The 230,970-nt window shown below is 37.2% G+C and overlaps 67 protein-coding genes across 67 annotated transcripts; 37 read left to right on the forward strand and 30 right to left on the reverse strand.

Annotated features, from left to right (window-relative positions):
• Window positions 1–1,494: 1,494 nt before the first annotated feature.
• On the forward strand, window positions 1,495–2,649 carry GCK72_018720 (uncharacterized protein; the record flags this gene model as incomplete). The annotated part of the gene is made up of 5 exons (XM_003110636.2): window positions 1,495–1,552; window positions 1,598–1,692; window positions 1,744–1,818; window positions 1,966–2,192; window positions 2,490–2,649. The coding sequence occupies 5 exons, from the start codon at window positions 1,495–1,497 to the stop codon at window positions 2,647–2,649; spliced, it is 615 nt and encodes a 204-aa protein (XP_003110684.2).
• A 2,125-nt stretch (window positions 2,650–4,774) lies between these two features.
• Window positions 4,775–5,629, forward strand: GCK72_018721 (uncharacterized protein; the record flags this gene model as incomplete). The annotated part of the gene is made up of 4 exons (XM_003110369.2): window positions 4,775–4,949; window positions 5,003–5,176; window positions 5,227–5,446; window positions 5,497–5,629. 4 exons carry the CDS (start codon window positions 4,775–4,777, stop codon window positions 5,627–5,629), a joined length of 702 nt encoding a protein of 233 aa, XP_003110417.2.
• Window positions 5,630–6,019: 390 nt separating this feature from the next.
• Window positions 6,020–6,967, forward strand: GCK72_018722 (uncharacterized protein; the record flags this gene model as incomplete). Its single annotated transcript, XM_053732711.1, has 4 exons — window positions 6,020–6,070; window positions 6,116–6,519; window positions 6,562–6,691; window positions 6,737–6,967. The coding sequence occupies 4 exons, from the start codon at window positions 6,020–6,022 to the stop codon at window positions 6,965–6,967; spliced, it is 816 nt and encodes a 271-aa protein (XP_053581624.1).
• A 111-nt stretch (window positions 6,968–7,078) lies between these two features.
• GCK72_018723 (uncharacterized protein) lies at window positions 7,079–9,913 on the forward strand (the record flags this gene model as incomplete). The annotated part of the gene is made up of 13 exons (XM_053732712.1): window positions 7,079–7,084; window positions 7,339–7,605; window positions 7,697–7,887; window positions 7,934–8,041; window positions 8,089–8,179; window positions 8,226–8,331; window positions 8,376–8,488; window positions 8,538–8,665; window positions 8,713–8,838; window positions 8,883–9,119; window positions 9,164–9,324; window positions 9,370–9,504; window positions 9,828–9,913. 13 exons carry the CDS (start codon window positions 7,079–7,081, stop codon window positions 9,911–9,913), a joined length of 1,755 nt encoding a protein of 584 aa, XP_053581625.1.
• A 6,326-nt stretch (window positions 9,914–16,239) lies between these two features.
• On the forward strand, window positions 16,240–18,809 carry GCK72_018724 (uncharacterized protein; the record flags this gene model as incomplete). The annotated part of the gene is made up of 7 exons (XM_003110490.2): window positions 16,240–16,358; window positions 16,654–17,020; window positions 17,077–17,236; window positions 17,285–17,436; window positions 17,481–17,824; window positions 17,869–18,310; window positions 18,363–18,809. The coding sequence occupies 7 exons, from the start codon at window positions 16,240–16,242 to the stop codon at window positions 18,807–18,809; spliced, it is 2,031 nt and encodes a 676-aa protein (XP_003110538.2).
• A 1,031-nt stretch (window positions 18,810–19,840) lies between these two features.
• Window positions 19,841–21,130, forward strand: GCK72_018725 (uncharacterized protein; the record flags this gene model as incomplete). The annotated part of the gene is made up of 5 exons (XM_003110612.2): window positions 19,841–19,902; window positions 19,949–20,128; window positions 20,173–20,697; window positions 20,771–20,878; window positions 20,923–21,130. 5 exons carry the CDS (start codon window positions 19,841–19,843, stop codon window positions 21,128–21,130), a joined length of 1,083 nt encoding a protein of 360 aa, XP_003110660.2.
• Window positions 21,131–21,339: 209 nt separating this feature from the next.
• GCK72_018726 (uncharacterized protein) lies at window positions 21,340–22,511 on the reverse strand (the record flags this gene model as incomplete). Its single annotated transcript, XM_003110440.2, has 5 exons — window positions 21,340–21,402; window positions 21,450–21,633; window positions 21,683–22,084; window positions 22,136–22,246; window positions 22,360–22,511. 5 exons carry the CDS (start codon window positions 22,509–22,511, stop codon window positions 21,340–21,342), a joined length of 912 nt encoding a protein of 303 aa, XP_003110488.2.
• A 456-nt stretch (window positions 22,512–22,967) lies between these two features.
• GCK72_018727 (uncharacterized protein) lies at window positions 22,968–24,732 on the reverse strand (the record flags this gene model as incomplete). The annotated part of the gene is made up of 6 exons (XM_003110630.2): window positions 22,968–22,994; window positions 23,042–23,369; window positions 23,418–23,825; window positions 23,893–24,003; window positions 24,048–24,440; window positions 24,491–24,732. The coding sequence occupies 6 exons, from the start codon at window positions 24,730–24,732 to the stop codon at window positions 22,968–22,970; spliced, it is 1,509 nt and encodes a 502-aa protein (XP_003110678.2).
• Window positions 24,733–24,952: 220 nt separating this feature from the next.
• GCK72_018728 (uncharacterized protein) lies at window positions 24,953–28,496 on the reverse strand (the record flags this gene model as incomplete). Its single annotated transcript, XM_053732713.1, has 6 exons — window positions 24,953–25,015; window positions 25,068–26,019; window positions 26,069–26,503; window positions 27,620–28,168; window positions 28,219–28,425; window positions 28,471–28,496. 6 exons carry the CDS (start codon window positions 28,494–28,496, stop codon window positions 24,953–24,955), a joined length of 2,232 nt encoding a protein of 743 aa, XP_053581626.1.
• Window positions 28,497–29,025: 529 nt separating this feature from the next.
• GCK72_018729 (uncharacterized protein) lies at window positions 29,026–32,553 on the reverse strand (the record flags this gene model as incomplete). The annotated part of the gene is made up of 14 exons (XM_053732714.1): window positions 29,026–29,143; window positions 29,192–29,382; window positions 29,430–29,588; window positions 29,636–29,890; window positions 29,939–30,276; window positions 30,323–30,498; window positions 30,546–30,718; window positions 30,763–30,888; window positions 30,984–31,354; window positions 31,398–31,585; window positions 31,628–31,845; window positions 31,892–32,060; window positions 32,253–32,443; window positions 32,491–32,553. 14 exons carry the CDS (start codon window positions 32,551–32,553, stop codon window positions 29,026–29,028), a joined length of 2,736 nt encoding a protein of 911 aa, XP_053581627.1.
• Window positions 32,554–32,800: 247 nt separating this feature from the next.
• GCK72_018730 (uncharacterized protein) lies at window positions 32,801–33,453 on the reverse strand (the record flags this gene model as incomplete). Its single annotated transcript, XM_003110275.2, has 2 exons — window positions 32,801–32,991; window positions 33,270–33,453. 2 exons carry the CDS (start codon window positions 33,451–33,453, stop codon window positions 32,801–32,803), a joined length of 375 nt encoding a protein of 124 aa, XP_003110323.1.
• Window positions 33,454–33,684: 231 nt separating this feature from the next.
• Window positions 33,685–34,215, reverse strand: GCK72_018731 (uncharacterized protein; the record flags this gene model as incomplete). Its single annotated transcript, XM_003110427.2, has 3 exons — window positions 33,685–33,868; window positions 33,918–34,046; window positions 34,097–34,215. The coding sequence occupies 3 exons, from the start codon at window positions 34,213–34,215 to the stop codon at window positions 33,685–33,687; spliced, it is 432 nt and encodes a 143-aa protein (XP_003110475.2).
• A 369-nt stretch (window positions 34,216–34,584) lies between these two features.
• GCK72_018732 (uncharacterized protein) lies at window positions 34,585–36,165 on the reverse strand (the record flags this gene model as incomplete). The annotated part of the gene is made up of 3 exons (XM_003110580.2): window positions 34,585–34,683; window positions 34,881–35,723; window positions 35,995–36,165. The coding sequence occupies 3 exons, from the start codon at window positions 36,163–36,165 to the stop codon at window positions 34,585–34,587; spliced, it is 1,113 nt and encodes a 370-aa protein (XP_003110628.2).
• Window positions 36,166–41,744: 5,579 nt separating this feature from the next.
• Window positions 41,745–43,949, forward strand: GCK72_018733 (uncharacterized protein; the record flags this gene model as incomplete). Its single annotated transcript, XM_053732715.1, has 6 exons — window positions 41,745–41,791; window positions 41,848–42,022; window positions 42,070–42,201; window positions 42,517–43,036; window positions 43,089–43,807; window positions 43,857–43,949. The coding sequence occupies 6 exons, from the start codon at window positions 41,745–41,747 to the stop codon at window positions 43,947–43,949; spliced, it is 1,686 nt and encodes a 561-aa protein (XP_053581628.1).
• A 295-nt stretch (window positions 43,950–44,244) lies between these two features.
• GCK72_018734 (uncharacterized protein) lies at window positions 44,245–45,166 on the forward strand (the record flags this gene model as incomplete). The annotated part of the gene is made up of 3 exons (XM_003110302.2): window positions 44,245–44,308; window positions 44,362–44,612; window positions 44,660–45,166. 3 exons carry the CDS (start codon window positions 44,245–44,247, stop codon window positions 45,164–45,166), a joined length of 822 nt encoding a protein of 273 aa, XP_003110350.2.
• A 93-nt stretch (window positions 45,167–45,259) lies between these two features.
• Window positions 45,260–46,728, reverse strand: GCK72_018735 (uncharacterized protein; the record flags this gene model as incomplete). Its single annotated transcript, XM_003110507.2, has 6 exons — window positions 45,260–45,366; window positions 45,411–45,927; window positions 45,979–46,183; window positions 46,229–46,428; window positions 46,473–46,594; window positions 46,638–46,728. The coding sequence occupies 6 exons, from the start codon at window positions 46,726–46,728 to the stop codon at window positions 45,260–45,262; spliced, it is 1,242 nt and encodes a 413-aa protein (XP_003110555.2).
• A 1,604-nt stretch (window positions 46,729–48,332) lies between these two features.
• Window positions 48,333–49,868, forward strand: GCK72_018736 (uncharacterized protein; the record flags this gene model as incomplete). The annotated part of the gene is made up of 5 exons (XM_003110333.1): window positions 48,333–48,538; window positions 49,036–49,177; window positions 49,231–49,442; window positions 49,489–49,597; window positions 49,644–49,868. 5 exons carry the CDS (start codon window positions 48,333–48,335, stop codon window positions 49,866–49,868), a joined length of 894 nt encoding a protein of 297 aa, XP_003110381.1.
• An 818-nt stretch (window positions 49,869–50,686) lies between these two features.
• GCK72_018737 (uncharacterized protein) lies at window positions 50,687–53,724 on the forward strand (the record flags this gene model as incomplete). Its single annotated transcript, XM_053732716.1, has 6 exons — window positions 50,687–50,794; window positions 50,865–51,863; window positions 51,916–52,037; window positions 52,082–52,742; window positions 52,787–52,918; window positions 52,987–53,724. The coding sequence occupies 6 exons, from the start codon at window positions 50,687–50,689 to the stop codon at window positions 53,722–53,724; spliced, it is 2,760 nt and encodes a 919-aa protein (XP_053581629.1).
• A 405-nt stretch (window positions 53,725–54,129) lies between these two features.
• On the reverse strand, window positions 54,130–54,786 carry GCK72_018738 (uncharacterized protein; the record flags this gene model as incomplete). Its single annotated transcript, XM_053732717.1, has 3 exons — window positions 54,130–54,321; window positions 54,375–54,638; window positions 54,685–54,786. The coding sequence occupies 3 exons, from the start codon at window positions 54,784–54,786 to the stop codon at window positions 54,130–54,132; spliced, it is 558 nt and encodes a 185-aa protein (XP_053581630.1).
• A 351-nt stretch (window positions 54,787–55,137) lies between these two features.
• GCK72_018739 (uncharacterized protein) lies at window positions 55,138–56,758 on the forward strand (the record flags this gene model as incomplete). The annotated part of the gene is made up of 5 exons (XM_003110625.2): window positions 55,138–55,156; window positions 55,205–55,582; window positions 55,637–55,740; window positions 55,787–56,265; window positions 56,512–56,758. 5 exons carry the CDS (start codon window positions 55,138–55,140, stop codon window positions 56,756–56,758), a joined length of 1,227 nt encoding a protein of 408 aa, XP_003110673.2.
• A 5,835-nt stretch (window positions 56,759–62,593) lies between these two features.
• On the forward strand, window positions 62,594–64,893 carry GCK72_018740 (uncharacterized protein; the record flags this gene model as incomplete). The annotated part of the gene is made up of 12 exons (XM_053732718.1): window positions 62,594–62,650; window positions 62,698–62,876; window positions 62,923–63,129; window positions 63,177–63,312; window positions 63,392–63,526; window positions 63,574–63,644; window positions 63,706–63,877; window positions 63,923–63,998; window positions 64,049–64,239; window positions 64,289–64,426; window positions 64,481–64,735; window positions 64,783–64,893. The coding sequence occupies 12 exons, from the start codon at window positions 62,594–62,596 to the stop codon at window positions 64,891–64,893; spliced, it is 1,728 nt and encodes a 575-aa protein (XP_053581631.1).
• A 237-nt stretch (window positions 64,894–65,130) lies between these two features.
• GCK72_018741 (uncharacterized protein) lies at window positions 65,131–66,182 on the reverse strand (the record flags this gene model as incomplete). The annotated part of the gene is made up of 3 exons (XM_053732719.1): window positions 65,131–65,357; window positions 65,417–65,936; window positions 66,018–66,182. The coding sequence occupies 3 exons, from the start codon at window positions 66,180–66,182 to the stop codon at window positions 65,131–65,133; spliced, it is 912 nt and encodes a 303-aa protein (XP_053581632.1).
• A 1,407-nt stretch (window positions 66,183–67,589) lies between these two features.
• Window positions 67,590–68,236, forward strand: GCK72_018742 (uncharacterized protein; the record flags this gene model as incomplete). Its single annotated transcript, XM_003110432.2, has 5 exons — window positions 67,590–67,667; window positions 67,713–67,763; window positions 67,850–67,915; window positions 67,964–68,005; window positions 68,117–68,236. 5 exons carry the CDS (start codon window positions 67,590–67,592, stop codon window positions 68,234–68,236), a joined length of 357 nt encoding a protein of 118 aa, XP_003110480.1.
• A 269-nt stretch (window positions 68,237–68,505) lies between these two features.
• GCK72_018743 (uncharacterized protein) lies at window positions 68,506–70,459 on the reverse strand (the record flags this gene model as incomplete). Its single annotated transcript, XM_053732720.1, has 7 exons — window positions 68,506–68,576; window positions 68,631–68,841; window positions 68,896–69,489; window positions 69,536–69,808; window positions 69,853–70,140; window positions 70,218–70,302; window positions 70,359–70,459. 7 exons carry the CDS (start codon window positions 70,457–70,459, stop codon window positions 68,506–68,508), a joined length of 1,623 nt encoding a protein of 540 aa, XP_053581633.1.
• Window positions 70,460–70,892: 433 nt separating this feature from the next.
• On the reverse strand, window positions 70,893–71,696 carry GCK72_018744 (uncharacterized protein; the record flags this gene model as incomplete). The annotated part of the gene is made up of 2 exons (XM_003110599.2): window positions 70,893–71,161; window positions 71,207–71,696. 2 exons carry the CDS (start codon window positions 71,694–71,696, stop codon window positions 70,893–70,895), a joined length of 759 nt encoding a protein of 252 aa, XP_003110647.2.
• Window positions 71,697–73,029: 1,333 nt separating this feature from the next.
• GCK72_018745 (uncharacterized protein) lies at window positions 73,030–75,769 on the forward strand (the record flags this gene model as incomplete). The annotated part of the gene is made up of 12 exons (XM_003110617.2): window positions 73,030–73,080; window positions 73,419–73,511; window positions 73,665–73,729; window positions 73,793–73,925; window positions 73,976–74,062; window positions 74,107–74,273; window positions 74,321–74,415; window positions 74,466–74,749; window positions 75,127–75,220; window positions 75,265–75,409; window positions 75,462–75,600; window positions 75,647–75,769. The coding sequence occupies 12 exons, from the start codon at window positions 73,030–73,032 to the stop codon at window positions 75,767–75,769; spliced, it is 1,476 nt and encodes a 491-aa protein (XP_003110665.2).
• A 74-nt stretch (window positions 75,770–75,843) lies between these two features.
• On the reverse strand, window positions 75,844–78,811 carry GCK72_018746 (uncharacterized protein; the record flags this gene model as incomplete). Its single annotated transcript, XM_003110367.2, has 13 exons — window positions 75,844–76,176; window positions 76,271–76,367; window positions 76,418–76,487; window positions 76,857–76,935; window positions 76,992–77,195; window positions 77,242–77,428; window positions 77,473–77,576; window positions 77,623–77,873; window positions 77,917–78,104; window positions 78,158–78,249; window positions 78,331–78,430; window positions 78,478–78,586; window positions 78,637–78,811. The coding sequence occupies 13 exons, from the start codon at window positions 78,809–78,811 to the stop codon at window positions 75,844–75,846; spliced, it is 1,989 nt and encodes a 662-aa protein (XP_003110415.2).
• Window positions 78,812–79,170: 359 nt separating this feature from the next.
• Window positions 79,171–79,924, reverse strand: GCK72_018747 (uncharacterized protein; the record flags this gene model as incomplete). Its single annotated transcript, XM_003110564.2, has 4 exons — window positions 79,171–79,274; window positions 79,320–79,497; window positions 79,576–79,704; window positions 79,748–79,924. The coding sequence occupies 4 exons, from the start codon at window positions 79,922–79,924 to the stop codon at window positions 79,171–79,173; spliced, it is 588 nt and encodes a 195-aa protein (XP_003110612.2).
• An 8,163-nt stretch (window positions 79,925–88,087) lies between these two features.
• On the forward strand, window positions 88,088–91,676 carry GCK72_018748 (uncharacterized protein; the record flags this gene model as incomplete). The annotated part of the gene is made up of 8 exons (XM_003110360.2): window positions 88,088–88,212; window positions 88,260–88,457; window positions 88,507–88,575; window positions 88,626–88,782; window positions 88,857–89,538; window positions 89,593–89,758; window positions 89,832–91,506; window positions 91,563–91,676. The coding sequence occupies 8 exons, from the start codon at window positions 88,088–88,090 to the stop codon at window positions 91,674–91,676; spliced, it is 3,186 nt and encodes a 1,061-aa protein (XP_003110408.2).
• Window positions 91,677–92,569: 893 nt separating this feature from the next.
• On the reverse strand, window positions 92,570–93,932 carry GCK72_018749 (uncharacterized protein; the record flags this gene model as incomplete). Its single annotated transcript, XM_003110431.2, has 5 exons — window positions 92,570–92,806; window positions 92,857–92,985; window positions 93,038–93,314; window positions 93,358–93,436; window positions 93,803–93,932. 5 exons carry the CDS (start codon window positions 93,930–93,932, stop codon window positions 92,570–92,572), a joined length of 852 nt encoding a protein of 283 aa, XP_003110479.2.
• A 5,028-nt stretch (window positions 93,933–98,960) lies between these two features.
• Window positions 98,961–100,928, reverse strand: GCK72_018750 (uncharacterized protein; the record flags this gene model as incomplete). The annotated part of the gene is made up of 6 exons (XM_053732721.1): window positions 98,961–99,099; window positions 99,146–99,309; window positions 99,360–99,572; window positions 99,923–100,596; window positions 100,643–100,849; window positions 100,901–100,928. The coding sequence occupies 6 exons, from the start codon at window positions 100,926–100,928 to the stop codon at window positions 98,961–98,963; spliced, it is 1,425 nt and encodes a 474-aa protein (XP_053581634.1).
• Window positions 100,929–101,123: 195 nt separating this feature from the next.
• GCK72_018751 (uncharacterized protein) lies at window positions 101,124–102,594 on the reverse strand (the record flags this gene model as incomplete). Its single annotated transcript, XM_053732722.1, has 7 exons — window positions 101,124–101,191; window positions 101,242–101,419; window positions 101,465–101,593; window positions 101,640–101,781; window positions 101,825–101,959; window positions 102,246–102,370; window positions 102,415–102,594. 7 exons carry the CDS (start codon window positions 102,592–102,594, stop codon window positions 101,124–101,126), a joined length of 957 nt encoding a protein of 318 aa, XP_053581635.1.
• Window positions 102,595–104,949: 2,355 nt separating this feature from the next.
• On the reverse strand, window positions 104,950–106,204 carry GCK72_018752 (uncharacterized protein; the record flags this gene model as incomplete). The annotated part of the gene is made up of 6 exons (XM_003110258.2): window positions 104,950–105,336; window positions 105,385–105,459; window positions 105,504–105,705; window positions 105,761–105,839; window positions 105,886–105,970; window positions 106,016–106,204. The coding sequence occupies 6 exons, from the start codon at window positions 106,202–106,204 to the stop codon at window positions 104,950–104,952; spliced, it is 1,017 nt and encodes a 338-aa protein (XP_003110306.2).
• Window positions 106,205–107,554: 1,350 nt separating this feature from the next.
• GCK72_018753 (uncharacterized protein) lies at window positions 107,555–110,755 on the reverse strand (the record flags this gene model as incomplete). Its single annotated transcript, XM_053732723.1, has 9 exons — window positions 107,555–107,950; window positions 108,109–108,310; window positions 108,357–108,435; window positions 108,479–108,563; window positions 109,737–109,878; window positions 109,925–110,059; window positions 110,106–110,184; window positions 110,434–110,518; window positions 110,576–110,755. The coding sequence occupies 9 exons, from the start codon at window positions 110,753–110,755 to the stop codon at window positions 107,555–107,557; spliced, it is 1,383 nt and encodes a 460-aa protein (XP_053581636.1).
• A 1,669-nt stretch (window positions 110,756–112,424) lies between these two features.
• On the reverse strand, window positions 112,425–113,260 carry GCK72_018754 (uncharacterized protein; the record flags this gene model as incomplete). The annotated part of the gene is made up of 5 exons (XM_053732724.1): window positions 112,425–112,513; window positions 112,563–112,740; window positions 112,861–112,989; window positions 113,036–113,177; window positions 113,226–113,260. 5 exons carry the CDS (start codon window positions 113,258–113,260, stop codon window positions 112,425–112,427), a joined length of 573 nt encoding a protein of 190 aa, XP_053581637.1.
• A 1,709-nt stretch (window positions 113,261–114,969) lies between these two features.
• Window positions 114,970–115,479, forward strand: GCK72_018755 (uncharacterized protein; the record flags this gene model as incomplete). Its single annotated transcript, XM_053732725.1, has 1 exon — window positions 114,970–115,479. The coding sequence occupies one exon, from the start codon at window positions 114,970–114,972 to the stop codon at window positions 115,477–115,479; it is 510 nt and encodes a 169-aa protein (XP_053581638.1).
• Window positions 115,480–116,020: 541 nt separating this feature from the next.
• On the forward strand, window positions 116,021–117,992 carry GCK72_018756 (uncharacterized protein; the record flags this gene model as incomplete). The annotated part of the gene is made up of 7 exons (XM_053732726.1): window positions 116,021–116,121; window positions 116,178–116,262; window positions 116,340–116,627; window positions 116,672–116,944; window positions 116,991–117,509; window positions 117,633–117,843; window positions 117,898–117,992. 7 exons carry the CDS (start codon window positions 116,021–116,023, stop codon window positions 117,990–117,992), a joined length of 1,572 nt encoding a protein of 523 aa, XP_053581639.1.
• A 4,265-nt stretch (window positions 117,993–122,257) lies between these two features.
• GCK72_018757 (uncharacterized protein) lies at window positions 122,258–122,641 on the forward strand (the record flags this gene model as incomplete). The annotated part of the gene is made up of 1 exon (XM_003110397.2): window positions 122,258–122,641. One exon carries the CDS (start codon window positions 122,258–122,260, stop codon window positions 122,639–122,641), a length of 384 nt encoding a protein of 127 aa, XP_003110445.2.
• A 2,050-nt stretch (window positions 122,642–124,691) lies between these two features.
• On the forward strand, window positions 124,692–132,817 carry GCK72_018758 (uncharacterized protein; the record flags this gene model as incomplete). Its single annotated transcript, XM_053732727.1, has 14 exons — window positions 124,692–124,745; window positions 125,272–125,550; window positions 125,600–125,756; window positions 125,803–125,997; window positions 126,683–126,787; window positions 126,853–127,194; window positions 127,244–127,430; window positions 127,510–127,765; window positions 127,821–129,775; window positions 130,236–131,604; window positions 131,650–132,339; window positions 132,387–132,482; window positions 132,533–132,694; window positions 132,740–132,817. 14 exons carry the CDS (start codon window positions 124,692–124,694, stop codon window positions 132,815–132,817), a joined length of 5,925 nt encoding a protein of 1,974 aa, XP_053581640.1.
• On the reverse strand, window positions 129,549–132,105 carry GCK72_018759 (uncharacterized protein; the record flags this gene model as incomplete). The annotated part of the gene is made up of 4 exons (XM_053732728.1): window positions 129,549–129,678; window positions 130,193–131,560; window positions 131,708–131,899; window positions 131,945–132,105. 4 exons carry the CDS (start codon window positions 132,103–132,105, stop codon window positions 129,549–129,551), a joined length of 1,851 nt encoding a protein of 616 aa, XP_053581641.1.
• Window positions 132,818–133,238: 421 nt separating the features above from the next.
• Window positions 133,239–135,150, forward strand: GCK72_018760 (uncharacterized protein; the record flags this gene model as incomplete). The annotated part of the gene is made up of 8 exons (XM_053732729.1): window positions 133,239–133,395; window positions 133,445–133,568; window positions 133,618–133,809; window positions 133,856–134,040; window positions 134,086–134,419; window positions 134,537–134,633; window positions 134,677–134,855; window positions 134,904–135,150. 8 exons carry the CDS (start codon window positions 133,239–133,241, stop codon window positions 135,148–135,150), a joined length of 1,515 nt encoding a protein of 504 aa, XP_053581642.1.
• A 936-nt stretch (window positions 135,151–136,086) lies between these two features.
• GCK72_018761 (uncharacterized protein) lies at window positions 136,087–137,754 on the forward strand (the record flags this gene model as incomplete). Its single annotated transcript, XM_053732730.1, has 9 exons — window positions 136,087–136,103; window positions 136,158–136,349; window positions 136,394–136,578; window positions 136,631–136,797; window positions 136,923–137,032; window positions 137,085–137,181; window positions 137,228–137,406; window positions 137,453–137,570; window positions 137,614–137,754. The coding sequence occupies 9 exons, from the start codon at window positions 136,087–136,089 to the stop codon at window positions 137,752–137,754; spliced, it is 1,206 nt and encodes a 401-aa protein (XP_053581643.1).
• A 519-nt stretch (window positions 137,755–138,273) lies between these two features.
• GCK72_018762 (uncharacterized protein) lies at window positions 138,274–145,854 on the forward strand (the record flags this gene model as incomplete). The annotated part of the gene is made up of 20 exons (XM_053732731.1): window positions 138,274–138,281; window positions 138,327–138,660; window positions 138,729–139,613; window positions 139,665–139,877; window positions 139,924–140,047; window positions 140,845–141,475; window positions 141,524–141,580; window positions 141,763–142,174; window positions 142,221–142,327; window positions 142,374–142,461; window positions 142,516–142,598; window positions 142,644–142,846; window positions 143,827–143,965; window positions 144,012–144,203; window positions 144,253–144,437; window positions 144,486–144,736; window positions 144,789–144,898; window positions 144,946–145,221; window positions 145,271–145,388; window positions 145,435–145,854. The coding sequence occupies 20 exons, from the start codon at window positions 138,274–138,276 to the stop codon at window positions 145,852–145,854; spliced, it is 4,836 nt and encodes a 1,611-aa protein (XP_053581644.1).
• A 188-nt stretch (window positions 145,855–146,042) lies between these two features.
• On the reverse strand, window positions 146,043–149,110 carry GCK72_018763 (uncharacterized protein; the record flags this gene model as incomplete). Its single annotated transcript, XM_003110225.2, has 11 exons — window positions 146,043–146,123; window positions 146,168–146,504; window positions 146,554–147,406; window positions 147,472–147,582; window positions 147,632–147,764; window positions 147,963–148,157; window positions 148,208–148,369; window positions 148,425–148,636; window positions 148,724–148,817; window positions 148,862–149,004; window positions 149,050–149,110. 11 exons carry the CDS (start codon window positions 149,108–149,110, stop codon window positions 146,043–146,045), a joined length of 2,382 nt encoding a protein of 793 aa, XP_003110273.2.
• A 1,399-nt stretch (window positions 149,111–150,509) lies between these two features.
• On the forward strand, window positions 150,510–152,321 carry GCK72_018764 (uncharacterized protein; the record flags this gene model as incomplete). Its single annotated transcript, XM_003110409.1, has 6 exons — window positions 150,510–150,569; window positions 150,615–150,689; window positions 151,402–151,557; window positions 151,614–151,973; window positions 152,029–152,186; window positions 152,240–152,321. 6 exons carry the CDS (start codon window positions 150,510–150,512, stop codon window positions 152,319–152,321), a joined length of 891 nt encoding a protein of 296 aa, XP_003110457.1.
• Window positions 152,322–152,683: 362 nt separating this feature from the next.
• Window positions 152,684–153,474, forward strand: GCK72_018765 (uncharacterized protein; the record flags this gene model as incomplete). Its single annotated transcript, XM_003110287.2, has 3 exons — window positions 152,684–152,917; window positions 152,969–153,115; window positions 153,319–153,474. 3 exons carry the CDS (start codon window positions 152,684–152,686, stop codon window positions 153,472–153,474), a joined length of 537 nt encoding a protein of 178 aa, XP_003110335.2.
• Window positions 153,475–161,088: 7,614 nt separating this feature from the next.
• GCK72_018766 (uncharacterized protein) lies at window positions 161,089–162,508 on the forward strand (the record flags this gene model as incomplete). Its single annotated transcript, XM_003110571.2, has 5 exons — window positions 161,089–161,495; window positions 161,584–161,707; window positions 161,924–162,088; window positions 162,138–162,239; window positions 162,290–162,508. 5 exons carry the CDS (start codon window positions 161,089–161,091, stop codon window positions 162,506–162,508), a joined length of 1,017 nt encoding a protein of 338 aa, XP_003110619.1.
• A 1,078-nt stretch (window positions 162,509–163,586) lies between these two features.
• Window positions 163,587–163,881, forward strand: GCK72_018767 (uncharacterized protein; the record flags this gene model as incomplete). Its single annotated transcript, XM_003110210.2, has 2 exons — window positions 163,587–163,687; window positions 163,734–163,881. 2 exons carry the CDS (start codon window positions 163,587–163,589, stop codon window positions 163,879–163,881), a joined length of 249 nt encoding a protein of 82 aa, XP_003110258.2.
• Window positions 163,882–171,644: 7,763 nt separating this feature from the next.
• On the forward strand, window positions 171,645–175,228 carry GCK72_018768 (uncharacterized protein; the record flags this gene model as incomplete). Its single annotated transcript, XM_003110632.2, has 6 exons — window positions 171,645–172,419; window positions 173,082–173,401; window positions 173,451–173,689; window positions 173,741–173,861; window positions 173,916–174,002; window positions 175,085–175,228. 6 exons carry the CDS (start codon window positions 171,645–171,647, stop codon window positions 175,226–175,228), a joined length of 1,686 nt encoding a protein of 561 aa, XP_003110680.2.
• A 344-nt stretch (window positions 175,229–175,572) lies between these two features.
• Window positions 175,573–176,855, forward strand: GCK72_018769 (uncharacterized protein; the record flags this gene model as incomplete). Its single annotated transcript, XM_003110353.2, has 6 exons — window positions 175,573–175,707; window positions 175,756–175,857; window positions 175,996–176,156; window positions 176,203–176,486; window positions 176,538–176,713; window positions 176,763–176,855. The coding sequence occupies 6 exons, from the start codon at window positions 175,573–175,575 to the stop codon at window positions 176,853–176,855; spliced, it is 951 nt and encodes a 316-aa protein (XP_003110401.1).
• Window positions 176,856–179,231: 2,376 nt separating this feature from the next.
• GCK72_018770 (uncharacterized protein) lies at window positions 179,232–180,451 on the forward strand (the record flags this gene model as incomplete). Its single annotated transcript, XM_003110562.2, has 6 exons — window positions 179,232–179,339; window positions 179,391–179,768; window positions 179,815–179,959; window positions 180,006–180,109; window positions 180,156–180,314; window positions 180,359–180,451. 6 exons carry the CDS (start codon window positions 179,232–179,234, stop codon window positions 180,449–180,451), a joined length of 987 nt encoding a protein of 328 aa, XP_003110610.2.
• Window positions 180,452–181,042: 591 nt separating this feature from the next.
• On the reverse strand, window positions 181,043–184,242 carry GCK72_018771 (uncharacterized protein; the record flags this gene model as incomplete). The annotated part of the gene is made up of 7 exons (XM_003110292.2): window positions 181,043–181,147; window positions 181,198–181,402; window positions 181,457–181,646; window positions 181,801–181,965; window positions 182,304–182,463; window positions 182,516–182,621; window positions 184,067–184,242. The coding sequence occupies 7 exons, from the start codon at window positions 184,240–184,242 to the stop codon at window positions 181,043–181,045; spliced, it is 1,107 nt and encodes a 368-aa protein (XP_003110340.2).
• A 7,897-nt stretch (window positions 184,243–192,139) lies between these two features.
• GCK72_018772 (uncharacterized protein) lies at window positions 192,140–192,990 on the forward strand (the record flags this gene model as incomplete). Its single annotated transcript, XM_003110438.2, has 3 exons — window positions 192,140–192,512; window positions 192,609–192,703; window positions 192,751–192,990. 3 exons carry the CDS (start codon window positions 192,140–192,142, stop codon window positions 192,988–192,990), a joined length of 708 nt encoding a protein of 235 aa, XP_003110486.2.
• Window positions 192,991–193,776: 786 nt separating this feature from the next.
• GCK72_018773 (uncharacterized protein) lies at window positions 193,777–196,307 on the forward strand (the record flags this gene model as incomplete). The annotated part of the gene is made up of 7 exons (XM_003110357.2): window positions 193,777–193,796; window positions 194,368–194,646; window positions 194,696–194,874; window positions 195,094–195,416; window positions 195,461–195,616; window positions 195,817–195,933; window positions 196,143–196,307. The coding sequence occupies 7 exons, from the start codon at window positions 193,777–193,779 to the stop codon at window positions 196,305–196,307; spliced, it is 1,239 nt and encodes a 412-aa protein (XP_003110405.2).
• A 377-nt stretch (window positions 196,308–196,684) lies between these two features.
• GCK72_018774 (uncharacterized protein) lies at window positions 196,685–198,883 on the reverse strand (the record flags this gene model as incomplete). The annotated part of the gene is made up of 7 exons (XM_053732732.1): window positions 196,685–196,913; window positions 196,961–197,225; window positions 197,275–197,614; window positions 197,661–197,752; window positions 197,813–198,105; window positions 198,159–198,780; window positions 198,853–198,883. The coding sequence occupies 7 exons, from the start codon at window positions 198,881–198,883 to the stop codon at window positions 196,685–196,687; spliced, it is 1,872 nt and encodes a 623-aa protein (XP_053581645.1).
• A 427-nt stretch (window positions 198,884–199,310) lies between these two features.
• Window positions 199,311–200,591, forward strand: GCK72_018775 (uncharacterized protein; the record flags this gene model as incomplete). The annotated part of the gene is made up of 4 exons (XM_053732733.1): window positions 199,311–199,588; window positions 199,839–200,175; window positions 200,220–200,375; window positions 200,421–200,591. The coding sequence occupies 4 exons, from the start codon at window positions 199,311–199,313 to the stop codon at window positions 200,589–200,591; spliced, it is 942 nt and encodes a 313-aa protein (XP_053581646.1).
• Window positions 200,592–200,951: 360 nt separating this feature from the next.
• Window positions 200,952–202,055, forward strand: GCK72_018776 (uncharacterized protein; the record flags this gene model as incomplete). Its single annotated transcript, XM_053732734.1, has 5 exons — window positions 200,952–201,038; window positions 201,090–201,551; window positions 201,597–201,713; window positions 201,759–201,889; window positions 201,935–202,055. 5 exons carry the CDS (start codon window positions 200,952–200,954, stop codon window positions 202,053–202,055), a joined length of 918 nt encoding a protein of 305 aa, XP_053581647.1.
• Window positions 202,056–202,232: 177 nt separating this feature from the next.
• Window positions 202,233–204,079, reverse strand: GCK72_018777 (uncharacterized protein; the record flags this gene model as incomplete). The annotated part of the gene is made up of 7 exons (XM_053732735.1): window positions 202,233–202,855; window positions 202,910–203,063; window positions 203,108–203,318; window positions 203,363–203,478; window positions 203,521–203,623; window positions 203,667–203,795; window positions 203,841–204,079. 7 exons carry the CDS (start codon window positions 204,077–204,079, stop codon window positions 202,233–202,235), a joined length of 1,575 nt encoding a protein of 524 aa, XP_053581648.1.
• Window positions 204,080–208,513: 4,434 nt separating this feature from the next.
• GCK72_018778 (uncharacterized protein) lies at window positions 208,514–209,427 on the reverse strand (the record flags this gene model as incomplete). The annotated part of the gene is made up of 5 exons (XM_003110224.2): window positions 208,514–208,702; window positions 208,747–208,857; window positions 208,904–209,031; window positions 209,079–209,217; window positions 209,269–209,427. 5 exons carry the CDS (start codon window positions 209,425–209,427, stop codon window positions 208,514–208,516), a joined length of 726 nt encoding a protein of 241 aa, XP_003110272.2.
• A 637-nt stretch (window positions 209,428–210,064) lies between these two features.
• Window positions 210,065–211,202, forward strand: GCK72_018779 (uncharacterized protein; the record flags this gene model as incomplete). The annotated part of the gene is made up of 5 exons (XM_053732736.1): window positions 210,065–210,355; window positions 210,401–210,598; window positions 210,644–210,796; window positions 210,841–210,959; window positions 211,004–211,202. The coding sequence occupies 5 exons, from the start codon at window positions 210,065–210,067 to the stop codon at window positions 211,200–211,202; spliced, it is 960 nt and encodes a 319-aa protein (XP_053581649.1).
• A 711-nt stretch (window positions 211,203–211,913) lies between these two features.
• Window positions 211,914–214,654, reverse strand: GCK72_018780 (uncharacterized protein; the record flags this gene model as incomplete). Its single annotated transcript, XM_053732737.1, has 8 exons — window positions 211,914–211,939; window positions 212,116–212,297; window positions 212,344–212,721; window positions 212,771–213,015; window positions 213,264–213,371; window positions 213,421–213,682; window positions 213,807–213,915; window positions 214,531–214,654. 8 exons carry the CDS (start codon window positions 214,652–214,654, stop codon window positions 211,914–211,916), a joined length of 1,434 nt encoding a protein of 477 aa, XP_053581650.1.
• Window positions 214,655–215,682: 1,028 nt separating this feature from the next.
• On the reverse strand, window positions 215,683–217,724 carry GCK72_018781 (uncharacterized protein; the record flags this gene model as incomplete). The annotated part of the gene is made up of 8 exons (XM_053732738.1): window positions 215,683–215,827; window positions 215,875–216,052; window positions 216,104–216,212; window positions 216,257–216,688; window positions 216,746–216,964; window positions 217,010–217,249; window positions 217,298–217,517; window positions 217,621–217,724. The coding sequence occupies 8 exons, from the start codon at window positions 217,722–217,724 to the stop codon at window positions 215,683–215,685; spliced, it is 1,647 nt and encodes a 548-aa protein (XP_053581651.1).
• A 2,785-nt stretch (window positions 217,725–220,509) lies between these two features.
• Window positions 220,510–221,157, forward strand: GCK72_018782 (uncharacterized protein; the record flags this gene model as incomplete). The annotated part of the gene is made up of 3 exons (XM_003110463.2): window positions 220,510–220,734; window positions 220,854–221,060; window positions 221,113–221,157. The coding sequence occupies 3 exons, from the start codon at window positions 220,510–220,512 to the stop codon at window positions 221,155–221,157; spliced, it is 477 nt and encodes a 158-aa protein (XP_003110511.1).
• Window positions 221,158–221,746: 589 nt separating this feature from the next.
• Window positions 221,747–223,798, forward strand: GCK72_018783 (uncharacterized protein; the record flags this gene model as incomplete). Its single annotated transcript, XM_053732739.1, has 7 exons — window positions 221,747–221,938; window positions 222,046–222,198; window positions 222,242–222,578; window positions 222,623–222,810; window positions 222,863–222,934; window positions 222,979–223,153; window positions 223,200–223,798. The coding sequence occupies 7 exons, from the start codon at window positions 221,747–221,749 to the stop codon at window positions 223,796–223,798; spliced, it is 1,716 nt and encodes a 571-aa protein (XP_053581652.1).
• Window positions 222,254–225,222, reverse strand: GCK72_018784 (uncharacterized protein; the record flags this gene model as incomplete). The annotated part of the gene is made up of 2 exons (XM_053732740.1): window positions 222,254–222,422; window positions 225,125–225,222. 2 exons carry the CDS (start codon window positions 225,220–225,222, stop codon window positions 222,254–222,256), a joined length of 267 nt encoding a protein of 88 aa, XP_053581653.1.
• GCK72_018785 (uncharacterized protein) lies at window positions 224,591–225,182 on the forward strand (the record flags this gene model as incomplete). The annotated part of the gene is made up of 4 exons (XM_003110608.2): window positions 224,591–224,636; window positions 224,690–224,775; window positions 224,826–224,928; window positions 225,028–225,182. The coding sequence occupies 4 exons, from the start codon at window positions 224,591–224,593 to the stop codon at window positions 225,180–225,182; spliced, it is 390 nt and encodes a 129-aa protein (XP_003110656.2).
• Window positions 225,223–225,530: 308 nt separating the features above from the next.
• Window positions 225,531–226,833, reverse strand: GCK72_018786 (uncharacterized protein; the record flags this gene model as incomplete). Its single annotated transcript, XM_053732741.1, has 4 exons — window positions 225,531–225,620; window positions 225,673–225,951; window positions 226,016–226,270; window positions 226,639–226,833. The coding sequence occupies 4 exons, from the start codon at window positions 226,831–226,833 to the stop codon at window positions 225,531–225,533; spliced, it is 819 nt and encodes a 272-aa protein (XP_053581654.1).
• Window positions 226,834–230,970: the final 4,137 nt, after the last annotated feature.

Genomic DNA, 230,970 nt, shown 5'->3' on the forward strand with positions numbered 1-230,970 from the left:
GAAATCAATTGAGACTTCTTGAACCTGTTGGGCAAGCTCTCTAGTTGGAAGCAAGACGAGAACTGATGGTCCTTCTCCGCGTTGACGATGTGGTTGTTTGGTGGTGTGGACAAGAGCTGGGAGCATGAAAGCAAGAGTCTTTCCAGATCCAGTTTTGGCAATTGAAATGATATCACGTCCGCTCATAGCGATTGGCCAAGATATCGACTGGATAACAGTAGGCTTTTGGAATTTTCCATACAATAGCTCGTGAACTTGTCCAGGAAGAGGACACTCGTTGAACTCGAAAACTGGCCGTGGGATTCCACGCCCTTCGAGAGTGACTTGATTGGCTGACACCCACTGGTCGATCTCGTACTGATCGCGACGGGATACAGCGGCATTCTCGTGATAAAAGTCTTTCTCGATTGGAGCGAGATTTTCAGCGGTCCAGTCAATGTCACGAAGGCGTCCACCAGCAGAACCTCCACTCGATCCTCCACGACCACCTGACGATCCTCCGCGTCCTCCACCACGACCTCCATAGCCACCGCCGCCATAGCCACCACCGCCGTAGCTACCTCCACCTCCTCCGTAGCCACCGCCACCATAACCGCCTCCACCACGGGATGATCCTCCGTAGCCACCGCCACCACTGCTACCTCCGTAGCTTCTGCTTGAACTGCCACTGAAAAAAAAAACATTAAAATTTATTCAGACATTTAATTTAACTTACTATCCTCTGTCTCCCATTTTTTGTTTTATATGAGTTTGAAATGCGAACTTCTGGTCGTTTAACGGCTCCTGAGAAAATAAATATCGACTTCGATTAGTAGACCTCTCGTTTGGCTCGTCTTCTTGATTCACAGAAGCACGCGCTGTCGAAACACAAGGTTTAATTTGATTCGAGGCGCTGAGAAAACGAGTAGCAAACGAGAATTGACGGATTGAAGAGAACCAAATTTTGATGAAATTCGGTTGTTTTATACCCTACAAAACCCAAGTGTGCCAAAATAACTTATTTAGTTTTTTTGCGTCACACCGTGCGAAAAAGAGGGCAAAAAGTTATATAAAGTAGGGGAAAAAGAAGTTTAAACCAAGAAAACTCGTCAGAACAGGTTAAAAAACAGAAAAGAGTTTTGGGACGACGAATGTAATCGACGAAAATCAAAAAGAGCGGGTGGTGGGGGGAGGCAAATGCAAAGTCGTTGCGAGACCTCGCAGCAATTTAATGTCATGTGCCTTTGAACCAATGACGTCATACTGTACAGAAAAATCACGTTTTTGACCTCAATGAACTGATAAAAATTTTTAAAAACGTTTTCAAAAAAATTTGAGGAATTTTCTCTTTCGAACAACTACAAAACCAAAATTTTAGAAATTTTTTTCTTGAAAAATTATTGCGCAACCAGTTTGTTCTGGAATTTTCTCGTACTTTCAGATAATTGTCATCATTTCTATCCTTTAAAACATCCAAAAATATCATTCTCTAACTAACGAACTTTTCATTCAGTTATGGCAGAATTTCCGAATCTCGGCAAGCATTGTGAAAGTGCAGTTTGCAATCGTCTAGGTATGTCTGCAAGTTAAACAACTAAAGTTGTAAAGAATAATTCAGATTTCCTGCCTATCAAATGTTCTGGATGTGCACATTTCTACTGCTCAGAGCACTTCACGTTTGAAGCTCATAACTGTCCAACAGGATCGAGAGTGGTGAGATTTTAAAGTATTTTACGTAACATTTACTTAACTTCAAAAGTTTAGTCCGTCCAAGTTCCGATATGCCCCATTTGTGAAAAACCAGTTCCAACGCCGAAGGATGGAAATGTCGATTATCAAGTGAGTGTTTATCTTTAAAGGAAAATCGGAGAAAAATGGGAGCAAATCTAATCCAAACTTAGGATTTATTAATCTTCAACCATTCCAAATTCAAATTTTTCAACTCATGCAAACAATATTTTGTAAATCACAATAACAATTTTTCAGGTTAATGAACACATCCAGAACAACTGTCAAACTAAAAAATCTAAAGTGTATACCAATGCATGCTCAGTGCCAAAATGCCGAAAAAAAGAACTCGTTGCAATGAATTGCTCAAAATGTCGAAACAACTACTGCCTGTCACATCGGCACGAACGTGACCATAGTTGCGAGCGAAAATCCGCAGAGTTTGAAAGCCAACGAAAGAAAAATGCTGCTTCGTGGACAGATTCGTAAGTTTAAAAACATTTTTTTATTCCTAGAAGGTAGTAAACCGACAGGACCAGAATTAAATCCTTACCATAACACATCTGGTTTGGCGAGACCATCAAGACTAAATTATGGCATTCAAAACTTGAAAGTTTCAGATTAAAAACGGTCGCATATCGTGTCGATAGGTTTATTGCTCGTACAATGAATCGAGAAAACACTGGCCAATTTTGAAATCGAACTTTATTACTCTGAATAAAAATTACTGTAGCTTGTAAAATTGTAAACATTATTAGTAACACACCACCGTTTTTTTTCAGAATAACTTCTATTGCCCGATCCCGTATGAATCCATGTGCTTCGCAAGCGCGAACACAAAGAGATGAAGAACTGGCCCGATCCCTCCAGCAAGAAGAATATAATAGAGTTGCGCCTCCAAATCAATCGAGAAATTCTAATTCAAACTGCTCTGTTTCATAACCACTTTTATCTGACTTAACAACTTTGTTCACGTCCCACTTTTTCTGTACAGCCTGCATTCCCACCTCTTCCTAGTTCATATCTATGTGATACTTTCATATTTTTACCATTTTTACCCTGGAGACCAACCTACTAAGTTTAATTTTGTAATTTTTGTACAATAAATGCTTCTTTTTCTATAATATTCAAGCGTAGACTCTTCTGGTAAATCGTAATAATCAGGCTGGCAAACACAATCTCTTTCAATATTTTCAGAAACGAATACAAGATCAAAGGAATTCACAAAATATAGAACAGTATACCGTATACCAATGCACACTTACCGCCCTTTCGGCGATGTTACACATCTCTTGACTACAGTATACTCTTGTATACTTACATGGTTTTATCTATCCGACATTTACAATCTCTTTCCAGAGGATGGGAAAAGAAACTGAGAAACTCTAATCGAGGTTTGATCTTGGATGCGAATTGTTTGGAAACTTGGGAAAATTTTGGAGGGAGAATTGGATGAAGCAAAACTTACTTAATAGAGAAACAGTATTTCAAAAAGATCTTGTGGAATGTTTGGCGACGGGGAACCCAATTTCTGAACTGATCGAAATCATTAGAAAAGTAATTTATTACAGAATAGAAAGTTAGCATTATGCTAAATGTTTCAGAAAACAGGGTTTTCAGGAGTCAACGCCAGCGATAAGTAGCACTTCGAGGATGTATACGTTCAGCCACAATTTCACTTTTCGAACCGATTTGACGAATTACATAGTTCGTTTACATATTCTCATCTGAAAAACAGAAATAAATTTTCTTTGAATACTTGGAAGAAAAATTGATAAAAATAATAAGAAATTTTGCTCGGTTTTAACGGGAACTCATCTTCGAGCATCGTCTTCCGCACTCAATTTCTAAAAATGTAACATGTAAATATATGAAAAATCTAGAAGACTGGCTAGTTCCTTGTCGTTCAACCTTGTTCCAGTACTTCAATCAGATTATTGGTTCAATGTGGTCTATAATAGTTTTAAAGTTATTTGGCTAGGTGCTTTCAGAAAGCTGAACGCAGGAATAGACTACAAGAAGCCGTTGTGTTGATTGTGTCGAAGATGCATCTTGGTGAAATTGAGACGACTGGATTTTTTGCTGACAATTGTGAGGAGTAACCGGGAAGTGTGAAATGAGCATGAGAAGAACTAGACAGAGGAGCAGTTTCAGATTTCAATTTTTCCGCCAACTTTGTCTGTTAACATTCAGCTATTCATTAACTTCTTCATTGACATTGTCGCCGATTGGAGCGATTAAAAGACGGTTTCTCTCGTGTTGGCTGGTTCGAACTATTCGCAGAAATTGCCTGGACTGAAAACTAACTTGCACTCCTTTTTCAGTTCTCTCATCTGTTCAAATTTCTGGCGTTGTGTTCTTCGGATTCGGTTTTTAGTAAGTCTGTGGTTCTGGAAAACAGAATAGAGATTTTTGGTAGAAAATTTGAGTGGATTGCGATTATCAAGCCTCGAGAAGTATTAAGATTTGAAAAAAGACTACTGGAAAAACTCAAAACTTGTAAAATTATATTTTAAAACTTTTTGAACAGTTTCGTATGTTCTAAAATCAAATATACTCAATCACCAGAAACCTCCAAATATCAAGTCAGTATTTTATGATGAAAGCTTGAAAACCTGGAAATTCTGAGTTTTTTTTCCTCTTAGAACCCGTTATTTTCACTTTCTCCTGTCGATGATATGGATTTTAAAACGGGATTGAATTCATTCTTGTTCATGTCGTGGATGATTTACCAGTTCAGATATTTCCCAGAGGCTCTTTTCCCAACCTGTGTTACTTTGCCAGAAAACCGTAAAGTTGTAAAAGTCGGCTAGATGAATAACTGTAAGTATACCAGAGTATACTCTGTCCATCGGTGCCTTTATAAGCGGTAAGTGTGCTTTGGAAAAGAAAAGTATACACTTGTCAAGCCCCGCCCCCATTCTTCTGCGTCCTCCCAATATGAGATCTGAGTCCGAATATGAATCATTCTCATCCGAAACCGAGTCTGAGTATGTACTCTCATTCGTTCTCGTCTTCATCCTTCTCTTCTTCTTCTACAAATTCTAATTCTCCTCCATCTACTCAAATGTTTGGAGCTGATAACTCAATGGTTCAAGTCTATGACCAAGGTTACGGTACTCCTGCTCCACAGCCAGACATGTCGATGGTTCCTCCAATGAATTATCATCATTTTGAACAAGATATGATGACAAATCAACCGTTTGCTATGGCTCCAGTTGAAAATGGAATGATGTTTTATGGTTAGTTTTATTTGCTTATCTGATTATTGAATATCTTATATCTCTTATTTCAGGTCAAGATCAACAGCAGTTTCCACCTATGCAATACCAGATGCAACCAATGTTAGATCAAGGAATTCCACAGGAATTCCAGCAGAACTATCAACAAGATATGTATCAACAAGTTCCAGATCAGGTGCAAGTCATGAACCAGGACTTTAATTATATGGTTAACAACGAAGTTCTTGGTAAGTTTCGTTATTTAGAAAAACTTTTCCTCATCCCTCTTTATTTTCAGATGATGCCAACAATGCATACGATTTCAACAAGGTTCCAGAACAGCAGCAGAACGAAAACTTCAACTTCGGAGAGGTTCCAGCACGTGCACCAAGAAGAAGATGTTCGAAAAAAAAGGAGAAGAAAGTCTCGACAATGCATCTGAACACTTCTTGCTCCAACTGTGGAACTCGCGAAACCAAGCTATGGAGAAGAAACGAAAGAGGAGAGCCAGAGTGCAAGTGAGTCTCAAATTAAACAATTTTCAGAATTCTCTTTAATCTATTTTCAGTCCATGCAATCTTTACGAACGTTTCAAAGGAGAGAAGAGACCACAACACTTGTGGAACAAGCCAACAATCAAGAGAAGACGTCGTCCAGTTGCTCCAATCGCCAACGAAGTCAATGAAGAATTCGGTAACTGAGCATCAGTGTCCTACCGTCATACACTTGGGAGATCTGGCTCCTGTTCCTCAATCAAATGATCATTTTCATCTCATTCCAATCCGACTCTCGATCTCTATCTTTATCACGAGTATTACCATCCATCCTTTCAAGTTAATTGTCCGAGCTCAATATCTCATTTCTTTGTCTCTCAAAATAAATTAATTGAAGAATAACTCGAATTTCGATTACACCTAGATCCTTAAATATATATGAAACTCGACTTGTTCATCGCAGAGGACAATCATCTCTAACTGATGAAAAAACAATTAGAAACGTGAAAAATAGAGAATAGACTGACCACGCTGAACGAGTTCTGGCTTGGAATAAACGTTGATTCCCCAGATGGAATGTATTTCTTCTTTTTAATCATGATTGATGTAGTCAAATTTTTGATAAGTCATGGTTTGCTTGTTTTTATCGTAAGTTCAACTAAAGAAGACTACTTCTGATTTTGAATATTCCAGACTAGTATCTCAATGATAGTTTGTTCACGAAAACAACCGAGAAAAAATGTAAAACCATCAATCGAGGATCAACAGGAAATTCCATCTGATATAAATTACGATGAGACTCAAGATAATGTACAAACCGTTGAATTACAAGAGGATCCACTGGCAAATGTTCGTCTTTTGACACCGACACTTCCAGGTGGATGTACTGATGAAAATGCAGCAAAAGAGGCGGCAACACGCCATAAAACGAATCAATACTTTCCAAAACTTGAAATTCAAAGTCGACGAATTGTGAATAGAACAAGTAAAGAGGAGTTGAGACGACTGGTTGAGGAGTTGCCGATGCATCCACCACAAAGATATCGAACTGAAATAAGAGAACCTGCTTTGGAAAAGAGAGTTGAGAAATGGAAAGAGTGAGTTGAAATCAGATAATGGATTGAGAGAGATTGTTCCAGTATCCATGTTCATTGGCATGATGTTGGTCTCGTGTTTCTGGTCAGAAATCATGATACATGCCGTTCGAAAGATGATTCAGGAGGTGATACAGTTGATAGTCCGAACAAAGAAGATGAAGAGAGCACTAAGGTTTCTAATTTTGAAGAGGAATATTCTCAAAATGACATATTTCAGATCAATTCTGAAATACCGATATCCAATAGGACACCTAATAAAAGCAAACGGAAAACACCAGCTCCAGTTAAACAGTCTTCGAAGAAATCTCTGAAAGAAAAAAAGTTGGCAGCAACTCAAGAAGAAACAATAAAAAGTGAGAACAAGACACCTCATGGAATGACTCCAAAACCTCCTGGGATGCCTTCTAATAAAAGTGGTCCAGAATCAGTGAAATCTACTAATATCTGAGAATATCATACATGAATAAATTTGTTGTTTTCTTATTCGTGTAACTCGTGTTTAAAATTTATATGAAAGAAATAATACGGACCTGACTCTAAGAATCTAGCCTTTCTTTTTATGCTAGTTTTGATCGTGTTATACCCTTGAACGTGACATTAAAATAGTAAATTTTTTTTTAATTTTCTGCTCCGAACGTGAGACCCTTTTTGAAAGTTCAAGTGTTCTCATAGGCCAAAGTTTTTTCCAACAGGTTTATCAAATTTTACAAATCTAAATAAATTTATTTTGATTTATTTGATTATTGGTGTAAACTTCATTGAAAAATCGAATGGTAAGAAGCGAAAGAATGAGGGGAGCTCTTAAGCAGTGAATTCCAGGATCTAATAAAGAAAAAGTTCGAGAAGAAGAAGAAGAAAGCAGAGAAGAAGAAGAAAGAGAAACAGTATCAGAAGAGATCGAATACTCAAACAAAGACGACTGGAAAGAAAAAGAAAAAGAAGAAGAAAGATAAAAAGAGGAAGAGAAATTCGAGATCAAGAGATTCGTCGAGTTCCGAAGAATCAGAGAGTTCAGATGAGAGTCAGAAACAGTTGAAAGCGGTTCAGTCGAAGTTAGCCATTGATGCAGCCAATATTGATAAAAAGGTTTGTCAATAGGGCACATATTCATTCATGAGAAACATTGAATAGCTAGTTTTGCCTTTTTCTTTCTGTATATTTGTGTCAATTATTTCAGTATCATATGACCGGAGCACTGATCAAAAAGCCAGAAGACCCTCCGAATTTCGCCCGAAAACTATTGGATGTTGAGTGGAAAGAGATGACAATTGATCCGAGTTTAACAAATGACGTTGTCAAAACATTGGATGTTTATCTCAAAAATCAAGCAGAATTGAAGTCAACGGACTATATTATCATTGCTGAAAAGTATATTTACACATACTTCTTTAAATCTGAAATTCCAATTTTCTAGAACTGACGATTACGATAAAAAGGAGACGTCTCGTCTAAAGATTCTGACGAAATACGATGAGGGACGCTTTTCAGCAATCTATATGGTGCAGAACGAATCTGCTGTGGAGTTAGTTTTTGGAAATTATGGGTTTTCTGACAATTCTTTATTCCCAGTAATGATGTTGTGTCGGTTGGAAATGGGCGATTGATGATGAAAACTGGTTTGAGACAACTATCAAGTCGTCAAATAATTAATCGTCTTTCGGTTAGTTTACTCATTTATTTGAAGTGTTCTTGACTGTTAATTTCAGAGAGAAATCAATGTTCTGAAGACATTGTGGTCGAAAACGAATGATCTTCCTCAACGAATTCCGCCTCTTTATCATCATGGAAGAATGATTGGAGTTCCGTTTTATGGTATGATGACATAATCACTTCTCGAAGAAATGAACTATTTTCAGTCACTAATATTTATGATGTGAATCTGGAAAAATGTCGAGAGCAAATGGGTGGAGGAACCTTTAGTGTTCAATCCGCATTTCATATTGCACAAGAAATATTTCTGGCAATTAAGGTATGCTAATACTGAAGAACATCTCATTTCCAATGTTGTTTCCCTGCAGTTTCTTCATCGTCGACAACTCGTACATCGTGATATAAAACCAACAAATATCGTTTTGAGTTATCAAAATCGTGATCATTGGTACCTAATTGATTATGGAGACACTATTTCAGTTGGAAAGAACTCTGCGTTCGTTTCGTTCAAATATTCTCCAATGAGCCATTTTATTTCTCTAGATTAAGCCCACCAGATGGAATCACTCTGCCGTTTTTATCATTGGAAGCTCATGATTTGTTGAATACCAACTCTTATTCCTCATTCCAACAGGATACAGAATCTTGGTTTTACGTTTTGGTGGATCTGTAAGTGCCAATTATTCTGTTGACGTATCTATTGATTTGTTCAGATTGAAACCACTTCCGTGGCGAAATAACAACAAAATCGAGCAAGTGGCAACGGCCAAACGAGAATTCTTGAAAAACATTCCAAACCGTCAAACCGAATTTCCAGCCGCAGTTATCGATATTGCCAGAGTTCTTCGCACCGATACACCACCAGTGTATTCAGAAATTTCTCGGAAAATTACCGAAGGATTATCAGTGAGCAGAAACACGACTTCTGGAGAAAAATGGATTCCAGAATGGTATTCCTGATGATGATTTATTCAAAGTTCGAGATTATTTTCAGGTATGATCGAGCAGCAACAAAGAAATTGAAAGAACAGAAAGCACTGAGAAGGAAGAAATCAAGAGAAGTGTCAGAGGCAGAAACTACTGCGACTATAACTGGAGATAGTCTAGAAACACAAGTAGCTGATAAAAAGGACAGAAGTGTTTATGCAACTGAACGTGAGTGAATCTTCCGTCTAATCAGTGCTGAATTCTAATTTTCAGCTCAACAATTGGGGATTTTGAATCGAAAGAAAGTTTCAACTCCTCCTCCAAATCCTGGAACGACTACAAATAGAATGGCAGTGATGGTTGATGATGAAGAACCACAGAGACGTAGTCCCGTTCAGAAGCAACAAGGTAACATAATGAATATACCGTAAAAACTGTATTAGAGCGACATGTCGTTCTATTTTTCAACCGCCTTTCAGAAAAATTTTCTGGTTTCAAAAACTCTTTAAAGTTAAACGGAAAAACACTTTATGAAAGTTCTATTTGTTGATCTGGAGGTTACTATTCACGCTGCTTTCAATCAGAACCAAGAAAATGCACTGGGATAATCATATTCATGAATCCTGAGTATAGATGGGTGTCGTTCTATTAGAGGTGTCGTTCTATTAAAGGTGTCGCTCGAATACAGTTTTTACGGTAATTGAGTATATTTACAATACTAAACATTTCAGAACGCTCTGTTTATTTTACTGATATTCCAATCATTTCGCCAGACAATGGAGCAAAGAAGAAATATCGATACAAACCGAGAAAGTGAACTGTTCTTATCGATAAACGCGTTGAAATGGAATTTCAGTCATCACAATTTTCAGCTTCTCGATTCTAATTTTTGCACATCCTTCCACTAACATGTTCACAATATTCTCTCTGAAATTAGAGTCTCAACTGCTTCTATTCGTTCCTCTTCCCACTAGTCCAATTACGTTGACCGAAGCATTTTCCCACATGTAGTTCCGTCATAAATTTCACAAAATGTGCGGGATTTTCAAACAAAAGTGGTTGAAATGTCAATAGAGATGTCAAACTTATGAGTACTCTCCTTTCTTCTCTCCTGGGGTGGTCTTTTCATAGACATAGAGAAGAAGTTTTGCGGGTGTCAGTGGTCCTCCTCTACCTGGACAACCAACCAAATCGCCCATCACCAACTGACGTCTCGACGAATATCAACAAGTCGTGCTAACCGAATGCATTTCATCTTCGATTCACGATGCATTACAGCAGTTTTTATTAACTGACTGGACCATTGTGTGAAAACGTCCTATTTGTTTTTATTATTGGTTTGTACCTGAGTGAGACACCTCAAGATATTTGCTGTTGTTTCCTTTTTACTCTCAATTGTTTTTCATTCCTATTTATCAAGATCAGATGTTTGCATTAAAAACTAGAGCAGAAAACTGAGAATTTTCAGAAAATATTACTTTTTATTATGAAGAAAGAAAGGACACTGTTTTAATTGTTCTTCCAAAATGACTCATGGGAATTATTAAATTATTGTCAAACAATATTCTCATTGTTCTAGTTTTCTTACTTTTTCTCGAGACACCTAGATTCTTTTTTCTTTTATTTTTGGAGTTCGGCATCAATTTCAGAGTATGTAAAGGTTTCTAAACTTAAGAAAGATGGGCTTGTAAGAAAGAAGTTTGTAGGATGAATCTCAGAAATTTACATTGTGATTCCATTGTTTTGTCGGAATGAATTCTACGAAATTTGTATCATTCTTCGAGCCTCCGCCGGACTGGTGATTTATGACTGTTCTTCGAAAATTCTTTGAGTCTCAAGGATGTTTCCATATTCTTGATATGAATTGATGTTGTATTTCCTTGTACTTCAAGTGTTCTTATCCCCAGCATCTCATTCTCGTTCTTGTGTTCATTTCTCTCCGTGCTGTTCCCCATAACTCCTCCATTTCTTCTCATTCCGTGTCATTTTGTTCCCGTAATCAAGGTGTTGTGTAATCCGTGTGCAAAGCAACAATCAATCTGCGCCCTCATCCAGATCCCTTCTTCTTTTCTCATCTCTCACTTTTTCACATCACAAAACTCTTTTTATTCTCAATTCACTCCCATTCCATTTGATTTTTTCGGTTTAATTCAGATATTCGAATGCGCACGAATGCGACCTCGTAAACTAAGACATCGGCCTTCGGATGAGCTCATCGATATTCGAGAGAGGTTTGTTGAACTAACAGTTAGATGGGAATAAATAATGATTTGAACTTTTTCAGCGTTTATTATGGAGATGATCGGTAATTTTGATTTTGAAATTTAAATGGATTTTTAGTTTCTCTAAGCAACATTTCTAACATTTTTTGAAAATAACTTTTCCAGTCTCCTTGGTTATTCACATATCAAATCATTCAGAACTCTTTCTATTTATTCAAATTTTCAGAGGACTTCCCTGGCTCTTCTCCGTGTTTGTCGTTCTGTTTCTCCTTCTGACAATCCTTCTTTTCTATTTCATTTTCACTACTCGCGACGTCTACTTATCCCAAAAACAGGCATTGGAAGAAGAAGATGTTAAGAAGAAAGAGGCGGCGTCACTAGTTAAAGAAGAAAGTGAAGAAGACGATGAGACATGGAAAGAGCAAACAAAGAGGAAGGGAAAGGGAAAATCAGAAGAGAAAGTTCATGTAGATGTGAGTTCTGAATCTAATAGATGATAAATTTTTGAAAAAACAAAATCAGGGTTTCTAGAAGAATTTAAGTAGAGTGTAGAGATTTACGTTATTTCATCTTCATCTTCTATACTTTCAGATAGTCCCGATTGTGAGCCGAAAAACTGGGGAACCGGACAAAGCTTCTGTTCTGAATTTAAACACCAATGCCATAATTTCATTGGATTTCATTCCATCTACTACAGAACAGCTAACAACTACAACAACAACGACTAGTACAACTGAAATGGTACTGATTCTCTCGTTCCCATCAATGTTCTCTATTCGAATTCATGAAATTTTATAGCCAACCACATCTCCAGCTACATCAACTTCTAGCACAACAACAACTACCACCACAACTACCACCACAACTACAACCACAGAAGAGGTACATACATTGAAACGGTGTATTGTTATCTTCCATAAAAATGTTTTCAGCCAACAACGACTATCATGCCAACAGCCACGGCTTCAACAACTACAGCTACAACTCTGGCAACAATTACGACCACAACTACAACCGATGAACCGACGAATGTTGAATTAACAACTACTCCTGTCACCACTCTAGAAGAAATCACAACTACACCAGATGAATATTTAGACTCGGAAGAGTTCGCCACTAAACAAAAAGCTTTAGAGGAATCAGATGAAGTGACAGATTTAACATTAGAATTGGAAGATGATATTGGAGACGTTCAAGTAGAAGAATATGAAGAACCCATCACAACAACAACTACATCTCCGCCTCCTTCAACAACTACTAACATAGAAAGTACAACAACAGAAAAACCAGAAACAACTCAACAACCCAGGGGAGAAAAAAATTTCACAAGAATCATATGGGACCGTCGTCCGGTTAGAAGTAGATCAGAAAAATTCTCAAAGTTTGCAATAATCACACATCATGAGCAGTGTAGTGAGATTGGAAAGTGAGGAATCACAATGAAATAAATTGTGGATTCATTTTGATTTTCAGAAAAATCTATGCAGCTGGTGGTAATGCAATTGATGCAACAATTGCTTCTGAGTTCTGTATATCTGCAGTACATCCACACTCAACTGGTCCCGGATTCGGAGCAGTTATGCTTGTTCATTCAAAGTAAGTTGAAATTGAAAAGATGACCTTTTATTACTGTACTTGAAAAACTAAAAAAGAAAAAAAAACTGATGGAAATATATGATTTCAGAAAGAAAAATGGAACATTCGTGATTGACGGTAGAGAGCGTGCTCCGAAAACTGCAAATCAGAATACGTTTGTAATTAATCCAACAATTGCTCATATTGGATATTCATCAATGGGAGTTCCCGGATGGATTTCCACTCAATGGACTGCATTCAAACAATTTGGAAGTGGAAAGATCGCGTGGAAAGCGTTAATCGAACTGACGTTGGAACTTCTGGAAAACAACAGAATTCGTGTTGAACGAGTGCTTGGACAAGCTTTTGAATCAAGAAAAAATCACATTCTTCACGAGAAAAGTTTCACGAATTGGATGAATCAGACGACAAGGGAAGGTGTTGTGCTCCGGAATCCAGAATATGAAGATTTTTTGAAGCAGCTGAAGGTATCTGTACACGCAGAGCATGACTTTTATGGAGGCCATTTCTCTAAAAGTATAGTGGATGAAATGAAAAATAGAGGAGGTTTAATATCAAGACAAGACTTGGAAAGCTACAATTGTATTGTGACAAGATCAGAAATATTGAAAGTTGGAGATCATTTTGTAGCGGGTCCTCATCTGCCGTACCACTTTCCGATTTTGGGAAAAGTTTTTCAAAACATCACTGGTGAGTTCTGAAAAAATGATGAACTGGTAAAACTTTATAGGAATAATTACAGAAACATTCCCTTCTAATCCTGAAAACATTCTTGAGTACTATGTAGACTTTGTAAAGTTGCTTCAAAAGGGAAATCAGATGAGATCTTTCGTTGGCGATGATCTATTTGAGCCTGAAGTTAAACCAAAAATAGATGAGTGGACGATGCCTTCGGAGTTCAAACCAGAGGAACAAGTGGAACAATCTCAGCAGCAAAAGGTGGTTTTTTAAGTCAATTTTAGAAAATAAATGAAGTTTTTCCAGAGAAAACAAGTTCCATTTTCCCGTATTTTGAGTGCTGATGAAGAAGGAAACTCTGTGAATTTCATGTCGACCAACAGTGTTCCGTATGTTTCTCTTTTTTTCTAGATCTCAATGAAAATAAATCAAAATTTCAGTTGGGGATCGGTGCGTCGAAGTGTCACAATGGGATTCGTCTGGAATAATGCAATGAGTTCATTTGACGTCTTCTGTCGGCATGGTATGAATTGTGTTCGAGGTGGAAAACGTCCGAGTGTGACAAATGGATTCCCGACAATTCTATTGGATTCGGAGAAGCAACCACAACTTCTGATATCTCCAACAGCTAACCCACTGGAGACTACAGCGGCTATGGTTTTCCAGTCGACTTTGATGAACATGGTGAGAATAATACGAAACAAAAGATAACACAATTCGAAATGTTTCAGCTCCCTCTAATATCTTTGGATCATCCTCGAATCTATCCACAATCCATCGATCAAGTATCTGTAGAAACTGGAATTCCTGAACAACTCTATCGTACACTTTGGACAGATTTTCGTGCTCAATTCACTCATCCAACCAGTCCAGTGACACTTCTTCACATAGACACTGATAATTCAGAAGTGGAATCTCTGTGTGACTATCGACAGAACATAAAAATATGTTATCCAAGTGGTGCTTGAAGAGAACCAGTAATGAGTATAACTTCTCTTTATTTTTATTTTTGTCTGTATTTTGCATTACGTGTTTTTATATAAACAACGGGTCTTTCTGATTTCTTATCTTTATTTGTTCTCTTATAAATACACTTATTTTCCTTCTGAAAATGCAAGCCACCGAAACAATAAACAACATAAAATCTATCAAAGCCATTCAGAATATCTACTTCCTTTCCGAGAATTGAATGCGTCATTTCCGAGAATTCGAGATAGCCCATTTTCTCAAGAACCCATAAAATGTATAGCACTCTGTGCAGGCAGATTCAGGAGGAAATATGTTTGTTTTTTCTTACAATTCTGACTTTATCTCTCCGGATGCAACTATATAATTCTGGTGAGAACAAGTGGCTGATTATTAAGCGATGAAATTTGAAAGAGCGACTGAACAAACAAAACGAAAGATATGAATTGCGACCACAAACAAAACTACTGTGAGAGTGAAAATATAGACAAAGAGTGTGAAGAATTCCGAGTTTAGTACAGATTGTATTATGATGATGACCAAAAATACAAATTTGTGAGATTAGTGTTTCTGGAACTTGTTGGGTGTTATTTTTTTCAAAAGATTACTTGCCTCAAAAAAAGAAAAAAGTTAGAAAGAACTTAGTTCGACAACATGAACGGCCTTCATCTTTGATGTTTTGCTTCGTATTGCCCAATTGGCATTCGATAAACCGCAGAAACTTTGAACTATAGTATAAGTTTAATCAAGCTCTATGAGAATACATTAAAGGTTGAGAATCAGTTTATGATTCATATTTCATAGACTTTAGGTTCCAATCCATAGTTAAACAAGTTTTTTTTTAATCGTGTTCCATGTTCGACGATCCCGACGAGTGCATTTTCATGCACAAGAATCCCTATTTTGCTTCATTTCCACAATTCGATCAAAGTATACATATAATCCATGAATCTCTGTTGTATATACTTTATCCTTTGATCTTTTTCCAAATATTAATCCTCACTAGCTTTTTCATCTCCTTTCTAACATTTCCAGAACCATAAGAGGTCCGCCTACGAAGTCAGAGATGATGAACCCCCTTCTCCTTCTTCTTCTTCTCCAATCTCCTCCCCTTTTTTCTCTTTTTCATTTTTTTTCTTTTTCTCCAAAAAGTCTTTTCTTTGCCCTCCCTGCTGCTCATCACGTGACACCCGGCTGGAGCAGAGAGCGCTCCCGTCTGCCCTTCTTCCATACTTTTTCACCTCATTCTCCTTCTCTTCTTCACTATTTCAGTATTAAAACGTGCAACCAGCTGAGCGAGTGGAGCCTCTGTTTCTCTCGAATCTCTCTTTTGAAGAGTATACACGGCTGCATACATACATATTTTCTGTCCTTTTTCCCCCATCTCTCTGTCTCTCCGTCTTCACTTCTATCTTCTATTGCTTCTCGCCATGCCGCCAATTCTCTTTCTCTCACAGCAATTTTATCGGTTTTTGTTGCTGTGTATATGTGTTTCTATATATTATTACACTCCCAATTCTCCTCCAAACACAACCATTTTTTGATTGACACTTCCTCCTTTTTTTTGTCCTTTTTTGTTTACCTTCGTCCCTTTCAATTTCTTTTCTCTTAGAAGGTCAAATGATCTTTTCATAGTCTACTGATAACGCTTTCATCTATCGTAATTCTTTCTCTTTTTCAGATGATCCGGCAAGAGCCGAAACTCCATTTTCTCTACGAAAATGTGAATCTCGACTCGTTCTTCAAACCGGAGCCAGTATGCCAAGAATTAGATTTCGCTGCTTTTGAGGATGTTCATGCGTGCGTTTTGACTCCATACTTGATAGAGAAACTAGTCTGAAACTATATTACCAAAAATTCCCGAATTGATGACCTTGTTGAAAGTGAGAGGACAGGTGAAAAGAAGAGAGTGAATTGTAAAAAACATAAGTGCAATCCAAAACCCATGGCATAACTTTTTCGGGTAATTCATGATCTTTGGTAAACAGCGGATTCGGTTCCGATAATATTTATGACAATTCTAAACGACTGATTCCTGAAAAAAAGATATAAATTTCGTGCTTACCAGCAAAACTTAAAACTCTATAACTTTCAGAAAAAGTGTCTTTCGAATCGACAAAAAAGCTGACTTGGAAATTTCCCTCCGTCGTGACGGGCCACCGGAACACACATGGCTTGCGAGAGGACTCATGAAAATTGTATTGTGGAATGAAAACTTTGAAATTGATGGCTCTTATCCAGCTATATTCTGCAATGAAAAACCATTCCATATGATTGATTTAATGAGTCGAAAAGCTCTTCGATCGGAAGTTGGAGACGACATCTTCAATGTTGAAATCTCTATTAAATTCGATAAGTGGGAAGGTCTGAAAGTAATGAAACTCTTCCAATTCGATCATCGGTATTTGGATTCTAACTTGAATTTGAATGTTCAAGGGCAAGATTTTTATGTGAGATCGAAGGTGAGTTCAAAGTTGAAATTTGTAGACAGCTGGAGGTTATCATGAAAATATTTCAGACTCTCTTCAAGGAGATTCCGGCGTTCCGTGAGTATTTGGAGCAGAACTTCGAGCCAGGAACCAAGAAATACGAACTGAATGAATTGCAAGGAGAGAAAAGTGTTGCAGCATTCAATACTATGCTTCAAGTCGCATTCCGCTGTACTTTCATTACAAACAGTAGGACAAATCGATGTTATTTCTGAATATATATTTATGTTATTCCAGTCCATGAAGTCGGAGAATTGCTCTCTCTTGCATTCCGTTTCGACTATCCAACTCTGAAACAAAAATGCGAATATTATTTGATTAATGAACCAGAGACGAACTGGATGGAGAAGTTGGTGTTCGCTGATTTGTACAATCTTTTGTTGCTCAAGGTGAGTTGGCAGGAACTGAAAACTACATGAAATAAATATTTCAGCACCACGTGTTCTCTCACACCATCGGTCTCGCTCAAGTTTACAAAAATCTTCATTTGAATCGTCTCCTTGAAACTTCGACTCTCCGTTCAATTCTGTCGAAAGTGACTGAATTGAAGAAACTCAAGAAGTACGAAGATGCTCCGTCGACTGGTTGGAATCCACTCTGCCTCTCTGAAATAACTGAAAATCGCTGGGGAAGAATGAAGAGAAATCCATTGTGTGCAAATGCTCCGGAACCTGATGTAACAGCTACTTTTGAGAGATTTGAAAGCACTTTTATGCCAAAACACTTCGGAGTTGAACTGATTACTCCCGAGTTTTCTTTTGTAGAGAGCACTATGAGGTCAGTTGATACAGCTATGTGCTTGAACTAACTTATTTTTACAGTCTGTTCTCTTACAAAGTCCAACTCGGTCCAGATCATCGTCTCCTTTTCAAAATAGACTGGAATGACGTCAGAACTGGAAACTTCGTTTGGTCTGTTGGTGCATCCGTGTTCCTTCGTCTTCAATATCTTGGTTCTGAGAAATGGGAATATTCGGAGAGAATCAGATTTGATAATGATCATCCGACTATCTTCTTCGATGGTATTCATATTCAGAAAGTATTCCCAGGAGGTGTAGAACACCTTCTCGATGGATTGGGGAAAAATTCAACTCTTCCAAAAGTGGAGATTATGATTGTCGTTGAGAGCATCAAGGGATTGGAGTTAATTCCAGTTGAAAATAGTTTGGAAGCTATTGAAGAAATGGACGATGAATGGATTCTCCAACCATCAAGAAACCATCCGATCGTATGTTGTGGAAAGTATCTCTACGTGGATAAAGAGGTGAGTAGAGTTGCTATTTGAAGAGACACTCTGTGATATCTGTATGTTTCAGGTTCTTCGTTCGAAGTCTCGAGTGTTCACCAAGATCTTCGAACAAACCTACGAACCAATAACCATTCCAATGTCATTCGAAAAATTCGAGAGTTTCTCCTCACTTCTTGATATTCTTCACGGCGAAGACGTCTTCTTCAACTATCAAAATGTCTTCCATATAATTGAATTATCTCGTGCTTTTGAAACTGAAGAAGTCCTACTGAGAGGAGTTGATTGGCTTATCGAAGAGCCAGGAATGGAGAAATTGGAGAAATTGGAAGCTGCTGACAAGTATTCAATTCCAGAACTCCAGAGACACATGACCGAGAGTATTGTAGATGTTGATGAGTTATATGCAATGTTTAAAAATCCGAATAGATTCAGTCGTCGGATGCTTCAGATTCTCATAGAACGCCTTATGAATCTTCCAATTCCAGCATCAGATGAAGATAGAGAATTCGAATAGATTATAGTCCCAATTAGTTTTTCATATGCATTTCGTTGTACATTTTGTACTTTTATCTCTTCTTTTCTTCACAGCTTTGTTGTATTTTTGCCTTTTTTTAACCGACTTCATTTGTACCAAATTCATCCCTGTAAAGACTTCCCAAACATTTTTCCTCTCTTATTTTTATTAAGATTCTAGAAAAAAAATCCATTTTAACCATTGAACCCAAATTTCTTTCGTTTTTGCGTGATCTTTTACCTGCTTTCTTCCAAACTTCGAACACATTTCTCTCAGGAATTTTGTTTCGTCTCAGGAAAAATTCCACAATTTTCAAAGTTTTTTTTATTAAACAAATTTTTCGTTTCAATTATGAGTTGAATAAAGTTAGATTTGAATAATTAACCAGACTTCGCATTTTGAAACCGTATTTTATAATTAAATTGTTAAAAAGAATTCATTGAAAAAGATGTATGCTTCATCTTCCAAATTTAAGAAAAGCATTCGATGTACTCCTGGCTCCGTCCACGCTGGTTTCAAGAATACGTACCGCCTATCTTCCAGAATTTTGAAAATAAAACCATGAAAAACTTGTGCTCCAGGCGGATGAAATTTCGGATAAACTTCCAAATTGAATTAACAAATTGTTATTTCTTTTAGATCAAGCTCTCCCCCAATGAAAGATCGATCCAAGAATTCAAACTCTCCTTCTTCAATATCGATTCGCTGGAATTATTTTCTCATTGCAAAATAACTTTGAAGTATAATAACAAGTCGTTCCGAGACTTTCTCATTTAAAAAACAATGCGCCTTGAAAGTTTACGGTGACAAACAATTCTTTCCGTTGTTTTCAACCCATATTCTCAAAATGTTTTATTTTTTTCGCTCAACGATTTATCGGTTTTTATAAGGATTTCATTTTCCCCCAGAATTTCGATGGAAAACGCTAAAAAATTATTCAGTTGTGAAAAGTTCCGCGTCGCTTTCAGTTCTCCACATCATTTTCTCATTTCTAATTGTTCAGTTATTCAGTTCCTTTCAACCGATTCACAATGGAAGAAATCGAAGCAGTCCATGAAAATAGTCAGCACAAAAAAGAAGATGAACCGAAACCGTACGTTTCCCAAACATAGAAATGGAGTAAATTTACCTGTTTTCAGAAGATATTTCACAAACGAAGAAAACATTCAAATGTGGGAGTTCGTATATCGTTTCGTTTTCGATCCGAAAGAAGGTATCGTTGAGAAAATTCGTGAGCCAACTCCACATACGCTCAAGTTCTGGCAGAAATATATCGATGAAACAGGCTCGAAAAGAAATGTTGGATCACTACAATCTCGGTTTAAAAAAGGATATTTTAATGTTGACACATAACTTTCTTCAGATACCCAAAGTTGATCAAGACATTGCATAAAATGCCGTTCGGAACTGAGATGAAATTGAATCTTTCTTATTCATTAGACCTCCCTCTCGAAGAAGAGTTTCTGAAAACTGCTAAAGAAGAAGCATTCATTTGGATGGATGAAAACAAAAACGTCGAAGCGTTTGAAATGAAAACCGAAGAACAGTTACAAAAGGAACGCGAGGCCGAGCAGTTGAGACAACAGCTTCTTCAAGAAAAACAACAATCCGCTCAAAAAAAGAAGACTCCCACAAAGCGTCGATCATCAATCGCAAAAAATGTCACAGCAACTCCTACTATTCCAGCGACTCCGTCTGCCAAGAGAGTCAAAACTATGTTCAGTAAGGAGCAAGACGTCGATATTTGGAAGTTTTTGTTCGGAAAAATCTTCGATTCCAAAACGGACAAAGTCCAAAAACTTCAAATAAAGGGTTCATCGAGAGCATTGTGGAAGGAATATTTGGGTGCTGAAGCTGACTCAAAAGCTGTATCATCTTATTGCTCCCAGTAAGTCAATCCAATATTAGTTATTTTTCTGAAAAACAATTAATGGAAAAAAACTTGAATGTTGGAATTCCAGCTACCAAACAATAATCAGACATCTCCATTCGATGCCCTTCGACATGCGCATGAAAGCTGATCTCTACTATGCATTGCATATCCCTGTTAATTCTGAATTTCTCGCATTGTAAGATTCATTGAAATTACAACTGATGAACTATGGTATTTCAGACTCAAACTAAAAACAGAAGTAAAAATGGACGAGGACGGATGCATTGTTGAGTACAACTCTGAAGATCTCAAAGAAAAACTGTACTGCCAAGCAGATTCCGAACAAAAATTAGATCCTGGAACCGATTCGGAGAGTGATGTCCATGACGACGTAGATGGTTTTTCTGCTGATCTTGAAGAAGTTTATGAAAGACGCCATGTGTATTGATCAATTATAAAAAATTCTCAAATTGTCGAACAAATTCGCTCCGCCATATTGTTTTACCCGCATTCCTATAAAATGAACGGAGTCTTCGCCGTAGCTCACCAGTATTTTGGTCAATAATGCAAGGACAAGTTCCTCAAAAGCCGAGAATCAAATTATTTTTTCATATACAATAGTTTTGAGAATTATGAAAAAAAATATTGATCAAGTAACTAAAATCCCATCATGGCTAACGTCGCTTCCATCATCATTTTGACTTTACAGAGTGGAAGTTGCTGAAAATATTGAAAATTACAGACTTGAATCAATCAGATTTTCTCACTTTATCTTCTTGACGAGATTTTTCGATGGCATTTCCAATTTTGAGTTGAGTTTTTTCAAGATGTGGGGAACGGAAATTCGAAACCAGGGACGCCATACTTTCTAAGTACATCGTCATGCTAACTTCTGTTGAGCCACCAGCTGGCTGATAATCTTGTGAATTCGAGTGTTGTTCGTCTTTCTCGCTAGAAATGTTCATTTACTTGTTGATTCACGAAAAAGAAGAAATCTTACGTTATTGGAGCAGTTTGCCTGAACAAGTCTAACATTTCGGAGTTAGATGAATCGATTACACCTTGAAGAGTAGCCAATAAGTTTTGCATTGGCTCGTCTTCATTGGATGAACTTTCAACACTGAAGACTGCGTCGTCATATTCAGTTCCAGAATCATCTACAGGCTCTAACTTGAAATCTCCTTCAGTAAATTTATTTAGTTGTTCCAAGCTATCGTTCAAAACGGTGTCCGTTCGCATTTTCAGTTTCTTCTCTTCCGGTGTTCCAAAATCAATGGTTCCTTCCCTTCTCCTACGTCGTTGTTTCACAAACTGACGAAGCTCCAAACCCCCGGGTCTTCTGTCTTTGTACCGAATAATACATGAACTTTCATCAAGATCTATGTCAGCGTTTTCGAGAAATCTAGTAAATTTTATACTGTGGTTTTTTCACTAATTGAAGAGGAAATCTTACTCGGTTAATTGGGATTCATCGACTGGAATAGCGAGAGCATAATGAAGTTTAGCTTGACTATCCAGGTCGAAATTCATGGATTGAGGAGTTGGAAAACTAGGCATACTGAATCTGTAATAATAGTTGAGATAAGTTTCCAATACACTGACCTCTAATAGACAAATCCCAGAGTTTTCGTCTTACAATCGCATAATAGGAATTCTACAAACCAAAACTCAACGAACCTTTTTCTCAGACTTGTCGCTGTTCTCAGATCGCTCACTTCCGTTCGAAACTTCTCCCAAAGTGTCAATCCTTTCGCTTTTATTCTGTCTCTCTCAATGAATCCAGTGATTGGGTCGACAATTTCTTTTAGTAAAAATTTCCACATAGTCATCTCTTCCTGTTTTGAAAACTGCTTCATGATTCTGTAAAAGAGATTTTGGTGGTCAATTCTTAAAACGAGAGAAGAAATGCAGCCGAGAGAAACAGAGAAACGTTAATAATTTTTAAACATCAAGAACTCTGTGCTTCACCGGGCAGCGCCTGACATATTTCGGCAATCAATAGGCAAGAATGCGCTTTTTGCCGTTTCTCGGCAAGTACTGCCTGGGGCAAGAGGGCGCGGTTGCATAGCTCTCTGAAATGTCATGTCAGATTTCTATAGTTTTCGTTTACACAGATTTACACATGCATAAATACTTATATTATTAGGAAAACGGGAATTCATTCTGAGTAACAACATGAGTTTTAATGCAACACAACATAACAGAAAACAAAACAAGTATGAAAGATTCAGTGCGAGAAAAACTATTAGAGTTAATAAGAAGTATTAAGATATTGATGGATAATTTCATAGTGCAAGTCTGTCACTCTCGATCTGAAATTTTGAATGTTTTAATAAAAATGGAAGTCAATTGACTTCACCTGGTCAAGAATATCTTCGAGAACTTCTCGAACATTTGCCATGTCAAAGCCTTGATCATAAAGACCTTGTGAGCTCGTGGTATTTGAAGATTGCTCAGAAACAGTGAGCAACTCCCGTGGTTCCTCTATCGAACTCTGATTTGATGTGTCAACAGACGCACAGACAGTTTCTTCGGGATTCACCTCAAACTGTTCTTCTACTGCTTCATTATCGATATTAATAATTTCACATGCATCCGACGTGGATACAGAACGCTGCGTCTTCCTCTCCACATATGTGACGATACATCCGTGGATATCTTCTTCAACGATTGCATTTTTTCTTAGTCTGAAATTTTTACTACTTATTTATTTTCATTTCGAACAATACTCTTACTCTTGGAGAAAGATTTTATTAACAGGTTCTTCCAATGCGTAATACAATACTATTTTCATTAATTTCGGAATGCCTGCCAAATAAGTATATGGTAGCATGCGTCGGAAATGTCTCACATATATGGCAGCTTCTCTGTGATACGAACATGTTTTGTCGAATTCTTCCCAAATCCAAGGCTTGAAGAATATATCTCGGTCTTTTTTGATTTGTCCTGTTCTCGGATCTTTAATTTTGTTGTAAATATGCGAATACATTCTACATTCGTCCAGTTTCGTGAATGGAAGTCGTTTATAAAATTTACGATAGCAAATCTTTCTATCCATGGACATTTCCAGGCCAGTGTCCATATCATGATAACTAAAAATTCGGAAGGAGTTGTCCAATCTGATGTGGGAGAAACGTAGGAATCTAAAAAAACAACAAACTTGATGCATGTTCTCAGTGTGCGTTTCTGAGTATCTATTTTTCAACTCACCTTGCCATTAACTCTCTGTTGACAGGGATTCTTAAAACAAAACAAAGCTTCGCTTTTGTCAACAAATCCAGTTGAGTTCTGTACAAGTTGGGAGCTACATCCTCTTGAAATCTGAAAACGTGAAAAACTATTTTGATGCGAATATGGAATGATACATCATCTGAAGTGCTATAATGCTTTTAGTTGACGAATGCTCATCTTTGAACTCCTTCCACAGACTAGAATCGCTCGGCATTACGTTCGGATGCAAAACTTCTCCGGATAATGGATCATGAATTTTTTTGCATAGGAATGTCCACATCAGCAGTTCTTCTGAACTTTCAATCGATGGGCGACTGCTTTCAGGAAATTTAAGGAACAATCCTCCGGTGGATCTTTGAGAAAGAAACATCAATCTGTTTTCTCGATCGACAGAAATATTCGCTTCCCGGCGCATTGCTTCCAAGAATTTTCGCTCCACAGAAATACCAAGCGCGAAGTAGAGTACTGCTTTGGCCGCTCCCGTTAGAAATGCGTTGTGAAGATTGGGAGACAGATCATCCACAAAACTGAAATTTCCAAAGAAATTTTAGTTCATCGAATAAGATAATGTTCTCACTGTGTTCTTAATTTCCATGACGGCCTTCTTGATCCCGTTTCCATCTGAAACTGAATCCAAGTACTCAAACAATTTGGATCTATGCTTGAATACTTGACACTTCTCGATGATGAATCAGAGACCTTTCGATGTAAAAATTCCCAAATTGCTTCATCTTCAATCCACGTGAACTGTGAAGCGACCATTTGCTCAGGAGTGTATCTCGAGTATCCATTCGGTCCCAGTCCGTAAAATGTGAACATTTTTTGAAAACTACAAAGGGAAAAAGTGATAACGTTTGGAATTTGGCAAACTTTTTTGAAATATACAATCAACTGAAAAAAATTACAGTTTGATGACCAGAAATGATAGAACAATAAAGCTGCAATTTATATTATTATAATTATTAAAACATCAACGAAACATGTTAGAGAAAAACACAAAAAGAAACAGGCAGATAATAAATACTACTAAATTTGAATTTTACACCATGGCAATGGAAACAGCAGACTCGATTAGACGGAAGGCAATGCTGAATGAGATTTCCTGAAATTGGCTTATGTTAGTTCGTTACAAGAGTAGTAATAGAAATTGTTACTTTCTTATTTTCTTCGTTCGAATTGAGGTGCTCATCAATGACTGTGTGGAATGAGTCAAGATCCGGTGAGTCCATGATTGTCAACGCGTTTTTCAAATTTTCCAAATAAACGTTCGTCTCGAAAAAGGAACCCTTGTCCTCAACCTCCACTTTTCCACTGTTTTTCTTTCTCGCACGTCGAGGCATTCGAACTGGGTTTGCTCTCACTACAACACGTGGTGTATCGTTTTCGGAGTTTTCTAAATTCTTCTCATTCTCCAAAGTTTCTTCATCAGCTTTCTCATCGTTTTCTACACAAGTTGGTTCTAGCTCCTCATCACTTCCTGTGGAAAGTTTCTTTTGCTCCTCATCGCTCTCTGTGGTAACATTACTCTCTTCCTCATCTCTTTCTATGATTATCTTTCGCTTGATACTTGTTTTATGTTTTTTCTTCAAACGCATGTTTTCAGTTTTCTTTTTTTTATTATACATATGAGGGTGATATTCGTCTGAAAAATCGTCCTCCGAAGTATCGTAACGTGTAGAATCTTCATTTTCATCATATTCTGAGGCTACATTCGAAAACGATTCCTGTTGAAAATCAAAGCCAAATTCTTCACGAGCAGTTAACGCTGCGAGAACCTGTGTTTCGGAATTAATCTTAAGAGGAACTTCACTCTTCTTGGATTCTTCTGGAACGGTCACTTTGATTTTTTTGGCAGCTTCATTTGGCTTTGCTATTGACGCGTTTTCGACCTCTTGGATTTCATCGTAGCCAAGTGAGAACCCTCTTTCATGCTTATCTCTGTATTTCACGATACATCCATTGCTATCAACTTCAACATAAGCAGTTGCTTTCAGCTCTTTCAGGAATTTCTCATCGACGTGGAGGTTCATCCCATAATATATTTCGAGCTTCATTTGTCTTGTAAACTGAGTGAGATGAAGAGAATAAGCCAGTTTAAGGTCAAATCTGAAAACACACTATTTCATTACGATTTCTCACTCTTACAAATACCAACCTCGTCATGTATTCGCTGGGACTTCTTTCCCCATCTGAATATCTTTTGAATTTGGTCCAAAGATCTAAATTCGATGAGATTCTGAATCTTTCTGATTTTCCTGTCATTGGATTCCGAACATTGTGAAGTAGGAACATGAACATATCAGTTTCCTCGTTGATTGAGAAAACACTTGACTTTGTTTTCGTCTTACTGGAGGTTTCTATTTTTTCTTGTTTCTCGACTACTCGATCTTCGAATAAATACAATCCGTCTGGGCATTTTTCTTTATAATACTGGATACGACCGGATTCATCAGTTTCAACAACGGCTTTTTGATGCAACACCTCCAAAAACTCCTTTTCGACTATAATATTCAATCCGTAATACAGCTTTATTTTGATGTTGGTGTCCAGTTTAGTGCGGTGAAGAAAAGGCGCCATCTCGTGATAGAAACTGAAATTTGAACGTATACGTCTCCCTATAAAGTTATTATTATATCTTACAGTTAGAGACCGCAACATTTTTTTCAAACTCATTTTTTTCATAAAAATTTCCATCCTGCCCTGTTCTTCAGATAAATGGAAGTACATTCCCAATTTTTTTTCCGAAAATATTCACTCTCACCGAAGTTACAGGACCTTTTAGTCAGCCATGGTTTCTACTGAATTCTCTTGGAGAATTCTTTCGTTTTCCTGACCACGCAAAAAATATCTTCTATTTTCACGTTCACTCAGTCAAATTTTTGCAAAAATTGGGAAAGTTCGAACCAGAAACCCATAGATTAAAAACCCCGCGTGTTATCCACTGAACCAAACAAGCACAAAAGTGACGCTGATAATAGGAAAATATATTTTTGATGTGATTTTTTAATATTCAAGAGAATTTTTTGAAGGATATTCAGCATATTTCGAGATAAAACATCAAATATCTAAAATTCGACAGCACGAAATTTTTTGTTCCCAAGCGGATCTAGATCGAAATTTTGCGTAGAATCTGAATCCGTCAAAAAACGATGCGTGTTTGACCTTTTTTAACCTGAACTGCCGGGAAAACTGATTTTCTTTTTGAATCTGTTGTCTTCCGACATCGAAAAAATCAATGAGCTTCAAAATTTTGAGCTCAGGTACCTGAAGAGATGTCCAAAAAGAGTACGTCAGAAAATAGATAGTTTATCACAGAAAGTTTTTTGATGTGATGCCTCGCAGTTCAGATGGCTCCCAAGAAAATTTGACAGCATGAAAATCGAATTTTCTTTCAAAACCTATTAAAGTATGTCCAGAACTATTAGAAACTGTCAAAAAATGATGCGTGTAACATCCTAAACGTGACATTTTTCTGAAAAAAGCAAAATGTTTTTTCACTTTTCTGAGAAAACTAAAAATTTGGGTGAAACGAAAGTGTGTTCATGGAATTCTACGTACTCGATTACATAGGGGTCAAAAGTTTTCATTCTGTTTTAGCGTTCTGGGCTCTCAGGGCAGACCGTCAAACATTTCAATAATCTCCCCATGACGGCCCAAGAGAAGAAAATGAATAACTCCGCCCACGTTCATTGCGGTCCCTACTTACAGTCTTTCATAATGAACGGAATCAATTTTTCTATTCCTTTCTACTGTGAAGTCGTGACATAAGTTTTTCATCGATGAAGGTTTTACTTTTTTGACAATTTCAGTTTCCGGAGTGTGAATTTTTTGATAAAGGAAAATCCAAAACTGCATGATGTCCTCTTCTTTAAAATTGCTAAGTGGTTGTTCGGAAGAACTTTGCGATGTTTCTCGTTTTCTTCTTTTTTTAGAAGGACCTCTGAAGTCGTTGGTTTCTTCCTGTTTTTGAACACTTTGATCATCGGATGTTACATTAGAACCCATCTTAAGTTCTTCTTGAAAATTCGTTTCGCCGTCATCTTGTGAGGACAGATCTCCAAGTCGGAATCCACTTGTATTGTTATCTTGGAATGTCAAAATACAACCCGCATCATCTAACGTAACTCTTCCAAAATCTCTCAAATATTCTAGGAATTTTTGTTCGACAGGAATGCTCAAGCCATAGTACAACTCGGTCTTAGTCTTGGTCCCATATGAAGTTGCACAAAGAGAATTTGCCATTTTGGTTCGGAATCTGCAAACAAAGTTTGTTCGGAATGCTAAAAACAACGTTTCAGTATCTACCTGTACTCATATTCTTGGTGACTTCGCATCCCGTTGTTAGTCAGTCTGAACTCCTCCCAAATTTCGTGTTGCGATGTCATATCAAGTTTTCTGATCGTTCCATCGTCTACACTTCGAATTTTTTGTAACAAAAAATCCCACATATCGCGCTCTTCATCTTCCGTGGTAGTTGGCGAAACTCGAAAAGGCTTCGAACTAACAGACCGCCTGTGAAAACAAAAACGATTAATTTGTCGAATTGGCTTGACTTACAATGATATACTCGATTTCTCTGACATATAGAGAAAAAAATCAAGTAATCGCGAAGATAAATATGCTCAGAAATTATCACAAAAGGGATGAAATTCTACCAACAAATTAGAGAAAAAAAATCGGACGTCGCATACGTGTCAAGACTCTACGAGAAGAAAGTGTCATGCGCCTTTAAACACACAGTAGTCTCTAAATCGATGTTTGAACAATCAAAATTGTACAATTTAATTGTCTTTTAAATACAGGAATCACTCAAGTGCACTCTCCACAAAATAACTAAATGAAATGATGGATACATTTTTTTAAGGAGCTCACTATTTTGAACAGTTTCAGTGTAAACAACAATGCTAGCGATAATTCGCTTTTCAACATTGGTATTACTGTAACTACTGTATGGACTGGTATTTAGATTTCAAATCAAAATTTGTGTGGATCAGAGATCCTCTGAAACTGTAGAGCGCATGAACAAAAAAATTTATTTGAAAATTTGTTTTATTTGAGGTTTCACGAGAGGGGAAAAATCATCGAAAGCTGTCGGAACTCGTTCATTAATCATTATGCATTGATACGTCTATCCAATAATCCTCTTTTTTCCTTGTAGCTGAGCTCATCGGTGACTTTTTCCAAAGTGCTCTTCTCGCTTCCAGCTCCGATGATCACCGGTTCCACGCTACTGCAAGAAAAATAATTTCTGTGAGAGAGAAAAACAAGAAAAACAAACCATCTTTCTGTGAACAAATTTCTTCCCCTCTTCGCGTATTCATTTGCCACATAAAGGGGTGTTGGAAGAGAAGTGGTTAGCCCGACAATCTGATGACAGTGACACAAGTTGTAAGTAATCTCTTCAAGAGTAGACAACTTGGCATCACAGTCATCAGCGAGAACAGTGTAAAGTGGAGTTTTGGCTGTTCCCTGAAACAACTCATTTTTGAAAGTTTGAAAATATAATCGTTAGAAACCTGAAGAGTAGTGTGTGAATTCAAAAAGAACTGCTTGCACGCAGGGTGTGTCACAACAGAATCCAAAATAACTCCAGGTGGAATGTTCATTTGATCCGCTTTTCGTGAACTAGTTCTGCTCGCTCCACTGCTAGAACTACTAGAACTTGAACTAGCGGTCTGAAAACGTAGCTTCATTTTATTCGGGAGTTTCTACTAAAACTCACATCAATATTGTCCAAATTATTCTTGAAAAATCGGTATGTGTGATCTTTGGAAACAACCACATAAATCAGTTTGATCGCACTCGAGAATCGTCCGATTGCAACACGAGCCAACGGTATTTCATGAGCAATGATTGTTCCATGTGCTCCGTCACTCGATCCACTTCTGTATACGAGAACTCTTTTTGGAAGTTTCTGACGACACTTGTTATACAATTCAAGACATTGGGTAATTATTTCCTCAATAGAGGAAATTGTCTGAAAACGGAAACATCAAGAACAAAAGATCAGGAATGAGAAACATACAACTTCTCCAACTGGAGACAGAACGAAATCTCCAGTAAACTCTTGAGGTGTTTTACCATTTGAAGCATATCCAACAACCAATGGACTCAGAATTTCATTTCCGAGAGAAACAAACTTCGATGTACCAGTGGGAAGAGATAATCCCACTCCAATTACAAGAACATCGTTCAGTTTTGTATCCATCACAAGGTAATTCGTTCCTCCCAGTTTTAGATTCGTTTTATTAATCACATTCTCCAGTGTCAATCTTTTTCCTTGAGTAACCACATTATTGGCGAGAGACATTCTCATATCCTGCACAATCATTTCATATTTTCTTTCAATCATTTTATATTTTTCTAAAAGTTTTCGAGTTGTTTGGATTACTGTACACTAGTGACTCACGATGAAGATGAGAAATGGAGTCATCAGAAATCACAAAGACAAATGAGCAATCACTTCTACCAGCAATTTCCAGAACATTCTCCATATCATCCACGTGGACCAATTTAGATTCAGCTGGTTCGCCTATCTGGATTCCTTTTGATTGACAACCATGCATGAACATCGATACGAACTTTCTGAAAATTATTCGACGAATTTAATCGGGTGTAATTATAATACACACCCAAAAATCTCAATTGAAAAACTGTTATTCGCATAACCAACTGCGTACATTGCCCAAATTTTTGGAGGCTCTGATGGTCTAACGAATCCAGAGAAACGCCATTTTCCAGAAGTCGCCTCTGTGTTTTGAGTTGAAAACTGAATTCTGTTGGGTGGCAGCAATTGGCCTTTTGCCTGAATTTTCAGAATTATCAAAAATAAAATTCTGATATATTCACCATGAGAGGTTCTGGACAAACATTGACTCCCAATTCAGACAAAATATAATTTTTAGAGCAGATATCAGCAGCAGCCATTCCAGTCATAATCAGTCTTTGGCGGACATCTGGAAGTACGGCGCTCTCCTAAAATTCAATCAGATTTTATATTTTCTCAAATAAAATTACTGTTCCTTAGTGGTCTTTTGACTTTGAAAACTTGTCTGCTGTGAGATAGTCACTCGTTGATTTTTCGTAATGGTCATCAACTCCATTGGAAAGAAATTTTGATTTCCACGGTGTTTACAGATCAAGAGATTCGCTCGAGGATGTCTCAATTTAATTTTGTATCTTTCTTCAAAGTATTTCTCCACAGTACAATTGCCTCCATCCTTCAATTCAAAACGAGCAGTTGATGCATCAAGAGGATGAATTCCTTCAATTTTCAGATGACGTGTACGTCCAGAATAAGTGGAATAGCAGTCGAGACCTCTAATCACTGGAATACATTTCTCTCTTTCAAATTCTTGAATTCCTAGAGTTGGGTTTTTCAGAATAATTTCAGCGATTTTATCCATCACTAATTGTTCTTTGTGAAATGCAACTTTTGAAGCTGAAAATAATGAATAAGTGAAAGAAGTAGCAGAAAATCTAACCATCAATGACAATAGCTGGATTGTTATTCCCTCTTCCGTATGGTCCTTCGATGAATTGAATTGTTCGTTTGATTCCTGGAAGCATACTTTTCCCATCTCCCACATCGACAATGTCTTCTCTGACGAATCCGTCTTCTAATGGTTTAATGAAGAATAACTTTCCATTCTCGAAACAAACTCCTTTCAATCTGAATTTGAATATTCATATCTCACTTAATTTGAATCCCCACGTTTTTCGAATTCCACTCTGGCAAAGAGCCAGTTCAAGAATCTGTGAGTAAGCTCTATTGTTCGCATCCAAATTACTATTCGCAGTTCTTTGTCCGAGTGATTCAGCTGACAGAACGATAGGTGGATTCTTACTAGAATACACTTCCAATTTGATGTATGGAAGATTCTGAAGATCCAGGTGACTCAGTTCAGTTCCATTAATTTGAATTTGTTTCGTCTAGAAGATAACTGGATAAGTCTGGAATATGAGAGAGGAAGCAAACCTTCGTCTGTGAATCAGGAAATCCTTCGAAGAGATTGATAGAACTGAACAAAACACTCTGTCCATCATAAATCAAACAGTTTTTATCAGTTTTGAAGAAGTCACTGAATTTTCGGAAAGCATGAGATATGATAGTCGCACATTTTTCATGACGATCCACAACCACAAAGCTGAAATGTTTTCTCTGTTGTTTCGAATTTGGGGTTCAGAACAATTTTAATAAACATGTATGTTTTGAATACGGAAATTTCGTTGTGTATTTATTCATCTGTGATTTCTAACAGGTGTGATACAGTACTATATGTTCTCTCTTTTCTTACAACTCATCCAAAATCAGACAGTTCATCTCATTTCCAACTCACTCTTCCTTTCCTTTTTTGGTGAATATCACTTCTTTTTTCACTGTCAAATCTGCCTTGATGCTCACAATGTATTGGAATAACTCAGTTTTCTTATCTACTTCCAACCCAAAAATATTCGTTTGAATGTCTATTTCGTTTGAGAATTTCCCGGGATCACTGGGATTCGGATATATTTTTGGAGCCGGTTGAATCTGAGTTTTGTATTGGTTTATTCATTTGAAACTCAAATATTTCGTACATTCAATTCTCCCAGTCTTTGTGAGCACTCATCGATAGCCTTTATGATTTTATATGTAGTCATAACGAGTTATTTAGTCGAGGTTAAATGTTGAAACTGATTTGTCATGTGAAAGATGATCAAATTGATATTTGAAAACCCGGATGTCACGCAATTTTAATGAATAAAATTATTGAACACTCAAGTGATGGAAATTGAGTGATCTATTTATTGTTAGTACTGAAGAAAATGTAAGAAAATGAATCTGAGAAAAAAAATGGAATTTGGATGGGATGATATGACCCGACAAGTATAAGAAAATGATTTATGATTATCCCAAATCGTGTGAAATCGACAAAATCGGCTGCTCGAGATAAGCGGACAGTGAGTGAAGTTTCGCGCGAACCATTCCCAAATCAGCCTTCTTGTTGGCTTTCACAGCGAGCAGCATTGAACGAGCGACGATTGTGCATCCGATGACTCCATCCTCCAGAACGAGAATGGTCTCTTTTAGGTCACTTGCTGAAATTACAACTTTATCGAGGTGATTGCTTCAAGAAACACAATTGACTCATATTTTTGCGAAAAATAAAAAAATTAGTTCTCATGATGGAAGTCGGTTGGTCAAAACGATGCACAATTTTAAAAAACTGAGGCACGACACAAAAATCAAGGAAATTTGTCGGGTTCGAGGGCCCGATTTTAAGGCTTCCCCTGTCTTTTGTGGGATCTTCAAAATAAATCGGTTAACTATTCTATTCTTTTTGAATTAAACAAAAGAATAACAGTTCAAAATGTACCTCTTCTCTCAAGAGCTGACCAGACACTGGCAAGAAGTGCAGATGAAACATTGGATGCGACAGTTTTCTGTTCACTTCCGACGTAAGCCAGAAGCAATCCTTCTTTATTGAAAAGCCACGATCCATCAACACCGCTTGTGTTAACCTGTCCGAGCACATCAACTAAGGCTTTTTGCTTCAACATCTGTATAACAAACTTGTACAAGAGATCAAAAGAAAAAAGAAACTCTTAAATATCGAAAAAACGGTTTTAACCGAAGTTGATGGAACAAGGATTGATAAAAAATTACAAAGTTAAATTATAACTTTATTTATTTAAACAGTGAGGAACGGAAGATACGAGATCCGACAGATTTAGGAAACGGATAAACCAACATTTGATAAGAGTGAATAAATTAACAACGATAGGGAACAGTTACTCTGTCCATCTGTGTTGGCAGTAAGCACACACGTAGTACAGTCTCATTTCCTCCTCTGCTTTCTTGGTTTGAGCTTGGAAGAATACAGCTTTTCGCTTTCCGCACTTCGAACATGGATGCTCTTCGGTTTTTGGCAGAGTCGGATCGTGAATAATATCAGCGACGATTTGAGTGAGCTCGCTGAAAAAAAAAGAAAATCTTACAAAACAATTTAGTGGTTGTAACTTACTCAATCTCATGAACGAGCTTGTTCACATAGATACATGGATTCGCAGCGACTTCACGGTGTTCACAGTTTCGGCATGAATACATTAAAACTCGAGATTCTTTGTCTTCGCGAGGATAGAGCATATTATTACTAAAATATTTCTTGATTATATAAAATCAAAAAGAATAGTAGTAATTCACCACTCTGGACAGAATTTGATTCCTACAAAACCGGGCCCACTTTTTCCATTTTGACTTGCGGCTGGAGAGATCGGATTCTGATCGTCCATGTCATCGTAACCATCGTATCCTTGACTCATGTTCGCTGAAACAATGATGCTATGCCGCGTTCAGTAATTTTCAAACGAAAAGAATAATAGAGAATGATTAAAGAGAATAGATACGAGAATGGCAAGTAACCATTGAATTTCATATTGTCAAAATAAAATTTTTCCACTTTATTTACAAAGCAATAGAGGGTGAAGATGTGAAAAAAGAAACGACCGTTCTAACGAAGTATATACATATAGTGCCCTTCAAAAAAACAGGGAAAAGGAATGATGCTAGCCAGGGTTTTTCTAGAAAAAGATGCTGCGAGATAGGGCAGTTAACGGAATAGACAGGAAAAGAAACGTCAAGAGAAAAGAAAAGTGAAGGGAAGTTATATAGAACTGCAACAAGAAAATGGTTTATTCATCCCAATTGACCCATCCTTCTTCCTTTTTCTCGCTTTCTGGACGTGGGGTTAATGGGCCTTTCTCTTCATCTTCGTCGTTTGATGGGATTTCCTATAACTTTTTGGAGATTATTTTCAGAATGAACGAATTTAGAACGCGCACCACTGTGCCGCAATGGTAAACGACATTCCATAATCGAACGGCCCTCGACTCGTTCGTTCTTAATAATGATAAGATGTGGAAATAACTACGCATCGCAAAAAAACATTCATGATTCAGTAGTAATTATCTCAAAATTTATCACTCACCTCAACGTTCTTCTCACTGCAAACACTCCATTCAGACTGTGATGGACTTGTCGGCTCTTCTACAACTACTAAAGATGACTCTGACGATGGTGACGACTTTTTCGATGACACTCCAGATGATCCCTTTCTCTTAGCTTTCTTAGGTGACTTGGTATCCACATTCAATGCTTCCGATAGCGTTGATTTGTTCATTTCTTCTTCCATTTCAGCAACTTCAATGGCGTAGAAATATCGTTTCCAGAAAGTTTCATGGCTCACGCTGGCTGGAACAAGACTGGCGAAGACTTGACGTAAGGAAGGGTTATTAGCCAATAAAATGTTAATTTCGCCATCATATTCATCCAAGTTGAAGCGCGAGAGCCATCTTTCATAAAACTCCGAGTTTCCTGGTTCATTGAGATACGTTGATTCACTGGATTGAATTTCAGTGATTTTCAATTTGGAAAGACACGTTTTTCTATCCTTTTTCGGCTTAATGACCTCAGTGAATTCATCTTCTCCAGTTGTAGTCTCTTCCATTGCCAAATTCTTTACAGTATCGGTGACAGTGTCCACAATTTTACTCATCCATCCAAAGCTTAGCGAACTCGAGCTCTCCAACTTTGGCTTCTCTTTTTTCTCCTCGATTTCAGACGTTTCTTCAGTTTCAAATTCTCCAGGAAGCGGCTTATCTTCTTCATTTGGTGTAACGAGCTTCTCAAATGCCTGAGCTTGTTGTTTCACAGCGTTCGCAGCAGTTCCGAACCCTTCTTTTGCTGCTGAAGCGAGATCAGTCACTTCGGCGGTTACAGCATCGGTCAAATCGTTCAAATCTTTCTTGACAAGATCGAGAGTAGTCATTGTCTGAAAAATGGTTGGATTGATTTGAAGATACATCGTCTGTGAGTGAGGGATGTAAACATAGCTTTATTTTTGCTTTGAAATGTCTGTCACAAACGATCACGCATGTGCAATTGGAACTTAGAGTTCTGACATGCTCCGTATAGTTGAAATACTCACACAACTCATTTTTATAGACTTTTTTGGAAGTTTTTTTTTCAAAATGATATAATGATTTTAAAAACGGTTTCTCCCAAGACTTTCGCTAGTGAAAAAATTTTACTACAACAAAAACCTTTTCTCTCGCGGTATTCAGGAACGATGCTCCCCACGTTTGTCCCTGATTGAGCCATGAACTTGCAACTCCGAAGCCGCCGAATCCAGCTTCTTCAGATGTTGCTGCAGGCTTCTCCTCGTGTTTCTCTTCAATTTTTGTTTGATCTTCCTCCGTTTTTGAGTCGGACATGCTGGAAAAATGATGAATTGAGCTAGAAAAATAGGTTTGGATAGAAGGATTCTCATATCGTTACAAATCTAATTATTTAGAAGAGAGGAACGAATGCACGCAATAATGGTGAGCGACGAATAGCAAAATAAGAAATGGAGAACAAAAACAAGATGAAAAAGGGAGTATGGGAGAAAACAGGGAGAATGCTAGGTGAAATGAGACACAGCAGCAAGAGAAGAGAATAAAATCGTCATGTGCAGAGTTCAACAGAGCGCGTTTGGTGGAAGATACACTCACATGAGCGCGGTTTTTCGAAGCTTTTCGAATGTAAATTGAACAAATCAGGTGATTTTTCTAAGTATATGCGAATATATTGAGGCATGCATGATATGTTCACAGATTTGAAGGTAAAAACAATTTGCTAACATTTGTGTGGCTTTCTATACTAAATTTCTGACAGTGAGTAATAACCTTGTCGCTGGGAAAACAAAGCCTTCGAAAACTGGGAGTTTACACTGAAGTTACAATTCGTCAATTCAAATGAGAAGGACAAAGAAGAGTTTTATCTCGTTAAGCGATCTGAAACTGTGTGACGGTGAGACAGGGAAATTGGAAGAGGACAAACAGATCACCATCGATTTAGGGGTCGATGAACACGGAAACAAGACGCGAGTGTAATTTCAAGCTACGTCGTTTTTTGAACATCGTGGATCTTTTCATCTCAAAATGCGAAAAGTGAGATGATCACTCGTCGATACAATCACTTCAATGCTTTTAGAGAATTAGTTAATTGTATTCGGGCTAAAGAAAAGCTTTAAGAAAAATTGAAACAATTTCAGAAAATACCAAAAAAGCTTTTTAAAAGGAAAAGAAAAATGTATTTATTTAGTAGAATCGTCGTGAAATAAAATGCATGCGTCTCTAACACCGACACGTCAAAATGCAGACAAGCGTTCCTATCGATAGCTATCAAACACTAAGTGAGTCGTACCGTAATCTCAGAAAATTCAGTTCGAAGCCCGACTACCGTTTTGGGGAGACGGAAGAAACGAAACGGGAACTACCAAAAGGGGAGAAGGGAGAAAGGAAAGGAGTATGATTTTTGTGATAAGTTGCGATTCATTTGAAGAATGGAATTGAATAATTGAACCTTTACCCATAATAACTTCAAAAGCAAGTGGCATGATGCTCTCGTTGATTTATTTTTCTTTTTCCGCGAAGCTCACGCAGAAAGCGATAACCACCGATGAAGTTGAGAAGAATCGGTGGAAGGCACTTGCACAGCTTCTGAAAATATATTATTCTGAAATGTTTTTGAGAATATGGAATAGATAGACGAGAACTAACAGAAAATGATCTTCATTTTTGCAAGTTGTATGTTTCTGTTTTTTTTCTCCGAGTACGTTAACCGCCTTTGTCAAAACGCCTATTAGAAATATTTATTTCAGAGAGCATCTGATAAAATATCAAGAACAAGAATAGAGAATATGGATTTCAGTGAATCCCTATTGATATAAGTTGAACCACGAAAACAGCAACTACTACGGCTCTGACGCTTGGAAATCCAGTCGACCTTAAAAAAATAAGATGTATTTTCAGCAGATATTTAGAAATATAAAGTTATCTGAGAGATAATACCAGAATTTCCAGCGAGTTTGAAGGTTTGGGAATTCTGTGGAACTGCTTCCAGAAAACGACCATTGTTCCAACAATAATCTCGATATGTGAAACCAGTTCTAACTAATTTTTGGAATATGAAAACGCTACAAGTTCATCCAAAGTAATACTCGCCGGTGGCAGCCAAAATCTGCCAAAGTCTACCAAGATATTTGCCAAAGTTGAAGCAATATAATGAAGTATGTCGTGGAAATAATACTCCATCATTATTTCCACAACTGGTATCGTCTAACTCGTAGACTTTATTACGTTATTATTAATATATACAACGGTGAACTTATTGTTACCCTCAAAGGTTAAACCCACTAGCCGAGTGACACGTGCGACATACCCACATATGGATGACCTTTGCTACGTGTCACTGTCGATGTAAGCTATTGATTTGCAATCAATTAGTATCGGAAGTTAGCCATCCACCAATCGACCGTCAGAAGTTACTCGCATACCGGAAGTTCTACATCATCAAGAGGACGTGCTCCCAACAGCTGCAACAATGGCACCGGATCCAAGAACTCTCTAACCAAGGTGCTCGACCTTTGGGAGTACGATAATAAACCGTTTGTATTAAATGTTGTCTTGTTTCCTAAGTCACTGTCTCTCTCACTCATTGAGGTGGTTTGGGTTCACCAACCCTATAAACCTCCTCAACAAAGTACATTTCCTTTGTAGTCGCATGTTTTTCATAATAACTGAATCTACAGTAACCAAACAGAACACCCTGTTTCGGTTTGAAATCATTCCGTGGTAAACCTGACAATGTATATTTCAGTCACAAATAAAAACTAGTTACCAGTAGCAACATTATCATCATTTCATCCGTTCTAGAACTTTTCTTGTTCCCAGGCTACAGGCTACAACTTTAAAATCTTCAAATTCTCTCCTCCTCTCGTACTATTTCTCTATGGACAAACTGTCTGCGATGAAATGTTTCAGAGACTCCTCGACCAGCGGAGCAGTGTATCCAAATATTTGTGCCCATTTGTCGTTGCGAATGGAGTGCGGTGCGCTGAGCTCTTTGCTCGATTTATGGCCAGTTTTCGGGGCAGTACTATCGTCACTTTTCTTCGTTTTTCAACCAGGTTTGTGGCAATTGGAAAATATGCCACAGTTTAATTTTAAAGTTTCTTGAAGTTTATATTTTCAATGATGAGAATTGTTTTTTGAGGAGACGCTGTACTTAAAAGAACCTTAATAAGTTTGAATAAATTCGAGAGCCATTGAATCAGAATTTCAAATCAGTTCCTATTAAAACTAACAGTTCAATCTGAAATAAAGTTTATCGAAAGTTTAGAGTCTACTTGACAAAAAGGCAAGCATTTTTAGGAACGATGTTCTAGATGTATAAGTTGTCGTCTAGAAGTCTGACTCAGTCATAGACTTTTGTGTTTTTCTCTTCCAAATATGTAAATATATACCTTCAAATCGTGATCGTGATTTGTGCCCTCTTTTTTAATGATCACAAGAAGTAATCTTCTTCAAACTGCTCCCAAACACTCCTCCTTCTCTATCTTTTTCATTTTGTTTTATTCTTTATTCATTTCCCAATCTGTGCTCTCTTCGTAGCCTATTTTGGCATGAAGCCAATTGTGCTTCCTGAGACTACAAACCACGCTAATCGTCATTTCGAAACTCTGGTGTGCTCTTGTCTCCATGGCGGCAGTGTCCGACTCATCTTCATTTCGTCTCGTTTCTCTATTTTAGAGTGACCACCATGTTTTGTGCCATTTTATGTTTTTGTGCTCTTATATGACTTTTAGTGCATTTTTGATTTCGGCAGAGACTTTGAAGTAGTTGTGTAATGTGGATGGTTGGATAAATGGTGTCTGAAGTAGCTGTAGACGCCAGAAAACATTATTAATGTATTCAGAAACTTTCCAGAATGTCAACAAAAACATACTAAAAGTTTCAAAAAAGCTCACCGACTCATGTGCTCAGAAACCTTTTTTCTCTACCGTATTTGAGACCTCTCTTTCCTTTCTCTCTTTAGATCTTGACTGAAGCATTACTTCTAGAATTCACATATTCTTCATACGTCTGTTTCCTGGTTTCTGATCCTGAAAAACACCAATCAGAACGTTCTATTTCAAACTTCTAGATTACTGTTTTTCCTCAAAAACCTCAAAAACCTATTTGCTCCTCAAACAGAAATCTCGAGATCTTCTAAGCAAGTTTTTTTTTCTTTTCTCTACATTGTCTTGAACATTATTTACCAACACATGTGTACCTAGCGCGTACCTTGTGTTATCACCCATTCGATTACACATACTTTTCCCTTTTTATGCCATCGTCAGTTTCTTTCGTTTTGGCAAAAACGCTGAAAATGAATGAGTCATTGTATCAATTCTGAAAATATAGTACATATTTGATAGGGTCTTATTAAGAGAGTTTCATAACTTTTAAGGAGAATATAAGAAGACGGCATTATACATGAAGAAGAATTCCTAATGAACTTCGTTCCATATTCATGAGCTTCGTTCTTGAGATTTCAAGTATCCAAATAGACTTCTTTTCAACGTCCGTTTCCGTCTTTGTTTCTCAAACTTTATAATTGATCTTTACCAAATTCAATCCCTCTGATACTCAAGAATAGTTGTTTCCCTTCTTTTTAAACTACTCCTTCCTGATAAATACAATTCTCCTATCACAACACAATGTGGTATTATCCATCAAATTTCATTGAAAAACTTGAAAAACGAGTTGACATGAGTTACGCACCCCCACGTAGATGGCGTGGCTATACGTGCGCACACGTGTTACCACATTTCTCAAGTTTCCTATCCAATTTCGGTACCTTGGTATAACTAATTAATTGAGAAAGTATGTTCGTATTGGTGTGAATTGAAGTTAAGTTTCCGGATCCTTATGAGCTTTGAAATTCAAAAGACTTAAAAATTTATTTTCAGATGGCGTCCGAAGTGGCGAAAAGAAATTCTCCGTTTCGATTCCTTCACAAACTGCCGATTCGACTGACTTTTACAGAAAAGAAATCGCATCTTCTGATCAGTGATCTTGCAAAAGAACAACAAGAAAATGAGTGAGTCGTCTTCCTTATCATTTTTCTTACTCTTGCTTTTTTGCAATCTTCTTCCTTATCATCGCTCCCCGATTGCATGGCCTAAACTATGTGATAGACTATAATAAAGTGAAACAATGAATAGAAATAAGACAATTTCGAAGCATCAAATGATGGCATATCAATAAGATGAATTCTCGAACTTTCGAGTTTCAAGAAAATTATTAGGCACAAATAGTTGTCTCCTTTTTCTTATTCGTAGTCTCATTCATAAAAATCTCGAAAATTAATTGTATACAACATCGGATAGCCTTGAATATCTAAAATTGAGTTTTCAGACAAGATTGAAATTGAATACTAGTATTTTGTAGGTCGAGCTGAAAACATTTGAGATCAAGTGAATCACTAAATTGACTTTTGAGCACAAATAAAATAATGATGACATTCAATTTCAAAAAAAAACCAACAAAGTAGCTCCCAATATTTGTTCAGATATCATTACAATTATTTGATCATTTGATTCTAAGTGGTATCTGAAAGTTGCACATTTTCCGTTAACCGATAATTATTTTGGATAGAAAAGTGTTTAAATGAATCTAGTGCTTGTCTTTGTAGATATTCCCACTCAGTGAGTTCCATGATTGCATCATCTGATAGTACCTGTACCTTTTCTCTTTTGATTCTTCTAGCAGAAACAAAACAATTATCTTAGCCAATAGTGTTCCAATCATTTTGATACCAAATAATCCATAGCAAGAGAGCACAGAGCACACGACACACATGTTATGCACCGCCCTTTTCATGTGTCTTCCGATTCCGTGTCCGCTTCCCGCCATCTCGTTTTCAACGAGTTCATTGTATTCTTGATAAGAAGTAGTGCATTCTATATCATTTATTCGCTTTTGCAATGTCTCGACGCGTCGATTCTCTTTGTCTAGATGAATATCTGAGCAGGTTTATTCACTCTGTATAGTTATAGAACTGAAAATGGAATGTATTCCTTATTTCAGTGAGCTCAAAAAACGAACACATATTCTGGAATGTGCATGGAATCAAGAACACGACGATGAAGAAGAAGAGGAGGAAACAAGAAACGATGGACTCGTAGATGGTTCAGATGATGCATTATCTACTCATGATATCTACGGAGATATTGGAAATCGTGCACCAAATGAGTTTGAAAAAGTGAGCAATAAGACTCCCAAGGGTTCTGAAGCTCTGGAATGTTTCAGATCGGAAGATTCACCACATTCCAAGTCTATATTGCCTGGTTTGCACTTTTCCTGTTTGCTCACATTCGAGAGTATGTGACACGGTTAGGATTTGTGAAGGATTTATCGAGTAAAGAAAATAAGAAGATGAAGGTGAGAACGAGATCTTACTAACAAAAATGAGTAGGTGCTTCAGTTTTTTTGGGACACCTGTTTCAATCTATATATTGAATGAAAATATTGTGTTGCTCTAACCATGCATGAAGATTTATATCGTAAATCCGGCTTTATATGAATACTTATTATTAATCCTTTACATACCTTATCTAATTTCCTTCACTCCCTTCTCAACTTCCTGTTTTGCCACCTATATTCTAGTAATAACTCCCATCCATCACCCTATCACAAAGTACACATTATCATACCTGTTATCAGTCACCTCATCATTCGATCTCCATTTTTTTCCAGGACTTCGTGCCATTGTTCAGCGACTTCGAAGCATTTTATCAACGAAACTGTTATATAAAAGTGCGAGATGTCTTCGAGCGACCAATTTGTAGTGTACCTGGAGCCACTGTTGACCTCGTTGATCGAGTGTCTCACGATGGAAATTGGACTTATGAATATCCAGGAACTCGTACAAATGTAATCAATGTTGGTTCATACAACTATCTTGGATTCGCTCAATCGGCTGGACCTTGTGCTGATCAATCGGCTTCTAGTATCGATAGAGAAGGTCTATCATGCTGTACAACTGTTCATGAGAGAGGAAGAAGTGTTTCACAAGCAAAGTTAGAGAAACTTGTTGCTGAATTCTTGGGAGTGGAGGATGCAATCTGTTTCAGTATGGGCTTTGCCACCAATTCAATGAATGCTCCATGTCTTGTTGACAAGCATTCTCTGATCATTTCCGATAAGTACAATCATGCTTCTTTGATTCTTGGATGCAGACTTTCCGGAGCTTCTACCAAAGTTTTCGAGCATAATGGTAAGTTAGATGAGTCACAAAGCATACGAAACTTCTACTTGAACAATTGCAGATATGGAATCTCTTGAGAGAATTCTTCGTGACGCGATCGCTTACGGAAATCCAAAGACCCATCGTCCATACAAGAAGATACTGATTATCGTTGAAGGAATCTACTCTATGGAAGGATCAATTTGCAATCTTCCAGGAATTATTGCTCTCAAAAAGAAGTACAATGCTTATTTGTATTTGGATGAGGCTCACTCAATTGGAGCAATGGGAAAAACTGGAAAAGGAGTTGTAGAATATTGGGGATGCAATCCAAGAGATGTTGATATTCTCATGGGAACCTTCACTAAATCATTCGGAGCAGCTGGAGGATATATTGCCGGATCGAAGCGTACTGTAGATCATTTGAGAGTTGCCAGTCCAACAGGATACTATTCTTCTCCAATGTCTCCACCAATCGCTCAACAAATTTATACATCCATGTCGATTATTATGGGAAGAGATGGAACCAATGATGGAGCGTTGAGAATTGAAAAACTTGCCAGAAACTCGCATTATTTCCGAATGAGACTGAAGCAAATGGGATTCATTGTCTATGGAAGTAATGATTCTCCAGTTGTTCCAATGCTTATCTATTTCCCAACCATGTGTGGATTCTATGGTCGAGAGATGTTGGCAAGAAATATTGGATGTGTTGTTGTATCGTTCCCAGCTACTCATATGACAGAAGGAAGAGTTCGATTCTGTATTTCTGCTGCCCATACTAAAGAACAACTTGATGAGGTAAATAAAAATTTAAAAATTCTTATTTGTTCTAATATTTTTATTTCAGGTCCTCGGAACAGTATGCGAACTTGGATCTCTCAGTCGCAGCAAGTTCTCCCGCCGATCATATTTGTACAAAAATCTGAAAATCGAGTGGTGAAGATCTGAATTCTACTTTTGAATTTTCAAAACGGGCTTTTTATTTCTCTCAATTTTGTATTGTTCTCTAGAAAATGATTATCACTCGTTAATTGTTTGTTAATAAGATGATATATGGACAAATAAATATGTCTGAATTACTAAAGAGTCTGGAAAACTAAAAAAATAATTGACACGGTCGAAGATCCACTAGAGAAACAATAACAGAGAGACGCAGGTTGCTGAACAACAACTAACAATTTCTTCTTCTCTTACTCCTCAATACACCATTCATCAGCCACATTGTAGTCTTCAAAATGTCAATGAAATTATTCAATCGACTCTATTCTACTGCTACAAAAATGAATCCCAGTCAACTCGGTGAGCTCCGCTAATTATAGAATATCGAAATAGTTTTACAGTAAAATGTTTAGTGATCACACGTCAAGATGGTCCTGTTTTTCTAATCGGAATCAATCGAGCAAACAAGAAAAACTGTGTGAACCATGCGACGGCTCTTCAATTAATTGATGTTTTCGAGAAATTTAATGAAGATCCAACGTTGAAAACTGCAGTTTTGTATGGTGAAGGAGGAACATTTTGTGCTGGATACGATTTGGAATCTGTTTCAAAAGCGGAGCATCAGAACGTGGCTGATGATTTCTTTGATAAAAACAGATACATGGTACGGTTTTAGAATATTTAAAGAACACTTTGAAATATCTTTTTCAGGGACCAACTATCATGAAAATCAAGAAGCCATTGATTGCTGCAATTGAAGGATATGCTGTTGCGGGAGGTTTAGAATTGAGCTTGATGGCTGATTTGCGTGTTGCTTCGACTTCTGCAAAGTTTGGAGTTTTCTGCAGACGAGTTGGTGTTCCTTTAATTGACGGTGGAACTGTTCGTTTGCCACGTGTTGTTGGACTCGGAAGAGCACTCGATATGATACTCACAGGAAGAGAAGTCGGAACACAAGAAGCATTTCAATGGGGACTTGTTAATCGAATTGCAGACGAGGGGAAAACTGTTGAGGAGGCTATAAAACTTGGAAAATTGATCGCTTCCCATCCAGAAATGTGTATGTTGACCGACAGAGAATCCACATATTATTCCCTAGACCATACCGAAGAAGAAAGCTTCGCTAATGAATTCGAAAGCACAAAAGTTCTAGCGGAAAGCATCAAAGGAGCGCAAAAATTCATGAAGGAGCAGAAAACCAAGAAATCAAAACTTTGATAAAACTATTTTAATTATAATAAAATTTCTAGTTACCGGCATTCAAAGATCACGGCGAATGGAAAAACTGAATACAAAGTATAGAGGGACATGCTATACAATGATTTTGTCAGACATTTGAGTTCTCCAGAAGGAAAAATGATTCTCGCGAAGAAACTGTGCAGCTTCAGGAACATCAGGAAGACTTGCGATCATTTGACCTGAAAAAATTTATAAATTTTTTCAGTTCTCTGAAAAGCATTACCATTCTTGAATTGCTTTCTCATAAATTGGATAGCAGTGAAGAAAGCTGCACTTGCATGAGGTGATCGACACACGGACACTGGAGAATATGGGTCGATTATTTGAAGACGAACATCTCCAAAGACTTGTTTTCTTTTCTGTGCCAATCCTTTTTCAATATAAATCGCTTCTTTTGATGCGTTGAAATGCGAATAATAATCAATGAATCGAATAATCAACTCGCTAATTGCCATCTTGTTGTGAGATTTCCATGAGAAAACGTCGAGACATGGATCGTCAGATTTGATGAGCTCAGCCACTTTTGATATGGGAATATCGGCAGTTACAAGGGATGAATGAGTTTTAGCGAGCACGGGAAGAACTGGCCATGGCGAAAGGGCTTGTTCACTCTGAAGGAAGTGAACACATAGCAGCAGGAGATGATAGGAAGAGAGCAGTCCGTACTTGCTATTTCGTACTTCCAATTTGTCACAAACAGCCCGAAGCCAAAGGAATAGAAGTGTGAATCGATTGTCACACTGAAAACAACTTATATATAAGATGTGAATCATACGGTTGCTTCGACTCACCACTTTATACATTCTCATTAAATGTGTGTTCCGCAATGCGTGATAATTCTCTTCAGGAAATTGAATATCGATACTTAATCCAGACGCGTATCGTATAATCAACAGCGGTACCCTCATTCTCGGCAGCTCCACTACTTTTTCCACAGGTTCTCCGAGTTTTTCACTTTCTCTGGCAATCAGTTTCGCAAAAACTGACATGAAATTTCTAGAATAACACTTATAAAAATTGATTCAAAACTTGAAACCTCACTGTTTAAAACTGGGATTCTGATGAAAGTCTCGCAAAAACCGGTGGCGTTGATCATCTCGTTTTGGGAAGAATACAAAGTCGAAATCGGATTGCTTGTTCACGAATTTAGTAACCATCGAGCCAACAGGTAGAAGCTCAACAGAATGTTTGTTGAGAATGAAGGAATTCAGATCTCTGAAGAAGTTGAGAACTTTCGTGTTCTGAAAAGTCGGATAAGTTTGTGCCTGGGGACGATCCAATTCACCTTCTTACACTCTTTTCGTTCCGAATTCAAATTCTCCACTTGTACATTCATATTTTCTAGTTTGTCTGGATACTTTTTCTTGATATAATCCACATAGGGAAGTGTTTCGAGCGGTTTTAAATCTGAAAAATAGTCTTGAAACTATGATGCATAAAAAATACTCACTTTCGTTTGAAGAAGATGGATGAACTGCACATTCAGAAGTTAAACATTGTTGAAATACCCGTAAAACTTTAGTTGTGTGTAACTTCAACATTTTTCAGTAGAGATAATGATGTAAGCTGTAAGGAGCTGAATTTATAGTGCTCGTAAATAAAAATCTTGCTCGTAAATCGACAATCCGCAAACACAACCCATTGCGTACGAAACTCGTTTCAAGTTGCTGACCGTAGTCAAAGAAGTATGGAGAGGCTGTCACAGTACTCTAACAGTCAGTTTTCTGTGAAAATCTAATTAGATTGAACGACTTTTCAAATGTAAATGGAAAAAAAAACCTTCGATGATGTTCACTCATTCACACTTCCAAATTATCGTGCAACTGTTTATGTTCAGAATTTCATTTCAACATTTCAACTGCAAATATTGCGTCTAAATTTCAAGATCAACATAGCAAACCTTGAGTTCGATGTCAACCTTTTCATGTTTTTCTCCCTGAAATCAATGCTTCAATTTTACGATACCTCGTGTGAATGTTGTACCCTCATTTATGTAGTGTTTTGATTGATAAAAGATCACAAGACAGTCGTTGAACTATCTTCATATCCACTGACGAACTGATGTAACTTGATAATTTTGCACTTAATTCTTTAGTTTTGAATTCAAAAGAAGTTACATCAGTTTACAATATGATGAATATCAACAAGACAAGGGAAAGAAGAATCTTCAAAAGTATTTATTCTTTATTCCCAATCAGATGACGATGACTTTTGCGCACGCTGATGTAAGACTGTCCAAAAGACCGATAATTCACAGAAAGTGATTGATTTACTATATTGGAATAGAAAAGAGAGTGATAGAGTGACCATTGAAGTCACCAAACATTCAAAAAGGAAAATATATTTATGAGGTTTCTTTCTAAAGGTTCAGAGATTTGATGTCAGTGTCTGTAGAGTTCACAGACATGATCAAAATCAATTAAGAGAACATTGTCTTGCAAAAAATATCTTCTTTTTTGATAATTAAAGATTGAAAAGTTAGATTTTCTTCCTATTTCTGCATGATGCATAGCATGATAACTCTGAAAAATCTTTGACATTCAAAGTTTTAAAAGAATCCAACGAAAAATCTTACGCTGAAAAAATAATTTTCTGATGACATCTTATCAGTTTTCAGGTCATTCAATTTCACTGGGGATCTTCTAACTAAGTTCCACTGTCAACATAGGGATGCTTCATTCCTGATTTGAGTTTCATCAGTTATGATTTGTCTGATATCTCTATGTGCTAACACCATCGAATACGTTCTTCAGGTTCTAAAATTATTTTGAAATCTGTGAAACCTTTGCTTCTTAGTATCTAATTTCTTAAAATTCGACCAAACTTCTAACCGTTTCTCCCGTTTGACATGAAAACAATTAAAGGTCGTTTCGTTGATTTGCCTCTCTTTTCTTTTCAATTTACATCATCCTCAAAGATCTTCTTTATCATATTATTTAGTTTCTCGCATCTCCATCTCTTCTTCTCTTCTTTTTACTCTCCACACACGTGCGATTTGCAGTTATCTTTTCGTCCCACGTGTAAGAATATGTCCACTTCGAAATGGGCGGAGCGATGGGTGTGTAGGCAACAGTCAAGACAGTCTGATGGATAGAGAGAACAGTATAAAAACGAAAGGAAGAGCTGAAACAGGAACTCTTCCAATATGGCATCCACCATGAAGGCGTACACAACTCAAAAGGCGTTGAAGACTGTCGTGGAGAACTTCCGGAAGCCACGTCAATTATTCATGTATCATCCGATTCAATTCGAGATTAATGGAACTTTTCCAACTACAAAAACTGCTTTATTTTCTAAAAATGTGAATGGAACAACTTATTGGTTGGCAAATATGACGAATGTCTATGAAAGGTTTGTTCATTTCTGGAGATAAGTTATTTGGAACGAAATGAAAGAGGCTGATTAGAGTGAAATACTGTAGAGATACAAGAGGTTATGAAAACTAGCAAATGTAAATACCGTATTCATGTTTATCGGTTCTGAACTATTTTCAAGCAACTAGGTTGACTTCTTTTTAAAATTTAAAAGTGAAACTCTCTAAATACTGTTATCTGGTTCCCATCAAATTTTGAACTATTCACATCATCACATGACTTTTCAAAAACCATCCTATCCGATTGGGTACAGACTAACCCTCAAGTGCACTCTCCCAAATTCTCGAGGGTAATTCATGGCTGACTACATATTTCTCCTTTAATGTTTTCTTCGCGATCATTTTGTGTTGATAAGATCAAACATTTCCATGACAGTATGTTCAAAACCAGTTCCCATCTCTTCACTCATCCATTTTCAAAAACATTTTTCTGTATCATTTATCTCTTCTCTTTACGACCTTTATACCTTTTTAGAGATCGTCAGATTCTGACACACGATGGAAAATTTCGAGAGGAAGATTTCCTTGCTGTATTTGATGAATTCTGCAAGGAGAATGGACTGTTTGCTGGCTCGAAAACTCCATCAACTGTAGCAGAAAAATGTTACACAAAAGCGGTAAACAATAAAGAAATATTGTGGTCAGATTGATAAGGAAATTCATTTTACAGATTGAAAAGTACATGAAGAAAAACAAAATTGAGGCACAGGTGCAAAACAAATCATCTCACTTTTTTGCAATGAATGAAAGTCAAATGTTCAAATATCGACACTATGAAGATGGATCACTTCCTGATGGATACTCGATCAATGTTCCAGATTCTGTAGAAGATGTTTCTCAAATATTAGGATCTTCCGTTACTCCAAACGCAAAACTTGTCGAGTAAGAAGAACGTTGAGGAAATTTAGATGGAATACTTTTTTTTTAGAGAAAAACTGCGACGATTTCCATCACTCTGTGTTCGAAAAGGAGACGAGCTGGCAGGATTCATCTCATCAGAAACCCATGGAGCTCTTGCCCATTTGCATGTTTTTGATGTGAGATTTCACAGGATGGAACGCAACTCAAATTTGTCTATTTCAGAGTCACCGAGGAAAGAACTTGGGAGAAAAGTTAGAGATTGGAGCTGCTAAAATGGCTATTGAAAACGGTATCCGACCATGCAAATTCATCGACACGACCAACAGCTTCTTCTTGGAAAAGGCGAAAAAGTCGAAGATGATGGACGTAGTAGAGTCCAATGGAGCACCCTTGGTTTTCGATCAGAATGTGTATTCACCGGCTTCTAATTATGGAACTTATCAATAATCATTTTAGGAGTGTGGCGACATAATACTTGTAAATAAAGAATTACTTTTTGACCTGATGGAAAAGTTTTCTTTGATGATTTTTCAAAATTTTCAGAGACAGACTTTGTTATATACACGTATGCTAATTATTAAAGTTTCGAACTGACAAATTCAAGTCATAACATACCAGATTTCTCCGAAAATCTGAAAAAATTTCCAATTGAGACCCCACCGATTCCGAGGAAGAAAAATTCACGGGAAAAAAATTCCCGGGAAAATGGGCGGAGCCAAGCGCGCTGATTGGCTGCAAAATGCTAATTAGCAAGCTTGCGCAACTGATTAGCCAATCAGCGCGCTTGGCTCCGCCCATTTTCCCGTGAATTTTTTTCCCGTGAATTTTTCTTCCTCGGAATCGGTGGGGTCTCTTCCAATTAAATGTAATAATGCGAAGGCGCTCTGTCTGCACGCGCGAGAGAGTACGAGACGCAGCGTTTCAACGCATTTTTTGTAGCCTTTCAGTTCTGAACGCCGTTACAAACTTAATAAGGTTTTTCAGATTAATTAAATGAGGAAATTAAATCGATTAGCACTGTTCCATCGATATTCAGCTCATTCTACATCTTCTCTTGCAATTTTTACTCGTGAAAGTAGTAGGTAAAATAGTGAGAATACTGAAATACAAAAATAAAACGTTTTCCAGTTCCTTCAACATCGATGAAGTGACTCAAAACTACGAAAGACGCTCAGAATTTGCTGCAGCTAACTATAGAAAAAATGGTAGGAATTTCCAACTGAAATTTGCATTCAATGTGTGTTCTTGAAGGCAGCCTGTTTCGCATGGTTCTCCCACCGCCAAACGTCACTGGAAAACTACATTTGGGACATGCTTTAACTGTTGCTGTAGAGGATGCAATTTGCAGGCATCAAAGAAATCAAGGAAACAGAGTAAGACTTTTCTAATAACACTATTTCTATCCCTGTAAAACGTGAAACAAATATAAGTTCATGCTTTTAGGCTGAATGGATTCCTGGTTTCGATCATGCAGGGATCGCAACACAAGTCGTTGTAGAGAAAATTCTAGCGAAACGTGGCAAAAGACGTCAAAATATGTCTCGGGAAGAATTCGTTCAAGAATGCCACTCATGGAGTGAGAAGTGCTCTGCTGAAATTCGTCAGCAGCTGTGCCGGATGGGTGCTTCCCTGGATTGGAATCAAAGTTACTACACACTGGACCCAAAATTTTCATCTGCTGTAACAAAAGCGTTTTGTATTTTGGAGAAGGACGGGTTAATTACACGTGGCAAGAGAATGGTTCATTGGTGTCCTACATTATCATCAACACTTTCAACACAAGAAGTGAATCGAATTGATGTTCCTTCTAATAGTTACATCAGTGTGCCGTCAGCAGATGGGAAGAAGAGAAAGATAAAGTTTGGACAAATGCATCTAATTCGCTACAAGGTAGTGGATTCGGATTCCGAATTCGTTGAAGTTGGAACAACTCGCCCAGAGACTTTATTCGCTGATGTAGCAATTGCAGTTCATCCGAACGATGACAGATATTCAAAACTGCACGGAAAATATGTATGGTCACCTGTGACAGCTGGGAGAAAGTTGTTAGTGATCACTGATTCAGCTGTTTCAATTGAAAAAGGAACGGGAGCTGTTAAAATTACACCATCACACGATCCACTTGATTTTGATATTTGGAACCGTTGGAAATCTCAAAATTCAACTTCTGAAATCGAAGAGTTTTTGTGTATCGATGAAAATGGAAAAATGACTAATTGTGCGGAAAATATTTTAGGAATCGATAGATTTGAAGCAAGAGAAAGAGTGATAGAGATGCTATCGAGCTCTGATGACTATAAAGGTCTTATTAAACATGAAGGAGCGCAAGTGAACATCTGTTCCCGTACTGGCGATGTTATTGAACCAAGACTAACGGAACAATGGTTTTTGGATTGTAAAGACATGTTTATCCGGTCAGCAGAGGCGCTTAAAACTGGACAGGTGCGTTGAACGTGAATTTTTATAAGAATACAAATGATTAATATTGTTTCAGATTGAAGTATTCCCTGAATATCAATCTCATCGTCTAATTGAGTGGTTCGAAAACCAAGAACCGTGGTGTTTGAGTCGGCAACTGTGGTGGGGACACCGGATTCCAGCGTACCATATACCAGGGTTGGTTACCATGATGTCAAATTGTTCAGTTAGTTATTTTTCAGACAAGAAAAGTGGATTGTAACAGCAGATGAAAAAGAAGCTCGTCAGCAACTTGGAGATCAGTTCGTACAAGATCAAGATGTTCTTGACACGTGGTTCAGTTCTTCGCTTGTTCCTTTAGTTAAGAATGGATGGTTGGAAGGAGAACAAATTCAAATTCCTTCACTAAATGTTATGGAAACTGGATGGGATATTTCCGGATTCTGGGTAGCAAGAATGATTGCATTGAATTTGAAGTTATCGAATGGAGAATCACCGTTCGGGAAAGTTGTTCTACATGGTTTGGTTCGAGATAATGAAGGAAGAAAAATGAGTAAATCGTTGGGAAATGTCATAGATCCAGTAGATGTGCTCGATGGAATCTCCTATGAAAAAATGGTCGAAAGAGTGAAAGAAAGCGCGTTAGAACAACACGAAATCGAAAATGCTGTGACGGATCTGACGAAAATGTTCCCAAAAGGAATCGCTCGATGTGGTCCAGATGCTCTTCGATTTGCTCTGCTGAAATATGATGTACTGGCGACTGATATTCCACTTGATGTATCAAATGTTTCTCTTGATGGACTTCATTTCTGTAACAAATTGTGGAATCTGGCTGCATACTATGATCAACTTGCTGAAAAATCTGAAGTTATAAAAGATGTTGATTCAGATAGGCTTATTGTGAGTTGAGCCGGAGAGTTCTTATGAAACTTCATCGGTTTCAGGACGTTTGGATAATGGCTAGACTATCGAGTACGGTAGCTGCTGTTGATGGACACATGAACAAGTTTTCACTTCATTTGGCTCTCTCTACTCTCCACAAGTTTATCACATCCGATATTTGTGATATTTACTTGGTAAGAATCGTTTTAAAATTTTCATGAAACCATGCTGTTATTTGAGACAATTTTAACATTTTATCCAGGAATCAACAAAAAAAGCTCTATGGTCAAATGATATCGGTCGAATCAGGCAAGCACGTTCCACACTCCAAAGAGTTCTCCAGCCAACACTTGTTCAGCTGAATGCTTTCATGCCCTTCGTCAGTGAATATCTTTATGAACGAATTTTCTCACGGGAACCTGGAAGTATTCTATTTGATGTTGTCAAACCATCTCTTTTCATTTTCCATCGAAACGAAGAATTAGAAGAGGCGATGAAACTGATAACGGCAGTAATGGCTTCTGTTCGATCAACTCGTCAGAAACTTCAGCTTTCTCCGAAATTAATTTTCTCAGGAATTCTAGAAATGAAGCCTTCTGATATGACGCCTTCTGATATAAAAAGATTAGCTGATGAAGTCACTCAGACATGTGGATTGGAATTGCAGAAAGTGTGTCGGGAAGTTGATGAAGACGTCAAGAAGGACTTTATAGCTTGCCCAGTTCCAGGACATGATGCAAAGTTATGGTTGAGAATTGATTCAGAATCAAAAGAAGCATTCATAGATAGTCTCAAAAAGCAATTGGAGAAAATTATTACTCGTCAAGAACAGTTTGAAGCAAAAGTTGTATCTTATGAATCGATTTGTGCTAATCCGAATACAAAACCATTGAATGCTCTAAAAACGAAACGGAAAGCAGAGAACGCTAGAAAAGTTGTGGAAAATGCGAAAGAAGAAGCCACAAGAATCGAGCATCTGATATCTAGTCAGAGTAAATAAATCGTGTTTCAGTAAATAGATTGAGTAGATTTTTTTGAATTAGAATAATTTGTTGATATTTTTGTTGTATTGTTTTCCAATAAAGTTTTTTCAGTAATTCTTCAAATTTCTGCGTTCACTAACCTGTCTTATATCAGATTAACTTACTTTTTAAATGTTTTTGGATGTATGTAAGCTTACTTTCTCTTTCAGAATGGAAGGAACGGAATGGATAGTTATAATAGTCAGTTTAGTTCATATTATACTGGCACCTGGTACAAAAGTTGAAGAATCATTCAATGTGCAGGCAACTCATGATCTTCTTTTTCATCTTCCGACCAACTTGAGCAACGTAAGATTCTTAATGAAAAAATCATTTATTAAAATTCAACAATGGGATAAAGTAACGGAAGAGGCGTAGTTACATCATTTTCCTTTTTTATTCTCCTTCTCTGCCATCATTTTCATAACATCATCACATGATAATCCTATTGACATGTTCACTAGATATTTTTCAATGTTCAATGCATCACGTTGACCGCAGACACTGCTCACTTCTTTCTTGACACATTTCAAAGAATCGTCTAATTGCCCACATTTGACATCTTCAGTCATTGTCTGAAAGTTGAAAACTTTGTTTGGCATAGTCAAAGATTCGCAGGAAACCTTACATTATCGAAAAATGATTTGAACGACTTTTCGCATTGAGATTCTTCGCGAGCGTCCAATTTGTTTTTGCACTCTTTGAAATCAGTTTCTAAGAATGTCGAATAACCGCAATATGTGTCGAGAAATAATTTCAAACGGTCTGCATGAAGACAGGAGGTGTCTGCAAAACAGTCAGATGCTTCTTTGCATGCTGCTGTGAAGTTTTTTCGATCTGCCTCAATTTTCAAATCATATTTATCCACACTGGTCACAAAGATAGATAGTCCCTGCAATTAGAAATCCAATAATTGAAAAGTAGGAAACCTATCTGACCCCGATACATTCGAAAGTTTTCAGGAAATCCTTTGATTCGCATTGTGGATCAGTTACTGCTGTTGTGCTAGTGACGAAGAGTAGTAGAAGTAGAAACAACATTTTTGTAATTGCACAGTTTGTTTAGGCGACTGATAGTAACTATTTATACTGCAGACAACGTAAAACAACGTTTTGTGAAGTATTTCAAGGCTGTCGGAAACTAAATTGACGTGCCAATTAGTAATAGTTTTGATCTTTTGGCATTCGTATAAATGATAGAAAAGACGTTGTTGATCAGCGTACAGCAGGAAAAAAAGAAGTTGATGTTTTAATCATACAATATGTATATTGTTTCAGTATGATCATTCACAATTCCCTGGAGTCGTGCCACGAACGTTCCTCGGTCCGATCTTCCTGGCTGCTCTCTCCTCTCCGATGTCTTTTATATTCAGATTCTGGGCTATTCCAAAAATGTGGCAGCTACTTCTCAGTCAGTTCAAGTTTTCCTTGTTTCAAGTTAATCTTCAATATATTTCAGTTCGTTCCACTCTTGGACTGATGAATACAATGGCATTTCTCTATTTCGCTCGATCTGTCAGTCGTTGTTTTGGAAGAGATACAGCGATGTTTCTACGGATTATTACATGTACTCAATTCCATTACATCTTCTACATGTCTCGTCCACTACCCAATTCGTTTGCTCTTGTCTTAGTCATGATTGTTTATGAAAGAATATTTGATGGAAGATATGAGAGTGCAGTTCGATATGCGACTGCCTGTGTTATTCTGTTCCGTTGTGAACTTCTTCTTCTTTTCGGACCTCTTTTCCTTGGTTACATGATTCTCGGCAAGTTAAAAACTTTCGGATTCGATGGAGCCATTGCAATTGGTGTTCGGGTAGCTTCTGCCTGTTTAGGTGAGTGTTCATCGTTGGATAACAGTATCATATTCTTAAAAATAACATTTTCAGCTATATCCATCCCGATTGATTCCTATTTCTGGGGGCGACCAGTTTGGCCGGAAGGTGAAGTGATGTTCTTCAATGTCGTTGAAAATCGAAGCCATGAATATGGAGTAAGATAGCTTTTCTGATTTTAAATTCTAACGAAATAATTTACAGACTCAACATTTCCTGTGGTACTTCTATTCGGCACTTCCTCGATGTCTTCTTACTTCTCTAGCTCTTATCCCTCTCGGATGCCTCGTTGATCGCCGTATTCCACAAGTTCTATTCCCGAGCGTCGTCTTCGTGTTTCTGTATAGTTTCCTTCCACACAAGGAGCTCCGTTTCATTATCTACGTTCTCCCGATTTTCTCGCTAGCCGCTGCAGTTTTCTGTGCGAGAATGTTCATCAATAAATGGAAATCCTTATTCCGTACAATACTTTATTTTGGAGTCGTTATGCATCTTTTCGCCAATATCCTCTGCACTGCAATGTTCCTTTTGGTGGCATCGAAGAACTATCCAGGGTTCGATGCTCTCAATTATCTTCAATTCCAACATCGATTTGATGCCAGAAAGCCAGTTACAGTATATATTGATAATGCATGTGCACAAACTGGAGTTAATCGCTTCCTTCATTCTTACGATGCCTGGACGTGAGTTTTCGGTGGTTCTCACAATAATTAATGTAAACGAGGTGTCCCCACTTCCACCATTTAACCTATTGTCCTTACCAGACTCTGCTAATCCTCCTCCTTCTTGAGAACTGTGATTCTCGATTCATGAAGAAACTGAATAGTAATTAAGTATTTCTCCCCCCTTCTTGAATAGTCGACCCGTACTCTGTAGAATTCTATCCCATTCCTACAAATAATCCTTCGAAAATACCAAATTAATTACAGATACAACAAGACGGAAAATTTGAAACCGGAAGATCTTGAACATTTTGACTTCCTTGTCCTCGGAACATATGGCAACACGTTGAAAACCGAAGTAGAGACGAAGTTTATGAAGTGGCATCGTCCGTTGTTCTTTGTAAACTCATTTCACAAATTCAATATCAAACACAGCAAGAAGTTTCCATATGTTTATCCGGAGATTGTATATACTGAAAAGTCGGCAGTGTTGAAGAATAGAAATTATCGATAAATTTATTGCTGTTCATTGTTATTGCCTTTCATAGCTTTTTAGTATAGTTAGTCTGTGAAAAGTAAAGTTCGAAATTCATTAGATATTTAAAACTATACCAATCCTTCTGTTTTCCAAGGTTCCCCAGTACTCTCTTTGTATTTTCATTTTGGTCTCATTCTTTTTGTAATCCTTGCTCTATTCCGCATGTCTCTGTAATATGTAACATTCTTTTGAACACGCTTCTGTGATTGTATAATGATTAATTTATTGACAAAAATATACTCAATTTTCAACACAATAAGGCACAATTGGTGAATGAATATATGGGGGAATTTCTTTTAGGACTTTCAAAAGCTGTATGCTTTTTTTGTAGGTTTTAATCTTTTTTCTTTTTCCAAAAATACGCGGAACCAATATTGTTAGTATTTCAAAAAATCACAGTGTGTGAATGTATTCTCAATGGAGTTAGTAAGAAAAATGAAGAAGTAGGAAACTGTTAATGGAATTATATGTATATAGATAGATATGTGGCAATAAATTCTCTCTTGATGTGTGGGGATATGATTATATAGGTTCTCTTATCACAGAAATTGCTGACGTGTGCAGATTTAGATTACTTCCAAGTAGGACATATCGGTTAGACATGTCGAAAACACGATACTCGTCTCAAAACATAAAGATGACAGGAACGGGCATTTCCACGTTATCCAGATTGATTCGAAGACGAGGGCCCAATCGTATTGACGACGTCTGGCATGGTTTTCTGGAAAATTATGAATGTATTTTGGGAAAATATTCAGGAAACGAATTAAAACAACATTCAAAAACGAGCTATTCGTCAAAATTTCAAAACTGAGACTGCGAATTAGATCAGAATTTTAAGTGATTGTATGTAAAAGTGGAGTGTTCGAATTAAAAAAAAGACTAACTAAAACGTATCTCCCAACACTAACCTTTATCAGAACGGCATCAAGCTTCTTCGGGATCCACACGGGCATTTGGGATCCAGTCGTTGCTTTTAGCACAATCTTTCAGATGAAACCAACATCCTTAGCCGACAGAGCTGAAATCAAAATGAACTTTAAACAATTAATCAAGAAAAGAAAATAAGAGAAAGGAGATTAAATGGAGGGAACGAGAGAGAGAATGCGCGAAAACGAGGTAAAAGATGAAAAATAATTGGGATCCAAGAGAAGTGTCGGAAGATCGGGTCAACCACCGATCGAGAGGAGCGGAGGAATGAATGACGCCTCTCGGAGAGGTCTCCATCTCTCCTTTATTCCGTCGGAGGAGGTGTCCTTGGTACTCGAGGCCACGCCCACATGATGATGCCCAGAGAGACAGAGAGACACACCTCCTCCACAAAGTTCTGATTCATCCAGAAGAAAAAGAAGAAGAAAAGAGAAAAAGAATTATGAAAGAGACGGTTTGGTCTCTAGCTATGTACTGAACTTTGAACAAATGTTGCACTTTATAAACGGAAAGATATAGAGAAAGATCGAGATGATTCGAGAAGATTGGTGATCTGTGATAACTTGAAACAGTACAAATAAGGGTGAAGAAGAAAAAGAAGATAAAGTAGACGAAACTAGTTGCGAAAAAGACAACGACCTCCCCCTCAAATGATAAGCGAAAGGTACAAGTGACAGGCGCAAGATGAGACGGGCTAGATTGGAAAAAGGTTGAAATTGAAAGGATAAAGAAGAAGAAGAAGAAGTTAAAGATGATATGTAGACTTCAGTGGATCGACGTCATCGTCGGATCATAGAGACAGAGATTGCTACTAATGGTTTCCGGATTAGAAGTTCATAATGTTGATGTCTGTGGAATGTCTGGAATTCGTGGATCTTCGGGAATGCTGTCTAACTGAAGCTAAATATGAGGCCTTTGGTTTTCATTTATATATTCTGCACCCTGGTAAAGACAAGAAACTTGACTACGACCCCACAATGACACATTTTATGACTCGAAGTACTCCACAGTTTTTAAACAATGTCAGTTCTTTTTGGAATAGTACAAGATGTGTCCGTTATCATAGACGTATCTCCTCAATTGCCTTTCTCTTTAATCCCGATTCCTCCTGAATCCAGAGAAATCAGGTCTAATTGCCCCTAAACAAGCACCTGTAAACCAAAGCTTTTAGGAGCCTAAAACGTGTTTCTCGTCCCTGTTAATTCAGTTAGTCAAGACGAGATTCGATGTTTATTCGATGTTATCTAAAAAAATCATATTCAAGAATTCTAAAAAGTTCAGCATTTTTCAATCCTAAATTCAAAAAGTCATGCGACCAAATTATGTTCAGTCGTTCATTTACATTTATGAGAACCGGTTTAAGTTTCAATCACTTTAGATGTTGTTGTGGAGGGAATGATGAAGAAAAATGTAATAGAGAGAAAGAAAATTTCGAAAGTAAAAGAGACTAATTTGATTTGTTAATAGATTGTACAAGTACGAAAAAAGAAAGGAACTCGTATAGTAAAAGTGAGAAAGTCGATGACCTGGTAAGTGGCGGAAGTGACCGCATCCATCCATCGTATTGGTTCCGTATAGGTACGGTCCCCCTCTCGTTCCTCAAATATTTGCACACTTCCATTTACAAAGAGATTGGAAAGAAAAATGGAAGAGAAAAGAAAACCATTATAAATTGTCTTTTGTGTTTTTTGAATATTTATTACGTGTCAAATGAAGGTTACAAAAGATTGGAATCTCTTTGGAGGAGACGAAAGATACTCGAGAGTTGATTACCGAAGCTAGAAAAGGGAAAATATAGGAACTCCAGGCTGGAGATAGTCATGAGAAGTTTCTCGAAAAATAGTGTTTGATTCACTCCAGTGGTTTAATCCGATTCTGAGACGAGAAAAAGAAGAACTAAACACAGTTAGTTGTGTTCCAAATCCGCCTACAAGAACAGTTCAGGTTCGAAACCGAATGAAATCTTTCCGGGAAATTGAGGTGTAGAATGAAAGAGTGAACGAATGAAGAGGTGGTTTGTAATTAAAAATGTATGGAGGGAGAAGGGGAAAGAGTATAACAATGCACCTTTCAATTGGAAGAGTGAACTACTGTCTGCGTGACACTGACCTATTGAAAGTGGAGCCGCAAATAGTCGGCATTTGGAAGAGGAAAAGAGGTAGTTTGTTTGGAAAGTCTGTCTGGTAATGACCGGTCGAGTGTGCAATGGAACACCACTCGAAAAGAAAAAGATGGTTCCTTTTTTTGAAAAAAGTCATTTTGGGACAATTAGGGACGTGTATGGAGAGTAAAGATGCTTACGAAATCATTCGATGCGCTTTTTCTCTGTGAATTTCTCAAATTTGGGTTTCATATTTTGTTGCAAATATTTTCAAAATTTCCCTTAGCTTTGTTTCTGACGATTTGCAGCTCAGCTATTACCCAAGCCTTTTCATAAAGTTTCATTGTTCTCATTGGTTTCATATCAGTATTCGAGAGAATCCCTTCCTCAATTTTCCCCGATCAGGCACGTCTCCGCATCTTTTGATTCTTCGAATTCCAGAAGTCATTCACCGATTCTCTATCGTTCCATCTCCTCCACCGTAACCTGTCCATGACGTGGCTAGAAACTTTCTGATTCTCTCAAATTCATCAAATTAAACTCAAAACAAAATTCGAAATCAACTCAAAAACTGGAAAGATTCTTATCTAGATATTGCCCAAAATTCCGTGTCGGTCGGTCCCAACCTGCAACTTTGACAGTGATCTAATCTCAAAGATTTATCGTTTCTCCATTTAGACCACAATGTCTTGTCCCATTCCTCAACAAGTACCCTATCCTTTTAAATGTCGCAATTCAGGATATATCGGACCTAATCAAGAAGGTCATCGAATACCGTTGAGTTGAGTTAGAATTCTCGATTGCAATCAGTTTATAATTTGAAATAAAAAGAACAGAGAAGGAAAATAACTTTCGGAACGGTCAAAGTACATTGTATAGGTTAGAAATATCTTGCTAGTACATGAGAGAAATAGTTTAATATTACTGTTACACACTCTCTCTTCATCCGAATTACTTTTTCTTTTCGTTTTCTTTTCCATTTCACGGTCACTGACTGACATTGCGGAATGGAATGTTCATGCAAAAACGGATGACAAGAAAACGGGAATCTTCTGTCGAGAATCGACAAGATGCTATCGAAAAGTGCAATGTCCTCTCTCTATTTTCCTTGTTTTCCTCTCTTTTCCCCTCCAAAAAGTTTTCGGTTTTCTTGGAAAAGATGGAATCAGAATGAGAAGAAGATGGAGATATCGAATGATGTTGAAGGTGAGTTCTAGGAGAGAAAAAGAATACATGTCCTCGTTCTGAGGGATTAGATCCGAAGCGGTTTGAATGCGGGAAATTCGAAAAGTGACTGAAAGAGATAATGAGGAAATAGGGAGGTAGAACCTGGATATGGTTGACATCAAAATACAAATAATTCAAACGATTTGGGTGTCTCTGTATATTTTCAGAAGTGAAAAATGACTCATTTTAGTGTTCTTTCGAATAAAAACGGTAGACTTGTCTAGTGAAAATTGAGCTAATATTGTGGTATTCGGCGAATGAGGTAAAAACAAAAAATTCATGAATACAGCTTTCCCGATATTATCTTCTTAAAAACTAGCAAATATCGAAATTTGGCAGGGACTTTAGCTCATATGTTTCGACTGAGATTTGCTGATATATCTACTAGAGCATTGTGTAGTCAGGATATTTGCTTTCTCTTGATTTTAGAAAGTTTGAGATATTGTTTTCAAGCTAGTTTATTTTTTTTGGAAACCTGAGAAGCCTATAAAAAAGAAGACAGAAAAACAATTTATTAAAACTTTACCTACTTGTTTATTCATAACAAATTGTGGTCCAAAGGCAGTACACAACTACCAAACAAGAAGACCAATTGAGTCAATCAGTCAAGAAAAGATGCAACCTTGTACCCATAACTTTCCTTTTGCAATCTCCCAATTCATCTATTTGTGTCCAACCGAAACCCATCCATCAAAAAATTGGGACCCCGTCCTTGAATACCGAAGAGGGAGATGACTTCACTTCGACATATCCCATCACCGTTCATTTGTTCACATGACAAACAGTTTTGGCACCTCGTTCAACGCCGACCGGACGGACGGGAGACGGGCGGCCCATCATCTGAATAGCACACCGAAAAGAGATGAGAAGGCCAAGAAAGGCGGTCATAACCTTGGGATGAGAGCGAAACGATAAAAATCGCTCGTCTGTGTGTGCGCAATCGACCGAATGGCCGCTTTTCGGGACACCGTCTTCAGACTACCTTCACGTCTTCCGCAACCCGTAAAATATTATCTCATCTTTCTCTTTCTTTCATTCGTTTACCTTATTACGAAATGGTCCATCAATTCTGGAGTTTTGTTTAGATTATTTTTATTGGATAACGGATAGAGAGGAGGAAGAAGAGGGGGATTGGAATTCAATCAGAACAAATTGAGAAATGTTTAGAGGATTGTTGATGGGAAAGAGACAGAATTTGTTTGGTTTACAGAAACAGAAAGCAAGCAAAGTATTTCAGATAAACATTCTTCTGGGTAAAAAAGAGAGAAGTAGATGAGAGAAGGTAACAGAAACGGGATGGAAGACTAACAGAATACAGTATTCAAAATTTGAGAAACTCAAAAGTTTCTGAAAAATGCAAATTGCGAGAATCTAGTTTCCTTCACGTTCAATCCACATCATCGATTCTTTTCTAACGGGGAAATTGCTCATTCTTATGAAAAATAATCTACGATGAAGTCAAAAAAGAAGTCAACAGTAGTGGGTTTCTCTATTAAAATATTAGGTTTACATTCAATTCTCTGTAGAAGAAAAATCCACGAAAGAAAGGAACAATGAAAGAAGTCTCTTGTAAAAATATCAGAAAAGGAATAGGCAAGAATGGGAAAAAAGTGAGAAAATCTTCATTGATGTTCCATTGAAACACCCAAACTTTCAGATTCGTCGAGTTCCAAATCGACAGTTTCGAGAAGTGTTCAAGAGCCTGATGATTTCGAAGAGGCAACCGACAATTTCAGCAGATAAAGCATATGCAATGAAGATGAAAAAAGTAGGAGGAAAACATGAAAATTTTGTGAAAACGGACTTACTTGGAGATATTATGGATAATAAAGCACAGTTCGTTTCCTTTTTTGTTTCGAGAGTTTCAAAATAATATTTTCAGCAAAGTGGGGATGCCAATCCGTTACTCATCAACAATCTACGCCCCACCTGATCCTCTTATTTTGAAAAAACCTCATTATTTGTACAAGACTTATAACTTCTTGGATGACCTCACCAAATACGATATCTATCGTCGAGCCGCCCACTATTCGAACATGAAGAATACGTTTCGAAAGAAGAGAGCTTTAGAAGAATACAAACTAGCTGGGTTGGTAGTTGCTGTTGGGTGATTGAATGAGATTAATGAAATTATAGATTAGCAGTATGTGCAAATTTTGAAGTTCGTCGAAGAAGAGAAAAGATACGTTTACGTGGCAGATGGCGACCGGAATACTCGAATTACGGAAAAAGAATGTTAGGTGCAGCAAGGAAAATGGTATTCAAGTTACAGGTGAGAATAAGGAATCAAGAAAAGATGCCAACAAATTATATAAACTTTAATTCTCGCAACTTGAGGAAGCAACTTACAGAAGAACTCTCAACCATACTTTGCTCAACTGATTGTTTCGAAGAAAGATCAGGCAAGGACCATGATGAATACAATGATGTCAACCATCAAATTCAATCTGCAAAATCATCAAAAAGAAACAAGAGCACGCATTGAGGTTTGTACTTTTGCGTAACAGTCGTGTCTCAAATATCATGATTTCAGAGATTCAAGAAACACAATCAAGACTACATAAAAGATCGAAAAAAGTGTTTTCAGAATCCAATTATGTTGAAGTTTACTAGAGATCATCTCAGGTTGGAACTGAGTGTCTCATATTCATAGTCAAGTTTTCAGTTCTCAAATCGTGAATCGTCATCACAAAATGCCATATCGGAGACGTGGAAATCAAGATCTCTTCAGCGAATTCAACTATTTCTCTTCTCATCTCGCATTTTCTGCTCATTTTTGCAAAGTTATCAGATCTTTCAGAGTGGATCGAGCGAAAGAGGATGAGGTTATCCAGAAGGTGAAATAGAAAACGAGATTTTTTAAACAAAACAATTCATTTCAGTCAGTCTGCTTGACTCCTCTGATTCGTATTCGTAAGAGTCGATACACAAACTTCCCCGTGACTTCAGTTGTCAGTTGTTAGTGGTTATATAATTTTTTGAAACTTAACTTTCAACAAAATTTGCAGACAACGAAAACGAAGAGCTACAATTGACACTTCCACGTGTTTCGAAAAAAGCGCCATCAATAGTTGCTGTCAGTGGATATTCAAGTGACAGTGGTGCATCTGCAGCAACTGATACTCCGTTGGATTGGGAACTCGATTGGAAATATACAGACAAGAAATTGGAACATCGAATGGCTCTTATTGGGGATACGGTATACATCTTTGCTGATGTAGATTCTATCTTGTTTTGTTCGTATTCAGACAAGATACATCTCGCAAACAGCATCAGAGAAACATTACAATCAAAGAAGATGGAAAGAAGAGACGAGGAGAAAAATGTTATTATTCAAAGCCGATAATAGATTAGAGCTTTCGAACAAAGTTCCGATTTTCAAGGAAGTACGATGAACAGAAGGACTGCGCCATAAAAGTTTCGATCTCTTAAACTTTCAGATCACAAAAATGCATCCTCCATTCATTTACTGTAACGTGAAAGGAATGGAACTGAAGAAACTTCGAAAAAGCAAGTTTCTGGGTTGTCAGGATTCAGAAAAATACGAATCGATTGTGTATGTAATCAAACAAAGAATGCACTTCTTGGAGAAGACACTGCCATGTAAAGATGATCCAAGAATCTTACTGAATCAAGGTTGGAAGAATTTTGGGATAAGACAGGGCACTAGCAAGTTTGAGAAAGTGGCAAAAATCGTAAGACAAATCGAATCTTGAAAGCAATTATAAAACTTTACTTCCAGCTCAAGCAGAGAAGTACTTGGGTAACGAAAAGTTGTGTGTCCAGAGCAGCTACAGTTCCGAGATGTGATAAGCTTCCAATGGTTGATGAAGAATTAGTGGAAAATAAATAATATTTTTTTCAGAGCATTGATGGACGGCATAAAAAGTTGTTTCTCATTCTCATCCTTCCGCTTACTCTTGCACTGATTGTTGTTACCTTTGGAATGATTAGCTTTCTTTGATTTGGTTTTCTGTGTTCATAAAATATTGTTTTTGTTGAAAAATTTATTTCTTTTTCAATAACCAAATCATGTGAAAAGATAAATAAATAAACGAAAATTGCACAATTAATGAGAAAAAGACACCGTTTAGCGGCGAGTTCCGTCCTCGAAGAAGACTCCTCCGTCGAGAGCGCAATACTTTGGACAGATTCCCTTCTCTCCTGGAGTTCCAGCTTGTCCTGGTGGTCCTGGTGGTCCAGCTTGTCCGTCGACTCCTGGTGGTCCGTCTGGTCCTGGAGCTCCCTTTGGTCCTGGTGGTCCAGCTGGTCCGTCGTTTCCTGGTGCTCCTGGTGGTCCTGGGGGTCCGGCTGGTCCTGAAAAAAGAGGATGATTGTAACGGAATGCTTAAATGAAACATTTTATGAAAACTTACCAGCATCTCCTGGCTCTCCTGGTGCTCCTGGGGTAAGTGGCTCGGATTGAGCTGGTGCTCCTGGGTCTCCTTGTGGTCCTGGTTGTCCGGCCTCTCCTGGTGGTCCTGGTGGTCCACGTGGTCCTGGAAGTCCTGGAGTGGCATCGGTTCCTGGGCGTCCTGGGGTTCCAGCCTCTCCTGGGTCTCCTGGTGCTCCTGGTGGTCCTGGTGGTCCGGGTGGTCCTTGTGGGCATGGCTTGCATGGTGGTGGGGTTGTTGGCTCACATGGGGCAGTTGGTGGTTTTCCTGGGATTCCTGGTTGTCCTGGTGCTCCTGGACGTCCTGGCTTTCCTGGCTTTCCTGGTTGTCCAGCTGGTCCTGGTGGACCTGGAAGGCAGCATCCCTCACATTGAAGGTTGGCGGATGGGTTCACTTCTGGCTGTCCGTATCCAGATTGACGGGCGGTACGGTTTCCTGGAGCAGCTGGTCCAGAGTGCGTCTTCATGAAGTTGACTTCCGCAAAGATGTCCTTGGCGGAGCCCTAGAAAAAAACAGGATAAGGAAAGGTAAGAAGAGCAGGTTGGAATGGGAGATACAAAGAAAGAAACGGAGAAAATATTACCTTGCAGAAGGAGAGCTCATGGTTCATTTGTTGGCGAACATGGGACACATAGTTGTAGACCATTGGTAGTGTGAGCACCACCGAAAGGACGGCAACAATTGAGAATGAGACAGCAGCATAAGCTACAAATTTGTAGGCCTTGGTACGACCATCTGAAGAGTCCATGATTCGACCGGTTGCCTTTGGATCTCCCTGATCTGGATTGGATCAAGTGATGATGGTTCTCTAGCTGAAGACATTCCCTTTTATACTCGAATGCTTTTGAGCGTACCGCCCAGCATTACTGGTATAGCCTGCGCAGACGCCACCGCCTCCCACCGTCATACACAACTTTCTTGATAACAATTCACTTTCATCAGTTTTTGTCAACTTTCCATCAATTGACGTTCGTCTCTCTTACTCTTACTCTCCTTATCTGACCCGATTTTGGAATAAACATTGCGCAGAAGAAGTGGGGTGAAGAAGCGTCGAACGGAGAAGGGGAGAATACGAGTAATAGGTAATGAGGACGATGAATGAATTACGAGCTGATTATCACTTAATCATTATTACAGTTAAAAGTTTATAATTGAATAGGAACAAATCAGAGCTCAATTCAAGTTTTTTTCGAATGATTGACCTTTCAATACTAATACAGTGGTTTCATTGTTCTAAGGTATCGTTTTCGTTTTCAGAAGTTTTTGATTTTGTCGGAAACTTTTGGAGTTCGTGGGTCAGTTCTTCTTTAATTTGATCGAGTATTTCTAATACCTAGCAAGCTTCAAGTGGCGCACGCAGCAGTTTAACTATATCAGCTTTTTGTTACAGATTCATCATCAGAAAACTCAGCAGCTCTGTTTACTCCCTGCGAGATTCCACATTAGCTTAAGTGTCTTCAAGTTGCTTTCTCATGTTCAATTGTTTTCTGCTCTTCACACACCCGCCTAAATTTTCTCTAAACCCGCGAAGATGATGTTATTGAATTCTAAAACTCGAAGCTCGATCTGATGACCCGATCTCCTGATTCGAAATTTCCTAGCTTCGATAATTTTCAGTGTTAAAAATTTCCAGTTTGATGTTTCCATATCACTATATATCTCTCTTATCATATCAATTTTATCAAAACCTATCATTTTTCTTTTTCTTCTCTGTTTTCTTCGTTAGAACCATAAAAACTAGTTCATTAACTACTGGTATCCCCATATACGGTCAGATACATATCACTAATTATATGTTCCCGTTATCTCTGTCGTCGTCGTCCGTTCTCAACGTCTCGATTCGGATAGTCTGGTCTAAACAGACTTTTTGGCAAGAAGACATTTGCAGAGGAATCACAGCAAACTAGCAAATCTCATTAGAGGACATTCTGTCTGCCTTCCTTTATGTTGTTCCCACATTCCATTCGATTGCCACGTCATCTTCCCTTTTCTCTTATGCCAAAAAAGAAGAGACAAGAGAATACAAAACAATAGAGAATCGTAATAAAAACATGCAACATATTCGGCCAGATGCTCGACGTTTTGTTCTACAGAATGACGCATTCAAGTATAAAAGAGAAGCGGACCGAAAAGACACTTTTCACTGCCAAACACAATGTCTCAAATATCGAAAAAAGAGGATGCAGTTGCTTCTTCCAAGATAATATTTCCTGTAGCTGAACTCCGAACGAAGGTATTCGTAATTTCAGTTTAAAGCTAATATTTATTACTTTTTCAGTGGGAAAGACTGTGGCCGAAAGATGAGAGAGGGGTTACTGTAACCAGTCAGGTAAGAAAAATGTATCCGTATAACAAAAAGTAAATTTATCTGTTGTCATGGTACTGAAAATCTCTAATCTTCAGTTTTGATTCCAGGAATCCATAGTCCGATCACGAGTTCAACGTTACAGTGTCCACGATTCTCAACAGATATCAAAGCAGGTGAACCGTTAGTCTAGAATATCAGTTCACTCAATATTCAAACTTCAGATAGGATATGTTAACACTGTCAACACCGCTCGAGTTTACTCGGTAATTTTAATTTATACCTGATTTTTAGAATTTTCGATTCAAGAATAAAACAGTAAACAATTATCCAAATTTCTCAAAATGTCATTCCAAGACTGAAATGTTTGTTTTCAGGACGGAGACGTCACTTGGTGTTGGGTTGTTCACAACAAACTAACTCCTACCGTGAAATCAACACCTTCTGGAAAGATCTACACATCGACGTGCTACATCCAGCCAGCTGCCAATCAATAAAACGAAATCCAAACGGATCTTCTGAAAGTCGTTTAACATTTTAAGTTCTTTGCTGATAAGATATTGTTATTACACAAGAATAAAAAAGAAAACTAATTTTATTATCAGCGATAAGTTCAGGTTGATCTGTTGTCAATATTTCTTCTCTTCTAAGAAAAGATAATAAGCTACAAGATAGTAAACATGGTACAGAGTGGGGAAAGCAAAGATAATACATAATACAATTCAAAAAGAAAGTTCAAAAACATCATAAAAGCAGAAGAGTTGAATTAAAAATCAATGCTCATGCTCACATTTCTTTCGTCATCCGATAGGAGTTCAATGTCTTCATCGCCGAAAACTGAAGAATTCGTATTGAGAATGCCGCTTTCAAAAGTGGTTGAAAATAACATACAATCGTGAATCTCTTCATTCGCACATTCATAATCATTGTCGACGACACATCTCTGCAATCCAGAAGTCGACGTCGTTTCCTCCAGTTGATCCAAATGATCGTGAATCGGTTCAATTTTTATGACTTTTTTAGTTTCTAGAGCAGATCGAACATCATTATCTGAAGTTGCAACAATAGAAGCAGCGATGAAAGTCCCCGATGTGATTGAATCCTGGAATAAGTAAGAACAGGGGAATGAGGGATTCTGCCTAAAATCTAAATTTACATTTGTGTTTTCCCCTGTTATTTCCTCATTAGTTTCGTCTGGTGTCTCAGTTTTAATTGGTTTTCTCGCCTTTTTTGGAGCTGGCGACCCGTTGTTCTCTTCGGTTCCAGAAGAATCGAAAAATTGAGCCCACTCTCTTTCATATTCTGGTTCTTCTTTAATTGTGACTCTCAGACCATTGTTCTTCTTTTTTATCGGCGACTTCTTCAGAATACTTTTCAAGCAATGAGCAACAGGAAATTCCACATTCATCTCAACTGAATGTGACACCTCCTTTTTGACAGTTATACTCTCCGCTTTCGATGACTGAGAAAGAGTATTGATTTTTGTTTCTCGCTTGATTTGGGAAGCTTTTTTGTATTCCAACGATTCAGTTTTGATGATGCCAACTTTTTTCAGGTGTTTCTCTGGATTCGCTTCAATGTTTTTCTCTTCCTTCGAATCGTACTCGAATCTCTCCTTCTTGATTCTAATATTATCAGTGGTGTAGTGTCTTCTGAATCTTGAAAGACTCAGTTCAGAGCTATACGCCTTTTCTCGAATTTGCGAACGAGACACTTTTGCTTTGTCAGAAGAGGGTGAAACAGTTGCTATCTGGAAATTTTCTGTTTTCTATTAACTTTGAAGTCTTCTCACTTACCAACGGAACTTTTTCTTCCTTAATTGTTTGTGAATAGTTCTCCAAAATGTGTTTGCAGGTGTCTTGAACATTGTTCATTGAAATTCCTCCCAGATCAACACCAGCTGATTTTTTCAATCTGTTGTATTCGTTGTGAATTAATCCAAGCTTTTTGAACACATCCGAACTGTGAAGAATTCTGACTCTTACAAGTGGATCGTTGACATTTACAAGTGCTTTCGATCTATCTATTTGATCGTTTGCACCAAATCGTTTGAAGAGAGATGGATCAAACTGAAAAAAAAATTAATTAGGGAATCTGGAAAAATAAAACTAACAACTGGTACGAATGCAACATGTTTGAAAGCTTTGTCTTCGAGAAGCTTCAGACATGCCATATAAGCATCAAATATGTTGTTCTCCAGAAGAAATTCAGTGAATCGATGGAAGTTTCGGGCGGTATCTGGATCGACTCGAATTTTGACAACGTGTCCAACTTGTTGTGTATAGAAAAATGTGTAGAGAGAATAGAGACCGAATAGACGTTCTTCTAGACTTCTTGGAGTTCCAATACACACATTCTCTTCCATATACGGTAAGCAGTGGACGAGAAGTTGCTCGTTGAACTGAAATTGATGAGTTCGGATTCAATAGAAAATAGATAATGAAATATGTGAAATGGTTGAAGTTTTTAGTTGTTTACCTCGATGATTTCAGCACTTTCGCTTCTTCCGTTATGTAGATTGATCATTTTACGATGCTGGAAGAGCTTTTTGTAGTCCGAGAATCTGAAAATAATGAATTTGGAATGAAATTCAAGTGGAAAATATAATTTCAAACTAACCTCTGAGACTTCAAATCCAAGAACGCTCTCAGAAACGAATCGAGGTCGCCCCGTAGACCAGCGTCCACGGGAATCAAGGAAGAAGCTCCACCCTTTGGCATTTTCAGCTGGAAAATTAAATAATTTCGAATAAATTCGAGAGGAGTAGATTTCGAAGTAATACAAGTTTCAGTTTTCATTTTTTTATTAGAATAATTATGGGAAGAATGGGCTACAAACAAAATACAAAAAAAATAATAAGTTTGAGCAGTCGAAACTTCCACCAGGGTGGTTTACAGTAATCTCCATGGGTGGTCTCCACGTTTTCTACTGGGTGGTCTCTTTTCGTGGTGAGACCCAATGATGAAGCTAGAGAATGCGCCTTTTATTTTCTGTAAATCTGTTACTGTATTTGTCTTGCTTTTAAATATCAAGAACAATGAAAATTTTGATCAAGGGACTGGATTAATAAAACATAGAATCAAATTATTCTTTACAATTGAGTGAAAGTAGCATAGAAGGTCTCAAAATATGATGATTTCTTGTTATTCATTTTTATTTTTCCGACAAATTCAGCTCGGGGACAACCGAAAATTTCATCGGTTCCGCTCCGTTTCGTATAGAGGTTGCAGCTTTTAAAACGTAGCTTGCAAAAATAAAAACAACACAAAGAGTGAGGAAAATTATGAAAGTAGCCAGTAGAATAAGCGATTCGACAGGATTTCGAGGTGCAACGGCTATTGTTTTCTTTTCGCAAAGTTCTCCAAAATATCCTTGTTGACATTTGCATTCGGAGGTAGTTCCATCGAAGTGGCACTTGGAATCTGAAAGAAAGGATTAAAAGAAAACTCGTACAAATGAAAACTCACAATTCTGGCATTTCTTCTCTCTGCAATCCTTTATTGGGAACTTCTCTCCGGGACTACAATAATATTGGCAGATGGATCCATAGTAATTCGGGAGACATTCAGAACGAATGGACACATGAATGAAGATATTGTTCTCATCTTTCAATGTTTTATGAATCCACGGCTCATTGACAACAAGTGGTAATATATTTTCGTACTTTTTCCCGAAATTATTTCCAGTAATTGACTTCTTCGTTCGAATACCGTAGTTGAGAATTGGAATAGATGAATTAGAAGATGGAGATGGCATCGGAATAACAAACTCTTTATGATGAGAGTGGAGTTGAGTGTCAAAAGAAATTCCATATCTTGACGAGTTTTCTCGATCAATGAATTCAACACGGGCTACCACATTAACACTTGATGACATGCGAATCCATAAGATTCCAGTTGTAGAACAGCTCGGGATGAGGAGAAGAAATATAAGAAGAGAAGAGATTGAACTATTCATTGTAACGACAATGGAAGATAATGACAATATCAGACTCCTAGTTCGACTGACGGCCCAAAATATGGGTGGAGCTCGAAAAAAGTACTGCTCTAATAGCTATAAAACAACGTATTACTTTATTGTATGGTACCGCTTTTGTCGGCAGTCTTTAATTGAATCAAAAGAAACTGTATACTGTATACTTTGTTTCTTAAAAAACACAGCTGTAACCGACAATGGTTTCATAAGTTAAGATAAGGGAAAGTATACTTTTTGTCGGTATTCTTTGAAACTCCTACCAGACAATTATCTCGGATGTGCCTTCATTGAAAACAAATTGACCATTGAACGAAATGTATCTTATTCTGACATAATTTCAGTAATCTTTTCACATCATCGAGAATCCAGGAAACACAAGTAGTTCATCTTGCAAAACTTGATATTATTGGCTTCAGAGATTTCTAGCGTTATAAACTTTTTTCGATCAAGTGAGCTGATTCAATCAGTTTGGAAAAATCATTTTTTTGCAAAAATACGAGAACGGAGTGACAAGTGAGTCTAGTTCTAAAAACTCAATATATCAGTTTTGTCATGCAACATGGAATGTAACACTTGGAAATAATTGACTTTGTAGGAACTTGATATTGGAATAAAAAGTTAATAATGACTTTCCCTGGAAACTGTTTGAAACTGAATAGACAAAATCTTGATCTTCTCTTGTTCGAGAACCAAAAAAATTAGGCTTTAAAAAGTAAACTGAACAACCTCATATCTCTCATTTGAAAAATTGAAATTTCACGGTTAACTGCTTTTCAGATTTTGTGCCCCAAGATTGCAACGTGGATAGCTTCAAAATATGAATTCTACAGTTCAGAGTGCTGATTAATTTAATGAGATCTTTTCTCAGTAATCTCGAGGTACCGTACTTTCAAAACTACTGGAATAGATTTCATACATCTTTTCTCACATGCCGTTCTTGGTACATTATTCCAGTGAACATTGTTTGCAGTATTACACAATCATAAAAACGTCACGGATGATTCATTTCTGATGCTATGGTCATTCATGATCGGACAAGAGCGTCAGTTTGAAATGTGAACCTAACAAGAAAGGTGGATTCAGGTATGCATTCTCCTCCTTTCCCCTTTTTGTCCTAACAGAACAAACGAGTTGATGAGTCGAATGAGAGATATCTTCGGTGATAAGACGCAGACATCTGAAGATGAGCGAGTAGAAGAAAGACGAGTGTCTGATTCAACGGCTTCTCCCTCACTTTGACCTAATTCTATTTGGTTTCTTTGTATAATGAAACTTTTTTGGTTTTTGATTACATACATCTCATTCCTGCAGTGCTATGTATCTATACGGCAAATCAATGTTCAAAAACAATGGTATCGATATCCAGGTAATAGTCTCTCTGTAGGAATCGGATATGGGATCATGGTTTCAGGTAACCCTGGTGTGCGGATACGATTAACCAAGAAAGGTGCGAATCATATTAAAACAGTTGGAGTTCAGATATTCAATGACTACATTTCACAGCTGAAAGTGAGTTTATTTATGTTCAAAATGATGGATTTTTGTATTTTTTGGTATCACCGAATAATCTCGGGTTAACGGTTACAAAATGATAATAACTTTTCTAAAAAGATTAACTTGCCATTTAATCGGAATCTCCTATCTTGGCTAGTCATTTTCTAATCCTTTCGGATCTCAGAATCTCATAACATGTTCATATTCCAGGGATACTCTACATCTATGCCATTCTCTCAAATAGGGATCAACGGAATTGTGAATCTGAAAAACTTGCACGTCAAAAACTACAGATCCCCACAGGTATTTTCATCCACTTTTCATTTTTTTCTCTTTCCCGAACAACCGGTTTTCATCACTTTTTCTCACTTACGCAATTCTTTTTCGCTATCCACACAAATTGATAAGAATATGAATTATCAATGAGACGCCGCAACTGTTTTTTTCTCCTTGCAGGTGTCTGTTCTGAACTTTTTGCCGCCGCGCCATGTCGTTCTGGGATTGGAAAACCTGGATATCGGGTATGCTAACACAAAGATCAATAAGACATGGATCAGCTTATCAAAAGTATAAAAAATGTTCAGATTGGGATCCGATTTCACGGCAAATGCAGTTCCGATAGTTGTGGAAGGGAACTTAGTTGGAACAATAACTGGAATGACAGTTGCTTTAACAACTGAACTTCTGACTGATGTAACTGGAAAGTTGAATGCAGTCGTAAGTTTTCTGGTTTAAATCACAAAACTCTGAAAATTCGGTTTCCTCAGGTTAGAAACTGCTCGGCTCTAATTGCAAATAGTCAAATAACAATTAACCCAACTGGACCAATGGGAATATTTGTCAAAACTTTTGAGGTACACCTTCATTCTGAATGAAAATTTTAAGCTATTTTTCCCAGCCAATGATAAACGACTCTGTTCGTCAACGGATTCCTGAAATATTCTGCAGTCGACTTCAGAATTTGATTGAGAAGAATATATCAAAACTATTTGAATTCATCACAAAAATCAATCTAGAAGATTATTTCCCAAAAATGAATAAACTGGACACGGATGTGATGAATATGTAAGAGAAGAAAGTGATAGTTCTTTTGCTCAGACATCGAATTTCAGATTTATTTCCCATTTGGCAAAAGGAATGTACGTGGATAATCGAATGATAACTCAACCGTTAATAACTATGGATTATATTGAAACAAATCATCAAGGTGAGGTAAGAGAACATTCACGTTATCAAGGGGAATACAATCAATTTCAGGGGAAATTCAATTCGAATCATTATCTGAACAGACTCCATTCTTCCCAAGACCAATGGAACAATTGTTCAGAGAGCCTCTTTCCGATCATATGGCTCATTTCTATGTCTCTGATCATCTTCTGAATAGTATGTTGTATCATGCTTATCAAGACAATCGGTTGGCATTGAAAATCGATGAATCCAATCTTCCACAGGAAATGAAAAGTTTTGTCTCCACACAGTGCCCGTCGAAGAAGCACCAGACATTTGTCTGTGTTGGATACCTGATTCCAGAAATTGGCAAAGTAAGTGTTGGCTTGAGTTTTTACAATTACCGTAAAAACTGTATTAGAGCGACATATCGCTCTATTTTTCAACCGCCTCTCAGAAAAATTTTGTGGTTTCAGAAACTCATTAAAGTTGAACGGAAAGAACTTTTTTGAAAGTTCTATTTGTTGATCTAGAGGTTACTATTCACGCTGCTTCTAATCAGAACCAAGAAAATACACTGGGGTGATCATATTCATGAATCCTGAGTATAGATGGGTGTCGTTCTATTAGAGGTGTCGTTCTATTAAAGGTGTCGCTCAAATACAGTTTTTACGGTAGTTTAAGCCAGTTTTCATTCTGAAAATTTTGAAAATTCTTTGAAGAGTTGATAATAAGTTGGATTCATTTTTAGTTGTACCCTGATTCAACAACTTCCTTTGCAATTCTTCCGCATGGTCTACCGTATGTTATGTTCAATCGAGATGGCATGGCCGTAGAAATTAAAAGTGAGTCCCTGTTTTTACTCAGTGCTAATTTCCCAACTTTTCAGATCGAATCCTTACATATGCCACTCCAGATGACGATTCTCACTCAAGAAACCGTTCTCAAATTCTAGTATTCTCGATCAACGGTCAAGCGGACATAACTTTTTCCCCGACAAACGAAACCTTGAATGCCCGAATGAATTTGAACAGGTGAGTGAGATTCTCTCTTTTCTGTTCAATTACATCTGTTGTGATTTTTAAGATTCAATGTGAGATTACATCGTTCGGCAGTTCGCGGAATAGATGAGACATCCATTGCACGGCTTTCACCCCTTTCCAAAACTTTTATCGCTCCTAGACTCAGTACGGCTGTCGAAAAAGCAGCGCGTTTTCCGATGCAGGTAGGAAAGAAACAGATCATTTGATGTTTGATTCTCGATATTGCAGGATACGATCAAATTTGTGAACCCTGTCATCAAAAACTATGATGGATTCATAAGTTTATCAACGGATTTTCATCTCGAGAGAAAGAAAATTGATGCGATTGTCAGGAAGTCGATAGAGTTTTAAATTTAAAACTACTAAAATTAGTTCAGTTGTCATTTAAATACGGTTAAATTTGTACAAATTCGGAATTAACTAACTTATTTATTTATTTGAGTTTCCAATTGCTCTCCACTTTTATTAATGTTCGTATAGTTATCTGTTGTCAGGGAAGCATTCTCAATCGCAATTGGCTTTGTCGGTTTTTCCAGAATATTCCCAGTGATTGATATATAATGAACACCGATCCGTCGTGGACAATAAACCACGGATTCCGGATAGATTTTCGACTCGAATTGGCTGGGAATCTCGCGACGAAGACAATCAAAGTATCGGCAGACGACGTGTCGACCGGACATTTGTTTTGTGTCGATTAGAACCATTAAGTATTTATCGAAGAGAAGGGCATTCAACACTGTCGGCCGAAATTTATTCTGGAATGTGACACTGATTTGTTAATGAGTTTACAGAGAGATGTTCTTTTCTTTTCAAAAGATGGAATTAAAAATCTTTGAAAATTCAACTAACCACTCTCTGCTTTTTCCACTTTTGGATAACATCAAAGCTGCCGAATGGAACTTTTTCGGTTTCTACTGCATTCCAGGAATCAATTGGACATTCAAGACTAAAAATTGTTAAAAGAATATTGGATTGTTAGATTAGATTTTGACTTACAATTTATCAGCATCTGGATCTAGAAAATCATCTGATCCACTATTTTCAGTCAGTTCATCTGAGATCTGCACTGAAATACTGCATCTGGTATCTGATTTTTAATAATTGTGAACTTACGAGTAAATGAAAAACAAAGTAGAATTGCAATGAACAAAACTGTAAAGAGAATACATATAACTCGTCCTTTTCGACTCCTTTTACTTTCTCTCACAATGTGCATTTTGAAATAAAAATGGTTTATTTCACTTTGAAATCTAACGAAAGAAATAGGAAAAAATACCCGCAAGAAATGGAAATATGAGAGAAAAACGGTGAAAAGAAGAAGAAGAAGAAGGCTAGAGATGAAAATCGGATTCATAGAAAGAAGATGGTATCAGAAAAGAAGAAGAAGCTGTTGAAATTCAATGTCTTTTATGGTGTACACAGGGATGAGTTAGACCATGATGATGGTACATTTCTTGCATTTTCTGACATGAATAATTCACTGTATCGTAGACATCTTTTACACGACGGAGACACTGAAAACAAAGATATTGTAGTTAGAGGTAATGGAGTTCCTATTATTCAAACTTACTGCATCAGTCAATTTGAACTTCAAGTTTGGTTCAACATCAGTCATTGAATAGGGTCCAACTTCATAAACTCTCTTGTTGTTGTTAGTCAAAGCGCCTCCCTCGACATTTCTATAATGACGAGTAACCCCAATTATATCGCTGACATATATCTTATTGAGTCCTTTGTAGAGTGCAGCAGGTGAGTGGATCGTCATTGCGGCTATCTGTAAAACGAGTTTTGCTGGTTTTCATGTTTGCTTCTAATCTTACACTTTCAGGTCGGATAATTGTTTTAGGTTGAAGCCAATTCTGAACTTTTGAAGTGTTATGGAACTTTCGGAACACAAGATTATCGAAGAATTGATTGGCATTTTCGTATCTAGCTGGAGAAAGAGAGTCTTTCAAAACCCATTGAACTTTGAACTGAAGATTTACGACGTTTGGATTGGTTATTGTGCTGAAAAGAACTGGATTATTTTGGAAATCCAATCAATCTCTTACTCTAAAAAGTCAACAATTTTCCAGTCCTTCTTCATTTCAATTCTCTCATCAATGTCCAACAGTGATGTCCACTTTGCGAAGTTGACGTTTCTCATGTGACAATCCTGAAAGTTTCTATAAGTTTCAGTGGATTCTGCTTGTAGAGCTCACATTAATTTGCATCATATGCCACATATAATCCGCTCTCCAATAATGATCATTCAACACAATGACCTCAATTTCTCCAGTTCTCACATAGTCATCCAACAACATTCTATCGTACGCAGAAACATTTCGAATATAAATATGGAAGAATGTGGCACCTTGAAGTTTATGGTACTCAATGAAATCTACGATTTGAATGAACTTTGGCTCATCTCCATACAGAGTGGACATGCAAACTGTGAAATAATGTTGGGGGCCTGAAAATTAGATAAGAATTGAAACGTTCAAAAAGAATCAAACCATTTGAAATGCGATTCACAATTGGTACTGGAGTTTCGGGAGTATCATATTTTGTCTCTGTGATTGAGATATACTTTGCACCAACTCTTCTTCCACAATAAACAGTTGATTCAGGAAAAACAACGGACTCGAAGACGTGTGGAATTTCTCTACGTTTGCAATCAAAGTAACGACAATAAACTTTTTTACTGAAATTTTTTCAAAACTGGATAGTCGAGTTATGACTTGTTCTATAACCAACCCGAACTGATTTTCAGCAGTGAGAGTCACAGCGATATGCTCAGGATGAACGAATGCAGCAAGAGGACTTGGTGTTGTGTGATAGAGATAATCCTGAAATTAAATTCTGTTCGTGACACTTGGTGGAAATTAAGTGACGGGAAAACTGGTATAATTAGGTATAATTTCACTTACTTTTCTGCTAGTATTGTTTTTAATCCAATAGTTATGTAATTCTGGAGACGGAATACGATCCGAATGGACTTTATTCCACGGCTCTTCTCGACAAGTTGTTCTGAAAATACTTCCTGATTCAGTCTAAATACTTTGAGCATTTCTCACGATGTTATCACAAAACTAGGATCTTCTTCTTCGACAAAAGTGAAATTTTCTTTCTGAAGTCTTCCCATTTGAATAGTTCCTCCACCGATATCTAGATATACTTCAGTTGCTGAAATCATCCAAATTGTAAATCTGAGTTCTGAACTCTATACTACTTACGATCTTTTTCACTAACATCCATGTTATATTTTGCAAGTTTGTGGCGTGGTGGCAACTCATCCCTTTTCAATGATGAGGTCAGTAGTACTCCGAGTAAAATAACAGTAACCACGAGTATCAGTTTCCAGAAATGTCTTCGAAATAGGAATACAAATTTCGAATGATGAAGAAGCATGGCACGAAGAATAACGAAAACGGCGGAAAAAAATTCACAAATGGGAATGAAATGAAACAAAAGGGGAGCGATTTCTGGAGTTTTTCGAGATAAAACGGAGATTGGAAAAAACGATTTTGAGATGAATACATTTCGTGATTCGATAAGAATCTGAAGAACAATGGCAGACGGTTCAATTGCAACGAGAGACACAAAATGGAGTGTCGGAGTGAGATTGAGATTTTTTCAAATTCTTTCAGAGTTGGCATCGAAAACATTTTGATTTTTTCAGAATTAAAAGACATTAACGGGGGTAAAATTGAAAAATAAGATATAAAATGTTCATTTCGAGAATAATATATAAAACACTTTTGAAAAATTCAAAACAAAGACTTGTTAATGAACTTACTTGAGCTTCTACGAGAATTATCTTGAGCTTCTTGAAGTGGAAAATGGTTAACTGAAGTGTTTACTTTCCCTTTACCTGAAAATAATGTTTTCTGTAATTCAGTTTTTGTTTTCTACATACATAAGAACACTCTTCTAAAATCCTTTACAAAAAATATTGCAATTAATGGTTCGATAGCCGGATAGACACATGCAAGTGATGCAACAACATTTCCTTTTCGACCAACTTCAATTTCGAAAATAGGAAGAGTGAGAATGATACCAACAGTACTATACATTGTGAAAAACGGGAGAGCTGTCTGAAAGTAACCAAGTTGTTAATTGTTAAAGAACAATTTGAAACTCTTCAAACTGTCCCGCGGGTCAGAATAACTTACTTGAAACACTAGAGTTAGTAACAACTGTCTATTCATATCTTTTGTTTTTGCACTCATCGCAGTTTGTTCACATTTCAATTTGAAAAAGATTTTCAGAGCACAAAACATGATTGTAGAGAAACAAATTCCCTGGAACCATCTTTTCTTCACTTTTTCGTTTTGTTCAACTCACCATAATACACAAACAACCAAAGTAAGCGCCTGCATCAATCCATCGAAAATGCCTACTTCCATCGGAATAGTTGTCCCAGAACTGCAGTGCAATGAATACCAGTTTCGAAGTATCTTCATTATAAACGTCCAGTATTACTTGTCTCGCTATCTCTTCTTTTTCTTCAGTTTTCTCCATCGCAAAAAATACCAAAGAATACCAAATTACAAAAAAGAAACTTCCGGGAAGAAAGATGAGAAAGAGTCTGAATCCCTTCAGTTTCCCAAGATCATCGGGTCTGATAAGGGTGTGTTGAAACGTCTAATAACTTCAGCAGTTGACTTACCTGCATAATACAACATAACGATAGTAGAATTGTGTGGCCAGAAAAGAAATGCACAGAGCATAGGATGCACAATAAATACAGATGACATAGTAACCGATGAGTTGTTCATAGCGAAGAAGACTGTCAACCATCATAATAAACATTGATTTGTGGATGTGCATTAACTGAAAAAATTATGAGTTTGAACAAATGCCGTAATTAAATTTTTTTGGGCAGGCTTCTCAAGATCTAATTTTTACCAACCAAACGAAGATTGATATTTACGACTCACGGGCAATGCAATGATCTCAATCCACGTATAAATAATAGAATAGACTGTAAATATAGTCATAACATGACGATAGCTTCCGAACAGTTTTTTGGCTTTTTTATGAATTAAAAGTAGGAGAACAATATTGGTGAGTTGAGCGCAACTGAATCCAATATATTGAAAAGTGTGGATACCGGAATTCATTTAAAATCAATTCCAGAAAGAAACAAGAGAAACTGATGTATCTAGAATAAAACTGAGAAAATAATAATAATAATAATAAAAACGATGGAATAATATTTATAGCCAGACATACTCGTGAGATGGAGCCCGCTTAGAAACGAGTTTGAACAATCGAGATGTCTCTGGGGACTATTTTATTCTGATTTCTAATTTGAATACACGGGCTCCACAAGTTACGTAGGTAGAAGAAACATGTGAGGAATGGTGAGACTATGCATAAAAAATTTCAATTAATTAGGGACGATATCATGATGAATCCAATTTAGAGAAAGCTCATTAATTTGAATGTCAGAGTGTCCACCGACCATAACGTTCCTATGACTTTCGAATGGTTTTTCCAGCACTCGTACGAACCAAGAATAGCAACGTGGCACTGGTTATTTGGCCTGATACCGGCGTGTTGAAGCAAGGAAAACCGGCGTGTTGAAGCAAGGGAAGGAACATTTTCAGTGTGATTTCCATTTGACCGGCCGGAAGCATGAAAAGTTGACAACAAATTGAAAGAACAATAAAGAATATATATATAAAGAAGATGAGTTGTTCCTTTGAGAGAATAGAATGATGATGACTCAAGAAAAAAGAGAACAATTTGCTTTTTTTTTTTAAAGAAACGAGGTTATGACAAATGAGTTGGATCTCTAGTTTTAGTTATTCGAGACAGTAAACATTCACAACACAGACTTCATCAGAAATCCCTGGGAAGATGTTGATAACGTCACAGAATACATCATCAATTCAGCGATTGATGATCATGACGCAGTGAAGATGGCGCTGCCAGTTTTATTAAATTTGACAATAATTATCGGAACAACTAAAAAACAGGAACGCTCACTTTGTTTTGTACACTCGCACTTTACACAGTTAATCAAATTTATATCCAAGCCACGAATATTTACACAATAATACAGAGAGATCTTTTTGAAAAAAAAGTGATCAATGGAATGAACTCGAAGAAATATCCGCACTGGTACGAGATGCTGAACTCCGAGAGGCATTGAATTTGACATCCGTTAGACGTTTTCTTCGGTGACCTGAATTATTGAAATTATCTTTAATGACATCATTTTCGCTTACACAGAACAGCCTTTCTGAAATCTTTTATGAAGAAAATTGCAATCAATGGCTCAATTGCGGGATATGTGCCGGCCGCTGCTCCGACAAAATTTCCAAGTTGTCCAACTTCTATTTCAAAAAATGGAAGTGTAATTAAAGCTCCCACAGGGCAATACATCATGAAAAATGGAAGAAGTGTCTGAAAACGTGGTGTAATTCGTGGAAAGGGAGAAACAGGTAACCTGGAACGTTAATGTGATAAAAAGTTGTCGATTGAGTTCTCTTGTTTTCGTACTCATTATTGATTGAGCACTTTTCAATTTGAAATAAATATTGAATGCGCAGTATAAAATAGTTGAGAAGCAGAGAACCTGAAATCTGAAGTTTTTTCTCTTCTCATAAAACTTTAACAGACTAGAATTAAAGTGCATCCAGCAGATCCCAGAATGTCTCTGTATCTCAAAATTCTTTGCCCATTATCTTCGTATGTCCAATATAACGACGCGATAAATGATTCTTGAGTAATGTCGGCGTCATAATTTTCAATCATCACATCTCTAAACAAAAGCTTGTTTTCTGGATTATTCATATCTTGATACCTCATAAATTTCTGTTTTTCCACTGTATTGTGCATTCCATAATAGACGAATGCAAACCAAACCACGAAACATATAAGACAAGGAACAAAGATTAAGCTTAATTTCCAACCTCTAATCCTTTCGAGGTTATTTGGTCTGAAATTAAGACATTTTCTTTGAAATATCGAGGATTTGTACTTGCAAACGGCAATGTATCGATAGTAGAACTGAGCGGTAAGAAGGGAAATACATAATGCAAACGAGGCACAATAAAGACAAGTTATATCATTTCCAGAACTGATTTGAAATTGAAAAGGACCATCCAACATGACTATGAACATTGACTGTTTTATGTGCATCACCTGAAACAAACTATCACACTTTCTGAAATGTTGGAAAATTTCCAATATTTCCACTTCTTTCTTGACGACTATTAAAACATTGCAACATTCTAATGTACATACTTACGGGTTGTGAAATGAATTCAATCCACGTGTAAAGCAAGGAATAGAAAGCGAAAACTGTCATTACATGACGATAACTTCCAAATAATCTCTCAGCTCTCGTAAGAATTAAAAACAAAAGAAGAGAGTTGGTGACTTGTCCGAAAATGAATCCAGAATACTGAGCAATATGAAGACACAGTTTTAGAGATAAAGCCATGCTTTTGAATGTGGCAAAACACAATTCTCATCTTTTTAAAGGAAAGTGGATAAGGAGGAGTTAGAGTGGCAAAAAAGAGATAAACAATGAGGTACCTAAAAAAACTCTTCTGTTGACGCTTCTAACAATTTTAGACATCACTCTAGGATAACACATATGACTAATATGATCTATCACTTACTAATCTTATTTCAATTCGAAGAATGAAGTGTGCTGTAGAAAGTAAAGCAAAAATAAAGCTGTGAAAGTATTATAGATGTAATTTTATTCAGTTTTGAAAAGAAAAACACTTATGACAAACTGTTCCAAAGACGTTCCAGATCCGAACTTTCTGATGTTCAGTGTCCCGCAGCTTGCTCAAAAAATGTTTTAGAGAGAGAGTAGGAGATAAGTATTTCATCTGTAAGTTTTCACAATTCAAGTCTTTGAATTTGTCATGTCTTTCAAATCTCAGTTCCCAATTAATGAGCTTTGTTCTTTATTGTTTTCAGCATCACATTGAAATTCAGAAATGCTATTGGCACCTGTGCAGAAATATTTTATTTATCAATGTTCAAAATTTTTTCACTTCGAATATTTAAGTTAACTCGTTACTTTTTAACCTACGGGCTTGATCAATTAGAATACCTTTGCCTAGTTGTTCTATTTATTAACTTGTCTATTTATAAAAACAATACTTTTATCTAAATAAAGAGTGTCAGTTCCCCAACCTTCTATTTACCTCTTTTCCCAAGTTTCAGTCTCCAAAACGTCATCCCAAAAAAATCCATCTGATCTAACAAAACCAAGTTTGATTCCTAGCAACCGGTTGTTATCCTATTGGAACTCCCTCACTGTGTATCTTGTCCAGTCACATCTTCCTCCCAAGCTATTGTCAAACGGTTAAACCTTTCTGAGTATCTCCTTCTCAATATTTATACTTCCTAATCTTCTCTTACTTAAATATTTATCCCTTTTATGTACTTTTCGATTGTATCAGTGGCTATCTGCCCTTCGATTCAAACCTAAATAAATAAAAAAAGAATGATTCCTAGAATCCATCTTCTCAACTGGAAATAACTGTTTTTTGGGAAATGGCCGATTTCGGTTTTACATTTTCAATATTTTTCAGGCTTTCGTAATGTTTGTGTTCCATATCCAGCCAGAATCTATAACTGAACACAGAATCTATAACTGCGCTGAGATGGCGGAACACTCATTGTACAAGCGAGAGACATCTGGAAAATTGGTTTGATTGGATCGAGTATCTTTTCATTTACCTTCCACAAATTCGGAAATATGCTCCAACAAGGTCAAGAATTGTTTATTGAGGAGGATCAGTTGAATTGGGAAATACATAGAAAAACAAGAATATTATTATCAAGAGTTCCGAGTATTTCACCACTGAAAAGTTTGTTAATCACAAGTGCGAGGAGCTAGATATTCGAGAAAACAGAGTCTATTTCAACGACTCTCTAGAATCCATAAGTCAACTGGAGGACACGAAGACTTGAAGATGTTCACTCTTTATGGTTTGGATCAAGAATCAATCTCAGATTATTTAGAAAGTAATCTGTAGATGTTTGTCCAAAAACTTACAGATTTTACAGAAAAACTCTTATTCTATTATTTTTCTAGAGTCATCATTCTTATATATAAAAGACAAATGGGCGTTGTCTGAGGCACTGTCCGCAACGGTTTTGGAAAGAGAAGAGAAACTGAGCCAGCGGGCAAAACCGAACTGGCGTGCTTTGGACAACGACCGCCGCTTTAGACCACTCCGCCATGCGGGCACATTCGGAAGTCAATGACCACGTCAATGAAGAGAGACCAGCCGGCTCAACCGCCGAAGGCGGGGCAGACAGGCTGGTTAGAACATATTCGACAATCTCAACGCTTGTTAAATAACGTATTACGATCGAACAAAGAATAAAAATAGAAATGAATCCGACATCCGATGTGAACTATGGGTTTTCTGACGCTTTCCACAGTCCTTGTCAAAACATTTCAGTGATATCATCTCTCGTTTGATGACGTCAAAATCATTATATCTGATCTATTCTCTTAATTCTCTAATCTTCACACCCTGAACGAAACGAAAGAGAACAAGAAGAAGAAGAAGAAAAAAGAAGAAAAAGAAGAGAAGAATGATATCATTTGGTAATAAATGGGCCTTCTCGCAGTTTCCCGTTTTCTTTCGATCAGCTGTGAGGACATTTTGACACCCCTCATAAAGTTGGGAATACGAAACGTTACAGAACCAAAAACCGAAATGCGATGAGAAAAATGAAGACGTCGTTTGCTGGGAAACAACCTTTTCCGAGATATTAAATGATGCGATTAGAAAGAGAGAAGAAAGAAAAACATTTCACAGTTTGAACTCTTTGAATTTTTGGATCCCGCGGAGACAGAAGCAATGAATTTCCTTTTGGTCTGATGACGTTGGCCACAGAAATCAAACACTCCGTATTCAAAAGCAAAAGTAATAAACGATTGATAGCTGATCGTAGGATTCAAAGCCTCTTGAATTGACATCATTTGGATGTTCAGTGTTTTGACGTTTCGATGATTGATTACAAAAATTCACTTGGATTCTGGTTTTTGGACTATAAATATGGGCGAATATAAATAATTTAGTTTTTTTATTGACTGCACAACTTTTCTATGCGATTTTAGGCACCAGCTTTATAACTTCATTCTATTTGATCCTGTTGTGAACTGAACCTCGAGCCAGATGTTTTCGAATCAGAAATAACTGTACTTTGTCGGTTTTGTTATGAATTTAGTTTCATTTCCACAAACATGTACAGCAGAGGAGAACGGGAAGAAAAAAGCGGATACATTAATTAAGAAGATAATTTTCGGTTCGACCTGAAAACGAGACTCAATAAAACCGAATGTTGAATCTTACTACTTATTTTTAAGGGAATGTATATTTGTATTGATTTGACACACTAAACTCGATTCAAGATTTTTTTAAAAAATTTGCTTCCAGGACTCCAATAACATCAGTTTTTCCTTTTTTCCTTAATCATTTACAATTCAAAATAGTCTTTCTCTATCACCAGATAATTTCAACTTTCAATTTTCTACTAACGCCGACTGCATCAAAAAAGATCTTGTTAGACTAAGTGTATGGTGTGACAACTGGCAAATGGGTGTTGCGCCTGAAAAATGTGAAGTAATATCGTTTAATCATTCTAAAAAACACTCTAACTCAGCTTCATTGAACTTTTCCATTAATGACGCAATTATTCCCCAAACAAAAATTATTCGAGACTTGGGTATCATTTTCAATTCTGATCTTAACTTCTCAAACCACCTTGATGTCACACTTCGCAAAGCCCATCAAAGAGTCAACATATTTTTCAATGTTCTCCGTCATGCTGACTTCGAAATTTTCATCAAATGCTTTAAAATCTATGTTCGTCCCCTTTTGGAATATGGGTCTACTGTTTTCTCCCCCACATCTAAAGAACAAGTTAGGCTAATCGAGTCAGTCCAAAAAACTTTTATTTTTCGGGTTTTTCGTAAATTTAATATTCCTTACATATCTTATTTTGAATCCATTAAACATTGTGATATTCTTTCTCTTGAACATAGACGCATTATTATTGATTTAGTTTTTATGTATAAGATTCTTGTTAGTAAAGAAGTAAGAATTTATAACGACGTGCACATAAGTCTTCCTCGTTTTAGTAATAATTTACGCCGTCACTCTTATTATATCAAATCTAAATTATCAAACAGCACTAAGAACACTTGCCAATTTTTTACCAACAGGATTATCTCCTGTTGGAATAAACTCCCCCCTCATATATTCCCCAGTTTTCCTAATTCCGATGTATTTCGATGTAATATTTCTTTTAATTTTGTGGAACCGTTTTTAATACTTAAACACTCTAACTTTTAAATTATAACTGTTTCTTTTTTTCTTATTTGTATAAGTGGTGAAAGTCCTTCAAATAAAAAATAAATCAAATCAATCAATGACCCCTGAACATCTGTATTCATTATAATTTATACCAAGGAAATCTTAGTTCTGAGAAACCTCTTACCTTGAAATTTCGAGAGAAGTTTTCAGTTTCAAAACTGGAATACAGAAATTCTAAACGTTTTACCAAATATAAGCATGAAATTCAAAAAATGTTTTGAAATGTTTGATTTTTGATTAAACAAATGTTATCAGTGACTGTTTTTTTTTGCAAACTGAAACCTAAAAACTTGTTTTTTCTACCGTATCTCTACTTCCTTTGTTTACTTATTCATTGACAAAGAAGCTGAAAAATGCGCAAGAGAAAGTACCGTAATCTGAAAAGCCAAGTTCAAGGCTTCTTGGCCATCAAAACGATATGATTGTCTGTTTTAATTCTATAAACTTTTCTTAGAAGACAACAATCAAAGATAGTGTAAATTTTGAAAACAGGATTAGTTGAGTGGTCGGGTGCAAATCGGGTGCAGACTTTATGATAATCTGAAGGCCAGAAGAGACAATGTGACGTGTTGACAAATTTGGGAAATATTTTGAAAGTTAGGTTGTTTGATAGTTTTTGTACAATTTAGTCTTTGGAAGATTATAAATACGCAATAAAGAATGTAGAGATGGCATTTAATAATATTCTAATAGAATATGAAACGAATTTAAATGAATATTACTGGCTGTATAATAGTAATTCAGTTTAAAAAGCCAACTCAAAAATAAAACAGTTTCTAAAGAAAACCTCCGAAGAAATCGAAAAATGTGAAATGAACTGAAACCATGATAAAAAGTTGAAATGATTTTGAGTTCCCTGATGATTGTGATAAAGATTTAGTTTTCTAACCCTCTATTAACTTGAAATACACATTCAAAACGTTCAATCTGAAACGTTCCAGGTAATTCTGACACAGTCGCCAACTTCTAAATGTTCCAGGAAGAATTCAAATGTCTAAATGATTGAAATCAAACTATCGTCTAACTTCATTCCTCTCTATCACCTCAAATGAATCTCCTCCACTCTATCTCTCCGTCCAGTTGTTCTTTTTTGGTCTTTTCCAATGGTCAAACCTAAAACACACTGGAGGCGGGGCGCCGACGGAATGCCAAAAAGTGATGTCACAAGACTACTGTAGGCGTCGCGTATATATTCAGAATCGCCTACAATTTTTATTGAGAACTTCGAGTTTCATTTGTCTTCTCACTCGTCTTTTTGTTACGGAACTCGATCTAATTCAAAATGGGTTAGTTTTCATTCATTATAACTCTGAAAATGATAATACCTCTTACTTATTTAGGATTCCTTCTTGGGGTGATTCGAATGCTTCGCTGTCGCGGAGCTAAAAATGACACTGAAAATAACAGTGTCAAGGAAGCAACCCACAAGGATCTCTCTGCGTGAGTTATTTCTGATTAGTTCTTTCAAAAAACGAGTGAAATTTCAGCTCTTTTGTTGAGCATCAGATGCACATTGCTCAACTTTCCGAACGATTTTTCCATTCTCACATTGATATTGTTGAACCAAAAAGATCCAAAGGATTGACTAAACAAGAAGCTGCTCACAAACTGCAAACCGACGGAAAAAATGCTCTGTCCCCACCAAAAACCATCAGTAATATGGAACTTTTCTTCAGACAATTCAAGTGAGTTTTCTGTTTTCGGAACCCTAATAATCATGTGTTTATTTTCCAGAAATCTTCTCTGGTTACTTATGTTTGGTGCTGCTGCTCTTTGCTTTTTGACTTACATATATGACCCAACGTGAGATTGAAATTTTCAAACATTAGATTAACAAGATAATACATTTCCAGTGATGCTCTCAATCTCTATGTCGGTATTTTCATCGTCGCCATCGTCTTTCTCATGTGTATTGTCTCATTCTTTGAAGAGAAAAAAGGAGTTGAAGTAGTTCGTGCTTTCCAAACACTCATGCCGACATCTTGCCAAGTGATAAGAGATGGAAAAGAAGTAGGTCTATTGTGCTTATCACATTGATGATGCCTTAAGCACACCGGAAATTAACCTTTATTTATTATTTTTAGATACTGCTGAACCCTGAAGAGTTGGTGGTCGGTGACATCGTTGTCGTCCGCTCTGGATGCAAAGTTCCAGCTGATATGAGAATCATTGGATGCACAGACTTCTTCCTGGAAACAAGTTCAATCACCGGAGAAGCTGAACCATTGGAATTCAATGCAAAGGATGCAGCTGTCAACGTTTCAATCTTTGAATCTTACAATATTGCATTCAATGGATCATTCTGTGTTGATGGAGAAGGATATGGAATTGTTATTCGTACTGGAGAGAACACTGTTATCGGACAAATTGCTTCATTGACACTCGGACAGAAAGACAAAAAATGCAAATTCGAGACTGAAATTGAGAGATTTGTTCAGTTCATCACTATCATGGCTATCACCATGGCTACTGTCATCTTCTCAATTGGACTTATTGTAAATGGAGGAAATGATGTCATTCGTCTGTTCGTCACTGGTTTTCTTATGGTCATCATTGCGAATGTTCCACAAGGATTGCCAACTACAGTCACTACTGAATTGACAATTATTGCTAGAAGAATGGCAAAGAAAAATGTGTTTTTGAAGAAGTTGGAAAAGATTGACAGTGTTGGAGCAACCACAGTCATTGCTTCGGATAAGACAGGAACTTTGACAAAGAATTGTATGACTGTCACTGATTTGTGGTACAATAACTCATACAACAGTGGTAAGTATTCAAACATCAGACAATATTCGTTTAACTAAGGTACCTTATTTCCAGCCAGACCAGAGAACACTGGACGTACAACGAAGAAGAGAAATTTGAATGCGATGAACACTCTCGGATGGTATGACGCACCACTTTCAGACATTCTAAGTGTTATCTGTGTCTGTAACAAGGCGAGAATCGAAAGCAATTTGACAACCAAAATTAGACCACCAAGAGTGTAAGTTGTTTTTCATTTGAAAAACGGAAGAAAAAAGATTAAAAAGTCATTAAAAACATCCTGTTTTTTATAGTGACTCTGAATTGGACCTCACGGTTTACCGATCACAACCAGTCAAAGAAATGCTCATTTCGGGAAATCCATCGGAAGTCGCACTATTGAGATATGCTTCTGGAATGTTGGATGCCAAAGAAGTCAGAGATAACTTCCACGTGGTGTTTGAGGTTCCATTCAATTCCGTCCGAAAGTATCATTTGATTTTGGTGACAACTGAAAGCACGTGGAATGAAATGGATGAAAGAAAACGAATGAATGCTGATGTTGAGTTCATTTTGATGATCAAGGGTGCACCAGAAGTACTTATCAAGAGTTGTTCTTCATTGAATATTGATGGAGTCAGTATGGAATTGAACGAGAAAAGAATGGATGACTTCAATGAGGCTTATGAAACATTCGGAGATGAAGGATGTCGTGTCATTGGATTTGCCACAAAGAAATTCCGCGCTCCAGCTTCCTCTGTCTTCTCAATCAAATCAAACACTGTTCCAATGGATGGATGGGATTTCTTGGGAATGAGTGCTATTATGGATCCACCAAGAGATGATACTCCAAGAGCTATCAAGGCTTGTAAAGAGGCTGGAATCAAAGTTTATATGGTTACTGGAGATCACAAATCAACTGCCACTGCCATCGCTCGTCAAATCGGAATGATTGATTCTGAAGAGGTGACAAACTTGGATCATCATCGTCAAGTCATTCGAAGAACCAATTCTCAAGATTGGGCAGTCATCACTGGACCAGAACTTCCGGCACTCAATGAGAAACAATGGGATGCACTGTTGGAACATCGATACATTGTTTTCGCGAGAACTACTCCAGAACACAAGTTATTGATTGTAACGGAAAGTCAGAAGAGAGGAGAATGCGTGACTGTAACTGGAGATGGTGTGAATGATGCCCCAGCATTGAAGAAGGCTGATGTCGGAGTTGCGATGGGACTTGCTGGAAGTGATGTAGCCAAACAAGCAGCTGATATCATTCTTCTCGATGATAACTTCTCATCAATCGTTGCCGGAATCGAAGAGGGACGTCTTCTTTTCGACAATCTCCGCAAAACAATCGCCTACACAATGACCCACATGTGGCCAGAACTTGTTCCAGTCATGCTCAATTTCTTCTTTGGATTCCCTCTCGGATTAACCCCAGTTCAAATTCTCTCAATTGATCTTATCACTGATATCCCTCCAGCAGTCTCATTGGCTTACGAAGGTCCTGAAGCAGATATTATGTTGCAACCACCAAGAAAGAAGGAGACTCATCTTGTTACCAAAGGACTCATCACTTACACTTACCTCTTCATGTCAATCTTCATTTCTGTTGGAGGAGTGGTCGCCTATCTTCTCTCTTATTACCTCAACGGAGTTCGTCCACTGGAACTTGCCTTCACTGCAAACGACCACTTCAAAGTCGGAGCATCTAACTTCACAACATCAAGCGGAGTCGTTTTGACTGCTGCTGAACAAGTTCATATGGCTGCTCAGGCTGCTGCTGCATTCCATATCGCTGTCGTTGTTGGACAAGCATGGCATTTATGGATGTGTTTGACTCGCCGTGTCTCGATTTTCGTTCACGGAATGGCCAATATTGTTGCCATTCTTGCTGTTATCATTGATCTTCTCCTTATCTGTCTGTTCACTTTCGTTCCAGGAGTTCAATATGTTTTCGGATCTGCACCACCACCATGGGAGGTATGTTAACTCATCTGAACTTCTAGTTGCAATGTTCTCAATGTATCCTTTTTCAGTGCTGGCTCGTCCCAGTCGTCGTCGGTATCTGGATCTGGATTTTCAACGAAGTCCGCAAGTACGGAATCCGAAACTACCCGAAGAACAAGTTGGTTCAAATCGTCAAATGGTGAACTCCTACGATCTCATGTATATATTGAAATGCTTTATTTTTTGAAGTAGATTAGGTTTAATAAACACATTTTCTCAATTCTTTGGTTTCGGAACATCATCAGATATTTCAAGAAATGTGTTTATCACTATCAGTGATGAAAGTGACGCCAGTCTTAACACATGATAACGGCGTGAAAAAAGAGAAGACGAGAATTTTTGCAATGAAAATAATCAACAACACTTGTTTGATACCGTCAAAAAAACAAAGATTAGTGAGAAAAAGTACTTTGATGGTTTTAGTATCTTCACGCTACGAAATGAAGAAAGAGAGAAAACAAGAGAAAATATCTGAACCCATTCAATCAGCAAACTGCCAAACGATAGAATGGGAGTAGAACTTTTTGGGAAGAGATCTCCGAATCAGGGTTGGGAAATCCCGGGCTGACAGAAATTTTTGCCGGTCCGGCCCGGATTCAAAAAATGTGCACAATTTTTTCACATATTTTTTTCGAAATTTTCATTGAAAATAATCAAAATTCTCCAAAATTCTCGTACACTTCAGTTTTTATCGATATTCCAAAACATAGTCGAAAATTCGACTTTTTTGCGAAAAAAATTCAACATTTTTTCAATAAATTTCAAATTTCTACAGTAGCCGGGTCGAGGAAAATTTTTCAGTCGGCCCGACCCGGAATTTTCCAACCCTGCTCCGAATACTCTAACACTTTGGGTACTGCGCTGGGCGAAAAGTTTTGAAGATGAAATACTTTGAGTGCCTATTCGTCTCTATTTCTGTTTACAAACATGTCTTTGTTATTTCGTGGTTGTATTGTCTAAAACGTCAGCTCAAAGAATATTTGATTAATGAGTTCATTTCACATGCAATTATATTATAAAAAAGTAAAACAGTTGTTCATCCGCTTCTGACTGTAGAAACCGCTGCACTTGATATTTTTCCAAGATTTTTGTAACAAAATAGGCTTCTCCGGAAAGTTTTAATACAAAAGATAGCAATCAATGGCTCTACAGCAGGATAAATTGCAGTTGACGCAGCTGCTGAACTTGATAAAAAATCAATGTTGACTTGAAAGAGTGGAAATAGAAATAGAAGTCCAACAGGTCCATACATTAGCATGAATGGGAGAAGAGTCTGAAATTCAATTTCTTAGTTAAAAACTTTTCAAGGGAAAGCTCAATTACCTGTAGACTCAAAGTGATAAACAACTGTCGATTGAGTTCTTTCGTTCGATCACTCAAAGAATTACTCGCATCATTCATCTTATTGTACGTTTTTACTGCGCAAACCACAATTGTGGAACAGCAAATTATCTGGAAATGGAAAAATACGAATTTTCTTCATTGACGTGAAGATAATATTTACCATTAAGGCAGCTAATCCAAGTGATCCAACACAATCTTTTGTGTTCCAGTGAGCAATTCCATTCTTGTCATAACTCCAAAAGAGGCCACTGACATACGACATCGTCTTTGAATCTTCTCCATAGTACTCCATAAATGGAATCTTCAACATTTCTTGTTTCTCCGGTGTCATGTCGAGTCCGAAAAAACAGAAAAAGAACCAAGTGACAGAGACGAAAAGAGCAGGAGCAAAGATGAGAAGGAATTGATGACCTTCTAGATAGGCCAGTGACTTTGGCCTGAAACAAATGTGTAAAGTCTTTCATTCGAAGAAAATGGTACCTGCAAACTGCTAGGTATCTATAGAAAAACTGAGTTGACAGAAGAGATATGCAGAGTCCGAAAGATGATCCGAAGAGACCTGAAATCAAACTTTTTCTGTTTTGTTTGGCGTCTGCCACGAAATGCCGTTTCAAAAGTTCCTATACACGATGCTATCTAACTCAGACTATTTGTTGATTTTCCGAAAATATCAGACATCCAAAGGTGTTCAAAGAAAACTGGGAACGTCTAGACACTTCGGTTTATTTTCTGAGAGTAAGTCGATGCCTTACATTTTTAGCATCAATAACGGGGCTATTCACGTCCGAAAAAAGGTTTTCCGGTTTTTCAGGTAAATGAATTGTGGGAAAAAACGTTGCTTTCCGGGCGTGAATAGTCCTATAAGTTACCATTATCAAATTTTTTAATCTGTTTAACCCATCAGCAATTGTATAAAACAACTTACATGTGAAGACGAAACCAACGCCTGGAACATGTCGAATTGGTCCGTGATTAACCACAACATACATTTGCTTCTCTATCACAACCAATGGCTGAGTTATCACATCCACATAATTATAAAGAATTGCATACATTGAAAAAGTAGCCATCAAATAACTGTATGCTCCAAAAACTTTACGAGCTTTTGTCCAAATTAAATATAATAAGAAACCATTTGTAAATTGAGAAACAACGAAACTGACGAATTGAATAGAATGAAGAATTTGATACATCATTACGGGCAAGTGAAGAAACTAAAAACTCTGAGGTTTACTTTATACCATAGACTTGGAGGCGTTTCGTTCCGGAGGAGGAGGAGAGGAAAAAAAAAGAAATTGTAGTGTTAAGTGGACTTGTATCTATCAAAATCACCTGCTCAACAGCCAATGATTCATTATTGAAGGAAGTAGAAAATAAGCAGACAATACTTCTGAGATGAGATCAATGTCTGATTTAAGAAGACAAATAAGAAGAGATTAAGCGGAAGAGCAGGTTGTGAGGCGGGAGAAAAAACGATGTTTCGATATGTTTTTCAAAAATGTTCAAGTTAAATTTTCTCAGCGGATAGCAATCAACAAGTTGATGAATGATCTCGTTAATCTCTTTCTGAGAAATCAGAGAATGATCACTAACTCAATGAAATTTGAACTAAAATTTTTAAGAGACCATGTCTCGCTCAAGCCTACAGGCCATGTTACACATGTACCAAGTTGATCCGTTTTGGCTGATTTTTTGATATGTTAGTACCCCAGGAATTCTAAGATTTTTATACCATACCAGATTAGGCTCCGCCCCTTTTGACCTATCGAAACGATCGATTGAAGTGGAAAAATGAAAATTTTTCTTTCGAAAGATAGGACAAAAATCGCTTCAGAAATGAATTACCAGCCTTATTTTGTGCATTTTATAAGATAAACTATTTTTTCTAGCTCCCCTGCATCATATAGAAAAAATCACTTTTTTGAAAAAATTGTCAATTTTTTCATGTTTTTTGGATTTTTCGGCAGGTCGAAGTACTGTGGTCCGAAGCAAATTTATCATGATTAGATACATATTTGTGTTGGCTATTTGAAAATATAAACACCTTCCCCAGATTTTAGTGGCTAGCCGAGTTATGATCAAAAAAGTGACGAAATTTGATGCATTTCAATGTACCCCCCTCCATGGTATAAAATGGCTGGATGACGAAAATCAAAAATATTTTGGATTTGAGTTATTTAAAGTTAAAATAGTATTCACACAAATTTGCAGACAATTCTGGGCATGTTTCAGTGAGTTACAGACACTTCTTCCATTTTTCGAGTCAAAAAGTTTGACCTTTCGTAACTTTCCAGATTGTGGCTCAATATCTTAGAAACACCTGGAAAACAGTGAAATATACTTTAGAAACAGAAATACATGAATGAAAATATGTTTTAAGATAGAATGCTGGTAGTTCATGTCTCAGAATATCTTTCTCTCGTAGATCCATGAAGCTATCAGATATGAACTGAAACGAAAATTGAACAAAGCGAAAAAAACTGATTTTCAACTATTTATTTCTGTTTCTAAAGTATATTTCACTGTTTTCCAGGTGTTTCTAAGATATTGAGCCACAATCTGGAAAGTTACGAAAGGTCAAACTTTTTGACTCGAAAAATGGAAGAAGTGTCTGTAACTCACTGAAACATGCCCAGAATTGTCTGCAAATTTGTGTGAATACTATTTTAACTTTAAATAACTCAAATCCAAAATATTTTTGATTTTCGTCATCCAGCCATTTTATACCATGGAGGGGGGGTACATTGAAATGCATCAAATTTCGTCACTTTTTTGATCATAACTCGGCTAGCCACTAAAATCTGGGGAAGGTGTTTATATTTTCAAATAGCCAACACAAATATGTATCTAATCATGATAAATTTGCTTCGGACCACAGTACTTCGACCTGCCGAAAAATCCAAAAAACATGAAAAAATTGACAATTTTTTCAAAAAAGTGATTTTTTCTATATGATGCAGGGGAGCTAGAAAAAATAGTTTATCTTATAAAATGCACAAAATAAGGCTGGTAATTCATTTCTGAAGCGATTTTTGTCCTATCTTTCGAAAGAAAAATTTTCATTTTTCCACTTCAATCGATCGTTTCGATAGGTCAAAAGGGGCGGAGCCTAATCTGGTATGGTATAAAAATCTTAGAATTCCTGGGGTACTAACATATCAAAAAATCAGCCAAAACGGATCAACTTGGTACATGTGTAACATGGCCTGTAGGCCTATGCTCGAGCCAGTCAGAGATTGTCTCTTAACTGTTAGTCCTTGAGGGGTTCGTATGATCTTTGAATTTGTGTTGTAACTGTTGAGGGGAGTTGAGAATTTGTCCAATAGTTTGAATGCTGTGATTTTTTTTTGAAATAACCTACAGTAATGAAAAACAAAGAATTCTTTGCAAATCTTATTCCGTTTTCTGGTGAATTTCCATTCTTCTGTATGAACTACAGACGGGTAATCCAGGTGTTTTCATTTTGGAGTTTGTTTGAGGAAGTGGACAAGTTCTATCACATGTTCAGACTTTTAATTGAGAATAAACCAAACATCATTAGAGAGCAGAGCCCATGTTGAGGCATCAGGTATAGAATACTGTAATGCCAGCTAGCAAATACAGGTTGTGACTTCTCTAGGAACAGATAATTATTTTTATCTTCTATAGGCAAGGCTGTCGCAAGGCCGGCCTCGACTTTTTCTTGAAAATCTCAAATAGTTGCGGTCGGCCCAAAAACGTTTTGGTACCTGTGGGGGGCGAACCCCGGTTGTCAAATTGGTACCAAATAGTCAAAAGTATATTGAGTCATGTTTTCCCTTGAAACTCTAGAAAGCCGCGGCTGTTTGAAATTCTCAGGAAAAAGGCAGCGATTTCTGACAGCCTTGTCTATAGGTACGTCCCAATGACTTCAAGTATCCCTCTCTTATTTTTGTTTGAAAACTTTAGTAGAGGATTTCAGATAAATAAAGAATCATCAAACGGATACAAAGCGACAATTACTGAACATCAAATAACAGATCGTATCTTCAAACTCCTTGTTGTTTTCTCCAATTCCTTGTTTTTCATAGTAACAAATGATTTCACTCTTCTGGATTTGGATATTCACGGATCTGTGTGATTCATAATTGTCATATCTAAATCCATTTTAAAAAACAAGAAAACAGATTATTTTATTCATAAAAAGTTCACACAATCCGTACGAAAACCTTATTTGAAGTAGTATATTTCGGTGCAATACTCCTACTTATGGCATCTACAGGGTTCGATATTGAGTATCCACTTGAAGAACCTTTTTTACATAAAACGATATTTCTAAATCCTTTGAGACAGAATATTGCAATAAAAGGTTCAACAGATGGATAAATGCAACATGATAGCCCTGGGATACTGAGCAACCATCTGACTTCGAGTTCAAAAAACGGGAACACATAGAGCAATCCGACTGGGCAGTACATCAAAATAAATGGGATCAAAGCCTGAAATTTGTGAAAATTAGTACTTTTGTGACTCCTGTCAACCAGTCAGACAGACGGCGTTGTTTTCGGCTATGAGTGCATTTTACAAACAATGACGTATCGAACGTACTGGCTTGCTCGAAAAAATCTGATCTTACAAATTTTATATATCTTATTTGTACGACCAACGCATATCAAAATGAAAAAATACTTGAGCTTACATTCGAAATGGAAATGAAATTTCAGGGATCGTGTTTTTTTTTAGTTTTTCTCGTCTAACTATTACGGACACATCATGTCAGAAACTTCAATTGATGTCAGAAGATTCTGATTTATGAGGAAATGAAAGATGATTCAGTGTCCACTGAAACAAAACATTCTGTTTGTTCAACTAGAAAAGTTGTCTGACTGGAGAGAGTGATCTTTAGAAATAGTGATCGAACAGATAGATTATGTGAACTGGAAAGTATGGGAGTTTATGGAGAAACGAGGAACAACGATTCTACTCACGTAATTTTTGGCGCGTGGATGGCACCTATCTGGGAGTTAGCCACGAGTTTCGGGAGTTAGCCGCTGAAAACGGCAGTTGGCCGTGAAAAACGGCAGTTAGCCGAGGTAAATGGCAGTTAGCCGATGTGGCACCGAAATGGGATCGAAACGGCAAATAAGGTCAAGTCGGGGAGTATCCGGCATCTAAGTGGCGTTTGGCAACTAAACGGCGCCCATGTGGCGACTTGGTGGGCATCAAAGCGGCACCACACTAAACATAGTGACGCGCGGAAGTCGTGAGATGTCGGCTGCTGCTTTTCGATATATATCCACGATATGAATTGGAAATACTATTAATAATATATATATAAAAGACAATTGGGCGTTGTCTGAGGCGCTGTCCGCAACGGTTTTGGAAAGAGAAGAGAAACTGAACCAGCGGGCAAAACCGAACTGACGTGCTTTGGACAACGACCGCCGCTTTAGACCACTCGGCCATGCGGGCACATTGGAAAGTCAATGACCACGTGAATGAAGAGAGACCAGCCGGCTCAACCGCCGAAGGCGGGGGAGACAGGCTGGTTAATAATATGATCTAAATTTTGCCAGAGTCATCACTAAGGTGGCTTGCCCTCACGACACGATCAGATACATGGCCTGAGGACAAGGTAAAAGTCGAAGGAAATAGGCCACTTTTGTTCTTTCATGGATAAAAAGCACATGATACAGACACATATCAGTATATAAAATTTACCGCACATAAAATCAATTCCATTTAGTTAAGAGATTGGAGAAAATAAGTGAAAAGTAGCCCACGAATATTGGAACTCAAATTTTCACAAAATGCCGTCTTCCACTTTAAAATCGGTTAAATAAATTACCGACTTTCAAAATATTTGAAATATTTGGCACCTAAGCAGCGCGGTATCGGCGTGTAAACGGCATGTAAACGGCACCTACATGGCGAGTTCCTCCCAGGATAGGAAACTACCGAAACGGCAGTTAGCCGACGAAAACGGCAGTTAGCCGACGGAAACGGCAGTTAGCCGACGATTTCGGCGCGGCTGCCATATACATATGGCAACCGCGCCGAAATCGACGGCTAATAGCCGTTTTCGTCGGCTAACTGCCTGGAAATTACGTGAGTATTTCCTGATATTACCATAGAAAAACATCTTTTTCGTAGGTGTCGGCCATTCCAATCAGAACATTGATATACCAAAACACAAAGACAAGAACAGCAGGAATGAAAATAAGAGGAAGTTTACGACCAGATACTTTCTCGAGCATTTTTGGTCTGAAAATTAAACAGAATTCATTACTTTTGTAAACAGAGTGCATACTTGCAAAGTGCTAAATATCTATAGTAAAATTGCGTAGCCAACAGTGAGATACACAGTCCAAAACAAGCACAGAACAGACAGACCACGTAGTGACCAATCCGTTTTTGATATCTCATTGGACTGTCCACAACGACTCCCAGTAATGGGCCCTCGATGAACGTAAGCTGCAGTTAGTATACTTGATACTTGAGTTTTTACATAAAACTGAAACTACCGGCTGCGTGAAAATCTCAACCCATGCGTAAAACATTGCGTAGAAAGCGAACAATCCCATTATATACCGAAAGTCACCAAATTGTTTATCTGATCTTGTAATTATCAAGTAGATCAAAAATGAATTGGCCAGTTGAGCTCCAACAAATGATGTATACTGAGCAATATGAATACCGCGCATCTTGAAATGAAGATGATCGAGAGGATAGATTGACTAAAAGCGAGAAAAGGAATATGTCGGTGCGACAGGATATTGAAAAACGTTATGTGTTCCGTTCTCATGAATTGATCAAACTATAGTTTCCTCCTGCGATTGTTTCCGTCTTCGAGATGAACATGATTTTGTTTTCGAAACATACATGATAGATCTTAACTATGCTTAATTACACTATTTAAGTACTCCCGAGAATTCAAAATTCAAAAACCAAAACATTCATTTGCTGGAAAAAACTGTCAAAAAACGTTCAATGCATTGACGGAGTTCTTATCTTTTTGGTTGACGGACGAAGTACCTGAATTTCGCAAAGCTCACTATTTAAATTAATTCAGTCCGCTTAAACTTACATGGAACGAGCATATCAAGTTCTCATCGACACTCATTATTGCTGCAGAATTATCGAACTGTCCACAGTAATGAGGAGCCGAGAAGATTGTCACCAGTTTCTTATCCGCAAAGAACTCGTATCCATCTTGAACAACTTGATGAGCCCTTGCAATCAAATCGATTCCCAATGTTTCAATTTGTTGTTTCACCACATTTGCTCCGAAAATGTATGAAACTCCTCGAACATTTGGTGCCCAATCACTAATTGAGTTATCAGGATCACTCCAAAGCAAATCAATATGAAGAGATGGACTAGGTGGATCCATTGGACGAGTCAAATCACGAAGAACATCAATATTTGTTAATTTAGGTGACAATCCACCGTGCATGCAGAGAATTCGTCCCGAAATGAGTCCAGTGAATGGCATCGCAGCGAACGCTTCTTGAAAGGCAAGCCATAAACGAGTACTCGCATATCGTTTATTGCACTCTTCATAGAATCCATAGACACGATTGACAGCTGGACATTCATGATTTCCACGTAACATGTAGAATCGATCGAAAAATTTGATTTTGTAGCAGAGAAACAAGGTGATAAGTTCAAGATTCTGACGTCCACGATCCACATAGTCTCCGAGAAAAATATAATTAGAATGTGGAGGGAAACGAGCAATATGGAAGAGACGGACAACATCTAAAAACAGATTACAGTTTCCCCGGTTCGTTCAGCATTTCTCAACCTGAATACTGTCCATGAACATCTCCACATACTTTAATCGGTGCTTCTACTTCTAACATAACTGGTTGAAGCATGAAACTCTTCTTTGCTAAATGACACAAATGAATCAAATCTTGTTCTTTAACTGTCTTTGTCATGCTCTTCTCTGGATGGCCAACTGACAGAATTTTAATGATCAACTCATCGATATCCAGCTTAGCAGAATTTTCTGAAAACGGAGTAGAAACTTATTTTATAACTTGACTCCATGAATTCCTACCGTCCAAATTTTTATAACCTGAAGCCATCTTCGTTGATATAACGAATGTTTGGATGATTTGAAAGTAACTACAAAAAATGATAAAAATAAAATGATGATGGGAAAAGATAATATCAACGGGGAAATGGATATATTTTATTTTCATTAACCAGTCCACGCAAGAATGTGAGAAGTGATTTATTCACGCAATCAAAATTAGAAAAAAATGAAATCAGTCCGTCAGTTAAAGAATCGCACTTGAACTCGTAATATATGCCGTAACTCTCGGAGAAATCTTTCTCCATGAGGAACCTGAATATTTTAAAATTTCTTTTTGTTTTTTTTTAAATTTAGTAGCTTACACAGAATGGTTTTTCTAAAATCTTTGATACAAATCATTGCGATAAGTGGTTCCAAAGATGGATAGACTGCAAGACTTGCTGGAACGAAGTTGGCAATGCTCCCGACATAAACTTCAAAAAGTGGAAGAGTAATCAACAAACCAACTGGACTGTACATCATAATAAATGGGAGGAGAGTCTGAAAATCTTTGAAATGGATGCGATCTTCAAAATCAACAACTACCTGGAAAGTGAGAGTGAGAAAAAGTTGATGATTCAACTCCAATGTTCGTGCACTCATATGACAATTGACACTTTTCATTGTCAGATAAATATTTGTTGCACAGATAACAATAGTGGAGAAACATACGGCCTGTAACTTCAGAAATAAGACAAACTAATGCAATTTGCTCACTTACAATAATACAAACACAGCCAGTAGAACCCATTATTTCCCCAAACTTCCAAATTTTCTCTCCATTTTTTCCAATGGACCAATACATTGGTGCAATGAAAGCAACTCTTTCAGAGTCTTCTTCATAATAGTTTTCTAGTTCTTCCCTGAAATTAGATTATTCGGAAAAAGCGAAAATCCTAGACTTACTTCATATAAATCTGTTTTTCCACAGTGTTCGCCATTCCATAATAAACAAATTCAAACCACAATACGAAGCAGACGATGCATGGAATGAAGATGTAAGTGAGTTTGAATCCTTCGATCTTCGCGAGAAGTTCCGGTCTAAACGAGAAGCTCGGTGGTAATGAGTGTGGTCAGAATAACTGATAGACTCGTGTCTTAGTAGGTTAAACTCTTTTCTCACTAACTTCTGGGTAATCAAATTAAAAACAAGTAATGTTTTTATGAGATGGAAACACAAAACCGATCAAAATATTCTTTCAATAATTCTTACGTTGATTTTTTTTCATATTTAACTATTTCAGTTACCTGCACATAGCCACATATCGATAGAAAAACTGAGCAGCCAGAAGAGAAATGACAAGAGCGAATGAGCCACAGTACAAACCTGAAATGTTCAGTGTAGACCAACTTCAAACTGTACTTACATGTGATCATATTGCCAATCCAACTGTGATACTTCAACGGACTATCCATAAAAACAATGAAACAAGGTCCCTTGATATGCATGACCTGAAAAAAACGAGGACTAAACTAAAGTGTTACATTCAACTTACCGGTTGGGTCAACACTTCAATCCAAGCATAAATGAGAGAATACATTGCAAAAGTGCACATGACATGACGATATGTACCGAATAGTTTTTCAGCTTTTGTCAAAATGAGATAAATCAATACGGAATTTGTAATTTGGGCCAAAAAGAAACCAGAGTATTGCACGATGTGAAGCCAGAGCATTTTGGACAAATGAATAAAAATGAAGTGATCGCAGCCAGTGTTGGGAGATTAAAAATACTCACTAATGGATTATCACTTTTCGAATATTGAAAGAGTAATGCGTTTTCTTGTAACTCTTTTCATTGAAATTGCAAAGAATCAAATACTCATTTTATCATTTTAACAATGAATAATCTCGATTTTGCTTTCAGGATTTGTTTTGAAATGGCACGACGAGGAGTTTGAAAAGAATAGACAGATTTAGTAAAAACTTGATTAGAGCAAAAATTGAATTATGAATCAGAGTAAGGTTTGAAGAAAGGAATCTGCATAACACGTGGATGTAAATATTTTATTTCAAAGAAATGTTCACATTTATGTAGATATTTTTGTCATGCAAGTGAAGAATCTCTTTGTGATTTGTACACTGAAATCTGCGATATTTGGGATTCCGTTGTCTTCTCTCTCCTTAATAAATAATTTCGGAACCTATCAATGATGAAAATGGCAATGAGTGGATCCAATCCAGGATACAAACTACAAAATACTCCAACCGCATTGATGTATTTTCCGACTTCGATTTCAAAAAGTGGGAGTATGAAGACTAATCCAACTGGAATATATTGTGTGAAACATGGAAGAAGTGTTTGAAGACCAAGACTCCAGAAGAGTTGTTCACTGAGTTTTCGAGTTCTTTTGCTCATTTGGAGAGATGAACCATGGAGTTTATGATAAGTTTTGTAGGCGCAGAAGATGCAAGTTGAGAAACATAAACAGCTGGATTGTATTTTAAAATGGATCTTTTTATACCATAATCCCACAACTTAGAAAGCATCCAGATAAATCCGAAAAATAAAAATAAATTTTCCATCTTCTTGATGAGTCTGAAACTTTTTATTTTTTAGATTAGAGTCAACAAACTCACATAATACAACGGAGCGATAAACGCAGGAAAGTTTTTTGAAAATGATAAACATTAATACCAATCTCTATTGTAAGCTTCTAACATGGGAATGACCCAAGGTGAAACGCTGGGTTTTCTTAGACATTTTGGGAAATGATAGCCCTTACCCCAACTAGAACAAAATAAAAATATTACTTGCCCCTTTTAAGTTTCCAGAGAATGGCAGACATAATTCCGTTTTTTCGAATTTTTCGAGTTGAACCACTTCGAGAAATCATAACTCGGTCAACTCAAGAGTAATCTTCCCAAACTAAAGTGTAATTGCAAGATATAGACCAAGGCTTCATAAAAGGTAACAGACTCATGTTTCCAGCTATGACTCCCAGATTACTACAAATCAAAATGTGAAATTTTGCACTTCTCATGAAATCAGAAAGTGGTCATTTTCGAAAAAAGGTATTTGGGAGACTATGTCTATCCGGACGTACATCTGAAATAAGGTACATATGCATGCTCAAATATATGGCTCACCTTTCATTTACGAGACTTATTTTCATTTTTTCAATTTTTCAGTTCAACTTCATGTATAGATACGTGTGATTTTTCAACTGTAGAGTTGATCAATTGTTCTGAGCAAAAGGTATACTGACATTTAAGCGTAATATAGTTTTTAAAACATTGTGATTGCCGTCTAACTAAAAAAAGGGAGAATTCACTGAAAAACGCGGAAGTTATTTTTAACGAATTGACGTACCCCTATACATGAAGTTGAACTGAAAAACTGAAAAAATGAAAATAAGTCTCTGGAATGAAAGGTGAGCCATATATTTGAATACGTATATATACCTTATTTGTCACTGGCAATCGGATAGACATAGTCTCCCAAATACCTTTTTTCGAAAATGACCACTTTCTGATTTCATGAGAAGTGCAAATTTTCACATTTTCATTTATAGTAATTCGGGAGTCACAGCTGGATACATACGTCAGTTACCTTTTATGAAGCCTTGGTCTATATCTTGCAGTTACACTTTAGTTTGAAAAGATTGCTCTTGAATTGACCGAGTTACGATTTCTCGAAGTGGTTCAACTCGAAAAATTCGAAAAAATGGAATTATGTCTGCCATTCTCTGGAAACTTAAAAGGGGCACGTAATATTTATATTTTGTTCTAGTTGGGGCAAGGGCTATCATTTCCCAAAATATCTAAGAAAACCCAGCGTTTCACCTTGGGTCATTCCCATGTAAGTACAAATCTTATAAAAAATCAAAAGTTACAAGGCAGTTTTACCTAAATCTAAAATTATTCCAGAGAAAGCTGAAGTTAAATTCATTCAGGTTGGCACAACGGTCGAATGTTTACAGAACTTATGATTTGTAACTCAATTTGTCCTCAATTTTTGAACTTTTTTGCATCTGATATCATATTTCATTGACACAATTAGAGAAACTTTATTCAATAAAATGAGCAAACTACTTTCCAGTTGACGAAAATCCGTCAGAATTAATTGCAGATACTTTCGAACTTTTCGTAGTGGATGGAGATTCTGTTCGAAAAACGAATTTTCTGAATCTGTCAATCATGAAAATTGCAATGAGTGGATCCATTGCAGGATACAGACAACACGTGACTCCAACCAAATTTCCAGCTTTTCCAACTTCGATTTCAAACAACGGAAGAATGAAAAGAAGTCCAACAGGCACGTATTGTGTGAAACATGGAAGAAGAGTTTGAAATCCGAGAGTCCAGAAGAGTTGCTTGTTGAGAGCTCTTGTTCTTTTGCTCATTTGAGTTGAGAAGTCATTTAACTTCTTATATGTTTTGTAAGCACAAGCAATGCAAGTGGTGAAGCAGGAACTCTGGAGGAATGAAATTACTGGAAAGGAAGAGATTAAAGGGAAAGTTACCATGATAATACAGCTCAAAGATGCTCCGAACAGATCTTGAATATTAAATTGACGTTTACCATCTGGTCCGCGCACCTAAAAAGGAGAATGATTGCATTTTCTAATTGAAAGTTTCTTACAAAGTATAAAGGAGCCACAAAGGCAATTTTGTCAATGTCTTCTTCATATAATTCCATCGTTACATCCCTGAAGTAATCCCGTTTGCTTTGATTTGGACCAAAATTGAAATAAATTGAAGATCCCCAAATAATGAAAAGGATACATGGAGGAATGAACCAGAGATATACTTTGTATCCTTCGAAGTAATAGAGTTTGTTGTTTCTGAAAATATTATAAATGTGTAATCACCATAGATCCTTGTTCTTATAATTCTTACCTGCAGACTGCAATGTATCGAAAAATGAAATGAGTTGCAAGCATAGATATACAAAAGGCAAAGGATCCACAATACAAAGCTGAAAACAGAGATTGAAACGCTGGAAATCTAGAATCCCGACTCACTTGACACCATTACACCAGCTGTCAGATGATCTTTTAAAATGCTATTCACGTAAAATAAAACTCCAGATCCATGAAGATGCATCACCTGTAATCAAAAAAAATTCACAGACTATCTTCTATTGAATCTTACTGGCAGTGTCAGGATTTCCACTGTTGCGTAGAAAATTGCATATATTGAGAATGAGATCATCATGACTCGATATCTTCCGAACGATGAACCAGCTCGAATTTTGATTAAATAAAGCAGTAAACTGTTGGCGAAGATGGCAATGAAAAAACATAGAAACTGACAAGTTCTGAGATATGGAGATACTGCCATTTTGTGGTGAAAGATGTATTCTAGTCAGTGCTTATATATCATTCTGTATAGTTTTTAAGGAACATAAGCTCCTTTCGATTACTTTATTTCTCAAATTCAGAACAATAGAACTCAGGTATTTTTGGGCAAGGGTTGGGCAACGAAAATTTCGATTGGGCCATGTGGCCCGTGGATAGGGCACAGAGCCCGCAAAAAGGGCCACATGGCCCAGTGGGCACAGGTTGGGCGCAGGTTGGGCCACAGGTTGAGAGTTAGGAAATACTTGGTGGATGTGGGCACAGGTTGGGCGCTTGGTGAGGATGAATGGGCACAGCATGGGCACGGAGTGGGCACAGGTTGAGAAATCGCGCTCTACTGCGCACTCTGATTTTTCGCCACGATTTTTCTTATTTATTTCGTTTCTTTTTCAATTTTATCGTCCTTTTATATAATTCTACTTATTTCGCACAGAAAATGAAACAAATCTAAACTCGACTTAACAGGTAAGACAGTATTTTTTATTTGTTTTTGTTTACTTTTGGTGAAATTTCAGCTGAACAAAAAATGATTTCAACAACACAAGAATCATCACCAACTACGCTCTCCAGCTGCTCATTTTCTTCTATCTTTAATTTTTTGCATTTACTCTGAATTTTTTGTTGTAATTTGTATATTTATAGTTTTCACGAAAAATTATTTCCTTTTCCTGTATCCCTATGTTCCATCTTCTAGTTTGACCAATTTCAGCTTATATTATTCTATTACTTTTCATAATTATTGAAATAATTGTTTTGTGTTTGAATTTGACAAATAAATAGTAGAAAAGTACAAAAATGTGTAATCTTGTTAATTATTGTGATTAATGGGAAAGAGAAAAGGGAGCTGAATGCTGCGCGTTGAACCGAATTTCGGCACTTTGCCCACGAAATGGGCCATGTGGCCCAGAATATGGGCATGATGGCCCGCGTAGGGCGGGCCATACTGCCCATTTGGTGGGCCACATGGCCCATTTCGTGGGCAAAGTGGCCCAAAAATACCTGAGAAGACATGAAAAGATGACGAAAAAGCAGTTGTGTTCGTTACAGGATTAGGCGGTTTAGTCATTACTTGACGCGTTAGGGAAACAAAAGATATAAAGATGTTTGGCTAAGAAATAAGATGAGTTAGGCCGGGTTCAACTCAGAAACATACATCACTTGACAAATAAAAAGATTACTATCTGACTAATTTTATTCGATTTTTATTCGATTTTTAAAATAGATTTGTATTGTTTTGTAAATGATTTTAAGAATGTCTGATTGTGAGATGTGTCTACAGACTTGTAGATATTTCTGACGACCAGGCAGTTCGATTCGACTCTTACAAATGCCTTTATTGCTCGATTAGACCGTTCGAAAACTTTCCATCAACATTTACAGTGGACACTTTCGACGTATTCGATACAGTTTTCCCTTCTTTCCTCAACACAAACTTTCTGAATCTGTCAATCATGAAAATTGCAATTATTGGATCGATTGCTGGATATCGACTGCACGCTGCTCCAACCACATTGCCAATTCTACCAAATTGAATTTCAAAAAACGGAAGAAAGAACATTGTTCCGACAGGAATGTATTGGGTGATACATGGAAGAAGAGTTTGAAGACCGAGTGTCCAGAAGAGTTGTTTATTGAGAGATCGTGTCCGTTCACTCATTTGAATCGTCATGTCATTCAGCTTCTTGTATGTTTTGAAGGCACAAATGACGCACGTTGTGAGACAAATTGCCTGAATTGTATACATCTCTCTTTTACTCTCAATTTCTCACCATTATTGTACAACTGATAAATGCTCCACGTAGATCTGGAAAGCGAAAGATACGGCATCCATTCTCTAGACGAGTCTAAAACAGAGAACATATTATACTGAAAAACAGAATTACTCACAAAATACAATGGACCCATAAATGCAATTTTGTCTATGTCTTCATCGTACAATTCCATCGTCACATTCCGGAAGAAATCGTTTTTGATCTCGTTCGGACCGAAATTGAAATAAATGGATAGAGTCCAAATGGTAAAGAGAAGGAATGGTGGGATGAAAAGAAGGTAAACTTTAAGTCCATCGAAGTGATGCAGTTTTTGATGACTGAAAATTACAATAGTATTTCAGCACATTTCTGAAATTAGTTTACTTGCAAACAGCAACATATCTGAAAACAAAGTGCATGGCCAACATGGATATGCAGAGAGCAAAAGAACCACAGTACAGAGCTAAATAGGAAATTGGGCGAAAGAAAAAACTGTTATTACTCACAAGAGATGAGAACTCCAGCCGTTTTATGAAATTTCAGAATACTGTCAACATAGAACAAAACTCCAGACAAATGGACGTGCAGAACCTGAACGTTATCATTGGTTCTAGGTTTCATTGATTCCTAAATCACATACGGGCATTGTAAAAATCTCAATAATCGAATAGATTATGGCATATATAGAGAAAGAGATCATCATGACTCGATAACTTCCAAATGATGAGCCAGCTCGTATCTTAATGAGATACAGTAGTAATGTGTTTGCACTGATTGCAATTGTAAATGCAGTAAATTGAATAATTCGAAGCAACGGTGTTACTGCCATTTTATCAGTTAGGATAAAATGAAATCTAATAACACCTCCAGTTTTCAAGATACATCTTTATGTGGTTTGCTCATAAATTAACCACAAAACAGCCAATACTTTTCCAGTGAGAATATAAGTGATTTCATTTTATTTTTTTTAGTATTGTCTGCTTTGTGGTAAATTTATGAGCAAACCACATAAAGATGTATCTTGTAAACGAGGTTTTATTTGAGTTTGGGCTATGTATTAGTCATTGACCACTGAAAGAAAACAACAGAAAGTAGATAGGTAGAACTTCATTCAAAAATATTAATTTAAAACAGATTCAAAAAGTAAAAAGATCATGTGTTAATTCCCTTTGATGGACTCTTCCGTTTCTCTCTAGAAGAGTAATAAGCAGAATATCTGTTCGTTGTGGCAAGCTTTATTCTCGGTTTGGAACAACCTGAGTTCGAACACTTGTTATTCACATCCAATGAAATCAAACTTACAGAATACAGCCTTTTTGAATTCCCGGATACAGAAAATTGCAATAACAGGTTCTAAAGATGGATAAACTGCAAGACTGCCAGCAGTGAAGTTTGCTAAATGACCAGTTTCAATTTCAAATAAAGGCATTGTGATCTCTAAACTGACAGGAATATACATCATGAATAGTGGAAGGATCGTCTGAAAAACAGTCTGGTTTTAAATAACCACAGCTGATATTTACAGTAATCGCATTTGTTGGACCAAACCAACAAATGTAGAATTCAAAACATTACACTGTTGTTTACCTGAAACGATAGTGTGACAAAAAGTTGTCTATTCAATTCTATTGTTCTTTTGCTCATATTATTCCCGGCATTTTTCATTTTCCAGTATATTTTCACAGCGCTAAAAACAATGATCGCAAAACATCCTCCCTGCAACTTCTTGATTTTGAAACGGGGATAAATTCTGATAGAACGTACAATTGTGATAACACAAGCAACAAGTAACATGAGATCCCAAAATCTCCAAATCTTTTTTCCGTCGTCTCCAATAGACCAATACATTACAGCTATAAATGGAACTGTTGTCGAATCTTCGTCATAGTATCCTCGAAGTTCGTCCCTGATAAAAATCAAATGATCCATAAAAAGTAAAGAATACGACTCACTTTAAATACATTTGCTTTTCAATACTATTTGACATCCCGAAGAAAACGAAAGCGTACCACGCAGTGAAACAAATTAAACATGGAATGAAGATACTCAATAGTATTAATCGCTCATTGTGAGCTAGAAATGTGGGTCTGAATTTACAGAATATATTTAATTAAAAATTGATGAAGTCAAAACCTGCAAACAGCAACATAACGGTAGCTGAATTGAGCTGCTAGGAGAGAGATAACAAGAGCAAATGAGCCACAGTAGAGACCTAAAGTTTAATTGTTGAAAGGTTCATTTTCATTTTCTTCTCATGCTTTCATTTTGATCTCTTCAATACAGATTCCGTTTCATAAATTGAATGATTCAAATATCTTGACTTTTGTTTTCAGTACCATCCTGCTTCTTTTCATTATTCACTAATGAGCTGTTCATCGTTATTATTCTTTCTATCGTGGCAAAAAAATATTTTTACTACATTTAATGTCTGACTAAAATACGAATCAAGAAAGGAACTCACAAGTAATATTATACCCGAGTAACATATTGTGCTTCAATGGACTCTCCATAAAAACAACACATGCCGGGCTTTTGATATGAATTATCTGGAAAAGAGAGTTCTCGAATTCGAGGTTCATGGAATTAAAATGATACAAACTCACCGGTTGTGTTAAAATCTCAATCCATGCATACAAAGAGAAATAAATTGCAAAACTGAACATCACATAACGATAAGTTCCAAATAACTTTTTCGCTCTCGTCACAATTAAATAAACGAGAATTGAGTTGGTGATTTGAGCTCCCACAAATCCAGCGTATTGAATTATGTGAAGATAAAACATGTCTGGAATTCTTCTTATCAGAAATCGGAGGACGAAGAAAATTTTTTTAAATAATTTCAAGAAAATATCTGGGATCTTCAAAAGGAAGTAGATTTCCAAAATTATTTTGTTTCAGAACGAAATGAGAGAAATGACAAAAGAATATGATGTTTATCATGAAGAAAATGACGACAAAATGCTTCTGATTCAAGAATCAGTCAACTAAAAGTATACTGAAGACTTCTTCATCCATGAGCTGTTCTTCTTTATTATGACGTCTTCTGGTAAACAAAACATTTAAAGTTCATGTGCAGAACTGTGCAGAACTGAGAAAAAAAAGAGGAAATACGTGAAATATTCTTTGAAAGGAATAAAAAAGTTTCTATAAAAACAAGAAAGAGAAAAATAATATTGAGAAGGTTCCATCGACCGGTAATAAGTTCTGAGTGAAGTTGGAGAACACATAGAGGACTGCACACTGATTGTGAGAAAAATTAAATCAAGATTGCCTAGGAACGTGATTCATAAAATTTAATTGATAAGAATGAGGGCATTTATTTTTGTTGGGGAGTAACCGAGTCACAGTGAATGACTGGATTGAAAATAAGTTATGACTGGAAATTATTTTTCGAAGTCCATGACATATTAGTGACGTTTCCAAAACATGTAACACGACAACGTTGCTTTACTTGAAGATTAATTCGAAATTCCGTTTTATATTTAAAAGTTTCTATTTGAAACTGATTTCCATTCTATTCATCTGAAAATCTATTTTTAGATGAATAAGGGTTCATTTGTATTCAACAAGTTTTGAAGATTGAAACATGAACTTGAGAACGATGAGATCAATGACTGAAACAGTTCAAAAAATCATACGAACTGAAAATAGACTGTTCAGAAAGTTTTGGAAATTAGTTTCAAACGTCGTATTCAAACGTCGTATTAGGTCACAGAAGAAAAAATGGAAGATGGTGCAAGAGGAGCTTCAAATTGCTAGGAAACGTAAGATGAGAAGTCAAAGAAAAACCAGGAAGTTACATAGAAAAAAGATGAAGAAAGCAAAAGATCGACATTGGCTAAAGTTTCGGGAATTGAAGTACAAGTTCGTGTTTTGTACTCGAGTAATAATGCGGCCGCCAATCTTGTGTGTTTCACCTGGTATCTATCGTGTAAGGTCTTTGCTTCTTACTTTCGAAACTTCTTTTAAAGCAAGAAACAAGAAAAGGAAATACAGTAAATGAAGGAAGTTCACGTTTTTAAGGATAACGGACACGGACATATTGAACTCTCAACTCTTAATTTTCACGTACCTTGCGTGCGTATTCAAAATAAAATAAAATAAATAAAATAAATAGACTGTTCAGAAAGTTTTGAAAATTAGTTTCTTATGTGTTATACCAAATTACCCTTATGATTCGACCAACAAGTTCAAGTGGGAAGTTTTTTGACACGGAAATGACATAAGTTTAGAAAATCCAATCAGGTACAAATCATGAAACGATTAAAAGGAAACCTTTTCAAATAGGTTTTCCAACATTTAGATAATGTTCTGCTTCTCATTTCAAGTCAAAGAATGTTATGTCTGTCTGTTAGTCACAGAGAATGAGAATAAAACCATTCATTGAAAACAAAAAAAAAGAGATTGAAAGTCTCCACCCACATAAAAGTTCGTTACAAAAATTTGATTTATTCAAAGAATCGCATTAGCACTAGATGAGTGAATACCGGATACAGGCGTTGAAAATGTAGTTCGAGATGCCACTTTTCGTTTACTACGACCTGAATTAACAATACATCATTTTAAGTAACTTTTATCTCTTCAACTCACATAAAAGTACATTCTTGAATTCTTTGATGCACATCATGGGTATCAATGGTTCCAGAAATGGATAGATAGCTAGACTTGCGGCAGTGAAATTGGCTATTCGTCCAGTTTTTATTTCGAAAATTGGGAGAGAAGTGGCCAGTCCAACAGGGATATACATCATAAACAAAGGAAGAATAGTCTGAAATAAAATCGAGTAAAGGATCTATTTCGTTTTACGAACACCTAACTGAAAATGATATCTGAGATGCGGTCAATTTCCGTTTTTTCAGAAGAAATAATGTCTAGAACAAGTGTTTACCTGTATAGTCAACGTGATAAATAGCTGTCTATTCAATTCCATAGTTCGTTCACTCATATGACAACTAGTATCTTTCATTTTCTTGTAGATCCTAGAAGCACAATAGACAATCGTCATAAAACATCCGCCCTTAAAAACAAATACATGAAAAACGTAACTAGAGAATAACCCCTACAATTGTTGCAACACAAGCTAACAAAAGAGCAATATCACACAACTTCCACTTCTTTTGTCCATTTTGATCCACTGACCAGTACATAACTGCGATGAACGCAACTCTTTCAGAGTCTTCATTGTAGATTTCAGAAAGTTCATTCCTGAAAATTGGAGTTGAGAATTTAAATAAAACAAGATATTACTCATACTTCATGTACAATTGCTTCTCGACGGTGTTCGCCATTCCATAATAAACGAATTCAAACCAAGCGACGAAGCACAAAAAACAAGGAACAAAGAGGTAAAACAGAAGACGTTCTTCCCCATGGGAGAGCAAGTGAGGCCTTCAAAAATTGTGAGTTAGGAAAAATCGGTTACGAGACAAATAGAAAATGAATTGAGAGATCAACTTGTTTTTATTAAAATTCTGAACTCACTTGCAAACTGCCAGAAATCTGTAGAAAAATTGAGCAGAAAGGAGTGATATAACCAATGCGAAGCAGGCACAGTAGAGACCTAAAACTTAAAAGTATATGACGTTTCTGAAATTTCGTTTCACTTACATGTGATAACAAACCCAAGTGATTTATAATACTTTAATGAACTATCCATAAAAACTATACAAACTGGACTTTTGATATGAATAACTGGTTGAGTCAAAACTTCAATCCAAGAATAAAACAAAAAGAAAAAAGCGAATCCCAACATTACAAAACGATACATTCCGAAGAGTTTTCGTGCTTTTGTTAAAATTAGATAAATTAACAAAGAATTTGCAAGTTGTGAAGAAATGAAACCAAAATACTGAATGATATGAAGATAGAGCATTCGGAAGAAGTTAGTCTCTCTTGTTATTGAAGTTCAGCCGTTTAGTTTTATAGCAAAAGAAGTTGATCCACGTGTTTTCTTCAGCAAGGACTGGCATTCAAAAGAAATTGAAGCTACATTCAGAGCAGACAGAAGAAATATGAATCATTTAGGATGTTATTGTGAGATGAAGAACAAAAGGTAAATATGATCTAACAGGCTTTTCAGACAGTGCACAAAGTCCTTGTAGAACTGACGACATCTATAAGATTTTGAGGGGATTAACCAACTTCCGGAATTCCTTATGCAGTTTTCCGATTAACCTACAGTTACTTTTCAATTTCGTAATAGTCTCCTACACTCCGTGGCTGTAAAAAAGAAGAACGCGTAATATCGTACAGAAGAGTATACCAAAGCTGTGCGGAATTCCTTCTTACTTCTTCCTTCTTCCGGGCATTTTTTCACTACCTTCTTCCTTCTTCCTTCTTCCTTTTTGAAAATTTTCGTTCCTTCTTCCTTCTTCCCTCTTCCTTTTATGAAATTTTACTTCCAACGTCTTTTTCATAATATATTTGAAATTTTAAATACTAATTTTTGAATCGCCACCAATTTACGATGCTCCGATCAATTAACGATGCTCCGACGCGTGTTGTTTGTATGTTCCTAAACAAGCTGACAAGTTTCGACATCCGTTCTGAAAAAATTATTTCCGACTTCTGAACTTTTTTCACTTCCTTCTTCCCTTTTGAAAATTTTATTCCTTCTTCCTTCTTCCGTCTTCCTTTTTGAAAATGTTATTCCTTCTTCCTTCTTCCTTTTTTGAAAATTTTACTTCCGCACAGCTCTGGAGTATACCTTTTCGCACAATCAAAAGGTTATCCGCTATATTCAATTTTATTTCGTTGACTTAATCGCACAAGTATACTGTATATCGCAGTGCGCACTCATAAATGCACCGACAAAGGAACGGAGTGGTATACTTTTTCAAAGAACAATATTGTTTCTCAGGCTCCGCCTACATACAATAAAACTATCTGAACCAATAGGCCAGGATCGTCATTATCTTCCATTGTCGTTACAATTAACAATTCAATCTCTTCTCTTCTTATATTTCTTCTCCTCATCCCGATCTGTTCTTCAACTAGAATGGTATGGATTCGCATATCATCAAGTGTTAATGTGGTAGCCCGTGTTGAATTCATTGATCGAGAAAATTCGTCAAGATATGGAATTTCTTTTGACACTCAACTCCACTCTCATCATAAAGAGTTTGTTATTCCGATGCCATCTCCATCTTCTAATTCCTCCATTCCAATTCCCAACTACCGTATTCAAACGAAGAAGTCAATTACTGGAAATAATTTCGGGAAAAAGTACGAAAATATATTACCACTTCTTGTCAATGAGACATGGATTCATAAAACATTGAAAGATGAGAACAATATCTTCATTCATGTGTCCATTCGTTCTGAATGTCTCCCGAATTACTATGGATCCATCTGCCAATATTATTGTAGTCCCGGAGAGAAGTTCCCAATAAAGGATTGCAGAGAGAAGAATTGCCAGAATTGTGAGTTTTCATTTGTACAGTTTTCATTTGTACGGATAGCCGTTGCAGCTCGAAATCCTGTCGAATCGCTTATGCTACTTTCATAATTTCCCTCACTCTTTGTGTTGTTTTTATTTTTGCAAGCTACGTTTTAAAAGCTGCAACCTCCATACGAAACGGAGGGGAACCGATGAAATTTTCGGTTGTTCCCGAGCTGAATTTGTCGGAAAAATAAAAATGAATAACAGGAAATCATCATATTTTGAAACCTTCTGTGCTACTTTCACTCAATTGTAAAGAATAATTTGATTCTATGTTTTATTAATCCAGTCCCTTGATCAAAATTTTCATTGTTCTTGATATTTAAAAGCAAGATAAACACAGTAACAGATTTACAGAAAATAAAAGGCGCATTCTCTCTCTTGATCATTGGGTCTCACCACGAAAAGAGACCTCCCAGTAGAAAACGTGGAGACCACCCATGGAGATTACTGTAAACCACCCTGGTGGAAGTTTCGACTGCTCAAACTTATTTGTAGCCCATTCTTCCCATAATTATTCTAATAAAAAACGAAAGCTGAAACTTGTATTACTTCGAAATCTCCCCCTCTCGAATTTATTCGAAATTATTTAATTTTCCAGCTGAAAATGCCAAAGGGTGGAGCTTCTTCCTTGATTCCCGTGGACGCTGGTCTACGGGGCGACCTCGATTCGTTTCTGAGAGCGTTCTTGGATTTGAAGTCTCAGAGGTTAGTTTGAAATTATATTTTCCACTTGAATTTCATTCCAAATTCATTATTTTCAGATTCTCGGACTACAAAAAGCTCTTCCAGCATCGTAAAATGATCAATCTACATAACGGAAGAAGCGAAAGTGCTGAAATCATCGAGGTAAACAACTAAAAACTTCAACCATTTCACATATTTCATTATCTATTTTCTATTGAATCCGAACTCATCAATTTCAGTTCAACGAGCAACTTCTCGTCCACTGTTTACCGTATATGGAAGAGAATGTGTGTATTGGAACTCCAAGAAGTCTAGAAGAACGTCTATTCGGTCTCTATTCTATCTACACATTTTTCTATACTCAACAAGTTGAACACGTTGTCAAAATTCGAGTCGATCCAGATACCGCCCGAAACTTCCGTCGATTCACTGAATTTCTTCTGGAGAACAACATACTTGATGCTTATATGGCATGTCTGAAGCTTCTCGAAGACAAAGCTTTCAAACATGTTGCATTCGTACCAGTTGTTAGTTTTATTTTTCCAGATTCCCTAATTAATTTTTTTTTCAGTTCGATCCATCTCTCTTCAAACGATTTGGTGCAAACGATCAAATAGATAGATCGGAAGCACTTGTGAATGTCAACGATCCACTTGTAAGAGTCAGAATTCTTCACAATTCGGATGTGTTCAAAAAGCTTAGATTAATTCACAACGAATACAACAGATTGAAAAAATCAGCTGGTGTTGATCTGGGAGGAATTTCAATGAACAATGTTCAAGACACCTGCAAACACATTTTGGAGAACTATTCACAAACAATTAAGGAAGAAAAAGTTCCGTTGGTAAGTGAGAAGACTTCAAAGTTAATAGAAAACAGAAAATTTCCAGATAGCAACTGTTTCACCCTCTTCTGACAAAGCAAAAGTGTCTCGTTCGCAAATTAGAGAAAAGGCGTACAACTCTGAACTGAGTCTTTCAAGATTCAGAAGACACTACACCACTGACAATATAAGAATCAAAAAGGAGAGATTCGAGTACGATTCGAAGGAAGAGAAAAACATTAGAGCAAGTCCAAAGAAACATCAGAAAAGAGTCTTCAAAACTGAATTGATGGAATACAAAAAAGCTTCCCAAACCAAACAAGAAACAACAGACAATACTCCTCCGAAGCCATCGAAAGCGGAGTGTATAACTATCAAAGAGGGGATGTCAGATTCAGTTGAGATGAATGTGGAATCTCATCCCTTGAAAGGTATTCTGAAGACGTCGCGGATAACAAGGAAGAGCAATGGTCTGAGAGTCACAATCGAAGAAGAACCAAAATATGAAAGTTATAAAAGAGAAGGGACTCCATTTTTCTATTCTTCGGAAACCGAAAAGAACAACAGGGAGCCAGCTCAAAAGAAGGTGAGAAAATCAATTAAAACTGAGACACCAGTCGAAATTAATCAGGAAATGACAGGGGAAAACACAAATGTAAATTTAGATTTTAGAGAGAATTCCTTATTCAATTTCACTATCTTTTTCCAGGATTCCATTACAAAGGAGACTTCCATCGCTGCTTCTGTTGATCCGACTCCAATAAATCCTATCCTATCTGCTCCAGAAACTAAGAAAGCTTCAGAAATTGAACCGATTCACGATCATTTGAATCATCTGGAGGAAACGATGTCGACACCTGGATTGCAGAGTTGTGTTGTCGACAACGATTATGAATGTGCGAATGAAGAGATTCACGATTGTATGTTATTTTTAACCATTTTTAAAACGTTCATGATCGACACAATTTATTCAGGTTTCAATAATTCCAACGACACCCATTTCTTCGACGAAGAAATTGAGCTCCTCTCGGATGATGAAAAAAATGTATCCATTAGTTTCGATTTTTAATTCAATTTTTAATTTTCTTGTATAATTGCACCGATTTTCCAGGTTTTGTGTTCAAGTATATCATGTATTATAAGTACAAAGAAGTTGAACAATTGAAAATCTCAAATGTGTCAGAAACGTCAACGACAAATTCAAAGTGTAGGCGTCATAACCCTATTTCTGTAGTATTCTGAAAACAATTTTTTGAAAAACGTTTGTTTGATTGGGAGTTCACCTGAATATTTGTACTTGAAGTTTTATTTTAGAGTGACAATTCTCTCAGAAATGAGAAGAAGTGTCTCCTCATTAAATTTTTATTTTCAGAATATTCTTAGAAAATGTTCGTCACTCTTATATTCGGGTACGTAGGTATTTCGTCTTGTGATGCTTAATCTGATCCTTATCCTTTCCCAAATATATGTTTATAAGTTTTGGAATCCTGAGCCATGCAATTAAATTTATATAAAGTTTGATTTCTTCATTTTTGTTTTCTACATTTTCTGAAAATATCTCTCCGCTCCCTATAATTTTTTCCCACTCAGAAAGTTGGAATTCTGATGAACAGATCGAATTTTTCAAATGCTTTTTGTCCAATTTTCGTGGTCATTCGAAATTTCGAAAACCGCGTAATTCACACGAATTCACTTTTCGGCAGACCACATTTTGTAGTTCCTCAATGTGAAAAACATAGATCATTTCCGAGAAAAAAGATTCCGCTTTCTGCAAAATTGAGACACGAATTCTCATCTAACCCTTCCAGAATTTCTTTTATTTGTTCACCCTCCGGCTATAATTCAAAGTATTTTCCTTTTTATAGACCACTTCAAGTTGGAAAAACGAATAAGATTTTGGTAAGTTTCATGTTTCGGAGATCTTTTTTTTTGTTGTTGAAACTTTTTTTTAATTTGGAATCTTTATGAACAACAACCATTTGCAGAAAGGGTTGTTTGACGACACGTTTCAGAATTCTCTGTATGTTAGGTGTTCTGTCTGTGAGGACGTGTTTTACTGTAGTTATTTCCAAGAAATTACTTTCTGATGAATTTTTTTGAATTTCAGAAGTTGGTAATAAAAAATGGCACAGTGAAATAGAATTTTGTCTTTCTAGAGAAAACCCGGAAAACTGTTTCTTTTGCATAGAATACAAGACAAAACACGAAGTTGCACAAGATGCGTCGAAGCAAGTAAATTTTAAGCATTCAACTGAAACGTATCTTATATTATCTAGACTTACATTCTTACTTCCTCAACTATTCGAACAAAAACTGACTTCAGCTTCTAAGGAACTAGAGAACTATGTTTTCGATTACGGTCAGTTTTTTAAACCCTGTGTGATGATCCCAGGCATATACGCCCAGCTATAAAGGGGTTGTCAATGCAATCACTTTCTATTCCTATTGGTCTTGGTTTGATATCAAACCCGTTTTCTCGAAGTTATGAGATAGTTCATTGAACAGTCACACTAGTTGAACTTTCCAGTCTACCTAAGATTCTTCGTCATTCTTTGAAAACTCCTTAGCTTAATCACTGACCATTTGTCAACTTAATCCGGCTCAGTGAGCATTCGATCTTACGTCATTTTGCTTCCTTTTCCTGTAAAACTGAACAAGATTTATTTTTGTTAAAAGGTTCCCTACCAAGAAAACAATAACTCTGGTTTTGTCTCGTTTTGTGTTCTCGCTGAACCGGATGGAACAGCTGGAAATGAGAAAATGAAAATGTTGCGAGTGAGACGAAAACAAAAATGGCAATGAGTAGGAGTTTCCAGTGAGATGGTTGTACGTCATGTGGAATAAACGAGATGGGTGACATGACATCTATGCCCAGCAACAGAAAAGTTCCCAAAGAATCAGACTGTTCCGTTCAAAGTCTAATTTTTCTGTTCCCAAATCATCCTACGCCCTTAATCTGATTGGGAAAAATGATTCCAAAATGTGAAAAACAACTATTAGGCAAAATTAATACGAACAATATTGTTTGGTGTGATCTATTTATCTTTCTATCAAAACAGCCTGACATGAATGAAGACTTCAACTGTGAATCTTTGGTTTCAGTATACAGAGCAGTCAATAACCATTCATATAAATTGAACACATCGGCTGATTCCAAAAATCAAGCAGTTTCAAATGAAAATTCTTCTCTCAAATTTTTAATCCATCTCTCTGCACATATCACTTTGTAGTTTCCCCATCGACGTTTATCACATCAAGTTCCAGTGAAAAATTGAGTTATACACTGCTCAATTTCCGACTGAAGCTTTTTTTAGACTTACAAATTTTTAAATGTTTCTTGAGACAAGCAGCAGGTGCTTTGTTTGCGTAGAATTCTGCTTTGAATTGTGATTTTTTTCATCTTTGAGAAAAGAGAAATGTTTCATTCTCCAGAAATGTTTAATCAAAAATCAGTCTGCTCCCACAGTTAAAATAGTTCGTGTGAGTTTGTTATCTAGATTTCAAAAAATTGAAAGTAAACTCACCTTCGAGCTCTTCCTCAAACCGTGTATAGGTATTCAGAAAAATAGTTTTTTTAGGAGGAAATAGACCTGGAGTGCTTGAAAACCCATATATTCCTCTAGAGCTCGTAAAGAACTCATGAATAACAAAAGTTTGACATCATTTGTGAGTTCCAAGTAAATATGTTCTAGTTGCCTTGACTCCTGAAAATTACTCGTGAAATCAAATGCCTATATTTTTCACCCAATAACTGGAACTAATGGAACACTATTTCTCCCAATTGCAGATATTCTAGAACCTTAACTGAAAATGCATATAAAACCGAGTTTTTTCTTGGTCTCTATAGGACAACTCATCTATTAATTGAGATTCTAAATATTCGATTACATTAAACTTTTTCTGAAGGAGAGAATGCACATTTTTCTTCTGTTCAAAAGGTGATATTTTGTTCTTTTACATGAAAATATATCACGCGATTTGTGATTTTTTACTTAGAAATTACGAGGTAAAATGTGTGAAATTCCTGAAAAGTCACACGAAACTTCTATGGGAAACCAAGAAAATCACATCCTTGTTCAACTACATCTCATTATCAATGAACATTTTCTTTCTGTTCAGACAGATCAAATCTAGTCTAGTTCCTCCCAAACCTTCTAATATTGTTCCCTTAATATCTTTATCATAACTTGCAGATGATGTTGTTGGATTATCAACAAACTTATGCACATGTTACATTTTCTCTCTCCATATTCACAAATTGTCTTTTACTCTCATTGCTGTTATTTCGAAAAGATCGGAATCTTGGAAGCTATAAATCCTTGATGTTCGCATTTTCGTTTCTGGGACTATTCTTCTCGATAGTCGATTTTTTGAATAAACCAGTAAGTTCAATACTTTTCCAGCATTCCAAAAATAGTGCCTTCTTTTATAATTGCCTAGCATTACATCTAATTAAATATTACTTCAGATGGTGCATATTTACGGCGGTGCGTACTTGGTGTTTAGTCTGAACTCTCTTGGTCTCCCACATTTTTTGGCAAATTGGTTTAACGGTAAAGACTAAGAATTATTGTAACCAGAAAAACAATTTTTCAGCACTCAATTGTTCTTGTTATGGAATGACGATTTCCCTATTAGCTGTTCATTTTATTTATCGATATCTGGCTGTTTGTAGGTATGTGAAGATCACATTGAGAACATTTGTTTTTTCTAAAGATGTCTACATACTGATTTGAGCCGTATATTCTTGAAATTTCATATATGTTAAATTTTCAGTCAACCTTCGAATTGAAAGCTGTTTTAGAAATCAAAAACCTGATCACCCTTTTTCAGACCCAACCAAATGAATTGGTTCATGTGGCCTCACACGATAGTTTGGTTCGTTTTCTGTTCGGAAATTTCGTTCGAATGGTGGATCACAGCGGTTTTGTACGCAGGAGAGACACCTGTTATCGATGAACTTATCAAGTATGTTTTGTAGTTCTAGATGACGAAAATGGATAATTTGTACTTACAGGGAGTCTATGAAAACAAATTACAATTTAACGAAAAGAGAGTTCATCTATGCTTCGTCGTTGTACTATGTAGGTTATTTCATCTCGAGTGGGAGGAGAACGTTCGAGAATATTTACAGCGAACGAATGAAAAAGGAGAAAAATCAATTTCCTGGCCTGATGTACTATTTGCTATAAATATTGTAAAGTTGATTGTGAGTTGATTGGATATTCAATTTCTGAATAGAAAAGCAGCTGTGAAATAGAAAACAAGCTAAAGAAAAAAATGAATTGAATCAGGTAACACTTGGTTTGAACATGCCGTTTTCAGGCAATCTGCATGACCATCGTCCTCTTCTGTGGTATTTCAACATTTCGAAGACTTCGAACTCTCCGTCATACTTCTAAACGAACCACTAATCTACAACAACAACTATTCAAAGCTCTTGTGACTCAGACTCTTATTCCACTGGTCACTATGTTCCTTCCAGCTGCAGTTATGATGGTTTCTCCCATGTTTGAAATGACACTCGGGCCATATGAAGGTCTAATCATGACAGTCATCACAACTTATCCCTGTGTTGATCCAATGGTTGTTATATTTTTTGTCAAAGACTACCGACAAGCATTATGGCAAACAATTCGATGCAAAAGATGTCTATTCAGCAGAGAAACATATTCGCTTCGTGGAACAGCCGTCTCTTTTGTCACCGAGCCAAACTGACCTCTTCTTCTTCTTTTAAATTCATTTTCATATTTACACATTTTTTCCTTTCTGAAAACATTTCTTCCACGTTCAAAATTGCCTCACACACCGGGTTTAAATAAAGATTGCTCATCTGAAGATTTATAGAGCTAGCGTACAATGATTTTGAAGAATTGATCCTTTTTGAAAAATTTATATTTCAGGTTAAAATGGAAATTGATAGCCAGGAGGTTTCGAGAAAAAAAGGAACACACCATGAGGTATAACTATGCTTTAAGAGTTGTTATATGTTTTTTATGACCACATTCTTCAGTATGAAGTATTTGAACATACCATGGAACGGAACACACAAACTGATCTTCGAGCAAAAAAACTTTACACGAGCAACTGGTTTTATCTTGTTTATCAACTGGGCTCAAAATATCAAGATCCTAGATCCATTCTTCAAGGTGTCAGTATTCTCACTATCAGAATTTTTCTGAAGTCTCGAGGCTGTTGGATTAAAAACCCTCAACTTGAGTTGTCTAAAAATAGCAGTGAGATTTTTCAGAACATCTCTAAAATTGTCACTTTTCAAATACTACTATTCGTTTTTTCCTAAAACTGTACGGAGAACTCTTCAAACAATATCCACGAAATCAACAATTATTTCGAAATAGAAAACTTCAGAAAGTGGAAGCTGGTAAAAGGCTACACAATCTACAGATTTTGTCCGTCTTTACTAGTGATCAGGGGATTCTTAAGAAACAAAAAAGACACGAAATCATATGATCAAACAAAAAAGCGACGGATGACGCTGATTTGTGATTATCCACTGCTCATTGGACATTACTTTTAACAGTTTTCCATTCTGCCGCCTTGTCTCGTTTTCTAAATTTCTCCCCCCCCCCCCCCCCTCTCTCAAAGATATGAAAAGAGTTAGAGAGTAGGATGAGACATAAGGGAATGCTGTAAGGATCGTGTAATTTTGACGAGGCAAACAATTTCGAGCAACACGAAGGAGTTAGGAAAGGGATAAGTGTGCCGTTGGAGATTTTGCGGAGGAGGCAATAAGAGAAAAGAGAGTTAGCTCCTGCCGCAGATATACAGCAAACAGTAAGTCTCTCTCTCCGTGGCTCACAAGAAGCTCGTGCTCCTGTCGGCTCGGCGCGGGCGGCCTGCCGCAGGAGCACATCCCCTCCCACTTATCGCATGTGCATTCTTGAGAAGAAAAGACAGTTACGGGTGCCTTCAACCTGTGGGCTCTTACTGATTCACCGCGCGGCGGGGGCAATTATTTCCACATTTTCTTGTTTTCTGAAGTTGCCGCCGCCTACTCCAATCACATTTTTGAGTTGAATTTTTCAAGAGCACATGCGGCGGAGCGAGAAGAAGCCCAAATGCATGCTTTGTTTTTTCTAGATCGTATAATTTTATTTCCTCTGTCTTCTTTGATAGGTGTCTTTCCTGAAATGTTGCCTGCTTCGAAATGCCCTCCTCCAATGGTCATATTCGTACTGTATCATTCTGATAATTCTCCTCTTTCTCACAACTTCAGCTCCTATTTGAATCTGAATGTTGAGTTTTGTTCACTTTAGTTTTTTTATTCATCACTTGGAAATTCATTTTTCTTTTTTTCTGTTTTCTGAATCAAACTCTGTCCCAGTTTTTATTAATTTTTTCTGTTTTCGTCGTTGTAAACTTTCATAACTCTTATCCCACTGTACATTGTTTCAATACGAAAACTTTTAACTGATTTTGCGTGCATCTTCCTATAAACAAAATTGTTATGTTATACCATCGAACTATTTCAATCTGCCGTACTCCTTTCTGTCTACCTAAATGATTGCAAGTTAGTTTTCCTTCTCACTGTTTTCACACTCTTTGTTGTTTCATTGTGCTCAGACTGCCTCGTTTCTCGAACTTTAGTTCAAGTTCTCCATACAGTTCCACCCTATCATTTTTCTTCAATTTGTCCATATCATTTTTCATAACTTATATTCCAGACATCGCAGCCGGTGTTCCTCAAAAAGAGAATCGATTAGAAGTTGTACAAGAGAAGAGAGAATAAAAGAAGAAGTAGATCAAAATGACACACGAAGCGGATCCCGGCTGGCAGTTTCTTCGCCAGTCGCCAGAACAGGTAGATCTCCTTCATCCTCACTTCTTGCTCTCTTTCGATTTGTTTGCATTTTACTTTCACTCAAGCTTTTCTTTTCCGTTTTACTCTTACGCAATGATGTACGAGAGTAAATAACCCGAATATCTCCAATATTTTTTGATCGACGGATTTTCTTGTGTTGTATCGAAAATTTGAGGGGGGGAGGTGGACAACTTTTTTGGAACGGAGGAGAGTTTGCGATGTATTTAAAATGTAGGAAAAGATCAGAACACAACCAATGAGATAGAACTGGTGGGAAGAAACACATTTATACACATTTATGTACGTGTTATCAATTATGGCAGACTACTTGAAAAGAAAAAACGTAGCTTAAACACTGATTCTGATCTAGTTCTTCTGCTATAACCTTTATCAGAACGTCATCTTAAACCAAGCAGCTGGATTATTCAACTAAATTATACTAGAATCCAAATCTTAAATATACGAATGATACTCTTATCCTGTTCATCTGTACATCAAAACTCCCGTATTTGTGTCATAATTACAGCTGTTGGCGGCCACGACGAAGAAGTTCGATTCGAAGAAGAATGTTTGGGTTGCTGATCCAGAAGAAGGATTCATCGCCGCTGAAATTAAGTCATCAAAAGGAGATACAGTGGTGGTGGTGACATCGAAAGGAGTCGAGAAGACAATCAAGAAGGACGATGCTCAACAAATGAACCCTCCAAAATACGAGAAGACCGAGGACATGGCTAATTTAACATTCCTCAACGACGCCTCTGTCCTTCATAATCTTCGTCAACGTTACTATTCGATGATGATTTACGTAAGTCCTCCGTTTCTTGCTTTTCTATAAAAACCGAAATGATTTTTAGACCTATTCCGGTCTTTTCTGTGTCGTCATCAATCCATACAAACGTCTTCCGATTTATTCTGAATCGGTGTGTCAAATGTACCTGGGAAAAAGAAGAAACGAGATGCCACCTCATTTGTTCGCCGTCTCCGACGAGGCTTACAGAAATATGACAAATGGTGATTCATCTTTATTCTGGATTTTTCATAATAAGTATAATTTCAGATCGTGAAAATCAATCAATGTTGATTACTGGAGAATCAGGAGCCGGAAAGACGGAGAACACAAAGAAGGTTATCTCTTACTTCGCGATGGTTGGAGCCTCGCAACAGACGAATAAGCAAAAGAGCAAAAAGGACAAAGCACAAGTCTCGCTCGAGGATCAAATTGTGCAGACCAATCCGGTGCTGGAAGCTTTTGGTGAGTTAATTATTTCGTAAAGAAAGAAAGAGAGAGATCAAAAATCTCAGAGGAGATTGTTTATTTAGCACTTGAGAAAAATATAACAATTTTTGACTTTTTGTTGGAACAAATCTAGTTGGGAGATTGTTATCAGGAGTTGTAATATTTTCATTTTAATTATAGCTAGATCGATCTTGATCGAATGCAACTTAGATCTAGATATTTAAATGTTTTAGAGTTGGAAAAAGTCTGAAAAATACTGAAAAGATACGTACATTTAGTGGAACATTTGGTCAGGAATCTTAGAACAAATATAGGATAGTTATGGTTACTATACCGTATTGCCTACACATTCATCTTGATGTTTGAGCCGTGCCTGCGTGTAAGTAACCATCCAACGTGTCAACTCTTTCATTCATCACTTATCACTAGTCATCCCCTCTCCGAAAACTTCTGCTCCACAATGTGTTATTTGCTTGTATTTACAAGACAACGACAATGTGTACGAGGATGCCGATTTTCGAGTGTCACTCGCTTTCTCTCACTTCATTTTTGACTGTGTTTGTAAATGAAACATTTCGAAAACGGGAAGAAAAAAAGATTGCGGAGAGCACATGCATCCTCTGATAATGCCAATGAAAGGGGCTTTTGAAAAAAAGAACAAAGAAAAGGGGAACAGAAATAACAAACAAGACTTTTCCAGGTAACGCCAAAACCGTTCGTAACAACAACTCATCGAGATTCGGAAAATTCATCCGAATCCATTTCAATCAGGGAGGTAAAGTCGCTGGAGCTGACATTGAACACTGTGAGTTGAGTCCAAGAAGGAGAAACTCTTGCTCATGATTCCGATTGAAACCGATTCCTTTCCAGACCTTTTGGAGAAATCCCGTGTCATCAAACAAGCTCCAGGAGAAAGATCCTATCATATCTTCTACCAAATCTACTCTGATGCCGTCAAGGGACTCAGAGAGAAGCTTTTCCTTACCCGTCCAATCAAGGAATACACTTTCGTGTCGCAAGCCGAAGTTACCATTGATGGAGTTGATGATAAGGAAGAGATGATGATCACTGATGAAGCTTTCGATATCATGAAATTCACCGCTACTGAGAAATCGGAGCTTTTTGCTATTACTGCTGGAATTATGCATATGGGAGAACTGAAATTTAAGCAAAGACCAAGAGAAGAGCAGGCAGAGTTGGAAGATGGAAAGGGTACGTGAAAAAGATAAGATGGTCGAAAAGACAACTCAGATAATTTCAGAAGGAGAATTAGCTTGCAAACTCTACTGTGTTGAGGCAGAGAAATTCATTGGATCTCTCTTGAAACCACGTGTCAAGGTCGGAACTGAATGGGTTAACAAGGGACAGAATTTGGATCAAGTTAACTGGGCTGTTGGAGCTCTTGCTAAAGCTCTTTTCGCTCGTATGTTCAAGTGGCTTATTACCAGGTTCGTTCTGAAAATAAAACAACTTACTGAAAATATTGATCACATGAATGTTCAATTGTCATGTTCTGTGTGTTTTCAGATGTAACAAGACTCTTGACGCTCAAGACTTGTCCCGTGACTTCTTCATTGGAGTTCTCGATATTGCTGGTTTCGAAATCTTCGATCTAAACTCATTCGAACAACTTTGGATCAATTTCGTCAACGAAAAACTGCAACAATTCTTCAATCATCACATGTTCGTGTTGGAACAGGAAGAATACAAACGAGAGGGAATTCAATGGGAGTTCATTGATTTCGGACTCGACTTGCAGGCCTGTATTGAGCTTATCGAGAAGGTTTGTCAATTTCTCCTCTTGTATTTCAATTTTTCTTTCATATATCATTTTTTAGCCACTCGGAATTGTTTCTATGCTTGATGAGGAATGCATTGTACCAAAGGCTACTGACCTTACTCTCGCTTCCAAACTCAACGATCAACATCTTGGAAAACATCCAAACTTCCAAAAACCACGCCCACCAAAGGGAAAACAAGCGGAAGCTCATCTTGCCATTGTCCACTACGCCGGAACCGTTAGATACAATGTCAAGGGATGGCTGGAGAAAAACAAGGATCCTCTCAACGACACCGCTGTCACTGTACTCAAAGCAAACAAAGGAAACCAACTTATGGCAGACCTTTGGGCAGATTACAGCACCCAAGAGGATGTTGCTGCTGCAGCAAAGGATGGAAAGAAGGCTGTTGGAAAGAAGAAGGGAAAATCAGCATCGTTCATGACTGTTTCTATGATGTACAGAGAGTCATTGAACAAATTGATGCACATGCTCCATCAGACTCATCCACATTTCATCCGTTGTATCATTCCAAACGAAATGAAAAAAGCTGGCATGATCGATGCCAACTTGGTTCTAAATCAACTGACTTGCAACGGAGTGTTGGAAGGAATTCGTATTTGCAGGAAGGGTTTCCCCAACAGAATGCCTTATTTGGACTTCAAGCAAAGATACGCTGTATTGGCTGCCGATGCCGCTAAATCTGGAAAGGATCCAAAAGATTCTGGAGAGAAAATCGCCGCCTCGCTCATCAAGGACGGCAGCTTGAAACAAGAAGAATTCCAGTGCGGTCTCACTAAAGTCTTCTTCAAGGCTGGAGTTCTTGCTCATCTTGAAGAACTTCGTGATGAAGCTCTTGGAAAGATTATGGCCAAGTTCCAATGTGCCTGCCGTCATTATCTCGCTCAATGCGAATACAAGAGAAAGCTCGACCAGAAGGTTGGACTTATCGTGCTCCAGAGAAATATCCGTGCTTGGTGTACTCTCCGTTCATGGTCCTGGTTCAAACTGTTCGGACGTGTCAAGCCATTGATTAAGGGAAGCAAGAAAAATGAAGAGTTCGAAGCTCTCGAAAAGAAGTTCAAGGTACTTGAGGAGGAGAAAACACAGGAAGAGAGAAAGAGAAAGGATATGGAGGCGGAGAACGCAAGACTCGAAGCTGAGAAACAGGCACTGCTCATTCAGTTAGAACAGGAGAGAGATTCAAGTGCTGAAGGAGAGGAACGGTCTGCTAAACTGCTGTCACAGAAGGCGGATCTCGAGAAGCAAATGGCCAATTTGAATGATCAGTTGTGTGATGAAGAGGAGAAGAATGCTGCCCTTGTAAAGCAAAAGAAGAAGATCGAGCAAGATAATGAAGGCCTGAAGAAGACTGTTTCTGATTTGGAGACTACTATTAAGAAGCAAGAAAGCGAGAAGCAAGCCAAGGACCATCAAATCAGAAGTCTTCAAGATGAGATCCAATCTCAAGATGAGGTTATTTCCAAGCTCAACAAAGAGAAGAAGCATCAAGAGGAAGTCAACCGTAAGCTCCTTGAAGATATCCAAGCTGAAGAAGATAAGGTGAACCATCTCAACAAAACCAAAGCTAAATTGGAATCAACTCTTGATGAAATCGAAGACACTTTGGAACGTGAGAAGCGTGGACGTCAAGACTGTGAGAAGCAGAAGAGAAAGGTTGAAGGAGAGTTGAAGATTGCTCAGGAACTCATCGAAGAACTCAACCGTCACAAACACGAACAAGAACAAGTGCTCAAGAAGAAGGATATTGAATTGAACTCATTGCAATCAAGACTGGAAGATGAACAGTCTCTTGTTGCTAAACTTCAAAGACAAATCAAGGAATTGTTGGCCAGAATTCAAGAGCTCGAAGAGGAACTTGAAAATGAAAGACAATCCAGATCCAAGGCTGAGAAGGCTAGAAATGAAATGCAATTGGAATTGGAAGAGTTGGGAGATCGACTTGATGAGGCTGGAGGTGCCACTCAAGCACAAATTGAGCTCAATAAGAAGAGGTAATTCTTTACTTTTCAAACTCATCTGACCAGATAAAAACTTCTGTCTGGCTTTTCATGTAATCCGATAAAGAACAAGATTCACAAACATGTGTAGCACTTAATTATAATTGTTTCTGCAAATCGTAATTAGAATATCCATTTTTTTCTCTATTTTTTCGGTTCCTCCAAAATTTGTAATGGTGATTCCAAGAACTCATCTCAACATCATTTTAAAATTGGATGTTGAGATTAAGTAAACAAACATTGATGTTCCATCAAGTGGTTAGTGAGTAGTCACAAGATACTCCTCAACTTTTTTAGTAACAAAAAAGTATACTTGTTTGATTAACTTTTGTTAACTATAAGTTTTTTATCGATAGATAAACTAAAAGAAATCTGATTGTGTGGGCTTTTACGTAAATAGATCAAGAGTACCTCATGATTTCGAGGATTTCAACTTCACGATGTGACGTTACAGAGAAGCCGAACTGTCCAAACTTCGTCAAGATCTGGAAGATGCTGCAATCAATGCTGAAACCAGCATGGCTGCTCTCCGCAAGAAACACAATGACGCCGTCGCTGAGCTCTCTGATCAACTTGACACTGTCCAAAAAATGCGTGGAAAACTTGAGCGTGAGAAGAATGATAAGCAGAGAGAAGTCGATGAACTCCAACAATCTGCTGATGTTGAGGCTAAACAACGTCAAACTTGCGAGCGTATGGCCAAGCAACTCGAGGCTCAACTCACTGATATCACATTGAAGAGCGATGAACAAGCCAGACTTATCCAGGAATTGACGATGAGCAAGAATAAGACACACTCTGAAAATCAAGATTTGAACAGACAACTTGAAGATGCTGAGTCTCAATTGTCTGCATTGAACAGAATCAAGCAACAACAACACAATCAAATGGAGGAGTTGAAGAGAACTCTTGATCAGGAAACTCGCGAGAGACAATCCCTTCATTCCCAAGTGTCCAACTATCAATTGGAATGTGAGCAACTTCGTGAATCCCTTGAAGAAGAACAAGATGCTAAGACGGATGTCCAAAGACAGTTGAGCAAGGCCAACTCGGAAATCCAACAATGGAGAGCCAAGTTCGAGGGAGAAGGTGTTTCTAGAGCCGAGGAGTTGGAAGAAACAAGAAGAAAGTTGACTCACAAGGTTCAAGAAATGCAAGAACAACTCGAGAATGCCAATCAGAAGATTGGAACATTGGAGAAGAACAAGCAACGATTGGCTCATGATTTGGAAGATGCTCAGGTTGATGCTGATAGAGCCAACTCGATTGCCAGCTCTTTGGAAAAGAAACAGAAAGGATTCGATAAGGTTCTCGAAGAATGGCGTCGTAAGTGTGAGGCTCTCGTTGCTGAAGTTGAACAAAGCCAGAGAGAAACTCGTGCTGCTGCCACTGAAACCTTCCGTCTCCGTAACCAACTTGAGGAATCTGGAGAACAAACTGAAGCAGTCAAACGTGAGAACAAGGCTTTGGCTCAAGAATTGAAGGATATTGCTGATCAACTTGGAGAAGGAGGAAAATCTGTTCACGACCTTCAGAAGTTGCGCAGAAGACTCGAAATCGAGAAGGAAGAGTTGCAACAAGCTCTCGATGAGGCTGAATGTGCTCTTGAAGCAGAAGAAGCCAAAGTTATGCGTGCTCAAATTGAAGTTTCTCAAATCAGAAGTGAAATTGAGAAGAGACTTCAAGAAAAGGAAGAAGAATTTGAGAATACAAGAAAGAACCATAGCAGAACCATCGAGAGTATGCAAGTCTCCTTGGAAACTGAGAGCCGCGGAAGAGCTGAACTTCTCAAGACCAAGAAAAAGTTGGAGGGAGATGTCAATGTAAGTTTATTTGTTTTTATAGGAAACTCCAATTTGCTTTTTCAGGAACTCGAAATCGCCTTAGATCACAGCAACAAACTCAACGTAGATGGACAGAAATCACTGAAAAAGCTTCAAGATACCATCAGAGAGCTTCAACTTCAAGTGGAAGAGGAACAGAGATCGTTGAATGAGGTCCGTGATCATGCCAATCTTGCTGAACGCCGTTCCCAAGTTCTCCAACAAGAAAAAGAAGATCTCGCAATCATCTATGAGCAATCTGAGAGAACTCGTAGACAAGCAGAACTCCAATTGGCTGAAGTTCAAGACTCAGTCAATGAACTATCAAATACCAACTCACTTCTTTTGGCAACCAAGAGAAAGGTCGAGGGAGATCTTCAACATTTGCAATCGGAGGTTGACGAGGCATTGAGTGATGCCAAGGTCAGTGATGACAAGGCTAAGAAGGCTATCATGGACGCTTCTAAACTTGCTGATGAGCTCCGCTCCGAGCAAGAACATGCCAGCAACCTGGACAAATCAAAGAGAGCTCTCGAGTCTCAAGTTAAAGACTTGCAAATGAGATTGGACGAGGCTGAAGCTGCTGGAATCAAGGGTGGAAAGAGACAATTAGCCAAGTTGGATATGAGAATTCATGAGCTGGAAACTGAGTTGGAAGGGGAGAGCAGAAGACATGGAGAGACACAGAAAGTGCTCAGAAACAAGGATAGAAAGTGCAGAGAACTTCAATTCCAGGTATGTTTAATGACGGTATATGATGAATTTAACCATGTATTTTTTAGGTTGATGAAGACAAGAAATCCACTGAAAGAATGTACGATCTCATTGAAAAGCTCCAACAAAAGATCAAAACTTACAAACGACAGATTGAGGATGCGGTCAGTTTCCCTTTACAAATAAAAGCAATAAACCAACTACATAATTTCAGGAATCACTGGCTTCTGCCAACCTTGGAAAATACCGTCAACTCCAACATGTCGTCGAAGATGCTCAAGAAAGAGCCGACGCAGCTGAAAATGCACTCCAGAAAATGAGACTGAAAGGACGAAGTGCGTCTGGAGTCTTTGGACCACGTGGATTAGCTCATTCGGTATGATTCGAGGCTCTTGATTTGCAAAAATTCAACTAATTTCAGATGTCAACAACTGGAGTGGCTATGAGACGAGGTGGCTCCCGAGGTGCATTCCTGGATGAGGACTTCACCGAGGAATAAGAATTTTGAACTCAACATCTAATAATTTCTTATTTTTAAACCCTCTAATCCATTATTTCTCTTATTCTTTATTTGTACACTTTCCAGCCTTTGTCTTCCTATTTCTTTGAACCTCCGTTTTCTCCAACTAAAATACTTCTCTGATACAAAAAACCAAATTTTAACTTTTGCTTTCGCTTTTTACTTACCATTCGTTTTTCTGTGCTTCACTTACTTTTCACTTCGCATATCCACTGCCCCCTTTGCTTAATTTCCCCTTTTTTTTAGTTTCCCCACCATTTTCATTCAATAAAAATTTTGTTCCGTTTCACTCGATTCGCTGTCTCTCTTTTTTAAAGCTTTTTTCAGAAAGAAGACGTTATCTAAATGATCGTGAACATCTCATTCTGAGACCGCTTCAATCGGATTCAGTCTTCGAAAAATGTTGGGTCGAGATGTGTTCTGTAGATCAATTTTGTTGCGGAATGAAGTTTCGGATCCTAAAAGATATCACTTGTTTTTTGTGCTACTCGTACTTTTATTTTTACTGACTTGTTTGTTTTCTTATCCAGATGCTTACTCGAACATCCCCAAGAAAGGTAAGAATTGTGTGATAGATTCGACTATTTAAAATCAATACATTTTCAGTAACAGACGAGGTAGCACGTTATATCCCAATCACTCTTCAGTCTTCTTCTCCGACTATTGTTACCAGCAATTTCCAAAATTCTCATCTAAAAACTAGAGAAGATCCATACTTTGCTTTTAATTCGTACGTGAACATCTACTATGTTTATTCATCATTCAGCTATTCGATTCAGATCCGATTGTCCTACTGAAGAATGGAATAATATACGAACGAGCTCTATTCCAAATTCAAAACTTCACCGGGAGTGGTTAGACAAGAAACTCAAAACCATTAAATATCTTTACCATACTTCTCCAAGCGTCTTGGCAGCTTTTGTTCACAAAGATCAAATTATTGTGACATTGACTTCCGAGAATCAGTATAAGTGAGGCAATATTTTAGCCATGAAAATTATAATTGTGTCATTTCAGCACTACAGTATACTGCAGGTACTACGACTGTAGACGAGGAGAAATTTCAGATCATTTTGAGAGTGTTATATTCCCCCAGTCAACCGTTTTCTGTGCACGTCGTCCTGGGGCAAAGTATATTTCTATATCGAAAACTCTCAAAGAGAATCCAGAATATTCTGTACCCATTGTTCCTAGAACTCAACGTAAAAATCAGATTGCATTCCTTCAATAACTAGGCATATTTTCAGGACCTCCTCACTACTTCACAGTTTGTATGGCAACTTTGTATGGAGATGAACCGAAATTCCTTCAAATCGTAGATTTCATCGAGTATTATAAACTACAAGGAGCCACTTTCTTCCATATTTATTTGAGAAATGTGACAGATTACGATCGAGTTTTGTTGGACGATTATGTTAGAACTGGAGATATTGAGATTATTAAAATGCATGACCACTATTGGAGAGACGATTTCATGTGGCACAATTCCCAGATCAATGTACGAATTATATTGGAGACTACCTTCATTTCATGTTTCAGGATTGTCATCATCGAAACAAATACTTTTCTAAATGGACGGCAGTTATTGATATTGATGAACGAATTGAAATACGAGATGATTCTTATAGAACTGTTGCAAACTATCTGGAGTAAAAATTTATCAATGCAAAAGTGTATAATAAATTTGAAATTTTTCAGCACTGTTCATAACTCAAGCATAGTGAATCTTCATTTTCTAGTCCAATGGGTCATAAAACAAAACAATACTCCCGCGAGATACGAGAGTGATGAACAGGTAATTCACTTTTTCAAATTTAAAAAAAAACCGACAATTTCAGCTTATTCGAGAGATGATCTTCCACAAATACCAGAACACATCCAAAGTTGGAGATCTCTGGAATCAACCGAAGTGTATAATCCGTCCCGAAAAGATTGGAGCAATGACAATTCATTTACCAACTGCTGTTTATGAAGGAGAACAATTCACACCTGTTCCTCCATCTGTCGGAGTGGTGAGGTATGACATTTTTAATGGCGAAGTTTGAAAAAATACTATATTTCTCAGGCATTATCGTAACGTGGAGCAACGGGTTTTTGCTGGAGCTCTACAGAGAATGATGTCACATGGTCCTTTTACTCTCTTGCCTATTCCTCACTGGATTGATGAAGAATTAACAAAAACAATAGTGAGACGAGTCAAATGGGTATACAATCCTGTAGATGTGGAGTGTATCAAAAAGCAGAGGACTTACAATATACACGGAGGAATAAGTGCACCTTGTTGGTTGGAGGAACAGGCGATGAACGACTGAAATTGTCTACTTTCTATAATTTTATTTTTGTGATTCTAAAACGGGTGTGGATAATAAATGTTGGATAATGTGTATATCATCTTTTTTGTAAACCTTAAAACCTTAGAACCCTATTGATGTTCATAGGAATAAACATTGAAGTCCCAATGAATGGATTGTGGGTTGATATATTATTACAATGACATATTACAATATTTCAAATTTCAAATCATGCTTAGAAATAGTTCAGATGTTGCCAAACAGAAAATAATCCAACTCACATTACCTCACAGAAGTTGATCAATCCATCTGAAAATTTCGAATTTCCTGTGTTGGGAACTGGCACTTGAGTCCTTCTCATTCTTATTCTTTTTATTTTTGGGCCATGAGAAACTCGGTATTTTATTCCTATATCATGCGTCACCTATTCCGACATTTCTTTTCCTAGGAATTCACTCATTCTTGTATGATCTAGAACAGTAGCCAGACGAAAAACAGTCCGAAATATGTTGATTGCAATCTTTCTACTTTTTCATCAATTTTTCCATGAAGTATCGAGAAAATCCAATTTCTATTCATCCCGTTTTGCTTCATTTCATGTTCCGAGTTTTTCATTTTCCTTTTATCTCTACACAATCTTCTTCAAAAGACATCGTCCAACTTCCAAATTATTGTTAGAATGCTGTCTCTGTGGATCTTCCTTATTTCATTCATTCCTTTGACTTACAGTTCTATTTCTGTAACTTTTTCAAAGAATCTGAAAACAATTGAAGAAGTGAAAAATGGTAAGCTGTTGTCCGTTGAGTAGAGCATCATGTATATAATTTTACAGCCAAAAACGAAATTGTCCATTATGTAAATTTGAATGAAAAAACAGAATTGCCAGATTTTGTTCTATTAGAAAACAGCACGTCGGTTAATTTTCACAATAGACATCTGACTGAAAAAGAGGAATCTATGTTTGCTATTAGTTCGTAAGTACTTTCAAAAACTTTGAAACACTTTTATAACGGTGGGAATACTTTCAGATCAACTTGTTTTGTTGATGAATGGAATAACATCAGAACTGACTCAATACCCAATCAACAGAGACACAGAGAATGGATTGAAATGGGTATTGGGAAGAGAAACTACTTGTTTCATGAATCATTCGCATTATTGGGTGCTTTTGTATACATAGATCAGATTATTGTCACCTTAACCGCAGAAAATCAATTCAAGTAAGAACCTAATTTTCGCTTCAGATAACGTGAGAAGTTTTTAGCAAGACAGTATACTGTCGATATTATGACTGTCGTCGAAAAGAGATTCCTGATCAATTCGAGTCGGTTGTCTACCCGGAATCAACTGTATTCTGTGCTCGTCGTCCAGGGGCGAAGTATATTTCTATATCTGAAACGTTGGAAGAAATTCCAGAATACTCAGTTCCGATTGTTCCAAGAGTAGAAAGTTAGTTCATTCTTTATTCGACGAGGATCCGTTTCGAAAATGAATTTTCCAGAACCTCCTCACTACTTCACAGTTTGTATGGCAACTTTGTATGGAGATGAACCGAAATTTCTTCAAATCGTAGATTTCATCGAGTATTATAAACTACAAGGAGCCACTTTCTTCCATATTTATTTGAGAAATGTGACAGATTACGATCGAGTTTTGCTGGACGATTATGTTAGAACTGGAGATATTGAGATTATTAAAATGCATGACCACTATTGGAGAGATGATTTCATGTGGCACAATGCCCAGATCAATGTACGAATTATATTGCAGACTACCTTCATTTCATGTTTCAGGATTGTCATCATCGAAACAAATACTTTTCTAAATGGACGGCAGTTATTGATATTGATGAACGAATTGAAATGAGGAGTGACTCTTACAGAACAATTACTAAATTTTTGGAGTTAGTATTGCAGAAAAACGCGGTACTAGTTTTAGTTTTTCACATTTTTCAGTTCGATCCATGACCCCAACATTGTCAATCTCCATTTCAAAGTGCAATGGGTCATCAAAGATTCTAATAGTCCCGCCAAATACGAAAACGATCAACAAGTAAGTAATCAAACACGGGATATTCTCAACAAATAATTCTCTTCAGTTATTAAAAGAAATGATATTCCATAAATATCAAAACCTGTCCCAAATAGGAAGTTTTTGGAATCAACCGAAATGTATCATTCGTCCAGAAAAGATTGGAGCAATGTCCATTCATGCTCCATTGGTTACTTATTCTGGAATCAGAAGATCTCTCGTAAATGAGTCAATTGGAGTTGTGAGGTACTGAGAGCACTAACATCTCTTAACTGATATCTGCAACTTTTAGACACTATCGAAATGTCGAGCAGCGAGTATTTGCTGGTGCACTTAATAGAATGATGATACATGCTCCATTCAATATTTCCCCAGTTGCTAAATGGATGGATGAGCTGTTAACCAATGCGGTAATTGTGGAGAATGCGACAGAATCTCAGAAGAAATTTTCAGATTCTGAATCGAGTGAAATGGATATATGACATTGTCAATGTATCTTGTGATCAGAAGCAGGAGACTTATCAGAAACATGGAGGAATAAACGCGTCGTGTTGGGTTCAGCAACAGAATAATAACAGTATTTTGAAAGTTTAGGGATTCTAGATTATCAATTAGACTTTGTAGTTGCCAACAAGTTCTTATGTATAAAGAAATTCTATGGTTTTCTGCTGAAACTATTAAATTCAATTTATTGAATCCTATAGAATATACAGGAAAAGTGAACAGGGGTCAGGTAAGGGAGAAAGGTATAACGAAATTACGCCCCTGAATTCGAAGGTGTCAGGGATATGAAGTATATGATTAGTAAAGCATTCCAAATAGAGACTGTAATTGAGAAAAATTAGAACATTTATGATTTATACAGTTAAGACACATTGGGCAACTGGAGGAGGATATTAACCTAACATGGATATCAAGTATTGAAGAAGTTGTGCGTGGAGATTTTCAGGGTGTTTGAAAGAACCCAAAACTATAATACCTTTCTCGTGAACTCATGAAACCGGATCCCGACGTGTACCTTTCTAATCCACATAATCATAAAAAATACAAAGACACGTTGCCATGTTTATCACATTGAAAAGAAAAAAACATTTTATCATTTTGACTTTTGAGATGGGGCTGTGAGTTTCCTTTTCTGCTTTGTTAATCACTGAACGTATTTTCAGCTCTGTTTTTAATAAAAAACCCGGTGCCAAAACCTATAGGAAGAGAGGAGGATCAAAAAACCAAAAGAGCTGCAATCCATCGTCAGAGGCCTCGAAAATCGAACAGAGAGATCCGAAAAAGAAATCAGCTGAGCTTCGCAATGATGGAGGTAGCAGAGAGCAACCACAATCGACTGCTCCAATGTCGGAAAAGAAATCGGAAAAGAAACAAACGAAAGGAAGTGGTAAGCACAAGAAGAAATCGAAGAACGCACATAAAGCAGGAGAACTTTCCGTTGATGGAGGTGACGCAAGCAAGGAACATGCAAATCAAATGATGAAACAGCTGGCGGAGGTGAGTTTGATATTCAAAGACAAAAACTTCATAAAGAATTTGAAAGAATCCATCATTCATACTTTCAGAACCACGGAACTCCTCCTGAAACTCTTCAAACTCCTCCTGGCCACCAAAACAATCTCAAAACTTCTCGTGAAGAGAATCCCAGAACTATGAAATCTCCAACTTGTGTGAAGGTTCCAGCTGCCAACCACAAAGATGTCGTGAACGGTGATACCACATCTAAAAAAGTGAGAGGGTCCAAGATGTTAGCTGTAACTCCAGCTTATGATACTGAACGTTCCCAAAAGTTGAAAGTAAACTCACATGTTCCTAATTCGACTCTTACTCCTAATTCTACTTTATCCACAACTGACAAATGGTTTGGAGAGGAAACCGCTAAAGCTTGGCTCGAAAAAGCTGAATTTGCAAAGATGAAAGCAGAGTTTGAGAAGCTTCAAACTATGACAGTCAATGTAGAAAAGGAGTGTAAGAAGTGGAAATCAAATGGGAAATTGAATCAATCAATGGATGATTTCCCAGCACTTGACGCTAATTTAGTCACTTTTGAGAATGTTTACGTTAACATGAATCTTGTTCATGTTCCATTGCAACGTGACATCTATCTCGGCCAGATTCCAGTCAAGGGAAACGAAGAGTCATTCTGGAAAGTTGTCTTCGATAGGAAAACCACTTTCATAGACATTATTACTGAACAAGATTCCATCGACTTCTTTCCGAAACGCTCTGGTGATCACGTGTATCATGGAACAATGTTTGTCAATAATCGACGTGTGGAGACAGTCAGTGAAGATGTTCATCGTTTTCTGATTGAAGTGCTGCCAGAAGGTTGTTCCAACTCTATTATTTGTAATATAACTGTCATTAAAAACTGGTATCGTGATAGTGTTCCTAAAAAGAAAGCTCTAGTTGTTAAAGAAGTCAATGAGATGCTCAACTTTTTGGAAATTGTTAGTTTTAAATTTTTTTAAATTCTGTAACATGAGTTTCTTCTTTTTTAGGCAAAGGACGAAACGGCTCTGGTTATTTCAAAGCATGGAGCAGGACGTGCTGGATTATTTGCTGCGTTGTCTGTGGCTATGCACCTTATGAATAAGGGAAGTGAACCGTCTATGTACGATATCGTCAAATCTATTCGTTCTCAACGGCCAAAGTCTGTTAATTCTTTGCTTCAGTACACGTCTTTCTACACCTTGTTGTTCTACTACATTAAGGTATGATCTCTGGAACTAAACCCTCTTCAATAAACCTATTTTTCAGAAAAAGCTGGCGAAGGGTGATGGACCCAAGAAGATAGTTTCCCACCCAAGTGATGCAGTTTGTCAAAAGGCCATTCAATTGGCAGATCAGTTCGACAAAGCAACTCTTGCTGAAACGAATAAAGGTGGTGGAAAATCGACGATGACCATTCTGAAATAAAAGGAAAACTAGAAGAAAACATCAGAAACAAGAAACCGAAGCTACTAGAAATGATATGTTACATATAATCGGTTGAAAGAATGAATGTATCATGATGTTCATTTTGCTGTTCTGCTACAAATTAAAAGCAGCTTCATATCTACTCATATCGTTTTCATAATCTGCAGCGGATTATTTCACCAGCAGATTGCTGTGATCCACGTTTGGTGTTTATGTAACTTACTAGTTAGGTGGCTAAAACTTGAACATAATCTCATCGAAGACATTCCGCAACCCGAAACCTACAAAAATGTGTTCAATTTCAACAATGTCTTCTTCTTCTACCTATTCACACAGAATATCCAACGGATGACACTCTCTTATCTACCTGAAATCTTCACCCGAATCCTCTTGTTGTTCAATTTCTTTTCCACGGAAAAATGGGTCGAGACGTGTCCTACAGCCCTTTTACGTGGCAGAACCAATCCACCGCACAAAACCGGTTTCTAAAATTTCTTCTTCTTGTTATTTTACTATTTATACTTTCCTTTTTTATTGGATTTCCCAATACGAAAGTTGATGTTCCGAAACCAGGTATATTTCAATTATCAAATGATTAAAAAGGTTTATTCATTTCAGAATCACAAGCGTCTCAAGAAAAAGAAATTTTATATACTAAAAACACGGATAGTGCAACTGAAAATAACTTCGGCGCCTTCAATCAAGATTCAAGAAGACACGGATTTACGAATTTCGCAGCAGAATCTTCGAACTCTTTTTCAGAACAGACCTCTGCAAATGAAAAAGAAAACTCTGTCTTCGACAATTCAGTGGTTCCATCAGGACCAAATCCAACAGACATGGAGGAGAGCTACAAGGTGAGATTGGCAAAATTGGAGGAAGAAGAGAGACTGATAACTGAAAGTGAAGAAAATTTGGAAGATTCTAAAAGGAAGAAAAAAGAAGAAACTGAAGGAACTCTGAGAGGCGACGTTGAAGAGAAACTGACGAACATTGGAAAAGAATCTGAAGCTGTTTCAGAGCAGACTTTTCGAGACCATGGAGAAAATAAAGAGAGAACTGAAGTAAGCGAAAGCCAGAACACGACAATCGACGTTACAGATCAAGAAAACAAAAAATTCGTTAAGGAAGGATCCACATCGTTTACTAATGCATCAAACAGTTCATTAAATAATTCAGCAACGAATATATTGAACGATAAACATGATTTCAACACTCTCAGAGAGAATACAACTTCAGAAGAGACGGTGACTCCATCCAAAGAGGGAAATACAACAATCATAACATCAGAGGAAGCGAAGAACCCCGAGATTATAAATGATTTTGAAAATGTCACCGAACATTCTAACTCAACTGAAACGGTATCCCAGGAAACTCCAATTTTTGAAAATTTGTGAGCATGCTCTTTGTAAATCATTTTTATATTTTGATTAAGTTTCAGATCAAATTGTAACGTGGAATATTGGAACAATGTTACACTGGAAGAAGTTCCGCATCAGTCAGTATTCAAGCAATGGATTGAGAAAAAATACTCTGAATCAAATTACACCGATTTTGATGAAGGAACTCCAACAGTATTGGGTGCATTTGTTTATAAAAACTATATTGCAGTAACTCTTTCAGCTAGAAACTTTTCAAGGTAGAGGTCATTTAATTAGTTTCAACTGTAACTAGTTTCAGTGAATTGGTATACTGTCGATATTACGATTGTAAACGGAAAGAGATGGTTCATCAAATGACATCATTCATTTTTCCCGAATACACAGTTTACTGCCCTCGTCGATCTGGAGCCAAATTCATTTCAATCAGTGAAAATCTTGAAGATAAAGTACAGTATCCTGTTCAAATTGTGAAACGATTGCTTCCTCATCACTTCTTCACTGTTTGTGTTGCTATGAATGGTCCTGAAGACAATATTCTGAGAATTGCTCGGTTCATTGAGTATTATAAATTACAAGGATCCACTTTCTTCCACGTTTATTTCAAGAATTCGAGTCATTATCAGAGAATGCTCCTAGATGATTATATCAGAACTGGTGATATCAAAGTAGTTAGAGTAGACGACAATCAATCTGACCAAGTTTTTGCTAATGTGTGTTTTGGGGCGTTCGTGAACCAATATACTTCCATTCTTTTAGGATTGCCTTCATCGAAACAAGTACTTTTCGAAATGGACGGCATTTTTGAATTTGGATGATTTGTTGGAAGTAAAGGACGAGAGCGAGACGATTTCATCATTCTTGGAGTGAGTTTATGAACATTTATTAAGACTATTTCCCATTTGTTTCCAGCAGTATTACTGATCACAAAACGAATATTCTTAAATGGAGTTTATCGGAGAGAAACGATACAACTAGGTTGATAGTTAGACCAGAAAGAGTGCGTTTCTAGAAGCAATATCCATTCAATATGAACAATCAGTAGTATTTTCAGATAATATCTATAAACCATAATCCTATCTCTGTATACTTAGGAAATCAAATGAACGAGAATGACGAGTCATCTGGTCTTCTGAAGTTAGTTTCTTCTTTTCTGGATTCCAAACGCAATCCAACTTTCAGAGAATTCGTCACTTCACTTGAATTATCTCCTGAAAACTTTTCTGAAAATGTCGGGGATAATGTGCCATTCAAAGATGAACTTATTGAAAATGTTATCTCTCGAACGAAGTATGTTTACACAACCATCGAAGTGAATCTACAGAAAATGGAAAAAGCGAGATCAGAATTCCCATCTATTAATCAAAATTTAGAGGCATCTCTGGGTTCGGAGTCTAATGAGTGATCTTTTGTTCTGTACCTTTCAAGTTTTTGAAAATGAATAAAATCTTCTTCGTTGTTCGGGATGTTCATGAAAATTCCTTCAATTAAAAAACTTGATCAGGTTGAGAAAAAAGGACAAAATCGGAGATTGGGATCTTCGAAAACGAGAAATTCTGTCAGACAAAGACAATTGAACAATCGTTTACCGAGGCGAGCTTTGAAGAAAGAAATCTAAAATGTTTGTCCAGATGGAGTCTGATTACGGGAACTGAATAAACCTGGAAATTTTAAAGTATAAAATAATTATAATGCCTGAAGAGTTCAAAGATTGAGCTAGACTCCTCGTTAAATGCAGACAAAGTACGGAACCACGATTTGTTAAACGAAAAAGTATAATTTCGGTCAAATTTGTACATTACTTGTCTCGATACAATGTTGATATCAAAACATGAAAAAACTCTGGTTTGACTGATTTTGTATGTCTCAACTTATTAAAAAAATCGTTGGCAAGTGAGATGAGGTTATGTTTAAATTCGATTTTTGACTATGATTTCCTAATTGGTTGCATTCCAGAGTTCCCCACTGTTGTAACGAGAAACTATTTAAAAAAATCCAATCAATAGTTTTTAAACTTTCTTCACTGATTCCTGATTCATCTTCAAAGATCCTTTCCAATCAAAACACGAAATTTCGAATTCAATGAAAATCTAGCACCGCCCACTGTCCTGTTCCGCTTCTTTTCGTGATCTTTTAAGTCCATATCTGAATTACACAATCTTTGTCGAATTATCCCGAAAGTGGACTCTCTATTCTCATTCTCACTCCACAAGATGGATCTTTTTCATATTCTCCGGTTTACATTTTTAACATGTTTCACGTATGCTTCAGTCCAAGTTTCGTTTTCGAACAGGTTGAAAACTATCGAAGAAGTATATAATTGTAGGTTACATATTTGATTTTGTCACTAATAAATCAGTTTCAGTTAAAAATGAAGTGAAGATAAATGTGGATCTGAAAAACGACACAGAAGTAAACGATCCATCAACTACAATTCCACCTCATGTTAATTTCCATAATTCTCATCTGAATACAGAAGAAGATCCGATATTCACTTATAACTCGTATGTTTTAAAAATTGAATCTTCTTTCCTGACAGAAACTTTTCAGATCATATTGTCCAATTGAAGAATGGAATAATGTGAGAACTGACTCAATTCCATATGCAGACAGACATAAGTTATGGGCTGAACTGAATATTGGACAAGCAAAATATTTGTATCATGAATCTTTTGCACTATTAGCAGCATTCGCTCACAGCGATCAGATTATTGTGACAATGACATCAGAGAATCAGTTCAAGTGAGTTCAACTTTGAATTTTATTTCAAGTGAACCATTAAAATTTCCAGCAAGACTGTATACTGTCGATATTATGACTGTCGTCGGAAAGAGATTCCTGATCAATTCGAGACGGTTGTCTACCCGGAATCCACAGTATTCTGTGCTCGTCGTCCAGGGGCGAAGTATATTTCGATATCTGAAACTCTTGAAGAAAAACCGGAATATTCTGTTCCAATAGTTCCTCGTGTTGAGAGTTAGTCTGCCCAAGCGAGGTTTCCCGTTCAATTGATATTTTTTTCAGAACCTCCACACTACTTCACAGTTTGTATGGCAACTTTGTACGGAGATGAACCGAAATTTCTTCAAATCGTTGATTTCATCGAGTATTATAAACTACAAGGAGCCACTTTCTTCCATATTTATTTGAGAAATGTGACAGATTACGATCGAGTTTTGTTGGATGATTATGTCAGAACTGGAGATATTGAGATTATTAAAATGCACGATCCGTATTGGAGAGATGATTTTATGTGGCATCATGTTCAAATTAATGTGAGTTACAGTTTCAGAATAGAAATAGAGAAGAGCATCATTTGGCTTTCAGGATTGCCATCATCGCAGCAAATACTTTTCAAAATGGACTGCATTAATCGACATTGATGAGAGGATGGAAATGAGAAGTGATTCTTATAAAACAGTGACCAGTTTCTTGGAGTGAGTTACAGTATCCAATGATATCAAATAGATCAAATCTTTTCCAGCACAATCCACGACCCAAATATTGTCAATCTTCATTTTAAAATTCAATGGATTATAAAAGAGTTTAATACTCCAGAAAGATATGAGAATGATGAGCAGTTGATTGAAGAAATGATTTTCCATAAATATCAGAATTTATCTCGTGTCGGAACATTCTGGACACAACCGAAATGTATCATTCGTCCCGAGAAAATTGGAATGATGACGATTCATGCTCCATTGGCGATTTATTCGGGAATTAGAAGATCTTTGGTGAATCACGAGATTGCTGTTGTCAGGTAATTCCAGTCTTCTGGAATATACTATAGAAAGTTCTTCGAATTTCAGACACTACAGAAATGTGGAGCAACGAGTTTTCAGAGGCGCTTATCAGAAAATGATGAATCATGCTCCGTTTAATATTTCTCCAATTGCCGAATGGATTGATCGAAAATTGACTTCTTCGGTATAATTTTCTTATTTTTCTCGATTCGAATAATCTCGTTTTACAGATTCTGAATCGTGTGAAATGGGTTTATGATATTCTCGATGTCAACTGCGATCAAAAGCAATCAATCTATCAGAGACATGGGAAATTGAATGCTTCCTGTTGGGTTGAACAACAACAATTGAATGATCTTGATCCATCACTTGGAGGAACTAATGCTTCATTATTCACTGAGGAAGAAATGACGTTTGCGAGTCAGGCGACATCTGAAGTATCGCCACCAACTGAGACTTCTGAACCCTCAGAAACATCTTCGGTCAATACTTTTTCAACTGAGAATGATAAAAATGCATTCAAAGCACCGGAATCATCCGAGAAACGTTCGGAACAATTCAGACCTTCAACGCCTACACAGGATACCGCGAATACCATTGAAAACAATCAGATCAATCCTGAGAACGATAAAAATTGGGTACTTCCCTAATAAGTTTACAAAGTTATTTATAGAATAAAAAGAAGTATACTTGACAAAAAACGAATGCAACCGAAATTTAAATTGAATGACCACCACATTTGTACAAGAAACATACTCAATTGAAAGAAAATTATGAAAACTCGTGCTTGAAAAACCATCACAATAGAGAATTTACAGACTATTCATAAGTTATCTTCTTATTCTTCTTTTCCTGTTTTCCTATTTTCGTTGATAGTCTTCGTCAGTGATTTCATGCTTTTCTCATATTCGCCGTGCTTCTGAAACTACAGAGAATAAGAGGGAAAAAAGAACTAAAACTTACATTATTGACAAGTTTTTCATTTGCATCATGAAACAATTTAACTTGATCAAAGGTTTTCGTTCCCAGCACATCGGCAATTTGAGCGAAATTATTACCGTACCAACTGAAGCACCTTAAAGCCAATTCTTTCTCTGTCTCTGTCCATTCTTGACAGTAAGGAACTCGTTCTTTGGAAAAGAGGAACGATGGGTTTAGGTCTAAATCGTAATTTTTCCGCTCAAGTCTGTTACGCAGTGATTCCATATCGCTCTTCCACAGTGCTACCTTTTTCGTATTCACACTGCCATAGTGCTGACATGCATCATACATTTTTCGTCGACTGTCATCAGCGAGAGCTCTGAAAAACAAAAAAAAGAGAATACAATTAATGACATGGATATTCTTACTCCATCTCTTCCATGCATACTGTTCTCTGGCGAACCCATATGCGCACACCTTCCGACGAACTGCCAGCAGAATCCGATGACGATTCTGATGCTTGCAGAGACGCATTTGCAGACTTTTCTGGGACTTTCGAAGATTGAAAGATCACCTCACTCAATTCATTCGTAACTCCGTTTGAAATTGATGAATGAACAGTAACTTCTGTAGGATTATTCACTTCTTCCTTTTGGTCGTTAACAGATTCCGACATCTCTTTTGAAACAACCGAAGATTCTACCGTATCATTTTGGGATTCAGAGGGACTATTAGAGATCGTTATTGGAACCGGTGCAAAGGCTTGGGTTCCTTCGATTAGTTTTTCAGGATACACTGCTAGTGTAGCAGTTGAAATGAGTTCCGTTGTCTCGGACGATCCCTTGATGATATCAGCTGATGAAGCGAGCTCTTCTGTTGTGTTATCAGAAACTACTTGTCCTTCAACAGTGGTGTTCACTGAAACTTCTATAGGTTTCTCCGAATTTGCATCTAGAGATTCAGATGACTTCATAGATTCTTCTGATGTCATTTCAATATTTGAGGAATGTTCCATAACAATCTCTGAATTCACCATTTCGACTTTGCATTCCAATGCGTCGGCACTATTGGAAGACTCAGTTGATGTAAACAACTCAGTAACTTCTGGCATTGTTTCTTCAGGCTCTGTCCTGTATTCTTTTAAGGAATCGTGATGATCTTTCATTATTTTAAGAGTATTTGACATTCCAGATTTCGCTAAAGTAGCTGACATGCGATAAGCTAGTTTTTTAAAACGAGCTCTTTCATTCTTTGACTTTGAGAACATGGCAGGCGTATTCACTGAAATTATTAATATTTGTAAAACGATTATGTACAAATTGTAAATATGCTTCCACTAGACTTACCTCCGAGAATATCTTCTAATGTTTGGCGTTTTCCAATTTTTCGATTGAGAAATGTAGCTCCAGTTGCTGTGCTTGATAGTCTGTGATAATCTTTCATAGCCTCACGGTAAACTGAAACTTCATTTGGTATAAACTGTTTGAGATCAAGATTAAAACTCACCTTCTGGACACGGTACAAGGTTTTTGATTCGTTCTGTCAGAACAATACGAAGGCTCGTTGGACGCGGAACACCCATCATTTTGTAGTATATCCGACAGGCACGGCATTCATATCGATTTATCTTCTTAGTCGGCTGGACCACATGAAATGAAAACTAGTATAGGAAACAAGAGAGAAAACTGCAATATGATGATAACAATTTCGAAATTAAGATTAAAATTAAACCTAGGTTTCAAATAGTAATTTTTCGAAAACTGAAATAGTTAACTGTATCAAACAACTTCAGTTCTCGAACACTGTGTATCCGAATTTATTCAATGTTTTTATCTACCTGCATATCTTCCGCTTTCTCTCCGCAATTTTCACACATCATATCAAACAATGCTTCAGGATAAGGTGAAGGCCCCTCCTCATCTTCTGCACCACTTGAACTGTTGAGTTTGGAATTGGCAAATTGTTTATAGTTGATTGATTTCTTCATATTATAGTAATATTTTATGACTGATGTTAGAGATCGATGGGGAACCTGGAAAGCAAATGACGATTAAGTGTATATCGTATATACCAGAAACTAACCGTCGCACGAATCTGTGAGAAATTCTTCCCGCAATGAGGGAAACTATTATCAAAAATTGCAATTTCTTCATCTGTCCATGAGTCTTGTAGTATTCTTCGCTTAGAGATTTCAGCCAGCGCTTTGTCGAAACTGTAATCGTTTTGTCGCAGAATGAACAGAATCTATAACAAGGGTTTTTTTTAACTTGAATGAATTGCATTAAATGATAAAACTCACGCTGTCTTTTGGTAATAAGAATCGATCAGAAGCATCATTGGTGAATTTGAATATTTTATCTTTATCATTATCGTTCGGACATTCCCAAACTAACACTTCCGGCTCTTCTCGATCTTCCATATAATTTGGGTCTTCCTCATCTTCTTCGATTTTTGCCTGATATGCATCTCCGACATTGATTTCTTTGTTAATATTTGACAACGGACCTTGTACTGGAAATCAGTAGTTAACATCATACGGTATCGATTTTTCGCAGACAAAACATAGTCTTCTATTATTTAATTTGTTTTACTTCTTACCTATCTGGGCAGCATCCAAACCCGGCTCGTTAATTGAACTATCGTCTGATGAACTTCTTTTCCGTTTTCTTGTTTTAAGTTTCCCCTTTTTCGTCTAAATTCAATAATTATCTTTTTTGAAATCATATCGGAACTTACAGGCTGCAATGAGGCTCGTGGAGAATCAACGTCTTCTGGAGAATCTGCTTCTCCATTTTCGATTTCTTCAGTCTCTTCTTCCATATCTAGGTCTCCTTCTTGTTCCATTGTTGTTTCAGATTTTTTGAGAATTGAGTCCAGAGCTAGAGAATATGATTTTATGTGACAATATTAACGAAGAAACTCACTTTCATCTACATCTTCATTCATCGTTCTGGACACTTCTCCACTCTCATCGTATATATCCATTTTCTGAAAGTTAATAATTCGTTTGTGTGTTCTACGAGGATAACGAATGAGGACGCACGATTTCGGAAGAATGCAGATGAAATAGTGTAAGGGAGAAAGAGGGTAGACTGCCCCTTTCATATCTCATTATGATGCTATTGACCACGTTGTGAGTATGCGCGCTCTATGGAATATCCGCCAGGTTCAAAAATTTGAAGGTATACAAATATTTTTTTCGAAAATAACAAGAAACCATACAAATGGGGAAGAACGCTCAACCATGAAGAAACGAATCGGAAAGAAGCAAATCGGGAAGAACGCTTTTTTTAAAAAAATTTCAGTGTCGGAAATGAAAGAAGCTGTTATTTGAAGGTGTATTGTGTAATTATTTTTACTTTTAATAGTGTCTTTACCTGTTTTTGATGACAACTCTGAATTTCCCTCGATATAAATACCATAGTGCGCACTATAGTGCCGGAAAAATTGACTCTTCGTTCCTTTCAAATACTGAAACTTGCGAAACAGTGTTCTTCCCAATTAATCAATTAACCAATTAAATTACAATTTGCCCGATTTGCTTCTTCCCGATCCGTTTCTTCCCGATTGAGCATTCTCCACGGTTTGCAGTCAAAACGCATTCTTATAGTAGGCGTGGTCTCGTAAATCGACATGCAAGACGGGCGCACGGTTTTTGCACATTCGCCGCATAAATTCCAGAGACTCACACTTTTCCACAGTTCAATCAACCGTTTTGTTTTTCTTTTTATGAAATTTTCAGCTATTTTTAGTGATTTCTCTCTTGTTGTAAAGAAAAATCTTTGATTGTCATGAGCTTCCAGTCTCAGGTGAGGCATTTTATTTTCATTAGTGAAATAATGATGCTAATTAGTTTCATATTGTTTGATCGCTCTAAATATACTTGTTTTCACTACGGGTTTTCCCACTCGTCACACCTTTCATTTGTTCAATAAACCAATTTCTTGAGTCACATGCATTGCGAAATCTATTTATTTTTAATATTTATTGACGCTTATGAGACGTTGAATATAATGTTTTTCGTCTCTTGTCTCTCCCTTCTTCATTCTTCGTTTCGCAACTGCGCACACTCCTTCTCTCTCTCTTCTATGGCCGATGTTCGATAATGGCCGCGGACTTTTTTCGTGCTTCAGTTCCAACGAAACGTGATCGTGCGATAACAAGAAAACGAGAGAAGAAGAAGACGTTGGGACCACTAGACCACATCGATTTTTTTTTCTTGCTCACTGCGCCCTCAATAACGTCCAACTCTCCTTCACTTTTAGTTTCCCTTTTTTTTCTCTTCGTGCTGTCGTCGATATTTTTCTTCCGTCTTGTTTGTAGTTTATGCACTTTTTTGGTTAGTTTTTAAAATTTGTACCTAGTTCTCGCTTTTTTCAGAAAAATGGCTGACAACGAAGCAAGAGCACTCCAAAAAATGGCCGAAGGACGAAGAAAGATGCAGGTAAGCAATTTTTTTAAATATCAAATGATTAATGAAGTTTTTCAGGGAGGCGGTGGATTCTTCGGCAGAGTTTTCGGAGGTGGCGGCGGAAGCGCAGAGGCTCCTGATCTCTTTATCCAGGTGAATAGTTCTTCTGTAGCTCAAGAAACTGGTGGGGGTTCGAACATATTACGAAGTAATAATGATGATGAAGATACGGAAGATGAGGAGTATTATGTTGAACAATCATCCAGCGAAATAGAATGCAGTTATCAAGGTTGCGAGTTCATCGCATCAAATCTTTTTGAGTTTGAGCAGCATTATACCCAGCACTCATTTCAATGTTGTGAATGTGGAATTGGTTTTGATACATCACATCGTCTCGAAATACATCAAGATGAACGACACAACCCATTTTTTGAATTTAAAGTTGCGCGCCAAGCAAATGTTGCTCATTTTCGATGTCTTCATCCGACGTGTGAGATGAAATTTACTAATAGCCGAACTCGTGATGAACATTCAAGAATTGTTCACTTCATTCATGGGGAATCATCTCGTCGGCGAAAAGCAGATAATGACGGTTTCGCTACAGTATTAAGTAGTGCGATGAACAGAATGAGCATGACCGATGGAGAGACTGGATGGGCTGGAGAAAATCAACAAGGATTAAAGATGAATAAAACGCGAAAAGTCAAAAATGCTGTTCGATTAAGAAAGGAATAACCAGGAACAAGTGGATTTTGAAACGGAAAAATGTCAAAAATCATGCTTTTTAGTTTACATCAATAAATTCATTCATCACATTACAATACCGCTTTATGATTCATGTGTTGTTAAATGTGCGTTTTTCTAGGGAGGTAATCTGTTCAAGATGGCCAGGAAATGGAAAGAAGCCGGAGAAGCATTCCTGGAGGCGGCCGAATTCTATGCCAGACAAGGAGACTCGAAGCATGACTGCGCCACTCAATACGCCGAGGCTGCCAATTGTTTCCGCAAGATTCAACCGGAGGTTTGAATTTCTCCTTTTCGTTTAGAACGTGATTTTTAATGCACAATTTTTTCTAGCGCGCAGTTCAATGTCTCGAAAAGACTTCCGAAATCTACACTGACATGGGTCGTTTCACCATGGCGGCCAAAAATCACGTGAGCATTGCCGAATTGTACGAAACAGAATTACCGGACAAAGAGCAATGCGTAAAGAACTACCAACAAGCAGCCGATTATTATAAAGGAGAAGAACAAAAAAGTAGTGCCAGCAAATGTCTTATTAAAGTAGCCATGTTTTCTGCTGAGCTTGAGAAATATCCTCAGGCTGTTGCTGTATTCGAAGAGATTGCATTCTATGAAGCTGATCACTCTACACTTAAGTATGCTGCCAAAGGGCATTTCTTCCAAGCTCTTCTCTGTCATTTGTGTATTGATCCGGTTAGTCGATTTGCTACAAAAACAGTTTCATAAAGCTCGAACAAAAAAATTCCAGATCAACACACAACAAGCTATTCAAAGATACGAAAACGCGTCCCCATCATTCTCTGATTCTCGTGAATGCAAGTTTGTTAAGGAGTTGTTAGCAGCGATTGAGGAGAAGAGTGAAGAGGCATTCACTGAAGCTGTTGCTAACTTTGACAAAATTAGCAGGTAGAATTTCAATCAAGATTCCGCGAAATTTTAATCAATCCAATAAGTTCCAGACTTGACAACTGGTCTACTGCTTTGCTCCTCAAGGTGAAGCGAACTATCGAGGGCGGTGACGATGAGGACGATTTGCGATAAATATCTTTCTCCTTTGTTCGTATTCTCTCCCATTTCGCTACACTTCCTGAATATATTTATTTATCTGTTTTTCTCTCTCACTCTATTCCCATTTCCATAATTGTGTTGTGTAGAGCAAATGTAGAAATCAATATTGACCAATATTCATCCCGTCTCTCGCAGAGTAATTGTACTTTCATCGCCAGCAATATTTATATTCATTAGAATTCAAATGCTTTTCTTCTTTTTAAAAATTACTTTCTGAATGAATTATAAAATTTTTATCATTTTTGCAAAATCTCAACAGATAGCTTATTGGCTGCAAGCGCATATTTGATGAGATTCTTTTTACTTTGAATTTCGAAGATTTCAGAAAAAATTCGATGGTCAATGGAGAGGAAGAAGATCCAAATGTAAGGTACTGGAAGACAAAGTACGATTTACTTCATGAGGATTACGGAAGAACCAAAGAAAGAACAGAAGATCTCGAGAGTCGATTATTAGAAGTTGTGGAAGAATCGGAAAGAAAAGATCATGAGAAAGATAAGAGAATTAGACAATTAGAAATAGAATTAGAAGAAGCAAATAGACGAATTGAGCAGTTAGAAGAAGCTTGTGTAAGTACTTATCGAAATAAACGCTATTCAATATGCATGTACTTTTTTCAGTTCCGATACAAAAATCAAAATAAACCGCCGACAACGAGTAGTGAATTCAAAGCGACTGAACCCATAAAGCTCCCGATGGAATCAGAGGAAACAGAATCAAACGAGTTGAAGAAAGTGGATGTTCAGCGAACGATGAGCGGAATAAGCGTGAGTTTTGATACCTTTTTAATGCTTCGAATGTTCTTTCACATTAATGTAGCCCGTTCAAATTAAAATTTTTTTTTTTCGATATGTCCTAATTTTTACAATTAAGTTAATGCTATTAAGAGGTTCGATAACTTGGAGAGAATGAACCAAATTTTTAAAGCAGGAATATTCTGTGCCACGTTTCAAACTGTAATCATTTGCAGACTCGTTCGTCAATAGACGGTATTACCCGTTCACCAGAGTTCCACGCTGGCCAACACATGATCTGCGAATACCACAAGCTTCCAATATTAGCCAAAGGAGAGGGTTTCATCTACGGGTTTCGCTGGAATTTCGCTAACAAAATACACATAGTTTGACACTTCTTTTCTGTGATTTCCCTCAATTTTATGCATTTCAATCCATTTCTTGCGAGATAAAGTTTCGATGGTCTTTGTCATTCCATAATCCAATTCACCTCATCCACTCATTAAATAATTCATAACTCCACTCCATCGAAACTTTCATTATTTGTTCAAGAGCTCACGTGAACTGAGATGAAAAAGAGTTTCTGGAGGTGTGTCCTTCAAAAAAAAATGCTGAGATTGTATTATTTATGGTTTGTGACCCAAATGTGTGTATGTGTACAAGAGTGGGCTAATAAGCAGTTGGTGTTCCCTTTACTGCAGAGAGAAAAGATGAGACAAAATATATTTCGTTTGTTGTTCCAGTTCTTCACTCCTCCGGTTTCGATCCCGTTTTTTGGAGTAGTCAGTATTTATTTGTCTCCCAGGTGATCCTCTTGTCAATATATTTTCACACCTATCTTGGTATAGTTTTGCATTTTCTCGTAGTATTTACAATGCTTGATACTACAGTAGTATCGTCTCTGTAGCCGAATTGAGTGTAAATATAAAAGAATTATTTTCTTAAGGAAGATAATTGTAGGTGTACATCTTATCAATCTTTTGAGTTCCCATATCACATTTCTGAGTATGACTACTATTTACGAACACGAAACAGAGGAGGATTTTGGAAATTTAATCTTGTAGAATACAGGGTTTCAATTTATTAAGTTATTTGATTTTTACTTACAATCACAGTATTTACGGACCGAAATATACCAAAACAATTCACACAGATTTTTTTTCGAACATTCTCCGAACTTCTAAGACATTACTCCGTTGCGTGGCCATTAAAATTCCAATTCGTTCCAGCAATCTGTTTCCTTGAAGCGCTTAATTTCATTTCCAGAACTTCATAAGTCTCGGAGGTGTTAGACCAAATTTCAGTTTATGTCTTTCCTAAAATTGCACATTATCTACTTGTTCTCCTTCTCTTTGTGATGTCTGTTTTCTAAAATTTCCCCAATTTTCTTTTCCAAATTTAAATTCGTTTTCCCAGCTTGTCATTCATTGTCTTCATTGTCATCATCACCGATCATCAGCATATCCACTCAGTCATTCACACAATCATATTTATGTCATCAAAAATAGAATTCAAATTAAAAAAACAGAGAAGGAGACAGAAAGCTGAAAGCAGAACACTTGTTAATTGAAACGAAAACGTGGGAATCGTGGGGTAGATGGACGAGTGGATTCTCAGAATTCAACGCCAAAAGAATACCAATTTGGGCATGTTCGTTTCCTGTTTTTATCCTGGAAAAAACCACTCCGAAATAAAGAATGAATCTCGTGGAAGTCAATGAGCCAATATGGGAGGAAACCCTTTTATAAATAGCCATCCGAATCTCATTGTTTGGTCACTCCGATGCCCTTTTTTCAATAAAAATGATTTCATTTTTGACAATAACTTTGAGAAATTCATCATTAATTCATAACGATCTAGGCGGAACTGATTCGGAACTGCTTTGAAAGATCAGGAGATGGATTTGTTATTGGGATGTTCAAGTTTTGAAAACAAAGATCATCAGAAGCTCCGCTTTTATAGAAGACTGAGGTTCATTGAATGTCCGAAATTGTTCTAGCAATAAGAAGCGTCAGAAGCTTTATTTTTTCAACATACTTTCCAATTGTTGGGCTTGAAAAAAATAACTTTCAAAGATAATCTAGTTTCAAAAAAACGAAACAACTTTTTATTTCTATTTTACTGGAGATTCTCGATACGTGAGATTTTCCACAAATCATAATCGTTTGTGATCATCCGAACAAAATATATATTATTTCTGACAACAAATTGTATCTGCAGAAAGACTCTGGTACCATTTCGTGTCATCGTAACTAAAAATGCCCAGAATTTCTGACTTGAATAGACTTTCTGATCGAGATTTATCTTAAATTCTGCACGATGATTCCATTCAGACCAAAAGATAAAGGAATTACTCATTTTCAGATTTTAGTAGTCTGGTAGAACAGAGACTGTAGTTTTTGTCCCCACCCAATCATCTCATGACACTGTGTCTCTCCTGAAACATCTTTCATTCTTCCACTTTATTTTCAAATTCATTCAGGCGGTGTCCATTTTCTCATTATCTTTTTTTGCCCAATTTTTGACAGCTTTTTTTTCCTTCTCTCTCTCTTTTTTCTCTCTTTAATCATCAGCTTTTGTTCGTTTCCTAATAAATAATTTACAAAAGAATGGGCTCTCCAGAATAACCTAGACTCAATTTCATTCGAAACACTCATTGTTATCTCATTTGTTCCATTCTTGTTATTTCTCGAAAAGACAGAAACATGTCAATTTGTCTCCCAGTTAAGAGAGGGTCAGAATATTTATATTTTCTTCATTTATATAAAAATATTCTTCTTCTTTTCTCGTCTTTGTTGATCATCATGATGAGAGTATCCTCAATATTTCCCCTCAGGCATCTTCCAAATTTCCACTCGAAACCTTTTTTCTTATCCTCATTTTTTCGTCTTTATTTGTTTCTAAAAATTAAAAATTATATTTGTTTTTTTCTATTTTCAGAGTTTACTATTTCAGTTCAAGTGGTTTCTCTTTTTCTCAGAGTTTAAGTATCCCTTAGTTTCAGTTAATCTTTCTTCTTTTTCCAAATCTGTTTTGAAATTTATTTTGGCTGAAAGAGATGTTGGTGTCTGTGTGGAAATACTGAATTTACCGCCCTCTTTTTCCTGGAAATTAGATTATAATTTTAATTTTGGGGAAGGTTGGAAATTTCTAAATTCAGATGAACCCTTTGTTTTTCGAAATTCTACAAGTCTAGATGACGTTTTTCGGTTTTTTTTTCAATACGCTTTTTTTCTTCATAAATATTTTCGGAAGTCCGGAAAAGAACTGTTTGATTTTAGAAACATAGAAAATTCACTGACGCCGCACGAACCATCTTGACGAAGTATCGATTCAACACTTTAAGAGGGTGAATACTGTTAAAAAATTGTTTGAAGAACTTTTCATCATTTCTGAATTCACTTTTAGTATCGAGAGCAAGTTTTCAGAATTAGCCAGCACACTTTCTACCGTTATCACTACTACGACACCAAAAAGAATTCATATTCTGAGATTGTTCTTTCGTGATCTGATTCATTTCTGAACTGGTTGAATCGTTCTAGAAATAAGTTATACTTGGAACTTTCCCGGAACATCAAAGTCTTGATTCCCAAAACTCGTTTCCTTGTGAATTTCTAGTTCCACTCCTCGATTCTCGATTTCATGACACGCGAATTCTCCCAACTCTTCGAAAACGAAAACTAATTGGAATCGGGTTGGATAGCGTCGCGCACACAAATACACAAAAACCTTTTTCCTTTCTTGTGTCCTTGTCTGGAACTTGAAAAAAGCATCTTCTCTCACTTCTTTCTGAGTTTTGCTCTTGTTTCTCATACCTAATGGCACACTTACACATATCCTTCCGTCCAACTGACAATCACATGTCAGTGGGTGCGACGCTTAAAATCTCCATCTTTTCATGTACTCTATCCTCCTTCTAACTTTTCTGAAACTGGAAATTATGATGAACGGTGGGAGGAGGAAGTTGATATCAGAAGTCATAATTAACAAATGGGGAGGAGTGACTCAAGTAAACCAACTAATTCAGATCTGAATTCAGAATTCTTGCTTCAGTCTTCAAAATATCATAATTTCTGAGAATTTGGATGATCCATGCCATTAGATCATAGACATAGACATCCCTCCAGTCGTGTTTCGATTAGTTATTCTCCGCATTAATTAGATGGTGGTCCATCCTTCCATTGGACACAGGGGCGGTATTGGATGATGACGTTCTGATGTTGACGTGACCACTGAATCACCAAGTGCACAATTTTTTTGGAAAAAGAGACAATATAGCAAAGGCGTGAGAAAAACGTGGCACTTTTCAGTTGGGTTTCTTTCCGTTTTTCAGTTTCTTGTTGTCTAGGACTTCTAAAATTGTTGTTTTGATTCAGAGAAGCTTCTAGCCAAATTTCGAAGAATTAAATAACCATATGCAGATAGAAAGTTGACATTTCTCAATGATTCTGAAATATTTAATGATAAGCTTTTAACAGTATTATTCAGTAAGAAAACTTTTCAGAACATCCCCAATTTATTATTAAAAAATGAATGCTTGTTCGGCTAAAAGGTCTTTTTAACTATAAGTCATCTGAAACTAAAATACTTTTTCCATTCAATATTCTAGCGAATCTTCGACTGATAAGCGTTCAAAATCAGAAAGTCATCCTAGCTGATCATTTTGGATCTTGCTTTTGGCTATTCCTTCGTTAAGAAATTACTAATTTTCTATTTTTAAACATCTTCTTTTTTTCAAAACAACTCTCCCAATTTCCATTCTGAACCAGACTTCATTCAGATAGATTCGATCAACTCTTGATCTCTGATTCTCACCTGTGTCACTCAAATTCAGTTTTTCTCTCTTATTGAATCTGACTCATGACTTAAGAAACCGAGTCAGTAATTTGTACACCCTCCTTCCACCTCTGCCATCTAATTTCCATAGTGCGGAATATTTTACATATAAATTCATGATCTAGACATAGAGACGAAATACGAAAAAAGTTATTGTGTAAACAAAGATATGAGGTCACGTGAAGAATTGAACGGGCTTCCTGGAATATGAATATGATTTAGGTCTTCACCTGACCATCTGCAAGACGGAAAAAGAGTTGTTTATAGGAATAGATCTCCATTGCAACAAGGTTTCAGACAACTGGAATTTATACTTTTGATCGAATGTCAGATGATCAGAATTTGTTTTCGAAAGGTTTGGATCTCCGTGATAAACATAGATCTTTTGAAAATCCAAATTTACATTTTTAAAATACATTTTTCCCAAACTAAGTACATCAAACAAAACTGAACGTTTGCTGAAAAGTGACCTTTAAGAATTCATGAATTCCCATTTTTCACCCAAGTTTCCACAAAAGCAATGTTGAAAGCGATGAAACTTTTGACAGAGATGAAAATTTTTATTGAAGACAGATCTGATAGTGAGATCTAAAACCTAAATCTAACCAGTTCATATAATTTTATTTGCGTAATAACTCACGCAGTCGCTGCAAATAAAATTAATTCCTCTTCCTCCTCTTTCCTCATATTTCCGTTCTTTTCCAGTACACCATTGTCCTGAAAAGTTATCGATTCCTTGTACGTAAATGCGTTATTATTGAGCTCTAATGTGCCCAAACTCCCCCTCTTTCAGATCTATATTCTTTGAACTTCAACCTAAACAACCCTAAGTTTACGAACATCTCCACCCCCCCATCCAGACAAACATCGGAGCTCTTTCATTTTCGAATTCATCTCTCCGGACCTATAATATCATCAAAGATTGCTTTCCGAGCACCACGATGATTCACTCTTTGGAATCCTACTACTTCAGAAGCCTGCGTGATTCTGAAGAAGTTGGAATGAAAAAGAGATTCCTAATTGCTGAGGTCGCCAGTTTCCGTGTTGAAAGCGAATCCTTCTGCAGATAAATTAGGCACTCTAAAAGTTCTGTTGCCATTTTCCACCAGATCAGAAAACATGCAGAGTTTCCTAATCTTCTTGTTTTTTGTTTGACATTCATAATAATTGTTTTTAGAAAAGGTTGAATAGGATGAGCAGTCTACAGATAAGCCGGCGACTCGGGTTCAAAATGAAACTAGAAAGTTCGAATATCCTGAAAATATGTAATATGACAACAATAAGTAGAACTTGATGACCGAAATCAAAGTTGTTTTTCAGCTGATCTAGTAAGGAAGTCCTTCTAGACTTAAGAACGGAGGGTTCAACTTTTTACTTATCCCCTGTTTTTACATTTCACTAAAAAGAACAGCATCTCATTGGAACTTTTAGAACACTATTTTTCGACTGAGCCAATTACGGATGTCATCTGAAAGCCTACATAAAAGCTTGCTAAAAAATAGTTTTTCTATTCGATTACCTCACCGCGAACTTCATCATCTTGTTCCAGATCTCCTAATCCTCTTTCAAATCTTAAACCTATACAACTCTTCCCCTTTTTGACCTCAAATCCTTTTCAACGGATACAATTTTCAAAATTTTTTTTAAATGTATCCTTTATTCACTGCTATCGTCAATTGAATCAGATGCACACCTGGTTCTTTGGCCTTCCTTTTTCCAAGCCTCTGGAAATCAACACATTTTTCCAATTTCTAGTTTCCCACCTCTACCGCCCTCCCTGTCTAAATCTGAAATTTTAAAATCCGGTGCTTACTAATCGAGATAATATATCTTCTTAACGTCACCTAATCTTCAAATTCCTTTCTTTGTTATTTAACATTCTGACACCGTTCTTTTGACTATCCCATCTCTAAATCTGGTTACTTTATTCTTTTCTTCTACTTTTATTTCTTTTTCTTTTCTACTCCCCCATTTTCTGAATTCAATCTAGTAATCATTACTGCCACCTCATTCATTCATTCATTTTTCTTTTCTTCAACCCAATTAGCCATGGTTTCCGGAGTACACCTCATCGCTTCTCTCTACTCTCAATTTTCTTCTTTTTGCTGAAAAGGAATCGTGCGCTTTCACAAAACCCTTCGGATTCTTTACTTTCATTCAAAAGTTTTGTTTTCACGCATTCTGTAGGTTTCTGATGTCCTTTTTCTAGTGCGGTGTGGCTAAAACTTCTAATCAGATCGACGCACCTTTTGATTTTTTTCAAATTCCACCGTTCATGGTTTCATGCAATTCTTTCATCCGAATTCCATCCGATTTTCTTGTTTTCGTCTGCACAATTCCAGAAAATCAGCATAATCTGTATTTGTTGAGAGATTGAAGATTTTCTAATTTCCTGGTGTATTTTGGATCTGAAAGAAAATAAATCCGGAACTCCAAAAATAAATTTGAAAAAAACAGTTCGAAAAAAAGTTATTGGAAAAAGTATATCTGATATTTCCCACTGACTTCACTAGTTGGAAAGTTTAGCAGGTTCCGGTAAAGGATCTTCGTTTCATTCCACAAAACATTTTCCTGTTTCGGTTTTCGAATTGAAAAATGTTTTAATTAAGAGATTTAAAGTCTGGAGCCATCGGAGTAGAGATCAATCTCGAATCTGAAAACAGGCTAGGAACATACCAAAAATCATGTCGTGTGATATAGAATTTTCATTATTTGGGGGAAAAGGTACAATGATTTTTTTTCAATTTTCTGAATGAAATTCTCTTTCCGATTTTCTGAAATTCAAGTTGAATGACTCAACATAGTTTTGATGATCATAAAACTTGGTTTTGACGGGATTACAAGATCCATCACAGAAAAGAAAACAATGAGAAGATGATGGATTGAAGGATTTTATATGAGTTGCGTTGATAAGTAGGGGGTGAGTGATTTCTTGCGGAAACTTTCAAGTATGAAAGTTTTACTACATTGTGTGGTGTAAACGAACTTGTACTAATTCAATACACAGTTCAGCCTGCTGTTTATTATTTTCATTGTGATTCCTGCCAAGTATTTCTTATTTACCTTTTATTTTTCCTCAATCATGGGATTACATTCTTAATCTTCTTATCGGATCCACTTGTTTTCAACCTTTCTCCATTTCATCCTTCCTTGAATTTCAACATTTTCAGATGAACCGTTCCAATAACTCAACTGCTCATGTCGTTGGCCCCTGGGATATTTCAACACTTCAAATCGTGATATTCCTCAGCAGCAAAATCCTTTTACTCCAGATTGTTTTAGGATGTGGAGGAAACATTCTTAACTTGATAGTCTTGTTAAGCAGAGCAATGAGAAGCAGAACTAATCTTATTTTCGCGGCGATGGCATTCGCAGACTTGTTCTTTCTGATCCTTCATATTCCAACTGTGTTATTCTTCGTTGGCACAATCCGAGATGCTCCGTGGTATCGAAATGGGTTCTCTCAAGTGATTGCTGGAATGTGTAATTGGTCTTCAGCAGTTTCAATTTGGTTCATGATGTATGCAACGATTGAGAGAGTTCAAGTATTCAGAAGTCCGTTCCGAACATCCAAAAGGTAAGTGAGATCAGACCTTGTTGTAATTTCAAACATCTAAGTCAATATTTCTCGTTTACCTAATGAAAATTCAACTCTCAAATTCCAGATCCGCATCCACTCGTTTCTTCGTAACCCTCTTCTTAATTGCTTTCTTCTGTCTCCTCCTCACAATCGTCCATTTCATTAACCCAAAAACACGTGCGGCCAACAAATATGCTCGTTATGTTGTGGTAAGTATTCGGACTGAGTCATAGATATTCTTTGTGCTTATTAGCTGTACAATATCAATGAAACAATTCCCATTCAAAAATAAGGAAGAAACTGAATTAATTGAATTAGTGTAGGAATGGATTAGATTAACTACGCTCACTCATAAACAAAGCAAGGAACGTGCGTCCAAAATGAAATGACGTCGACAGAATAATGTAATGAGAATATGATTTCAGTTCGTACATATGATCTTTGTGGTTATTATCCCAATGTGCCTTTCAACTTCACTCAATATTCTTCTCGTTTGTGCACTTCGAAAGAATTCAATGCCTCTGAGGATGCTCAATGATTCCCATGTTCATCGAAGTTTGATTGTACAGAGGACAAGGACGGAGAGAAAAGTGAGTACTACATTAAAACTCTGTCAATTCAAAACTCCTTTCTTTCAAGGTCACTGCAATGGTTACCGTAATCCTGAGCTCTTTTATTGCTTGCAATCTACCAGGAGCTGTCGTCTTTGTCATGAAAGAGAGCGACGACACATTTGATGATGTATGAATCCTTTTCATTCTATTCCCAAATTATTTTCTATCCAATTACAGAGTCGGCGACACATCCTGATGCAAGCTGTCTGCAATTCCTTGGCGGTCACTGGAAAAGTTCTCAACTTCCTCCTTTTCTGCCTTTCATCTGAGCATTTCCGTGCACTTCTGAAGAAACGGCTTTGTTATTTATTTCACCTACATCATGATTCGTCACGAAGGCACAATATGAGCACGACGGCAACTAAAACTTTCAGTGTTCCTCTGAATGATTTGTGACTATTCGTGAAATTCTTTTAGAAGTTGTTAGCTGTTTTGTCGTTAGATTGTAAATATAACTCGCCAATACATTCCCACGTGTCCTCATCCTTTTCCACCTGTCTAGTCTCTTTCCCTATCCCGGTCTCGGATTCTTCTTCTCCTGATTCTTCGCCTGTCTGGTTCAAATTCTGAAATTCAAAAAATCTCATCATCGATCAATTCTTGTGATCTCACTTCAGCCCGACTAGAAACGTGAACTCCTATACGAGAAGCACGTTAATTTTTTAGAATTTGTATGTACAATGAAACTTTTTTAAATAACATTTTTCGTTTGGTGACAAAACAAAAACATGGAGAACCGTTCAGGAAAGGTGAGCAGTAGTTAGGGGTGGTCAGGTGGTAGCTCTGTCTCGAATTCAGACAGTCTGTTCATAAAACAGTTGGGCCAGCAATACAAAAGAGAGTGAGAAGCTGCAATCTCCCGTCGGATTTATGTTTTCCCGGGGTCATCAATTGGGAATTCTGATAGGATCAGTGCAGACCTCATCCCTTCTTCCTTTGTTTCTGATTTGTTTCTCATATCTACAGGCACCCTTAGACCCGCCAAAACAACATTTTGTACTAACCGCTCGTGGTGTCTGTTGCCCTTTTAAAGGAATGCAGTCTGATACTTTATCTCTTCCCTCCTCCTTCTCCTTCTCTTCTTTTTCATTATCACCACAGAAACCGTTCCCGAAATCTTTGCAAAAATCACGTAAAGTACGTGATCCAACGTGATCCAACGAAGCAACAGAGACATCGTTTCAATGACAATTGACATTATGTCTTATGCAGGCAGCCAGATATATGCAGATTCATCCCTTTCATCCCCCTTCTTTTTTTTCATCTGGAAATGGAAATTGATATTCATACTTGCATTTTCTTTTTCTTTCCCCCAGAAGATGATTCGTCAGAAATATGACGTACTTTCGAAACAATAGAGAAGAAATTATTTTCCGGGCGGCTCAGATGGTGCATGGACCACCCCTGGTACACATCATAATGGTGTGTGATTTGGTTCAAATGTACAAAAAATTATGAAAAGAATAAAAAAGAAATGAAGAAGGAAAGAACGTGCAGAGTAATTAAATTACAGAAATCAACGAAAGTCTCAATGGAAGTGATGCGCATTGAAGAGATTGAAACTACTGACAAAAAGTAGGAGTCATCGGAGAAGAAGTTCTTTAAAAGAAGTTGTATTCAGGATCAAAAGAACATGGTCATACGAGAAGAAGGATGTGCTGAAAGACATAGAATCAGAGAAGTCTCAAGCATCTCCATGTGTAAAAGATCGAGTGGAGAGTGAGATCAATTTGATGAAAAATAACAGCTACATCTCAAAAGTCTCGTAAGTTTCGGATCAGCATAAATGCCATTTTCCTAGGTTTTGATTCTTGTAAAAGTAAATTCCAAATCTGATTCCATCATAAAATTTCTATTTCGAAAGCTTCCAAATTGGTTTCGCAATCTGAACAGAATGAAAGTTTTTTTTTCAAAAATTCCCTTCTGAATTACTATTCCTCATTACTTTTTTTCTCAAATTATGTGAGTTTTCTATTTCGAAACTCTTTTCTCACGTGACAAAAATTTTAATTTGAAACAAAACAACGGTTACCAAGGTCACATGTATGCATTTTATTACACCTAGGAGAGGTATCAACTGACATAAGTTCTCTCGAACCATTGCATTCCATTTGCGATTTTTGAAGATAGCCGTAAAAAGTGAAATGATAGAAACCAACGATCATCAGATACCATGGTCATAGACAGATCTCTTTTAAAATATAGAGATCAACACGATCATTGAAACGAATTCAACGAAGAAAAAATGTAATTGAAAGAAGAAAACTAAAAGTTACCAGTTCAATTTCTGTTTCAGATCCCCATTGGCTCATCGTACCAAACAAAAAAGAATCGACCAACTCGAGAAACTTCATATGAATTGAAATTTCGAATGAGGTGGACATTGTGTATTTGTGTACAGTAATCCTCCGGTGATAAAAGTTTTATTGTAGTTTTCATGAAGTACGAAACAATAGATCGGGGTTATAAAAGTTACTACGAAGTCAGGTGAATCCCATTCTTTTTTGAATACACTTTCCTTTATATCTACCAGAAAAAATTGACTTGTAAAAATGGTCGAACCGGTTTGAGAACGGTTATTGGGTCAACTATAATGGAGTAGTACGCCACCAGTTCACGCAATTTCTACTTTTTTTATTATCTTTTTGTCTTTTGGTCACTTCTATTTGTGTTTTGTGTGACCTCAGAATCACGAATGAGACAAGTTGTTGAAAGTAGTGATCTAGAATTCATGTACGTGTCATCCATATCATCTGACATCTACACAAAAACGTTTACTATTTTGTCTTCCTGTCATCTTTGTTTTTTGTATTTTGCTCATTCGAAGATCTTATGGATAGTTTTTCTGTCTGCTTCCTTATTGTTATTCTGTGTTGTTTTCTTTTCGTAAGTACGGTCAAAATGTGACTAAAATGGAATGTTCATTTCCTTCCTCACCCAGACATTTCAATTCATAAATAACTTATTTTTATATTTCTTTTTTGTGTGTGGGAGGTTTGGTTCTCAATCCAGAAAACACAGAAAACCCACAACAAAGATCTTAATAAAAAATAGAATGCGTAGGTGTTTTTTTCTGTGTGAAGACGTGCAAAAAGAGAATCTTGATTACTGTAGAATCCTCAAGTGTTGTTGTTTTTTGGCCGAAGTTTTTCAAGGGAGTTTAGCAGGTGAAAAGTTAGGTTTAAAAGATGAAAGAGCAAAATTCGAATGTGGAGAAGCAATATCTATTTGGGAGTTATTTTCAGCAAAGAGATTTCAGTAGTTCAATATATGAATCAATTCTTCCGAATGACCTAGATTCCTTCTCATTAAAGTTTTCGTGCTAGGGGTCCGAAGATATTTGATGAATCCAAGTCTATCACAAAATAAATAATATTCTAGAATTAATTTAGAATATATATTTTACTAATTTTCAGATTCTCAGATTCAGTAATTTTCAGATTCAGTACAGATTCTGAAATATTCAGAAAAGATATTAATTTTTGGATCATGGGCACAATGACTGACGGTTTGCAATAACCTGTTCAGTATGGGTGGTCTGAAAATTGTTCTGAAACGGGTTTCTCACGGAACAACACAAACATTCTGATTTGATTTCTGATTATTCTGAATTCTCATTTTTCGATATTCGAAAACTGATCATCTGAGTTTTTGGAGATAGGAGCACATGATTTTCTTGCATTTTCTGAACTGTTAAATTTTGATTTTAACCCGATTATAGAAATTTATTTCCAACAACAAAAAGACCTCGAGGTCCAAGTTGTTTCCTTCGGTCTTTGAAAGTTTCAAGATTTTTCTGAAAGTTTATTACTGTTGGAATCATATGCCAATTTCTTCAATATCTATCTTAGGATCATAACTCCTGATTTTTTGGATTGAAAATTCTGTTTTTGTATCAGTTCATCTCTTTATAGGTGGTCTTCTTTTCCATTTTTTCTCATTTGTTTTTCGAAATTCACATCATAGTTTCAACCTTTAGTTTTTAAAATCAAAAACATAATAGAATCCGTATCAAAAAGTTCCGATTCCACCTACACGTCTACGTATACAGTGAGCCTAAATCTAATTCTTTTTTCTGATTCTGAGGCTTCTTTATTTCTGTAAAAATTGTGGCTGAACAAAGTGACAACTAGTTCTTTTAATTGCATTTCCTATCCATTTTTCTTTGTAGTTTTTTGTTCTGATCTTCAGTCTTTGTGCACTTTTTCAATGTCTCCTGACATTTTCCCAGCAGATTCAACGCCTTCAAATTTGCAACATTTTTTCCTCATTTTAACGTCATCATCAGGCCGTTGTCACTTCTATCGTCATCTCGGCTCCACCCCATCACTACTATATATATATTTGATTTGCAGTGGTGGTCGTTTTTTGTGAAATTCATTCATTTTCTTCTATGGGACAACCACGCCCATTTGTCCGTGTGACAAGACAATCCGACGACAACAAATGCAAATAATTAGAATTGGGTCATTGCTAGCCAAAAAATTCGAAAAAAACTAGCCTTATTTTCTTCTATTGAGAGGACTAATTCTGGAGACTCAGATGGTCCAAGAGCTCTTCTTCTTCTTCATCTTCTTGACATTTTCTCATGAGCCATCGTGGCGATAATTCAATTCAGTAAGCGGTTTTTCTCCCCATTTTTTGTTGTGGACCTCAAATCATTCATTTTGGTTCTCTCAAAATAAACCCCCGATGGTTCTCGTTTTTTTTGTAGTTTGTGCGAGTTCCAGACAGGTTCAATGAGTTCGTTTTTTGGTAAGAGTAGTAGGGAAGTAGCTACAGTACTACTACTTTCATCTTACTCTAGTACTAATTCTAAAACCTGGATGGAATCCTTCCTAGATACCAATCTGAATCTGTCAATCTGTTTTTAAAGGACCAATTTGTTTCGGAATGCAGCTACACGAGAAGTAATTTCTCTGAATCTTTCATCCGAGTGACTCTAGAAACCTCCGAAATACCGTCTTCTCTCTTCCATGTTTCCTTCACGTGTCACTTTCTGGAACTCCCTCTCAGCCAATGTTTTCTAAAAGGGAGTCATCTGCCTCCATCCCTCCAATAATTACCAAAGATCATCTTCTAAAATTGCGCATTGTGATGATATCACTTGTCTTCTTTTAATAAACGAGCTCATATCGATAAGGCTTTGTTTACCGCTCATCGTTGATTTCTAATGCCTTATTTATCCTGTTGTTCCTATGTTAAACTTTTTGTTCACAAAAGATACGAGACTATGTCAGGATCATTATCCATTTGAATGGATATGTTACAATCAGAGATCGTCCAAAAATATAAATTATTCTATTTTCGAATGCACGTGAAAATCTGAGTGAACATTTTCAGAAATCTGCTCATCTTTGAGATATTATTTCACTATGTTTTTGTTTTTTTGAACTGATAGTATCTAAATATTTGTGAAATTTCTTACCTCTAATCTGTTTAATTTTCAAGAAGGAGCCCTGGTGATCATAGTGTAGAGGATCGGATATTTCTGATTGATCATGTAGGATCGAAATTATTCCCAGTGACCTAGATATTTATTTTGGGAGAGAGAGGCTACAGCTAAATACTGCTTCCGAGGGGACAGTGTTCCCGATGCTTCTAATCATAATGAGCATATTGGATTTGAGATTTCGGGAATAGCAACTCAAAAGTTACAACCTACGGATTTGGTATGTTTCCAGCATTGGAACCTACAGTATTCTGAGTTGTTGACTGCTTTAAAATAAATGAAACAGTTTTGATTTCACGAAAATACAAATTCTCCCACTAATTTCGCTGCGGACATTGTGTTGTTTATTCTCCGTTTCCGTAGGCGTTGAAATGCGGTAGACGTTATCTCGACGATCTGATGGCAAGTTCACTTGGCATTATGCCAATAAACATTTTTCGACTGATACTCATCTTTGGAAAATATCCGCTTCCTGCTTTATTTTGCAGAAAAAAACGTTCCTAAATATGTCAAGCAACTTTCATCAAACTCCACTGATCCCTCAGTTTCCAAAAATGACGTGTTTTTTTCATCTGAAATATTCTCAAGAGTAGTACTTACTGCACTCATCCTCCGCTTTTTCTCCTAGATACCTACCATTTCCGGTATTCCAGAAAACATGGAAAATATCTTCAATGTGACCAAACCTCTTCTTGGATCCTGAATCATCTCTTCTTGATTAGCTTCTTCAGGATTTCTATATTTTCCGGATGCCGTGATCCCATATCAATTTGAACTCCTCCTCCTTATTTCATATTCAAATCAATCTCTTCTTTGACCTCTAATCTCTGCGCCTTCTCAGCTTCAGGCCCGTTTTCGTACATTTATCGAAATTTGTCCCCCGTACACTTGTCTCCTTTTCCTCCTTCGTCCTTCTTCTGTGTGACGCAACACCTTCCTTTTCGCACAGATTCTTCTCCATTTCGTCGGCTTTTCTCCACTTTTGCATTTTCTCTTTCTACTCGCCAATTTTCAAATTCCTAAATTTTCTTTTCCTGTTTTTCTCTTTTTATCAATTTATCATTTCCCTCACCCCTACTTGCCCTCTCAACACCTCTCCCGTTCTTCGAGATTCTCCGCATTTTTCAAAAAGGGGAGGGATGCTTCTCGCCTATCTTCTATCTTAATATCTCATTTTTCACGTTCGATATTTGATTCACGACTGGGTTTGTATGTATCTAGAAGTCGAGATCATTTTATACTGATGTCTAATCAGAATATCGTTTAGGCTTCATATTTAGACTAGACTTCTAATTTTGTTGTTTTTGGAAATGCTTAATCCAGTTATCAACGAACTATACTTCCTGTGGTTTTTCAACTTTCAAAGTGTTGTGATCTAAGATTCTGGATGTTTCTGACAATTGGAGTATAGAATTCTAGTGATAGGTTTTCAGATAACTTTCATCCGACAGACTTCTATATAGGAACTGAGATTCTGATACAGACGTGCACCTAGAGTTTAGTTCTAGTTGAAGTGATTTTTCTTGCAATTTCTCATTGACTTTTTGCCCCTTTGCAACTCTGATACAGAAATCACAGAAGACTAAAATATTGCTTTTACCGGAATCAAAAGGTTTTCAAGCATGTTCCCAGGGCAACTTGTCTAGTCTACACCAACCGATTCTCTCCCTCATACTCTTGATTCTGATCTTTCCAGACATTCTGAACTCCACGATCTTGACGACACTTCTTGTTATTTCTGTCTTGGTTCATTTTTTGTTCTTACCAAACCACCCTTCTTCGCATTCCGTTGTATCGTTCCCACGCAAAAGGATTTCATTACATGAAACTTACTCACTTCTTTTTGTGGATCTCTGCTACTGACAGATTGCTTCCGTCATCAAGAAACTTCTGGCTGAGAATGTTTTTCTTGTTTCTGAGAATGAGTGAGTAGAATGAGTCTACGTTAATTATAGTTTAGACCTTCGGTCAACGGAAATACCCTTCTTTTGGAATTTATTTCTCGGTGTAATAGAAGTGTTCTTTGGTTATATCGGTACTTTTTTTGACATGCAATCTTTTCTTGGTTTTTCACTGTTCTCTTCCAATCTTTGAAGTGCAGATTCATCTTTTTTATTCTTAAAACTGTTCTTTCGTATCTTTTTTGTCAATAAGGGCCAACCGTTCTGGCTGAACGTTTTATTGTAATTGTTGGAATTGTATGCTCTCGTTTGTCTCTGCTACAAAAATCGTGGTTGAAACTATAATCTGCGTTCGTTTTTCAAATGAAAGTTTATGTTGGCACAACAAAGTGTCTATAAAGTTAAACCCTTTGGTCTTTTCGTTAATTTTACCTTTACTTTTCGAAGTTTTTTGCTTCCGAATTGTGGTCTATAAATAAAATGAAGTGAGAGTATTCTCCAAGATTTTTTGGGCCTTTCCTATTCGAAAAGCTCAAAAGATGATTCCGTTTCAGATCAGAACGTGAATTTAGCTTGAAATTTCGGGCTTCATTTCAGAATTGTTTTGAAATTTCACTCTGTGTACGGCTTCTTATTTTCATTTGCAAATCAAGAAAACATAAAAATTTCACATTTCGATCTAAATGACACGGAATTATTTCAAGAAAAAACCTTTTCAGAACGGAAATGATCACGATTCTGCAAGTGACTCATTTCAGTGTTAGATCTTCTAGACTACGGTAGGAGGTGGAATCTAAGAGAACTGAATTATCCTGAACTTTTCCTTTATTTTAAAGCTATAATTCTATACTAAGCTAACCTTGTAAAATCTGGGTTCAGTGCCGAAATTACGATATGTTTCCTTCTTTTTCCTCACCCAAATGCTGATCTTTTTTTGTTTTGTTTTCTAAAATTTCAATTGGATCTGCTTGGAATAAAATTGGTCTCTTCCATGTTTCAATCTGATTAAAAACCTCAACGTCAGGCATGTAATTCAATAATAATTTGAGTTTCTTGCTCTCTCTGACGTTTCCAAATTACGCTTTCAGAAATTCTAAAAGTGTTTTGACGATCAATGGTCATCTGAACTTATGCAGGAGTTCCCTTAAAGAACCCGTTTTGTGCCGGGTTATTTACTTTCTCACGCTTTTCGAGCAGCCCATCCCTATATCTGTTCCAAGTCTTTCGTCGTCACACCCTCTGATTCTTCTGACCTAATTAACTACATCAGTGACCAAAATGGAATCCGTCACCCCTTCCTAACCCGGTCATTATCCATAGAACTTCGAAAATATTTATCTTTTTTCCTCGTTCTCTCCGTAATCTCCTCCTTCTTTTCATTTCTGCTGGTGGAGAACCCCTCAAATCTGGAAAAAAGAAAAATGAAATGTGCTTTGATTTTCCAAAAACAGAGAGAAATTGGTCGCTTTTGGATTAGTAAGACATCGAGGATTAATCAAGACTTGTGAGTCGTCCCTAGTACCGATAGAGTAAAACTGTTTGTTATTTTCTGAAAGAATATTCTGTCTGATAGTGAACATTAATTTGTGGAGTTTTCTTCTTTAATCGTCATATTTAAGAATATAAAAATATGATACTGGAGGAGTGAAGCCGTTTCTCAGTTTTTACAAATTTCAGAGCATTTTCGAGATGGATTGAAGAGAAAGGCTTCAGAATAGTTAGTCTGTGTAGTTTCATTAGTTTTTTAAACTTGAGTCCATTTCTTTCCCTACTGTAATGGAAATAAGGAAAAAGAGTAACTGCTTCTTCATACTAACCATCGATTACCGTATACCATGCGACAGAACCACTTGCTTTATGAAAAAGGTTTTCTGAAATTTTAATGAAATCACTTCATTTCAATTTTCTTGATTCATAACATTTATCCAAACTGCTTTCAGAGATCTTACTCATCTGCATTATAATTTCTAGAAGGAATTCCTTTTCCTACGTCAAAAAGTGATTCCCATATGTGGGCGCTTGCTTGTGAAAACTTCCGACCAGATCTTCTTTTTTTTTTTTCAATTTCTGAACTTTCTGACTATTTCCTGCAAAATTGGCTTCTCTTTTTGAAAATGGCTTCCACTTTGTCAATGTTTCGTTTTCAACAAATTCCTCTCATTCCTATTTCTTTCAGATCATGTCCCCGGTGAGCCTATTTCTTCTTCTGATTTTTCCATTGAGTACCTTCCAACAACGAGAAGAATGCACTGTTCAGCCGCCTTCACCACGTCATCCAAACATTGTGGTTCTCATGATCGACGACCTGGGTTACGGTGACATTGCGGCATACGGTCACCCGACACAGGAGTACACCCAAGTCGATCGAATGGCTGCAGAAGGCACCCGATTCACACAAGCATATTCAGCTGATAGTATGTGTTCACCGAGCAGAGCTGGATTCATAACTGGAAGATTACCGATTCGATTAGGAATAGTTGGTGGAAGGAGAGTCTTCGTTCCTTATGATATCGGAGGTCTTCCGAAAACTGAAACTACTATGGCTGAAATGTTGAAAGATGCTGGGTATTCAACTGGAATGGTTGGGAAGTGGCATCTTGGAATTAATGAGAACAATGCAACTGACGGAGCACATCTACCATCAAAGCGTGGATTCGATTATGTGGGAGTCAACTTACCGTTCACAAATGTTTGGCAGTGTGACACTACAAAAGAATTTTACGACAAAGGACCAGATCCATCACTATGCTTCTTGTATGATGGAGATGATATCGTGCAACAGCCAATGAAATTCGAGCACATGACAGAGAATCTTGTTGGAGACTGGAAGAGGTTTTTGATGACAAGACTGGCACAGGACCAACACGAAAGACCCTTCTTCTTCTACTTCTCTTTTCCACAAGTTCATTCGACACAGTTTGCCAGCAAACGGTTTAGAGGATCTTCTGTTAGAGGTGAGTTGTAGAAGGAAAGGTGAAAAGGACGGAAGTGTGAAATTGGGTAATTTCAGTTTTTGAGTGAACACGTATCGGATAGATTATATCGTATGTAGTGTGCTAAGCTGTGATGTTGAGAGAAAGTTTCAGCGGAGGGTCAAACATCTATTTGAAAGGGAAAGAGAGATGATGTTTGACATACTGCGAACGTTTCTAATAATGTATTAATCTTGACACAGTGATCTAGAAATTAATGATCAGTGGGGTAAGCTTATTTTTCCGAAAACTTTTCTTGGGTTTTATTTTGATCTTTTAGAAGTACAGGGGTTGTTTGCAAATCGTTTTCAAAAAATCAGACTTCCTATAACTCAAATAATCAGATTTGCATACATAGCCACCGTAATGATTGCTGCAGAAAGAATAACTGCTTCTTGGCCATGATCTATTGCCGATCAGTCATCGATATCACTTTTTCGTAGTTTCCTCTCTTCATCTGTAGCTAGAGTTTCACTTTCTTACACTATTCTTATCATAATCCATCTGCTGAACGATCAACAAACCAATCGGAAAATACACAGATGATTTATAAGATAAAGAAAAACATTGAAGACTTTAAACTTGTTTTTGCAAAAATTACTACACCGCTCATCCGTTTATTTATTTGTTTATTGTTTTTTAAGGAATCTACGGAGATTCGATCAATGAAATGTCATGGGCTGTTGGAGAGGTGTTGGACAGTCTCGTGAATGCTGGAATCGCTGAAAATACATTGGTGATCCTGATGTCTGATCATGGACCACACGTGGAATTATGCTTGAATGGAGGATCTACTGCTGGACTGAAAGGTGGAAAATCGAATAGTTACGAGGGAGGGTTTAGAATTCCATTCATCGCCTGGCAACCCGGAACAGTGAAACCATCCCGAGTGTCTCATGAAGTTGTTTCCAGCATGGACTTGTTCCCAACTTTCAGAGCTATGAACGAGGAATGTCTTTTCGAAGTAAGAACCAATAAACAATTAAACATCACTGAAATCTGTGAATTTTCAGAAAGAAGCACTCCGTTCTGACGGCATTAACATTGCTGACGAGTTGCGTGGTGAAACTGATGACGTGGAAGGAAGCCTCGGAAAAGCTCGTCCGATTATTTACTACTGTAACACTCATTTAATGGCAATCAGAATAGGAGACTACAAAGTACATTATAAAACGTCTCCGATTTTCTTGAACACTTCCGTCGATCCAAATCTTGATTATTTCTGTCCAAATGGAAAGCCGAAATCTGATTGGTTAGTTTCTCAATAGTGGCAACATATGGATTTAAATGAATCTCATTCTAGGTATGTCTCCCAAGTTTGCCCTGACGAGCACCTCCAGAAACACTATCCTCCACTTGTCTTTGACCTAATCCGTGATCCATATGAGCAGTATCCTTTGCAAAATACTGTAAAATCCCAGGAAGTAAGCATATTATGAGGAACGACTATATATATATATATATCAGTTTGTTTTCAGATAAGATTCCAAGCAATGCAACGGCTCACTGAGCACAAATCATCTCTGGTCAAAGTTAAAAATGTTCTTGGAAACTTTAATAAAACGGTGAGATTTTTGTTATTGAGAAAGCAAATTTTGGAAATTTTGAAATCAGAACCAAAAAGTGACGAAAAGTCTAGAGATGAAGTGGTGATTATTAGAGCAATTATTGAGTGAAAATCAGAAGACTCAGGTAATTTCCAGGCAGTTAGCCGACGAAAACGGCAGTTAGCCGAGGGAAAAAACCCGGCTGCCATATGTATATGGCAGCCGGTTTTTTTTGCTCGGCAAACTCCCGTTTTTGTCGGCTAACTGCCGCTTTGGTCGGCTAACTGCCGTTTCGGTAGTTTTTTATCCTGGGAGGAATTCGCCATGTAGGTGCCGTTTACACGCCGTTTACACGCCGATACCGCGCTGCTTAGGTCAATTGTGTCTTTTTTGTCATTTTGTGTCGCCTGAATTCAAACACACGTTGCCTACTTTTCACTTTTTATCCGCAATATTTAACTACATGGGATTGATTCATGTGCGTTATATTTGATATACTGATATGTGTCTGTATCATGTGCTCTTTGTCCATGAAATAACAAAAGTGACCGTTTTCGGACGTGTTGTAGTCCTCAGATCATGTATCTGATCGTGGCGTGATGGCAAGCCACCTAAGTGATGGCTCTGACGAAATTGAGATCAGATTAATAGTATTTAAATTTCATGCCCCTCTTTCAATATATAAATAAATAAATATTGTGAATATATATCGAAAAGCAACAGCCGACATCTCACGACTTCCGCGCGCCACTATGTTTATCGTGGTGCCGCTCCTATGCACACCAATCCGCCACATGGGCGCCGGTTAGTTGCCAAACGCCACCTAGATGCCGGATAGTCGCCCTCTTGACCTTATTTGCCGTTTCCATCCCATTTCGGTGCCACACCGGCTAACTGCCATATACCTCGGCTAACTGCCATTTTCACGGCTAACTCCCGAAACTCGTGGCAAATTCCTATATACCTGCCGACTTCGTGCCAAAAATTACCTGAGGAATAACAATGATTTATGCGACAAACTGGCAGTTTTGAACCTTTTGAACCGGAAAGCTATAATGAATTAAACTAAGAAAGCTAATCATGCAATTATATAATTTCAGCTGATTCCTTGCTGTAACCCTCCAAGTTGTAAATGTGACAAACTGTCGAGACCCAGTGAATCTGACGATGGCCGTCCAGATTACGTTGGACTAGTGCCTGATCTCGATCGGACTGAATACGAACTTCTTCACAGATTCTTCTGATATATTGATCTCTTTTCCATAATATTACTCTCTTTTTCTGTTTGTTTCTCAAAACATTCTAGTCTTCTTTTCTTTGATCTCAACCCTTTTTCTCCTTCCCAGTTGTTCCCATTTTCTGATTCTCCCGGCGACATGACATCCAAACCGAATCTTCTTTTCCATGCTCTCTTGTCTTTATTTTTCCTCTTCAATTATTAAACCTGAACAAATAAAAGTAAGAAAATAAAAGAGTTTGAAACGTGAACTGCACTGAAATCTAGAAACTCAAAACAGAAAAAAAACAATAAAATGGAAAAAAAAGACTCTGAAAAACTATTATTTCGATATTGGGAAGGAATAGAAGAATGTCTGAAACACGACCAGATGGAGGAAACAAACGGAACTTTTACGAGAGGATTATTCAGGACCATCTTCAGAGAGGGCCAATTGAACACGACTATTCGTTTGGGTTTTTGAGTGAATTGATGGAAGATGCGTTGGTATGTCGATGGAATGGCTGAGGAGAAGCATTCAATGTATTTTTCTAGGATATGATCGATGGAGAATGTCGTGTAGAATACTTATCTCCTCCCGTCAATATCTGCGGAGATATCAGAAGTCGTTATGGAGATCTTCTTGACATTTTCAGAGTAGGTTTCCATTTTTGATTCTTTTGACATCAAACAGCAAAATTTTCTGTTTTTTTCCCTTATCAATCATTTTCTGCAAAAGCACTGATAATCAACAAGCACAAAAAGTTTTCATGGAATCACAATTTTGCATTTCAGAACTGTGGTTGGCCATTCGATCAAAAATATGCTTTCCTTGGAAATTTCATCGACGGAGGGAAGTTCAGTATGGAGACATTGGTCCTTTTGATTTGCTGTAAGATCTGTTACCCACAGAACTTTGTGATTCTTCGCGGAAACTTTGAGCACGAACTTGTCAAGTAATAGTGTTCTCTATCAGACAGAAATCTATTTTGTCAATTTCAGAACTGAAAGAAAGTTTATTGGAGAGTTGAGAGTAAGATACCCAGATTCTCAGAAGTTTCAAGCGTTGAATACTTCAATGAAAAGTTATTTAAAACGTCTTCCATTGGTTGCCATATTGAATCGAAAGATTGTTTGTGTGAATGGATTGATTTCATCGAATATCAAACAAGACAGTAATGCAGTCCTCGTGAAAAATGGTAATTCATTCGAGAATCACAACACAAGATTGGAGATCTTGTTTCCGGAAAGTGACTATCCGTCAGTTGTAACTCCAATGGCCATCGGTAAGTATACCATAATTCATTTAAGGTTTCATCTAAAGACTCATGATTCAGAAGAAGAATCGAAGACGTTGAAAGAACTTCTGAAGTCGATGGATATGAGTATGATCATAAACTCAAATAATGTCATCAAGCAAGGATATCAGTTCAATTTCGGTCACCAGTTGCTTACAATTACTACTGGAACGAAACTTGCTAAAGCTTTCAACAATCGTGGAATTGTTATGATGGTGATTAAACGTCTAGCTTTGATTTTTTTAATACTGAACGGTTTCTCAGATGGATCGTCACAATAAAGTGAACTTCAAAACGATTCAAGGACTGGACGGAGAAGAGAGTCTCGACTTGAACGACTCCGCATTGAGAGTCTGAACTAATTGAACCTTTCTGGTTCCAGTCATAAAAATGTCAATTAACTGATGTGATTTTTTCTTGATCGGAATTTCAGAAAAAAAAACGACTAGAAAAAGCAGAACCAAACGGTGATAAGGCCTTTGTGTCCTTCGTTTTGAGTGGCATCTCGACTTATGGAGTTCCAATTTTTCGAGTTAATTTGTATCAACATCATAACGTAGTTTTCCTAGAGTGCCCATTCAGAATCTGAGAGTCAAATATGCATAATGCGTGCCTATCTTTACGTACCTAGAATCTGATTATCTGAAATCTTGTTCTGCTTTAAACCCGATTTGTCCACAGAGAGCTTGTTGGATTACAGTCGTTTCGTTCAGAAGATTATTTCACTTTCCTCTTGTTTCATTCTGAAAACATGGCCGAAATCTAGAAGGCTCTTCCAGAAATAGAAGAAAGGTAGAATTGATTGACACTCAATTTTTCATGAAGCTACGAGTTTCGGGACGTGTGTCTTGTGATGATAGGGACTAAAGTAGAAAAGATAAGAGAAATTGTTTGTAGTCCTTGCAACTCGAAGTTTTGATTGACATGTTCTCTCTTCGTTTACACTCAAAAAAAGTGACGTTTAGATGTGAGATTTGTTGTGGAATCGGAGAGCATTGTCAGAACATTGGAAATTCTCAGACTTGCCATAAATAGCACTGAACCCGGCCCGGCCTGGTTGAAATTTTTGAAAATTCAGAGTAAAAGTGACTAAATTATCATACATATTCACCATTTAACTGGTTTAAAAAATTTTTTACTCAAAAACTATAAATTTTCAAAAAAATTCAAATTTTTAAATTTGGTTCAAAACATGTTTAAAAACACGGGTCGATAATATTTTTAATTTTGGCCGGCCCGTGACAATTCTGGAAAATTCTCACATTGATCTTCTCTGATTCAGAAGTACACAGAATTATGATTCCGTAAACATTTTATCGTCTAGCTTCTTTCAAAATTTATTTACTTGTTTGTCCGTCTGCTCGTGGTCATTGATAAAATAATGCAACAAAAGAATTAGTACGAAAACCGTCATGATAAGAAATACATAACGTACAATTAGTGCAAAAGTGAACCATTCACTCGAATATTCAAATTAAGTATGTATGCTGAATATGCGTTTCTGTTTGGCGGAGGTAAGTGGTTCGTTATGATTGCTTTTGGATGTGAGTGGGAGAGATCTGAAAATTAGTGAGCACAAGTTTTTCACCTGTGAAAAATGCTCGCCTCTTCACAATACGTGTATTTGAAGATGAGCTCGTTTTGGGAGACTGATTCACACCTACTTCAATTTCAAAGCCACATTCGTTTGGCCTTTACATTATTATTTTTTTCCACAGGAAGAAATCTTCATTTTCTACATTTATGGACGTACCCGCGCATAGGCGCATTAGATAATCTTTTCCAAAATTTGACATTGACAGAGATCAAATTCTTGTTCCCGCGCTATCGAAACCATTTTCCTGTCGAGTGCCATGGCAACACAGTCAGTCTTTTTCCCCTGTTCGCCTTATTATCTTTCTAATTTTGTTACCTCAAAAAAAAACTAAACCTGTGTAAATAGTGTCTACACTCGCATCAGTGGAGACAGACTTCGGTAGTTCAAAAACCTAAACAAATAGAGTCTAAAAACGAAGTTTGTCTGTTTCTTTAGGCTTTCTCAGGTTACAACTCGGATGAGAACTAAGTTTTTTATTTCTCACGTTGTTTTGCCAGATTTTTCCATGTCAAGGGATATTTCTGATTATTCGTATTGAAAACTCAAACTTTTCACATGCGAACACCAAAAACAATATTATGAGTAACTTTCACCTTCACACCAAATTCTGCTCTCTTGACACATTTTTCTCAAAAAAACTGTACTTTTCCAAACTATAAACCCATTCGGTTTTGTAAACAGACTCCACTGAACTTACCAAATTCCAAATTCATTTATTCTCAGTAATCTGTGATAATCCTGTCTGGGCAACTGCCTCCACAAACTTTCGTTGTTTACCAGTAGTCATTTCTAGTTTTTTGTTGTCTGCTATAACAGACGTTCTTCTTCTCTTCTCCATCTCTTTTTCTTTATTTCTCAGTGTGTACCTAGGTGTACTGAAAACACAATATTGGAAAAATAAATAGTTCTAACCAGCAATTTTTCGATCTGTTTGCCGACAACAGAAACTGAATTTCGGTTTTCGCGACAAACTAATTAGATTTTTTTTAATATGATGAGGGTAAATAAGTGATGGATGTTGTTCTTTTTCTTTCTTGATTTCACGCGCGATCAGTATAGCCAATCATCAGAAAACTTTATTTTTTTATTGTAGTTCTCTTATCGGTAATTAGTTTTGATTTTCAGTTGACGAAGATATGGTGGCCGAGTTCAAAGTCGTCGAAGATGTTGGAACTGGAAAGGGAATGCTTTCGTGTGTTAAATTGGTCTACGAGGAACAGTATGGAGGGAATGTTATTTTGAAGGTAGGACACTGGAAGAATGTAGATGACTAAAAATGAAGTTAATTATTTCAGATCCCGGGATCCGACAGTACTCGAGAACGGTTTCTCATTGACGATATCATGTTCAGCAGACTTCACAATACCGAAGTTGATTCGTACACATTTCTTCAACAACACCCGGACAAGAACATCTCTTACCCCAAAATCTTTGAACTGGAGAAGATGGATACAACTGTCGAACCAATAAAACGAGGACACATCATCATGGAATACATGAGTGGAATCACTCATCTCTACTGCTACGACAATTTGAAACCGAATGAGCTCGAGGAAGCAGTCAAGAATTTAGCACGTTTTCATTCAATCGGTCAAGAGTTGACAAAAGTAGAAGCTGACCTTGTGCCGAGAGATTTTTTAAAAGTTTGGTTCACAAAATTATTCATTCAATCGGTGAGAATGATCAATATTGTATTTGAAAAGCAGTTTGAGTTTTCAGAACAAAGACTTGTTCATTGGAACCTGGAAAGGTGAAATGACAGATTGGTTATCATCGGAGGTTGCCGAACAGGCAATTGGAGAGTTGGATGGATTGCTCACCCCAGAGATATTCACAAAACTAAACGACGATTGTCAGATTACAGGTGAACCATTTCGGATCCTATAATTCTCAACATAAGTTGGCTTAAGGTGTTCAAGAAGTCCTTTGTCATGGTGACTATTCATTCCATAACCTCCTCTATCAAAAACTTTCCGATGGAACATTCAAGTTCAAAGCTATTGTTGATTTTCAGGTAACTTTTATCTTTCATTCGTAAACGCTAATTCAGAGTAATTCAGAGTGTAAACTGGGGAAATGCCGCTCAAGATTTATCTCGTTTGTTCGTGACAGCATTGAGTGGAAAAGATCGACGAGATTCAGAAGAACGTCTTCTGAAAGTTTATTACGATGAATTGATCGAAGTTTCGAATGGAAAGGCGCCGTTCACGTGGAATCAGGTAATGGGAGTGAAGGGAGATTCGACAAAAACAAAATTTTCCAGTTGAAACAAAGTTACATAAGATTCTTCCGATTGCATGGAGCCATTGTATGTGCTGTCACACCTGGACTTCAAAAATCTTCAGGAAAAAGCTGAGGGAGTAGAGAAGGATGAGGTTAGCAGTTTTTGTGGTAGCAAAAATAAAACTGATAAATTTTTAGTTCCGTAATAAAATGATGGAAAAATATGTTGCACTTCTGGAGGATCTTCACAGAAATTTGAAGGCTTGATAATCTGATAATCTAGAATAGCTTGTCAATTTGTTCCTGTCCATTCATAATGTCTCAAACTTCTGTAAATTTTCCAATTTCAAATTGTGATATTTTTGTGATAAAGCTGTATTTTACAAACGCATTGAAGTTTGACAATAGAAACAAGATTTTATTAATTACAATGACAAAGTCGGTTGGAAAGGAAAAAGTCGAAGGGAAATACTACAAATTTGTGAGAAATAAATATTTGGCCAGAAATTCAATTGGAAATGTACCATTTACAAAAGAGCATGTAATGTAATACAAATAATCAGAGAGGAATAATTACAGTTGACACAAAGGTATACAAGATTTTCAGAACAATCTGAATGTACGGAAACACCCGAATGCGTTTTTCGAGAAATCGGAAATCTGGTTTGGGTGAGAAGAGAGGAGAATTAAAAGGATAGAGAAAATAAGTTATTGACAGTTTAGACTAGGCTAGCATCCGATGGAAAACTTCTTCTGCTGATTTGGCAACTCCTTTTCCTCGATTCAGAAGTCGCTCTACCCAAGATGGACGCCTTCTCTCCGATGGTTCCTATAATTTATATAAAGTTTGGCTAGTGGTTAGAAATATAGTCGACTTACTTGTAATTCTTTCAGAATAGTTGTCCATGTTTCTTCCGTATTCATTCCAAGAAGAGCAGAGACTTCGAGGAATTCACATTTAAAAGTTTTCGCAACAGATTTCCCTTCGTTGGTTGAGATCACTTGATTTCGTTTCAAGTCACACTTGTTTCCGACGAGGAAGAGTTGGAGTGGAATCGGATTGTTTAGATTGGCAAGAGTGATTCTGGAAACGATTGAAATTTAGATCTGAAACAACACAAAATATCCTCAAACTAACCTCTCCAATATCTGTGTTGCATAAATGAATGAGGGTCTGTTATCCACATTATACATCACAATATACATAGTCTTTGATTGTCTGAATGGTGAGTTTTCCAGTGTTGATTCCAACAGTATTTCCAGTGTGACTTCTCTTCCATTCAGCAAAAATGTCGTCATTCTGGTGTAATCATTTCCGTTCTCATCAGCTGAAACAAGCAAAGTTCTCTCTCTCTCTCTGACTTTTAGATAAGATCTTTTAATTTCTTATTCTGACCAAAAGTTCTTATTTTGGCACTACAATATTTTATTCAACAAAAACCCCACGCAACATCCAAAAATGACGAATGACCCGATACTTACGATCGACTTTTTCCGGTGCCATACTGGTTGCGAAATGATGGATTCGATTGGCCAAACTCTTTTTTCCGCAATTACGTGCACCATAGATCCGTAGGACAACGTGTTTCATTAGACAATTTTGGGAATCGAAAAGGAAGATGTCTGGACACGTGGCACGGCGACTATCTGAAACGAAACTGAATCTGATTTAAGCAATAAGAAAACAAGAGGAGTTCCGAATTAAAAATTCTAACGAGAGAGCATTTCCTACTTCTTTGGAATGCTTCTTTTTAAACTCGGAGATTTTTATAAGTAGACACATTTTCCAGAATCTGATTCATTTTTTAAACACCCAAGTTCTAATTATCTAGATTCAGAGTTATTCTTCGTTAGCTTTGTAGTTATGATTTCTTTTTGCAAAACTTTATTATAGTTTTTGAATTTTAAAAGTCTTTTCAAACCGGAAAGGGATCCGCAAACCACCTAAAACCTCTGCAGTTCTCCAATTAATGACATCATCATACCTCCTCTTCTGAATCCAGTTCCGTTCACATTCAATAGATCCTTGTCGCTCGGTTTCTTCTGAAATCCTTTGTCAAGAATATGCCCGTCGCGTAGATCAAAGCTGCGTAGGCGAGTGCTCCTTGGAGGAAATTCTGGTTCGTCGTCATTCTGCACATCGTTCTAAAAAAATGTCAATTGCATTCGAATTGCACTTCCAGAACAAGACGCCTACCACAAAAAGCTCTTCGTGCTCGCTGGTTGAAGAGAATGTTGGAGTTGGTGGGGTTGGTGGAAGACTGCGACGAGATCCGTTTGGAAGTGGAGTCGATGGAAGGGATCTGAACAATATGGAAGATTTGGATGCTGTCAGGAAAAATTAAACTTTGATCCAATGTTTATATCTTTTAAAAGTATTATTCTCTCAACCCTTTCCATCAAAATATGCCAAAAACTCTAATTTCCGATTTTTGATTCGGATGAGAATTCTATCTATTTGTTTATCGTTTTCAGCTCTCCCAAAACATGCACATATTCAATGCATTTCGCCGTTTGATCACCATCTTTTCAGAACACTCAAAAATTGCAGTTCGCCTGAATGCTCACTTGCATCATCTATTTGCTCCAGAAAACAAAACAAAATGCGTTCATTCCTCCTCTTTCATTCATTCTCCTCATGACCTACCTATATTTAGATATTCCTATATTTAGATGTCTCTCACTAATTGTGCTTTATGAACTCTAAAAATTCGGTGATGATTTGGGAAATGGGTAATGACGTCGAATGGCCAAACTGATAGAGATATATGTATTATTGAGCTGATTTTGTGAGTCAGGTGTTGTCTATGGGATATAGAAATTGATAGAAATTGAATGGGTTAAAGAGAGAGAGGGAACAACAAAAAATAGAGGAAGGAAGTGATAACATTTTGGAGTTTTCTGACGTGTTCTTTTGTTATTTCCAAATTCCATGGTGATATATAAGGAATATACCCACAGGACTTCATAAGTAATTAGAGAGAAGTGATGTATTCCAAAGCGAATTGCATTGAGTCGTTTTGGTGACTACAGTGAGTCGTTTTGGTGACTACAGTTCTGAATTATCATAAACTCTTAAAGTACAGTAGACAGTCATACTCAAGTGTTTGGAAGACTAATGAACTTATTTTCAGAAGTGTAACCTCCTGGGAAAATGGAAACAACTTTGGGTTTCTGAATAGAAAAGTCAAATGATCTTTCTAGATTGCGCGAATGGCAAAGACATGCTTGCAAGTAAAAATTACAGGTTTTGCAAATGCTTTAACATCGAACACCTTATGTGATATTCTCAATTTAAGCTTATTCGAAACTTCGACACCCAAAATCCAACTGATCGAATATAAATTGTTCTCAGCAAATTTTATGGTTTCTGAAACACTTTTCTAGGATTTCAGAATATTTTGAAATCTGAAATTCTGGAATTCATAGCAAATCAGTTGTTGGAACGTTTTACTGATCTTTGGAAGAGTGTATGAGACCCCTTCTAAATATTGTAAACCACCTGTCTAGACATAACTAATTAATGTTCTGTTCAAAACAGCAGTTTGTTTCATCTCTACTGATGCAAGATTTTACTGATACTCTTATTTGAACTGTTAGTATCAGGATTTTGAACTTATTTTTCAAGTTTTGAACCAAAAAGATCAATTTCAGAGTGCTTGTTTACAGTCCTATATCTTTGATAACAGAAAACCCGATTTCGATGAGGATTTTCTGTGGATTAGCTTCTAGGATCATGCTGACTAACCTTCTTGGACATGGGCTTGGTGAGAAGTTGGGAGACAACAGCATTGTGCTGTTAGCGTTGACTGAATTGGAATTACTTGATGAGACAGACGATGTGCGTGGTTGATGGTGATAAGTGGCAAAGTATGGGTGAGAGACAGCGAGTGATGCCGGCAAAGAGACGCGTCGTGAGTCCATTTTTCAGCAGCAGGTACCTCCCCCTGAAATATTGTATGAGGAAAAGAAGTGGCTGGGTGGGGGAGAAAAGAAATGAGAAAAATAAAAACGTATATTATACAAAAACGAATGAATAAGCAGATAGGATATGAAGATGAGTACAAGTATTCGTATGGATGAAGGCGGAAAAAAGAAGAAAAATGGATTGGGGGCAGGGAGGGGATGAGTTGCAATTAAAGAAGAGATGAGCCGAAGGGATATGCACTACATATGTGCGCAAGAACAAGATTATATAGATTTTGGGAAATCTATATAAATGTATTTAGGAATGAGTGTTTCCTATTTCGAAAAAGGAGGAGGTCAGAAAATAGAAGACGTTGCTAATACCACGTTGAAGGTGTTCAATGGACAAGCTAATCTGTTTATGTGCCATGGGTCAATTAGTTGGAAGAAAAGGAGAAAAGGAAAGAATGGAAAGAAAAGAAGAGAAGACCGAGGAGCATAAAAAGACCCAGGGAGAAGCGAATTAATTGGAATCTTATGCTAGTTAGAGTCTGGTGAGAATTCCTGTATCAAAAATTTATTTGTACGTAACAAACTAAATTCACATACATGGCAACCATGAAACCAGGGACTCTCAGTGCAAAAAATTCAAAAATTGTGTTCATACCCATTTGGAAAAAAACACAGTTTGGAAAAACACTCCACTAGTCCAAACGGTTCACTTTTATACATTTTTCTCAACTTTCTAAATGAGTTATTTAGTCTTCATACGCAATTGTGCTTCGAGTTCTCTTCGTAATTACATTCCTGTTATTATCTTAAAAGTAACAAAACATTTCCCAATAACCTCTCATGGCTCAAAGTTCGAAACATTACGTAAGCATGACTCATAACAACTGAAAACTCTCTTGCTGCTGCTTTAATTATCTCTGGACAAATATATACTTGCAACCCAGTTATTTTTATCCGTTGCATTATTTACGAAACATTTTTCTTATTACGTATACGAAGATTCTAGAAAAATCTTCCTCATTTTTTGCGTCACTCATATCTAAATAGTTCCGAGCAACAGAGTAAAAGAAGAGAGTTTATTTCAATTTCGTAAGACCACATAGTCTTTATTCTGCTGCTCTCCTCGTTCATGAATGATGCATATTTCCTCCTCTTCCACCCCCTAAACACTTGAACTTCTTTTCTTTTCTCTTCGAATGTTTTGGGGATTTTTGAGTTCAATTGAAGCTGAGTAACTGAGTTCTCTTTAATGAACTGTTTTCCCAACTTCTAGATTCCAGTTGGCCAAATGACTCTGCTGAAAATATAAGCACTGAATTGAATCAGAATTGGTTCTCTGGACTGGTCAATTTAACATCATAGGCCTCGGATTCCCGATGGAATCAAATCATGGGAAAAAAACCCAAAATGTTTTATCTGAAAGAATATTTATGCTGCATCAAGAGAGAGCTTCTCGATAAATCTTATGAGTTCAGAAACTCGGAAAGCGATTTAAAAAATGAAGGTTTCACTATTTCTTTGATACACCAAATAACAAACTTCAGACGGAATTTCTGGTGATTTTCTTCACTCTCTATAGATTTGCTCATTTCTCTCTTCTAAATCATTTTAACAGTTAAGTATTTTCTTGGTTGTTAGAGAAGTCTGTAGGGACATTCATCTTATCTGATAGAACTGAGAAGCCGAATATGAAAACAGGAAATTAAAAGAAGAAGGAAGGATGTTTAGGTCTAGCAGGAAATGAAAATGGGAACGGAGTTGCTTTTTTTCTGCTCTGAAAATTGTTGAAAACTGGGAAGAAGACCAGTAGAATTTGGGGAGAAACTGCGAGAAAGAAGAGATTGGATTAAAGGAAACGTTTAGTTTAGTCACTCACTAAATCACACACGATTTCATTCGTTAGTCACGGATAAACATCGAAAAGCACAGACTCATTGGACAGAAAGAGAGAGTATGTAAATTTATTTGTTCAAAGAAGAAGACATCCGAAAAAAGAGCAGCGGGAAAGGATAATGCTGGGGTCCAAGTAAATAAGCAGGTGGCACCAGAAAGTGTACTTCATGCTTCGAACGTCACGAGAAGAAGAGTTAATGGAAAAGGATGTTTTTTTTGGTTCTACTGGAAAGTGCATGAAAATTAAATTATCGGTTTGTTGTGGCAACAAAATTACGAGACTAATGGGATAAAGTTCTAATGTTCTAACAAAACTGGATAACGAGAAAGAGCGAGGTAACTTCCACAACGTTTGTATGATCTATTATTCAAAAAACTCCCGAACTTTCCACAGCATCTGGATTGAGCAATTAACAAACCACCTGCTCTTCATCCATAAAAAAATCATGCGACTGAAAGTTCCTGAATACGTAAATAACAAACGTCTACGTCACTATCAAAAATGTGTTTTTTCTTTAGAAGTCGTTGAACGAAAAGACAATAGCGTATCTAAAAATATCCAGAAATGTCTAAATATAGATGTAGAGTATTCAGAAGGAATATTTCTAGATGTTTTCTATTTATTTTCTTCTTCCATTCATCCTCTACAGATGTGCGTGTGAGTGGTTGTAGACGTAATATGATACTGGAAGAAAAAACAACAAAAAGTGAAAAGGAGAAGCCACGACACCAGAAGTACACGAATAATCAAATTTCGTAGAAAGGGGATGTCAAAAAGAAACAAGTTTCGATTTTCTTAAGCAGCAGATATGAAGAGAGGAGTTGGAAAGCAGAATTGCAAAATTCCGGGCCGGGCCGAGAAAGCTCCGGCCCGGATTTGAATTTTTGAACTTTTTTCACTACAATTTTTTATCCAAAAATTTATTTTCTGAAAATTTTTCATATTTTTTCTCAAGTATATTTTTCAACAACCTTCGAAACCTACAAAAAATTGTTCTTAAGAGATGTTTTTCAAAAAAAATCGGGAAATTTTCGAAAACATTTTGAATTTTTTTCAGTACTGAACATCCGGGCCGACCGGGACGTTGCAAGTCTGTTGGAAAGAGTAATTGGTGAAGCAGTAAACATGCTCCAATTGTAACTCTGCTGATTAGGGCAATTCAACGAAAAGAACTGAATAGAAAAAGAAGGGCAAGCTTTTAGGATAAATTAGAGAAGAATTCAGAAATGAAATGTGATTTTATGGTAGGAGGAATTCCATGAACTCGTTTCTGGATGCTCATAAATGTGATCGTATGAGAATAGAAGGTGAATAAAGAGAGAGTATCAAGAAAGAAAAAAACATCGAGATAATAAACAGAACCTACCAATTAAATCAAAACTTTTTCTGACTCATTTCTGAGGAAGTAATGTGAGAAAGTTCACGATGAGTATTCCGAATGAAAGAAGCGGAAGACAAGAGATGAGGGTGGACTCAAAACTTGAATACCATTGAGAGCAAAACCACAAATTGGTCATTTTTCACATGCTCATAGAGAATTTCAGAACAGATGTTACAACACGTTATAATATAAAGTATCACGTGTTCCTTGAGATACTCATTGTTCTATGACAAAAACAATCAAAACAAATCAGTTGATTGTGTTTCATAACCTGCTCGTTGATCCATAAACCTTCTGGATACTGCGAGTAAAAAAAAAGAACAAAAAGAGAGGGAGAATTCGGTCTAGAAACCAATCGTATAATAATAAAAAACCACAAATACTCTAGGTATACCGCATGGTTCAATGCATCTTCTTATTGCTATACTTCAATGAGAAAAAGATATGAGATTGAGATGTGCAAGAAGGAAAAAAACGGAATTTGTATTGAAGAAAAGAGTAAAGAAAGCCTCGAGCGGAACACATAGAAGACTTTCAGCAAATAAAAAAAAGCACGAGTGGTTTTTAGTATAGTTTTCAGAGATATAGTATTTCTGGGTCAAATGAGGAAAGAGAATGAGTGAAAACAAGAAAGTTGGGAAAGCTGAAAATTGGTAAAGAGTTGAGGAGAACTCTTCGATTGGAAAAATACAAGAAGTGGTACTGTAGAAATTCGTCGTAGAAGAAAACATCTTCTAGTGCGTATCGAAATGAAATCGGTAGTACCCATCCAAACTATTGGAGAGAAGCATTACATTTCCTTGCAGTAAATTCAAACGTATTGTAGCAGCAAACATTTTTTGGAGTCTTTTGCAAAACTATTCTAGAAATAAGTTTGTTTTTGAATACGTTATTTCCAGAACGAAACTCAAAGGCCCTATAAGATAGTTCTCCGATAAACAACTATGAAATAAATGTGTGAAAATACCAGAACGTTCCCACACGAAAGAATGAGTGAACTATGAGATTCCTGCTCGCCGATAGAACAAAAGATTATTGGATTTACTCAGGTGACCCGAACTATTTTATTAAATTATTGAGAAACAATCCGGAGTGACGGTAAACAAAAATCTGGAAAAAAGACAAAAGCTTTTTCTCTTTATTCGTTTTTTCTCTTGTCTTAGATCTGACAAAGAGAAAAAACGAAGCACATGAGTGGAATATTGATGAGGTGTGACTTCTTCAAAACACGTATTGTCAAGGAAAGAAGTACCTCGGAATTCAAAGAATAATGAAGTCTGAAAGTGTCTCAACTGGAAACATTCCCACGCACCTTGTTTGCTTTTTCATGAAAATCTCTTGACAAAAAGTTGGGTGGTCCATGGAATAATAATAATAATGTTTTTGTGGTCAGGAGGACTTCTAATTTTGGAAAGTAGATGACGGTAATTCGACACTCGTGGATATAGTAGTGGTCATTTGTTTGAATGTTTGAAGGATTCGAAACGAGTGGGTACCGAAAAATAGCTGAGTGGTCAGAAGAATATTTCAAGGGTTTTTTTTTAGTGAAAGGGATGTGTATTTTTGGGGGATTAACAATGAGGACCGAATTCCAAAAAGTCGAATCATTTCCCGAATTCTGAACTTCCGGGAACAGTTTTCCTGTTTGAAAACACCGAGTTTAAATAAATTTGTGGCTATGATTGTTTCAGATTGCTGACCAAATCTTGACCAATCTATTTCGTTATTTACTTCGAGAACTGCTATACATTAAACCAGGAAAACCGAAGAACCGGAATTTAATTTTATGAATTGAGCAATAATAACAATTTAATTGAATGACCTATCCATAATTCTATAAACAGGAAGTAAAAAAAGAAAAAAGAGTAAAATAAAGAGACAATTCAATTACTGAGTGTACCGAGACATTGTTTATTTGTCTGGAAATGGAACGGATCAACAGATGGAACTGAATTACCGAGAAAATTGAGTTATTAGATTAAATGTGGATTTTTGAGGGCATTCGTCGAATCTCGAGAGCTGGAAACGAAACCAGACACTGACTGGGAAATGAGGAAAACAAAAAGGGAAACTTATGGTAATGAGAAGTCTTTCAATCTCCGCTTGACCGGATGTACTAGTCAAGAAAAAGGAAAGGAAAGAAAAAGGAAAGGAAAGAAAAGGAATGAGAATGGAGTAAGGATTTCATGTGGAGAGTAAATAAATAGAGTTATTAAAGAGAGGGAGACTGCAAGTTTTTGTTTTCATTTCATAAACAAAGAACATCTGTTCCAACATTTACAACACGAGTTGACCAAAGGTTAGAGTCTTAAAGATCAAAAATGTGGCTTTCAGATGGTTGATTGGAGTTGGATGTTCCACTGAAACTGCGAAGAACTTTAAAGTTTCTCACGAGATGCAATGAAATATACGGAGGCATCAACTTTTTGATAGGTTTGATTAAAACTTCTGGGTGACTAGATCAAGATGGAAATACACAAGATGTATCATAACTCATAAGTAGACCGGCAGGTCGCGTGAATCCAATTGAATCAGTTTTTGAATTCCCCAAAGACGCACAACGATTGTTACGGATTCTGACACTTCTTCATAACTATTAATAGGGACACGAGATCACAAAGTAAACCTACGAACTGGTGATCAAGAACGCTGTTACAGGATAGAAGGTAATTAACATCATCCAATCACACAGATTCCAGGAAAAATTTCAGATGATTTACTATTTTCTTAAAAAATTAACTCTTCCCTTCTACCAGAACTGTCCCAACTCTCATTCCTTCAGTTCAAAAATCTCGAGGTCTCGTTTCGAATTTTAGATTTTCATTACGTCTGTTTTTCAAAGAGAAAAAAAAACAAAAAACCCAGAGGTACAGATTAAAGACATCATGTGAACGTCAGCATGTTGCACCCTTTTTCTTCCCGGTGTAATAAACACATTTTTCGAAGATATTGTCGTTTGGGAGATAAAACGGTTACAGTAGGTTTCAAGGAACATAAAACGACTGGAGAAATGAATACCGATTTGGATGACATCTGATTCTAAAAGTCAGAGAACGAAGTCTGCTTTTTTGTCACGTTTTTTTAGAGAGTTTCGAAAGACCACCAGAAAGAATATATGTTGTCGTCTGCGTTCGTTTTGGTTGGTGTTTGGTTTAAAAGATGAACTAAGGACCACGAACCAGTCAACTCAAGGCGACAACCCTCCTCTATCAGATTTTATAAAAAATTTGAAAACATACTTCTTTTGGATTAGGAACTTCTGCTCGTCTTTCTTCTTCTGGACATGTAACTGCATTTTATAAGAAAAAAAATCAAGAATCTTCTAGAACTTTACTCATCTAAAGAGGAGAAATAAGCAAAATGAAGAAAGTGAAAACACCTACGAACTATTTATGAAACACGGGACCTCCCTATTTGGCAGCTCGTCGACCAAAACAATTCATTCTGAAGACGTCGTCGACGATGAAGACGTCACGTGTTGCGGTGTCGACGACTACAAAATGTATTATAATTTTTCATCTTCTCTATATCTACTATTAATAGTCTTTAGCACTCCTGAGATACGAATTACTTTTTTCAACTGGTTCCAAGCTGCAAGCTGCAAAAGTTCTCCTAAACATGTGATGCCAGTTCTCTTTTTTTTTGAATTTCTCTCAGAAGCTTCTCTCACAAAATAACTGGTTTAATAGCAGAAATGAAAGATTTATGATGCAAAAAGACTGCGAGTGAAATATTCGGAACAGAAGGGAACAACGCGGAGAATCCAATTTCAGATGTCAAAAGAGGAGAGTATGTTTTCGACAACGGACCTCTGTGCTGAAAAAAATATATGTTGCTCAACGATGTTTTCGATTGGAATTTATGTCGACTGCTTTTGCTGAAAGAGGTCAACTGGGCAGGAAGTAATATTTCAAATGATTTTTTGGCTGTTTGTTCAAGTGTTTTGTTTAGAACAAAAGTGAAAGAGGTAGGAGAAGAAAGACAAATCGTGGAAAACTAAGAGGGACCAGGGAATCAGTTTGAAACGCGTTATTTCCTCTACAAGTTTCAGAGAATCTTGACGACTACAAGACAGTTTATTTGTTTGAAATAAAACTTCTTCTCTTGTATTTTGAACAGATCCACCACTCGGTTCCATCGATACCGATGGTGTCACCTAGTTAACCCTTCCAAAGTACATAAACATTCTGCTTGATACATCCATTGTTGCGCAACAATTCATCCACAGGTCCAAAAGGTCCCACATTCGAGATGGCAAAAGTGGCGAATGTTGAGATGAGAAAGCTGAATAGAACATATTATGGTGCGGAAAGAACCATTTTCTGACTGATGAATGTAGCCTCAATATTTGTTGAAAATGACTTTCTTTGATTTTTTGAACAACGTGACATTGTACACTTCGAAGAATCCTTGGTAATTCACTCTTGTTCAAAAGATTCAGTTTCAATAATTCCCTTCTGGTTATCGGAATTCTCACAATCATCCAGTACATAATGCTCGGTAAATTTTAACTTCGGAATTATAACAATTGCTGATTTTTAGTTGATAAAATTATTGAAATTATGTGTTGGCTTGTGATGGTAGTCTATCTACTTCCGTTATGTGCTAAAAAGAAATCTGAAACAAGCATGAGCAAACTGTCGGTCAATGAAGGATTTGAAAGAAACAGGAAGAATGAAAACAAGAAGAAAATTATCGAAGAGCAAAAGAAAGAAGGTCAGCCAGATGTGAAGAACAAGGATGAAAATGAAAAACAAAAAAGTGGAGGAAGATCGAAATCCAAGTCGAAAAAAGAAATAATCAAATCAACACTAGACGGAGATACTTCATCTGGAAAGAAGAAAAAGGAATCGAAGGTTTCAAAACCAGCAGAAGAAGTTCAAGGTGATGTGAAAGCGGGTACTACCTCAGGAAAAGAAAAAATTGCTGCTCTTGATGGAGACGTAATTCCGGCTGATCTTTGTGGAGAAATGGATAAAACTATTAACGACTCGGAAAACCGTGAGTTTTTGAAAACAAGGACACCGTAAAACCTGTAATGGAAAGACACCAGATTTTACGGTATATGCACATTTATAACTACTGTTATTTTCACAGCTGCTGTTCATGATCGTGTTACTCGTATCGCTGAAACTGATTTGATTTTCGATCCAAAAGTAGTGAAATATCGAGGGAATGTTGATGAAGAAAAGGTTAGACAAAATGATTCAAAAGTCTGAAAGCTTAGATTTTATTCCAGAACAAATCGGAGGTTGAACAATTAGAGAAAGAAATGGAGGCTGCTTGTGCGAAACACGAGAGAAGAGTTCGTAATAAGACCAGAAAATCAGAAGAGTCGGTCAAATCAGTTGATACTCCGGTTCCAACTGATAGAAGAGTCAAAATGAAACCGGATGCATGTGTTTTGTTTGAAACAAAAGAGCAATTGACAGATGATGAGGCGATTGACAGAGTAGAGGAGGACGACAAAGAACAATAGAAAACTTGACAAGACAGGAACTTCAGATAAATGTAATCGATTTCCTGCTCATATTTTTAATTTATAAAACTTCGGGGGACTGCAGTTCGAACTGTAATGTGTTCAATATGGTGTTAGAAAAACAAGTTCGCAATACAGTAAGATTTTGAAGGCGCACAGACACTTTTCTTTCTCGAGTCCCACAGCGACATATTTTCGCAGATATTATATTTTTTTGGTGTTTCAGTTTTTCCAGTTTCTGTTTCGAAGTTTTCAGTTTTAGTGTTAATATAACCAAGTATTTGTTATACTTTTCACATCAAAATTTTTTATATTATTCGCTATCGGATGTTCAATTATATTTTAAAAATGACTGTAAAAATAAAAGCGTACTGGTTTCTCTCTAAATCATCACCGCACTTTGCGTGTTTGCGCCCCAATTTTACAGTGAAATATTATTATTTTGATACATTCAGTATCAAAAGTTCTCGGCCGAACCATGGTTGGAACTGACGAAAATCTCTCCCTTCTCGAAAAAAAACATTTCAAAACCACGAAAAGTGTCTTGCCAATGTTATTTTCGCATTTGACATCTTCTCATTTTCTCTGCACTTCACGTACAATTTCGTACTTTTTTCCTCTGCTCTCTTCTTGTTTACTAGATAAAATAGTGTTGCGGCAATGAGAGAGGGCAGACGGTGAAACAAACAACACAATATTTCGTTCCATTTAGGCGTTGCCAACTAGCGCATTCTTCATTTCTGCCGTGTTGCCGTATTGCTGTATTTTTCTTTTATTTATTAGAAAATGTCAGATCCAAAGGAAAAGTAAGTGTACTTCTTGAAACGTCACAAAAAATATCAGCGGCGAAATGTGTAATAACAACAAAAAACAAAAGAACAACTGTTGAGCGAACCTGAACTTGTGGACGTTGCGGCCATCATTCAGCCGTCAGAGACCGAAAAATCATCGCCAGTGCGAAATTATATCGACTTGTTCACGTATTCATGACTCAAATCTTTCCGGTCGACGCACCTTTCCTATTTCATCAACATTTGCTACAAGTTTCAGAGCTCAATGCAACGTTTAGTTAGCGTTGTCTTCACAAAGTCGGACATAATATTTATAAACCTTAAAAATCAGTGTTTAAAGTTACAGGAAGTTTCTAAAAAATCTTTTAAACTTTATAACTTTGAAAACAATATGATGTCACTCATTTTTCTTCGTGCTATTTTAGTATTAGTCATCGCTTTTCTCAATCAATCATTTCGTTCATTTAGAATGTGTAGACCAGCCAATGTTTGACCTAATCGACAGCATTGACCCTTGGTTGGTCACTCGCGTTTATTTATTTTCACCCACTAACCTCAGTAGCTTTTTGACATATTGATTTTTCAGCATGGCTCTCCTTCTCCAATCGGAGACTGACTTCGGTCTTGGATTACTTCGTCAGCAAAACCTTACTGAATCGCTCGTGTTCTCTCCACTTTCTATTGCTCTTGCTCTCTCACTTGTCCACGTGGCAGCCAAAGGAGAAACACGTGACCAGATTCGTGAGGCACTTGTCAAAGGGGCCACAGATGAGCAACTCGAGCAACACTTTGCCAATATCTCCGCCGCACTTCTAGGAGCTGAAAAAGGAACTCAAGTTAATATCGCAAACCACGTCTTCTCGAGGTGATACTATAAATGTTATATAATTCTAAACAAAGAAGTTCCTTTTCAGAACTGGATTCCCCATCAAGCAATCTTACTTGGACACTGTAAAGAAGTTGTACAACGCTGGAGCTTCTTCACTTAACTTCCAGGATGCTGAAGCATCAGCAGAAGCAATCAACAAGTTTGTTCGTGAGAATACCGGAGAGCACATCAAAACGATTATAAATGCGGATAGTATTTCAGATGGTAAGTAGAGAAAAATTAATAAAGTATTTGGGATGAAACTGATACAAAAAAAAGTGAAAACCAGAGAAGGACACTCGTATTGTTCCCAAACGAACTTTTCGTTGAGAAGCTGCTGGTCCTTGAACCATTTCTGCTCAATACTATAAGCTTTCAGATTTTATATTATGTTTTGATCCCCTTCAGTCAGTTGCAACTCAGTTTCATTTTATTTCTGTTCAGATCTCGTTGCTGTTCTCACGAATGCGCTCTACTTCAAGGCTGATTGGCAAAACAAGTTCAAGAAAGAGTCAACATTCAAACGCGAATTCTTCAGTTCAGCTGACTCCAAACGCGAAATTGACTTCCTTCACGCATCAGCAGTCAATAGAAATTATGCTGAAAATGATCAATTCCAAGTGTTGAGTCTTCCATACAAGGATGAAACTTTCGCCCTGACAATCTTTCTTCCAAAAACTCGCTTCGGTTTGTCAGATGCTCTCAAGAATTTGGATTCCGCTTCAATTCAACACCTTATGTCTAATGTCTCCAACGAGTTGGTCAACGTAAGTTTTAAGGTTTCTTTTCGATTCAAACATTTGGGTTGCAGGTCAGAATTCCAAAGTGGAAAATCGAAACCGGATTGGGACTCAACGAAGCACTCCAGGCTATTGGAATCAAGAAAGCTTTCGATCAGTCGGCGGACCTCGGAAACTTCGCTGATGGAGTCTACGTCTCGAAAGTCACACACAAGGCGATGATTGAGGTGAGAATAAGTTTACGTTGTAAACTTTTTCAGTTAAAAATATTCACTGCTGAATATTTATTTTATTCTGGAAGCAGTAAATTGTTTTCAAACCCTTACTTCCCCGACGCATGATTCTCGCTTCATTCTACCCTAACGAATCTGATCCTCACTAATCATTTCCATATGGTCCTTTTTCACTCACGTGTCAGCGTTTCTAGGTCGATGAAGACGGAACGAAAGCCGCTGCCGCCACTACAGTTTCGATTTCGCTGAAATCTGCGATGTTCCCAGTCGAAGAACCGAAAGATTTCATTGCCGATCACCCATTCCTCTTTGTTCTCTCCCAAAATAATCATCCACTTTTTATCGGTCTTCATCATTAGAACATTTATAATGAGAGAGTTGTATTTCTGCTTAATATACGTTTGCTATATAAATAATACATTGGTATTTTGTTACCGCTAAAGTGTATAAAACATGTGAATTCTTTGAAACCTTGAATAAATTTCTGTAATTAATTATCATAATAATTTTGAAAATGCAGGTCGACGAGGCTGGAACAACTGCAGCTGCTGCAACAGTTGTCCTGATGATGAGGAAATCAGCGAAACCCCAGATGAAGAGTTCAATTGATTTTCAAGCGGATCACCCATTCCTCTTTGTTCTTTCCCAAAACAGTCATCCACTTTTCATAGGAATTCATAATTGAACTTAATTCCTCCGTAATAAAGTGCATGTATTTGTCCTCTCCAGCTCTTCTCGCTCAGATTCATTTTCAAAGTTAGGAAGTTTATTATCTTCAGGTCGACGAGAATGGGACAACTGCTGCTGCCGCGACGAGGGTTTCGGTGGAAAGATGTCGGAAGTCAAAGATCATAAAAGAAAACTACGAATTTCATGCTGATCATCCGTTCTTGTTCACATTGCATCATGCTAAATCACACTTATTCATTGGCATTTTCACAGGAAATACTGAAAAATGAAGTGGTTCTCAAAATAAATCGTTTATAAAAGCAATGAAATGCCAATAAAAAGTTAAATTTTAGCTTTTCTTCTCCAGCCCAATCCTTTTGAAACGCAAATTTCTCAAATATTGCCGGCCAAATCAGTGAGCACTTTGTCTAGTTGTGGTGGAAGACAACACTCCATTTGAATATTGAAAAAAGTGCGAAATTTCATGAGTTCAGTTAGCCAGAATCGAATGTCGACTTGTAGAAGCGGTGGCAGATTAACCAGTGCACTGAGCTCTAGAGATTTCGGAACTTTTCCAATTCCTGATGGAGTTGTATTCGAAGTTTCCATTGGGTTTGTGCATCTGAAAGTGATTTATGATTGCTACAAGATACTGTTAGAAACACTAACCTTCCGTAGATGTATTCAAATATCTTCATGTTATCCACACCTCCTGGCCAAATCACTTTTCCATCCGTCTCCTGATATAAATTAGTAAAGAATATCGGTGGCGGTAGTGGTGCTTCGTAAGTATCCGAACTGTCAGACGGAGATTTGACTCCGATTCCCATCTCCAACCAATGATTAACATATTTTGCAAAACTAAAATTGATTGGATCGGCACGGAGCATTGGGCATTCAATCAGATTGTAACGTTTGTTCGAGTCAGTCGTATCTGGAAATACGAAGAATTCATGGAAACGCTTCTGGCATCTAATGCATACTTTCCGATGAATCAGTTTTTGTTTTCGGAACACTGACACGCATTCCAGCTGCCAAACAGACGCCTTCTTCCCATGAATTAGCCTCAAGAATCAGTGGATATTGATCATGACGACGATTTGCAAATATGTAGGCAGAGATCGGAACACCAACATCTGTTGACCACTTGGTTTTTTGCGGATTGAAACTTTGGATTTGATAGTCGGAAGTGGCTCCAGTGAGCAAGTTCGAGAGATTTTTCGGAGAGCCCATGTCGTCCATTTCATCATTTTCTGGACACAATGCATACATTTTTCCATTGTGCCAATGGATCCATACGGTTTTCTCGCTGAGTACTTCAACCTAGAAAAAATAGAAAGTTTGAAAAACCCGTGGAAGTGAACGATACCTTCCATCCCGCAGACTGTCCAGCTGGCAATTGAAGGCTTGTAACACTCATTAGGCCACTGTAGCACACATTGATTGTCTCGTTTTTCGAGTCTGAAGAGGAATACAAAGACGCAAAATAAGCCAAGTTCAGACAAAATAACATTCACTTACTGGTGATAGCCAAAATCGAAGCGTTCTCCGCTAGCCATCCTTTCTTTGTTCCAAGCCATGAAGCAGCATGAATTGAGAAAGTTTTTCCAAATCTTGGAGTTCTTCCGAATGTATATCCATGAGACCAAATCTGTTGATCATCATGTTTCAGAACAATAAAACTTCCGATTGGAGTCTCAGTTGGGGGAGGGGTTACGATACGACGAATTATTGGTCGGGGCATTCCAATTGAGTGGACGCTTCTCAAGAAGTTGGTGGTAGCAGCAATGCAATCCCATACACTTGACAACACTCTGAAATACGACAGAAACTACTAGACACCCGGTTTTAATCAAGTTTTTTTCACCTAAAAGTGGTTCTCAAATTCAGAACCAATACTGGATCATCAGTGATCTGAACCCCTACAACCGCATGACGACTTCCAATCCATCCCATCGAGAAAGGCACCAGATACATAGTTCTTCCATTCATGCATCCGTTAAATCTTTTCTCTTTTGAAAAATCGAAAAGTTTCGTTGTCATATAATGAGAACTCAAACGGACATTTTCAGAATTTTCGCCTGAACTGGAATTCGACAATGCGCCTGGACTTGGGTTGACTGGATTCCCGGGATCAGCATCCATTCGATCTTTTGTGACGACGTGGACATCATCAAATCCAACATCGGAGATTTTCATATGAAGACGATCCAATGTTTTCAACTCTTCACTCCCAAATTCGTTGGCAATGGCATCACGAAGTTCTTGTGCTTCGAAAACACTTCCATTACAAATACGAATTGCAGATGGAGTCATGAGTTGAACGCATTCATTCAGAAAAATATAAACTTCTGGAGACAACCAAGAGAGATCTCCTTTGAGAACTGGAACTTGTCCGTAATTTGGGACAATCATGGTGTTGGATTGGCGAGGAACGATGAATTGGCAGACTTCATTGAGACGATCTCGAGTTTGGATACTTGGAAATTCTGAACGAAACATTGATTGGTTGATTCATCTATTTACGCCGCAATACTATTCAGGTGACAGTTCAAACTCACTGCATGTTGGACAATCAGTCTCTTTCATCATTTTGAATAGAAAACTCTATTTCATGCAACCTGTCGATCCTATCAAATTTATGGAAATACATTTCGTCTGAAAAAAACAAAAATATGGAGGAACAATACGGATGTCACGTAAGAATATGGATTTAATCAATTTTGGAACAGTGTCACGTAACAAGTCAATTCAATTCTGAGTTCTATGTATTATCAAAACTTGCACTTTTGATTTTTGGATTCATCAATATCTCGCAGTTGTGCCTGAACAGCTGACATTAGCCAGGGTCAAAAGAAATTGTGTTGTCGTACACATATTTCCAATCCAGAGATCTTTAAAGATCATTTTCTCTTTTTTTCGTGTGACCACGCCACTTCTTTAGTTGAGCTATTCTTTGTCTTTTTTTCGCTCTTTCAATTCACTCAACAAGATAAGTTTATGACAAATTTTCTCAAGAATGTCTCAAATTCTTCATTCCACCACTGACTTTGGTCTGAACCTACTCCGGCAACACAACCTGAACGAGTCTCTTGTCTTCTCTCCACTTTCCTTAGCTCTGGCTCTTTCTCTTGTTCATTTGGCAGCAAGAGGAGAAACTAGAAATGAAATACGGGAGACTATTGCCAGCGGAAGTACCGAAGAACAGTATGAACAACATTTTTCGAATATCTCCACATCTCTCTCGGCCAACAATGAGAAGATTGAAATCAAAATTGCTAATCACATATTTCAAAGGTAAAGGAAGCGGATTGATGTTTATTTTTGAATGATTACAGACTAGGTTTCTCAATAAAGCCACCATACCTGGCAAGTGTCCAAAACCTCTATAACGGAGGGACAACTGAACTCGACTTCTCAAATAAAGAAAAATCAGCTGGGATCATCAATGAATATGTTAGGGAAACTACAAAAGGTTCAATAAAAAGGATAATAGAACCTCATCAAATTTCTGGAGGTTAGTTGATTCTACTCTTTTTCGAATTAGATATCATATATCAGGTCTTGTTGCCGTTCTCATTAATGCTCTATACTTCAAAGCAAAGTGGAGAAATCCATTCTATCCACAATCCACATCGAAAAGAACTTTCTACAGTTCCGCTGCTTCAAAGCGGGAAATCGATTTCATGCATGCCAGAAAAGTTTTCAGAAAGTACTCTGAAAATGATCAATTCGAAATTTTAACACTTCCCTATCAAGATGAGACTTTCACATTGAGCATTTTTCTTCCAATAAACATATTTGATTTGACAAACTTACTCAAAAAATTAGACTCTGTTACTTTCCAAAAACTTCTTTCCAATAGTACAAACACTTTTGTGAATGTGAGTTTCCGAAATTAAGAAAAAACTGTGAAACTCCTTTCCAGGTGGCGATTCCGAAGTTCAAGATTGAAACCGAATCGAAACTAAACGAGGCTCTCATGTCACTTGGTATCAAAACGGCATTCAGCAATTCCGCTGATCTTGGAAATATGGGAAATGGAATTTATGTTAATGAGGTTTTTCACAAGGCATTGATTGAGGTGAGAGACTGCAACTGGTCCAGTTTCAATCTTTCGAAAATTTAGGTCAACGAATCTGGAACAACGGCTGCTGCAACTACTAATGTAAATATACTTGTCTCCGGTTTAAGGATGTCAAACAGAACTAAAAAACCGATAGAATTCATCGCAGATCATCCATTTCTTTTCGTCCTTTCGAAGGATAACAACCCAATCTTCCTTGGAATTTATAATTAGATATTATCAAAATTTGAACTTTTCAACATATACTGTCTTAGAAACTATTTTGATTTCATTCTTAATTTGTACACGACAATTGGAGAAGAGAAATTAAAGCAATGAATGCAACTCTTATGTAAGCCACAATAAGAACAAATGCAGTTTATGAAATACCAGTTTGTTCAAAAAGTGGACTCGTGAAGAAGATTCGAATCTAAATTTACCATCTCTTTCGAGATTTCTATCCGTGTGGCATGCTGACGTCTTCAGAGACAAAAGTTGTCATTTTTAGTAATCATCCGGTTTTTTCTTCCGAAACAAAAAGAACATCTGCCAATCTTAGAAACTCATTCATTTCATTTTAACAGTTTTCGAAACATGGGTATGCATTATTCTGTCAACACTGTCATTCTTTTTGTAGTTTTCGGAGGAAATGTTCTTTTGAAGAGAAATTTCGATACAAGAGTGAGTCCGTGTGGTTGTCATTGAGTCTGTATATATGTAAGTATCTTTCAGGACAATGTCGACGGATTACATCGTTCAGCAGAATGTGTTCAAGAAACAATTGAACCATTGATGGTAGGAAATCTCTGGCAGTTCTGGGACAGGTTTCCGTATGTCGTCAATAAATGTTCTCCATCACTAAAAGATGTCAAACTTGGAGAATTTCCAAACTCAGATGAATTCAAATATCACTTTCTTCCTCTTAGAAAACTTCCAAACTGTTCAATTATTTCACTTGGGATCGGGAAAGATGTGAAAGCGGAGAAGAAAATGAAAACTGTGTTGCCTGGTTGTCAATTCTATGGTGCAGATCCAGTCGATGAAGATAATAATGAACTGTTCTCAAGTTTCGGAAAGTTTTTCAATATGGCAGTTGGGGACAGAAATGGAAGTTTTCGGTCGTATGTTTTGGAGGAGATATACAGATATCAGGAGGTTCTCACAATTGATCTCGCTACTTTTATCAGAACTAATGTGAGTGTCTCGGCAGTCAAAGTATCAAAATAATTCTTTTCCCAGATAAAACAACAAACAATTGATCAACTGATGGTAGACATTGAACATGCTGAATACCCTGTGTTCCCATTTATTGAGGAAAAAGGACAATTAGATGATTGGGGTATTCATGTTTGTCAGGTATTCGTGTATTCTCATCTTAGGTTTACTAGTTTTGTTTTTCAGATCAACATTGAGATTCACAGTCCGACTGATGAGGATAGAGAAACATTCGCTAGCTTTTTGAGGAAAAACTTTGTGACACATCAATGGATTTTCGTCAATTCAGAGATCCACCCGTTCTTCAAACACATCAGGTAAGCACATAATGACTGAAACACTCTTAGAGCATTCTGGTTTAGGTTATTCATGGTAAATGGAAGAAATCGAGAATGTCTGAAGAGATATTTCCTAACGGATAACAAGAAAAGAGTTACGAGTAAGATGAGAGATGTTCATATTGAGGATCATCTTTTTCAGTAGGAAACATCAAAATTGAACATAAAATAGCAGTTCTTAACAATTTTTCTGATTTAGAGGATGTTTAGTTTATTTTGGAATCAATAAACGTTTTATAGAATTCTTCGTTAAATTTAGCAGAATCGAATAGTTTTCATATGAGTTTATTACAAAAATAAAAATAGCTGAAAGTATGATTTATTATTGATAACACCCGTATTCAGAAGACCAGATTGGGTTTCTAAAGAAATGAAAAGTGAATGGATGAGTTGGTGGACCTGATATGTATTCTGCATTTGTATGCATACATTTTGTATTTTTCCGTTGTGGTAATGTGCATTTCTCAGCATTTGGACATTCTTCCAGAGGTTTCCCATAGAATTGACTCACAAAACATTGGAAAATGATTGGTGAATAGAAGTCTTCACTTGGGAGACTTGGTCCGACTCTCGAAATTTTTTTGTTGGTTTTCAATCTCAGAATATCGTCGTGAATTGCAATGACGTCATTCTGGTGAATAGTCTCGTTGAATATCCAGAAGCGAGGATTTCTGATATGCTCGAATTCTTTTGTTTTATTTTTCCAGACTGGATTTTTTACATGTATAATATGAGGAGAAGCGACATGAATTCTGGAAATGTGGGAGATGAATTCGAAAGCAGAAATCGAAATAGGTGACCTAGTGTTCGGATCTTCCCAATCACTTCCATGGATTCCAATGGAGTTGTGTAGTACAGGTTTAACGACCACTCGAAAAGATCTGGCAGAGGAAGTTCTCAAACTAGCAACTAGCTCATGGAAACTGTATTCAGAGAGATTTGAAGCTGAAAATGTCTGATAAGCACCTCTGAAACATTCCTGAAGAATATTTAACTTACGGTTCAAGAACTCATGTTCGACTTGTTTATAAACCAGAGAAGTTGCATTTGGTTTCTGTGCCCATATCGCATTGAATTCTTCTAAATATGTTGGATAGTGAACTGGAAACAGTAGGTCATTCATGTCGAAGAAGGCAATGTATTCTGCTGCTTCCTGGATTTTTGAAAAATTGTATTGTTTTCTTGTCTTGAACTAACCTTATATTGTAACAAACAATCAGATGCTGCTCCTGCTTGATTTCTCAATTCTGTATTCAAATTCGGTTCGAAAAATTTGGATCCTGGCTGCTCGAATTTCATTCTGAGCCACATTTCCATTGTGACATATCCTTGTCGTTCGTATTCTTTCATCAAATCAAAGTACTGATGAATAATAGAAGTGACATATATGTGCATGTGTCCTCCAAATCTGTAAACAAAGGAAATTATAAACGAAGAAAACAAATTCGATACCTATGAGCAGTGTGTGCGTGCATTATGAAAATTGGCCATTGTTCGGCAACGAATTGAGGTGAAACGCAGATGATTACAGGCTTCGGAGCAGTATACCGAGCTATTTTGAATGGAATCTGAAAGAATAAAATGCAAGGCGATGAGTGAACTCTTACTACCTCTACTCGAGTTCCATTCGATTCTAATTCCAGCTTTGTCAAATTGTCCAAACTGTTTCCTGTGGCTACTGACGAAGCATATCGGCATTTATTATTGGACTGGCTGAATCTTTTTTTGAAGAAAACAAACTGTAATCTGTACTTACGTCTGAGAAACAGCTAATCCAGATTCTGAATGAGTCTCATTAGATCCTACAAAGCTATACTCATAGTTTGAGCTATCAAAGTTGATTGAGTCTACAACCATATTTAACGCAATTGCATTTTCTCCAAGCCTTAAAATTATGATTCAAAATTTAAACATTTAAAATAGAACTTACGATTTTGAAGTGGGATAAAAGTAAGCAGAAACAACAAATGCCTGGGACACCGATAGTTTTCGGGTCAACCGTTCTGATTCTTTGGACAATAAGTACTCTGAAATGGGCGGAGCAGTTGTCCCTTCCAGAATATCTACTGAATTTTCAGAATCCTGTCGTGTGAATCTAACCTTTGAATTCTTAGTGAAACTGTGAAGCAGATAGAAACAGAATAGAAAGACGAGAAAAACAAGAATCATTTTCTTACTTCCACTTCTTACATAAGTTAACTTTAAAGCTGTTTCTTGTTTTTCATCATTCAAAAACGGTAAGCTTTTTGACTTCATCGTGAATATGTGGAAAACAGAAAGACGTAGTGAAGGTCTTTTCTCGTGACCGGTTTAGAAGACTCCACAAAAATGAATCCGCTTCAGAATCTATCACGGATCGAAACGAACAAAGCCGTTGAAGATTGAGAAAGTAGATAACATGAGATGAACGGAAGAATTGAAAAGAGACGGTGAAGGTGAATTTGTGAAGTTTTTGAATAATTCTTTCCTACATTGGTTCTTTAATTCAGGATTTTTCAGTTTATATTATTAAAGTAGCGTTTATTTTGTTCAGAAACCAAAATTGAACAATGAAAATTAAAATACGGTGACTCTTTCAGTTGCATGAGCTCCCGTTGCAGTAGATATTTTTCTTATCGAAGTGGTTGTCACAGATTCTCTTTCCTTCCAAAACATAATCATTTGAATATATTCCTGTCGAATTTTCCGATTTGTACCAAACATTGTGAGACTGTGGAAAGATACAAGGAAGATTAGAAAAGTTCGACTCTGAATTATCAGTAGTTTTTATTTTATATGAACTGAAATCATTTACAAGCTCATTCGACAGAAGCGAGTTTCCAGAAAATTGAAACATCATGTCTAAATTGAAAAATTGAACTAGAAGATTCGGAAATATGTGAAGAGTAGTGATGAGTAGTAAACTCTGAAAAACACGAAAGAGAGCAAATTGAGAGACTAGTCTTTCTTACTTTATCATAGCTGAATTTGTATTTCTTGAGACGATAAACTGTTGCAATACTAGCGGAAATTCCAATAAAGGTGTCAATGATAGTCAATGATATAATTATTGTTCGATGAAGATTGAACGAAGAGATTCCTGAAAACCATACTTGTCACGGGCCGGGCCGGGCCGGGCCGGGCCGGGCCGAAATCAGGAAAAATCTCGGCCCGGCCCGGCCCGGCCCGGCCCGGCCCGGCCCGGCCCGGCCCGGCCCGGCCCGTGGCCCGGCCCGGCCCGCTCGGCCCGTTTCGAAACATTTTTTCAAAACATTTTGAGTTTTTGATTTTTTTTTGGAAATTTTTTGAAAAAAGTATAGTTTTCGAATAAACATTTAAAATTGAATCAAAATGTGAATATGTAATGATAATTTAAGCATTTTTACTGTTTTTTTTCGAAAAATTTCAAAAAAAAATTGGTAAAAATGGGTACCCATTTTTGAATCCGGGCCGACCGGGCCGGGCCGGGCCGAGAGAAATTTCGGCCCGGCCCGGCCCGGCCCGTGGCGGCCCGGGCCGGGCCGGGCCGGGCCGGGCCGGGCCGACGGGCCGAGCCGGGCCGGCCCGATTTTTGACAAGTATGCTGAAAACCAAATTGTAGAAATTTGACTGGAAAACAAAGTATGCCTGTTCTTGAATACTGACTAGGGAATGACTTACACATAGGTTGGAGATACACAACATGACCCATATCGCTGGAAAGCTGACGTTTCCCTGATTCCGAATCTATATTCAGTTTTTGCAGTGGCCCTCCCAGTTTTGAGAAATTCGGCTCCAAAGTTAGGGTAAATTTTAGTGCTCAAACTCAAGTTGTCAACCCGCGTGTTGCCCTAACGCGTAAACCCATTCGGGGAATAGTTGAATCAGCGGTTGAATGGTCGAGGGGGTTACAGGTGTGGTAGTAGGTGGAGACTCTATGGTTCGACTCCTTGCCTTTTTTCCTTCCTTTTTTCTTTTTTGTAATCCTCGTTTTTGGGTTCCATGGTCATCACAGTGTGTCAGAATTCGGTTTTTGATGCTTTCCGAGGTTATATTGACTTACTACGACGTTTTAAGAAAAAAAATTTTTCAAGAAATTCAACTTTTCTGTGACCAAGTCCATGGTGGGCAGTCGGAATTTTTTTTTGAAAAATTTCCGTTAAAAGTTAGAAAAACAATAGAAAATGCGTTTTTTATTAGATTCCATCATGTTCACATAATAGAGATCTACTACGACTTTAACTTCGAATCACCACATATGAAGCAGAGCTTCAAAAAAGTATATACCAGAGTAACAAGACAAGTTAACTTTGGAAAAAATAATTTTTATACCTTGCTATAACAATTTCTATTGTTTTTCTAACTTTTAACGAAAATTTTTCAAAAAAAAATTCCGACTGCCCACCATGGACTTGGTCACAGAAAAGTTGAATTTCTTGAAAAATTTTTTTTTCTTAAAACGTCGTAGTAAGTCAATATAACCTCGAAAAGCATCAAAAATCGAATTCTGACACACTGTGATGACCATGGAACCCAAAAACGAGGATTACAAAAAAGAAAAAAGGAAGGAAAAAAGGCAAGGAGTCGAACCATAGAGTCTCCACCTACCACAGGTAGTTGGCGTGCGGACCGCATGCGGATTCAGTTCTATTTTCCGCCCGTATAGAGTCCGCGGCGGAATTATGGCCCGCTACGGACTGTAGATGGACGCAGTGTGGACTTCGGGAAAAGAGGAGGAAGTGGGCGGCAGGCGTCCGCGCGCGGACTCAGCGCGGACCGTATATGGATTGGCGAAATAGTCCGTATGGACTGGCCGCGGCGGCCGCTTGCAGCAGCTCTTCCGAAGCTCTCGGACTCCTCTCGGATAATGATAATTTTATTATCATTTACGGAGTTTTAACGTTTCTTTCCCTATTTTTCGAAAGTTTCGCCTTTCTTTATGTTTTTTATATTGAAATTTCTTTTAATTAATTTTTTTCGTGAAAAATTCTCGCATTTAACTGTGAATGATCGAAAATTTAGTATGTTTTCAGTCAGTCCGTTGGCCCCAAGAAGAGAAGAAGCGGCGATAGCTGAAATGGAACCAATTCTTCGATTTCCTCAAAGGTTTGTGATAGTATTCAACATTCTCTATTCAAAATAAATTTTTTCAGTGAGGAAATTCGATAAAATTGGCCGGAACTCCTTCTCAAACATGACATCTGTATTTGTTCGGAGGAGGAACCCTTTTTCGAAAGTAAGTTAACTGAATAAATATATTTTATTCCGCAATTAATTGATTTTTTTCAGAAATACAAAGGGAAAAACGGAAATCAACGACTGGAAATTGCTTCTACGACAATTGGATTTCGATTGATTTCAAGGACACGACTGGCGGACAAACTTGTGATTTCTATGTCTAATTTGCTATGTTTTCATCTTATTTTCATTATTTTCAATGTTCCTTTTTATCTTTCTTTAAATAAAATAGTAATTTTATCACTAATCTTCCTTCTTAAATGACGATCTCAACCGGGAAACAAAAGTAGGGAAGGGGCTGGCGGTGGGAGGGAGAGGAGCAACTTTTTCGGCGCGCGGACTCGAAACGGACCGTATATGACGCACACATATCGTCCTTAGCTACTTCTTTTTGAGTCCGGCGCGGACGCGTATATGGTCCGTATTTCGTCGCTGGCCAACTACCTGTGACTACCACACCTGTAACCCCCTCGACCATTCAACCGCTGATTCAACTATTCCCCGAATGGGTTTACGCGTTAGGGCAACACGCGGGTTGACAACTTGAGTTTGAGCACTAAAATTTACCCTAACTTTGGAGCCGAATTTCTCAAAACTGGGAGGGCCACTGCAAAAACTGAATATAGATTCGGAATCAGGGAAACGTCAGCTTTCCAGCGATATGGGTCATGTTGTGTATCTCCAACCTATGTGTAAGTCATTCCCTAGTGAGCTTGTGTACCCCAGTCCATAAACAAATAAACAAACATCAATATGCCACCAGGCAAAGTAAAAATCAAAGAGATAATTGCTATAACAAGGAAGTATTTTTTGATGGATACCGCGTCAAAGTGCTGTAAAATTTTGAATTTGTAATGACCATATTCAAGATTCTCACCGTGTTATACCATACACATGTTGCACAAAATCTATTAATCGACAGAAGCATATTGGCCAAATGATTGAAGAACACCCCATAATACGGAATAACAACAAAACATACAAATATGAATTTGGGAAATGATTGAGTATAATGAATGAACTCTGAAATAAGTACAGAGCAGCAGTAGACTACGTCAGATATTCCCATGACATAGAAAATTAGAAAGAAACCATTGAATTTCTTGGCTTTCTTTATCACTAGTAATACTAACACATAATGAATTGTAACAGGAATACAATAGAAGAACAGATAGAATGGATTGAAAAGTCTCCAAGTTTCAAAATGAAAATTATTGACTGGAACAGAAGGTTTCGTTGTGGTCGTCATTGGAAAGGAAAATGATGAAAGAGAATAGAAACGAGAAAAGAAAAGGATATACATACACTACAGAGCCATTTGATTCCAGAACCGAAAATAAAGAACACATATAATTATCTCGGTTGTTAGATTTGAGACGAGTTGTTTCCTTTCACCAATTAATCCAATTAGAATACGGTAACTCGTTCTTTGGACACTGTTGTCAGGTTAGTCAATGTGTTCCTGACAGAACTACTGCACCAGAAAATCTGTCTCAATGATAACAATAAGTTGAAATATTCTTGTCGAATTTGGCGGTTAGTGCAAACTATTGTCAAGCTGTTGAACGATACCAAGAAAACGAGGAACATCCTGCTCTGAAAATTTAATTTGATTGCACTGGATTGTTTGGCAGATTCACCAGTTCATTCATATATTTTGATTCGCCTGTCACTTGAAATATCATATCTAAATTGAACAAAGTGACCAATGTATCTGGGAAAATGTGCAATGTGGTTACCAGAAGGAGGCTCTGAAAATCTTAAGTACTCTCGGTGGATATTCGTTTCAATTATTACCTTGTCGTAGTTTATTTTATACTTTCTCAATCGGTAAATGGTAGATAAACTTGTCACACAACCAACCAATCCGTCGCATATCATCATGCTAATAATAATGGATCGATGAGTGTTAAATGATTCAAGACCTGAAATGCTGCACTACTGAATTGTTTCGACTCAAAGCACTTCAAACCTGTTTTTCCATATTGAGCTGCTAAACTGTAATCTTTGAAAAGATAAATGAACATCAGTATTCCACCTGGCAAAGTGGCAACAAGGGCAACAACCGAAATGATCAGAAAGTAGATTTTGATGCATGCATTGTTAAAGTACTGAAAAATATGTTTGCTGAGAAATCATATAATTTTCTAATTCAATCTCACCGTGGTATACCAAACGAACGTCGCACAAAATCGGTTCAAAGAAAGTAATCCGTTGGATAACAAATTGAAGAACACTCCATAGTAAGAAGTTACAACACAACTTACAAATACAAATTGTGGTAACAACTGAGTATGATGCAAGAGTTCACAAGCTAGCATTGAAAAACAATAGATAACATCAGATACTCCCAAAATTGCAAAAATAAAAAGGAAACTGTTGGATTCTTGAAGCTTCGATATCACTTTCAGTACCAAAATGTAATGAATAGTTACAGGAATGAGAAAGCAGAGATAAATTGGATCAAAAAGACGCCAAGTTTCAAAATGAAAGTTGTTGATCTCTCCGACAGGACTCGATGACATTGAGATGGACATTGGTATTTGAATAAGAAAAAAGAGTGGGTGATGAGAAATGGGATCAGATAAAACGATCGAGCAGGAGCTTGAAATGAAACCTTCAATTATTTTTCGTTTCTCTGCTCTTTTTGGCTTTACGATTTTTGATGATTGAAAAAAAAACAAAAAAACAAATGTAAATCAAGACCAATTTTGATTTTTACCCCGTTATTGTCATAAAATCAAATATCCCGTAAAACATTGATACTTTTTGCACGTGTAAAAACCAATTATATAGCCTCTTTATCAATCAAAATTATTATCCAAATATTACCAGATTCTCGTTTTGATAGAAATTTACTAACGGCGAATCTTGACTGGTTGAGAATAATCATGTCAGCAGAACCCCTGTAAGTTTGATTCTATGCATTTTCTGTTATATAAAATCTATTTTAGAAATATGTCTGCTGAAAAGAGACGTGCTTTTCGTGCTGGAAAATTTCCCGAAGATATTATAACGAAAGATATGATTCGTGAGATGACATGTTCTATTGACTGTCCTCCTGGAACTCCAAACCCCAAAGAATTCAAAGTGACCGAGGGAATGCTTCTCACAAAAGTTCCTGCTGATATGACTCCACCACTTGAATATTGTGATCACTTGCTGAAAATCAATGGAACATCAGTAACGACAAAGAAGGAAATGCAAGAGGCATTTTTCAAACTGGCGAAGACTAATAAACCGCATTACGTAAGTTTTGGACAAAAGATTATTTCAAAAATAAGGAAAATTCAGCTTTCTCTCACAGTTCGTCGTATTATTAGTGTAGAAAGAATTGATGCTCGTTCCGTTCCTTCGAATGCTTCAATCAAAAAACCACCGTCAAAAGATAAATATGCAAAGCCAACAAAGGGATATCTTTACTATAAGGTTGTGCTCATTTACTTTCCACGTAGCAAACTGGGAATAAACGTGAAATCGTACGGTAATGTGGTCAGTAAGACAAATCAAAGACCGACTGATTAAGACGTTTTGAAGGTCTACGTGGAGTCAACGGACTGTTCTTGGGGATCAACTACTCGGCGCTTTCTATATCTCGGAGATGCTATTCTGAAAATTGACGAAACTGAAATCTTGGACGTTCAGACTACTCAAAGTGCTATTCGAAGCGGATTTCAGAAAAATGGAATCGTAAGATTTTGGTCACTTTGAAAGCAGAACACTGTTTTTTTAAGATCACCATGATAATTGAGAGAGCCAGTGAACAGGTTTCCAACAAATTTGTCCGTTCTGTTCTTTCATTCAACAAGATTCGTGATCCATTTGTTCCGGTGGATGTTGTTAAATCATGCGCGTAAGTAATATAGACTATATATCATCTGAAACGTTTGATTTCAGAGATCAACTTGCTCATTATGAAAAGCATGGATTTGTAGAGCCAACTCCAATTTTCAAAGGACCAACCAAAGATTACAGTTCAGCAATACGTGTGACAGTGGCACAAAATTTGGTGGTGAACAAGAAAATTGCATCCGAGGTTTTCAATCCAGACTCCCTCAGTGCGGTTCCCGACTGGAATGACCCGAAAAATAGATAATAAGTAAATAATTATAAAACTTATCGTAATCAATAAAGAAAGTTTGAGAAATATATTATTTTTCTGTGAAAATAATAAATGAAAAGACGAAGAATGAAGGGAAATAAAAGAAAGACATTTGAACTTCGTATCGGAGAATGAAACATTTCTAGATGAACAAAAACTCGACGTTTTCGTGTTTACCTCGTTAAGAAATCATGATCAAGAAGTCCTTCTGGAAGAGAAGAAATTCATAAAATTGGAAGGGGAAATCAAGAAATGTACAGAAAGTGAGATCAAATAAAATCAGTTTGGAAGGAAAAAATGTGTCGAAACAGGATCAGAGTGGGTCAGCAGAATGGTACAGACGATGCTGTTATGGAAACTTTTTTCACGATTGGAATCTCTTTTTCTGAAAAAAACAGATTAGGAACAAGACAATTCGGTTATTGTCAGAAAGATTTCTTGTGCATTTTACAAAAAAGTTAAGTTCGATTCACTTTTCTAACAAACTGATATTATGGTGAATTCAGACGCACATTTGTTTTCTTATCTTATTTGTTTTTTATTCAAATAAATAATTCAATTCAGTCATTCAAATGCGTTGCAGAGTCTATCAGTGGTACCGTTCACATGCCAGTCATCAGAACTTCTACAAACTATTCATCTTCTTCCACTAAATTTTACTATTTAACTTTAATTAAATGACACAAAAAAATAAACAAAACCTGTTCAATGCTTTCCATGAGACCGTGATTCTGTATACAAAGTTTTGAAATTGTTTGAAATGTTCACATGATTTGATTGTGATTCTGTTTCACTTTTAAACGAACTAAAACTATTTCAGACGGCTTAGACTACAGAGCACCGGGTCACCGTTTCAATATTTGAACCTTCTCTCCATTTTCATTTTCCAAATTTTCAAAAAACTTACTCTCTGGTGACCTGCTCATTTTACTCCTTGAATGTGCCCCGTGTCCATGATCTGATGATCTCCTCCTATGGTGTTTCTCTTTATAAAATACAGCAACCTCATCATATTGATCTCCACTATCAACACTTCTGTTCTTTTTTAAAGAAGGTCGTCTTGTAGTTGTTGGAGTCTTTTGAGAGTCTCTGTAACTTTCAAAACTGTGAGTATATGTATTGAATTCTTTCTTACCTTGAACTTTCCGTCGGTTTCAATTTTGCATGTCGTTTCGGCATACTCGGAGATTCTTTCGATTCAGCCCGATGAAGGTGTTCTTTGTGATGATGTTCTTTTGTCGATGACATCCTCCTCAAGTCTTCTTCGATTCTACTTGTTCCTTCAGATGCTGTCTTTTTAACAGATCTTGGTTGTTGTTTGATCTCTTTCTTTGTTGGTGTTTCAGATACTCCTCTATTAACTCTATGTGATCCAGTAGACGTAGCTGAACCTCTTCTCTCTTCTGATTTCGATGAACTTCTGTTCAATTTATGAACCACTTTTGAAGGTGATGGTTCTTTGATTTCATCTTCAGGAATTGGACTCAATGGAGGCGTTTCCACTGATTCGATTCTACAATATTTTCATTTACATCATACTTTTCAAATGTTGAAACACTTACCTCGCCAGCTCCATCGCATCTTTCTTGAAGCTTCCCCGTTTTCCAGCTTCCACATCTGTATTCCATTGAACGTGGAATCCTTTGTTCTTAACTTCTTTTTTCGGACGATCGTATTGTCCTTTGTACTGTTGGAATCCCCCGCCCCAACTTGTTGTTCTCCATAAACCATTCTCTTTGGCTATTCGAACTCGTTCACTGCATCTCTCGAATGCTGATTCTCTCCGTCGACGATTATCTTCGATGTCCTGAAAAATCATTATTTGAATATTGATTCTATAACTTGAGGAAACGAATAATTCCAAATCAGTCCGAAAAATTCCCCTTCGATAGGAATAAATTCTAGTTTTCTTCAAATCCTACATTATTCGTCTTCTTCCCAGAATCACATGTCTTTTTTCTCATCTGTAATCACTTTTTGTCTCCAATGTGTTCCGCGAAAAGGAAAACAAGAGCGTTTGAGATCAAATGAGTGGCGATAAAGAAGAAAACTCACGGCCAAGTATAAGCTACATCGGATCACTGAGGAAAACAAATAGCTTTGTAATGCGGCTAGCACTAGTAGCAAACCGGCCAACCACATACGTTCAAACATTGACTGGATCTGAAAATACGCTTTTCTTTGAATTGTGTTGTGAGATTGAGATACTTACCATAAAAGTCCTATGATGGACAATCAGATCTCCATAAAAATATGAAAAAGCATAAAGTACGAAATATCCAACAGAGAATAATAAAAATATAGCTTGAACTACAATATGTGGAAGAATAAGACATGAAGTGTCACTGGCAACTCCAAAGAAAAGACAAATCACAGAGAATAAGATGAGAACCATCATGAGAATGACGACGTAATCGAATATCAGAGTGACGTTGAAATGGTTGAATTGGTATATTAAACAGTCTCGGAATATGCTGAAATAAGAAGTTTGGATTTTTGATTGAACTAACATTTTTTGACTGTGTTATAATTGTTGTCAGCATGTTCTTCTTTTTTCCTCTGCGTATTTGTGAGAAATTTATTTTATGAAAAATTTACTTTTTTGCACAAGACGATGAGTGTTGATTCTTCCATAACACTTGCTGCACTGCTCCAATCAGTACTGAAACTGCAATAATCGCTTCGATAACACCCAGAAATGCGGCTCCTGTAAGAAGAGTCAAATATTGTGTAATAATGAAACAATTGAAGATTTGATGCGTTCAATTTGTTATGTCACAGACAATTGCGTGACAGGCGTGTGGTGGTGTTCTAGAGTGTGAACTAAGTGCAAATGTGCTTTTCATTCGAAATAAATAGAATCGATGAGAATGAGAATTTGAAGATTTATAGGTTCAAGACAAGTTCTAGCTGGTGATTTATCATTGTTTTTTGGTTGTCCAGAGAGGAAAAGAATAAAGTCCATGTCGTACAACTTTTACGAGGGTTGTTCAGCGAAAGGGATATTTTTTGAAAGATGACTCCAAGAGTAGTAAGTTTTTAGATGTTCGAAAAACACTGGATTTTTATAGATCACGGCCGGATGCTCTCCAAATCGTAAAATTTATGATTTGAAATGTTTTTTAAAAGAACTCAGAAGCTGTAATAAAATTGAAGTGGAATATGATCAACTAGTCCGTAAACTAAAATATCACATTCATCTTCTCATCTTTTTGTCTTTTTCGGAGTTAAAAATTTGACCTTTGACACCCCTTTCTCAATAAACATGACAACCTGTTCTTCACCTGTCACTTTTCTCAAAATTGTATCCATTCTGACTCACCTAGTTTGATGTGGCACATGTTGCAACAGGTCCTATTGAAGTTCTTCTGTCGGACAGCCAATTGGGCAGCTTCTGCCGCATTTGCCGGTTTCGGAGGGTTCACCGAACCGAGTCGATCCACCATTTTTCAAGAATATGAGGTTTTTTTTCTCGGGGAGAAAGAATTTTGGAAAAATTGTGAAACGGGAAATTGTGAATCGAAATCAAAGTAAGACTTCCAGATCTTATTTGTCACATTTGAGGGAAAATGTTGGGAAGGAATTGAGAAGTACAGTATCTGTAATGGATAAACAATTGTCTTCAAAAACGTGTTGAAAGAGTGAAGAAGCCGAAGAAAACGGTAATGAAAAGTCAACACATCCTCCAGGTTTTATCACATAATCATCTCGATATCTTGGTGAATTGGAGCCGACGAGAGATGGAGACTCCGGAGGGTTGCTCTAATGTTACAGAGTCGAAATTCTCTCACAATCACACACTCTATTATAAACGGACCCGATGACAAAGAGGAGGGGACTCAGTCGACACATGTGACAAACGGTGGCGGTATATCTAGAGTGGGGTGGAAAAGTAGGTGAGAATAGAGATGTAAAGAGTGAGAGAGAAAGAGAGAAGGTAAGAAGAAGATATCAAGAAGAGACTGAACACAAGTTTATCTCTATTAGCGAGGTGCTCTTCGGAGGTGAAGGGAAAACTTAGTGATATAAAGAGAGAGGTCTCTTCGTTCCTGTCTCCGTCGTAATCAAAACCAATGTTTTATTGCCACCGGGACAATAATTGAAAGTGGAAACGGGGGATGTTTTCGAGTCAAATGCAAGTCAAATGGGAGGATTGAGTTACATGGATCAGAGTTTGTTGTCTAGCAATCTTGACTGACGTGACACTACTCACGATTTGTGAGATTTTGGAAATCTCATGGATCAGACTAGAACTTGTCTATAGGTTGTAAGTAAGCATTTTGACGGCTATTGTTTTGGTAAGCGTTCTGGGTTTGGTTTTTTCTTCAGTTCTGCTCATCATCTTTCAGTTTTAAATTCAATGTTATGCGTATTTTCATTTTGTTAATTACTTATTCATTCAGAAGCAAAAAAGAAAAGTAATCAATACATTAAAATTTAGTTTTATATTCTAATCTTCTTCCGGGTATCAACTCTATAACAGAAGATGTCCCCATGTGTGATCCTTGCTATTCTTCAAATCCTTCAATGTGACCTCAATTCCCTTCTTGAAAATCTCAGCGAACTGTGATGTTGCTTGAGATGGTCCGCCTGCTGCCACAGCAATCACTTTGTCTTTTCTGAAAAAAGGTCAACTACACGTGGGAGGAGTAGTGAAGTGACTTACTTTAAGAAGTATCTGACAAAACTACCAGCTTCTGGGTCTCCATTAGTGTACTCTTTTGTGAATCCTTGACTGCAACCGGAGAACTTCAGACCGAATGCAAAGAAGAAAAGAGTCCAGAAATATGGAACAATGGGTCCAGGTTGTGGTTTTCCAACGATTGTATAACCAAGGTATTGTCCTGAAAAAACACAGAAATGTTCTCAAAGAGTAAGCATGAACCGTATCTTACCATGAGTTTGAGCAGTTTGGAAATGCTGAATATTGATACTCTCAATGTCCCAAAGAGGTAATGGAGCAGTCACTGCATCTCCAATAGCGAATATGTAACTGATATTAGTCTGAAATCTCAAAGTTTCTATTTTTATAAACAGCTGAAACTCACTCTGAACTTCTCATCGACCTCAATAAATCCTCTCTTATCCAGTTTAATACCAGATCCATTCAAAAATTCAGTAGCTGGAAAGACTCCAATTCCACAAACCAACAAGTCAACATCCAATTCTTTTCCATCTTGGAGAATCACTTTCGAGACTTCTCCAGAATCATTTCCACGGAGAGCAACCACATTAGCAGAGAGCTCGAACCGGACTCCTTTCTCTTCAAATTTCAGACGAATTCCTTTTCCGATGTCAGCTCCAAAAACTGGAAGTGGTTCAGGAGTATTTGAAATAACTGTGACAGAAGCAGCATTTGCAGCCAAAGAAGAGGCCATTTCCATTCCAATGAAAGAAGATCCAACACAGACGACGTGCTTTCCGGCGTGAAGATTGGAAACGTGGTTGGCGTCTTCTACTTTGCGAACATAACAGATATTCTGAAAATAATTTCAAGTTCAAAACAATGAAAACTGAAATAATTCGTTTTTTTTTACCTTGAGATCTGCTCCTGGAACTTGAAGTTTTCTAACATTTCCACCAGTTGCAATAACCAATTTCGAGTATAAAATAGTCTCTCCATTGGATAAGTGGACTTCCCTCTTGCTCGAATTCACTGATGTGACCGATGTCTTCAATTGGAACTTGACATTTCTCTCCTCATAAAATGCATCATCCTTTCTCAATCGGATTTCCTCACCGGTTGCTGATGGTTTCTGAATTTTGAACTAAGTTTACCTGAATTTGAAATATCGACTTACTTTGGAAAGAAGAACTCTGTCATATGGTGGGAAAGATTCCTCAGAAATGACAATAATTGGAGTAATTAGACCATTCAGTCTAGAGTGTTCAATGAAAGTAGCAGTAGAGACTCCGCCTCCAATGACAACAACTGGACGATCATTGCATTCTTTCATCTTTGGAAGGTGTCGGATTCTTCTATCCGATCCGAGCTTCTTCTCCGTTGTCTTGATGACAATATCGCCATTTTGGACAGATACCTGGAAATAATATTTCTGTTGCAGAAAATGATATCTTCGAAAACGCACCGAGTAAGAATGAAGACTGTCGAATCCAGGATAATCTTCAATGTCTCCAGAACGAACATTGAAACATGCTCCATGAAGAGGACATCGGATTCTTCCTTTCGCGTAAGTTCCATTTTCCAATGAGAAATTGTAATGGGAGCAGAGTCCGTTGATGGCGAATAGTTTTCCGTCATCGTTGATAACAAGAACTTTTCTGTCTCGGACTTCGAATGTTTTCTTTCTGAAATATATTACTATTAACTATTAATACAAAATAGCGGCATAAGCCATGAGCATGATTCGATAATGTTTTTGGTTTCTGTTTTTACTTTTTAAGGACTTACGTTCCTGGTGGGACGTCTTCCAACTTCCCGAGAACCTCTTCTACAATTGGTGAATCATCATTGTCACATTCTGGATCGTGTGATGGATAATCGCAGAGAGTCATCTTGTTCTCTCTGAAACTGATATTTTATGACGACGTGACATAAGCTTGGTTTTACGGGAAAATTCAGAAACTTCTTAGAATAATCATGAAATAATGATAAATAAACTCTGTCTTCTCCTTATCAGTAGGAGTCTATAGATGAAAGTTGAGGAAAGAATCGTATAGTTTTAGTTATAAGAGGGGGAAATATACTGATGTGACTGGAACGGAAAAGGTTTTGTTGTTTTCCGAAAAGAGAGCCATGGAGACCAATTGGAGCGCTTGGAGAGCAGTGGGAAATGCGCAAAAAGCCAGGAAGAAAGAGAAAAAAGAGCAATACACTTTGTTGGGAAGTGTCTATTTGCTAGGCGGCGAATGGAAATGCTGACAAATGGCTGACACTGGCATGTATCTTGTATTGTTGATGGGAGGAGAAAATTGAGAAAAAAACGAAGAAGGAGGAGGTCATGATGATTTAAAAGTTCATAGAAGAAAGACACATGAGAAGTTCTGCAAAATTGTGAGAAAGCTAAACTTTTCAAGTATTGAAATATTCAGACGAGCATAGGAACTTTGAGATATTTAACATCGCCTTCATTTTTGGTTCAGAAACTGGATTTCTCAGTTTTTCCAATTTAGAATTTCAAATAGAAACAACTTTGTTCGAAACCTTCAAAGCAAAAACGTTACAATGAATGATTAACCTAATTCTACGCCTACTTCAACAAAACCGTAAACGTACGTTATTTCGTTCTTTCAAAACTTGGAAAGTCGCCACGGAAATCAAGAGAATCTTGTCAATAAACCACTAAAAGCTCAAGGTTAAACGAAGTAAACAAGCGATGCCCGAGGGCATTTCGTGTGGGAAACATGATCTGTTAGGTAGATCAGTGAGCTCATCGGAACGAAAAGTTTCACTTTTGATTTTATGTAAGGCATTCATCGTTGTATCGAGCTTGGAAACATGCATAGCTGAAAAGTAGCAAAGACTTCACAGAATAACATAATTCTGGAATGAAAATTCAACACAAGCTGGGCAATTTCCAACCTAAGACTAGTCACTAAAAATTTGTGAAACCTTTTGGGGAAAAAGATGCTAGAAAGTGAGAGAATTTAGACTGCGAAAGAGAAAAACCCTACGCAGAACGGCCGACCTCCACACAAACAACAACAAATTTGGAGAGAGAAAATGAGCGGAGAAGAGATATAGAGTGCGGAAAAGGTTCAAACAACATTTTGAAAAGAAGAAGGAGTGAATTATTTCGACGGAAATAAAGTGAACTTTTCAGCGGTTGACAAAAAGAAGAGGTCCAGAAAAAGCACTGAATAATTGACACGAAAAATAGGTTGTTCTGTTGGTTCACGAGAGCAGTAGTTTGGGTGATTGATTTTATGTCAAATAGGAAAACTCACTATAGTGGATAAACTTGATGCGGAGAAAAAAAACTTATCAAGAAGATTGAGAATTCTGAATATGGCCCCAACGACTTTGTTTACAGAGTTGATCCACGAGAAAGATGTCATTTTGTAAACATTTACAGTTCACGCCACTGTGAAAACAGTGTTTCATATAAATTCTCCATTTTCATGGTTTTTGGAACCTCTTCAGAAATGTTAGAGCAGTGAAGCCTAGAAATTTTTCATGAATCAAGAAAACATTGTTTGACTGTGAGGCTTCATTTCAAGGATGTTATTTAGAAAAATGGCTTCATTGCAAACTTCAGAGTATTTAACTTGGAAGATTGTCCTTTCACCTAAACTCTGATCATTCTCTCTTCATTCCATATGGATGAATGATCTTTAACGTTTGCATCAGATTTTATAAGTTTTATAGAGGCAGTAAGAATTTTATAAAAGAAGCTCTTGAAACCAAAAAGCAGTGTGTTTCTGCACCTTGGTTGCATTACTATACTTTAAAACGAAAAAGTGGGAAATGAAGTGAACAGCCAGTTGGTTCAATTATTTGCTGCGCGGAGATGAAGGTAGTAGCCGCGCCGGCAAATTGTTTGAAAGTGAAATGTTTTGTGTGTCTATTGAAACGTATTGAAACTTTTTTGTTTGTTGTTGAGTTTTTGTTTCCGAGGAGCAGAGGACTATTGTTTCAAAGCCTGTTTTCGAACTGATAGTTTTGTCGTTTCAGAAAACATTAAAAAAAACTGCATCTTCCGTTTAGAATAGAGGTTGTAAATTCTTCTTCTTGAATCCATTAAGTCCTTGTAGTTCTTTCTTGATCTTCCCAAGAAAGAAATATTATCAATAACACGTCATTTATGTGATTCATCTCTTTCTTCTTTGTATATTTTTTGTCACCCCAATGTTTTTGTTACACTTCCTGTCTACCCGTCTGTTACCTATCCGATCCAATATGCTATCTCTTCAACACTTGACCGATTCAATTCGCTCAACCAGTGTGTCTTCTCACGATCTGTTGGCGGTTGAAATATCAACAAAATACTGAATCATTCTCTTTTCTTGATACCTAAAGGTTTTGTTTTCCTGAAGTGTCAGCTCAGTTGAGCACCGAACCCACGGATATTGTTAGAACAGAAAATATGTTATAGTCTTCTGATTTGAGGAAGACAGAGTTTGAGTTTTCGACTGATTTTGTGACTCATTATGCAACGTTTCTCAAACATTTACAAGACGTCATTCTTTTGCGAAATAAAACAGCTCACTTTAAACAAAAATAGAATAAGTTTATTATAGACAACTTTTTGGCTTGCATCTTCTCTCCACTTTCCTTCTAACAACTCATCGCCTTCTTTTCTATTCGTTTTCCAATATTCAACTGTTCTATATTTTCCAGATGTCAAAACTAACTCTAGTCCTCGCCCTTCTATCCGTTTTACTTGCTGTGACACTTGCTTGCAAGTGTAAAGAGCAATCCACGAAAGAATCATTCTGCAATGCTCATTGGGTATCTCATGTTAAAGTTAAAATTCGTGTTGGAAAGCAAGGACTTCCAGAAGGATCTGAGAGAAAGGGATTGAACAATCTCAGATATACTGTTCAGCATGTCGAAGTTTTCAAGGTAAAACCAAGTTAGAACTTTTCTCACAACTGAAATCATAAAAAATCTTTCAAAATAATATCTGTAAACTCATTTATTTGAATGAAGTTTTTACTGTTCCCTAAAAGTTAAGTTTGCAGAAGCCATCGAACATGACAACTCTTCCTAACGAAATCTTCACTCCATCCGAATCCCCAGCTTGTGGTCTCACCATTGCTGCTGGTCATGAATACCTTCTTGCCGGACGTGTCGAGGGACCAAATGCTTTGTATACCGTTCTTTGCGGTCAAGTACTCCCAGATGACAGATCACAAACCTCCTACGAGAATGTTCTTGAATGGAAAAATGTAAGTGTCAGATTATGTCAATTGTTTCGAAATAACTGTTGTTGTTTTCCAGGTTCCACAATCACTTCAGACCCAAATCAAGACTATCAAGTGCTAGGAAAATAAATACTGATAAATACTCGGATGACAACAACTGATAATAAAATTGAATGTCTCATAAAAATTGTAATAAAATGTTGACTTTCTATTAAAGAATTGGAATAGCTGAAGTAAAGTATGATGCATAAGAAGTTTCAGTTATTTGTTTTCAAAAGTCAGTGTGAGTTCTTAGATGTTCTCGAACATACACATTGTGATTTCTAATAGGAAATTTTGATAGAAACAGTATCTGCAATGTACAAAAATGTTTATCTAACCGTCTTTCCGGTTACCTTCACATGTACGTGTCTACCATGTCTCCTAGTCAGAAAACAAATAGAAAACACAATTATCACCACACATCTGACCCTTCTTTTCCATCTCCTTCTCCTTCTACATCTATACCATTACCTTCTCCGTTTTGTTTGCTTTACATTGCAGACAAACAACTCCATCCCTTTCTATCACTCTGTGTCTCTTCGATACAGTCACTCTCTCTCTCTTCGTTTTCTTGCTCCCCGACCGCTGCCCTTCCCTCTTCTTTTTGCTCATTTGCATAGATACCTGCTTGAGGTCAACTCTCGGCAAGCCACTTTTTTTTGGAGCTGATGTCTCCTCTCTTCTACCTTCTAGGATTATTCCTAGTCCCTTCTGCTTTTGGTGCTGTAAAACCAAAAGTGACCACTCCATATGGACCAATTGTTGGTTTCGAGCACAAGTCGTCAGTAACTGGTTCGAAATACCACGTGTTTTTGGGTATCAGATATGGAAATCCACCAGATCACATCTACAGATTCCAAGTAAGTGTTCATTGAAACTTTGCTGAATCATTTCGAAACGTTTCCTTTTTGAGTTTTTTTTTTTTTCAAAAAATCAGTTGATTGCATCATTTCGTTTCTACTTTTAGAAACCTGAACCAGTAGAAAAGTGGCCTCACATCAATCACGATGCTACCCATTTCCGTGCTTCCTGCATTCCATCTCTCCGATCAGAGCTTGAAGAACAAGTCAACTATAGTGAAGATTGCTTGTTCCTGAATATTGTAACACCACCTGATGCTGTAAGTTTTCCGCTATTTTCAGTTTGTTACGTTTACCTTTCAGCGGCAAAAGAAACTACCAGTGATGGTATTCATTCACGGAGGTGGTTTCCAATTCGGAGATTCTTCGATGGTCGGATATGAGAAAGCAGCTGATAACTTTGTATCTCAAGGTATTATTTTCGTCTCTGTTCAATATCGCCTCGGACCACTTGGGTTCTTCACCACCGGAGACTCGGAGATTCCTGGAAATATGGGATTGTGGGATCAAACCCTGGCTCTTCAATTCTTGCATGAAGTTCTTCCTGACTTCGGAGGAGATCCGGATAGAATCACTTTGGCTGGACATTCAGCTGGAGCTGCTAGTGTTTCTGCCCTTCTTTATTCTCCCCACTCTGATCGTAGGTTGGGAAATAAATGAACATTTCTAGATGGGCTATTTCAGATCTTTTCAATCAAGCAATTCAACTTTCCGGCAGTATTTTCTCCGAAAGTAATTTGGATCGTAATGTAGTAGAAGACAGTAAGAAATTGGCCAAGGCAGCCGGATGTAATCAAGAAGATTCGAAGGGTTTGAGAGATTGTATTGAGATCAGAACAGTAGATGAGTTGTTGGATGCTATGGAACAGATTGTGAGTTTCAAAGTTTAAAAAAAGTTTTGACTATTAATATTTGAATTCTCAGGGAGAATTGATGCCCGGGCCGAGAAACAAGAAATTCCACCCATTCTTCGACAAGGATTTTTTCCCATATGATGTTGGTAACACTTCCTATTTAATCCATTGCTTTTCAAATTTCAGATCGAAAAAATGTCCCGAAAAGCTACGAAGAAGAAGACAATGCAAGGACTTGTCAGTTTGGAGAGTGGAATCAGTGTTCTGTACCCAGTCAAACTGGCGAAACTTCTTGGAGTTCCGAAGGAGAGTTGGGCAACTTATAGCAAGGACAACTTGGTTGATTTTATTAAATCTCAAGGTAGTTTCATTCATTTCGTTCTCTTTTTACAAGAATTGGTTTTCAGTTGCTGTGGAACAGGAGTTCGGAACAGCTTCTGCTCGCTTCTCGAGTCTTGTTGAAGAATTCTATCTCAATGGTCCCCTTACTGGAAATTCAAGTTTCTATCTGAATGCTTTTGCCTTGTTGCTCAGTGATCTTCAGTATAATATTCCAACTCTTCACGAGATTGAACTGAAATTACAACATGGATGGGAGACATATTTCTATGTGATTGACTATGATAGCGAGACAACGAAAGATCCAACTCATCCAATCCGTGGCCCATTCCATGCTTCTGAATTGAGATTCCTGTTCAATTTCGATGGAAAGGATAAGATTCCATTCAACGAGAAGGACACGGCTTTCGAAAGTCATTTCGTAAATGCTATTGTCAATTTCATCAACACGGGAAATCCAAGTACTGAAACAGTCTCATGGCCAGCTGTTTCAAGATCAGAACCATTTGCAAATCTCCATCTGAACGACCAACCATCCCTCCAACCATCGTTCCGTAAAGATGCTTATGAACTCTGGCAATCCGACATTGCAAAGACAGTTGGAGCAGAGTTAATGAAGAAGAGACTCCCTGCATCGAAAGCAACATTCCGTCACAGTGAGCTGTGACTAGCTTTACTTCGACATCAACTACTTACTCAACCCACTCCTTCCCCTCCTATTCAATATTATAATGACGTGTTAACTCGCAACAGTCTCATCTATCGAATCGGCTATAGTAGCTGGAATTGAGCTCATTTTTCATGTTTACGGTTATATACAGTTTCTCTTTTTTCAGTTTTTGCGCCAATAAATCAATTTTTCCGATGATTTTTTGAATACAGTCTGCATGAAAACAATGAAAACGAAATACAACAAACTTGTTCGTGATAAATCATTCCAGGAAAAAAACAAGGAACAAACAAAAACACGACAGCTGGTTTTTCGGATTATTGTATGGAAAATGCTATAAAAGGAGAACTGTGGAACGGAGAATATAGAAATACTCTGTAGTTCCGAGAGTAATCGAAAATTCGAGAAGAGTTAACTTTCAGTTTTTTTTCTTTTCTGATGAACCTGATTAATTGATACTAAATAAACAGGTAATCTTCAGTGTGTCCTATTTCTTTATGTTGGTCAGACTGTCAGTATGAGATCAAATGAACTGCCAATGTTTATCTCTCTTTTTTTCCTTTTTTCTCTCAATATGTTGTTTTCTGTATGACTGCCGAGAAAACAGGTCGTCAGTTGAACTTTATCGGCCAATATATGTCCACTTACTCTGTTTCACTCTTGCTTTTTTCCATTTAAAAGTTGGTTCTTTCGATAATTGCTTTCACTTTTTCCAGAATGAGTCACACTTTCCTTTTTTCGGTTTTATTCTATTTTTGCCTTCTGAAAACTTTTGAATCATGTAGCTGTATGGATTTTCAAACTGAGAAAGAAGGATATTGCGCAACATCGTGGAGTAAGTCATCGTGGAGTAAGCCTTCTGGTTTCTAAAAACGAATAATTTTTAAGTTTCGAAAGTCAAAGTGTTGTCAAAAGAAACCGACGGACTTGGATTGATGATGTCATACCGATTAGAACATTTGAAAGTTATCAAGGTTTTTTGATCGCCGAAAGGAAAGAAGTTATTTTTTAATTTGGTTTTCAGGCACCAGAGAACATCACTTTACCTGAGATTATGAATACAGCAACACAAGAGAGTGCTTGTGGACAAACTGGATTCAAAGTCGGAAAGCAATATATATTTGGAGGTAAAATTACAAAATGTCAATCTAGCTATGCTCTTTTTACATCTGTATTTTAAGTATGATCTACTAAGATGATCTTTTTAACAATAATCATGTTTCCAGGATCCGCTGCCAACAATGACTCTCTTCTGATCACATTCTGTGATTGGCGTGTTCCTTTGAAATATATCGATGAGCCAAAACTCGAAATGAAACCAACTTGGAAGAAGTTCGTGGACTCCATCGGAAAGTGTCCAACGCCGCCGAGTCGTTCGTGAAGTGAGCGATTGGCATTTTATTACGCAACATTCTCGACATAAATAATGTGAATATAATAATAATAAATGATTTTCGAGATTTTGATTACATGGAAAAAGGATGAGTTTGAACAAAACGAAAGTGTGTTCAAGATTTGAATGAATTCAATATTGAATAAGAGAAAGGATCGAGTAAAGCCATTGGAGGAAAGGGGAGAAATAAAAATGAGTTATATATGGCAAGCGTCACGAAAAGTACAGAAAATTTGGAGGATTCGCAAAGGGACAATTCAGAAATCACAAGGAAATGAATCTAGAAAGAAACAGAGACAATAGGAATAGAGAGATATTTGGAATTTCAGAAGGATACTACGATGATGTCTTTTTCGGAATGTAGAACACGAATGGACGAGTTTGAATCACATTTCCTTTGTTGCACTGGGCGGCATTGATGAAATACTAAAATAGACACTATTGAGTATTGAGAAAACGAAAAGCAGCTGAAAATTACCGTATCTCCGTTGAACAAGCATCCGTGTCTCTCGTGAACATGCCCGAAGATGTGATAAGCTGGCTTGATACGTTCGACGGTGGACAATAGATCTCTGCATCCCCAACGTTCATCTCCAAACTGATCGAGGTATCCAAGTGGTGGAGTGTGAGTAATCAAGACGTCGGTATCATTTGGAACAGCTTTCCAACACTCTGCAAGCTCCTTGGCACGAGTACGATAGAAAGGGAAACCGCGGAGGGGGTGGTAGGATGAACCGAAGAATTTGACTCCTTCGATCTAAAATAATGAATTTTATCAATTTCTCAATGATATGGATTGATTTTGTGGTAAAGATGCTTACCGTGATCTCTTTGTCTTGAAGATAAGTGACATTTGTGAGCAGATTGTACCCTTCCTCCGTTCCCAATCCTTTATCAGCATCCTGTCTATCACTCTGATTCTCGTCATGATCGAATCCCAATTCATGGTTTCCGGCAACGACTAATTTGTACTTATGCGGGAAGCGTGTCATCTCTTCGTTGAATTTAATAAGCTCTGCGCGTTTTCCGTTATTAGTGAAATCACCGGCGTGGATGAGAACGTCTCCATCTGGTACCTGCAAATATATTGACGTCAGATTTTGATTCTTTCTTTTGGTTTTATTGGATATTTTATGTTTCCCAGAGGTATCCACTGACGTCAATCTTTTTCATGCTCTCACTTCCTGGTGCAATCAATTTTTCTCAATGGACCCAATTCCCTGGGTGTTCGTTTCCTCGTCCAGACTATTTCCTTGAGAGATTGAAAAACCAAACGCCTCCATATATCACTTGAAAGTCTAGATTCTATAGTCTAACATCAATGTTTTGAGTCACGAGATATGAGATTTCTAGGTACACGCAAAGCAGGCAACCGACCTTCGAAACTAGTAATTATCATCAGGAAAACAAAACATCGACACCTTGAACAACAGAAACCACTTACTGTGACATTATGCAGTTGTTCATGGGTATCCGAGATGCAAACAACTTTCAAATACGGAGTTCCGTCAGTGGGTGGCGAGTTGATATCCCCTTCTTCGTTCAGTTTCGGGATCTCGATTTGAGTCTTGTTATCTTTCATCGAATCCCATAGCTCATTCTCCGCATACGGATCGATCCGCTCCTTTTTCGCCTCCATATACTGAGCCAACCAGCTGAAAAGTGCGACAGTTATAGAGGGAAAGGGGTGTACGTTCACTTTCACCCCCCACCTCTATCACAATTGCCCCCCACCTGCACGGTAGGGAATGGCCCCCCATTTTCCTTTCATTATCGATTTAGTTTTTAAAATTCGTGACCTTTCAATGCACCGCGTGGCCCACGTGTTTGAAGTAGCAGTTCGTTTTTATTAGGATTTCTTATTTATTTCGATTTATCGAAGACTCCAGAATGGTTATAGAGGCAAGTAGGGACCATTAGGGGTAAGTAAGGGTCATGTGTGAACTCTATTGGCGGTGATTATGGATACATGGACTAGTTCCACATTCCTCCCCCACTCTGATAAGGATTCCATAATTGCCCCCCATGTAAAAATAGGGGGGCAATTGTGAACTCTATGGGGGGGGGGGGTGATTGTGGAAACTTGGAGTAGTTCCACATTCCTCCCCCACATTTTCAGGCTCATCGATTAGTTTTTCTCTTAATCTTAGGCTTAGGCTTCTTCTGAATCTTAGGCTTAGGCTTCTTCTAAATCTCAGGCTTAGGTTTTTTTTCTAAATCTTAGGCTTAGGCTTCTTCTAGATCTTAGGCTTAGGCTTCTTCTAAATCTCAGGCTTCGGCTTATGTTCAAAGATCATGTCTTTACTCGAACCGGGCGGGGGCAATTGTGGAAACATATAGTAATTCCACTTTCCTCCCCCACTCTGATAGTGATTCCATGATTGCCCCCCATGGGGGGAGATAATATACCGTACAAGTAGGGGGGCAATTGTGAACTTCATTGGGGGTGATAGTGGAAGTATACCTAAGGGTTCAGAATGACCCCCCATTCCCGTTCTTGGGGGGCGATCATGGACTGTCGAAAGTTCATGATCACCCCCCGCTCTGTTATAACCCCCCACCATGGAATCACACCCCAAACCTGTGGGATGGGGGGTGATACCATAACGTGGGGGGTCCTTCCGGAGTGGGGGGCGATTGTGGAAATATACCGGGAAAGGAAATGGAAAATATAATTATAAATCTAAAAATTTTAGAAGGAACTCAGAAATGGAATTATGAAAAGGTTATTTTGAAGCTACAAGGTCGGGATTGTTGAAACAAAACAACAATGATAGTAGGTCCATTCGGCAAATTTCAGAAGATTCAACTGAAATTTACACAGTTTCCAGGAAGAACCGTGGCCTGGTGAACAATCACAAGGTACTAGGCATCAGTGTGTAACAATATTAACACTTTTACTTGTGTCAAAAAAGAAACAAGTCAGAGGAAGATGTATACAAGGTGTAGTTGAGTCTATGTAGCTACTCAACAGTATTCTTATTTTGAGACAATCATTTTCCCCTTCTAATCTCATCCAAACCGTCCACGAACTGACCAGGTGGTTAACAGAACCGTAACAATAGAAAAATGGAACATAGTCTCCGATTCAGTAGAGGGTTTTCAGGGTTGGGCAAAAGATCTGGCACCAGAAGAAGTGAATATTGGAGGAGATTCTTTCCGAAGAGGCAGACCAGAAAAGTGCGCGCGCCTTGTCGTCGTCTTCAACGTCTTCTAGAGATGGTCCCCAGGGAGGCGTTCGATTTTTGAGACACTCTCATGTGACTTTCTTGCTCTTCTTTTTCTCGTTTTTATGTGGTTTGGTTTGAACAATGACTGACACGCCCCACGACACCATTTCTTTGTCAAAAAATGGGCAAAATTGAAAAATGATGTAGGAGGAAGAGGAGGATGAGGCGGAAGAAAAGATGAAAAAGGAAAAGCTTGAAAAAAAAACAGAGATAGAAAGAAGGACTCACTCGGAATACATGTTGTTTGTCTTGTCTATTTGACCTATGCTTCTTGTGTTTTTGTCTTGTCCAGAGATGAGATATGGGTAGCTCAGGGCAAGAAATGGGTAGAATAAGTTGGAATTAAAAGACAAGATGAAGGAATATGGGTGGAGAGAATGAAGTAGACGAAAAGATTCTCTCTTTCTCTGGTTGATATAATAATATAGGATTATGACGACTAGCTGAAGAAGTGAGAGACGACTCGTGTATCTAAATAGGTAATTCTAATTCTTCAGCTTTCACGTGTCTCCATACATCTCCTATTCAAACTTATCTCTCCAAAAAGGGATTCCACCTTCTTGTGACGTTTCCCAACTCAAGAGTACTTTTAGAAGACGATGACTTGATGAGAACGAAGTATGGCAACAAAACAAGAGTTTGCATTCAAGAAATGGAGAGTGGGAAAGAATGAAAAGAATGGAAGAAAAGGAATGGAATGCCTCGGTTGAGTTGGACAAAGTCTAATTGAGTTTGAACTTTTTATACTTTGAAGTTTGGCTTGAAAAATTTCACTACTATTTAAGATACTGATAACATAAATGAGTATTCGACTAGAGAGAAGAATTTGAAGGAGGATTTCGAAGATTTTAATACAATTCACACCGAAGCATTAACGTGGACAAGAAACCTTTAATTCTGAAAAATTCACTAACCTTTGGGAGTCTTGCTAGGTTACTTTTTTGACTACAGTTACTACTGGAATCTTTCCCTAGCTCCCACATTTTTACAACTTTGAGTGAAAAATTAACACTTCAAAACTCCTTTTTGAACGCTGCAGAAATAACTTAAGATGCTCTGCTCAAAGAAACTGGACCTAATTGTCTTTGTAGCAAAAATGAAAAAGTTTTAACAAAACGAAGATGGAACGAACTTAGAACAGGGAGAAAATTCAGCTTCATTAAAGGACTATATTGAAAAAGAGTGTTCCAAGCGAAATTCTTACGGTAACTACGATATTAGTGATTCGTTTTCTAAACTTTCTTTATTTTTCTTGGTCTTTCCCCCCAACTCAACTGGAATTCAGAACATGGATAAAATCTGCACAGAATGCAGCTCATCTTTTTTTTTGTTGCTCCAATCCGGTCCGTTTTCCACAAAAAGCATAAAAAGAAATAAGAAACCCTAATGAGGGGTAGGTCGATGAAGGGTGGCTTTGAAGAGAGAATGAGTACTCATGAATCTACGAGCCCACGCCTCTGACTAATGAGTGTCCTCTCAACATGGATGAAATGATCAGCACATGAAATGAGATGATTTGACGTCACCACGGTGAGTATAATGACAACATTGAAATATGTTGTACTATTTTGGAGTCTATGAAAAAAATGGGATATAATTAGAATTTTGGAAGAAAAAGGAGGAAAGCTGCATGAGTTTCAGAGAAAATGTTTAGACATAGTCTCTCATTACGTATTCAGTTTGTATCAAACATCACTGGCAAGACGAGTGTTTTTCATTTATATACTCCTACCTTGGGACTCAAAATTCTCAGAATTTCTTGTTTACTGTTATTATTGTTGGAAAGGCGCGTGGCCGTCCACGCTGGCAATGACGTGACGACCTTCGAATTATAGAACTAGTGAACTCTGATATTGATTATTCTTTGGTTTAACCATACATAAAACCACCGCTCATATAAACGACTGTCTATCGATTCTTGGCTATTCTTATTCGGCTTCACGATATAATATTGGCGATCAGGAAACTAAAAGTACTCAGGTATTATGGGGGAAGAAAAATTAGCATTTGCAAAAGAGCTCACTGAAACGCTGCGAATGTTCCGCGAACAAATGGTGGCGTCGGCGGAAATCCAGCAACAGCAGATGGCTGACAATCGGCGGCTACACGAAGAAATAGCGGCACGAGCTGCAGCTGGATCCGAGACGGAGACTCTTGAGAACATGACTGTGCAGACACCCCGAGCCAGAAACAACGCTCGGTTAATGGGTGACTTGGCAAGACGACTTCCACGTTTTGTGTTCACGCTTGATGAACCAGATTCTTTTAAGAAATGGTTTTCACGTCATGAGTTGGTGATTGTTGAAGATGGAAAAGACTTATCGTCAAGAGAGCAAGTCCGGTTACTACTGGGTGCTCTCGATGAATCAGCGTTCCATCGTTATGTCGACTCGCAGCGTGAAGCTGCCGATGTATATGACATTCCATTCAAGGATACAGTTGAGGCGTTAGGAAGAGTATTTGGTTCACATCGTAGTCTGATGATGAAACGACAAGAGTGCCTTCAAATCACGCGAGCTTCCGGAATGTTCCACGACCCACTCGAA

Source organism: Caenorhabditis remanei, chromosome V, assembly GCF_010183535.1.
Source record: "Caenorhabditis remanei strain PX506 chromosome V, whole genome shotgun sequence".
In the NCBI taxonomy this organism is placed as follows: domain Eukaryota; kingdom Metazoa; phylum Nematoda; class Chromadorea; order Rhabditida; family Rhabditidae; genus Caenorhabditis; species Caenorhabditis remanei.